Here is a 288358-nt window from a genome sequence, read left to right on the forward strand (position 1 = left end):
CCAGGGTAAAAAATGAGGTCTGCAGATGCTGGAGATCACAGTTGAAAATGTGTTGCTGGTTAAAGCACAGCAGGTCAGGCAGCATCCAAGGAATAGGAAATTCGACGTTTCGGGCATAAGCCCTTAAACGTCGAATTTCCTATTCCTTGGATGCTGCCTGACCTGCTGTGCTTTAACCAGCTACACATTTTCAACACTCCTCAGACCAGCCTAGATTGGAGATGACCATGTGGTACCCACATTGTACCACATTTGGGAGGAATTGCACGAGATTTCTGTTTTCCCCGAAGAATTCTTCCAAAAATTTTTTTTTATTCACTCTTGGGATGTGGACACTCTTGGCTGTCCCTCGTTTGCTTGTCCCTAGTTGCCCCTGAGAAGGTGACAGTGAGCTGACTCCTTGAACCACTCCCGTCCACTTACCATAGTCTGCAATGCCCTGAGGGAGAGAAATCCAGGATTTTGAAACAGTGACAGTGAAGGAACTGCAGTATACTTTCAAGTCAGGATGGTGAGTAACTTGGAGGGGAATGAGGTGGTGGTGTGCCCATGTATCTGTTGCGCCTGTCCTTCTAGGTGGAAGTGGTTGTAGATTTGGAAAGTGCTGTCTAAGGGTCTTTGGTGAATTTTTGCTGTGCAACTTGCAGATAGTACACACTGCTGCTACTGAGTGTTGGTGGTGGAGGGAGTGAATGCCCATGGATGCAGGCTGCTTTGTCCTGGATGGTGTCAAGCTTCTTGAATGTTGTTAGAGCTGCACCCATCCAGGCAAGTGGGGAGTATTCCATCACACACCTGAATTGTACCTTGTAGATGGTGGACAGGCTTTAGGAAGTCAGGCAGTGAGTTATTGGCTGCAGTATTCCTAACCTCTGATCTGCCCTTGTAGCCAGTGTGCTTATGTAGGTAAGCAGGGGTGCTTGTCTACCATGAATTCCAGCATCAGCATATTTTTTTGCCTCTAACTGTGCTTACGTGGCAAGTCCAGTTAAGTTTCTGGTCAATGGTAACCCCCAGATTGATAATAGTGGGGGACTGAGTGATGGTAATGCCATTGAATGTCAAGGGGCAATGGTTAGATTGTCTCTTATTGGTAATGGTCATTGCCTGGCATTTGTGTGGCATGTATGTGATTTGTCACTTGTCAGCCCAAGCCTGGATATTGTCCAGATCTTGTTGCATTTGAACAAAGACTGCTTTGTTCTGGGGAATTGCAAATGGTGTTAAATATTGTGCAGACATTGGTGAGCATCCCCACTTCTGACCTTATGATGGAGGGAAGTCTCCATTTAAAACAGATAATTCAGAGTTATCTGCTGAAATTGACCAAAATAGGGTCAGAATTGACAAGGAGTGGCAATATCATGCAAATTGCCCATCTGGCCCTGTATTACAAAATAAGGGGCTCTACTTCTGAGAGGAGGTTCTGCTCATAGTGCCCTCAGAAATGCAGTACCATTCTTCCATTCTGACAGTTCTTTCAATCTGTAGAGGAAGAATAGAATGAAGTCCTTGCAGGAAATGGGGTGTGAGAACATATAGTCCAATTAACTGTAGAGATCAATTGGTTTTTAATAGATATTGGTGGGCAATGCAGTCCTTGAAATGGAAACAAATGAGTAAAGGAAGGGTAGAGTTAAAGAGTTGGAGATGGACCAGGCAGTATGGTCCACTCTTCTGTCACTCCTAACACTTACTCACACTCCCATAGCAGCTTCTCTTGCAATTGCAGAAGATGCAACACTAACTGTTTTATTCTTTCCTCACTGTCCAAACACACAGCATGTATACTTGCGTTACTTTCAATCTAGTTGACATATTTGCTGTCACAATACAGTCTCCTCAACATTGATGAGACCAAAAGCAATTCGGATGACCGCTTTGGGAATGTCTCCAATCTATCCAGAAGAATGACATAAACCTTCCAGTTGCTTGCCATTGAAACACACTAACATTTCCATTCTACGCCTGCTGCAGTGTTCCAGTGAAGCCCAATGCAACTGGCACGGTGGCACAGTGGTTAGCACTGCTGCCTCACAGTGCCAGAGACCTGGGTTCATTCCTGCCTCAGGCAACTGACTGTGTGGAGTTTGCATGTTCTCCCCGTGTCTGCGTGGGTTTCCTCCGGGTGCTCCGGTTTCCTCCCACAGTCCAAAGATGTGTGGGTCAGGTGAATTGGCCATGCTAAATTGCCCATAGTGTTAGGTAAGGGATAAATGTAGGGGTATGGGTGGGTTGCGCTTCGGCGGGTCGGTATGGACTTGTTGGGCCGAAGGGCCTGTTTCCACACTGTAAGTAATCTAATCTAATCTAAAACTTGGAAGAACAAGCCTTAGGCATTTTGCAGCTTTTGTGATGCAACATTGAGTCCAACAGCTTCAGAGCATGAACACCATCGTCCACTTTGAGTAACCTCCCGTCCAACAGATTCCTGATTGCATAGGTTTGCTCTCAGCAAAGCTGACCTATTTTCTATTTCTCACCTGTCATAAGTACCTATTTTATTGCTTGAATGCTCCTTTACCTTTGTCTTTTGTTCTCAGGACCACTACTATCTGTCCCACCTGCCCCCTCTCTCCCATTGGCAACAGCTTTGTGAAACAAAAAATCATATTCCAATCCCCTTCAGTTCTGAAGAAGAGTCACTGGATCTGAAATGCTAACTTTGTTTTCCGCTCTGCAAAGATGTTGCCTAATGGGTGTTTTTCAGCCATTTCTGCTGTTATTTCACATTTCGAATATTTTCCTTTAGTTTCTGAGATGCTTCATTTGAATTACTACATGAATCAGTATAAAACAAATCACCAATCAAGTAATATTCTGAAACAGTCTAAGACAGTGATTAGTCCATGTTGAATGTCCCAGTAATTTCTCCATGTTTTGTAACAATCCATCTCCATTCATCTAAAGGGCAGATGTTCAGGCTTTTTGCACATAAGTAGCTGCTTATAACACTCTATCTCAGTGCTCAGGACAATTTGAAGACCACCCATTAAACACTTTTCAATGCCACTCTATCCAATGCTTTGCATTCCAAATCACTTCTCCTGCCAGAGGGGATATTCCTGGCAGCTCCACTATTTCACAATTTGTCAAGCCCTATCAGAGGGAAAGTAAAATAGTAGTATAGTTGTGAAAAAAAAGAGTACAAAAAACTGGAAGTTGATAAGAGACATTCACACCAAGGGTTTGGTGTGAGTAAAGCAATATTCCCACACTATGTTCCTGTCCAGTGAACCAAGCTGAAAACTGCAAATGTAAAGATGGGTGTAAGATAAGAACAGGATTTACCTGTTATGCTTTCTCTTTTACATAAGTTGCCAACCCATAAGCAGCATGGATTAACATCCAAAGATGTGCAGGTTCGGTGAATTGGCGAAGCTAAATTGCTCATAGTTTTCAGGAATGTGTAGATTATGTGCATTAGTCAGGAGTACATATAGGAAAATAGGGTAGGGGAATGGGTCTGAGTGGGTTATTCTTCGGAGGGTCGGTGTGGAGTTGTTGGGCTGAAAGGCCTCTTTCCACACTGTAGGGATTCTATGATTAGTCTCTTTGCTTTTGTATCTTATGCTATTTTTAAGTGTAATTACAGGTTTACTTGCTGTTATCTCTCAATTTTCATCTAACAAGTTCACATCTGTCCAAATATCACTCACTTAATCTGCTCATCAATATTCAAGCATGTATGTGTCACAGGGTGAGCAAAATATACTTCTACAGGCAGCAGTGATAAAGTGAGCTCACAAAATAACCGATTTCTATTGTTTTGAAATATTTATCAATATTGCTTATTTGGAATACCTATTCTTTGAAAAGTTCATTTACACATAATAAATAAATATAAAAATTGACACTAGCACATGGAAGAACTTCATCTAGCTCCTTTCCTGTCAGTGGCAGGGTGATGTGTCCTCAGACTTAAGCTTCTCCAGAATCTTCCAGTTTAAGAGTGCTCGATCTGTTGATGTTTGAGCGCTCAAATGAACTCCTGCAATTTGTCTGGATTTTTCCAGAGTTACCCCGTCTCATCTCTCAGAATGCCCTTCCATCAGTTGCTGTTGCAGATTGGGATCATACATTCGGCTACTCAGATTATTTATGGTGCAATCAATGCTGAATTTTATACAAATCTGGAACATTACCGGTGAGATGGAGGGTAGCTAAATTACAAAGGCAGAACAGCCAGGAAAGTCCATTTGGATGGGATACCTCTAATTCTAATGATCGAATGTAAATTTTTCTCAACCACTTTTATTGCTCACCATGTGGAAAGTAATAATGGGAACCTTTGAAAACACTGATACTTACATCGAGTATTGTGTTTTGCTTTGGTTCAGCCATGGTCAGTCAGTGGAGTTACCAGGTAACATAGTCATCATAAATCAAGAAAATGATGTTGATTCCACATTCTACTGTAGCCAGGCAAAAGTGAGGACTGCAGATGCTGGAAACCAGAGTCTAGGTTAGAGTGGTGCTGGAAAAGCACAGCAGGTCAGGCAGCATCTGAGGAGCAGGAAAATCGACGTTTTGGGCAAAAGCCCTTCATCAGGAATGGAGATCATCAGGAATCTTGGTGCAACAAGCTCAAGATTGACTATTTTTTTTGTTTCCCAACTTTTAAAAATAGCTACATCTAAAATGGAAACTGTCAACTGCCTGACAACAATCCATGATATCTCTTAAAATGGAGACTGATAGATGGTTCTTACAAAATTGCAAATGTGTTCAGATCCAGAGACTATAGTGCATGGTATATTGTAGGCTTTCAAGCTGTCAAAATCTCCACTGAAGTGTAAAGACTGTTAACATATCTCCTTGCTGTTTATTCAAAATAATTTACATGAAAGAATCCCATACTCTAAGACTATATGATTGCTGAGAAATGATATATTTTATCAAAGCTTTTTATATTACACTCATCAGGACAATTCAGAAGGATACCAATTCAAAGGAAAATCAATATTTATACTGTCTGAGAGGACAGTGCTCACTGGTTGGCAAGTGAATTCTGATCATCAGTAAGAGATAAGCATGCAGATTTGATCCAGAGAATTAGCTGTATATCAGACATTGTGAAAAGGATGAATGACAACAGTGTATTTACTTTTATTTCCCTACCGTGTGGAAACAGGCTTTTCGACCCAACAAGTCCACACCGACCCTCTGAAGACTAACCCACCCTGACCCATTCCCTTTACCTTAACTGTACTGGTTTCATATATTGCGGTGTTTCTTGCCTCTATATATTCCTTTATCTGTACATAAATTTGAGCAATTAGTTTAAGTTTGTATAGATTGGTCAGAACTATTTTCTAATTTTGAAGTGAAGGGTGCTACACATATTAAAATAGTTATCATGTTTAGGAGTCAGTTGTGAATTAAAGCTGACAAATACCCATTGGAGAATAAAGATGGGCTTCATTTAAAAAAAAAACTAAAGATATTCATGGCTGCTGCTGTTTAACCACCAACACAAGTGCAAGTTTTGGGGAAAACTTTCAAGCTGTATTGTAGTTCCTTGACTGACACCATGGGTTTGAAGTTCAAGAGAAGTACTTTGGTTATTGAGCCAGCGCTCAACAGCTTAGTTCCAGCAGTATTCGACATCATATTTGTGAGAAACCATTTTATTTCATTAATTCCTGAATTTAATAGCTAGCAAGACCAACATTTGTCGCTAGTCTCTAAGTATACTTGAGAAGGTGGTGATGAGTAGGCTTCCTGAAATACTGTAGTCTATTTGGTGTAGGGTACATCCACTGGAAGGGCTTACTGTTAGAAAAGAATTAAAAGATTTTGATCCATTGACAGTGTTGGAATGCTGATATAGATCCAAATCAGGGTGGTGCGTAGCTTGGAGGAAAATTTGCATTTAGGTGGTAGAGGTCCTCATGGTGTTGTGTAAGGAATCTCAGTGAATTGGAGAAAGTGAGGACTGCAGATGCTGGAGATCAGAGCTGAAAATGTGTTGCTGGAAAAGTGCAGCAGGTCAGGCAGCAAAAGCCTTGGATGCTGCCTGACCTGCTGCGCTTTTCCAGCAACACATTTTAAGATCTCAGTGAATTGCTATAGTTCAGTTGTAAACTGTACATGCTGCTGCAACTGGAAGCCAGTGCAGAGGGAGTGAACATTAAAGGTGGTGGATGGGGTGCCAGTTTAGTGAGCTGTTTTGTTCAGGGTGCTTTAAAGCTTGTTGCATGTTGTTAGAGTTAAACTCATTCAGGTAACTGGGGGAGTATTCCGGTATTTTTCTGGCTTATGCCTTAGAACCATAGAAATGAAGCAGCATAGGAGGGGCCAGTTGGCCCAGCTTGTCCATGGCTGACCCAAAGACACCCAAATGCCCTTTCTAATGCCATCTTTCTACAGGTTCTAAGTGTGCTTACTGAGCTGTAAGGTTTTTTTCTCAGACGTTTCATCACCATGTTAGGTGTCATCATCGGTGAGCCTCTGTTGAAGTGCTGGTGTACTGTCCCGCTTGCTTTTAATGCATCTTGGTCTGTTGTGGTGGGTGATATCATTTCTGGTTCTTTTTCTGAGAGGTTGATAAATGGCGACCAGATTGATATGTTTATTGATGGAGTCTCAGTTTGAGTGCCAGGCCTTTAAGAATTCCCATGCGTATCTTTATTTCACCTACCCCAGCATGGATGTATTGTCCCAGTCGAATTGATGTCCCTCGTTGTCTGTGTGTAAGGATACTAGTGATAGTTGGTCATGTCTTTTGGCGCTCATGTATCCTGGTGGCTAGTTTCCTGCCTGTCTGTCCAATGTAATGCTTGTTGCAGTCCTTGCAGAGTATTTTGTATATGATGGATGTTCTGCTGGTTGTTGGTACAGGGTCCTTTAGATTCATCAAGAGTTGTTTTAGTCTGTTGGTAGGTTTGTAGGCTACCATAATGCCCAGCGGCTGGAGTTGTCTGGTAGTCATCTCTGAGATGTCTTTAATATATAGTAGTGTGGCTAGAGTCTCTGGGCATGTTGTGTCTTCTTGTTTAGGTTAGTTGTCTTTGACAACCAAAAGACATGACCCACTATCACTAGTATCCCTACACACAGACAATGAGGGACACCAGTTCGACTGGGACAATACATCCATCCTGGGACAGGTTAAAGATAGACAAGCACAGGAATTCCTAGAGGCCTGACATTCAAAGCGGAACTCCATCAACAAACACAACTTCTCAGAAAAAGAACCAGAAGTGATATCACCCACCAAAACAGACCAAGATACACAAATAGAAAACACAACAGAACACCAGTGCTTCACCAAAGGCTCACTGATAATGTTACCTAGCATGGTGACGAAATGTCTGAGAATAAACCTTTCAGCTCAGCAAACAAACTTACAACCCAAACCACAAACCTTCATAAAAGTTGTAACCATCTTCTTGCATATGGCCTATAGCTCTGCAGCTTACAGCACTTAAGGTACTTTAAAAAAATACTTTTACGGTCTCTGACTCCACCACCAACTCAGGCAGTCAATTCCAGACACCCACCGCCCTCTGCATCAAAACAAATTCCTCCCATCCCCTCTAATCTTTCTGCCACTTAGCTTGAATCACGTAGATGTGATGGTACAGAGAACACCTAACAGAGAATTCACCACAAAGGTATACAGAAAAGCCACACATACAGACTAAGTTCTGAACTACGAAAGCAACCACCCCAGCACACACAAAAAAAGTTGCAAGGCAGACACTATTCAAAAGGGCCACAACACACAGCAGTACACCAGAACTGCAAAAAGAGGAAGAAGAACACCTATAAAATGCATCTGCCAAAAACGGATACCCGCGCAATTTCATCAACAGATGCCTAAGGGAAAGACAACGGAACGAGAACATGCCGCAACCCAAAGGACTGGCCACACTCCCATACATCAGGAGCATTTCCAAACTGACAGCCAGACTACTGCAACCACTAGAACTCATAACAGCACACAAACCAGCAGCCACTCTCAGACAACAACTCACCGATACCCAGCATGAGCAAAACCAATGTAGTGTACAAAATCCCATGCAAGGACTGCACAAAACACTACATAGTACAAACAGGAAGACAGCTAACGATCTACATACATGAACACCAACTAGCCACGAAACGACACGACCAGCTATCCTTAGTAGCCACACACTCAGATGACAAGCAACATGAATTCGACTGGGACAACACTACTATTATAGGTCAATAAAAACAGAGAACAGCCAGGGAATTCCTAGAGGCATGGCACTCATCCCCAGATTCAATCAATAAGCACATCGACCTGGACCCAATATACCAACCACTGCAGCGGACAGCTGGAACTGACAACCAGAATTGGCAGATACAAATCACAGTAAATGCCGGAGGAAATATCACAGAAACGCTTCACAGGAGGCTCCCAAGCACTGAGGATGTCACCTAGACAGGGGATGAAACATCTGCAACACAAATTCCCAGTGCGGTGAACAGAACCACAACAACGAGCACCCGAGCTACAAATCTTCTCACAAACTTTGAGCTTGAATCTATGAGCATGTGTTTTTAAAGACTCTGCCAAGGTAAACAGGTTCCCTTTGTCTACTTTATTTCTACCCCGCACAATTTTGTATACCTCAATCATGTCATCCCCTCAGCCTTCTCTGTTCCAAGGATACCAACCCCAGTCTCTCCAATCTCTCCTTGTACCTGCAATTCTCCAGCCCTGGCAACATTCTAGCAAATCTTCTCTGCACTCTGTCCAGAGCAATTAGGTCCTTCCTGTAGTATGGTGACCAGAACTGCATACAATACTCTAGTTGAGGCTTCATCAGTATCTTATACAGTTTCATGATTACATCCCTACCTTTGTATTCTATATCTCTGCCTATGAAGGAGAGCATTCCGTATGTCTTCATTACATTATTTACGTGTACTGCTACCTTTAGGGACCTGTGCACTCGCATGCCAAGATCTTTTGCTTCGTCTACACATCTCAGTTTATTTTCATTTACTGTGTGATCACTTTTACTGTTTGGCCTCCCTAAATGCATTAGCTCACAATGGTCAGAGTTGTACTCCATTTGCCACTTTTCTGCTCATTTCACCTACCTATCGAACTCATTTTGAACTTAAAGCTATCCTCTACACTATTCACTACACCCCCAATTTTTCTGTCAGAGGGACAGGGAGTCAGGAATAATTACTTGCTGCATGTGACTCGCCTCTGACCTGATCTCGTAACCATGGTATTTACATGACTAATCCAGTTAAATTTCTGACGAATGGTAATAATGTGGAGGAATTCATGGTCGTAATGCCAATTTGGTTCAAGGTGGGATGATTAGCTTCTGTCTGGTTAGAAGCAGCTATTGTTTGGCATTTATTGCATTTTATCAACTCAACCCAGAATATTGTTCAGGTCTTGCTGCACGTGGACATAAACTGTTTCAGGATGAGAAGAGGCACAAGATGTTCTTACAGTTGTGCAATGTTTAGCAGTATCCCCATTTTTTGAATGTCACAATAGAATGTCAGCCATTGATGAAGCACCTGAAGCTGTCTGGGCCTGAGAAACTCCTCAGTAATGACATGGGGCAAAATTGTTCAACAAGAGTGTCCCATCTGACGAAAGCTTCTAGATGGACAAGATCTGACTTGATTTGAATTATTAAATAGTCTCATAAAAACCACTGGTTTAAACTTCCATATGCGGGATGGGGATTTTGGTGATCTGCTGGAGAAATATTACCGAAATTTTCTAATGAAAAGGTCAAGAGTAACAATTCAATTTGCCTGATAAAGGTTTGTCAAAAAAAACTGATTGACCATAAGACATAGGAGTGGAAGTAAGGCCATTCAGCCCATCGAGTCCACTCCGCCATTCAATCATGGCTGATGGGCATTTCAACTCCACTTACCAGCATTCTCCCCGTAGCCCTTAATTCCTTGAGACAACAAGAATCTATCGATCTCTGCCTTGAAGACATTTAGCGTCCCGGCCTCCACTGCACTCTGTGGCAATGAATTCCACAGGCCCACCACTCTCTGGCTGAAGAAATGTCTCCGCATTTCTGTTTTGAATTTACCCTCTCTAATTTTAAGGCTGTGTCCACAGGTCCTAGTCTCCTCGCCTAACGGAAACAACTTCCTAGCGTCCACCCTTTCCAAGCCATGTATTATCTTGTACGTCTCTATTAAGTCTCCCTTTAATCTTCTAAACTCCAATGAATACAATCCCAGTATCCTCAGCCGTTCCTCATATGTTAGACTTGCCATTCCAGGGATCATCCGCGTGAATCTCCGCTGGACACGTTCCAGTGCCAGTATGTTCTTCCTGAGGTGTGGGGACCAAAACTGGACACAGTACTCCAAATGGGGCCTAACCAGAGCTTTATACAGTCTCAGTAGCACAACGGTGCTTTTATATTCCAACCCTCTTGAGATAAGTGATGACATTGCATTCGCTTTCTTAATCACGGACTAAACCTGCATGTTTACCTTTAGAGAATCCTCGACTAGCACTCCCAGATCCCTTTGTACTTTGGCTTTACGAATTTTATCACCGTTTAGAAAGTAGTCTATGCTTTTTTTTGCCCAAGTGCAAGACCTCGCATTTGCTCAAGTTGAATTCCATCAGCCATTTCCTGGACCACTCTCCCAAACTGTCTAGATCCTTCTGTAGCCTCCCCACTTCCTCAGTACTACCTGCCTGTCCATCTAACTTCGTATCATCTGCAAACTTCGCTAGAATGCCCCCAGTCCCTTCATCCAGATCATTAATATATAATGCGAACAGCTGTGGCCCCAACACTGAACCCTGTGGGACACCGCTCGTCACCGGCTGCCATTCCGAAAAAGAACCTTTTATCCTAACTCTCTGCCTTCTGTCAGACAGCCAATCCTCAATCCATCCCAGTAGCTCACCTCGAACACCATGGGCCCTCACCTTGCTCAGCAGCCTCCTGTGTGGCTCCTTATCGAAGGCCTTTTGGAAGTCTAGATAGACCACATCCACTGGGTTTCCCTGGTCTAACCTATTTGTCACCTCTTCAAAGAATTCCAACAGGTTTGTCAGGCATGACCTCCCCTTACTAAATCCATATTGACTTGTTCTAATCAGACTCTGCTCTTCTAAGAATTTAGAAACCTCATCCTTAATGATGGATTCTAGAATTTTACCAACAACCGAGGTTAGGCTAATTGGCCTATAATTTTCCATCTTTTGTCTTGATCCTTTCTTGAACAAGGGGGTTACAACAGCGATCTTCCAATCATCCGGGACTTTCCCTGACTCCAGTGACTCTTGAAAGATCTCAACCAATGCCTCCGCTATTTCCTCAGTGACTTCTCTCAGAACTCTAGGATGTATCCCATCGGGGCCAGGAGATTTATCAATTTTAAGACTTTTTAGCTTTTCTAGCATTATCTCTTTTGTAATGGCAACCATACTCAACTCAGCCCCATGACTCCCTTTAATTCATGGGATATTACTCATGTCTTCCACTGTGAAAACTGACGCAAAGTACTTGTTAAGTTCTCCTGCTATTTCCTTATCTCCCATCACTAGGCTTCCTGCATCAGTTTGAAGTGGCCCAATGTCTACTTTTGCCAGTCATTTGTTTCTTATGTATTGAAAGAAACTTTTACTATCATTTCTAATATTACTGGCTAGCCTACCTTCATATTTGGTCCTCTCCTTTCTTATTACTCTCTTTGTTATCCTCTGCTTGTTTTTGTAGCCTTCCCAATCTTCTGATTTCCCACCCCTCTTGGCCACTTTCTGGAATTTTTTTTTCTTTAATACATTTCCTGACTTCCTTTGTCAGTCATGGTTGTCTAATCCCTCCCCGGATAATCTTTCTTTTCTTGGGGATGAACCTCTGTACAGTGTCCTCAATTATACCCACAAACTCCTGCCATTTTTGCTCTACTGTCTTCCCCACTAGCCTCTGCTTCCAGTCTATTTTTGTCAGTTCCTCTCTCATGCCCTCATAATTACCTTTATTTAATTGTAACACCATTACATCCAATTTTGCCTTCTCTCTTTCAAACTCCAGACTGAACTCTACCATATTATGATCGCTGCTTCCTAAGGGTTCCCTTACTTTAAGATCTTTTATAAAGTCTGTCAAGGAGAACTAGCCATTTGGATACAGAACTGGATCAAAGGTTGAAGACAGAGGGTGATGCTGGAGGGTTGTTTTTCAGACTGGAGACCTGTGACCAGTGGAGTGCCACAAGAATCGGTGCTGGGTCCACTACTTTTCATCATTTATATAAGTGAATTGGATGTGAGCATAAGAGGTATAGTCACTAAGTTTGCAGATGACACCAAAATTGGAGGTGTAGTGGACAGTGAAGAAGGTTACCTCAGATTACAACGGGATCTTGATCAGATGGGCAAATGGGCTGAGAAGTGGCAGATGGAGTTTAATTTAGATAAATGTGAGGTGTTGCATTTTGGGAAAGCAAATCTTAGCAGGACTTATATACTTAATGGTCCTAGGGAGTGTTGCTGAACAAGGAGATTTTGGAGTGCAGGTTCATAGCTCTTTGAAAATGGAGTCACATGTAGATAGGATAGTGAAGGCGGCGTTTTGTATGCTTTCCTTTATTGGTCAGAGTATTGAGTACAGGAGTTGGGAGGTCAGGTTGCAACTGTACAGGATATTGGTCAGGCCACTTTTGGAATATTGTGTGCAAATCTGGTCTCCTTCCTATCGGAAAGATGTTGTAAAACTTGAAAGGGTTCAGAAAACATTTACAAGGATGTTGCCAGGGTTGGAGGATTTGTGCTACAGGGAGAGGTTGAACAGGCTGGGGCTGTTTTCCCTGTAGTGTGTTGGAGGCTGAGAGGTGACCTTATAGAGGTTTACAAAATCATGAGGGGCATGGATAGGGGAAATAGTCAAAGTCTTTTCCCTGGGGTGGGAGATTCCAGAACTAGAGGACATAGGTTTAGGGTGAGAGGGGAAAGATATAAAAGAGACCTCAGGGGCAACATTTTCACACAGAGGGTGGTGTATGGAATGAGCTGCCAGAGGAAGTGGTGGAGACTAGTACAATTGCAATATTTAAAAGGCATCTGGATGGGTATATGAATAGGAAGGGTTTGGAGGGATATGGGTCAGGTGCTGGCAGGTGGGACTGGATATCTGGTCAACATGGATGAGTTGGACTGAAGGGTCTGTTTCCGTGCTGTACATCTCTATGACTCTATGACCTTCCCTTAACTTACCCTAGCTTTAACAGGTAAAAAAAAATTGTCTACATAATAGTAAAATAGAATTAGATACATATCTTTAGTAGATCAGTATAATTTAAATGTTAATACATTACTCATACACATAGCAGAATTTGCTGGGGACAGAATCAAACAATGAAGCAGGAGATAATTGAGGTGACAGCGATGACAGAGATGGTCTCTTCCTAATACTCAGCAGTGGACATAATTATTCTCACCACTGACCTTTATTTAATAAGAGGACATTCTTTAAGATCCTTTCCTAAATTAACTCTGAACATTGCTGCTTCATTATATCCTTTAGATTTATGGAAGTCTGGCAATCCCAATCCATTTCACATTTTTAATCATATTTTGCTAAATGAGATTTTCTTTTCCATTTAACAGCTGTGAATAAAATATTAGCCACTAAATGCTCACTGTGAATGGTGGTGGTGGGAAGCAAAGGTTCAATGGCTTATTGAATGAAATCAGTGTAAGATGTTGAACCATACAGATATAAAACATGCTGGGTTCAATTTATGCTGAGTAAAGCTGTTCTCAACCAGAGTAATTTTGCAGTGTTCGAATTAGCACCAGCTTCCTAGACTCAGGAAAGGGTGACAAAATAAATTACCACTGTTTCAGTTTCCAATTGCAGAGAATTAACAGCACAGTAACAGATCATTTGGCTCAATCAGTCCATGCTAGTACTGATGTTTCATTCAAGTTTCCTCTATTCTCATTTAACCTTATCAGCAAAACCTATTATTCCCTGCTCCTTCAAACATGGGCTTAAACTTGCCCGCAAATGAGACAATACTTTAATCTGAACTCCATCATATGGATGGTTTCTATATTTCCACTACTTGCCAATCATAAATCTCCACACTTTTTAAGCTAATGCAAATACTGATCTTAGCAGTGAAGTCCCAAACAATTATGGGTTACTATGAGACAAAGGAAAGAATATGGACATAAAATACAACCTGCTTCAATGAATCAAACATGTGAAGTTATTCATTAATACTTAATTTGTACATCTGAGGATGCCACATTGAAACACTACTTATTGAGAATTGCATTATTCCATTCTAGAAAGAGGGTGGAATTTTTTTTCTGATTCTCATCAATGTCTAAACGAAGCTGTGGAATTAAGGAATGGACTGAAAGGAAGAGAATTAAACCAGTTACCAACTGCTACATATTTCCGTTGGTGCTGCCTTATGAGCCATATATGTTTGAAATGAAATCATCATGGTTTCCATCTGTGATTTCATGGTTTACTTTGGACTAAATGCTATCATAATGCTCCCAGCTACTAAGTCAATGGCTAGGAAATGCCTTCTTTATTGCAGTCTTCTCAGCAATGTTAGTTTGGTGTTGTACTTATAACTTATGAACAAGTGGAATTAACAGAATTTTTTTTCGTTTGTGTCCAATTTCACATATTTTGCATTTGAAGCTATTAATGCTTTCTGGGATGGGTTGCCTTTAGCACCTTACAGTGTCCATTATTTGAGGTGAACATTAACAGTCCATCTTTAGACTTAATAAAGATAGGGCAATAAGCTACAGATAAATTACAAATGAATCCAAACCCTATCTTTTGTTTTCAAAAACTCACCATCAAATGACCCATTTGACTATTTAAAACAAGTAACAAATTACACTCACTGACCAGCAGGGTACTGCCTATAGATTCATAGAGTCCAACAGCACAGGGACAGGCCTTTTGGCCCAAATGGGTCCATGTCGACCAAAGTGTCCATCAATGCTAACGCTATTACCCTACACTTGGGCCATATCCTTCCGAACCTTTCCTATGCATGTATTTGCCCAAATGCCTTTAAAGTGTTGTTAATGTACCTGCTTCAACCACTTCCACTGGCAGCTTATTCAGTGTAAAAGAAACTCTGTGTAAAAACGTTGCCCCTTTTACTGTTTCTCCTCTAACCTTAAAATGATGCTCTCTCGACCTCAATTCCCCAACCCTGGGAAAGGAATTGAGTGCATTCACCCTAGTAAAAAGTGAGGTCTGCAGATGCTGGAGATCACAGCTGAAAATGTGTTGCTGGTTAAAGCACAGCAGGTCAGGCAGCATCCAAGGAACAGGAAATTCAACGTTTCGGGCCTCCATTCCTGATGAAGGGCTCTGGCCCGAAACGTCGAATTTCCTGTTCCTTGGATGCTGCCTGACCTGCTGTGCTTTAACCAGCAACACATTTTCAGCTGCATTCACCCTATCCCTGCCTCTCATAATCTTTTAAACTTTTATAAGATGCCCCCTCAATCTCATATGCTCTAAAGAAAAAAGTCCTCACTTGTCCAATTTCTCCCTATAACTCAGATCCTAGGGTCCTGACAACATCCTTGTAAATTTTGTCTGCACGCTTTCCAGTTTAGTAACATCTTTCCGATAGCAAAGTGACCAAATTGAACACAATACTCCAAGTGTGGCCTCATCAATTATCTTTCAAATTTCTTAATCTATCAGACACATTATGATACATGTTTGGAGCAGGTAGGACTTGAACCTGGGGATCCTGATTCAGAGATAGGAGCACTACCAATGTTTCACATAGTCCTTGTTACACACTTTGCAAAGTCTACAGAATTCTTGGAACTCAAATTGTTTAGATATCATTCATCGTGTCTCTTATGTTCAGTTATTATTACAAATGTCTGAAGCAGGTGAGATGTTAACCCAGATCTCCTGACACAATTTGCAGCTACCGCTGTGCCACCACACCTCTAGTACTCATCCTCAGACCTGTTCAGACATATTGTGTCACATCTCTGGAGTGTTAATGCGTACAGTTCTTAAATGTTCATGCATACAAAATACCTCAAGTCATTTGACAACAATCAAAAAATATTGTTTTTACCACTCTAACTGAATGTAACTACCCAGATCAGGAATTTTCACCTTCAGGTACTTGGCTGTTCTTAATCAGAGCATTGCAGCTGAGGTGCTATTAACGATAAAAGTTCCATGGTAATTGGTGGGAAAATCAGTCAATCTTTTTCCTCATTGTAATTATCCAGTTACTGTAAATTTACCAGTTGTGTAAATCGAATATGTTCTGAATTGACTGTCGTGTCCCCAATAGCCTCTCATTGTCATTAAGTCATGGTGGCTTCGGTGACACAAAAGCTAATTGGGACCCATTTAAATAATACCAAGTAAGGAGAGAATGTGCCACATCTCAGAAAAGTGAAGTTGATTGAAATGAAAGGAATAATTTGGCATGCTGTGTGTGCACATATTGGGGGGGAGGTACAAATAGAGACAATAACAGCAAGAAAACATTGCTGCCAATGGTTAGGAGGTGTGAAGCACATGAGCAGAAGCAGATCTATAGCTAACATTAGGAAACTCTTATTGGGGTGACTGGCTAATTATTTTCCTGTTAGCTGTTTTCTTGGATTTGCACCCACAAAGGTGCTGCAAAAAAGGAGAGAGTCATAGCATGCATAATCTCTTCCTTTAAAATGATGCTCCATACAACTTCCATGAATTTACATAGTAAAGTACGTTTAGTATTACAGGAAGATTTTTTTTTATATTACTCTGCCATGGAAAGAAATAGTATGTTTTTTTGGTAGTTAACACGTGTCTAATATCTAAAAGATATTCAGTACACAGAAGAATTCATGTGTTACTCCTTTTCAGTAGTGTGGTTCAGTGCTAAAACATTTGTAGTGATTTTAAAAGTGGATATAAAAGGGGCTAAAGAAAATGATCAAACAAAGCCCTGGTCATGAGTATATTGAAACAGCTTTTACAAACACTATCAAAGGAACACTGTCTGAAAGCACAAAGAATTGCATTTTCAATTCCATTTATTAATAACCACATACTTTTCTGGCCACCACAAAAAAACTGTCAAAGTAAGAAACAGTAACAGGAATAAGTACAAAACATTGTTAGACATCGACTCTTTAACATCAGTAAAAATGCCAGAAAACTATTTAATTAGGCTGATGTATAGATAAAACCCCATGTTTAAAATACACTTGGAAAGGATTTGGTCTCAAAGGATGTTAAAAACAAGCAATTGCAACAAATGCTGGTGAATGAATGGATTAGTTACAAATGATGTGTCCCTTTTCTTTATTAGCCCCTGCAGATGAACTTTGATAATCCTCACACAAGATAATGGTTTTCAATATAACAAACACAATGACTTTTTATAGGAATGCTTTGATAAGTGAAAAATCATTTTATAGATAGACACAGAGTCTGCTAAATTATGAATACATGGGAAAGGTGGTGTAGAAATTCACAGTGCCAGCTCCTCCACAACTGTTTCTTTCGTGATAGTTTTGCTTTAAACCTCTTCATTATCTTGTCACTTTGCTGCCTTCTTACTCATGGCTTTCAATTTTGCACATTTGATGTTTTTGCTGGTTTCTTGTGTCCTCTTTACTGCTCTCTCTTCACTCTTATTTTTCTCTGTGCTCAGGTTAATCCTAATCTTTTGGTTTTAATTTTATCTTGGATGTCCTCAGCCAACATCAAAAACACAACTGGTCATCTCATGGGTTTGTGGGTTGTTGCCAAGCTTGCCTAAATCAATGGTCACTTCACCCCAAAAGAAGTTTGTGAGAGAAGTACAGATAAACTGATAAGGCACACATTATAAAAAGTAACTTTTTCAATATTTTCCAAGTATACATGTCTTTTTGTTGTGCTTTATATCAGTAGAAGTGGCAATATACCCATATTCCAATACACCAGCAAAGCTTCTTTTTAACCATTATAATGTTTCAATTTTGTTTCAATTTGTTTTTGTTTTATTCAAACTGAGTTCTGATGCCAGTGGTAAAACACTTGCAATAATTTCCTTTATGTATATGAACAAACAGCTAAAAATGTTAAACAGAGAACTGGTCACGACTATATAGGCATATCCTTTAGCAGAAACGGATGATGCTTGATATGCAATGAATTCGAACTTATGTCAACCAAAACAGACATTATCTAGCAATCATGTTATTTTAACTGTATGCCAGACAAAGGTCTTAGATTACTAGGTTCAATACCACCAGTTAGAATGGTACATCTATAGGTCAATTCAGGTCCCTAGTTTAGTCAGACTCAATAACACTTGCTTGCCAGTACTCCGTCCTTTTCATTTGCTTTATGCTGCATCCAGACCCACTATCATGGCATCAGAACTAGTTTCCAACTCACAGGGAGCCAAACTAGAAACAGAGAAAGTCACCTTGCTGGAATTCTCTAAAATCGCATAAGGAGAAGAAACACAAAGTAGGTCTTCTTAGCTGCCAACTTTAGTAAATACCGGAAACTAAATTTTAGTATTACAAAGGCTGCCTGAGATGCAGGTGGTAAGAGTTCACTGACATCTGTACTCTGTTAGATCTAGACTCAGCAAATCATATTACAGTGCCACTTTTGGTAAGAATTCAGCTCCTTCATGATACTGGGTTCAGTAACATTATCACTTAAGTCCTCATATCCCTCAACAGCACTGAACATTGAAACAAATACATTTAAAATTGGAAAAAAGCTCATAACTTTTAATGACAAAACAATTAGGGTTACCAATATTGATTTTTTTTTGAAGATATTTAAATGAAACTGCCAGTTATCCTATTGCAGAGGAATTTCCAAACCGTTGTCCTTACAGGTCACAGATTAAGCTTATTACCACTTTTCCACTAACTTTATGCATGTCAAGGTATTAGTCCTAATAGTTCTTACAGTTCTAGTTGAGGATTTTTCACCAGTTACTTAACAACAGAGAAAAACATGTTCAAACTACAGATGATATAAAGGCAAATATGGTGAACAGAGAGCTAAACTGGTAACTGCAGGGGTTGCATATGACCCTTGGGCTGCAGGTTGGGAACTCATGTTGTAAAATTAAGATTGAAAGTGTTCATTTGACGAGTATATCTGTCAATCAAAAAAAAACCACATAATTAGTGGCAGCTGTCCTCATTCTGAATATTTCAAAAAGGAAAAAAAAATGCCATTCATCTTTTTGTAGATACAGCTGTTACTCTGAATTTTGTCTTTTATCTCAAACACCAGAGCAACTTATTTTCACTGATGTTTTCTGAGTTGGAAATAGAAATCAACCCAAATTTGCAAACTGTTTGTCAAAGGCATTGCCAGTCCAAACATCTGCAAACTGGAAGTTTGCTTAGGACAGCAGGAGGGCTAAGGTCCATTCCATCACAAAGTGACTGCCAGTGGGGCTCCAAGGGAAAATGATGAAAACCACCATGAAAATCCATATAGACTTGGACTTAAATGAGATTCCACAGAAAATCCTTGCAGTTAAAAAAAAACAACAAACAGTACGGAATTAAACGTTTAACAGCAAGATACTGCTGATGCTGGAAATCTGAAAAAAAAAGAGAAAATGCTGGAGAAACACAATATGTCTATCAGATTGTTTTGAAAAGAGGTATATGCTGCCGTATTTTGGATGAAGCCGGTCTTTTCTTAAAGTTACAGTGCATACCACATAGAAGAGGAGGATGGTGCAGAAAGTCTTATTTAAGTGGGGAAACCAGCAACATGTTTCAACAAAATGTTAGGAAGATAGACACTCATTGTGTCTTTAATTCTTTATTATAAGAGGAGGAGAAAGTGTTGGTGAAACCTTGGTAATCTGGCAGCATATAACTCTTTCAGAACTGGCACTCTGATAGACTTGTTGAGTTTCTCCAGCATTGTCTCCTTTCATTTTAATAAGGAATTAAGAATCAAATTAAATAAGTTGCTACAGTGAGTGACTATCTTCCTAATATTTTGTTTGAAACTCTTTGCTGATTAAAATCTAATTTAAATATGATTTTCCGCACCATCTCTCTTCTCCATGTTGTGTGCACTGTAGCTTTTAAAAATAAGCACAAGCTTCATCCAGCATTTTGTAAACAGAGTTAAAAGTGACTCTTTGGCTAGCTCTGGAGAAAGTAGATCCAACTTCACTTCATCCGCCTTGTGAAGCCTTGACTTTGATAGAAGCATTTGTTTTCCTTTCCTCTGAAAATTCAGCCAAGAAAACTGCCAGCTGTAGGTGAAGAACATGGAACACAAATCCAGGTCCTTTCGTAAAAGCAGTGCACGTGAGCATTATATTGCTTCATGGGTTTAGTATATAAAATGTATTAATTTCTTTCTACAATTCATTGCAGATTACTTTGATTAAACAAAAATTACTGCACAAAGTCAGTAAAACTCCATATCTAGGGGCAGAAAGCAAAATGCTATTTGAATCCCAGTATATATTTGCAGAAAAATCAAAGAACTGTAGATACTGGAAATCAGAAACATAAACAGAAATTGCTGTATAAACTCAGCAGGTGTGGCAGTATCTGTGGAGAGAAAGAAGAGTTTGTGTCCAGTGACTCTTCTTCAGAATCCTTCTGAAAGGTCACTGGACCCGAAATGTTAACTCTGCTTTTTTTCCACGGATGCTGCCAGACCTGCTGAGGTTTGCCAGCACTTTCTGTTTTTGTAGAAAATTGGCAGGCTCTTCAGCCAACTACAAAACCAACCGCAACTCCACTACAGGGTGTTTTTCAAAGCAGCAACTAAAAATGAATTAAAAACATATTTACAACATAATTATGTTATTGAAAACACAAAACAACAGGTTACTGCAATCCTTACACATCCGATGGTCTGTCCTATGCAGTTGAATAAGAAAGGGTTAACTGCAGCCTCAAATCTCAATGAACATCTGTTGTCCTGGAACTTGCGAGTAATTTCATCCAAGTTTCCCCTGCAGCTACAACAGCCACAGACTGCATTCAGTTAAAAGGCTTCTCTAGTGTTCTGTTCACTCCCACCACTTATTAAATTACATTCTTCAGATTTCCTGGAAAAAAAGACACACATAAAAATGTTTGCCTTTTCTGGTTCATAGCACTGTGACAATCTCAGGTTAATTGCAAATTTTATGCAGAAAAATACAAACAAATGTGGTCAAATCTCAATTTATTAAATCTAGAAAATTCTCATTCTGCAGAAATAGGTGGTCTCTGTGACCATTAAACCAAAAACTCATAAAAGGATCTCCTTTCGAAGGACGGTTTCTGTATTACTGAAAGACAAGGATCAGGTTTACTGCTGCAGTGCCAAAATAAAATTAATGTAAATTCCCATTTCCAATTACCAGTATGCATGTACCAGCAATGTTTTAATATTTTAAACTGCACTTTTCAAATGCATTCCTGCCAGTTTCAATCCAGCAAATATCCAAGTTACCCACTACAAATTTTTAACGAATGTATAAACTGAAAACCTTATAACATAGTCAATGACAATTAATACAATTTTTTTTCAATTCATCAAATTATATCATGGGCGGCATGGTGGCACAGTGGTTAGCAGTGCTGTCTCACAGCGTCTGAGACCCGGGTTCAATTCCCGACTCAGGCGACTGACTGTGTGGAGTTTGCACGTTCTCCCCGTATCTGCGTGGGTTTCCTCCGGGTGCTCCGGTTTCCTCCCACAGTCCAAAGATGTGAGGGTCAGGTGAACTGGCCATGCTAAATTGCCCGTAGTGTTAGGTAAGGGGTAAATGTAAGGGTATGGGTGGGTTGCGCTTCGGCGGGTCGGTATGGGCTTGTTTCCACACTGTAAGTAATCTAATCTAAGTAATCTAATCTATAGATAAGTCCTAATTAGATAACTTCTGAAATAGGTGATAATGAACAAGATTTCATTCTGAAAATCTTAGTATTTTAAATTTACGTAATTCTTTAAAGGTTGTAACCGCATCCAAGTGTCATAACTAAAACAAAATTACAGTTTTATTACATCACATAATATCACAGATTTCGGCTTCTGCATTTGGAATGATTCAGATATCGAGCACCTGGTGCCTGCAGAAACATGCTTCCTTGTGTTTAGTTGACATTTTATACAAGTACGTTTCCTGTGTTTAGTCTGCATCTTGCATAGTGTTCTTGGAGACAAATTTGCCTCATGCTTGGCTGTAACCAGAATTACAATTTCACAAAAATATATGTTTGCATTATAATTTATTTTTACCTGAGAATCAAAAATCTACCGTTGTTCATTTGTCACTAATACAAGCAGTGTTATTATGCTTCATCCTTCTGTGAAGCAATGTATAATATTGCCAGATAACACACACATTCTGCACATTAAATAATTTTCTGATGCTCATGAAACTAGAATGTTGAAAGATGATAGTTTGTTAAATACTGAGGGATTTTCCAGCATGGAAATTAGTTGCATTAGACACAGGTGGCTCAGATCAGAGGTGTCAGGGCCAATTCTTTCTTAAACAGGGATTGCCCATCAGCAGAAGGTCCAAAATAAGACACTGAAGTTGAGGAGATGCTCATTGCATCTATTACATTTTGGAGGAGCTTCATAATTTAGATATTTAATGAGGCACGTGAACTGTTTGCATGCAAGGTCTCACTGCTTTTTGTGCTTGTTGTCCATGTTGGGGAGACACAGCAGGCCTTAAGTTTCCATTTCCAATGTTAAAAAAATGCCAGACAAATTTCAGTGCATCAGATTATTGTCTTTGAACAAAACACACATGAATTTGTTATTGGCTGATATTATTTAGTAGTAACTTGAAAAGATTGCACTGCATGGATTTAAAGAAGTCAAGATTGGTGCAATCTTACTGAATTTGCAATGCCCAGTAATGCCTGAAGATTTCAAGCCTTAGATTTGCATAAATAATTGAATGCATGATATTGTATGTGCCTCCCAAAAGCAACAAGAGTGCATATGTGCAAGATGCTGTGTCCTGCCCAGTACACTTATTTGCTCCTTTGATTATCAGAAATTTATCAATCTTAGAATTAAAATTATCAATTGCCATCTACAAACTTCAACCTCCCTTTGCATGTATAAGTCTTTCTGAATTCAGATTTTCAGTCTATGTCCTCTTGTCCTAGATTCCTTAACCAGTGAAAATAGAATCCAGGCGTTGTTGCAGTAAATGTATGTTGCATTCACTCCAAGATCAATGTACCTTTCCCAAAAGGTGTTGTTCAGAATTAACATAGTACTTCAGGTAAGTCTAACCAAGCTTTTAAATTTGTAAAAGCCTGTCTTTTTAAATGTTTGTGCTTTTTAAAACCGTGGACTGAAATGAGAAAGAATGGCTTTAAAAGTCAGGAATTTGATACCTTTTTTGAACTCTGTGTAGCTGTGGGTTTCAGCAACATGAGGAGGAACTGGAGCAAAGGGGTTGCTTACAAGTGAAACTAACTGGATTGTGAACTTGGGTACATTTATCAATGACAAAGGTCCTCTGCCGACAACAGCAAGGAGATTGTTTAGCTGAACAAGCTTGGCCTGTGAGCAAGATGGAGAGAACCCAGTCAGACCAGGACAGAAACCAACAGATCTGCAGCAGCCAAAAGCTCTCGACTATCAGCAGTAAACCACTTAAAAGCAAAGAAAAATCACCTGTCTTTCCTTTAGCAGATGCTGCAAGTTGTGACCTTGAATTGGATATGTCAGAGACTTTTCATAAGTGAAACAGCTAACCTATGCCTCTTGCAAACCAATTGAAGCAACCAAGAGGATTGATGAGGGCAGAGCGGTAGATGTGATCTATATGGACTGCAGTAAGGTGTTCGACAAGGTTCCCCATGGGAGACTGATGAGCAAGGTTAGGTCTCATGGAATACAGAGAGAACTCGCCATTTGCATACAGAACGGACTCAAAGGTAGAAAACAGAGGGTGGTGGTGGAGGGTTGTTTTTCAGCCTGGAGGCCTGTGACAGTGGAGTGCCACAAAAATCGGTGCTGGTTCCACTACTTTTCATCATTTATATAAATGATTTGGATGTGAGCATAAGAGGTACAGTTAGTAAGTTTGCTGATGACACCAAAATTGGAGGTGCAGTGGACAGTGAAGAGGGTTACCTCAGATTACAACAGGATCTGGACCAGATGGGCCAATGGCTGAGAAGTGGCAGATGGAGTTTAATTCAGATAAATGCGAGGTGCTGCATTTTGGGAAAGCAAATCTTAGCAGGAATTATACACTTAATGGTAAGGTCCTAGGGAGTGTTGCTGAACAAAGAGACCATGGAGTGCAGGTTCATAGTTCCTTGAAAGTGGAGTTGCAGATACATAGGATAGTGAAGGCGGTGTTTAGTATGCTTTCCTTTATTGGTCATTGAATACAGGAATTGGGATGTCATGTTACAGCTGCACAGGATATTAGTTAGGCCACTGTTGATTGCGTGCAATTCTGGTCTTCTTCCAATTGGAAGAATGTTGTGAAACTTGAAAGGGTTCAGAAAAGATTTACATGGATGTTGCCAGAGTTGAAGGATTTGAGCTATAGGGACAGGTTGAATAGGCTAGGGCTGTTTTCCCTGGAGTGTGAAAGGCTGAGGGGTGACCTTATAGAGGTTTACAAAATTATGAGGGGCATAGAAAGGATAAATAGACAAAGTCTTTTTCCTGGGGTGGGGGTGTCTAGAACTAGAGGGTGTAGGTTTAGGCTGACAGGGGAAAGATATAAAAGAGACCTCAGGGGTAGCAGGTCTTGAAAACTCTTGTATTCCAATCTTCTAGACATAAAGTCCAGTATTCCATTCACCTTTTCAATTTTTTTGTATCTACTGACAATATTTTAATGAACTATTTACACGGGCTGCCACCACTTCCAGCATTAACACATTGCTCTACATTGGTCTAAAGTGGATTCCTCACACTTGCCTATAGGTCTTTTTACTTAATCTACTTTTCGAATCAACCTGTTCAGAACGTACACACTTCTGAAGCAGGTGGGACTTGAACCTGGGCCACTCGGTCCAGTGGTATGGACACTACCATTGCACCACAAGAAAAGGGCCCATTTTGCCTACTCACTATTTATTAATAATTTTAAGTTCCAATGTAATGCTTCATCAACATTGCATACATTGCCATCTATCTATATGTAATTGGAAAACTTGGACACATGACTTTCGAGCCCAAAGTCATGAATAATTATCGCAGAATCCCTACAGCATGGAATCAGGTCCTTCAGCCCAACAAAACCATATGGATCCTCCGAAGAGTAACCTACCCAGACCCACTCCCCTACTCTATTACTCTATATTTACCCATGACTAATGCACCTAACCTACACATCGCTGAACACTATGGGCAATTTAGCATGGGCAGTTAATCCAACCTGCACATCTCCAGATTGTGGGAGGAAACCAGAGCACCTGGAGGAGCCCATGCAGAAACACGGAGAATGTGCAAACTCCACACAGTCGCCCTGTCACAAAGCTGTTTCCTTTCCACAAAGTTATTGTGTGCTTGATTGTTTTTCAGAGGGGTCGTAAAATAGCCCAGACTCTGAAACAGCCGAGCTGGTGCAGAGATGAATGGTTTACGGGGGCCCTTTTTGTTTACCCCTAAACAGATGATACCTCAGGCCAAAGGCTTTCGTTTTTTTAGAAATAACTTGTATAATGAAAGGGGAATGGCCAGTCCAGGTAGCTACAGCTTTCTGGTCCAGTTGCAGCAGGGGATGTGTGTGAAACAGGCTGCTGACTTCTCTCTCGCCGTGCAAACTGTAAGTTGCCTGTACCATGTTTTACTGTTTGTGTTGAGGGATGACTGTATTGGAACTGTTGCATGTATTTTCAGAACTTCATCATTAAGTTGGGTTTGGATAGGATAAGTTATCGGGTATTCTATTTTCTGTTCTTTGTGTTTCCTTTCGTAACTTTGTAAATAAACTTTGTTTGTTTAAAACTTGGCAGTCAACCCAGCTAACTTACACTGGGAATATCCACTATACACTGAGCTAAACAAATAGCAACGTTACAGTCTGAGCAACCTGCTTAAAGAGGTTTTGAAGGGTCTGGCCTAGTCCATAACAGCCTGAGGCTGGAATTGAATCCAGCTTCCTGTCACTGTGAGACAACAGTGCTAACCACTGAGCCACCGTGTCACCTATGTAACACTTGAGACCCGAACACAAATCCCAGTGGAATGCCAAAGTCAGATGCGGCAATTTAGAGTTCTTAGTCAGAAACCCTAGTTTCTCATATCATTCAGTCAATTTCCTAGCTAGGTCAATAACTTCCCTTTAATTCCTATTACCTATCTTTTTCCATATCCATGTTGGTTCTCTCTGAGGGGTGATGTGGGATGGGAAAGCAGTGACAGATATTCATGTTGTTGGGGAGTGGGGGAGGGTTCTGTTTGATATAGAGTGTCAAAATAGGGGCTTAATCCTACTTAAATATGTGATCAGGTTGCTAACAGTTACTTGACAGTCTGCAGTTAGTGTTTAAATGGCTATTAGTTAGTCCATGGGGTGGACAGGCAGCCCACTATTTACCCAGTCACTAGCAAAACTCTAGTGGAGGGTCGTAGGCAACCATGTCATCCAATTTCATGTGCACCAGCGGTTACATAAATTTCCTAGCATTACTTTCTTCATTAGCATAAATTTGATATTCCTTGCAAGTTTATTTCCATACTCTTATTATCATTTTTTGTAGTCTTTTAAAATTTACTGCCCCATTTTCTATTCTGCGCATGGCTCCTGTTCGTTTGGATTTTGTACGCCTTTTATAATGCTTATTCATTTATAAATTCTAATAAAATTAAACATCCTCGGCACTTCACAGCAGAGTTAGAAAGAAAAATTTAGTACAAAGCCACAAAAGGAATTAAGGCCAATTAGATAATTTTAAGGAGCATCAAATGGAGGAAGGTCAGCTAAAAAGATTTACAGAGTGAATTTTAGAGCTCAGGGCATTGACAGCTGAAACAGTGGCCAATGATGAACAAAACTGGAATATTCAAAGTTACTGCAATTTTAGAAGTATCATTATCGCAGACATTTGCAGGATTGGATGGCATTACAGAAAGGAAGAAAATGTGTACTTATAATGTCATTCAGCTAGTAATCCAAACCCTGGCTAATATTCTAAGGATCCATCACAGCAAATGATGAAATTTTAACCCAATAAAAGTCTGGAGGAAGAAAAGCTAGCTTAACCATGCCATATAACCACTGTCAGAAAGTGGGGACTGCAGATGCTGGAGAGCCAGAGTCAAAAAGTCTGGTGCTGGAAAAGGAGCATTCAAGGAGCAGGAGAGTCAACGTTTCGGGTATAAGCCTTCATCAGGATTCCTGTGCTTTTCCAGTGCCACACTTTTCGACATATATCCATTGTCGATAATCGTAAAATCCCACCTGGTTCACTAATGTCCTTTGAGAAAGAAAATCTGTCATCCTTACCCAGTCTGGCCTATGTGTGACTTCAAACTCACAGCAGTGTGGTTGATTCTTAACTTCCCCTTGGGACAGACAATAAACATTGGCCCAGCCTGCTACACATGAATTCCCATGAACAAAATTGGAAGGGGAGAGGCGACAAAGCAATTTGAAAACAAGGATGAGAATTTTAAACGGAAGGTGTTGCTTACCTGGCAGTCAACATAGGTCAGTGAGCATAGAGATGAGGAGAAAATGGGACTTGGCCCAAATGAGAACGGAGTCTTAAATTATCTCAAATTTATGCAGGATGAAATGTGGAAGGCCAGCCAGCAACATGAAAGAAACATCAAGCTTGGAGGTAACAAAGGCATGATGAAAGTTTCAACAACAGATAGCTAAAGCAAGGCTCCTGAAGGTAACTTTATAGAGTTGGAAATAGGTGGGCTTGCTGATTTGCTGATATATATTAGAACCTCATTTCAAGGTCAAAAATTACATCAAGATAGCGAATAGCATGTTTCGTATATCAAGCCAATTCCTAGGGTTGGATCAAGTTGGTGATTAATGAACAGAATTATAGCAAGGACTAAGTGTGATGGTTTTTGTTTTCTCTACATTTCGGTAGAGGAAATTTCTGCTCAACCAGTACTGGATGCCAAAAAAACAGTCTGCTAAGTTTAGGCACAGTGTTAAGGTGCTGCCAACTTTGTCGAAGCTTACAGACTGACTACATAAGAATCTTTTATCTTTCACCTTGACATAGGATATCATTTGTGACTTTGATAAATGCTGTTTCAGTACAGGGTGTGAAGCATGAAGCTTTGGGAATTATGTTTCTATAATTGTTACTGTGATTTCAACCCTGTTCAATCTTGCATGAATTTATTTTTGGCAGGTTAGAGCCCCTACTCCTTAGTGATAAACATTAGCATGGTAAAACTATTTTGAATGCCACAGCTGGTCTTCTGTCACTTTTCTCAGAATCAGATTTATCGAGTTTAGTAGACCACTTTTGTTTTATCCTGCTGAAGTCAACTGCACCTAAATCCAAACTTTTCCAGCTGTTTCACTTTTCTTCCCCCTTTCAAACTTGTCAATTTACTTGATCATACTATGATCACTACTGGAAACACCTAACATCTTTAGGGTATTAATTAAATCTGGCTCATTATTTATTATTAAATCTAGTATGGGTTGCTCTCTTGCAGCTTTCAGGGCAGATTGTTGCAGTACTGTTCATACACACACACAGTCTGCTGTCTACCATAGGTTCACATGCTTATCCGAATTTCAAGACACTATACCTTCCTTACCTCGGATCATGCTAAGTATCTGCTCAAGCCGGTGGGGATCATTCTGGTCGGTCCGACAGCTTCGGGTGATTTCCAGTACATAATCAGGCCCATATTCTGTAAAATACTATGAAAGCAATTGGATTAGTAATGGTATTGAATTAATAGCAGCTTTATTGAGCAGAGTACATGCACATGGAATATAAATTTAAGGATCCTGGTATATAAGTTTAAATCCAATTCAATTTAATAAATTTGGATTAAAGTGCATGTAAAATTACCATTGTCCCAAAGGGCCATACAGCTGCCCTCTTATTAAAGAAATGGTTGGTAATGAGTTTAACATGAGGGTCACTATGTCTCAGATGAAGGACAAAGCTGAGAAAGTGGGACCTTCATGGTGATGTCTGTCAGTACGGGAATTGAAATTGCACTACTGGCATTACTCTGCAGGGCAAACCTGCCACCCAGCCAACTGAGCAAACACCACCCCAACTAAAACGCTAGCATGATCAGGGACAGTCAGCACGGTTTTATGAAGGGTAGGTCATACCTAACGAATCTTGTTGACTTTTTTGACAAAGTGATCAAACCGGTTGATATGGTGTATATGGATTTCAGCAAGGCGTTCGATAAGGTTCCCCACAGTAGGCTATTATACAAAATGCGGAGGAATGGGATTGTGGGAGATATAGCAGTTTGGATCAGTAATTGGCTTGCTGAAAGAAAACAGCGGATTGTAGTTGATGGAACATGTTCAGCTTGGTGTCCAGTTACTAGCAGCGTACCGCAAGGGGCGGTGTTGGGTCCATTGCTGTTCGCCATTTTTATAAATGACCAGGATGACGGCTTAGCAGGGTGGGTTAGTAAATTTGCGGACGACACTAAGGTTGGTGGAGTTGTGGGTAATGACCAACGATGTAGTAGGTTGCAGAGAGACATAGATAGGATGCAGAGCTGGGCTGAGAGGTGGCAAATGGAGTTTAATGTGGACAAGTGTGAGGTGATACACTATGGACGGAGTAATCGGAATGCAAAATACTGGGCTAATGGTAAGATTCTTGGGAATGCAGATGAGCAGCGAGATCTCGGTGTTCATGTAGACAGATCCCTGAAAGTTGCCACCCAGATTGACAGTGTTGTTAAGAAGGCATACAGTGTTTTGGCCTTTATTAATAGAAGGATTGAGTTCCAGAATCAGGAGGTTATGCTGCAGCTGTACAAAGCCCTGGTACGGCCACGCTTGGTGTATTGTGTACAGTTCTGGTCACCGCATTATAGGAAGGACGTGGAAGCTTTGGTAAGGTTGCAGAGGAGATTTACGAGAATGTGGCCTGATATGGAAGGAATGTCTTACAAGGAAAGGCTGAGGGACTTGAGGCTGTTCTCATTAGAGAGAAGGTTGAGAGGTGACTTAATAGAGACATACAAGATAATCAGAGGGTTAGATAGGTGGACAGGGAGAGTCTTTTTGCAAGTATGGGAAAGGCAAAACAAGGAGACACAACTTTAAAGTGAGGAGAGACAGGTATAAGACAGACGTCAGAGGTAGTTTCTTTACTCAGAGAGTAGTAAGATTGCTTTGCCTGCAATGGTAGTAGATTCGCCAAGTTTAAGTGCATTTAAGTCGTCATTGGACAGGCATATGGATGTACATGGAATAGTATAGATGGATGGGCTTCAGATTAGTATGATAGGGCGGCGCAATATTGAGGGCCGAATGGCCTGTACTGCACTGTAATGTTCTATATTCTATGTTAAATGGAGGGCACAATCTACAAGCTTGTCTTAAGTAGCCGATCTGGTTCACTAATATATAGAGAACATAATTTGCTATCTTTATCAGGTCTTACCTGTTGTGATGCATATTTTTATGAAGTTGAAAGCGTGTACTGCACCTTTAAGACAGAGTGAATGCTGTTCTGCACTGACAGCTTACAAGCACCTGTGTCATATGACTAGATAACAGTCTGAGTGTACTGGAAAATTGAAAAATGTATCATTTGGCTGTGAAATAGATACCTGAGTTGGTTGCTGTTTTGACAACAATTCAAATTTAACCAGTTTAAATTATGCCCCAGGATATTAAAACACAACTGAATTTGAATTTATTGTTTTACCAACATCGAACCAATGAGACAATCTGATGTTGGGAATATTAAAAAAGGGAGGCATTTTGAAAATCAGACAGAATAACTGCCATTGAGAGCCAAGACATTGAAACACTCTCTATCAAAGGTACCGCTTTCATATGAAACACCTTCACAGTAAAAAGACAGATGATGACCCCGGGAGATCTTTAGCTGAAAGACAGATACTGAGGACGACAGCCGCTGTATGGTTTTGAAATTAAGTTGACGTAATTATAATAAGTGTTTTGTTTGAACAGTATATTGTTATAGAGCTGGAGGCAGGTAATAAGCAGTTAAGAGAAAGGGGAGAAACATAAGGAAGGAACCAGGTCAGACTTAGGTTGAGTTAGAAAGAATTAAACATAGTCATTTTGATAGATGGGTGAGGGCCTTAAAAATAGATAAGACATATGAGGCTCTGACAGAGGTTATTCTGCTGGAGGAGTTTAAAAACTCACTTCTAGAGATGATAAGAATTCATGTGGATGAACAGAAAGTTCAAGAAGCGAGAAGAGCAGAAGAGATGGCAGATGAATATACATTGGTGTATAAGGCAAATTTTAGCTTCCGGCAAGAATTTCATCCTGTGAGGGATAGAAATTGGGAGAAGAGGAGATCCTACACTACAAAACAAAGAGTAGAGAACACTGGTAATAGTTTACCATAGGTGGAAAAAGAAGCCCAAGAGGGTGAAAAGGAGGTGAAAGGCCTCAGGTGTTTTCATTGCAGTGGAGTGGGACACAGAAAATTACAGTGCCAGTGATTTAGGAAGGCACTTGGAAAAGGTGTCTTCACTGCCAGAAGGTGGGACATGTAAAGTCACAGTGCTGTTTGTTAAAGAAAGACACTATGGGAAAAGATGTGGGACAAGAGGCTAAGCCAGTGGCATTAGTGAAAGTAGTGCAGGAAATCCCAAGCAAGGTTGAGGAAGCACAGGAGAGTGCACAGCCTAGGCAGGGGCTGGGTACTGATGTTGGTTCCCGATCTCTTTCAATACTTCGCCTATGTAGGTAAAGTTTACTCAGGAAGGATGGGGGAGAAGGCAAAGAAGTTATAATTTTGAGAGATCCTGATGAAGGACTTATGTCCGAAATGTCAACTCTCCTGCTCCTGGGATGCTGCCTGATCTGTTGTGCCTTTCCAGTGCCACACTTTTTAACTCTGACTCTCCAGCATCTGCAGTCCTCACTTTCTTCCACTTAAAGGTGTTAACTGGCAAAAAGGCAGGCCTCAACCATTTTCGCCCAGACTTATTTAAATTCAGCCACGTGCACACCTGAATCTGAAACATAATGTTTAATCTTACACATAGGGCATTGTTGACAGGATATTCTTTAATGCAAGAGAAAGGTCAAGATCCAGAGCTCTTCTTATGCACAACAAAATTGTGCGTATAGTTCAATGCTCTGATTAGTGCATTGACAATGAACCCAGATGTATGAAAAAGTATGATGTAACTGGAAAAAATTTGTAACACTAGTGCAAGTAGAGCTTTCAGTAATGAACTGGGATCATGAGTTGGGGTGTCCAACTGTGGTATAAGCTGCCCCTTAAATGTCAGACAACCAAATCTTTTATTTTTCATAGTAAGTAGCTTTGCTCATTGTATCAAGAAACAAAATTTGGGGAAAAGAAATGGTAAGACAAGTATGAAACTGTATTTATATGGTATCAACACATCACCAATAGTTCAGAAAAGATTTAAAAGGATGTTGCCAGGGTTGGAGGATTTGAGCTACAGGGAGAGGTTGAACAGGCGAGGGTGGTGAGTGTGTGGAATGGGCTGCCAGAGGAAGTGATGGATTGCAACAATTGTAACATTTAAATGGCATCTGGATGGGTATATGAATAGAAAGGGTTTGGAGGGATACAGACTGGTTACTGGCAGGTGGGACTAAATTGGGTTGGGATATCTGGTCGGCATGGACTGAAGGATCCATTTCTGTGCTGTACATCTCTATGACTCTAATAGTAAATATGCAATGTTCGAAAGAATTACAGTCTATGTAATTCTAGTCATATCAAGAAAAAGCAAGGTCAAAATGTTGTAGAAAGCCTAAAAGTAAAGCATCAGTAATTATTAAAGAATGGCTAAATGCTTTACTTATAGTCAAACAAATGCTGCTATGTCAGTTCAGAACAAGCCTATCATTCTGAGAGAAATGGAGAAACAGTGCATTATTGTTGCACTGCCACTTGACTACAAAACAGTATTCAGAGTCAAAATCCCAGGTTTGATTAGTCAGAATGACTCAGCAGATAGTTTAAAAAAAAAGAAGCCTGTTGTAGCCTTACCTCATGATCAGGAATCTCGGAGGACAGTGTTTTTCCAAGGATAATAGCAGTCAGATATGTCCAACACCGGGCTGTGTTTGCATGGTTATAGCCTCCTGTCTCCACCAGAAAAGCAAACCAAATGAAAATAATTTATTTGACTAGAAAGTCAGAAGACACAGTGACCATGTTATTCACTACTGTCTCATTCTAATACTGCTAAACACTGTTATATTAAGAAATGCTTGATGTCATGGTGATTGTGAAGATTTCCAATTCTTTCACCTTTTATTCTTCCTATAGCAATGGGCCATGTCCACAAGATATGAAACTCAAGTCATGAACTGCTTTAAAAAGCTATATAATCTTGTTTAAATTTTGAAAAGGATTTGGCTGTACCAAGACATGGCTGCCGATGATACAAGTTGACTACAATGTATGGGAAGCTCCAATCAGCAATTTCTAGAACAAAGTCACTATTCTTTTGGAATTTCTCACCCTTGCATTGATTGGATATTACAGTCAGCAAACACAAAAGCACAGTAGGCAGACCTAAAGGGTCTGGCAAAGAGCTTTTGAAAAATTCATGTCTGAAGTGGCAAAAACAGTTCAGCAACTGGCTGCTACAATAGACAGTGGGTTTTGATCAGGAGCAGAAAGGTTTAACCTCACTGTACTTGTTGAGGTACTAATAATCCCATTTATCTCCATGGTTGAATACTGGACCCACTGGTCAGAGACACAGGCATCAATTGTTAAATTGTAAGTGACTCTTTAATGGACCTGTTACACGATCAAAATTCCTCTAGTCTTAGCTTAAATTAACATTTCTTAACCCTTGCCTCAGACTGAGAAAAAAAATAGTCTATTGTTAACATCAAAGTCTGCTAAAGATCTAACTGGTGACACAACAAAACTCCAGGAGGCTCTGGGGAAACATGTCACAGCTCATTTCTACAGGAAAACAATTTTTAAGTAATACAAAAATCTTCTGGTTACAGACCAAAGGGGAGAAATACAACATAATTAAATTTGCTCCCTCTCCCTGTCAACAACAGAAATTGGAGTCTCAAGTCTAAGGTCAAACCATTGCAAAATCAGCCAAAATTTGACACAAGATCCAAATCTCAGAAACCAAACTGAATTGAACCTTATAATCCAATTGGAAGCCAAAAAGAAAGATTCAGTGGTTTAAACAATCATTAAACCAAGAAACAGCACTGCAGTAAATTTCCTTAATTTGTGACAAATTTCAATACAGAGACTTGCATAGAAAAGACAAACTTAACCTGTGAAACATTAGCCTCTCTGAACATTAGACAGCTGAGGTTTATGACTTGGAGAATACAGATGTAAGTACTCAGTGTGGCAAAACAAAATTCTTACCCAATATCCATGCCTCGGTTCATATTTGGAACAGAGAAGTCAGAACCTCAAACTACCTTATCCAGATTAATTATCACAGCCAAGAACTTCTAATTGAAAGGAGCTCAAAAAAAAGGAGCAAAAACAATTTTTTCAGCAAAAGGTACGGAATAAAAACTAGAAGCCCAAAGAGACAGGAAATTTGCTACATCAATGAAAAACGGTTTGGTAAAATCCCAGGCTCTGTGCCCAGATAATCTGTAGCAGACAACAAGAATATAAATCCAAAAAGGAACCAGAAAGGTTCTGTTAAGATTCAGACAGTTGAAGCCCTGAACATCCAAAAAGGCTGAAATTATCTGTCTATATTGAGACAATAAAGTGCAAGTGACCTAGATCTAAAAAGGCTGAAAATAGGCTGATGAAAGAGGGCAATAAAAGACTTTATTTCTTTCCATCTCTGGATATAAGTGAAACAGAAATTGAATTGGCCAGCATCTTTGCTTTATTACGTGGGGACTGGTTTGTACACCAACATCATTCTGCTTGGCCTACATAAATTTTAAAAGGAATACTGCAACTTCAGCTAACGCAGCCACCTGAAAACAGCTTCCTACAGGCAGTAAATAATCTTCAAAGGACACAGAAAAAAATCATGCAAATTAACACCCATATCTTTGATTCCATTTTTAAAAGAGATTTTTAATTGTAAACTGTTTCCATTTTTTTCCTTTCCCCTTATGCTTGAGTATGTGTGTGAAAACCTCCAGTTCGAATGGACCAATAAAGCATACTTTTGAGTGAACCTAGAAGCAAGCTTATTTTGAGTCCAGTCTTCCAAATGTATAGTTTGGAGGAAAAATGTATAGTTTGGAGGAAACGTGCCACAGTCAATTTCAAAACAGAGGAAAAGAAAACAATTTCAAATAACTCTGCTTACAGACAAAAGAGAAAAGTAAAGGAATTCAGTTTATGTCTCCTTCCCTGTCGGTAACATTAGCAATAGTTTCTCCTGAGTTGACACAATGTGTTCAAGGTATAATACTTGGATCATGAGCACCAGTTCTTTTCTAGATCCTACACACTAATTTGACTCAACAACATTATTGATTGCCTTATCAGGTTACATCCATTAATGTTGGAGGCATCGGAACTCAAATTTCATACCAAGACAAAATCATTTATTCATTTAATCTTGACTGTATCATTGATGAACTCAAATCCTCCCGTAATCCAAAACCCACATATTACCCAGAACACATCACTGCTAAGAATGAAGACTAGTATCCCTCTACGTATCTTATTTACCTCACTCAAGGACTCTGACCAAGTTTGCAAGAGTTCCACCATTGCTTCGATGAGAATCAGATAATTCAATACAGTACATACTTTGTCATGCATTTATTTACAGGTATTACGAAGGAATTTTGCTTTTAAATATCATACATATATAAAAAAACCTCCCAAATGCAAAACTATGTTGAATCATTTTTAAAACACGTTAAAACATATGTATCAATGCCAATACATTGCACAACATTTATGCCTTTGCATTTATTGAAAATGTTGCAACAAAGGACAATTGGACTCACCTCCTCCCAAGACCAGAGTCGGCAATTCCCAGTTCAGAATGTAACGCAGGCACTTTCCCACTCCAACTGGTGTCATATTAAAGGAACACATTGGGTCTCCAGCAATAGTATCTGCTCCTAGCTGGCAGACCACTGCTTCAGGATTGAATGATGCATACACCTCTTTTAAGACACTATTGAGAAGACAAAGTAAATAAATATGTGACTGGAGGACAAATAATTGCTGCAGTTGGCATCTAAGGAGCACTATAATCAATACTTTCTTAATCAATCCTATTACCCAAGGACCCATAGGAATCAGCAAGCAATAATGACCTAGCCAGAGATAATTAGTCAGAGTTGCATCCTTAAGATGCAGAAAAATTGGTCAGTCTAAAACCAAGTTTACATCTTATTGAATCGTAACTTATCCATCACATTTTGCTCTTTTTGTAACCAAAAGGAAGGCATGCAAGCCTGTCTAAGTAATCCACCATTCGACTTTTGAATTTATTGACAGGAAATTTTGTCAGAGTAGCCAAAGATTTTCCACTTGATTTTCACTTTTGTTCCACTCCTTTCAAGTAAATGATTTCCGCTTAAGAAAATCCAAGAGTCAACTGACCGATCACACAAATAGCATTTACACTTTATTACTTCAAGAACTAAGCAACTGATCTGTTCAGATTATATTGTCTAACGTATAAACTCATCTTTACAGAAACAGTCTTCCCAAGTGTGCACAGATATACATAATTTTAAAAAATCAAAATCATGTCTGATTGTGATGATGACAGTTTTTCCTTTAAATGGTTAACTGCAGTAAGCCTACCATCCCCAAGCTGGGACCTAGTGTTTGTGAGGGATCTCAAAGTTTAACATTACAAGATCATAATGAAAACCGTACTAAATATGCAAAATCTTTTTATGAGTTCTCTTTTCATGACATTCAAAGAAAAGTTTTTTCAGACTTATCGCTCAATATTCCCCAAAACTAACTTAAAATCTGAAAGCATGAGTCTTGCTAATAGGAAATCCTATTAACCAAACAAAATATTTTGAAAGATTCTGTCGACTGCGCATATTGTATTTGAATGTCAGTGTGATAACTTGCTGGAAGTAATTATCTGTGCTGACAGCATGACAGTTAAATGATTAGACAAAGTCATGAACATAAAGCACTGTGCAAATACAAAGTCTGATAGTTCAAGGCAACTATAATAACATTAGTATAGATTCAATGATTATGTAGACTCATAGCTGAGAAGTATCAAATTGAAAGATTACCATTAATAGATACTGCTGGAAAAAGAGACATTTTGTTGAAACTTTATACGTTGTACTCTTCAGGACAATTAGCAAGAAATACCAAAGTAAAGGAAAAAGAACATTGATACTGTATGAGAGGTGTATGTTGATTGGTGGACAAGTGGACTCTGCTTCAGGGACACGAAACTTGGAGAAGTATCAGGTAATTATGACAGCAGTTAACTACCAAGTTTTTAAAATTTTAAACAAGGCATTGCAGTGAGAAATGAACAAGAGAATGACTATCATTTGTTTTGTTGTGTGTACATGTTCTTTCTGCCTGAAAGGAACAGTAGCTGATGAATAAATATATGTAGCTTCAAGTACATGCAGGTGCGCCATTTAGCAAGACCAACCGATGAACCTAAATTGGCTACCACCATAACTCTTCATACACACAGGATTATACTGCAAATGTTACCCAATTGCAGAATCACACTTAGTATTGGACACACTTGAGAGCTTGGTAAGCATAGGCTAGTTGATTGTGTCAGTATATTGCTTGTTTCAAACAGCAGAAGGAATATGCTGTTTGATCTGATTTGCCAATCTTTGGGACATAGCCTACACACCTGGCATTACACCATTACATCATTAGTGGAAAATTCCACTTTTGCTACTTTATGAGCTTTCCATGGGCAGCACGGTGGCACAGTGGTTAGCACTGCTGCCTCACAGCGCCTGCGACCCGGGTTCAATTCCCGACTCAGGCGACTGACTGTGTGGAGTTTGCACGTTCTCCCCGTGTCTGCGTGGGTTTACTCCGGGTGCTCCGGTTTCCTCCCACAGTCCAAAGATGTGCGGGTCAGGTGAATTGGCCATGCTAAATTGCCCGTAGTGTTAGGTAAGGGGTTAATGTAGGGGTATGGGTGGGTTGCGCTTCGGCGGGTCGGTGTGGACTTGTTGGGCCGAAGGGCCTGTTTCCACACTGTAAGTAATCTAATCATGTCTTTTCAGCCTTGACTCTCAGCTTAAACCATCACCAGCCATTTCTCTGTAATGAGAGAGTAGCTTCCGCTGCACTAGGACAATGACAACTTTACCTTTTTGAGTTTTAAAGGTCAATTTTATAGGCAATTCACATGGAACTGCTGGAATCCCAATGTGTATAAAGACCTATGACTGTAGGTTTGCAGTTGACAGTAGGAGAGACCCCTAGTTGATTAGTTGACCGGGATGTCAAGGGATTTCAAGGGCGAGTTCGAGCGCAGGATGACGCCCATTCAGACTTATAAGGTAGTTCTTACATGCAGCTGTAAATTCAAATATAACAACCGTATCACCTACATATTGGAAATATGCAAGAAATAGGTGGTTAGACATCAATCACTGAATCATTTGTCATGGAATGCATCAAAGATGTTTGAGGGGAGAGCTGGGCCTAATGGAGATCCCATGTCAACTCCAATGTAATTGGTGCTATATGGTGTTGCTAAAATTGAACTCAATTGCCTACTAGTTTGTTGAGTTCAGAAGTTCAATTAATACTAATTCACACAATGATACCAGGTTTAGACCACCATGATTTAGAACTGTAGTGCAGAAGTATTTGGCTTCCTTAGGTGTATAGTTAGTAATGACAAACAAACACGTGGACACGACATTGCTATCAACACGCAAGCTGTGTATATTCTTTACAAATGTGAAGGAATCCTTTACTATATGTGAAAAACGTGTTCAAACCAGTTGCAGAAATTCTATGCATAGAATCTATGCATTCGACCAGTTCATGAACTGGTGAAATAAGATAGGGCATAAAAGGACATCACTTTTGTGCACCTTGGGTAGTCCATACATATGTGAATGCAATGAGCAATGAGGACACATCCTATCACACATAACATCCAATAGACTGTAGCTCTTACACAACTTCAAAAAGCATTCTTTTAGTTTGTTTGCAAGTAATACTGTCCAGTTGGTCTAATCAATAAGAATTTAGACATATCATGAGAAATGGCATGCATTTTGTTAAAGTCAATGGGGTGGGGACAGAGATTAGTAATATGACCTAAGAGAATAACTGAGGCGAGATTTCTGTCTTTCGTCACAATTTTCGATAGCTTGTACATTCATCAGAATATAATTTCTCTTGTAGACAGATTAAAATAATGCATCTTCTGTAATAATTGCAATCATTTACATTCAATAGCTAACACAGATCATATTGAAAACAAATCCATACCAAATTAAAAGCAGATTAGGCTGGGAGAGAGAAGAGAATCCATTTTTGTGAATAATCCTACAGCAGGCGGGGGGCCCCACTGATTAAATCACAAACCACAGGAAACTCTCAGAAGACACTGAAAAGGCTTTAAAAAATGTTCCCTTTTGTTGAAGAAAATTTACTGAATGAACAAATGCCATTCTGGGGGAAAGGTTGAGAGTTCTCCCTAAATGCAAGCTTTAACCTCACGTTTGAAGCTACACTTTCACTTTTTTCAAGGAATACTACCTTCCAAATCTTCATGCTTCACACAGACAATTTTTATGATCACTAGTAACAGAATGTGCAAATTCAGACTTCGTATTTTCAGTAAGCGCATGCATAATTTACTTTTGGTTCATATACTTGAATTGTTTTGCTCACTGTGCCATTGACAAATCTGTCACAATTGACTGGGGGGCTAAATATTGCAGATTTAGTGCAACAGATTTTTACCTGATTTTCTAATTAAGTATAGCTCATGTATTGGATGGAAGAAATGGGAAACATGTCTGAATTCTGTTCTTCCCCATTCCAAAGCTCTGTTGAATATTCATAGTCTGTTCGAATTTCTATTTTTTTCTGTTAATGAGGATACCATTGCCACTTGAAAAATTGATTCCCCCAACACTTCTCATTTGGTTTTCATGCTCTATCTAGCATTAGGGTTACCATTTATTTTACTCAAACTGATCACTGGCTGATATACAAGATGAATCCAACTATAACCCTTGTTCCACCTGTAGAAGTTCTTAGCTTCCACTACACATTTTAAAAACGATATCACAGCTAAGATAACAATTCACTCAACACATATGCATGTCTTAACCCTCTGTGGTAAGAATGTTAATGTCTAACATACTGCATTACTCAAGATGCTATCCCAGCAAGAACATGCACTTTCACTCACTCTCTCCCTCCCTTGAGGAGATTTATCACTTCAGCTTGCACTGAGGTCTGTAGTTTCAAGGTAGTAGCCTACTCTATTGCTTCAGCTGGAGATGACCCCTGCCATGAATAGTTTTTTTATGTGCTTCACAAATAGTCCACTCACACATATTGACATCCCAGATAATTTTGTTGAATTTTAGTGTTCTTAGCAAAAAGGTTAACTTTGTGAAAGATTAGCTACCATGAAAATGATTTTTTGACTGCAATTTGTATTTCATGAGATGTCCTCTTAACTGAGAATTGAGCTCAAACAATAATAGGATCAACAATGGGTACTAATAGTTTCATTTAGTTTAGAACCTAATTCTCAGTCAAGATGGAATAAACAATTACATTTATCATCCTCTGAAATCCAGTGAAATAATTCAATATTCTAGTTCCTAATGCACTAACATTTATACAGGATTCTTCACTTGCTGTTCTATATGTCACACATTGGAAGACGTGAAAACTGACTCTTCCCATCCAGCATCCACCTTCCATTACATATAAGGGCCCAGAATTTACTTATCAGCAAATTATTCAGAATAAAGACTTAAGAAAAGGGGAAAATTTAATGAATGTCATTGAAGCAACAGTGTCAGTGATCAGACAATGGATTGAAAAGATGTACCGAATTTGCCCTGTATGCACTCAACAGCATAATGACAATTTACAACTGGTGGCACAGTTGGCAAGTTCAAGCTTGGACCAATATCTTGTTGGTTCTGACACTGATCTCAGAAGCACTGATGTGATTTGTTTCAGTTCTGATTAATGTGGTGTATGTTCACTCATTTTTTTTAGTTTACAACACTTTTACACTCAAAGACTTTCAAAGGCCAGTATGTAATCATCGCTCATTGGTTAAGCAAAAATATTGAAAATAAAACTGACGGAAATAAAGAAAAAGGATATTGAAGCAGAAATCAGTATTCTTCACAACATTTCATGATTTGACTAGATGCTGTGTTCAAACAATTCCGAAACTTTCAAAGTGAATATCAAACAATGTGTGTGTAGATTCCGAGGAGATAGGAGAAACGCTAAATGAATATTTTACATCAGTATTCACACTGAAAAGACAATGTTGTCGAGGAGAATACTGACATACAGGCTACTGGACTAGGTGAGACTGAGGTTCACAAGGAGGAGATATTAGCAATTCTGGAAAGTGTGAAAACTGTTAAGTCCCCTGGGTCAGATGGTATTTATCCAAGATTCTCTGGGAAGCCAGGGAGAAGATTGCCGAGCCTTTGGCTTTGATCTTTATGTTGTCATTGTGTATAGGAGTAGTGCCAGAAGACTGGAGGATAGCAAATGTTGTCCCCTTGTACAAGAAGGGGAGTAGAGACAACCCTGGTAATTATAGACCAGTGAGCCTTGCTTCAGTTGTGGGTAAAATGTTGGAAAAGGTTATAAGAGACAGGATTTATAATCGTTTCAGAAGGAATAAGTTGATTAGAGATAGTCAACACAGTTTTGTGAAGGGTAGGTTGTGCCTCACAAACCTTACTGAAATCATTGAGAAGGTGACCAAACAGGTGGATGAGGGTAAACCAGTTGATGTGGTGTATATGGATTTCAGTAAGGCATTTGATAAGGTTCCCCACGGTATTGCACAAAATACAGAGGTATGGGATTGAGGGTGATTTCGTGGTTTTGATCAGAAATTGGCTAGTTGAAAGAAGACAGAGGGTGGTGGTTGATGAGAAATGTTCATGCGGGAGTTCAGTTACTACTGGCGTACCGCAAGGATCAGTTTTGGAGCCATTGCTGTTTACTACTTTTATAAATGACCTGGGTGAGGGCATAGAAGGATGCGTTAGTAAATTTGCGGATGACACTAAGGTCGGTAGAGTTGTGCATAGTGCTCAAGGATGCTACAGGTTACAGAAGGAAATGGATAAGCTGCAGAGCAGGGCTGAGGGGTGGCAAATAGAGTTTAAAGTGTGAATGGTTCACTTTGGAAGGAGCAACAGGAATAAAGAGTACTCAACTAATGGTAAGATTCTTGGTAGTGTAGATGAGCAGAGAGATCTTGGTGTTCATGTACATAGATCCTTGAAAGTTGCCATCCAGGTTGATAGGGCTGTTAAGAAGGCATATGGTGTGTTCACTTTTATTGGGAGAGAGACTGAGTTTCGGTGCCACGAGATCATGTTGCAGCTGTACAAATCTCTGGTGCGGCTGCACTTGGATTATTGCATACAGTTCTCCTTACCTCATTAGAGGAAGGATGTGCAAGCTTTGGAAAGGGTTCAGAAGAGATTTACTAAGATATTGCCTGGTATGGATGAAGGACTTGAGGTTTTTATCGTTAAAGAGAAGAAGGTTGAGAGGTGACTTAATTGAGACATAAGATAATCAGAGGGTTAGACAGGGTGGACAGTGAGAGCCTTTTTCCTCGGATAGTGATGGCTAGTACAAGGGGATGTAGCTTTAAGTTGAGGGGTGATAGATATAGGACAGATGTCAGAGGTAGTTTCATTACTCAGAGAGTAGGAGGAGCATGGAGCGCCCTGCCTGCAACTGTAGTAGACTCGCCAACTTTAAGGGAATTTAAATGGTCATTGGATAAATATATGGATGAAAATGGAATAGTGTAGATTAGATGGGCTTCAAGTTGGTTTCACAGGCGGTGCAACATCGAGGGCTGAAGGGCCTGAACTGTGCTGTAATGTTCTATGTTCTATATATTACTGAGACTTTTCTTTTTGACTGAAAGCACACACTTTTGAACAGACTACATTCTTGCAATCAAATATAAACAATTACTGAATTAAATTAAATGTGTCTCTTGGAGTGTTGTACATTAACTTTGTTAATATTGCAGTACCTTGAATCTTACGATATGAAAGCAGTTCCTGAAAAGTTACAGTTTTATGCCAGGTCAATGTGCAAAGTGCTGCAATATTTATTGTGGCTGACTTCATTCAATAGTAACATACTAACATCTAATGGCTGGTATAAAATCAGCATTAAAGTAATAGGAACTCTATAGATCACTAATGGGTATAGACACTTCTAGATATTGCTAGGCTACCCATAGCAGCTGTAAAACTTAAAACGTACATTTGAGAAAGGCCAATTTATTGGTCTTCTCAACTCAAGCCACCATTTACAATGTTAGCATAACGAAAAGGAAATCTCTTTTCATTCACCATTACAGTCAATAGGATCAAGTTATTTAAAATTATTGTAACTGCTTTATTTTTCACTCCATTTCAGTTGATTAGTTAAACTACAAATTACGATTTGCAATAAACAGCATATATAAGGTTATCACAATTCATGTTAAGTAAACATAATTAATATGAACCAAAAATTGGAATTGCTGGAGAAACCAAGCAGGTCTGGCAGCATCTGAGGAGAGAAAGCAGTGTGAAAGATTCAGGTTCAGCGACTCTTCTTCAGAACACTTCTAATAAAAGGTCAGTGGACCTGAAATGTTGACTCTTGTTTTATCTCCACAGATGCTGCCAGACCTGCTGGATTTTTCCAGCAATTTCTGTTTCTGTTCAAGATTTTCAGTAACTGCATTTCTTGGTTTCATGAAAAACACCATATATTCTACAGTAAAAAAATAAGCCCACATTCCAAGTTGCCAACAGTAATTTCCAGGCTTTGTTCTTGATGGTGAGATACTCTGTTTTTTGAGATAAGATAAACCCTTTCTAAAAAACTGATCTTGAGCTTGGAAGTACTACCCATTGGCAATGCAACAATGATGAGATCCAGAGACTGTTGCAATGAGATCCAGACACATTTGCAAAGAGACCCATCATTGTGAAGTATCCCCTCACATTCATATCATGAAATTAATAAACACAGATCTCAGTAGAAGAGCCAAGTAATTAGATTATTTAAAAAGTAGCTTTCATAATACAACACTTAAGTTGTCTAGTACACAATAAGTACACAAATTTGGGTAAGCATTATTAACATTATTTATTTTCAAGTAGTTCAGGAATGTCTATTGATTGTCAATGTAGTTTAACTAATAGGAGCGTTCACTCACTTCACCCAGCTTCCACTATTTTCTGAAATTATTCCCCTCAACCCTTTTAGCAAGCGCTAACGAGTTTTAATGGCAGAAATTATAAAGGATAAATTCCATTGTTTTACTGTGAAGCTTTCTTAATTAATATTTAGGTTTTAATCATGTCTATGTTAATGGTTGGGCTGTATGCATTCTTTTTTCTAGAATATAAATGTGATCCACGAGGTCTTCAAACTAATAATGACACTGAGCAGTTTTATTTACTTTTCAATCCCACAACTTTCATTAATTTTAACCTTCCTGCATTATGCTTCTAAATTGAATGTTTAATTTCTTTGCGTCCTGTTGGTTCTGATCTTAAATCCACTCTTTTTTGTTTAAACTTCTTTTTCTTCTACAGTTTAGATTACCAAAACCCTAGCATACCCGATTTGGTCCTCACAAAGTGAGGGAAGCCAAAGGCAAATTAAACGATCAATTTGATCAATTCATTGTGCCCTCAAATCTGATCTTCACTTTTTAATTACCCAAATTTTTAATTCTCCATACCATTCCTACGCTGATCTTGACCTCCTACACTACTGCAAAGAAGTACAACTTAATTTTGGGGGATAGCACCTATGAAACACTTCACAGGCTTCCATGTTCAACATCAAGTTCAACAAAATCAGATCATAATCATCACCTATTTTTCTCTTTTGTAGCTGTTGTTAACAATTCTGCCTTTAAACTGTTAACTGACTTGAGGTGGACCACTGGGGAGGAAGTCCTGCCACCCAGCACTCTGATATCAGCAACACCACCAGGAGCAGTGGACACTCCTGAAGAGTAGCCAGTCTCTGAAGAACATACAGTGTGTTTTCAAAATTGTTATCCAGCTTAAACGATCCAAATAACTGACTTCACATTGTTTCTTTCTCTCTTTTACATTTGACAAATATCTGATTAGGATTCTTTCTTTCATCTTAAATTGTTTTTGATAAACTTCAGACCTCGCTCACAAAAGACCCTTTATCAGTTTTGTACACTATGGATTGTTCTTTTGTGAAACAAGTGTAGCGGTACCTGTCAAAACATCACAAAATTAAGCTCCAAATCCCACTTGGTCACTTTTATCTGTTCAGCAATCTTTGCAAACAAAGCAGAATACCTTTCAAATCCATTCTCATTGAATAAAGACACTAAGCGCAGATTCTTAGATAAATCAAATCCGTCATTGGAAGCATCATATTCATCAGAACCACTATGTCTTCCTTCTGTCTTTACTCTTCAGCTTTTCTTTGGCCAACTCATGTCCCCTAAGCTCCCTAACCCTTTGAAGTTTAACTCTGTTTAATTCCATTTCCCTGTTTTTCCTCCCTTTCCAATTCAGGTTTTCTTATCTCTATGTCCAACATTTTCTGACTCTCTTTTAACTTGTCTAATTTCTAGATATATTTTAACTAAATATAGCTGTGGCATTCTAACTTCAGGTTTCTTTTATCCCAATTCTAAATGTCAGATAATCACTTGAAGCATATCATCTTTACCAAATTCTACTTTTACTTTTACATTAAAGATATGTTACCCTTCTCAGTTTAGATGTTATCAAAGATTTTGAATAATTCACTAATAAAATTTCCATTTCCAGCAATATCTGAGCAACATTCAAAGTCATCTTCAAATTCTCCAACATGGTCGCGTTATGTCCAGAACAATGAAACAGCTATTATTTGGAAAAGACAGACACAGATCCCTCTTGAATCTGGTGGAGTCAAAAATCCTACTAAATGTCCTCAATTCTCATGATCCCGGCTGATGCTATTACAGGACAAGTCAGATGCCATACTGATAAATAATATTTTTGGTTTTCTTTTTAATGTTAGCAAGGTGGCCCCTCACCGAAACACAGGCATGCAATGCTGCAGATCCGAATTTAACAATAAAAGTTAGCATGTAAAAGAAAATAAGTTAATATAGAATAAATGAAACTATTTGCATATTACACACAAAGGAACCTTGATTATCCGAAGGACAAGGTGGGGAGTATTTCATTCAGTTAACTGAATTCCGGATAATCAAATGCCAGATAACAGTTTAGCCGAGATTCGGGACATTGCAATCTTACCGGATAATCTGATATTCGGATAATCGAATGCTGGATAATCGAAGTTCCTCTGTATTTAACATGTTTAATCCCAATAAAGATATAATCCAATTAATCCCAAATGAACTGCTTTACTCATACCAGAGAGAATTCCCTTCTCTACGTCTCCTATAGGACTTTAAAACTTTGGCTTCAATTCCCAGACTTGCAAATCTGATAGTGTCTTGCTGAAGCTTTCCTACCAACGAGCTTAAACTTTCTTCTGCTTCAAAGGACCCCTTCAAGATTTTGACCAAACACTTTTGGTCTGGAACTCTCACTAAATTTCTTCAGGTAAAGTAAGGCAACCCATTTCTAACAATTCGAATGATATTTTCTGCTTTTTTCAGGAGCATCTACTATAATTGCAACATTTAAAAAGCATCTGGATGGGTATATGAATAGGAAAGGTTTGGAGGGATATGGGCCAGGTGCTGGCAGGTGGGATTAGATTGGGTTGGGATATCTGGTCGGCATGGACGAGTTGGACCAGGAGGGTCTGTTTCCGTGCTGTACGTCTCCATGAATCTATGTCAAAGTAAAGATGTTGTTAAACTTGAAAGGGTTCAGAAAAGATTTACAAGGATGCTGCTGGGATTGGAAGGTTTTAGTTAGAAGGAGAGGCTGAATAGGCTGGGGCTTGTTTTCCCCTGGAATGTCAGAGGCTGAGGGGTGACCTCATAGAGGCATAAATAGGGTGAAAAGCCAAGGTCTTTTTCTCAGGGTAGGGGACACCAAAACTAGAGGGCACAGGTTTAAGGTGAGAGGACAAAGTTCTAAAAGGAACCTGCGGGGCAATTGTTTTCATACAGAGGACAATGCATGCATGGAATGAGCTGCAAGAGGAAATGGTGGAGGTGGGTACAATGCCAACATCTAAAAAAGCATCTGGATGGGGATGTGAATTGGAAGGGCCGAAAGCGATATGGGATTAGATTAGGATATCAGGTCACCACAGGTCACCAGTGATTACCTGACATTTAGAATTGGAAGAAAAGAAACCTGAAATTAGAATTTGCACTGAAGGGTCTGTTTCCACACTGTATAACTTTATGATTCTATGATTCCATCTACAACCACAATGGCTGCAGAGCTACGCAAACTGAAACTAAAAAAAAATGCTTTCTCCCAAGTTATGAGTGTTTTCCCAATCAACAGGAAGAAACAAAAATTAACCCCTCAATGTCTGAACTGGAACCTATTACTCAACTGTTTACTCTGTTCACCCATAAAAGTCTCTCAATGTAATCAAAACCCATTACTATTCATAGAGTCATAGAGATGTTCAGCATGGAAACAGACCCTTTGGTCCAACTCGTCCATGCCGACCAGATATCCCAACCCAATCTAGTCCCACCTGCCAGAACCTGGCCCATATCCCTCCAAACCCTTCTTATTCATATACCCATCCAAATGGCTCTTAAGTGTTGCAGTTGTACCAGCCTCCACCACATCCTCTGGCAGCTCATTCCATACACATACCACTCTCCTTAGGTATCTTTTATATCTTTCCCCTCTCACCCTAAACCTATGCCCTCTAGTTCTGAACTCCCCGAACCCAGGGATAAGACTTTGTCTATTTATCCTATCCATGTCCCTCATAATTTTGTAAACCTCTATAAGGTCACCCCTCAGCCTCCGATGCTCCAGGGGAAACAGCCCCAACCTGTTCAGCCTCTCCCTGTAGCTCAAATCCTCCAACCCTGGCAACATCCTTGTAAATCTTTTCTGAACCCTTTCAAGTTTCACAACATCATTCCGATAGGAAGGAGACCAGAATTGCACGCAATATTCCAACAGTGGCCTAACCAATGTCCTGTACAGCTGCAACATAACCTCCCAACTCCTGCACTCAATACTCTGACCAATAAAGAAAAGCATACCAAACACCTTCTTCACTATCCTATCTACCTGCGACTCCACTTTCAAGGAGCTATGAACCTGCACTCCAAGGTCTCTTTGTTCAGCAACACTCCCCAGGACCTTACCATTAAGTGTATAAGTCTTGCTAAGATTTGCTTTCCCAAAATGCAGCACCTCGCATTTATCTGAATTAAACTCCATCTGCCATTTCTCAGCCCATTGGTCCATCTGGTCCAGATCCTGTTGTAATCTGAGGTAACCCACTTTGCTGTCCACTACTTGTCCAATTTTGGTGTCATCTGCAAACTTACTAACTGTACCTCTTATGCTCACATCCAAATAATTTATGTAAATTACAAAAAGTAGAGGACCCAGCACCGATCCTTGTGGCACTCCACTGGTCACAGGCCTCCAGTCTGAATAACAACCCTCCACCACCACCCTCTGTCTTCTACCTTTGAGCCACTTCTGTATCCAAATGGCTAGTTCTCCCTGTATTTCATGAGATCTAACCTTGCTAATCAGTCTCCCATGGGGAACCTTGTCGAACGCCTTACTGAAGTCCATATTGATGACAGCTACTGCTCTGCACTCATCAATCCTCTTTGTTACTTCTTCAAACAACTCAATCAAGTTTGTGAGACATTATTTCCCACGCATAAAGCCAAGTTGACTAATCAGTCCTTGCCTTTCCAAATACATGTATATCCTGTCCCTCAGGATTCTCTCCAACAAATTGTCCGCCACTCACCGGTCTATAGTTCCCTGGCTTGTCTTTACTGCCCTTCTTAAACAGTGGCACCACGTTTGCCAACCTCCAGTCTTCCGGCACCTCACCTGTGACTATCGATGATACAAATACCTCAGCAAGAGGCCCAGCAATCACTTCTCTAGCTTCCCACAGAGTTCTCGGGTACACCTGATCAGGTTCAAGAAGTCTTTCTTTGAAAGTGTTTTAAAAGAAATCACTGGAACTACAAAAATACTTACAAGTTAATCATCAAACCACTTCAGACTCACAGAAAAACCATAACTTTCAAGTTCAAAAATCCAAGCATAAAAATTAATGGAATTAACATATTAAATCACAATTTGCATGGTGCAGAATATACTCTCTCATTCATTCTAACCTAAAATTCTGAGAAGTGATGTTCCAAGTTAAATGGTCAATTTATGCAATTATAATTTATGTATTTATACTTCAAATTGACATGCAAAAAAAAAGTTGCTTTCCTTACGCTGAGCAATTTGTTTGTATATTGCTTAACTATGTAAACAATAATAAGAGCTGAAAAGTGTGGTGATGGAAAAGCATAGCAGGTCAGACAGCATCCGAGGAGCAGGAGAATTGACATTTTGGGCATAAGCCCTTCATCAGGATCATCCTGCCTGACTGCTGTGCTTTTCCAGCGCCACACCTTTTGACTCTGATATCCAACATCTGCAGTCTTTACTTTCTCCCAGATTAATACTAAAGAGCTTGGCTCGGGGAATGGCAAACTTTGAAACACATATCCTTAGTACAATTGCCAGTATGTTGTCAGGGCCCATAGTCTTTGCGGTATTTTCCAACCATTTCTTGAATTTTGAAGTTTCGAAAGCTTCTTGAAATCCAAGTCTCTCCTTGTTAGTAGCTTCCTATGGAGGCCACAAATCAAACGGCCCCACTAGGCATCTTGGAGAAACCCTACAAAATTGCAATATTCTGCTAACTTCTTTATGGCAGCCACAAATTAGGTGATGGACTCTCCTCCATTCTGTACTCATTTATAAAAACGAAAACATTCTGCATTCATCGATGGATTTGGTGCAAAAATCACTCCCTAAACCTTCATATAATTTTCAGTGTGTCATCTTGGTGGTGTTTCTCTGGTTGCACCAGACTCCTTAAAGTTGGGAAGGTCTTGCTCCCAATGGTACTCAAGAAAACCAGTATCTTTAATCTTTTCAGCCGCTTTGTTTGCTATGCAGTAGAATATTTGTGTTCAGAATCCAACTTACTGTCTCTTCATAAAGTAGTCTCATCACACCAAATTGGCTATTGTTTTATTTTCCAGCCAGTGGGAATTTTTGCCGCCACTCAAGTCCAGTAGGCATTCACCGTCCAAGTCCCCTCGGTGAATACTCTTCATGTTGGCTGCTCCCTCATCGGTTGTGTTAGCATACCACTCTTTCCTGATGTTGCCCGTAGCCCGAGACCCATCGTGACTGTACGCTGTGACAATTCCGGTAGCTCCCAGATGAGTACTCCCCTCCTTAGCTGTTGGCTGTGGCCTGAGCCCCCTATCAACCATCGCTCTCAGTCTTCTCCCAGGTGCACAACCTTCTTCCCTGGTGGCAATCACAGCTGGAGTCGTCTCACGACCACTTTCTTCGATGTTACTTCCACAATCCTATGCCATTTTCAAAGTTCAGGAGATGCCCTGCCTTTCAACAAAAAAAAAACAGGCATTTGCACACAGTTTGTGGGTTGTATCCCACTCATATGGCTAATTATTATGTTCATGGTACACTTGAACCATAAATAGAACATGAAGTAGACAAAAGATAAAGTAGAACAGGGAATACTTTACTGTAGGTCTCTCTGATCCAAAGTCAATTTTTAGATTGTCTCCCTTTGCTCCCGTCTCCAGGTCATTTGACCCACTCTCTTAAAGGGCCTGCGCACACCCAACCACATCCAAATATGAGGGAAGATCATGTGCAGTAATTAGCAGGATGTTTCCTTGCCCACATTTAACCTGAAGTCACGAGACTTCATGAAGTCCAGAGTTAATACTGAGAACACCCAGGGGAACTCTGACTCAGCTGTACAATACTGTGCTGTCACTTCTGCTGCGTCTCTCCTGCTGGTGGGATAGGACATACAGTCATAGAGTCATAGAGATGTACAGCATGAAAACAGACCCTTTGGTCCAACCCGTCCATACCGACCAGATATCCCAACCCAATCTAGTCCCACCTGCCAGCACCCGGCCCATATCCCTCCAAACCCTTCCGATTCATATACCCATCCAAATGCCTCTTCAATGTTGCAATTGTACCAGCCTTCACCACTTCCTCTGGCAGCTCAGTCCATACACATACCACCCTGTGCATGAAAAAGGTGCCCCTTAGGTCGCTTTTACATCTTTTCCCTCTCACCCTAAACCTATGCACTCTAATTCTGGACTCCCTGACCCAGGGAAAACACTTTGTCTATTTACCCTATCCATGCATCTCAAAATTTTGTAAACCTCTATCCGGTCACCCCTCAGCCTCCAACGCTCCTTAGCTTAACTCTAATCTCCAGCATCTGCAGCAGCTTCTGCCCTGTCCATGAGATAAAGACCTACATTTATTATATGTTTCTAATTCTTTTCGTAGCTTTGCAGTAGCTTTTAGCGTACACCTGTACACCTAAATCCCTTTGCTTCTTCTGTAGTTTTTGGTCAGTCGTTTCACATAGAGAAAATAGTCTGACTCATATCTTTCAAATCCAAAATAGAACTTCACAGTTCTCCATGTTAAACTGTATCTGCTATAGTTTTATCCATTCACCTAACTTCTTCATTCTTTTATAACACTCTGCTTCCATCCATATAACCAAAGTATGCCTCTTAGCATTGATGGTGAAAAACTGAGACTCCAGTATATATAACCTGCTGAACATCCCTTGTCACAGTGACAGAGAATTAACCCATTACCCCAATTCTTTCCATCCAAAGTTCTACGGGATACTCTTTCAAGATCAGCACTTATGTGCTGCCTTTCCCAGTGGACAAGCACAAGTTTCTCCAGTCTTTCCTCATAACTCCTGTCACTAGACTTTAGCTCCATGGTTGTGCCTAGTTTTGCCTCCAGTAATAAAGTACCTGTGTCTCTGTGAGCAGAGCTGGACACAGTGCTCAAGGTTAGTCTCATCTGAACTGGACGCAGCACTGGGATAGGCTTGATCAGATCTGGAACCTGTGTTCAGGGTGAGTCTAAACAGAACTGAATGCTGTGTTTGAGGAGAGTCTGACCAGATCCAGAGATAAAATTTTGCTTATATTCATTCTCGGGACGTGAACATTGCCAGCAAAGTCACCATTTATTGCCCACCCTTTCAGAAGGAGACAGTGGACTGCCTTCTTGATGTTCTGTAGTGTTTCTGGTATACACACACTATTAGACAGAGAGTTCCAGACTTTGGCGCAGCAGAAGTGAAAGAACAACAATAATGGTCCAATTTGGAATAGGGAATGAATTGCAAGGGCCCCACATTGAGAGGATAGGAAGACTCTATTTCCTTTGGTTGAAAGGTCCATTACTAGATTTCAGGTAAGAGATTGAAGGTTTACAGATGATTCAAGGAGAATTTCTTATCACTGAGAGCTTGCTGGGGAACTGGAACTCAATTCTGATGGAGTGGGAGAGGCCAAAATTATTGTAACATTGAAAAAGTAACTGAGCTGCTTCAATCGACAAGGCCATCGATCAAAATGTGGAAGCTGAAACTTAGCTGGATGGCCTCACCTGTGTTGGAATGGACTCAGCGGATTAAATGGCCTTTTTCCATGACATAATTGACAATGGTTATATGATTCAACATGCTGGAAGGATCATCAGATAACATAATACATCTAAAAGTAATCTGGAATCATACATGAGAAATACATATACCAAACAATTTTCACCTTTCATTTTGATTAGAGAAACATTTATTTAAATTAGCTTTGAGAAAAGTACCATTCAATTACTGAGCATTGTTTTAATTTAAGTGATTTAACCAGAAAATATTAAGCATGAGTATCCATTGGCAAACCAATTTTAAATGGAATTGTAACAATTGTAGTGTTCTTCATCTTTCAATGTTGTATGAACAAAAGGAACTAATCTGTCTCGCTCTTTGTTAGATATCGCACCATAATATACCAACTCAGATCTAAAAGCTCACAATTAGCAAAAATCAGAGGCTTTTCCCTTCATCACTTCTCAATGCAAAGCCTAAGCTTTAAGGTCACAACATGCTTTTTATAAAAGGACAGTCAATGGTGAGACTATCATAACAACTGTTATAAATGAATCCTCAATAAAATTGTCAACACAACACAATAACATGACATTTTTGACTGAAATAAAGTAAACATTCCATGCAAGACAAATTTAAATATTTTTAGTTTTTGAAAACACTTGGTAAATTATACTTTTGTTTTATATAGTCCTGCAATTTATTTGTCATATTCCAGCTGTTGTATTTTAAACTGTCAAACTTTACATTAAAGAAACATTTATTCTTATTATCTTCTGACCCACACCCAGATATTTACACGCAACTGCCAAATTATATTTCCAACAGACAAAATTAATCATTAATTATAGTACTGTAATTAGATTTTGGAGCTTGAAAAAGGTTAGGTTAGTTTAAACACTGCTCCAATTTGGCAGCAATAATTCAGAGAAGTGTCTTTTGCTCTGAAATCAATCCTAAAACACTCCACAGAGAAGCAACAGTTGTTGTATAAAACCAGTTGTATAAAGACAGACATTTATGCGCACAGTTGAAAAGATACATTTTACAGCTGTAGACAGAAGTAACATGGTAAAAAGAATTGGAGTGAGAACTCCAGAAAGTAGAGCAGAGTTGGCTGTAGATAATCCTAAGAATGGAGGAGCAGGTGCTTGGAATGGGATAAACAGAGATCCTCGGGAAATTTATAATAAGAGAACAAGAGATGAGTCATGGAAGCATCTGCAAATGTGGACAAGGATTTTGAATTTAATGATTCTATTTGAGGTCATGGGACCCATGGAAGTGAACAAGGATGAGATGATGAATGAGCTGTCATTACTACGGAGGTGATATGCATGCCACATGTTTCAACTGAATTGGACTTTGTGACTGGCAAAACCTGGCAGGAGTGTGCAGCATAACTCAATACCTGTTACTGCATAATGCCTCTGTTCAAACAGTGTATAATATGGCTTTCCATGTAAAACTTGCAGGAAATCCAGTAATCCTTATAATTATGTTTTGTGATTGGTGCACTATGCATGGCAACATATTTGTAGAGCCATGAGGTAAACTAACACTTTCTTGTAAATGCGGGATTCAGGCCAAGCACAAATTTCACTCACATTCACTCAACTGTTTCACTTGCCTCTTCCGTTCTGCTGCACTACAACATTTCTGCTGGCATTTTGTCCTGATCTTCCACAATTCTAACTTTGTGAAATCTCCACAACCCTCAGCACCAGTTTATCAATGTTTACATATAAACATGAACTCAGCAACAATCAGTGTTATTCAAACATCTGTGAACTCATATCGAGGTAATGTGATGGTGGTATCTAGGACATAGTTATACTCATGGAATCACAGATTACAGAAAATGTCAGTTTGTGAGTCAGTTCTCTGAATTTTGGCACAAGCGCCCATATGTGAGTAAGGAGGAGTTTGCAGGGACTGTTTCTACTGTTGACTTTTCCGGTGCCTAAGTCGATGCCACGTGGTCCATCTATTTTCATTTCTTTTTTGAGACTTTGTAGCAATTGATTCAACTGAGTGGCTCGCAAGGCCACATTGTGTGGAGTCACATGTAGATTAAACCAGGTACGGATGGCAGATTTCCTTCTCTAAATGACATTAGTGAATCAGATGGGTTTTTCTGACAATAGTTTTATGGTCATCAGTAAATTCTTAATTCCACATTTTTAAAAACTGAATTAAAATTCCACCATCTGCCACAGCAGGATTCAAACTCTGGTCCCCAGAACATTAGCTGAGTTTCTAGATCAATAGTCTAGTGATAATACTCTAGGCCACTGTCTGCAACAAGAGTGATGACAACCCATTCACTTCACAAGGGTGACTGTATGATCTGATGCTTCATCTTTGAAATGGTCCTTATTGCAATTAAGTCATAAAACCTAATGAGTGCTCTGTCCACCCCTGCAACCAAGGTAAAAATCCATTCCAGATTAATCAACTTGAAGTCTTCTTTATTGACAGAAAGGATTTCAATCAAAATAAGATTAGGTAATTGCAGTGCAATTCCAAAACACCATAACTGCACATAAATCAACATTAATTGATAAGATCACTGATAGGTGGCAAGATTGTCATTGCCTAAAACACTCAGATAGATAACATATTAGTAGCTGCAGAAAATTGCCTTGTGATTCTTCTTCCTTTGCTGGAAGACAACTGACTTAGACTTGGTATCTTCTGCATTGACATGGGACAGATAAGAAATTCATGATGTGGTGGGTTATGGGCAATGAAGCCCCTGATTATGGGTGAAATTTTGGGCACCCAAATTCAAGCATAATATTTTATAAGAAAGTAATTGTATATTGTTCAGAGTCAGAATTTTACAGTAATTCCTACCTTTCACATATTTGGTAATAAAGGTCATCTTGAATGCCATCCTGCAAAGGCACATTCACAGTATAATACCTTCCTTTCCCCATTCCAACATCTGCCACATCTCCTGTTCCTTGAGAAACAGCCACAAGAAATCGTTAAATAACTCTGAACCAATGCTCTTATCAAGAAGAAAAACTGAAGTGACAGCACACTTACCTGGGAAGAATCCAGGGGAATATTTGTGAAAAGATACAGTCATGACTTTAGATGTAAAACTGAATGCATCTTCTACACCTAAAGAGAATGAAAAATATGACAAAGATGACCACAGATTGTGGCATGCATGCGTTACTGGTGCATTGACTGTAAGAACACGTTCTGCAATTTCGTTGATGCAAACTGCCAAATTGTTCAAAAATGACTATTAGCATACATATAATGCATTATATTAATGACAAGTAGTCTGTTAATTTCTTTCTAGCTTCTGTTCACAAAGTAACACACTTATCTCAACCATAATGCATTAAGGGAGGCCAGAAGTAGGAACAGAGCCCTAAGACAATGCATTTCATGTATCAGTCAGGATGCACTGTTGTATCATTCACAGTTGGAATGAGCTGTCAGAGGAAGTGGTAGAGGCGAGTACAATTACAACATTTAAAAGACATTTGAACAGGTTACATGGATAGGAAAGGTTTAAAGGGATATGAGCCAAATACAGGAAATGGGATTAGTTCAGTTTAAGAAACCTGATTGGAATGGACGAAGATCTACTTCCATGCTGTGTAACTCTAGGAGGTGAAATCCTAAGATAGTATAAGTGTGGTGTGCTTTGTTTCTGATCTGCCTCAGTTCATCCCTCTTTAACACAACATGCCTGGTGGTCCCAGGTTCCCCAAGGAGCACCATGTGGACAATCATCTCAAAGTGGACACCTGATTGACACAGACAATAGAACTCCAAACCTCAAGCAATCCCACAGCCTCAGCCTTCCAACCATGTGTTCATAGACAAATCACTGCACCAAATAATGATTATAGCATACTTGCAATAAACTCACATTATTCATTTCATAAAACAAAGAACTGCAAATGCTGGAAATCTGAAACAAAAACATAAATTACTGGAGAAACTCAGCATGTCTGACAGCATCTGTGGAGAGAAAACAAAGTTAACATTTCGAGTCCAGTCTGAAAAAGGATCACTGGATTTGAAACGCTAACACTGTTTTCTCTCCACAGATGCTGCCAGGTCTGCTGAGCTTCCCCAGCAATGACAGTGCAGTCTTTATTAGCGCCAAACTGATGCTGTCAAATAAAAGCTTCGTTGAAAGAATTAAAAGATAATTCAATACATAATGTAATGAAATTGTGAAATACACAATTAAATTTATTTAAACCCCTATTTGGATATTATAGATTATTTGAAGATGCAAAAATGCTTTAAAATCACTACTTTCCGGGAAGCTGGTGAGAACAGTGTGCAGGGATTCCCAGCACGCTTGTCCTCAAGTCAACAGCAACTCTGTGTTAAGTTATAAGAGCAAAATGAATGACAGTTCCATCTCTATGGTGACCTTGCCATTGACCCAAGAACAACAAGTCGCCCATGCGTGCAATACAAGGATATCTGCAACCTCAAGTTGACTGGGATCAGATTTGATGCAAAGGAAATCTTTGCCGCTGACTGGAGTGTCTGGAGACAAGCAGCCAGGAAGGGTTTGGAAGTGTGAGGACAAAAGAAATGGCCAGATGGTGGAGAAGAGAGTCGAAGGAATAATATCAGTTGACCCTGAAACAAAGCTATTCACCTGTGTGAGCTGCAGAAGAAACCTCCATTCACAAATCCTCTGGCCCATGCAGGGTATATTGAATCCAAAAGTCACATACACCTTGGGCACGGTGTATCATCTCCTAGATTAATAGATGCCAGCTGATCAGATGATGCAGTTAGAGTGACATACACAGAAATCCATTCAAAGTAAATGTTTAAAAGACAAAAGGTAGTCAAACTTTGCAAAAAAGCAAATTTGTGCATTTGTATGATAAAACACAACTGGAGATGAGAAGATTGAGAGATAATTGGAGTGAAACATGCAAGGTCTGAGAAGGTTTCACAAGGTAGGAGCTGAGAGATTGCTTCCCCTCCAAGGACATTTAGAGCAAAGAGTAACAAAAAATAAGTGTTAAAGATACAGATGAGAAGGAATTTCTTCTGAGGACAATTAGGTTTTGAAATCTCTTCTCCAAAGAACATTTGAGGCTGGGTCATTTAAGATATTCAAAGCTGCATTATATAGATTTTTGATCTGCAAAGTGGTCCAGGATTATTTGGTCAGGCAGAAAAATGGAGTCAAGGCCACAATCAGATCAGCCACGATCTTACTGAATGGTGAGGAGGTTTAAGGGGCCGAATGCCTCTGACCAGAAATTCACCAAAGATTTTTAGACAGCACCTTCTAAACCTACAACAGCTTCCATTTAGAAAGACAAGGGCAGCAGATACATGGGAACACCACCATTTGCAATTCCCTTCCAAGCCACTTACCATCCTGACTTGGAAATATATTGCCATTCCTTCACTACCATTGGGTCAAAATACTGGAATTCCCTCACTAAGGGCATTGTGGGTCAACCTACAGGATGTGGACCGCAGTGGTTCACAAAGGCAACTCACTACCACCTTCTCAAAGGCGACTAGGGACGAGCAAGAAAATGCAGGCCAGCCAGCGACACACACATCCCATGAGTGAATTTTTAAAAAATCCATTCCTATTGCAAATAATTTTTCAAATGTATCTGCCTTATGTCAGGTGTCACACTGCCACGTTTACAAGTCAGCCATTTCTAGCCACGCTGTTCTGACTTTTAGTTCAATCCCATGTCTGAAGCAATGTGAACTTCGAACTGATTCCAACAGGGTGGAGGAATTAAATTCTGTAGTAATTCTGAAGGAATTAAATTATCAATACTGGATTACTCACAGCTAACATATGAGACAAGTATGATGCAAGAATAGTAACGCTCCTGCCCTTATAAAATAGCATTTCCTTGAACTTGCCAGTAATGTTATAGGAGATTCTCTAGTTCCTTAATTACAATATCTTGATGAAAGTTATAAAGATGAAATCAAACATTCAATCTTACCATCGCCATGGTGTAGATCCAGATCTATGTATAAAACTCGATCAAACTTCTTTCGCAGTTTTAAAATGCCAAGCACAGCATCATTCAGATAACAAAACCCTGATGCTTCATCTCTTCAGGAAAAAAGACAAACAGACAATGAGAACATGATGGTTTTTCTCCCTGTAGAATTAACCAACTTTTCAAAGTTACTTCCTGGGACATGGCTGCACACTGGCAATTTTGTCAATCACTAATTGCCCTGAAAAGCTGGAGATGAGCCACTCTCCTGAGCTGCTGAAACTCTTGTTGGTCCGCTTATGGTGCTGATGAGTAGGGAATGTCAGGATTTTGACCTACAGATGATGAAGGAATTGCAATTAATTTACAAGTCAGAAATGTGACTTGGTGAGGAATTTTGCTGCGATGTTTCCTCATGCTAGGTGCCCTTCTTCTTGGTGATAGAACTTGTGGCTTTGGAACAAAGTTCCATCCAAGCTGCATAAGTGGGCAACAACCTGAAATTTCCCACATAAATTGTATACAAATAGGCCCTTTTAAGTTATTTTATAAAAGTTTTTGAAGTGTCTGTTCACTAATTTCCACATTTAAAAAATACTGAAACATACTTTTAGATTGAAAGGTGCTGTCAAGGAAACCATTGCAAGTTGTTATGCACTATGTAGACAGTATACAGTGCAGAATGAATTCATTGAATGTACCAGCAATGGAGAGGGCAGATACTTAAGATGGTGATTGTGGTGGTAACCAAATTGTTTCCACAAACTAAAATATGCTCATATTTGCATTAAAACTAAGGGTCTTGATAAACTGTAGTGAGGAAACCCTAGATGTTACAGGACATTCTGGTATAACGCATGATTCGTCAAAATGAATTGTCCATAACGCAATTGGTGAATTCTGGACACTTTTGGATAACACAAACTTTCTACTGAACAGATAAAGCGATTTCCTCTAGCAACAGGTTGCAAAAGAACACAACTGTCGCATTAAAGCAGAATGACCTGGATGTGGTACATGAAGACAAGTGATGAAAACTTGCATCACTATTTCCAAAGGATGCCATCCTGGACCACCCATGGTTGATATTTCCCTTTGGAATGCAATTAAAAAGTGCACAGCTATATCCATGCCAATTTCTTGCTGACTGCATTAATATTCTGGAATGCAAACAAGTGTAAATCATACAAACTGGCAGGATGGAGAAAACGCTAACATATTGTGTGTTCCTTGTTTTTGCTGTCAAACAAGCATTCACGCACACGAGGTATAATACATATTTGAGGGCACGGAAGCCTTTCATTTTTAAAAATTTGTCTTCAACTGATGTCATAAAGTATATTCAAGCAAACTGAAAATACTCAACAGCTCTCAATGAAGATGGACCGTCTGTCAAAATATTTAAGTATGAGCCCAGGTGCCTTTGGGGGTAAGAGCCAATTGCATGTATAAATAAATATGGCATTTAGTGTTCATACCCCTAAGCCAGAAGGTCCAGGTTCAAGTCTCACCTGCCTAGAAGTGCCACAATGTGTCTGAACAGGTTGGTTAAAAATATTAGGCAGGGGGGATTTTGATGATGCGCTACCTTTGAGTCAGAAAGCGCAAGTTCACAGCCCACCTGCTCCAGAGGTGGGTCATAACATGCCTGAACAAGTTGTTCAAAAATATTTAACATTTGGTGGAATGTCATGAATAGCTGGCGTTCAGATGTTTAGTCAGTTACAGCAGAATGAAGGATGAAGTTTATTTTCAGAAAATACAATGCAACTTGAAATGACATCATTCCAATACAAACACACAAATCCAATTAGAGTCATAGAGTTACAGGGACGTACAGCACGGAAACAAGACCCTTTGGTCCAACTCGTCCATGCTGACCAGATATCCTAACCTGATCTAGTCCCATTTGCCAGCACTTGGCCCAAATCCCTCTAATCCCTTCCTGTTCATGTACCCATCCAAATGCCTTTTAAATGCTGTAATTGTACCAATCTTCACCACTTCCTCTGGCAACTCATTCCATTCATGCACCACCCTGTGTGTGAAAACGGTGCCTCTTAGGCCCCTTTCATATCTTTCCCCTCTCACCCTAAACCTATGCTGTCAGTTCTGCACTCCCCACCCCAGGGAAAACACCTTTTCTATTGATCCTATCCATGCCCCTCATGATTTTATGAACATCTATAAGGTCACCCCTCAGCTCCAGTGAAAACAGCCCCAGCCTATTCAGCCACTGCCTTAACTCAAATCCTCTGAGCATGGCAACATCCTTGTCAATCTTTTCTGAACCCTTTCAAGCTTCACAACATCCTTCCGATAAGGAGGAGGCCAAAATTGCACACAATATTCAAAAAGTGGCCTAACCAATGTCTTGTACAGCTGCAACATGACCTCCCAACTCCTGTACTCAATACTCTAACCAATAAAGAAAAGCATACCAAATGCCTTCTTCACTATCCTATCTACCTGTGACTCCACTTTCAAGGAACTATGAACCTGCACCCCAAGGTCCCTTTGTTCAGCAATACTCCACAGGATCTTACCTCTAAGTGTACAAGTCCTGCTCTGATTTGCTTTTCCAAAATGCAGCACCTTCCATTTATCTAAATTAAACTCCCTCTGCCACTCCTCAGCCCATTGGCCCATCTGATCAAGATCCTGGTGGACTGAGGTAACCTTCTTTGCTGTCCACTACACCCCCAATTTTGGTGTCATCTGCAAACTTACTAACTATGCCTTCTATGTCCACATCCAGAATATTTAGATAAATGACGAAAAGTAGAGGACCCAGCACTGATTCTTGTAGCATATCACTGGTCACAGGCCATAAGTCTGAAAAGCAACCCTCCACCACCACCCTCTGTCTTCTACTTTGAGCCAGTTCTGTATCCAAATGGCTAGTTCTCCCTGTATTCCATGAGATGTAACCTTGCTAACCAACCTCCCATGAGGAACCTTGCCGAACTCCTTACTGAAGCCCATTTACATCACATCTACCGTTCTGCCCTCATCAATCCTCTTTGCCGATGATGTGACTGATTTTGTGTTCATCCAAATTAGCTTCCAGTGTGTGTGGAGTAATATAGCCATACTGGATAATAACAAAACTGATAAGATTAACTTTTGAAAAGAACTAATAAGTTTAACTCAATAATCATTAAACCATGTATTTGAATTGTTACTACAGCATGATTACTGGAGAGTTTACAAAATCAATTGTCATAACTGACATGGTTATGAATTATGAGTTGCCAAGTGAGATTAGGCTGAATGGTTACTTGTCAGCTTACATAGACATGATAGGCCACACGGCCTCCCTATGTTAAAAACAAATCTATGATCTCTGACACTTGTCTCTCTTTTTCTTCTGTTCCACCTATCACCACCAATATTTTCTGACCCTTTTCTGTCCTGTATCATGCACATAGCCCCTGATGACTGTGAGAAACAACTTGATTGCATATTCCTGCCATTGCAACTCTTCAGCCATCTGCTGGAAGGTTGAAAGCAACTTTTAAAAGTCATTACTCTATTTTCCCTGCAGTAAATGAGAAATGGAATGAAAGAAAAAGAGAGATAAGTGTCAGAGATCATAGCTTTCTTTTAATATAGGGAGGCCATGTGGCCTGTCATGTCTATGCAAACTGACAAGTAACCAACCATTCAGCCTAATCTCACTTGGCAACTCTTAATCCATAGCCATGTAGTTATGACACTTGATTTTGTAAATATCCAGTAACCATGCTGTGATAACAAATTAAAGACATTGGCTAATGATTATTGAGTTAATATTGTCAATTCTTTTCAGATCCTACCTCCATATGAAACCATTCAATACCAATTGGCCACAGTACTAGGTTATCCAAAGACAAAAATAGCTCTGAGGAAGGGTCACTCAACCTGAAATATTAACTCTGATTCCTGTCCACAGATCTTGCCAGACTGCTGAGTTTTTCCAGCAATTTCTATTTTTTGTCTTTGATTCACAGTATCCACAGTTCTTTTGTTTTTTTTCCCACTAGGTTATCTAGCATGCTCTTAACATCTTACAAGTACTTAAAGGTAGAATTCAACAATACACAAAACCTAAAAAGCCAATTCAAGCACTTTTCCAGTCCACAATTGTTTACATGAAAGAAGTACTCCATTATAAGAACATTAAAACTTAACAGGCAGTGGAATAGGCCATTCAATTAATCATGACTGATCTTCAACCTCAATTCCATCCTCCAAATTCTGTACTTCCACACCTTCAAGCTAAAAAAAATGGCCTTTGAGTATCTGTTTCTGTCACTGTTCTGACACATACACATTAAAAAAATTATACATCATAACATTAAAATCCTCAGTCAATACAAATGGAATTCTTAAGTGATTAGACTTGAAAAATAATCAACTGATTAAATTACACATTTGTTATAAATTATATTACTTTCTTTATCTGTTTCTTTTTTAAAAGTTGTATTATTCTATTAACAGTATCTGTTTTTTTGACACTATAATGAATGACTAAACACTTGGAAATATTATAGACAAGATGAAAAGATTTAGCTTTAAGATTTTCAGATCTTGCTGAAATATAGTTTCAGTAGCTAATCAATGAAAGTCAAGACTAACACCAAAGATTGAGCTAGGATATTAGTAACATTGTTATCAAGGCAGACTGAGCAGTGACTTTAATTACAAGGTAATATCTTTTCCAGTCTTTTTTGACATCTTTGCTGTTACCAACACCATGACCAATTCATCCATCTCACCCATTCATCTCCATCTAATGACTATCTCATTTTCATCACAATTAAAACACTTTATTCCCAAAATTCTGTTCTCTAAACCCAGTTTTCTCCTTCATATTAAGGACATCATCCCAGACACACTGCTCATCATTTTTGTGCTATAGATATGAAATCAGTTTCATATAGTTCAATGACAATGTGTTGTAGCTACCACTTCAAAACTGAACAAGTCAAAATTTTATTCAGCTCAATAATAGTTAAGCAATATTTCTAGTTTCCTATCAGAAAATGTGTGTTTCTGGTCTCCAACCTCCAGTTACCATGTCAACTAATCCAAGATACAAAATCTTATTTTGAATTAAACAGGTTGTCGACTGTCCTTCCCCACACCCTGTCCAAGCCAGAGACCACCTCAGAACTAAGTGGACTTGCTCCACCACCTCACTGTAGATATCCTATTCCACAGGTTCATTATCTTAACACTCATTTTTGCTAATAACCTCCTTCATAACTGCTACCTCCAATTTTATGTAACTGAGAAAGTCTCACTCAGCCTACCTCAGCTATTGTCTTCAATCATACAATGTCACTGCATCCCTGCTCATTTAACTTTAATCCCCTGTACTGTTTTGTCACTATTTCTGTAATGGTAGCTGTTCCTTCGAAGCCAATGCCCACTTCTATTCTTTATCTTTGATTTCAACATCTTATCAACTTCCTAACCACTTTAAACAATTTCCAAAAAAGTATTTTCTTCCACTGCTCTTTGTCCTCAAAGACTCCTCTTCTGCTCAATGCCTTGTTTAATGCTCAGAGAAATTATTCTTTGCATGCTGAGTACCAATAAATACACAAATTGCTGTTGATGAAAGATGTTGCATTTTTTAACACTAATCCTTACTTCTCAAAGCTCAATATTTACTTTCAAATCTTAATAATTATCTTTTATGGACATAAATGAAGCTCTACTCACATTTTCTACAAAATATTAAATAGACAATCCCTTCTTATCTATATGCTGTATTTCACATGCAACTTTAAAAAAACAGCTTAGGCATCTAAGTGGGATTCTCTTGAAACACTTCAAGCATGTGACGAACAGGTAATGCCAAGGTATAGTAAAGGCTAACTGCTATGGAAGGTGGTCTTTGTAGGAGGAAATCTATCTTGGTAAGTCATACCCCTGCTTCTGAACCAGAAACTTTGAGTTCAAGATCCACTTTATGACCATTGAACAAGTTGAATAATCAGTCTGCTCGGCTCGCAACATTTTCCCACTCTTAAGCAAGTGTTGACAGGTCTGTGTGAAGATCAAAAACAATGGCTGCCAAGAGCATGAGGAAATTGGTTTCCACAGTATAGCCAGATCATGACAGATGGAATAAATTTGACAGACTGCATGCTGCAGTGAGAGCATTAAGATATATGATTCTGATACTGTGATATTATTGAGTGTTTATTCTTTACTACTTCATTCATTGCTTCAGATTCCTACTTCTTGCCTTAGTTTTTCAATCCATTCACCCACTCTCCCCATCTCCCCAAATCTCTTTTCCAGAGGCCAGGCAGCCAATATTTGTCTGCTTTTTCAGTGATAATCTACCTCTCATTCTATTGCACTTCCTGTGATGCACTCCCTTCTGGCTACACTGCTTCTGCCATGGTGGGATTCAAACCTATGACTGTAGAACCTCTGGGATTCTGGATCGCCAGCTGAGTGAGGGAAGTGGCAAGCAGTATAATTTATTAAAAACATAAAGCAGTGAGGTTTCTTTGTCAGAGCAGAAAATAGGTCAAAATTTGAAGGTCAGGAGATGGGGAGGAGGCTACAAATCAGAGGTTAGGGCTTGGGGAGGGATTGCAAAGTCAAGAGGATTAGGGAGCAACAAGTCTGGGAAATACAGTTGATGGTGGGAGGGGTGGTACCTATACTTGAGTACAAAGTCAAAATTTTTCTTTCACATTTTTAAATTTTTAAAATTATATATAATTTACTAAGTAGGAATTTAGCAATATAATATATTGCAACCTAACAGATATGCTTTTTAATATTTTTTCTGAGAAGGTAGGTCTTACAAAAACCTAGTTACAGTTTTATTATTGACTCCTATGAGAATCAATGCTTCTCTTAATTTTGTTACATTTAAAGATGGAAATTTCAGAAATGTAGCCACAACTTTAAGTGAGAATTTACTGGTAACATTGTTAGATCAAAAGGTATGAAAGATAAAAATTGTTTGGTTGGACAAATAACATGGAAACTGGGTGAAAAAAATTCTGCAATTAATTAAAATTCCAACTCATCTATGCCTGCAGTTAAGTTACAGACTTTAATTTAACTGTATTTTGTCCAATTAATCGATTAATTGATGGAACATTAACCAGATTGAAACAGTTTATCCTACCACACTGGACAATGAACACTAAATAAAAATTAAACTTGAAGACACAGAAGGTTCAACAATTCCACAAATAACTTTTCTCCTTTATCACAGATCTTCTAACATTCGAATCGCAGTATCATTGCTAAGGCTCAAACAAAAATGCAGTTTGATGACTGCGAGCATATTCAGAGATTTGCTTTTAAATTGTCTGTGACATTCATGATTTTGTCCTTCCTTGAGATGCTGAGAATGTCAAGAGACACTGAAGGTGAAAAATGCTGAGCTTCATTCTTGACAGTTGTACATTGTCCGTACTTCACAACTGTACAACGAGGGCTAATAACATAGGCCTGGCAGCTGACTTTTCTTTGCATGTGTTGCATTGTGCACCGAGTGAGATTGTCGGACATTGCAGACTTAAGATAGCTGACTTCAAAAACCAATTCCAGGAGAATGTCACTTGCAAAGATGGAGGGCAAAGATTTAACAAACTGTTCATACCCATGGTTTTCATACTTGTGGTCAGTGAAAACAGGTCATAGACATGGGATAGACATTCCATAAATCTTTACAACTGGGTTTCTGTATAAGTGATTAACACAACTTCATCCATACAACAGAGTTCTCAGATTAAGATTTACTATATTTTTGTCTTCACTTTCAAATTAGACAAATTGTAGAGCTTGCCATCTGATCCAGTATGGAGGTATATGTCCTCATATTTGCAGAAAAGGCAATGGTTAGGACCAAGGAAAATAAAGTACCACAGTGGAGCTGGGACATGGTCCTATTTCATTCCATTTTTCACTCAAAATGCTGAAAATAGTATCATGAAACGACAGTACTTTTTTTGTTAGGAATGGATCAAATACATTTCTCAAGTTAGTTGGAAGCAAACTGATGTTCTGATAGTTTAAACACTCAGTGAACACTATTTCTGTGAGACACATCTCTTGGCTGCTTGATGCTCTCTTACAGTTTGCTATCATGGTTGAGTAAGCACAGAACTCTTGCCATCGATTCCTTACAAGCAGGAAAAGATTCAGCAAGGATAGAATTCCAGATAAACTGCTTAAGTGTTTAAAATCTCACTTACATTCACATCATCATGACCTCTGCCTTCTTTGTTGCAGGATAACATCCACTCCACAATGACATGCACAATGTAATAATCAAGTTACACAAAAACAAAAGAAATAGTGGAGATGCAACAACTCCAGGAGATGTTAATCCTCAGCATTGCCAGGACAGCAATTGTTAAAAATCATGCTGCAAAGACTCTAAAGCACAGCGTGGTTTCTGTGCTGAGAAATCTATATGGACGTGACCATCTCCATATGCCAGCTACAAGGGCTCTATCTTGCTTTCATCAGTTTCACAAAAACGCTGCTAACAGAGCAGGATACCATACGATTCTGGAGAAATTAGCCCTTTACACAAGACAGGCAAATGTAAAACAAGCATCTAACTTGAACTTGCTCCACCTCTGCTGGGAGATTAAAGTTCCTTCCTCCCTGGATTATTGGGTTGCACTCCAAGTGATGCTTTGGACAATCATCTATACTAACAGCACTAAGTTGCTGTTGTCCTTCTCTTTCAAGGACATTGACAACAACACAGGTGTTGGAAGGTCTGAGGCATCAGCCAGGAGTGCATTGAAACAGTCAGATGTAGAGGTAACAAAGGCAGGAGTGATGATTGCAGCACATGGCCTCAAACACCATCTCAGGCTGTTGTTTGATATTAGAGGTGGAAATAGATGGCCCGCGTGATGGCATGAGTATGAGAATAAAAGTTCACTTCAGGGACAAATGTAAACCAATGTTGCAAACAGATGCATTTAATCTCCAACTGTAGCCAGGTGAGAGACTGAGTGAATGGCTAGGGAATGTAGTTTGGGGCGGGAACCAAAGACAATACCTTCATTATTTTCCGTAACATTTAACTGGCAGCAATTTGTTTGCTCATCCTACATTGGACATTGAATAAGGAGGCTGATAAATTTGGCAATTGTGGAGGAGTTGAGAGAGATAGAGGTGTGTTTGAGTTGGATGTCATCAGCATACCTTTGAAAACTAATGCTGAGCTTTTGGATAATCTTAGCTAAAGGGAAGCACATAAATGAGAAATAGGATTTGTGAAAACTTTAGCATTGGTTTCCTTGCTGTATAAGACTCTGGTGAGGCCTCATCTGGAGTATTGTGTGCAGTTTTGGTCGCCATACTATAGGAAGGATGTGGAAGCTTTAGAACGAGTGCAGAGGAGGTTTACCAGGATGTTGCCTGGAATGGTAGGAAAATCTTATGAGGAAAGGCTGAGGCACTTGGGGCTGTTCTCATTGGAGAAGAGAAGGTTTAGGGGAGATCTGATAGAAGTGTATAAGATGATTAGGGGTTTAGATAGGGTAGATACTAAGAACCTTTTACCGCTAATGGAGTCAGGTGTTACTAGGGGACATAGCTTTAAATTAAGGGGTGGTAGGTATAGGACAGATGTTAGGGGTAGATTCTTCACACAGCGGGTTGTGAGTTCATGGAATGCCCTGCCCGTATCAGTGGTGAACTCTCCTTCTTTATGTTCATTTAAGCAGGCATTGGATAGGCATTTGGAAGTTATTGGGCTAGTATAGGTTAGGTAGGACTCGGTCGGCGCAACATCGAGGGCCGAAGGGCCTGTACTGCGCTGTATCCTTCTATGTTCTATGTTCTATAAAGCCAAGGATCCCATGTGCTTTCTTAAAAGCCTTATAAACTTGTCCTGCCTTCCTTGATGACTTGTGAACATTTAGGGGTCTCTGTTCCTGTCATCTCTTTAACATCAAATTATTTGGGATTATTTCATTCAACATTTTGTCCCATTTGCAATGGTTTCTCTTCCTGCTCCCTGTTACTTCGGTTGTTCCTTTCAGGATCTATTCACAACAGCAGCCCTCCCATTTAAGTTTCGTAATTAATTCTAGGCACTATAAACCTTGGAGGAGATTTGTCAGAATCTTACAAAGAACAAAAAATTCAGTCACAAAGAGAGATTGAAGAAATTGCTCTCTTTGGAGCAGAGATGTGACTTATGGCAGATGTGATACAGCCAATGGAATTCATGAAGCTTTTATTGAGAGTAAATAAGGAGAAACCATTTCTACTTGCTGAAGGATCAGTAATTAGAGGACACATCTGAGGACAATGGGCAAAAAGGTCTGAGCTGATATCATGAAACTATTTCCACACAGCAAGTACGATGATCTGGATTACACTGCCTATAAGAATGTTGGAAGCAGAAATCATATCAGCTGGTGCAGAAGGCCATTCAAGAGGGGAGAGCAAAAAGACAAGTAGTTGTTATAGGGGATTCTATAACTAAGGGGACAGATACTATTCTTCGCGAGCCAGATCGGGAGTCCCACATGGTGTGTTGCCTGCCCGGTGCTTGAAAGGATATTGGAGCGAGAGGGAGAAGATCCAGTTGTTGTGGTCCACGTTGGCACTAACAACATAGGCAAGGCTAGGAAGGAGGACCTGTTTGGGGATTATCAAGTGTTAGAAAGGAAATTGAAAAACAGGTCTTCGAGGGTCATAATCTCTGGATTACTGCTTGAGCCATGTGCTAATTGGCATAAGAATAAGAAAATTAGGGAGGTAAACACATGGCTAAGAGATTGATGAGAGAAAGAGGGTTTCCATTTCATGGGACATTGGCATCAGTTTTGGAACCGGGGAGATCTGTACCGATGGGATGGTCTCCACCTGAATCAATCTGGATCCAGGGTTCTAGCTGAAAGGATAAATAGGGTGGTCACTATGACTTTAAACCAGTGAGTCAGGGGGAAGGGAAAGGGAAAGCAACAGGGAGTATAGAGTCAAGTAGAAGGATAAGCAGCAGGTTAGGCATGAGTGCAGGGTTTAAGTTCAAGGCAGACTAGGAATTAAGCAAAAAGGAAGGATAACTTAAGACATGTTACAAGAGATGTTGGAAATCATGAGGATAAGAAAATTAGCATTAAGGCACTTTACCTGAATGCTCGCAGTCTTCGTAACAAAGTAGATGAATTAACAGCAGAGATCATCGTGAATGATTATGATGGTATAGGCATCACAGAGACGTGGTCGCAGGGGGTTCAGGACTGGCAATTAAACATCCAAGGATTTATAACTTATCAAAAAGGCAGGGAGATGGGCAGAGGGGGTGGAGTTGCTTTGTTCGTTAGGAATAAAATTAAATCTATTGTACTGAATGACATAGGGTCAGATGAAGTGGAGTCTGTGTGGGTGGAGTACCACAAGGACAAAAAACAATAATAAGAGTTACGTCCAGACCTCCTAACAGTGGTCAGGACCAGAGGTGCAAGATATACCAGGAAAAAGATACGCCATGTGAGAAAGACAAGGTCACTGTGATCATGGGAGACTTCAATGTATAGGTGGACTGGGTGAATAATGTTGCCGGTGGAGCCAAAGAAAGGGAAATCATGCAACGTTTACAGGAAGGCTTTTTGAAACACCTTGTGATGGAGCCCACAAGGGAGCAGGCTATTCTGGACTTAGTGCTATGTAATTAGCCAGACTGTATAAAAGATCTCAAAGTAAAGGAACACTTAGGAGGCAGCGATCATAATATGGTAGAGTTCAGTCTGCAGTTTGAAAGAGAGAAGGCAAAATTGGATGTAATGGTGTTACAGTTAAATAAAGGTAATTACAGCGGCATGAGAGAGGAACTGACGGACATCAACTGGAGGCACAACGGCAGGAGTTTCTGGGTGTAATTGAGGACACTGTGCAGAGGTTAATTCCAAAGAAAAGAAAGATTTTCCAGGGGGGATTAGACAGCCATGGCTGACAAAGGAAGTCAGGAAATGTATCAAAGAAAAAGAGAGAGCCTATAAAGTGGCCAAGAGCACTGGGAAATCAGAAGATTGGGAAGACTACAATAACAGAGGATAACAAAGAGAGAAGTAAGGAAGGAGAGGGATCAAATATGAAGGTAAGCTAGCCAGCAATATTAGAAATGATAATAAAAGTTTCTTTCAATACATAAGAAACAAATGAGAGGCAAAAGTAGAAATTGGGCCGATCCAAATTGATGCAGGAAGGCCAGTGATGGGAGGTAAGGAATTAGCTGAAGAACTTAATAAGTACTTTGCGACAGTCTTCACAGTGGAAGACATAAGTAATATCCCAACAATTAAGCAGAGTCGGGGGCAGAGTTAAGTATGGAAGCCATCACAAAAGAGAAAGTGCGAGAAAAGCTAAAAGGTCTAAAAATTGATAAATCGCCTGGCCCCAATGGGCTACACCCTAGAGTTCTGCCGACATAGCTAAGGAAATAGCGGAGGCATTGGTTGTGATCTTTCAAAAGTCACTGGAGTCAGGCAAAGTCCCAGATGATTGGAAAATTGCTGTTCTAACCCACTTGTTCAAGAAAGATCAAGTCAAAAGATGGAAAATTATAGGCCAATTAGCCTAACTTCGATTGCTGGTAAAGTTCTAGAATCCACCGTTAAGGATGAGATTTCTAAATTCTTGGAAGTGCAGGGTCAGATTTGAACAAGGGGTAAAAAAATGAGGTCTGCAGATGCTGGAGATCACAGCTGAAAATGTGTTGCTGGTTAAGGCACAGCAGGTTAGGCAGCATCCAACAAGTCAGCATGGATTTAGTAAGGGGAGGTCGTGTCTGACAAACCTGTTAGAATTCTGTTAAGAGGTAACAAGAAGGTTAGACCAGGGAAACCCTGTGGATGTTATCTATCTAGACTTCCAAAGGGCCTTTGATAAGGTGCCTCACGAGAGGCTGCTGAGTAAGGTGAGGGCCCATGGTGTTCAAGGTGAGCTACTGTCACGAATTGAGGAATGGCTATCTGACAGAAGGCAGAGTGTTGGGATAGAATGACAGCCAGTGACAAGTGATGTCCTGCAGGGTTCAGTGTTGTGGCTGCAGCTGTTTGCTTTATATATTAATGATCTGGATGAAGAGACTGGGGGCATGCTGATGAAGTTTGCTGATGATACAAAGTTCTGTGGACAGGTAGGTAGCACTGAGGAGGTGGGGAGGCTGCAGAAAGATTTAGACAGTTTAGGAGAGTGATCCAGGAAATGGCTGATGACATTCAATGTGAACAGATGACAGGTCTTGCACTTTGGCAAAAAGAATACAGGCATGGACTATTTTCTAAATGGTGAGAAAATTCATAAAGCCAAAGTACAAAGGGATCTGGGAGTGCTAGTCCAGAATTCTCTAAAGGTTAACTTGCAGGTTGAGTCCATGGATAAGAAAGCGAATGTAATCTTGTCATTTATCTCAAGAGGGTTGGAATATAAAATCAACGATGTGCTTCTGAGACTTTATATAGCTCTAGTTAGGCTCCATTTAGAATACTGTGTCCACCTTTGGACCCCACACCTCAGGAAGGACAGACTGGCACTGGAGATTCACACGGATGATCCTTGGAATGGTAGGCCTAACATATGATGAATGGCCAAGGATCCTGGGATTGTATTCATTACAGTTTAGAAGGTTGAGGGGAAATTTAATAGAAACTTACAAGCTATTGCATGGCTTAGAAAGAGTGGATGCTGAGAAGTTGTTTCTGTTAGGCGGGGAGACTAGGACCCATGGGTACAGCCTTAGAATTAAAGCGGGGGGTCAATTTAGAACGGAAATGAGGAGACATTTTTTCAGCCAGAGAGTGGTGTGCCTGTGGAATTCATTGCCACGGAGCACAGTGAAGGCCAGGACATTAAATGTCTTCAATGCAGAGATTGATAATTCTTGATCTTGCAAGATATTAAGGGTAATGGGGAGAAAGTGGGTAAGTGGAGTTGAAATGCCCATCAGCCATGATTAAATGGCGGAGTGGATTCAATGGGCCGAATGGGCTTACTTCCACTCCTATGTCTTATGGAAATTGGATAGATATGTGAACTGGAGAAAACTGCACAGCTATGAGAAAGGAATTTAAAGTTTGAATAATTGAACAGTTTGATAAGTGGCACAGGGGGTGGCTGAATAGTCTCCTTCTGTGAGAAAAAGTTTCTATGAAACAAAATTTAATTTACAATTTAAAAGACTTTCTCCTGACTGCCTCAGGTATCCTATACAACCAATAATGGGGGAGCTAGACCAGACAGCTATATTAGAATGCCACCAGAAGTGGTAGGGTTACAACTACAATTCCAAATTATAGCAGAAATCTAGGATAGTTGGTGTAGAAATATGACCAAAACCACAACAGAAAATAAGATATCAAAACAAAATGCCCAATTTAAAAAAAAGTAAAAGAACAAAATAAAAGATACTGATGGGCCCCAGATTTTGGCTTCTTACGGCTGAATAAGACATTCAAATATGCAGTGTTCTGAACTTGGCCTTTTTGAAATGAACATTCATTAGATTTGGTAAAATAAGCAGTGTTATCCTGAAACAGGAGTAAGGTCCCATTTAGAAAACAGCAATCAGCAGGCTAAATAATATAGGTAAAAACAATGACTGCAGATGCTGGAAACCAGATTCTGGACAAGTCCGGACAAGTCACAAATGGAGATGGACCGACTTGACACTGACATTTTTTTACAAACCCACCGACTCCCACAGCTACCTGGATTACACCTCTTCCCACCCTATCTCTTGCAAAAATGCCATCCCATATTCCCAATTCCTTCGCCTACGCCATATCTGCTCCCAGGAGGACCAGTTCCACCAAAGAACACACCAGATGGCCTCCTTCTTTAGAAACCGCAATTTCCCTTCCCATGTGGTTAAAGATGCCCTCCAACGCATCTCGTCCAGATCCCGCACTTCCGCCCTCAGACCCCACCCCTCCAACCGTAACAAGGACAGAACGCCCCTGGTGCTCACCTTCCACCCTACAAACCTTCGCATAAACCAAATCATCCGCCGACATTTCCACCACCTCCAAAAAGACCCCACCACCAGGGATATATTTCCCTCCCCACCCCTTTCTGCCTTCCGCAAAGACCGTTCCCTCCGTGACTACCTGGTCAGGTCCATGCCCCCCCCACAACCCACCCTCCCATCCTGGCACTTTCCCCTGCCACCGCAGGAACTGTAAAACCTATGCCCACACCTCCTCCCTCACCTCTATCCAAGGTCCTAAAGGAGTCTTCCACATTCATCAAAGTTTTACATGCACATCCACTAATATCATTTATTGTATCCGTTGCTCCCGATGCGGTCTCCTCTACATTGGGGAGACTGGGCGCCTCCTAACAGAGCGCTTTAGGGAACATCTCTGAGATACCTGCACCAATCAACCACACCGCCCTGTGGCCCAACATTTCAACTCCCTCTCCCACTCTGCCGAGGACATGGAGGTCCTGGGCCTCCTTCGCTGCCGCTCCCTCACCACCAGACGCCTGGAGGAAGAATGCCTCATCTTCCGCCTCGGAACACTTCAACCCCAGGGCATCAATGTGGACTTCAACAGTTTCCTCATTTCCCCTTCCCCCACCTCACCCGAGTTCTAAACTTCCAGCTCAGCACTATCCCCATGACTTGTCCGACCTGCCTAGCTCCTTTTCCACCTATCCACTCCATCCTTGCCTCCCTGACCTATCACCTTCATCCCCTCCCCCACTCACCCATTGTACTCTATGCTACTTTCTCCCCACCCCCACCCTCCCCTAGCTTATCTCTCCACGCTTCAGGCTCACTGCCTTTATTCCTGATGAAGGGCTTTTGCCCAAAACATCGATTTCGCTGCACTTTGGATGCTGCCTGAACTGCTCTGCTCTTCCAGCACCACTAATCCAGAGGCTAAATAATATGGCAGCAGTCCAGTGATGTTACTGCAAACATTGTTTTTTTCATCAGAGACAAAAAAATGCTCTGACACCCACTGTCCTTCCCAAAGATATTTCTTCCCACTATTGCCCTCTGTGCTGATACATTAACCACCTCACTCTCCCACTCACATCAAACCTAAAACACAATGAATGTACCTGAAATAACTCCAGACAGGCTGGTATCCCTTCACCAAGTCACCCTTTATTTACTCACGGAGAGTCCTTGAAACAGCGCCCTCAGAGCCAGCTCTCAACGTGAACAGGACATCTGACACTCTTGTTCTTATCTATCAGTCAGGGCTCCCTGACTGGATGGGATTAACAGCCACAATCAGGGAACTCGTATTCTATGAGGTCCACCTGGCTGATCTTGTTACAATCTCTACATCTCTCCCTCTCAGAGTCTGAGGATATAGGCTGATTTGTTTTTTTGTAGCTCCTCCTGCCGTGTTTTATCACTGGTCAGGTATCTCCACTTCTGCCTCTGATATGGGTGGCATGTAACGTACAGTAGCTCGTCTCTTGCACCTGAAGTGTCGTGAAAGAAATTCATACTTTTCTTCAGGCGGCAAAGATGCTGAGGTGGCACGATCCACTTTGTCCATCTTAGATTCCAAGATACCTTTGATGTTTGATGGACACGAAAACCAATGGGTCCCAAACGGTCAGAAAGGCTGTTGATGAGCTGGGCACATTTTGCTCTCACACTTTTTGCTATTTTGCAGCTTTCAAATGGTGCACATGCTTGTTCAGGACCATCATACCTACCTGAACTTTATACAACATTGGACCTGACTTCGCATCAATCATGCCTTTTACCCATGCAAGGCCATTCTGTGATTCCTAAACTTTGTCCTCTGAAGTAAACTGTCTCTCTCACATGGACAGTCTTGTGCCCAGCATTGGTGCCCCTGATGCCATTTCACTACTTCTCCCGCTGGATCCACTAAGATCAAATTTAACCTGGTGCAGAGTCTTGTCCCCATTTTAGCAACTCTGCTGGAGCTATCCCTGTAATTGCAAGGGGATGGTCTTATAATCAAACAGGAACCGAGTTTGGACAGGTTGGTATTCAGTGTAGCTGTAGGCTGTTTATTTAAGCCTGCTGTCAAAGTTTGGGCTGCTGTTTCTGTCAGACCATGGGATGATGGATGGTGTGGATCTGTCCTTATATGTCGAAAACCATTCAACTTTAAGGAATGCTCAAATTCCCTGCTGGTGAATGATGGCCTGTTATTTGTGACCAGTACATCTGGGAGTCTGTGTATTACAAAAGATGTGTGCATTTTTTCTATTGTTTGACAAATAAATATTCTGCACGCCCAGGATCCTTGTTTTGACAAATGAACACTCTGCATGCCCAGGATCTTGAATGGACATCCACAGCGACTAAGAACATTGAGCCCATGAAAGCATGTGCTTAGTCATCATGAAACTGAGTCCAGGGTTTATACGGTCATTCCCTGGAAAAGGTTATAAGAGATAGGATTTATCATCATCCAGAAAGAAATAAGTTGATTAGGGATAGTCAATACGGTTTTGTAAAGGGTAGGTCATGCCTCACAATTCTTATTAAGTTAAATCAGAAGGTGAGCAAACAGGTGGATGAGGGTAAACCAGTTGATGAGGTGTATATGGATTTCAGTAAGGCATTTGATAAGGTTTCCCACAGTCGGCTATTGCACAAAATACAGAGGCATGGGATTGAGAGTGATTTAGTGGTTTTGATCAGAGATTGGCTAGCTGAAAGACAGAGGGTGATGGTTAATTCAAACGTTCATCCTAGAGTTCAGCTACTACTGGTGTACCGCAAAGATTAGTTTTGGAGCCACTGCTGTTTGCCATTTTTATAAATGACCTGGATGAGGGCATAGAAGGATGGGTTAGTAAATTTGCAGATGACACTAAGGTCGGTGGAGTTTGTGGATAGTGCCGAAGGATGCTACAGGTTACAGAGGGACATAGATAAGCTGCAGAGCTGGGCTACGAGGTGGCAAATGGAGTTTAATGCAGAAAAATGTGAAGTGATTCACTTTGGAAACAGCAACACGAGAGAAGAGTATGGGCTAATGTTAAGATTCTTGGTAGTGTAGAAAAGCAGAGAGATCTTGGTGCCCATGTACACAGATCTCCAAAAATTGCCACCCAGGTTGATAGGGTTGTTAAGAAGGCATATGGTGTGCTAGCTTTTATTGGTATAGCTTTGGTACCACGAGGTCATGTTGCAGCTGTACAAAACTCTGGTGCGACCGCATTTGGAGTATTGCAAATATTTCTGGTCACCACATTATAGGAAGGATGCAGAGGCTTTGGAAAGGGTTCAGAGGAGATTTACTAAGATGTTGCCTGGTATGGAGGAAAGGTCTTATGAAGAAAGTCTTGAGGGTGTTTTCGTTAGAGAGAAAAGGATCGAGAGGTGACTTAATTGAGACATAAGTTAATCAGAGGGTTAGATAGGGTGGACAGTGAGAGCCTTTTTCCTCAGATAGTGATGGCTAGTACGAGCGGACATAACTTTTAAGTTGAGGGTTAATAGATATAGGACAGATGTCAGAGGTAGTTTCTTTACTCAGAGAGTAGTCAGGGCATGGAGCGCCCTGCCTGCAACAGTAGTAAACTCACCAACTTTAAGAGAATTTAAATGGTCATTGGATAAACATATGGATGAAAATGGAATAGCGTAGATTAGATGGGCTTCAGAATGGTTTCACAGGTCGGGGCAACATCAAGGGCTGAAGGGCCTGTACTGCACTGTAATGTTCTATGTTCTATGCAACCGAGACCAGGGTTTATATGGCCATTCCCAAAACTTTGGGGAGCTTCTCATGGTAATTTTTGCCCTTGTTGGCACTCTGGGTACTGCCCCACTAATACAGCTATGTCTACATCCAAGTATGGCCACCAGACATATCTCTCAGTCACATCTTAAGTTTGGAAATTTCTGGATGACCGTCGTGGAGTTCAGCTAGTATCTTTACAGCAACCTTTACTCCGGAGAATTACCCTTGCTTCCTAAAATGATATGTCACTGTCTATTGTGACCTGGTCTCTCTAGGTCCAGAAAGGTTTAAATTCTGATTATGGTAGTCCTTTGGTTTTCCCCATCAGCTCCAGCTGTTTCAGTTCTGCTAGGACAGGATCTTTCTGTGTCCAAAGTCTGCTATGTCAGCTGTGGCTAGACGTGTATCCAGAAAATGAAAAATCATTATGAACTCTTTCAGTGGCAGTACCACCAGTGGTGTATCTGCCAGAGGGAGGCTGCTCAATGCATCTGTGTTGAGAATCTTCCTGAATCAATTTCGCCCATTAAGCTTTTGCCCTGACCTTTTACTATATTTAGTAATAAGTGAACAAGCTGCTGCTCATGAGAGACCGGACATGAAGTTGTACTTTTAATCCATAAAGGCTCCCCAGGACAGGTTCACAGTCCAGCCGTGAGTCTAGAGTGGATTTTGGTTCTATGATCAAAGTAATGGCTACACCATGATTGACCTCCATTAGAATTGGTTGACCATTTAACCAGACAGTTATTTTGGTTGGTTCTGCTTTGGATGTTGCTCAGCAATTTAACTGCTCCGATCCAGATGTAGGGGGGACGTTCCAGGGTGTGCACTCTCTGGATAATGGCCTATGAATTCCTTACTCCTTTTAAGTTTTTTGGGACTCTTTTGCTGTATTGAGTCTGCATACCAGCAGCAACTACAATGGCTTGCCACTTCATGGATCCTGAAGAAAATATTAACTGTTTTGCCGAGACTTAGCTTTGTTTTGGGATTTGGCTGTGGGTTGACCTAGAGCCCCTCTGTTCGGGATATGTTCTGGATGAGGCTATGCAATTGCCTTCATTCGAGTGGTGTTCCCCAACCTCAGCCAGACTGGTGAACATGTTCACAGGTAGTGGAATAGGCTGTGCCTCATACATTCTGCCTGCCACATTTTCCAATGATAAAGCTAGTTGTAGCGCCTGTTTGAAGTCCAGTTGGGTTTCAGCTGATAGGCACTTTTGCATGGTTACATTATTAATCCCATATACCAAACGATCTCTCAGCATCTCATTAAGAGTTAAACTGAAGTCACATTCCTCTGCCTGTCATCTTAACCTAGCCAAAAATCCCAATGTGGATTCCCTTGGTTCCCAAACTGCCATACAAAACCAATAGCGTCTAAGAATTACAGGCAGCTTACAGTCATAATTACCTTAACTAAATCCATCAACTCTTTTAGTGCCACAGTGAAAATTAGGCATTCAATAGCCAAAAGAAGCTGTGGATTCATAAGTAGTCAGAAGAATTACTCATTGCTTTTCACCTCAATGTCATTTGCCTGGAAACAATAATGCATTAATTTCACATACTGGGTCCAGTCTTCAATGGCAGGATCAAATGAATAAAGCTTCCCAAATTACAGCATGGTGCCAGAAATGCTTACCCCAACTAAAAGACAACTGTTGCGAGCGTATTTCTTCAGGAACATGCTTTTCTCTCATCATCACTGAAATAATTCCACACAGGCTGGTATCCTGTCACTGAGTCACCCTTTTTTTTAAAGACATGGAGAGCCTTGATACTGATCCAGCTCCATCAGAACCAGCTCTCAGATATCAGAATGTCTGATACTCCTGATCTGTCAGCCAGGACTCCCTGATTGGACCAGATTAACAGCCCCAATCAGAGAACACATTCTAGGAGGTCCATCTGGCTGACCTCATTACAATCACTACAGTACCCTCTGTAAACTTCATAATGGAGTAAAGTAAAAAAATTGTAAAGGCTAACTCATAGAGAATACATTCCTTCCTCTCTCATCTCCACACTCTCCTCTTTGTCTTCCTCCTCTCCTCTGTAACTTTTCAGCCAGATGTAAACAAGGCACTAAATTTAAAAGGTAACAATTGCCAATAATGTTCAGATTTTCCAGTATTCAGCAGTGGTGAACAGTGACTTTGGTTGGAATGTTCAGAATGTTTAAATATTACATGCTTGGATCAATGTAGGAGGAATTGAGGAAAATGGCACTGACCCAATACCCTTTTTCTTTCAAATCACCATTCTATTTCTCTGTGTTTTTTTCTCATCCTCACGAACGCTAGAAATCAAGATATGTTTAAGTGATAAGTACTGATTTATTTTGCCAAAAGAAAATGTTGGCAAGACAATGAACTGGTTTCAATATTAAACTTCCATTTTGAAAACTGAAGGAACATTAACGAAGAAAGCATTCACTTTGTCAGTTCTGCTTGACATTTCTCTTTATAACTCATCTACATATTGGTCTGCCTTAAATAAAAAATTAAGTTTAGACCATGCAAAAAGATTGAACATGTTAACACACCTACCAAAAACATCAGTGTCACTTTTCTTCCTCTCAAGTATACAAGATCTTAAACAGAACTTGCACGTTTTATTTGAATATAGCTTGTTCCAAAATTATTTTAAGCAAAGCTACTGGAAATAAAGTTTCAGACCATAACAAAAAATAATGTGGGTGAATACAGATGAATCCTAGGCAATTAGGCACATTGACTACATTCTGACTAAACAAACCAAATAGAGAAGATAGCATCATAACTCAAACTCAAATTATCAAGTTTGTGCCCAGGCTTTTGGGAAAGCCTTCAATTAAAAACTTTAATGATTTCATTAATAGACACAAAAGAGAATTCAAATTACTGAATATTATTTCAAAATACTTAACATTCTTAATTTTATTACGCTGAGTGAAGAAATTATTTTCCAGGTACTCACTTCTTTGCATGATGCCATCCCCCTGGCCAGTTTATTGCCACCTTACATTTTTTGTCAATTAAACACTGCGCAGCTGTGAGAGTGGCCCCAGCTACTGCTGCAGCATAATCAAACACCCCCTCTGTTGCAGGACAGTCATAACCTGAAAAATATAGAAATCAAAATAAATAATCAACTAAGTGAACCAAGTCAATTGAAGAGGGCAACTGATTGCACATGATCTCGTCACTGGACAGACAGCTTTATTTCATCTTTCTTTAGTTACTTTCCCTTCTCCAGCACCCACCATTTCCACACTTTCCTGAGTGTTGAGTCCTTTGTGGGGCACGATTCCCTAGCTACTGCTTGTGTTAAAGTTCTTCAATCAAGTGGCTAGTACTACAGCATGAACTTTGAAAATGCATTACTGTGCAGTGGCAGAAAAAAAAATCACAATGATGCCTAATTCTGCCTTCAATCAACAACATCTGCACTCTCAGACAAGCAGCAGTGAGGTCTTAATCATTTTCCCTTTACTAACCCATGGATACTGAAGCAAATTTAGCATCTCTATCATTGTATGTGCTGAAATTAGTTAATCTAATAGTTATTAGTTAATACAGACTTATCATTGAAATACACACTGTACAGATTTACTATTTACCACATAAATTCATTGAGCTGTCAAGAAAGTCACATCTACCTCTTTTTTCAGCCTTTTCAATATTACATACCATTTTATGTGCTGAAAGAAACTTTTGTACAATCTTCTAGGTTTCTTCTGTGCTTCATTTAGCCATCGGGACTATCATACAACATGTACCAAATCAGAAGACTTCAATTTCCCATCGCAACATAACTTATTCTTCCATTTCCCTTTCCACACGAGGAACATATGGAAATTGAATAGAATCGAATGCAAGTCAAATCCAAATCACTTTTGCACAATAACAGTTGTCATGTGGAATGCATGAAGTTGCTTTGCATTAAGGAGCTACTAACGCAACTCAGCTTAAAACAACTGACATTTTTCAGATTCATAACATGAGCTAATGCCTCTTAACAGTTTCAACTTCGATGCAATATTCTGCCAAAATGCAAACCTCTCAACCTGTTTTGGGCACATATTACCTGTGGACTTATAAACTAATAGGTTAATCTTTTTAAGCCTTTTTTGAAGGCAAGTAAAGTTTGTAATTTTATGGCCTAACAACCATCTGGTTTTAGGCAGCATTTCGGAAGACATTATGAGTAATGGGAGGATCAGCCACTTTAGGTTACGTGGGTTTCTCTGTTGTTGACCGTTGCCATACAGCCCAGCATTAGAAACAGACATCTGATGCATTTCAGCCCAGAATGATTTACAACAATGTGGGAAAACAAAGGGGAATTGCAGTTTCAATAGGAGGTGAATTACATGCCAGTATGTGTCAGATTATTCTGAATAAGGAAGGGTTCAAACAATACTGCAGAGTTACATCCAAATGTAGACAGCTCATACACAGCTGCTTCATTCAAAAACAGAGCATGAAACCTTAATTTCTACAGATGATCTGAATCTGTTCTGCAAGAAACGACAGAAAAGTTTTTGTTTCTTTCAACCCTTCCAAACCTAAATGGGAACTGGAGTGCAGAGGATTTTGGGTTGGAAACACCAGCCTGGTTGGCCCTTTTCTTTTCCCAATATTGGCTGGTAATGAGTCCACAGAAGGTGCTTTGTTAGATCAGGTTTAAGTGAAAGATAATGAGTGTTCTGTGAGCTGAAATTCCTCTGTGCTGAAATTGCGCCAGCTTGCAGACAACCTGACTGACACTAATCCTTATTTATGGAGTATTGCAAGGCACAGTGTGGGGTTGTGTAACACCCAGCAACAGAGAAAACCCTGCAGTTCCAGCAATGAGAAAAATAGGAGACACAGAGCTTTTCAGAAACTCATACGCATAAAGAAACCAGTAGGGATGTACTCTCAAAATCAGCCAGCCTTCAGGTACTGCAGTTTGACAAGGTTAACTTCTTGAGTACCAAATCTCCAGAGACATTGTGAAAATGGGGTGGTGCACCAGAAGGGAGCAGAAATCAATTTATACTTTGGATAACCAATGCAATTTCTTGACTACACATTTGTTGATATTGATAATTTCAAAAATATACTATTAGCCTATATTTTCACCATGTGCAAGTGTTTGATTATTTGGGGTGACTAAGAAATATCTTCCAAATTTTCCAGAGCTCAGGTCAAGGCTGCTTTTGATCTGATTGAAAGAGTCGGACCACATTTTATAGATGAGTATGTAGGAAGTACTCTTGCATGATTTCAGTGCCATTTCTAAGCATTACTTTCAAAGGAAAGTACTTGTTCACACATTGCAAACATAATCTCTGATTTGAGAATATTTTCATTCAAGGACAAAATCAACCTGCATTACAGGAGAACTTAAAATTACAGAAATGTGACACTGTTACAGAAGGAGGCCATTCTTTCCATCATATCTGAGCTGGAAAATGCTTTACTAATATTCTCACAGAAGCACAGATATTGAAACAAATATATTGCAGCTCAGAAGACAAATTATTCAGCCAATCGGACAAAGCTCTTGAACAAAGATGTAGCTTAGCCCCATCCCAATGTCTGTTTTATTTCTCCATAGATATTGCTTTATTGTATACTCAGTGTCCCCTACCATTTCAGATGGAGTTCACTATATCCATATGACTGCATGAAAATATTATTTCAAATCAATTCCAGCATTTGTTTGGTAATGTTCTTCAACTTACACCCTCCAGCTACCATCTAACTAAATAGTCTGTGGAATTCAGAACATTTTTAGTGGAACTCCTCCTAAGTTTAAAATAATAAAAAAAAGGAGCAGGAGTAGGCTGTTCGCTCCCTCAAGTCTGCTCTGCAATGCAGTAGGATCATGACTGATCTGACATCCCTCACGCCCATTTCCCCATAACATTTGATTCTCTTACTAATCAGGAATCTGTCTGTCTCATCCTTAAATACACACATGGCTCTGCCACCATAGCTGTCTGTGGCAAGGAGTTCCAAAGTCTCAACCTCTGAGAAAAGAAACTCCTCCTCATCTCAGTCTAAATTGTCGTCCCTTTATTCTGAGACTGTACTGTCTGGTTCAGGACTCTCCCATGAGAGGAAACACCCTCTCAGCGGTCACCCAACAAGCCCCTTACGAATTTTATATGTTTCAATCAGATCATCTCTCATTCTTCTAAACTCCAGTGAATAGAGTGCCAATGTGTTTAGCCTCTGCTGATAATGCTCCATACCAGGGATCATGCTAGTGAACCTTCTCTGAAATACTCGAACGAAATAATATCTTTCCATTAACCGGATTAAAACTGCTCACCATACTCCAGATGTGGTCTCATAAGCACTTTATACAATTGCAGTATGATCTCCCCACCTTGAAAATAAGTGCCAACATTTCATTACAGTTTAGAGCCTTCTGGGCTTAATATTAAGTTCAACATCTTCAAATTGTGAACCAACTCTCATTTCTTCCCTTTCTTTTATCTATACTCACTACATTCTCCTATTTCTTCGCTTGTTTTACCTTTACTTGTTACATTTTTTGTCACCATGTCCTTTCTCCCCCTCCTCCCACCCCAGTGGGACTGTCTTCTCTTTCAAGTCTGGCAGTTAGACACACTCTTGTTCTACCATTTTTACATTCTGATCATTTTATCTGAACTATCAACATCTTTTCTCCACCAGCACTCTACAGCCCCCACCCCCAAATGCTCATAAGTGCTGCACCCTTCACACTTCATTTCAGCTCTGATGAAGAGTCATCTAGACTCGAAACATTAGCTTGCTCTCTCTCCATGGATGCTGCCTGACCCACTTGATCTCTAGCACTTTTTGTTTTCTGTCCAACATTCCATTAACCTTCCTGATTGCACAACTGTTTATAATATATATTAATGATTTGATGGAAGGAAACAAATGTACTCTAGCTAAATCCTAACCTTACTATAAGACCATAAGGCATAGGAGTGGAAGTAAGGCCATTCGGCCCATCGAGTCCACTCCGCCATTCAATCATGGCTGATGGGCATTTCAACTCCACTTACCCGCATTCTCCCCTTAGCCCTTAATTCCTTGTGACGTCAAGAATTTATCAATCTCTGCCTTGAAGACATTTAGCGTCCCGGCCTCCACTGCACTCTGCGGCAATGAATTCCACAGGCCCACATTCTCTGGCTAAAGAAATGTCTCCACATTTCTGTTCTGAATTGACCCCATCTAATTCAAAGGCGGTGTCCACGGGTCCTAGTCTCCGCGCCTAACGGAAACGATTTCCTAGCGTCCACCCTTTCCAAGCCATGTATTATCTTGTAAGTTTCTATTAGATCTCCCTTAATCTTCTAAACTCCAATGAATACAATCTCAGGATCCTCAGTCTTTCCTTGTATGTTAAACCTATCATTCCAGGGATTATCCGTGTGAATCTCCGCTGGACACGCTCCAGTGCCAGTATGTCCTTCCTGAGGTGTGGGGACCAAAACTGGACACAGTACTCCAAATGGGGCCTAACCAGAGCTTTATAAAGTCTCAGTAGCACAATGGTGCTTTTATATTCCAACCCTACTGCACTTGTGTGCTAACTTCCAATGTTTCATGCACAAGTATCCCTACGTCCCTTTGTGTGGCAACTTTCTTCAGTTTTTCTCCATTTAAATAATACTGTTCCTTTGTTCTACCTTCCAAAATGAATAACTTTGCATTTTGCCCCCACAATGTACTCCATTTGGCAACTTTTTGTCCATCAATATCTCTATGTAAACATTAAACTTACCTTCCCACCTATTTTTGTGTCATCTTTAAAATTAGCTAGAGTACATTTGTTTCCTTCCATCAAATCATGAATATATATTATAAACAGTTGTGGTCCCAGCACTGATTAATTAAAGGGAGCACAATTTTGTCAGTTCTTGTAAATGAAGACTTCCATTTTTGGCATTATCTCAATAAACCAATTTTACAGTTTCTCTGCACCCTTAATTTCCCTGAAGAATGGTACACAACACTAGCTGCAATGTTCCAAATAACTAATGATTTGAATAGATTTAGGATTATCACTTGGTTTTTAAAACCCAGGACTAAACAAAAAAAACATGAGAAAGCAGCTCCCTGTGAAGCATGACGGCACTGACATTAGTGAGTTCAAAAGGATTTTTTTTTAACTCAGAGGTTGAGGAGATCAATATTTGATTGGCTTTTCATTTCCAAGTATAAACTGTACATGACTATTAAAAAAACAGCAATAACACATCTGCAACCTGCTGAATGGATATCATTGCTAATAGATACAAATTCTATACATTAGATAACTACCATATGCACTTTACACAATATCATAACACATTTAAATCCAATTACTTATGTAAATTTTATTTCTAATCAGTATTTTTTACTCTGGTTGCAGACCAAATTCTTGAATAAGTTATATATTGTGGACAATAAAAATTAATAATTCTTCACATAATCTACAGTTTACAGAAAACTGGGTACAAACAAAACATTTCCTGGCAAAAGCATTGTGTTTATCTGAATGCAATTCTTAAAACATATGGGCTTAATCAAAGGAAAGGCCTGCACAGCAATGACATAAAGAAAATACATTTATAAAACAGATAGAAAATTTTTTTAAAAGGCCCGCTGTCTGTCCCATTCAGCAAGAGGTCATCAAGCTCATTTGGACAGCAATGCACACATAATGGGTCAAATGGCCTCTTTCTGTTCCATAACAATTGTGTGATACTGCAATGTGGTAACACAATTATTAACTCCGCACTCACAGTAGCCATATCATCACTCAGGAGAAGCAGCACAATAGATTTTTAAAAATACAGAGAATTTCAGGGAAAACAGTGAACTATTGCTTTCATAAAAACACACTTTCTTGTGGCATTGAAATTACAGAATTACTAATGAAGGAAGTATAGGAGAAGAATACCATCACAACATTACAATGAGTGCAATCCTGTGATTACTTGTTTTAAAACTCAATATTTCTGCACTATTTTGCAATGGCAACCTATCAAGCATAGCCTAAGTGTTGGGAGCGCTGGTTAGAAGAGTCTGATACAAATACTGAAGATTAATTTCAAAACGGTTATGATGGAGCTTTGGGATTGGTAACTCTTCTCACTTTGTACAAGTTGATGACGAGTCGAACAAAGCCGACAAGAACATTTTTAGAAACAGATGCAATGGCAAACTTACACTAATTGAACACCTCATTGATTTTGAATCGTGGATTACAATGTTGTCATTTTACCCTTATCCTTAGCTCAGTTGTCTGGATGCTGACTTGCAACACTGAGCGATACAAATAGCATGGGTTCAATTCACCATGAAGGACACTCCTTCTCAACCTCTCACCTTGCCTGTGGCATGGAGACCTTCAGGTTAAACCACCAGCAGTCATCTTTTTAAAGAGAGCACAGCCCTATGGTCCAGCAGTGTTTCACAATCCAAACCAGAGTACCAGTATCAAATTTCTCCTCTCTCCCACTGACAGGTTTTCTAAATGAAGGAACTCAGTAATCTCAAATGTCTGATTACCACCATCATAAATTAATTCAGCATTGTTCTTTATTAAAAACCAAAAGAACTGCTGAGGTTGTAGGTCAGAAACAAAAACACAAATCGCTGGAAAAGCTCAGCAGGTCTGGCAACATCTGTGATGAGCAATCAAAGTTCATGTTTTGGGTCTGGTGACTCTTCTGTTTTCATTTAAGGGTCACCAGACTCAAAACATTAATTTTGATTTCTCTTCACAGATGCTGCCAGATCTGCTGAGCTTTTCCAGCAACTTCTGTTTTTGTTCTTTATTAAGTTGACAGTACAATTTAAGAAGTCACAGGTGTGGCTAAGGCAGGAAGTGCATATCCATGCAACTGCAGTGAACTACTGAGATTTGAAAGCATTTAACCCTTCATCTGAGCTATTGTAAACAATGGTGACAATTATTTTGAAGAACACAATCACAAATAAAAGGAGAAAAAAACATAAATATTCAAAACAGACAAATTAAAATGTTTACCTAGTCCATACTCTGCAGACTCAGGGTCATCATCATCACCATCCTCACTGATTTTCTGCAAATGCTCCAGGTAGGCATCTGTATGGAACATTGCCATTTCTTCCATAGAAGCCACTCGGGGTTCAACAATCCTGTTGTAACCAATAAAAATATCAGAAGCAAGCACATTTGTGTCATTTCAATCCATCCTGCTCACTATCCAAAGCATCATATACCCCCTTCACATGAAACAGTGATTTACTTAGCTATGATTCAATTTACTGGTCATAACATGGTGTACTCTACATTGAGACAAAAGGTAAGCTGGGTAACCACTTTCTGCAATATTTTGAATGTCATTACAAGGATGACCCCAAGCTTCTGGTTGTTTGACATTTTACTTGTCTAACTTGCTCCCATTCTGACCATGGCCTGAGACAATAAACTGATGCAAGCTAAGGAACTGTATTTTCAGCTTAACAGTCTTCAGCCCTCTGCACTCTAACGAGTACAATAATTTTAGATTGTTATCTCTGCTTTCACCATATTCCTAAGCAATTGTTCTTTTGTTTTGCAGGGCTGTTTTTGTCTAGTTTCTTCCTTTATCTCTTCATGTCACATTCAGACAGTTTTAAAGTAGCCAATTATACCTCGTTTTGACACTTATTTCACCTCTTTTGCTTTGGGTCATGGAATTTTTATTATCTTATCTCTCCTGACCTTCACCCTCTCGCAGAACTCCCCTTTTGTTCTTCCTGCTTGCTATGCACCTCCTGATAAACTGAGTAGGTGCAGTATTTTTGTTTTCTTTAAAACATCAACTTTACTAATTTTACATCTTCTGAAACAATTGTACTGGAATCCAATTGTTGTTCTCTAAAATATGAATTGGCTTCTGGCGTTTGTCCCTGAGTCTCCATGTCTATAGCATCTAGACTGGTTAATACACAATCAGGTACTTAACAGGTACTCAACATTTTGAAACTGCAGCATAATTACTATGGTCAACCAAACGATGACACTAAACAAAGCACCTAAACAAAACACTCAGCTAGTTGTATTATCTAAATAAATCAGTGCATACCATTAAAGCGGTTATATTTTATAGAATATGCTTAACTGAACTCAGTACTTGATGGGTAAACACAAATACTAGTGTGTTTTTTTTAGATCAACCTGTTCAAAGATGTTATTACACACCTCAAGAGTAGGTGGGACATGAACCTGGGCCTTCTAGCTCAGAGGTATGAGCCTTTCATTACCAATGACAAACAGCTTTGTAAACAAGGCAGCTCTGTGCTGAATTAATTGATCTTACTAAGTGCTGCAATTGGTACCAATGCCCCAAGGATAACAAAACAGTTAGCTATGATCCTCACTTAATCTTACACCAAATTATTTGCTGCAAACAAAAATGTTTATCCGCCAATGCTCACTATCTAGGTTCACACATCAAGTACAGACAAGTACGTTAAAAAAAAATCTAATTTCAAAAAGCAATACAGGCAAGTGATGTAAATCTACAAGGCCAGACTTTGTTAAAATGGCCACCTGGTTGAAACAATTCACCCCACTGAATGGAGGTGAAACTTGCGCAGAATACAATTTGACCATTTTAAAGAAGCTGATGAAAAAATGTGGAGGACAAGTATGTACCAAAGTCAAATGAGGCAAGATAGAAAAAGACAAGGTAGTTATTGTCATGTACAATGACAAAAAAAATTCAAGAACGTGCTACAAAATAAAGGCATTGAATACTCAACAAAATAGTGTAAAGCCAAAGAAAACAAAGCCAGTTTTCAGATCAGTGTTTTAGTTATATGAAGTTGTAGAACCGTGAAAGACTGCATTGAGCCACTGAAGGATGCTCAAGGACATCTAGTAAACACTCATTGGAAATATCAGCTGGGTACTTTGCATTGGTCTTTATTGAGGATGATGGTCAACCATTCAAATTGAAAGATAATACGCATTATAAAGTCAGATTTATTATAGAAGTGGAGTACTTTATTGCTTAAGAATGAATTAAGAACTTGAAAATAGATAACAGTCATAGAATTCTTACAGCAGGGAGAATGGCCCTTCAGCCCATCGTGTCTGCTGGCCCTCAAAAATCCATCAATTCTAATCTCATTTCCTAGCACTTGGCCTATAGCCTTGTAGATCAGAGAACTTCAAGTATTCATCTAAATAGTTCTTGAATTACTTGAGGGTTCTTGCCTCTTTCATCCCTTTAGGTAGAGTGTTCCAGAAACCCTCTGGGTCAAAGTCTTTTTTCCCAAAATCCCTCTAAACAGTTCACCCTGATAAAGGGAAGTGCTTCTTCCTATTTACACATCTTAGAACAGCCATAGCCTATCTAGCATCTCTTCATAACTAAATCACACTGGCCTAAGCAACATTCTGATGAATCTCTTCTGCAGCCTTCCTCGAGCAATAACATCCTTCCTGCAGTGTGGTATACTGCAGAGAGAAACTAGAAGAAAGTGAGGAATGCTGATGCTGGAGATCAGAATCAAAAAGTGTGGTGCTGGAAAAGCACAGCCACACAGCCATCCCCGATGAAAGGCTTATGGTCAAAACATCAACTCTCCTCGGATGCTGCCTGAGCAGCTGTGCTTTTCCAGCACCACACATTTTGACTCTGCAGAGAGAAACTGAACAGAGGATATCCACCAGTGGGTCTACAGGAAAATCAATACCCAGCACTTGTCCTGCTCTTTTTTTAAGTTCACTGCAATCTGGGATAGTTTCTATGGAAAGGAAGGACTTCTTTTTAATTGTTTAAAAAAAGGGAAAGAAAACAGACCTGGCAAACTACAAGTCCATCAGTTCAATGTGACTAATAGGTTAGATGTATCAAAGAATCATTATGACTTCAATGAGAACAAAGGATATAGTATGGGCATCCAACATAGTTTCAAGAAAAGGTCCTAGCCTCAAATTTAATTGTGATGATGTCACCAAAATATGTTGGACGCAGATACCCAGTAGACATTATCTCCTTCGAGCCTTTGACAGGGTACTGACAAGTGGTTTCTCTATGAGATGGAAGCTTCTGGTGTTAGTGGCAATACATTACCTGTTGTAGTCACTTCTGAATCCAAGTAGGTAGGCAGTTGAAAAATTTTGGAATCAGGACACTATGATATATATATATTCAGTAGAGATGAGCATTAGGACTATTGCTGACAATTATTAATGATCTATATTGAAAAGTTGAAAGAATGATATGCAAAAGCATATTATATAACAAACTTAGTTTTAACCGGCAACTTATGAACCAGCATTCTTGATAAATTACACACCTCAAGTATCACAAGTTTACTGTATTAAGGTGATGTCTGCAATGTCAGAGTAGTCAGTTGTGGGTGTGAGTGAGAAGGCTCACTAACATTAACTTTTATTTAAGGAAATGTTGTAGTATTATTTGTGTCATTTATGCTGTAAATAAAGTATAATAGTGATGTATATACCTCTTGCATTATGTTTCTATTACTTAGTGTGTTTTTTCACATCGATAGCATGAACCTCTTGATCAACTGCTTCATTCCTGGACTCATGGGCACTGGTTAATATAATGTTTGTTGTACTCAGAGCATTAGACTGCAGATGAAGCTTGACGTCTTGGAGGATTTGTTATGATCAGTCAAAATGAATGCTGACAACATTTCTCTTTTAAAAAAAAGAGAAATCTTAGTCATTATTGAAAGAACAAAGCCACAAGATTCCACAGTTTAAACTAAACTACTTTTTATTATACAAGTGCAAACATTGAAAACTGTCTTAAATAACCACCTATATTAAAAATACAGAATGAACACAAGTTAAATATGAATTAACAGATTATTTTCACTTAATTATAAGCTAAAAATTACATCATAAACCAAAACAGATCTTACAAATTGGCTCAGAAGACCAATTGACCCAAAAGTCATAAATCTCATTGATAAAGTTCTTCAAAACTCTGTCTTCCTCATGAAAATAAATTAGCTTATAGGATTTATCCCGATGCCCAATCCCCAGCAGCACACAACACAACCATGGCTCGATCTTCACCAAAACAAAGGCACATGACTCCACAATTCTGCTTATGACAGTCTGGATAATGTTGCTTCATCAAACAATAGCTTCAAGAAACAGAAACAGCTGCAGCAACATCTGGCCTACCTTCTTTAATCTGCCTGTATTGCAATCTGGAAACTTCATCTGAGGTCTAGTAGCTTTGTGCCCTTTTATAGGATTACAGACATTTCAGATTCCTCAGAAGTTCTAATTTTCAATCTTAGTTTCTTTAGAAATTGGAAGGGTTAGTTTCCTTTGCCTATTCGGGTGCATGTCAAAACATGTAAGTTTTAGACAACAGATTAAACTTATGATTGGCAAAGGATGTTTCACATGATTAAATGCAGTGCCATGTATGTGAATGTTAAATGCAAATGCACCCTTCAGTGAAAAGCCTTACAGAATGTGAAATACTTGAGTATTCTCACATATGGATCTTGAAAGATCTGGTGAAAAATCAAAGACCTAGATGTTAACTCTCTCACCACTTAATGCCAGATTTGCTGAGTTATTTTAGATTTTTAACATCCGCAATATTTTGTTATTGATCAAGATTAGTTTTTAAAAAAATACTTGGGCACTATCCTTTAGAGAACACCAGATGTAAAGGCAACCTGAACAAGCTTTAAAGGATGATTGGGGAGACTATGCTGTTGTCTAAACTTGACTATTTGTTCTGATTAAATACAATAGATCACAGGTCATGATTTAAGTTGTAAATAGCGACATCTAGGTCATATGTCAAAAGACAGCCCTTTCCCTATGGAATTGTAAACATCTGTAAGAGACTAATGCCACAAATGCTGATTAATTGACTTCATTCAAGGACAATTGGACCTCCTTCTGCTTATGCAGAAATCTCCTCCTACAAAAGGTTAGCACTGGGTTTGTACTTGTTTGTTATCCTCTCTCAGGAGAAAGTGAGGACTGCAGACGTTGGAGATCAGAATCAAAGAGCGGAGTGCTGGAATAGGAACCTGATGAAGAGCTTATCCTTGAAATGATGACTCTCTTACTCCTCGGATGCTGCCTCATCAGCTGTGCTTTCCCAGCACCACACACTCTGACTATCTCAGGAGATCATATGGTTTTTGGTCAGGGTGGGGAAGTATCGTCATTTGTGATGTTCATAGTATCATAGTTGTGAAAGAGCAGGATTGATCAGAGGGTCTTTTTCCTTTGTTTATCATTTGTAAAACAAAACACGATCAGCATCTATGAAACATATTACAGCCTCTGGAGAACTGAGAAGGAATTGGGAAACTGGTTATCAATTTAGCAATCACTTTGGAACAAGCAACCCTTAAGAATTACATATTCTTAAATCTGTATATTTCTTGCTTCCCTTTTCGTACTTTTTTGTATTTTAAAACCAGCACTGGGATCATTCTGGGAATAGATACTTAATGTAGAATAGTGAAATCCACTCGACCAAAATTCTGCCATCTCAACCACCTGATGAAGGAGCAGCACTCCAAAAGCTAGTGTGCTTCCAATTAAACCTGTTAGACTATAACCTGGTGTTGTGAGATTTTTAACTTTGTTCACCCCAGTCCAACATTGGCATCTCCAAATCATTTCCATTATGCATGATTACATTACACCAGTAACCCCTGGAATACAGAAAGTTAAGCAAAGGTTTCAGTGAGGTTTTAGGATTTTTAAAGCAATTGATGGATAGAGAGAAACATTTTCCACTGGTGGGAGAGTTTAGGACAAAGGTGCATAATCTTAAAATAGAACCATGTCATCAAAGAACTTCAACAAACAGAAGGTTGAACAAATTTGTTAATAAAAAGCAACAAATGTTAGCTCAATTAATAATTTTTAGAGTGAAATACTTTTGTTTGTTCAGAGATTAAGAGATATGGAAACAAGAAGGGTGACAGGGTTGGAAATATCAGAACACTAATTTCTCCCCATGTCTGCGTGGGTTTCCTCTGGGTGCTCCGGTTTCCTCCCAAGTCCAAAAATGTGTAGGTTAGGTGAATTGGCCATGCTAAATTGCCTGTAGTGTTAGGTGAAGGGGTAGATGTAAGGGAATGGGTCTGGGTGGGTTGCTCTTCGGAGGGTTGGTGTGGACTTGTTGGGCCAAAAGGCCTGTTTCCACACTGTAGGTAGTCTAATTCCACTGCTAGAAAAATAAAAAGTGGTCCACTTGGCAATCATGCCACCTGCTGGTGCTCACAGTTTCTCCCACTTCTAATATCATTGTGATTCCTCCACTCACTACACTTTGAGAGTTCCTGCTGGTCACGGTTTGGGACAGGGAAAGCAAGCAGGAGGCAGAAAGTGGACTGCCGTGGGCTCAGGGGAGGACCAGTGAGTAGCGTGATGAGGGTTTGGAGAGGGGCATTGAGACTGTAAGACGGGCAGCCCAGTGGCTCGGTGGTTAGCACTGCAGCCCCACAGTGCCAGGGACTCAGGTTCAATTCCTGCCTCAGGCCATTGTCTGTGGGGAGTTTACACATTTCCTCCATGTCTGCGTGGGTTTCCTCCCACAATCCAAAGATGTGCAGGTCAGGTGAACTAGCTGTACTAAATTACCCCTAGTGTTATGTGTATTAGTCAGGGGTAAATATAGGGTAGGGGAATGGATCTGGTTGGTTACTCTTCAGAGGTTTGGTGTGGACTTGTTGGGCTAAAGGGCCTGTTTCCACACTATAGAGAATTTAATCTAATCTAATCAAGGGGGTGCTGAGTTGGAAATTTGACTCAAAATAAGGGCAGCAAGTATGACGCAGTGAGAGAAAGGGAGGTGGGTGACAGGTGGAAGTGAGCAACAAGCACACAATGTCAGTATTGGGAAAAAAACTGCTCTTGTACTGATGGATGGAGTGACTGTCGAGAGGGCACACACAACTGTCTGGTTGGCAGCAGCAGGCAACCATACTAAAAACGTGAAGTCGATGCCTCATCAGATAGTTTTGGTAAGAAAAATGGCTGTACCTCATATATTTCAGCAACCCATAAGAAGCAATCAAAGTATGGACCATACTAGCCTAGAAGAAGAAAAAAAGAGATTAGTTAGGAGATGGCAAAAGAAGGCCAGTAATGTACTAAAATATAAAAACAAAAGAACTGCAAATGCTGTAGATCAGAAACTAAAACAGAAGTCATTGGAAAAGCTCAGCAGATCTGGCAGTATCTGTGAAGAGAAACCAGAGTTAATGTTTTGGGTCTGATGATCCTTTCCCAGAACTGATGGTAGCTCGGAAAACGTAGGTTTTTATGCAGAAAATAGGGTGGTTGGTTGGGGGGGTGGGGGGTAAAGGAACAACAGTAGGTGGGCTGGAGCCCAAAGAGTGAGCACAATTAGACAGACAAAGGAATGATCTAGCTAGGGGGGGTGAAGAGCTGTTAATGGAGACTGTTAGTGGTTAACAATAGTTAGGGTGTAATGGCAAACTTTGAGATAAGGCCAGGTGTGTGGGGTAGGGGACGAGGACATGGGAGAATTCAGGCCTTAAAATTATTGAACATGATATTGAGTCTGAAGGGCTGCAAGGTCCCAAGTGGAAAATGAGGTGGTCTCCTCTACTTTGGGGAAACAAAGCGTAGACTGGGTAACCACTTCGCAGAACATCTAAGTTTTGCCTGCAAAAAGACCCTGACCTTCCAGTTGTCTGCCACTTTTAACACAACACCCCGTTGCCTGGCCAACATCACTATCACAGGCTTGCTACAGTGTTTCAGCCAAACTCAGCGCAAGCTGGGAGAACAACATCTCATTTTCCTGGAAGGAACCAGCTCATCAGGGAGGAGGATTAGCAGTTGGTAAATGAGGAGAAATTGCAGTTGGAGGCAGATAACAATGAACAGAAAATCACCCCTGCAGCATAACGAGATGACCTCAACTGCCTTTCTCCAGTAAAAGGCCACCCTTCCTCTCTCCTATAGCCTTCAATATTCGATCCAATGTCAATGAATTTAGCATCTACCATACCTTGGGTGCCAGCAATTCTGGGATATTTCACTTCCCTCTAGTTCTGCGGACTGCCTTTGCAGAAACCATCTCCCCTTTATGACAAATAACTGGGGGCCCACCCAGTAATTGGGCTCTGCTAACGCCTCAGCAGAATAGCTGGATGAATGTACAGACTTGTATACACAAATGATTAATTTTGATCTCTGTATGTAAAGAAATGCAATGTGTGCATAAGAATGGCATGAATAAAGAAATAAGAATTTTATGAATAAAGTATATTTTTGAAATTTAAAAAAAATCTCCCCCTTATGACAAATAACAAATTCCGTGGCCAACTGCCATGAGTACCTAAATCAGTCTGAATTTAATCTACATACACTCCAGTGTCTATTAGCTCCAAGTGGAAACATGTCTCTATATCAATTATGGTGTGAACTTGATCAATTCCTCACTGGAGATGGGTTTCAGACCTTCAAACGAACACAGCCACTTACCCAATCCCCCCAGCAGAATAATTATCCCAACATCTCAGGCAATGACTCTAACCACATCTTATTCTGTAAATATTAATACATTAAATCACAATCATTTGATCAGTACTCCAGCTCAGCCCTGGCATTATACACAGCTCCATCACAACCTGCCTATTCTTGTAGTCAATATCTTGATAAAGCTGTTTTCCATATGCCTCCTTCACTACCCTGTCCTGTTGCCTTCAGTGATCTGTTGAAAGGTCTCTTTGATCCAAGTCACATGGGATTCAGGATGAGCTTGCCAACTGGATACATAATTGGCTTAACAAAAGAAGACGGAGAGTAATGGTGGAGAGTTACTTTTCAGATTGAAGGCCTGAGACCAGAAATGTTCCACAAGGATTGATTCTGGTCCTCGTCTATTTGTCATTTATATAATGAGATGAGAATATAGAGGGCATGGTTAGTAAGTTTGTGGATGCTACCAATTGTAGTGTCATGATAGACAGTGAAGATTTTCTATGAGAACAAAATTATCTTGATCTGAGCTGAAAAATGGCAGATGGAGTTCAATCTGAATAAATGAGAGATATTGCATTTTGGTACAACAAACAATTAATGGTAGGGCCTTGAGTAGTACTGTAGAACAGAGGAACCTAGGGGTGCAGGTACATAATTCTTTAAAGGAGGTTAAGAGTCTAGGAAGGGGAGGGATGAGTCTGAGAAGGTCCAGGTAAATTTGAGGTCGGGGTGGAAGGTGTTAGTAAAGTGGATGTTCTAGGAAGAGAAGGTTTGCATTGCACGTAGACAGGATGGTTAAAATGGCATTTGGCACACTTGTCTTCATTGCTCTGTCCTGAGTATAGAAGTTGGGATGTTATGTTGAGATTGTATAGGTGAGGCTTTTTTTTAAAATAGTGTGTCCAGTTCTGGTCGCCCAGTTATAGGAAGGATATTATTAAGTTGGAGAGGTAAAAACAAGGACTGCAGATGCTGGAAACCAGAGTTTAGATTAGACTGGTGCTGGAAAAGCACAGCAGGTCAGGCGGCATCTGAGGACCAGGAAAATCGAAGTTTCAGGCAAAAGCCCTTCATCAGGAACAGAGGCAGGGTGAGGGTTCAGGAGAGATTTACCAGGATGTTGCTGGGTATGGGAAGTGAGAGTTATAAAATAAAGGCTGGAACATTTTTCATTAGAGGTTGAGAGGCAACCTGGTAGAAGTTTATAAAATAATGAGAGGTATAGACAGAATTAATGGTCGCTACCATTTCCCTAGGACAGGAATTTCCTGACTAGGGGACATATTGTTAAGGTAAGTGGAGATTTGAAAAAGACATGAGCCAAGTCTTTTACACAGAAGGTGGTTCAGGTGTGGAATGAACTTCCTCAAAGTGGTGGATGCGGTTACAATTACAACGTTTAAAAGACATTTGGATGGAAAGCAGTCAGAAAAGGTTTGCAGGGATATGGGCTAGGACCAGACAGGCGGGACTAGTTTAGTTTGGGATTATGTTGGACATGGCCTGGTTAGACTGAAGGGTTTGTCTCGGTGCTGTCCTGAGTTGTCGAGGTTCCAGACGATGGTGTGTGTGATGGAGTGGGGGAGTCTGGTCCCTCGAGTGCCATGAGGAGGCGGTGGCGCCTGCAGCTGCAGCCTTACCCGGCTGGTGACTTTGGAAAGGGAGTCGCATCTCTCGATGTAGCCGGGAGTGTAGATGTAGGAGACACTGGTTTTAGTGACGGCTGAATCTGAATCCAAATCCGGCTCCATCTCCAACCGGGAAACCGCTCCGCCACCAGCCGGCGCCGTGCCACCGCGAAACCGCTCCCCCGGCCGGCGCCGTGCCGCCGCGAAACCGCTCCCCCGGCCGGAGCCGTGCCGCCGCGAAACCGCTCCCTCGGCCGGCGCCGTGCCACCCCGAAACCGGTCCCCCGGCCGGAGCCGTGCCACCCCGAAACCGCTCCCCCGGCCGGCGCCGTGCCGCCGCGAAACCGCTCCCCCGGCCGGAGCCGTGCCGCCGCGAAACCGGTCCCCCGGCCGGCCGGGGCAGCCGCCTGTTGTTTCAGTGTCCGCTCTTGATGGACGAACTGTTGAGGCGAAGAGCTCTCTGAGAGACCAGCGGATCATCGGCTTCGTGAGGAGTATGAGGCAGGTTTCACATTCGCCTATATTTATTTTCAGGATGATAATGTTTAAATCCCGAACGGAAACGGAGCAGGTAGGCATTAAAAAAAAACGAAGACTATGTCAAAAGCGCCAATTTGAGAACAAAGTGTGGAATATGTTCTCAAGAAGATATTTGAATGTTTTTTTAATAAAAGTTAATGGATAAAACTGCAGTGTAGTGTAAGACAAGGAATTTCGGTCACGTAAAGAAATATTAAATGACAAGTTAATAAACACGGAACCAAACTGAATGGAAATAGAGCAGGAAAAGAAACGAATAAATAAAATATGGCCAGTTACGGTCAACTTGAAATTCTGCTCCTATTTCTCGCTCTCTCTTGGCTCATCTCTCCCATCCTCAGCACATAGTAGCTAGGCGAATGTTGGTCTACAGAATCACTAGTCTTGAAATGTTAACTGTGTTCTTTCCACAGATGATGGCAGAAATGTTGAGTTTTTCCAGCAATGTGTTTTTTTTCCCCCAGATTGCCAGTATCTGCAATACTTTTTATTTAAACAAAGTATATGCATTGCTGGTTCAAGAATTTTTTTTTAAAAAACCCACAAAACAGGCAAGAATAAAATGGGAAACTGGATTCATGATTAATTTCAACTAAAAACTGTTAATGCAAAGTGCCTGATTGAAAGATGAAGTGATGTTCCTAAAGCTCGCATCAAGCCTCGCTGGAGAAGACCTCTCAATTGCCTAGTAATTTTACACCATTCCCCTACAATACTCATTTGAACTTTGAAGTACTATCCTCTACCAGTTGTTGCATTATGTTATAAAATGTCCAAATGCAGACAAGATGGAGAATCAAAATGACAGACATTCAGGAGCTGTGAAGCAGACAGAATGGAGTTGTTCTGTAAAGCAGTCAGCCAATCTGCAATTTTTCCCCCAGAATCTGAGGACGTCACTTGTTAGGTCAGCATTTTGTTAATCTCCAGTTGCCCTTGAGAAGGAGTTGGCGAGCTGCATTCATGAACCATCAGTTCAATTTAGTGTAGGTTGACCCACATTACCATAAGGGAGGAAGTTTCAGGATTTTGACAGAGGAACCCTTAAAGGAATGATGATATATTCCCAAGTCTGGATGCTGAGTGGTTTGGAGGTATTGTCACAATACTTGTTCAAATAAAATAAAATTATCAAATATTAACAAAGCACATTTATAAATAATTTCATATTGAATTCATAGTTTTAATAAAAGCTTTTGTAAACCAAACAGTCCAGGATTTTTGATGACATTGGGAAGAACATTAAAGTGATGAGTGACTGATCTTTTTTGTATTTGATACAGTTTAAGGCAATATTAGAGATCAGAGTATGACATCTTCATAAGCATCATTTAAAACATTAAGCACATATTCTTAGCTTAAGGATTTTATAACACGTCCCTACAATGTTCATTTAAACCTTGAAGTACCAGCCTCTAAATGTTGTTGCATTACACATACAATATCCCTATAATTGAGCAGCATAATGATTGCAGTTGCAAACCATTCTAAAGTTCATCAGGCTTGAATGCCTTTGTGTTGAACTGAGGAAGGCACATTAAATAGTTCAACTAAAAGCAAACTGTTAAGCAGGTTGCCAAAATAGCAAACATGTCATCAAAATAGATAAATATTTCTCCTCTTTATTTTTTTTTAAAACTAAAATGTACTTTGAAAATTAAGCTTCTTATAGAATACTCAAGATAAGGCAGTAACATTACCTTGATCATTACTGCCGAAGTGTAAATTTCTTTTTAGAAGATATATAAAAGGAAAATGTAAATCAAACGCTTGGGTGTCTAAAACCTTGCTTCAGGATGAGAACAAAAAATTTAAAATTATTGAATCCTGAGGTTAGCTTCATCAGATCTGTATAACCTTAGTATGCGTGCTGAATGTCGTGCAACATGTCACATCAGCATGGGCAGAAGAGGTGTTTGCATATATCATTGAACTTATTATTTTGCTAATAGAATTAAAACAGCTTCAATAAAAAATATAGTTTTCTCAACACATATCACAGTAGTTTTGTTTTAAAAGGAGTTTATACAGGGCTATATACTTTAACAATAAGTTGCATTAAATGACTTTCTAGCCCAAGAGTATGCAATAAATAACATGCTTTTAGTCATGTGTAAACATTTGCCTTATTTTGTTATGCAATTTATCTGTATTTCCTGTTATATTAAAAAGATTTATGAAAGTCATTTCAGATCTTGCCATTTTCTGTTGGAAGGAAATAGAAATGTGCGCTTGATTTAAGAATTTCGTTTAGTAATTTCTTCTTGGCAATTATAAATGATGCATCATGGACTTCGCAGCTTTTGGGTTATTAGTCCTAGTAACATCCAAATTCAATGTTGTGCATTGTAGGCCTTGGACATGGCATCTGTGTACAGTCTGTGATTTAGATTACATCAATAAACTTGATCAGTTTACTGCATTGTGCACCCACTTTCAGGTAAGAATTCATCCACATACATAGCTACAGCCTTCAAAAGATAGGTCATGGACCCAAAACGACCACTTGGAGCACTATCATATAGCAACTTGCAAATTCCATTTGCAGGATCCTTTTCCAGCATGATACCTTCAGCACCCAAAGCACTCTATTGATAAAGTGAGAAATACAATTATTCAATATACTAATTAATAAAGTTAACTTCAAAGCTAAGGTTCAAGGTGATTCTGGAGTTGTGTGGGAAAATAGAAAACATGGGCTGGATGTAAATAAAGTCAGTGCCATTCCCAAGATTAAAAGGTCAGCACAGGAAAACAATTGTGCTGCAGACATGTAGTGATTAATCAGCCCCAGTATTAAACTGGTGGCAGGACTTTGCTTGTCAGGAATAGGAGATAGCTACTGGTGAATTAGAAGCTGGCAGTACTCCAGTGCTAACAGTACCAGTGGGATTGATGGCCACAATTGCTATTGGAATCTTTAAAAGGGTATATCACAGGATCCTGTGAGAGGGGTAATTGCAGGGAAGTTGGGGGAGCAAGGAGGTGGGGGTAGGGTACTAACCAGGCAGAATGGTGGAAGGTTGAAAGCAAGAGATAGCTTGAGGCAGGGATCTCTGATAGGAAAGGGGATGTCCTTTGGAGGTAACCTCAGATCTCTATCCACCTGCACATGGAGACCCGTCAGGTTGGCAACCTGTCCTAGGATTTTCCCACCATTGGTTAAATCCCAGTGACACAGATGAGGCCTTTATATAGGAATTAATTGCCCACTTAAAAATTTCACCGACAGGCCTGCCATCAAAGGGCTCTTCTGCTGCCAGAGGAATTGTGGTGAGGGCAGATGAATCCAGCTGGTCTACCCACTACCTAAATTGTTCCTGCTTTCATTACGCCAGCAGGGGAGAGTTAAATTCAGCCACAAAGACTCTACAACATACTATGCAGTCTGACAAATATCCAGTGTTACTCTGTTTAGGGATTGTTGGAGAATTAGAAAAAGAATGGAAGAGATGAGAATAGACATCATGAAATGATCCCAATAATTTAACACAAAGTGACTTTCGTATATTACCAGATCCTCCCTCCAAACATTCTAGTCAGCCAAGAGGAGGTAGGGACAGGAAAGAAGAAATGTGTGCTTAAGTATAAAATTGAAATTTTACCTGTTCTTCAATAAATAAATTATTTGCCATGTGTGCAATGCGATCAACATAGATTATTTCACCAATAATTTGTACTTCTGTATCAGCGAGCATTGTGAGGACAAGGATAGTTTCCACAAGAAGCTGCCGATATTCTGGCTGTGGCACACTGTTCAGGAACGTCTCTACCTGAACAGCAAATTTTATTTCACCAGGTGTCATCTATTCAGACAGAAGAAAAGTGCAGTTCAAATAAAACAAATGTTCATCATAGAATCTATTAAAAAGAAATATCAGATCTTTTTGATGACATAACAAAGAAAATAGGTGCAGGAGGAAACCATCTGGCCCTTTGAGCCTGCACCAGCATTCAAAATGATCATGGCTGATCATGCAATCTCAGTATCCAATTCCCACCCTCTCCCCATATCCTTTCATCTGTTTATCTGCAAGGGCCATGTCCAGCTCCCTCTAGAATATATCTATTGAACTGGCCCCAACATCTTCCTATGGGAGAGGATTCCACAGGTTCACAAGCCTGAGTGAAGGAATTCTTCTTCTTCACAGTCCTGAATGGCTTACCACTCATTCTTAGACTGTGACCCGTTTGGATATCTCCAACATTATGAATATTTTTTTTCCACATCTAGCCTGCCCAGTCCCATCAGGATTTTATACATTTGTAGTAGATGCCCTCCTCATTCTTCTAAATTCTGGTGACCTTCGCTGGACTCCCTCAATAGCAAGAATGTCCTTCCTCAGACTAAGAGACCAAAACAGCACACAATACTCAAGGTGTGGCCTCATCAAGGACCTGTATCAAGACATCCCTACTCTGATACTCAAATCCTCTCACTATGAAGGAGCACAAGGTGTAGCTTTCCTCACTGCTACACCTGCATGCCAATTTACAGTGACTGTTCAACCATGACACCCAGGTTTCGTTGCACCTCATCTTTTCGTAACTGCCACCATTCAGATAATAATATGCCTTCCTGTTTTTGTGACCAAAATGGATATCCTCACATTCATCCATTTTATATTGCATTTGGCAAGTATTTGCCCACTCAGCCTGTCTGTCCAAGTGACCCTGCAGCCTCTTCACAACACACACTGCCAACCATCTGCAAACTTGGAGGTACGACATTCAATTCTTTTATCCAAATCGTCAATGTATATTGTGAATAGTTGAGGTCCCAACCCTGAACCCTGCAGCACCCCATTCATCACTGCCTGCCATTCTGAAAAGGATCTGTTTATTCCAACACTCTGCTTCCTGTCTGCCAACCAGTTTTCTGTCCATGCCAATATCTTACCTCTGACACCATGACTTAATGGAAGGTTCGTGAGGACAATGTTACAATGGTCTAGTTGGTGTTCAACTAGCCATGAAACGACACGATCAGCTATCCTTAGTAGCCACACACGCAGATGACAAGCAACATGAATTCGACTGGGACAACACTACTATTATAGGGCAAGCCAAACAGAGAACAGCCAGGGAATTCCTAGAGGCATGGCACTCATCCACAGATTCTATCAACAAACACATCGACCTGGACCCAATATACCAGCCACTGCAGTGGACAGCTAGAACTGACAACCGGAAGAGGCAGAGACAAGCCACTATAAATGCCGGAGGAAACATCACAGAAGCGCTTCACAGGAGGCTCCCAAGCACTGAGAATGTCACCTAGACAGGGGACGAAACGTTTGCAACACAAATTCCCAGCTCGGCGAACAGAACCGCAACAACGAGCACCCGAGCTACAAATCTTCACCCAAACTTTGTACAATTTCAATATTTGATAGAAACACAAAGTTTGATGAATTGTGAATTTTAAGCTTAGTGGAAAACTTCAACAGGACAAAGACTGATAGAACAAGCAGACAAAAGGCAGATTAAATTTAAGGCATAGGAGTGAAGAGATGTGTTTTAGTTAGGTAAGAAGCGTGAATGGAGGCACGATAAACTGAACAGTACAATTCTAAATTAGGTGCAGGAACAGAGGTCAGATGTATATGTACACAAATTGCAAACTGCAGCAGAAGTTCAGAAAGTGATTAAAAATGCATTTAGGACCTTGACTTTAAAAATTGAGGTATATAGAATAAATGTCGAAGCATTATGTTGAACCTCTACAAATCATTTGTTCAGCCTCAATTGCAGTATGGTGTTCAATTTCAGTTAAAAATTAAAGAAAGCTTTGAAAAGATTCCGAAAAGATTTACAAAGTTTGGTTTGGGGTGAGGGAATTTAGGTTTGAATAGATGGGAGAAGCTATACTGCTCTTATTCAACAACAGAAGGTTTAGAGGAGGTGTAATAGATGTATTCAAAATTATGAAGGGTCTTGGCAGTGCAGAAAGAGGGAAACATTCCCTTTGACAAAGAGGTTCAAGACCTGAGGGTTTAGATTTAAGATGATTGGCAAGAGAACCAATGGTAACATGAGGAAACTTTATTTATGCATATGCAGTCAGTAGTTAGAATCTGAAATGCACTCCATGATGATGCTGGAGGCGGGATTCAATTTTACTTTTCAAAAAAGAGAATTGGATGATGACCTGAAGATTGTTTTTTTCTAAAAAAAAACAGTGAGAGGTTATGGGGAAAAGGCAGGAGAATGGGATTGGAAAAACTGCCTTGTTTACAGCCTATGTATTTTCAACAGGTCAAATGGCTACTTCTATAGCCATTCTATGATTCATGATGCAGCTGAGAACCAAATGGATTGCTGCAGAAAATACTGTCATGAAGCTCTGCTGGGAGATGCTGTGAAACATTGGACTTTTGGCACAGTGAAAACGTACTTTGCTTCCTAAACCTGGTGCACCATCTAGGGCTGGCTAACTTTCTTGCTGGTTTCAGGCTGAGGATTCAGATAATATCTGGAGAACTATGACCAGTCTGGCAACTTTCTTTCCCTCAGATCACTGCCACATGCTCAGCTTCCAGCTGTTTGCACATTTATTCTTGAGCACCTACATAAGCTGTGTAGTGAGACTCCTTCAATTTCCAATGTTTTTAGCAGATATCTTAGATTGTCTCACTGCTGCAAAATAATTTGAAAATTTACAATCTCACCAACTTTAAGTTCAATAAAATAAAGAATACCAGATGCTGAAGATCTGTTCATAAAAATGACCTTGAGCTCCCAATTGCCTGCCACTTGAACACAACTGTGTTTCCACTCCAACATTTCTGTCACAGGACTGTTACAGCATTCCAGCGAGCCTCAGCTCTAGCTCAAAGAACAATAAAATAAAAACCAAAAGAACTGTAGATGTGGTGAATCAGAAATAAGAACAGAAGTTGCTGGAAAAGCATTTGTTGAGAGAACTATTCCGAGGAAACCTCAACTCTGATTTCTCCTCACCGGCACAGTGGCACGGTGGTTAGCACTGCTGCCTCACAGCGCCAGAGACCCAGGTTCAACTGCCCCCTCGGGTAACTGTCTGTGTGCAGTTTGCACATTCTCCCTGTGTCTGCGTGGGTTTGCTCTGGTTTCCTCCCACAATCCAAAGATGTGCAGGTCAGGTGAATTGGCCATGCTAAATTACCCGTAGTGTTAGGTGCATTAGTCAGGGTAACTTTAGGGGAATGGGAGGGTGGGTTGCTCTTCGGAGGGTCGATGTGGACTTGTTAGGCCGAAGGGCCTGTTTCCACACTGTAGGGAATCTAATCTAATCATGATGCCCGATCTGCTGAGCTTTGCCAGCAATTTCTGATTTGGTCTCAAAGAGCACCATTTCATTTTCCACTTGGGGATCATACAGCCTCGAGGACTCAACATTTGAGTTCAATAACTTTAGAGCCTGATCATGTTCTTCCATGTCTTTTTTTACCACTCCACATTCTGGTCCTATCATGACACAGGTTGCTTTTAGCAAAGCCAATCCATTCTCACCCCTTTATTACTTTCTCAGTTTCTCTTTTGTCCAGGTTTACTATCAACAATCCCACTGTCTGCCTACCCTTTTCATATCTCCCTCCCTCTGGGCTCTGTCTCCATCTATCATCTCAATACACCCCTACTTAATCTTCACCATGCTTACTACTTTCTCCTAGCTGCTATCAATTCTTAAGAAGTTTAACAGTCTTGAAATAATAACTCTGCATTATCGCCACAAATGCCACTTCTGCTGAGTCTTTCCAGCACTTCCTATTTTTGTAACTTTAAGTTTGAACTGATCTATTCCTCCTTCACACCAATAGAGGGGAGTTGATGGGAATGCTGTAGGCCGCAGTGAGCTCGCAGCTTTGATATTATGTACTGACATGTGCAGATATGAGGAGTTGAGCTGCCACCTTCAATGGTGTGCTCTTCTGTAATCTGATCAATGAGTAGATTTGTATCAGGGTAAGTTTGACTTCAGCAGTGACCCATTTGTAAACATAACAAATTTGGATATTTTGGCCATAAGTTATGGGTTGACATATCTACAAAATTTTTGAAAACTGAATCATTATAGCCAAAAGTTAGGGGTCAATTTCTACACAAGGTTAACCATTACTTTAAAGTAAACCAGTATATAAAGGTAATCATCCCAGTACAGAGGAACCTCAATTACTTGGCATTCGATTAACCGAATTTCAGGTGATTTGCACAAGCTCGCAAGGTCCCGATGCGTGGCTAACTATGTTGTCCGGCATTGATCAACCAAACGAAACATTTTCCGCCCGTGTTCTTCGAATAATCGAGGTTCCTCTCTACCATGTCCACTCTTGAATGCAAGTTTCCTTTCAAAGTAACTTTTGAGTAGCCACAACCCAATTTGCTTTAAGATGATTTGGAGATGCCGGTGTTGGACTGGGGTGTACAAGGTTAAAATCACACAACACCAGGTTATAGTCCAACAGGTTTAATTCGAAGCACACTAGCTTTCGGAGCGACGCTCCTTCATCAAGTGATTCTCTGATCAGGTTGACAATCACCTGATGAAGGAGCGTCACTCCAAAAGCTAGTGTGCTTCCAATTAAACCTGTTGGACTATAACCTGGTGTTGTGTGATTTTTAACTTTGCTTTATGATGGTCATTTTTGGACTAGTAACAAGTTAAACTCAAGCAATGCTAGCCTTTATTCAATTTAAAAGATGGCTGACGTTTTCCATTCTATTGCAACTGTCAGATAAATTAAGTCTTGCATTTCACTTTCCATTTATGATGGGCCAGTGGGCTGAGGATTGGCAGATGGAGTTTATTTTAGATAAAAGTGAGGCGCTGCGTTTTGGAAAGGCAAATCAGGGCAGGACTTATATACCTAATGGTAAGGTCCTGAAGTGTTGCTGAACAAAAAGACCTTGGAGTGCAGGTTCATAGTGCTTGGAAAATGGAGTTGCAGGTACAGAGGAACCTCAATTATCCAAATATCAATTATCTGAATTTCGGATTATCCGAAGATGATCTCAGGTTCCAATAGAAACATTACATCAAAGAGACATTTCCAACACCGATCGTGTCTTTTGTTAAAAATGATTAAAAGTGAACTCAGCTTACTGAAATGTTGCCAAGAAGAGTCCTAGACATCGATGGATGGGAACCCAGGCATCATCTTCAAATGACTGATCTCTCTCTCACTCTCTCTCCCTACACGGTCCCTGGAGTTCTACACAGCAGTGTACCCTAAACTCCCCTTCTCCAGATAATTTCCCCAACATTGTTCTTTTCAGGGCAAAGGTGGAACTTGTCAAAAAGTTCCAGTAAAAAGCTGTGTGTGCACTATTGCGAGACTCATCCCCCCCAAAGGCAGCAGCAGTCTTGCTGTTGGTGTCCAGTCCGGCTGCCCTGGCAGAGGGGGTGGCTGACAGGGCGTAGGGCGGCCGGGTAGCGGAGTTGGACGGGGTTGGTGGGCAGGGGCTCATGCGCGATATGCTGCTGCCTAATCTCCTGAACAGGGAGTGGACTTAGCATGTGCTCACTGTGTCAATCCCATTGAACTGATTGAGGGGGGGGGGTGGTTGGGGAAGGCTTCAGCAATGCCACAGGTTCCTTACACACAACTATGTGTCTGCTCAGAAACAAACAGAGTTGAACAGCTCTGTTTCTGTGCTGTAAATCTCTATGACTCTATGTCAACAACCTATCTGTCTGACTACATTCAAAAAGATAACAAATATAACTATTTCATTATCATAGAATCCCTACAGAGTGGAAAAGGCCATTTCAGCCCAACAAGTCCACACTGATCCTCTGAAGAGTAACCTACCCAGACCCATTCCCTTACATATTACTCTATTTACCCCCCAACTAATGCCCCTAACCTACACATCCCCAGAAACTATAGGCAATTTAGCATGGTCAATCCACCTAACCTGCACATCTTTGGATTGTGGGAGGAGACCCATGCAGACACGGGGAGAATGTGCAAACTGAACACAGACAGTCCCCCAAGACTGGAATTGAACCCAGGTCCCTAGTGCTGTGAGGAAGCAGTGCTAACCACTGAGCCACCGTGCCGTATGGCTAACTCATGTTGGGTGAGATAACACATTTGTTTATATTGTGTCTGAAACTTACGAAATACAAAACCACTGCACAAAACTGCTCATAATGTGAAATATTGATGGCATTAAATTGTCATGGAAATTAAATGGAAGCTTGAGGAACAGTATTTCATCTTTTGATTTGACACTATACATTCTTATCAATTGAATGTAGAGGTCAACAATATTTTAAATCATAACCATAACCTTTTTTTTAAGACAGTAGCCAATCGTAATGATCAGAAATTGCCATTTACCACTCCTCCACACCCATCTTTTCTTGCTCCATTACAATCTTGCATCATCAATCGCTTCTATCATTTTATCTCTCCTGTCTTCCACCCTAACACAGACAATCTCTTTTGTTCTTTTCTCCCCTCCTCTTTTCCCTCACACTGTAATTGCTCAAAGCATCTAATTAATTTTATATTAATTGTGATGGTGCGTGCGCAAATGGTGAGCATTGGCATTACCTGCAACAGTGGAAAATCAACGTTTATGCAAGTCTTTAAAAATTGGAATAAAACAGCTTCATATCCCAAACCTTTTCCAATTCTGATGAAAATTCATCAAACCAAAATTATAACTTTGAATCTGTCTCTTTATGCATACAATTGATTCCTTTGCATTTTTGTTTTCAGACTAAATTGGTATGTTTGGATAGTATAGGATAATATAGATCATTGAGACAAACTAAACCATTGAGGGCTAACATAAAACAGATGTGGTTTACCTCTTCCGTTGTAGTTGACTGGAGAACAGTACCTTCAAAAGCCAATCCTCGACACTGCATAAACCAGATCCATTATGACAGATTTTCTCTTTTTAAAAATGAATTTAGAAAACAATTTTTTCTTAAAAAAAATTCTACTGAAGCACTGGTAAATACACTGACCTTCTGTAAGATTTTCCAAACTCGCTGATAAAAACCAACTGGGACTCTGTTGAGTGCGCCATCAATGCGCCTTCGCCGCAGCCATTGTCCAAAGCGTGCATCAACGAAATCACTATCCTCCAATGGAATACTGGTGAAAGCCTCAGCCATATTGGAGAGCTTTCTTACCTGCTGTAACATATGGAACATTTTGTTATGTGCTTACAAAGAATGATCCAGTGTATTTTAAGATAAAGTAAAGCAATTTAGGCTGCTCAATGTTTTAGCTTTCATCATCACACAAACAAGAGATTGGCTACTGATTACTGTGAGCAAAGGCAAATGTAACTAAATTATGATGTAATCATCAAGTTGTGATAATTAAATTTATTCATAGAAATGGCAAGTTTAATTATGCATTGCAAATTAAATACTTTAATCTGCTACATCATACAAATACTTTATGCATTTATAAAAATAAAATGGTTACCATAATGTTTCCCATCTTACACCATGATAAAATTCATGGTATTTATTGGTCAATTCCTATGAATAGTAGCATATCAAAACAGTCTGTGGAGCAATGCATGTGACTGGTGCAAAGTACCTTGAAACCGAGTCTTCATTATTTGTCGATGATACTTAGCCTGCATTGTTCAATCTCTTAAGAGTTAAAAAGCACACAACACCAGGTTGTAGTCCGACAGGCTTATTTGGAAGTACTGGGCGGCACGGTGGCACAGTGGTTAGCACTGTTGTCTCACAGCGCCTGAGACCCGGGTTCAATTCCCAACTCAGGCGACTGACTGTGCGGAGTTTGCACATTCTCCCCGTGTCTGCGTGGGTTTCCTCCGGGTGCTCCAGTTTCCTCCCACAGTCCAAAGATGTGTGGGTCAGGTGAATTGGCCATACTAAATTGCCCGTAGTGTTAGGTAAGGGGTAAATGTAGGGGGTATGGGTGGGTTGCACTTCGGCGGGTCGGTGTGGACTTGTTGGGCCAAAGGGCCTGTTTCCATACTGTAAGTAATCTAATCTAATCTAATCTACTACCTTTCAAAGCACTGCGCCTTCATCAGATAACTGGTGGGGCAAGATCATAAGACACAGAATTTATAGCAAAAGATCACAGTGCGATGCAATTAAAATGATATATTGAACAAACCTAGATCACTGTTAAGTCAGTCATCTTTTGGAATGAGTTGAAGGTTTTAGTTCATTAATATGTAAACCCCAGAACTTCTTTTAGGTCACATTCTTGAGATAAGTTAAGGCTTTATAAATAAAAAAGGTGACATCTCAGCTCAGACAATGCATTAAAGGTGTGAGGTTAGAGTCTGTCTGTATCCCAATCTTGAGTCAGACTGGTTCTATTTCCAAAGTAGGAATTTATAAAATGTTTTATGGATTGACTGCCGGCATTGTATGCTTTTTGAGCAAAAGTAGAATGTATGTGCCAATAGAATTCTGCAAATGCAAATTCACCCGATAGACTTGTATGTCTGTATGTCTTTATGTGTGCACATGTTTGCATGTGCCTATGAGGGGCAGACAGAGAGAGAGAGTACCCTTTATTGTCCAGTACTTCCTGAGAGTGGAGAAACTATACCATGTTTGTCGCAGCCTGCAACACATTATTGATGAGGATGAGCACCTCGCCAAGACCTTCCCTACACCTCCGCTTCTCACATTTAAACAACCGCCAAACCTTAAACATACTGTTGTTTACAGCAAACTGACCAGCCTTCAGGACAATATCGACCACACTGTACAAGCCTATTAAGGCAACCATTGCAAGATGTGTCAGAGTGTCAACATGGATACCACCATTACACGTGGAGACAGCACCACCAAGTACACGGCAGGTACTCCTGTGACTCGGCCAATGTTGACTCTCTCATACACTGCAGGCAAGAATGCCCCAAGGCATGGTGCATTGGTGAGACCAAGCAAACGCTATGACAACAGATGAATGGACACCATGTAACAATCGTCAGACAGAGGTATTGCCTCCCTTCAGCAGTCAGGGACATTCAGCTTTGGATCTTCAGGTGACCATCCTCCAAGGGGATATGTAACAACACAGAGTGGATGAGCAGAAGCTGATAGCCAAGTTCGATACCCACGAGGATGGCCTCAACTGGGACCTTGGGCTCATGTCACACTGCAGGTGACCCCACTTTACTATACACTCTCTCACATACACACATTCTCTTACATATTCACACACTTACGCAGACCGTCTCCGATACACACGATCTCTTTCAGACACACACATATATACTGCCTGCATTCATACCCACACACACACCCCCTCTCACAGGCTTATACTCCACTACACACACACACACTTACTCTCTCTCTCCCTCACTCTCACACACATACACACGTCTATAGGGTGAATTTGCATTTGCAGATACATTCTACTTTTGCTCAAAAAGCACACAACCTGCAGGCAGTCAATCCATATAACATTTTATAAATTCCTACTTTGGAAATAGAACCAATCTGACTCAAGGTTGGGATCAGACAAACTCTAACCTCACACCTTTAATACTGAGCTCAGATGTCACCCTCTTTTCAATAAAACTTTAACTATCTCAAGAATGTGACCTAAAAAAAGTTCTGGGATTTACACATTAATGAACCGAAACCGCAACCCATTCCAAAAAATGAAAGACTTAACAGTGATCTCGGTTTGTTCAATACGTCATTTTAAATGCATGACACTGAAATCTTTTGCTATAAATTCTGTATCTTATGATTCTGCCCCACTAGTTACCTGATGAAGGAGCAGCAGTCTGAAAGGTAGTACTTCCAAATAAACCTGTTGGACTATAACCTGATGTTGTGTAATTTTTAACTTTGTCCATACCAGTCCAACATTGGCACCTCCACATCACAACTTTCTAGCAGTCTGTTTTTTGTACTTTCATAATCCCTTTTCCCAGTAAAAAGAACTCCTATTCTGCTAAATAGCTGGTATGGATCAAAAAGAACATTAAAAAAGCACTTCCTTCAAAACCCCCTTGCCATAGAACATCTCTGCCAGGGTTAGGGTTAGGTTTTGGAAGGAAGAGTCTGTGAAAAATGTCAGCATTTATAACACTGATTTAAGATGGCCACAGGTATCGCCCAGCCACATAGAGGTTGGCCAAGTTTCATGAAACTAATGTGGATGAGAAAATAGATACCCTGAGCTGAAAGTTACAACTTTCCCAAAAATGAAACAAAACTAGTTCTCCCCAGAGGCGTGAAAAGTTTTCATTTCCTATTTGATCTACATCTTCATGAGAATCATTTTGAAGATGAAACTATCACCTACTTGCATCAAGCCTGGTCACATTGAACTCAGCAGATAAAAAATACAAACAAGTTGCTATTTCAAGAAGCTCTCTCACTTCAGAAGATCAGAAACCTGAAACTAAGAATGCAATCATGACCACAAACAGAGAATTATCTTTCTGTCCATCAAAAAGAAAGGTGCCCAGTTCCCACAAAAATAACAGGAAGCAGCATCTTGGAGCTGAGAACACTAAATATAAGGACTACCTTTACAATTGTTGATGCCCACAAAAAAGGTGTGTGCGCGCATGCAATCTCCATGTTGGTTACAGTAGTTATTTATATTTGAAGGTAGTGTCTAAAGCGTCTCTCTTCACATGCTCATTTTAGATTGCTGTCTTCTGTCTTACTTATGTCTGACTTAGTTACATCATCATTATTTATATGAATCTCATTATATCAATGAAACCATCTAAAATTACTTTGCAGAAGAATTCTTACAATGCTCAGTGGTCAGAGCGTATTTCTACCTCAGGTCCGACAATGCTATTTAATACATTTTTTTGATTTGTGGTAAGGCATGCAGATATCAACTAGATGTATAATGCAGTTGATGCACAATGATTCTGACAGATTGAGAAGACACAACTGAGTAACAACTTAATTACCAAAAGAATTAATAAATGTTATACAATATTACTAATATTAATAGTTGTTACCTCTTGCATTTCACCAGATATAAGTTCAGATGCCATCTGGGATCCCGTCTACAAGGATGGGAAACAGTATATGTTAGGTTAAAGAACAGACCAGAATATATAAAATAATTTTGTTGTTTTCTGGCCTGTCAAAGCAAATTGAAAGTTAGTGACTTCAAATATTGAAGGTATGAAAATTATGAGGAAAGTGGTCAGTTCATTTTTGTGACTTCATGCAAAAAGCAAAATTAAAATCCATGGTTAAAAATGTCATTAGGACAGAAATACCTGTAAACCTGCAAGTGATTAGGTTTCTGTTAGGATTATATCAGGTCTCACTTGAAATACTGATTCAATTTTCTTTGTATGCTGAACAATCTTTACTGCATATTTATTATTTCCGATTTTATTTCAGACTTCAACTCCTTTTTCTCTCTGCATGGCAACAACTTAATCAAAGGGTCAAGTTATGCTCAAAGGTTCTGATAGAATAATTTATTGTTCTTACCAAAAAAAAGGAAAATAATTAGCTTGCATTCATATAGCATCTTTTGCATCGTCAAGTTCACTTCACAACTAACAGTGAACTTCTGAAGTATAGTCATCACTGTAATGTAGGTAAATATAGTCACCAACATTTATGCACAAAATAACAATAAAATAAATGACAGTGGGCTAAGGTTTTTGGACACAATAGGGACAACCAGGGAAACAGGAGCATGTGGAAATATGCACCACTGACCAAAGTGTTATTTGCCAGCACCATCCTGCTTCTGGACTACTTTCAAAAAGGCAAGATTAGCAGGAAGTGCCGTAATAGGGCTACCTTTCTGAAAGTATTACATAACTAATCAAGCATCCTCAAAGGCATCTTAAAACCTATTGTCAGATGCTGATTCTTGACGGGTTCCAAGCATTCCAGGTAGGTGCGAGAGCGCCTCATAACCTATCTACTTTCAACTGGAGAGAGAGAGAGAGAGAACATGCTTCTTACATGTTAACTGCTATTGGCCATCCTACTTCACAAGCCTCCCTTTTGAACCAAAATTAGTCAATTCAGGGACAGGTGCTGCCAAGTTGGTGTTTGGACCTGACCCCTATTTGATCCTGATATTGGGATCATTAAGCCAGCAGGAAAGTTCTGATCCAGTTTGTAATGCTGGTTGAGGGTTAGATATTGGCCAGGATATCAACCTCCTTCACTACGATTCTTCTAGTGGTCTTCTACATCTACCTGACTAGAAGAAACAAAAACAAGAGAAAATAGGAGGATAGGCCATTTGGCTATTCAAACCTGCTCAACCATTTATTATGATCATGGCTGATCATCCAACTCAATAGTTTATTCCTGCTTATTCCCCACATCCTTTGATACACTTAACCCCAAGCACCATATCCAACTCCTTGAAATCATACAATGTTTTCGTCTCGACTGCATTCTGAGATAGCAAATTCCAAAGGTTCACCATTCTCTGGGTGAAGACTTTCTCCTCATCTCCGCCCTAAATAATTCACTCCATACACTTAGACTGTGACCCCTGGTTCTAAACTTCCCTGCCATCATGAACATTCTCCCTGCATCTACCCCGTCTAGTTTCATTAGAATTTTATAGATTTCGGAGAGGTCCCTCTTCATTCTTCTGAAGTCCAGCGAGTATAATTTTAACTAATTCATCTTCTCTTATGTTAGCCCTACCAACCCAGGAATCAGTCTGGTAAATATTTGCTGCACTTCCATTATAGTAAGAACATTCTTCTTCAGATAAGGAAACCAAAACTGCACACAATAATCCACCAAGGTGTCACCAAGGCTCTGATAATTGCAAAAAGACTTCCATGTACCTGTACTTGCATCCACTCATTTTGAAGGCCAACATATCATTTGCCTTCTTGACTGTCTGCTGTACCTGCATGCTTACCTTAGTGATTGATGCATGAGGACATCTGGTTATCAAAGTACATTGCCTTCTCTCATTCAAAGCCATTTAGATAATAATTTGCTTTCTTATTTTTGCCAACCTCAAATTCATCTACAGATACTGCATCTGCCATACATTTACCTACTCACTCTGCTTGTCCAAATCATACTGAAGTATTTCTGCATCCTCATCACAGATCATCCTCACACACAGCTTAGGCTTATCTGTAAATTTGGAGAGATTATATTAAGTTCCTTCATCTAAATCATCCATATACATAGTGAATAGCTCCTGGATTACCCCCATTAGTCACGGCCTGCCATTCAGAAAAATACCTATTTATTCCATCTTTGTTTTCTGTCTGCCAGTTTTCTATCCATTTCAATACATTACCACCAAATTCCATGTGTTTTGATTTGACACACTAATCTCCTAGGTGGAACTTTGTTGAAAGCCTTCTGAAAGTCCTAATAAAACACATCCACTGGCTGTCCCTCATTAATTACATCCTCAAAAGAATTCCAGTAAATTTTTCAAGCATGATTTCCTTCGTAAATTCATGCTTACTGTTCTGAGAAAGGATTACTGGACCTGAAATGTTAACCTTGATTTCTCTGCTAGGATGCTGCCAGACCTGCTGAGCTTTTCCAGCAATTTCTGTTTTTGTTTTTGACTCTATAATCCTGCCACTGTTTTCCAAGTGCTTCCAAGATAAGGAAAGAGTTTAAGAATGAATGGGAAAGCGTGAAGGGAAGTTATTTTGTTGCTCTCTGATGAATAAGTTGGTGATACCGAGGGAGAATGGTGAAAAATTAAGTTAAATAGGAGGGAGAAAGATTAAAACATGGAATGCGTGCAATCAGATAAAAGTGCAACCAAATCATTGCATGCAACAATTACATGTCTTGTAACAGAGAACACTGTATCTGTGATGCACTATTGTTTTAATTAAAAACTTTGAACTGATGGTTAAGTTGCATCTTCAAAGCAATGCACAGTGTTTAATGCTTTGTGGAGAAGTAGTTAGATGTTGAGGCAGATTAAAAAAAGAGATTAAAGTTGTGGAAGCTATAGTTCCAGCTACAAACATGTCACCTCCTTATTCGTTACACCAGCAGAAAATCTATGTGAATCCATCTACAAACAGGGAAAAAAATACCAGATATTTAGTCACATGAAATCTACACATTGAGTGAGACACTGTCATGGTGCAATATAATTTTATAAAATGGCAGAAGCATTGCTATCTCAATTTCACAGCTGTCAGACTGCCAAAACATGTACATATTACATGTTTTCCACATCCATGCATGATATTTTAATCTCTTTCTCACATAAATAAGGATATATCACAATGTTATCATCCTGTTATATAAATCACTGTCATTTTCATGTGTATAACCTCGAACCTTCTCTGTTTGAAAATACTTGTGGTAAACTGCAGGCAGTCTCTTCTCTTTCGAAATCAAATACTGAGTGTGGTAAAGGGAAGTGAAATTAAAGTCAGTCATAATCAATAACCAAAACTGTGCTTCCAATGCAAAACAAGTTCTATCAGGATATTGCAGAGATCTTCTGGACAAAAATACTAATTGTGCTTTAATAACAGAACCAATAACTGAATGATAGCCATGAGTGATTTTACAGTAATTCCCCACCTTCATCTATCACTATCAGAGATTGTGACTCAGATTTTAAATTAGATAGCACTCATCACGTTTACCAGCTGTTCAAACACTTTGCACAACTTCAGTGGACCAATTTACAGTAATTAGAAATTCATTTCAGCATTGTGTCATTTACAGGAAACCTGGGAGCTGAGTGAAACTTCAACTTCAAAGAGTGGGAGGTTATGGGAGACAATTAGTTGATTAAAGACACACATTGGAACAATTGGAACTTTTAAATTTAACTGCATCATATTCAGTTATATGCAAGAAAATCACTTGGGAAAGGCAGATTGCCAAATTAAACATGTTAGAAAGTGGTTAACAGTTTTTTAAAATTGGGATTTTCAAATTTAACAGTCATTGAACGGATTTAGCAAGCTTGCTGCAACGAGTCATTGAATTCTAGGAACAGCACAGCAGCAACCAAAGGGACTGAACAAATGACAGACAAGAAATCCCTATAAGTAATGAAATCTCACACCTTCCCTCCATGCCTAAGTGAAAGTATTTTGCTCATAATACTTGAGAACTTACTTTCACTCCTGTGAAGGCAATATCTATTGCCTGAGGGGATTTTCAACACATGCCTGTCACTTTCACTAAGTTGGAGGTTTGTCCATTTCCACTTTATATCTGTCATATACAGGTAGTTCTTCTGTAACACAATGGTTGCATTCCTGTGCAATCATGCATTATAGAAAAATCGCACTTTAGAAACAGCGCTTAGTGTTGACAATGTAATTACTTTATAACCAACACGTATTTTAAAAGTTTGCGCTTTAGAAAGTGTCCCCAGTTTTTCAAATGCATTACAGTAAATTCGCATTAACGAAACGCACGTTATAGCGGAATGATCTGTACAACATTTCTTCCAGGCTCCTTCGAGGGACGTGCAACAGACATTCAGGAATTCTCAGTTAGCCACGCACAAATGCATCACACAGGTGACAAATGTCATGTTTGCCAGGGCAATTAATTACAAACACTTTCACAATTGTTGTGGAGGTGTACTGTATTTTTAACAGTTGGAAAGTTAACAGGGTCTGATAAAGTACAGAGTCCAAAGCAAGGTGACAATGTAACACTTAGTCGAAAGAAATAACAGAGCTGGTTGCCATGAAACAAAAACAAATTCAAATTTGGTCAATCAGTTTAAGTTATGCCCCAACTACCAAAATCCAAACAAATTTGAATTTAGTATTTTGATAATATTAAAACCAATAAAACAAGCAGATGTTTTTGGGTATGAAACCAGACATTTTGAACAGTTCTCAGGAGAAATGCCAAAGATCAACAAATGTAGACTGCCAGTTGAAGAGCTATCTGAAAGGTTCCTGTCTGTGGGGAGTTTGAACAGTAGAACATTGAGAATAACCTGGAGAGAATCTACAGAGGAAAATCTATAAAGGAGAATCGGCGAAGCTGACTGGTTTTGAAACTTGTTTTTTTTTGTAAATCTTAATAGGGATTTTTAAAAAGAAAAATCAGACTAGTATTGTAGAGTGGGAGGTAAAAGATATGTTTAAGAGAAAGAAGTAAATAGTTGTTGGTATTAATGTTGTCCGTAAGACTTAAGAACAAAGCTGTTAATTTTTACTTTAACTTATGATCTCTGGGACAGTTCTTTGCCTCTCGAATCTTAACAGATTACAGCACAGGGTGAATCCTTTCTGTGTGGCTGTGTTAAATTAGCAGAGAGGTTTACACTATGTCATAACACAGTGATGATGCCAGCCAGAATGAGCCAATGCTTAGGTTCGAGGGTCTTACTCATTCCCATGGCTGAAAGGCAACTTTGAGTGCACACACCAAAAATCAAGTTACAAGGTCATGACCGGTCATGTTTGAAACCACGAAAAAGAAAATGCTGGTACAAGGTTTCCAGGGAGGACATGTTTTCCAATCCAACCCTCCATGACCTTTTCATACTCAGAATGCACTAACTAGCTAGCTACTTGAAAACGAGGACCATCTACTTGAAAGATGGGTGATGACAGTTATGCATCTAAACAGTGAGGCACAGAAGCTATTGGTTTTAATAGTTAAACTAGATAACAAGTATATTAAATAACAAACAATTAGGATCTGGAAGCTGTGCTTGGCAAATCTTGAGACGTCCTTCGATATACACCAGCCATGCTCCCAAGAACGAGGGCTGCTGTATTCTACACAACATAGTGTAGAAGTGTCAGAGTTCCTTATTCGACTGGCCTTCCTGTAACAAAGTCTACACAGCTGTCTGCTCTTAAAAAACAGCAGTTATTGGTCACCTGTGTGAAATATCTGTGACCTGCCAACTACAGGTAAATAGTAAGTATCTCCTTCAGAAGTTAAAGGCACATAGCTCAATATCTCTTCAGAGGATGAGAAAGAATATTACGAACATTAAGCCAACAGTAAAACATAATGCTCTTTAGATGGCATCCTAATGGCTCATCTGGTAGCCATATCCTAAATGCACCATACTGTCCACCTTTCCACACAAGCCAAACCAATCCTGCCGACCACAACCGCTCAATACTCAGTTTTCAGTCCTATCTCAGCAGTCACCTTAAATACAAGTGAGGTGCCGGAGGACTGGAGGGTTGCTCATGTTGTCCCCCTGTACAAGAAGGGTAGTAGGGATATTCTGGGTAACTACAGACCAGTGAGTCTGATGTCAGTGGTGGGAAAGTTGCTGGAGAAGGTACTGAGGATAGGATCTATTTATATTTAGAAGAAAATGGGCTTATCAGTGATAGGCAACATGGTTTTGTGCAGGGGAGATTGTGCCTTACCAACTTAATAGAGTTCTTTGAGGAAATGACCAAGTTGATAGATGAAGGAAGGGCTGTTGATGTCATATACATGGACTTTAGTAAGGCATTTGAGGAGGTTCCCCATGGCAGATTAATGGAGAAAGTGAAGTCATATGGTGTGCAAGGTGTTCTAGCTAGGTGGATAAAGAACTGGTTGAGCAACAGGAGACAGAGAGCAGTAGTTGAAGGGAGTTTCTCGAAATGGAGAAAGGTGACCAGTGATGTTCCATAGGGGTCAGTGTTGGGACCACTGTTGCTTGTAATATACATAAATGATCTGGAAGAGGGCATTGTTGGTATGATCAGCAAGTTTGCAGATGACACGAAGATTGGTGGAGTAGCAGAAAGCATAAGGGACTGTCAGAGAATACAGGAGGATATAGATAGACTGGAGAGTTGGGTAGAAAAGTGGCAGATGGTTTTCAATCAAGACAAATGTGAGGTGATGTATTTAGGCAAGACTAATTCTGGAGTGAATTATACAATGAACGGAAGAGCCTTGGGAAAAGTTGATGGGCAGAGAGATCTGGGAGTGCAAGTCCATTGTATCCTGAAGGTTGCTGCACAGATGGATAGAGTGGTCAAGAGGGCATATAGTATGCTTGCCTTCATTGAAAGGAGTATTGAGTACAAGAGCTGGCAAATCATGTTAAAATTGTACAAGACATTGGTTTGGCCGCATTTAGAATAGGGTGTACAGTTCTGGTCGCCATATTACCAAAAGGATGTGGATGCTTTGGAGAGGGTGCAGAGAAGGTTTACAAGGATGTTGCCTGGTATGGAAGGTGCTAGCTATAGAGAAAGGTTGAGTAGGTTGGGTTTATTTTCATTAGGAAAAAGGAGATTGAGGGGGACCTGATTGAGGTTTACAAAATCATGAAGGGTATAGACAGGGTGGATAGAGACAAGCTTTTCCTCAGGGTAAAGAATTCAATAACGAGAGGTCATACTTTCAAGGTGAGAAGTGAAAAGTTTAAGGGGGCAAGTACTTCACACAGAGGGTGGTGGGCGTTTGGAATGCGTTGCCAGCAGAGGTGGTACAGGCAGGCATGGCAGATTCATTTAAGATGCGATTGGACAAATGCATGAGTAGGTGGGGAGCAGAGGGATACAGATACTTAGGAATTGACCAACAGGTTTAGACAGTACATTTGGATCAGCTCAGGCTTGGAGGGCAGAAGGGCCTATTCCCGAGCTGTAAATTTTCTTTGTTCTTTGTTCATCACAAATGGGTAAGTGAGGTTAACGATTTTCAAATATAATTCACTATCATACAGGAAATTAACATTGGTCAACATTATGCAGCTTTTTCTTCAAGCAACTTATTTTTTTCTGGCAGCTTCACTGGATATTTAGTGGGTATGCATTTCAATGCTGAGTCTCTCCGCAAAATACTGGCTTAGGTGAAGCTTATAGCAGACCACAGCAACAAGGAAAGAAATTTTCAGATGTCACTTTTAACTCCACACCAGTGGATGGATGTTGTATGATGCAGCTCGATTTCTTCGCAACAAACAGGACATCCTATTGGCTGTTAGCACAAAATCTGGACAAATCATTTATGCTAAGGATGACTCCAAAGGTTTTGTCACTAGAACACCATTCTTCAGTGATAACTGGCTAAAAGAAATGATCAAGTCCTTGCATGGCACAAACAAATGCATTTTCCAACAGGTGATAGGAACAGAAACTACACCAAGCACCCTCGTGAATGCATAAACCTTTGTTTCTACAAGTGCCAATGCAGTGCACCCCATTTGCAAATGGCAAATTAACCTCACCAAGGCTGAATCTTATCTATTTGACAATGGGCAATCACCTTTATCTTTTAACAGCGTTTAGAAATGCTTATGTATACATATATGCAAGACGTACATCAGAGAAATGAGCTGCTCACCTGCTTCATTTCAACTTTCAACTGGCTAATTCCAGTTCTCTCACTTTTTGTCGCCCCTGTATGATCTACATCATGAATTGAAACATGTTTCCAAGTAGAATGATCAACTATAGATAGACAAACAAAATGGTCACAGTTAAAAAAGATAAATAAATTATACTTATTGGATAGCAGTTGCATCTGAAAATAGGTTGTAACCCAACTTCAAACTGAATTACAGGAAATAAGACAGGGCTTTTAAAATATTGTGTAGGTATCCCTAAACCCAGGACTGCAGAGGATCAAGAAAGCAGTTCATTGACATCTTTAACAGGGCAATAAATGGTGGCCTTGCCACAGACACCCAGATCCCTTCAATGAATTTTAAAAAGTCTCACTGAGGCACAAAGGTGAAATAGAAACAAAATAAAAACTTATTCACATACATAGATTTCATTCTTAAGACAGTTCAACCAACATAAGATGATAGACTGCTGAATAGTAGAGTGTGATTTGATGCACCAAGTTGCTCCTCAAAACAAAATGACAAATAGTTTAAATTGACCTGCAGTTATTAATGCACTAATGTAGACATTTAATTGTTTATTTTAAATTGGTTAATTCTTCAAATAATGCCAAGGCAATATTACCAAAATACGATCCTACCACTGGAAATTAATAGAATAGAATCCTAACAAGTCCACACCAACCCTCCAAAGAGTAACCTCAGGTTGGAATCAAACACAGGTCCCTGGCGCTGTGAGGCAGCAATGCTAACCACTGAGCCATCCTGCCACCCCTTTAAGCTTCAATATTAGTTGCACAGCAGTATTTATTTCTCCAAAGCAAAAAATGAACAAAACATTTCCAGTCCACCCCTAAATATAACCTAGTTTCTCCAGCTACCTGGCCTCTCCAACTTCCAACTGTTTTCATTTTCTTGATTCTTTTCTTCACTTCATAACTGTATACAAGGATGAAGTAGTGGAGTGTCCTTAATGGTTCCTGCTAGTTTATAAACACCAACAACTTTTATGTTATGATGTAAACTAAGATTTATACATATTTTAACCTCATTTAAGTTTGGATTTATGGATTAATCATATATCGGTTTTTGTGTGTCTGAAGATCAACTTGTTGGCATTTATGTAGCCTCGGTTATTTCTTTAGGTTATTTTGAAACAGTTAACTTTCAGAGCCAATGAGTTTTGTACGCACATTAGGATGGTTCACAGCTAAACAAGGTAAAAAAAAAATTGTGTATCAGGTTTCTCTTAGAATATTATGGAATATTTTAAGCTACAAGAAAATGCCCATAACTTAGAGGAAAAAAAGTTTTTGATTTTCCATTTAGGGCAGTTCACAAGTCCTTGGATGAAAATGGACGTAATAAACAGCTCTCCTAAGAGATGACAGCAAAAATTGATTACCTTAGAGGAAGAAATTTGGTAATATTCCCAGACCAGAATGTTTGGATAAATGTAGGGGAATGGGTCTGGGTGGGTTTCTCTTCAGTATGGACTTGTTGGGCTGAAGGGCCTGTTTCCACATTGTAAGTAATCTAATCTAATCTAATTTATAAAACCTGAAGAGCGCAGAGAACGTTTATACACAAATGCCAAAAAGCTCCAGCAAAACAGATCTTCTAGTCTGTAAGCTTGAGGTCACAGTTAACTTAAATCCATCAAGTTGTCATAATAAGCTTTTCTCTGGTGTGGATACAATACAGGCATTCTTTTGGGTAATGTTACGGTGTGCTTTTTTATTAATCCACAGGATTGTAGGTGCCACTGGCTAGTCTAGCAGTTATTGCCCAACTCCAAATTGTCCAGACGACAGTTAAGAGTCAATGACATTGCTGTGGGTCTGGAGTCACATACAGGCTAAACCAGCTAATTCTGGCATTTGCCTTCCACAAAGAACATGTGTTACAAACAATAATGGTTTTGTGGTCATTAGCCTTTTAATAGCAGATTTTTAGTGAATTCAAATTTCACCATCTGCCATGGCAGAATTTGAACTTGGATTCCCTGAACATTTCTTGGATCTCAAAATTAATAGTTCAGCAATGATACTACTAGCCATTGCCTCCAAGTTAATTAATGAGATTTGATTTCTACTATGCATTTACAAATCTCCAAATATGTATTTTATGTAAAGACTTTGGTCTATTCTATTTTATCTTCATTTTGTTTGCTTAATAAACTTCTGTTCTATTGTTGTGGTTCTGTTCGCCGAGCTGGGAATTTGAGTTGCAGACATTTCGTCCCCTGTCTAGGTAGCATCCTCAGTGCTTGGGAGCCTCCTGTGAAGCGCTTCTGTGATGTTTTCTCCGGCATTTATAGTGATTTGCATCTGCCGCTACCACCCCAACACACAAAAGAAGTTGCATCAATACACTATTCAAAAGGGCCACAACACACGGCAGTACACCAGAACTGCAAAAAGAGGAAGAAGAACACCTATACAACACATTCGCCAAAAACGGATACCCCCCGCAATTTCATCAACAGATGCCTAAGTGAAAGACAACGGAATGAGGACACGCCACAACCCAAAGGACTAGCCACACTACCATACATCAAAAACATTTCTGAACTGACAGCCAGACTACTGCGACACGAGGACTCATAACAGCACACAAACCAGCAGCCACCCTCAGACAACAACTCACCAGGACGAAGGACCCGATACCCAGCACGAGGAAAACCAATGTAGTGTACAAAGTCCCATGCAAGGACTGCACAAAACACTAGATAGGACAAACAGGAAGATAGCTAACGATCCGCATACATGAACACCAACTAGCCATGAAACGACATGACCAGCTATCCTTAGTAGCCACACACTCAGATGACAAGCAACATGAATTCGACTGGGACAACACTACTATTATAGGACAAGCCAAACAGAGAACAGCCAGGAATTCCTAGAGGCATGGCACTCATCCACTGATTCAATTAACAAGCACATCGACCTGGACCCAATATACTGGCCACTGCAGCGGACAGCTGGAACTGACAACCAGAAGCGGCAGATACAAATCACTATAAATGCCGGAGGAAACATCACAGAAGCACTTCACAGGAGGCTCCCAAGCACTGAGGAGGTCACCTAGACAGGGGACGAAATGTCTGCAACACAAACTCCCAGCTCGGCGAACAGAACCACAACAACGAGCACACGAGCTACAAATCTTCTCCCAAACATCTGTTCTATTATTAAAATCAAATCTGCAACATTGCATGCTTATGTTTCAGTGAGCGATTACGTTACTGAAACCAAAACAAAACATGATCTATCGAGCCAGATTTCTGTCTGGGATCAGACTTGTCCAGTAATAACATCAGCTGGGCTCATAACAAATTTCATGCATAACAAGAGAATAAAAAACTCAAGATGATTATATAGACTGAAAAGTAACTCATCTATTATCTACCAAAGCACAAAAGAAACTACCTCTACTCTAGAAATTTGTTCTAATAGAACTGAATTCGCAATTCCATCCAAATATATGGACACTAAAAAGTTTTTCATATTCCTGAAAGGAAGACACTTACTTCCTGCAACATGATTATTTTTGTGAAACCACATATCTTCTGAAAAGTCTTACTCTTATGCCAATAAGCTGTATATAATGGTGTTGATTGATTTCTATCTATTTTCATCTTGAATCTCAATTTTCAGTTTACATATTTGTAAATGCGCTTTATCAGCCTCTGTTGTTACTGTGATTAATTTCTCCAGCTTTTACCCCGTAAATTTCAATTCTGTATCTGCTTTGTGATCGTTAAATGAGACATTCTAGGAATATGTTCAATGTATGATGTTCACCTTTACTCTCAGACATTTTGTGAGTGGACCTTTGATGCACATTTTTATTCTCTGTTAAACCATTTGATTTTAAAGACTTCTCACCAGGAATTGAAAGCTGTAGAGCTTGTTTGGGATGCCTTTGTTGGACCACCATACTTCAAATTCCTGTCAGAGCACAGCCTGCATATTGCTCTTTTTCAAATCACATTTAAGACTGAGGGAAAAGTTTTAAATTCCAAATTTCAACATTCATATTTAAATTTGCCTTGAACTATTTCCCCATCAATGAGCTCTCCTGTTTACAAGGCAGGGAATATTATGCTTGAGACATATTATGATGTCAGGCTACTATTTGCCCAACAACTTCAATATTCCATTTTTACTCCCCAAAGTGGTGTGAATCTCATGCTGTCACTGATGGTGAACTTAGAAGCAGGAAGGGGGAGGTGGCATACTTGAATCCCATAATCTTAATTCTGAGCAGGAAAACACATGGCCCATCTTCATACATCACAAACGAGCCCCTTAAGTGACAAATTAATGATTACTTGAGGGCCTCGTCCCACTGCTGGTATGCATATAACTGTGTAGCCAGCTTGTCACCTCTAGGGAGGGCCCCTCAATCAGAGCCACCTAACAGCTGATTGAGAGACTGGACAGCGGGAAGGCAAGGTGATGGTGGGGAAGTAAGTTATGGAACCTCAGTCACCCCACACTCTTTTTGCAATACTGCTGTAGCTCTCTCCTGGCTAACCCCACCACATCATTTAGCTGTGGCCCAGTTCATTCTGCAATCCCAATTCAGTTGGTGCTTTTCCTACCAACCACTGCCTCCCCAGAGCACGAGCTGTCAGCTTGAATGGCCAAAAAACTCACTACATGCCTTGCGGTTGGATAGACCTTCATGAAAAGAGGCGACGTGGATCCCTCACTTGTTGACTAGCTGACACATGAGATGATTGATGCTTGAATAAAATTCTGCCACTGCCTCTCCCTCTCCAACCATGCCCCCATTTTCATCCTTTCACAACAGGACAGAATTCACTAAAGGGTCCTCCATTATTGAGCTCATACTTATTTATGGAAACAACAAAAATAATGTAGCTGTGCTCAAGTAACCTACCTACACAAACAGAATCTAAACAACATAATAATTCTGAAGACCTCAATATATTCCCTGGAAATCAGTACTTCTCCTTAATAAAAAGTTCCATCTCTCTACAAGACTGGAAAGATTATTAAACTAGCTAGAAAACAAGTGGCCCTCCTCTGAAACTGTCCCAGAATTGTACAGAGGATCAAAACCAGCTGCTATTCCATATGAGATCTTATCAAGACGTTATAATGGCAAGATATAGATTTTTTCTTTTATATTTTATAATGTCCTCACAATGAAATATATCACATTAAGTTCAATCTTGGACACTAGTGAGCACAAAAGATATCTGAAATTCTGACATTTAACCAAATCAAATTTGTATTTTTTCCTGAATATCTGAACTGATGTTCAAATTGATGAAAACGTCAAATTATGTCATAAACCACTTTGTGAAATACCCTTCATTGATAGATGACATTCCTGCGTACTTAATTATACTTTGGTCAGTATATTTCATCAATATTATAAATATTCACAAAATTTTGTCAAAAATTAAATAAAGTTTAGAAAACAACCGTTTTTCTCGACTTTAAATTCCTTTCCACTCAGAATATGGTGCAGAAGCGTCTTCAAATTAGATGGCCTCATAGAAATTAAATATTCAGTTGCTTCTTCACCTAAAGAAAGTTTAAAAAAATCATGGCAAAGATTATTGCAATTAAAAATATCAAACATTACATCACAAGCCATCGAACATTATGCAGTCTTTAATGTACAAATTACACTAAATTTGAAGATGTAATTCTTGTTGTATTATAAAAAAAAGTAGGCGTCAGAGAGGATGCAAAAAGGCCAAAGTTTGATCATCAGTATAGAAAAAGGAGGCTTGGAGAAACCACTCAAGAAGATTAAACTCTACGTTTAGAAAGTGAAAGAAAGGCTTCAATTTCTCAGAGACAGTTGGAATGGGAGGAGCGACAGCGAGGCTCAGAGGCCCCACGGGAAGGTAAATTTGGAATATATAAAAACTTACCTCATGTATAGGTGGAGCGCACACTGAGCAGGAGTGACATGGGACTACTGGGTTAGTTGCTTTACATGAAACACTACTCAGGTAGTGATTCCCGCCCGTCCTCCTCCTCTAACCAAAAAGAAAAGGTTCTGCGCACCTGATTGGTAAGGTGACCAGTTTCTTTGCAGCATGCAGCATGTCTCAATGGCCAGTGGCCCTAACTTCGGTGGTCATGAAGTGCTTTGAAAGGCTGGTCATGGCATTAATCAACTCCAGCCTCCCCACTACTCTTGACCCACTCCAATTTGCCTATTGAACCAACAGATCCATGTCAGATGCCACATCACTTGCCCTTCACTCCTCTCCAGAACATCTCGACACCAAGAATAGCTACGTAAGAATCCTACTCATTGATTACACTTCAGCCTTCAACACTAACATCCCCTCGAGACTGATTAATAAACTTAGTGATCTCGGACTAAATCTCAGTCTCTGCAACTGGATCCTCAGTTTCCTGACCCTCAGGCCAATCAGTGAAGATTGGGGACAATGTTTCAATTTCAAAACCTGCGTTAGGAAACTGGAGCTGGATCATTCGGGAGGCAGAGGGGATTATTGAGAGGAGTTACGGAGAGATAATCACACCTCAGGTAAAAGAAGAAGGTAGATGGGTTAGCGACAGGGGACAGAAAGGGGACCGGCAGGCAGTGCAGGCATCCCCTGTGGCCATTCCCCTCAACAGCAAGTATACTGTTTTGGATACTATTGGGGGAGAATGACTTACCAGGGGTAAACAATGGGGCACAGAGTCTGTCCCTGTTGCTCAGAACGGAAGGGGGGGGGTGAAAGAGGAGCAGAGCATTAGTCATTGGAGACAGATTGGAGGTTCTGTGGGAACGAGAGGGACTCATCGCTGGTGTTGCCTTCCAGGTGCCAGGTTTCATGATGTCTTGGATCATGTTTTTGGGATCCTTAACGGGGAAGGGGAGCAGCGCCAAGTCGTAGTCCACATAGGCACTAACGACATAGGTAGGAAGAGAGATGGGGATTTAAGGCAGAAATTCAGGGAACTAGGGTGGATTCTTAGAGCTAGAGTTGTTATCTCTGGTGTGTTGCCTGTGCCACATGCTAGAGAGGCAAGGAATAGGGAGAAAGAGGAGTTGAACACATGGCTACAGGGATGGTGCAGGAAGGAGGGTTTTGGATTCCTGGATAATTGGGGTTCTTTCTTGAGTCAGTGGGACCTGTACAAACTGGATTGTCTTCACCTGAACCAGAGGGGTACCAATATCCTGGGGGGAGATTTGCTAATGCTCTTCAGTGTATTTAAACTAATTCAGCAGAGGGATGGGAACTTAAGTTCGAGTACACAGGAGATTGAGAGTAGAGGTTAGAAATAAGGTTTCAAGGTCACAAGGCGGCACCGGTAAGCAAGAAGCTGGTTTGAAGTATGTCAATATAAAGCCAGGAGCATCCGGAATAAGGTGATTGAACTTGCATCATGGGTAGGTACCTGGGATTTCGATGTTGTGGCCATTCGGAATGGTTATTGCAGGTTCTGGGATTCACTTAGAAAAGAGAAAATGGTGGTGATGCGTTGGCACTGTTAATCAAGGACAGTATTACAGTTGCAGAAAGAATGTTTGAGGACTCGTCTACTGAGATAGTATGGGCTGAGATTAGAAACCGGAAAGAAGAGGTCATCCTGTTGGGAGTTTTCTATAGGCCTCCGAATAGTTCCAGAGATGTAGAGGATACGATAGCAAAGATGATCCTAGATAGGAGCGAGAGTGACAGGGTAGTTGTTAGGGGGACTTTAACTTTTCAAATATACATTGGGAATACTATCGTTCAAGTACTTAAATGGGTCCGTTTTTGTCCATGTGTGCAGGTGGATTTTCTGACAAAATGTGTAACAAGCCAAAAAGGAGCGAGGCCTCACTAGGTTTGGTACTGGGTAATGAAGAAGGGCTCATGCCCGAAACGTCGATTCGCCTGTTCCTTGGATGCTGCCTGACCTGCTGCGCCTTTCCAGCAACACATTTTCAGCTCTGATCTCCAGCATCTGCAGTCCTCACTTTCTCCTACTGGGTAATGAACCCAACCAGGTGTTAGATTTAGAGGTAGGTGAGCACTTTGGTGATAGTGACCACAATTTGGTTATGTTTACTTTAGTGATGGAAAGGGATAGGTACATACCACAATGTAAGAGTTATAGCTGGGGGAAAAGGCCATTATGATGCAATTAGGCAGGATTTAGGATGCATAGGATGGGGAAGGAAACTGTAGAGGATGGGCACAATTGAAATGCAGATCTTATTCAAGGAACAGCTACTGCAGATCCTTGATGCGTATGTACTGGTCACGCAGGGAGAAAGTTTTTGGGCGCAGGAGCCATGGTTTACTAAGGAAGTTGAATCCCTTGTCAAGAGGAAGAAGACAGCTTATGTTAGGATGAGATGTGATGGCTCATTTAGGGAGCTTGAGAAGTATACATTAGACAGAAAAGACCTAAAGCGAGAGCCAAGAAGAGCCAGGAGGGGACGTGAGAAGTGGTTGGCGGATAGGGTCAAGGAAAACCCTAAAGCTTTTTATTGGTATATCAGGAATAAAAGAATTATTAGATTAATTTCCTATAGTATGGAAACAGGCCATTTGGCCCAACATGTCCACACCGAACCTCCAAAGGGTAACCCACCCAGATCCATTCCCCAATCCTATTTTTGCCCCGACTCATGCATCTAACACTACGGGCAATTTAGCATAGCCAATTCATCTGACCTGCACATCTTTGGACTGTGGGAGGAAACCAGAGCACCCAGAGGAAACCCATTAAGACACAGGGAGAATATGCAAACTCCACACAGACAGGTGGCAAATTGAACCCAGGTCCCTGGTGCTGTGAGGCAGCAGTGCTAACCACTGAGCACCATAACTGGAGTAAGACTAGGCAATCAAGGATAGTAGTGGGAAGTTGTGCGTGGAGTCAGAGGAGATAGGGTAAGCACTAAATGAATACTTTTTGTCAGTATTCACACTAGAAAAGACAATATTGTCAAGGAGAATACTGAGACACAGGCGACTAGACTAGATGGGATTGAAGTGCATAAGGAGGTGGTGTTTGCAATGCTGGGAACTGCAAAAACAGATATGTCCCTTGGGCTGGTTGGGATTTATCCTAATATTCTCTGGGAAGCCAGTGTGGAGACTGCAGTGCCTTTGGCTTTGATCTTTATGTCATCATTGTCTACAGGAATAGTGCTAGAAGACTGGCAGATAGCAAATATTGTTGCCTTGTTCAATAAGGGGAGTAGAGACCAACGAGCCTTACTTTGGTTGTGGGAATAGTGTTGGAAAGAGATAGGATTCATAATCATCTAGAAAGGAATAAGTTGTTTAAGGATAGTCAACACGGTTTTGTGAAAGGTAGGTCATGCCTTGCAAACCTTATTGAGTTCTTAGAGATTGTGACCAAACAGGTGGATGAGGGTAAAGCAGTTGGCAGATTTCAGTAAAACATTTGATAAGGTCCCCCACAGTAGGCTATTGCATAAAATACAGAGGCATGGGTATTGACCCTACCCTGGACCGGGAGACCTGGATTCAAGTCCCACCTGCTCCAAACATGTGTAATAACGTATCTGACCAGGTTGATTAGGAAAATAAGTCAAAGTGGAGATAATTAGAAGGCCTGTAACACTAAAGGGAATGAAACTAGTTCAGAAAGGGAAAGCATACACCTCGATGTTAGAAGCATTATTTCTTGAAAATTTTAAATTTTTGATTGAAATTCAAGTTATGGTTAGGGAGTACAGTTAGATCCAAGCTTCTGGCATTGCAAGTGGCTTGACTGTATAGTAGGGGTGAAGGAGAAAAGAGCAGTGGTAGTGATATGGGATTCATGAGTTAGGGAGACAGACAGGCGTTTCTGTGACCAATGTGACTTCAGCATGGTATGTTGCCTCCCTGCTGACAATGTCAAGGATGTAAGAGAGGATAAAGGACAATTTTCTGCATAAAGGTGAATAGCCAGAGTTTGTGGTCCCAATGATTGAGCATGAATAGAGATGAGGTTCTGCAGTCAGAAATCAGGAAGCTGGGTAGAAAGTTAGCAAGCAGGACTACAAATATAGTAATCTTTGATTACTCCCAGTACCACATACAAGTGAGCACAGAAATTGGAGGGGACAGATGATTATGTGGCTGAAAAGATAGTGCAGCAGGAAGGATTTTAGATTCCTGGGGCACTGGGACTGGCTCTGGGGAAGTTGGTGCCTGTACAAGCCACTTGGGTTGCACCTGACCAAAGCTGGAACTGAGTTCTTTATTAAGCATTTAGTATTGTTGGGGACCTTTAAATTAACTTGGCAGGGGTATGAGAACCAGGGGAGAACAGTAGAGGAGAGTATCAGGGTTCATAAAATACGTGGGTGTACAGCAAGTTAATTGCGAATTTACTGTAAAGGAGACAGAAAACAAGACCTAAACAACGTTAATATGCATGTATGTAAATGCATGGAGTATAGGGAATAATGATTTGGAGGTATTGGTGTTGGACTGGGGTGTACAAAGTTAAAATTCACACAGCACCAGATTATAGTCCAAAAGATTTATTTGGAAGTACTAGCTTTCGGAGCGCTGCTCTTTCATCAAGTGGTTGTGGAGTACAAGATCGTAAGACGTGGAATTTATCGCAAAGGTTTGCAGTGTGATGTAAGAGAAATTATGTATTGAAAAAGGCCTGGATTGGTTATTAAGTCTCTGCTGTTTTAGAATGACCATATTGGTTTCAGTTCTTTCATATTAAATCCCGGAACTTTTTAAAAATTACATTCTCAAGTGAACTTTAACAATAGGTGCCATGTGGACCCAGATAATGCATTGAAGGTGTGAGGTGCCCTGTGTGAGGCTGTCTGTGTTCCATGTTCAGATTGATTCTAAACTAAAAAAAGAGATTTACAGTATCCCACGATGGATTCATGCAATTTCTCAGCACCATAACATGTAATTCTGCGAGTATAAATTCACCACACAAACTTGTGTGTGTGTGTGCGTGCACGCGCAAGTGAGAGAGTGTGTGCAAGTGTATGTGTGTGAATGTGAATGTAAAGGGGTACGTCTGTGAGAGGGTGCATGAGAGTGTGGGAGAGTATGTGTGAGCAGATAAGAGAGAGCTTGTGTGTGTTTGTGTGTGGCCATCCCCACAGGTACTGAACTTGGCTATCACCTCTGCTTGGCTACTATGCATTGTGGCTTGTCCCAAAGTCTACCTTCAAGGATGGTCACCCAAAGGTCCGAGGTCGAATGTTCCGGACTGCTGAAGTGTTCTCCGATTGGGAGAGAAAACTCTTATCTGCAGATTGCTGTGTGGTGTCCATTTGTCCATTGCTATAGCGTCTGCTAAGTCTCGCCAATGTACCGTGCCTCAGGGCATCCTTGCCTGCAGCATATGACAACGTTGGCAGAGTCATATGAATACCTGCTGCATACGTGGTGGGAGGTGTCCCCACATGTAATGGTGGTATCCGTGTTGACACACTGACACGTCTTGCAGCAACCGCTGTGACAAGGTTGTATGGCGTTTTCCTGAAAGCTGGGCAGTTTGCTGCGAACAATGATCTGTTTGAGGTTTGGTGGTTGTTTAAAGGCAAGAAGTGGAGGTGTGGTGATGGTCTTGGCGAGGTGCTCATCCTCATTGATAATGTGTTGCAGACTGCGAAGAACATGGAGTAGTTCTTTGGCTCCTGGAAAGTATTGGACAATGAATGCTATCCTGCCGATTGCAGCTCGTGTCGGTCTCCTGAGGAGGTCTTTACGGTTTCTCGCTGTGGCACATTGCAACTGGTGGTCGATGAGTTGAGCATCATACCCCCGTTCTTATGAGGGCATCCTTGAGTACTTCCAAGTGCCTGTCACACCTCTACTTCTTACATTTAAACAGCCACCAAACCTCAAACAGATCACTGTTTGTAGCAAACTGCCTCGCTTTTAGGACAACACCATACAACCTTGTCACAGTAGACACTGCAAGACATGTCAGAATGTCAACACAGATACCACCATTATGTGTGGGGACACCTCCCACCATGTAAGTGGCAGATACTCATGCGACTCAGCCAACCGTGTCTATTTCATATGCTGCAGGCAAGGATACCCTGAGGCATGGTACATTGATGAGATTCAGCAGAGGCTATGCCAACGGATGAATGGACACCGCACAACCTTACTATAAAGTCTCCCATGGGGAACTTTGTCAAATGCCTGACTGTTCACATCTACCACTCTTCCCTTATCAATCCTCTTTGTTACTTCTTCAAAAAACTCAATCATGTTTGCTAGACAGAATTTCCCACACATAAAGCCATGTTGACTATCCTTACTCAGTCCTTGCCTTTCCAAATATATGTACATCCTGTCCCTCAGGATTCTCTCCAACAACTTGACCACCACCAACATCAGGCTCACTGGTCTATAGTTCCCTGGCTTGTCCTTACCAAGGCTGCATTCTCGGACCAGGTCCTTGGAAATAAAATAGACCAATTTGATCAAGTGCCAGCAGAAGAACATTTAGGAGACAGTGATCATTATATCTTGAGGATCAGGATGGGGGCACACAATGATATGCAACAATCTAGTGTAAGAAAAATCAATGAGAGTAAAGCTGATTCAATGAGGCAAAAACAGAGCTAGACAGGGTTGACTGGAACAGAGGGTTGGCAGGATTGCCAAGACTACATTATGCTATCTTTTATATTTTGTTGAACAATAGAAACTGGCAATTGATTAGAGATATGCTTGCCAGGATGAGAGTATTAGGAATAGAAAAGACAAAGGGACTACAGACCTAACAATAACATCCTTCAGCTCACAGGCAGTAAACCTGTTGCAGTTGGTTAGAATGTAAAAAATAAACAAAATTTGGGAATTATCCTATACCCCAACAGAACTTCATTGAACTAGGACTCTTTGTAGAAAAAAGTAAAATATGGACATTAGAAACTATACTTTTTAAAAAAAAACTTAGAATTTGATATAATAGGGTGCTCTTCACTCCAATCTGTTTTTGGAGAAAAAAGGAATATTAACTGAAATGGATCCAGTCTTTGCACATGGGAGCACTTAAAAACAACTTTGCAAATGTTCCAATTTAGTAATGGCACTTATGAGTACTGAGACAACATTATTTATTTGGACGACAAGGAAAAGTTTTCCACAGTTGGAAAAAATCTAAAGACATCTATAAATTATTTCCCTCTGTGCCCACAAAGTGCTTTCTTGGATGAACTCTGAACATAGCAACTCAAAGTTTGATTGTAATACTTTCAGAAGTAGGTATATTCTACCATCTTGAGTCAGAGTTTGTGGATGCATCTAAGAAGCTTTACCTGAACACTTGAGAGAATTGGCCAGCTCGGTTGCCATGACCTGAATAATTAATCCAGTACGCAGTCGGAACATTTCAGCAAACAAACTGGGTTCTGTCCTTATGTACATTGCGAGGTAAACCACAATTTCCTGTCAAAACAAAGATTTATAAATATAAAGCAGCTAATTTACGGTACAAATAAAATTAGAATATAATTTTACTGCATAGAAGTACTGCACTATATTTAACTCTTGTGTGCTATTTGAAAGAGATATTCAATCAGTTCCACTCCCCTGCTCTTTTCCTAGAGCCCTTTTTATTTGAAGAAGCCTTTCCTTTTGAAAAGTTTTTATTAAAAATCCAGTTCCTTCTTTCTTCAGACAGTATGTTCCTGATCAATATTACTCAATGTGTATTTTTTCAATCCTCATCTTGCCTCTAGACTTGTTTTTTTTACTAAACTTAAATGAAATGTGTCTCTGATTACAAATTTTGATACCAGTGAAAAAAGGTTTCTCTTCATTTACTCCATGAAAATTATTCATGATTTGAATGCTCCAAGTAAATTTCCCAAAGGTTGTCTGTCTGAAAGACAGCAATCCTAGATTCTCTAAACTTGCTCTATGAATATATTGTACGATTGGGTACATTCCAAAGCAACAACATTATTTTGTGCTATGGAACAGCAATCTGTATGGTTTTAAACTTGAGATAATACTTATATATATGTACCAGAAAAATATGGAAAGACCAACACTGGGCATTAGAAAAATGGATATTACTCTCCAGCAGTCCTGTTAGGCATTTCTGATGATTCATGTAAACATTACTTCTATGGTAATGGTTTTTGCCCGAAACATCGATTTTCCTGCTCCCTGAATGCTGCCTGAACTGCTGTGCTTTTCCAGCACCACTCTAATCTAGAATCTGGTTTCCAGCATCTGCAGTCCTTGTTTTTACCTAACTGTTATACTTAGTACATCCTAGTAACACCACAATGCATACCAGAAAACCTTTTTTAAAACCATCAAAATTTCTGTTTCAGCATCCACACATACGCTGATTCCTTCCTCTTCAGGTGGCTCATTTTATTTGAAATCAGACTTGGAATGTAAATGTTAATTTGAGAATCAATTCAGTAATTCCAACCCTTAGAAAATATATCATAGATAACATACATCAGTATATGAGGGATATGGGTCGGGTGCTGCAGGTGGGTTGGGATATCTAATCAGCATGGACGAGTCGGACCGAAGGGTCTGTATCCGTGCTGTATATCTCTATGACTCTATAATATATATGAGACATCTTAGCAGTAGGTTAAGAAGTAACATTAAGTATCAAAACAATCCTGGTACTTCAATTTTATTCACAAATTATCCAAGCTGAACTTTCTGACTCATGATTTGGTGTCCAACAGGACGTTGTGCCAAACTTAGCAAGTTATCCATTGACAATAGGGGAGAAATATGAATTGGTCATTAAATCCAACTGTATATAAATATGGATTTCAAACAGGACTCATTAATAGTGCTTAGTTGCATGAACTAACCTGTGTGAGGATGACCAAACTGACATTTTGTTCGCTAGCTTCTTCAATCAATTTTGTAAGTTCATTAAGTGGCAAAGGTCTAAGAAGAAAGAAAGACACTAAATTGATTTCATAACTATTTCAATATAATATGACCGAATAACCAGTCTTCAGTGAAGTACTCACGCTGAAATTGTTCTCTCTCGGGGTTCAGGTGGAAGGCCAACAGTAAGATGCTTCTGATTTGATAAGAGTGTTGTGCAAGCCTGTGATAGATTGCATCAAAAATGTAGTTATATAAAAATGCAAATATTATATACTATTAAAGCAATAATTTACTACCAGTTACTGCTTAACTTACTGACAATGAAAACATTTCAATAGCTCAGTAAAGTACTGGATTGTTTTGTTGTTTATGAGAAAACACGCCATATGTCAGACTATACAAGACTGATTTGTAAGGTGATCAATCTCAGTCAAGGTAGCAGTGGAACTTTCATATGGTTTCAAATACAGCCAAGATTTACCATCCCTAGTTATTAGTAAATGGGCTGCACGGTGGCTCAGTGGTTAGCATTGCTGCCTCACAGCATAAGAGACTTGGTGATTTAACCTGAGGGCAACTAAACAAGGGAAGAGGTTGAGAAGGAGAGTTCTTCATGGTCATCTGAAACTGGTAATAGAATTGAACCCACACTGTTGGCATCACAGTGCTCTATATACCAACAATCCAGCCAACTGAGCTAAACTGATTCCACAGTAGTCAAATAATCTATGTATCAAAAAGTTGAAGACAGCTGTTGTCCAGAATCACTACTTTTGTAAGGCAAAAAGAGATTAAAATAACAGTAAAACCCAAAGCTGTCGAAAACAAATATAAAATAGATGTAAAAACTCAGTTCCACATTGCGATGAAAATAGAACTTCAGAAATACTCAGAGGAGTTAGAAGTAATCATACAATTGTACTCCAATTCTATTACAACATTAACATACACAAGTCATTGACAATATAAATTGTAATGCAAACAAAACATGCACTGTATTGACAGAAAAGGTCAAGTGAATATGTGGTATGCCAACAGATTTCACACTTGGAAAGTGTTGAAATTACTATACATGACACTATTATGTACAATGTGAAGGATGGGATTTTTACCTACCTCATCAAGTTCCTCAATCTTTTTTTGGAGCATGCCAGATATGTAACGGATTAGTCCCCACTGGTGAGCATTGCCAGCTTTTGTGTAAAGCTCCATTAGGAGGTCACGGATAGTGGTGCGAGGATCATCAGTCATATTTGTATCCCAATCTATACCTCTACAAATAGAACAGGAAGGTATTGATTAAAAATCAAACCACATGTTAAGCATCTGAAAAAATATTTAATATATTTTTGATAAATGAAAAACCTTACTTTGTCATATATATTACATGGATTATTTCAAACTGTTCATGTAAGTTTGAGCACGTTTTTAATTGTTCAACCAAGGCTTTGCAATCTATTTCACCAGAGGCAGCCTTCGACCAATCCTTTGTAGTAGTGACTGTTGAATACTGATACAGAATGAGAATGAAATCAAAATTATAAATTCAAATATTTCATGACTACACTCACACAACTTCTGTGGTTTCCATTAGCATAGGTACAGAAATAGTTAATTTTATTTTTATAATTTATGATTGCCATGCAAACTCAAATCATAAATGACCTTCAAGCAAGAGAACGAGCTATTCCTATTTGGGCTGTTTGTCAATGATTGATCACTCAGATGCTATAAACAATCAATGAAAAGCAAGTAGGAATGAGCAACATATACAGCCTTCACAAGTGACATGTTGCCATCCTCATACCAACTATAAATTAAATTCCTCACAACCAGCAAGAAATATACAGCCAGACTGTAAAAGCTTCTATTGATATGTGAAAGGAAAAGGTTTGTTAGGATAAATATCGGTCCATTACAATTGGACGTGTGAGAATTTATAATGGGGAATGTGGAGAAAAGAGATAGTTACTTTGAGTTAGTCTTCTCAGGAAACACAGAAATGTTCCCAGAAATACTAGGTGACTAAGGGAAATATGAAACTGAAAAGTTACAAAGAATTAGTATTCACAAAGAGATAGCATTTGGAAAATTAGCTGGATTAAGGATTGGCAATCTGCTGGATTAGATGAGCTTCATCCAGAGTGCTGAAGGAAATAGCAGTAGAGATAGAGATAGCAAAGCTCATTATTTATAATCTCTTGAAATTCTATAGATACTGGAAAGGTTCCTGCTGACTGCTAGGGAGCAAATATAACTCCACCATTTAAAAAGGGAGGAGCAGAGTGTGAAGAACTACTGACATCCATAGCAGTGCATATGTTAGCATCTATTCAAAAGAATGGTGGTTGCTGTGGTAGATGTGGTCTGTATGGACTTCAGTAAGGCGTTCGATAAGGTTCCCCATGAGAGACTGGTTAGCAAGGTTAGATCTCATGGAATACAGGGAGAACTAGCCATTTGGATACAGAACTGGCTCAAAAGGTAGAAGCCAGAGGGTGGTGGATTCTTTTTCAGACTGGAAGCCTGTAACCAGTGGAGTGCCACAAGGATCGGTGCTGGCTCCACACCTTTTGGTCATTTGTATAAATAATTTGGATATGAGCATAAAACGTACAGTTAGTAAGTTTGTAGATGACACCAATATTGGAGGTGTAGTGGACAGCGAAGAACGTTACCTTAGATTACAACAAGATCTGGACCAGATGAGCAAATGGGCTGAGAAGTGGCAGCTGGAGTTTAGCTCAGTTAAATGTGAGGTTCTGCATTTTGGGACAGCAAAACTTAGCAGGACTTTTATATTCGGGAGCGAACAAGGAGACCATGGAGTGCAAGTTCACGGTTCCTTGAAAGTGGAGTCACAGGTAAATAGAACAGTGAAGGTGGCGGTCAGTATGTTTTCCTTTCTTGGTCAGAGTACTGAGTACAGGAGTTGGGAGGTCATGTTGCAGCTGTACAGGACATTGGTTTGGCCACTTTTGGAATATTGTATGCAATTCTGGTCTCCTTCCTATTAGAAGGATGTTGTGAAATTTGAAAGGGTCCAGAAGAGATTTACAAATGTTGCCAGGGTTGGAGGATTTGAGCTATAGGGAGAGGTTGAATAGGCTGCGGCTGTTTTCCCTGGAGCATCAGAAGCTGAGGGGTGACCTTATAGAGATTTACAAAATCATGAAGGGCATGGATAGGATTAATAGACAAAGTCTCTTCCCTGGGGCGGGGGAGTCCAGAACTGGAGGGTATAGGTTTAGGGTGAGTGGGGAAAGATATAAAAGAGACCTAAGGGGCACCTTTTTCAAGCAGAGAGCAGTACATGTATGGAATGAGTTGCCAGAGGAAGTGGAGGAGGCTGATACAATTGCATCATTTAAAAGGCATCTGAATGGCTATATGAATCGGAAGGGTTTGGAGGGATATGGGCTGGTTGCTGGCATGTGGGACTAGATTGGGTTGGGATACCTGGTCGACATGGATGAGTTGAACGAAGGATCTGCTTCCATGTTGTACATTTCTATAATTCTATGACTGCAAGGCGATCTCACTGAAACTTACAAGTTCGCCCATGACATATTAAGGTGAATGTAGATAGAACATTTCCCCTGTCTCGTGATGCTAGAAGTAGGAGATAGATCTCACAAAAATGGAGATCAGAAAGACGGAGATCAGAAAGATTTTCTTAATTCTGACGTTAAGGAATCTTTTGAATGTTCTAACCCGGAGGATTGTGGAAGCTCAATCATTGCGCAGTTTCAAGACAGAAATTGATAGGTTTATGAAGACTAATGACATTGACAGATTGGTGATAGTGCAGGAAAGTGGCATCTAGGAGATGTTCAGCCATGATCTAAAATGGCGGGCCAGGCTCACTGTGCTGAACAGCCTGCTCCTGTCCCTTTATAAACAAAATTGCCCATTTGCAATATACCAATGTATCAGGGAGGTAACAGCTTCATCATGAGGAGACATTTCTTTCACCATGGGCAAAGCAAAGAAGGACAAGTCAGCGCTGGGTGCAAGGCAACCTTCCATGGTACAAGAATGACAATCAATACTTTTAATTCCAGATTTGCTAACTATTAGAATACTTCAAATGTAATGTTTACCAATATCACTGCTGCTAAACTCTTGGAGATTCACTTGCCTTAATGCCAAGTTTAAACTGGCACCTGAAAAGGGAAATCCATGCCACTAGTTGCTGATCATTTTTCTTTGAGGTCAGCAGCAAGTGGTATTGTTTCACTAATGGTTGCAAAATCCAGTCAAATCAGATGCATATTTCCAATTCAAATCATTTTATTAGTGACTCTCAACCAATTTGCTCTTCACAATTCCCCCAGAATCAGATTAAGTTTCTGTCTGGCCTGTTTCCAACAGTCAACTGCATTTCCAATAAATGCTTATTTTGAGTACATTGGTGGATAGAATACATTTGTCACTGTAATTAGAAGTTTGCTTCTGCTCTATAGCCTTAAATTCAAGTTCCTTCAGAAATCCAAATTACAAAAAGATGCATTTATTTCATGTCCATAACAATGTAGAATGTCACAAAGGTGAGCTTTAAAGAGCACAATTGTCTGTTCATTTTGGATTGAACACCTTAGGATTGAACACCTTAATCAAGCTAGCAGTCTCTCAGAAACGTCTGTTGGGGTCTTTCATAGTGACAGTAATGATCACTGTGTCCCTTAAGCTTGCTTTGTTATTGCTGATCAGGGTGCTAATTTCACATCCCTTAATATCTTTAGAGACTGAAAGTGCACCTAAGATATTGTACAAACCAATTCTCAGAAAGATTTTTAGTTTGTTCTGTGAAAGGGAAATTAACCAATTTATTGTAGTTCTTTGCAGTAGTAACGTGTTGTGGACAAAAGGTGGATATATTTTATTTCAAACACTAGAAAGTATTTGGTGCTACATACAAGGGTCATTACAGAAAATAAAAACTTACTTTCTCGGGTTGACAAACTGGAGAGAGATAGGCCAGTTAACTGGAAAGATAGTAGTCATAAATGGATCATTTTCAGGTGGATAAAATGTAATCAGTAGCATTCCGCAGTTATCAGTGCAAGTGCAAAGTTTTACAAGTTATTTAAATTACTTGAATGAATAAATCAAAGGTACGGTTGCTAAAGTATGTTGTAAAGAGGATGCAAGCAAGCTGTAAACAGTAGGTTTGTGACAGCTGGTTAAGTAAGTGGGCAAAAGGTCTGGTAAATGGAGTATAACTCGAAAACAATAGAGATTTGTCCATTTTAGCAGAAAGAAATCATGTCACAATGATGAGAAATTGCAGAGCTCCCAGATATAGAGGGAACTGGGTGTCCTAAAGCACGATGCTACAGGCCACGGTTTAGGATATGTTGTCTAAATAGCCTTTGTGAATATCTGCAATGCATGTAGTAAATGGTCCACAATTCCGGTGGAGCAAGTGAATGATTGTGAATATGGTCCTAATCAAATGGACTGCTTTGTTCTGGTTGGTGTAAACCTTCTTGTTGGAGCTGCATGCATCTCAGAAAGTGAGAAGCAATCCATCACACTTCTGACTTGTTCTTTGTAGATAATGGACAGGATTTGGATAATCAGAAGAAGAGATACTCATTGCAGGATTCTGAACCACTGACCTACTCTTGTCGACAGTATTGATATAGCTAGTCCAGTTTAGTTTCTGGTCAAATATAACCTCCAGGATGTTGATCAGGGATGTTGAATTGCAGGTAAAACAAGCAATAAGAAAGCAAACAAAAATCTGCTGTTGATTTGGGGGGAATTGAAAACAAAGATAGAGGTTATGCTTCACTTACATACGGCATTACTGAAATCACATCTGGGATACTGTTTATTGCATTATTGCCTGTGTTCAACAAAGAATGTAAATGCAGCACAAGTAATTCAGAGAAGTCCTGCTAGATTAATGTCTGAATTGGGTTGGTTGTGTTAAGAGGAAAGATTAGGCAAGCTAATTTTGTAACTGCTAAGTATAAGAGGAGCAAGAGTTGACTTGATTTCAACACAAATCTTGAGGGACCTTCACAGTGTGGACGTGGAAAGGAGATTTCCTCTCATGAGAGAATCTAAAATGAGGCGATATCTTTCAAATTAAGGGGTCACCCATTTAAGACAGAGGTGAGAATTTGAGACATGAGACTCTTTACATGTCCACAATGCAGAGGTAGTAGATTCTTAACAAGTAAGAAGTTTAACATTATTTCAGGTGGGTGGGAAAGTCATGTAATCAGATCAGCCATGACCTTACTGAGTGGTGAAGTCGGCTTTAGTCACTACCTCCTGGTCCAAATTCAGATATGTGAATGTTCCCCGAACAATATATCCTGTTTGCTCTATTCACTATTACTAACCTGGTGTTGTCCAAGTGTTTTCTAGTAAAATGCCCAAATCTGTCTTTGCTAACATTTCCTAGAAGTTGTTTCCATTTCTATTAGCTTCTCATTGTTTCCCTTTCCTAGCTTAACTTTGTATTTCTTGGTATTAACTTTGTAAACAACATCTCTAACTTGTAATCTAAACATTTCCTCTATAACTGAGCTGCTTGTGGGGCCTAATTACAAATCCTCACAATTTTATCACTGATAAATAATCCAAAGCAATTGACCTCGGTGTTATTCCTTCCCCAAACCACATACTTTAAAAAATGTAGCCCCAGAACCAACTCTCACAGTAAACACGAGTTTATATAACAAAACAAAGTTATTACCTCTATATTGTCTTTTGTCTGGCCTGAAGAAACAGACAAAGAACTAGGTGATGGATTGATGATAGTTAACAAGCTGCTGGGTAGATAAAGAGAGACATCTACAATATAAAAAGAAATAAACTTATTTTTACATTCAAATTATCATTTGAATTAATCAGAACAAATACTTAGTTCTCGAGAGAGAATATGAAATAAAAGTACTGGAGAAACTCAACAGGTCTGGCAATATCTGAGGAAAGAGAAACAATTCTAAGACCAATATCACTCTTCTTCAGAACTTAAAAAAGCTTGAAAGTGGTGTTTTTTAATGCTAGTCATAATAGGAGGGTGGGGAAGGGGAATAAGTGGGACAGGTGGTGAACATTCCCAAAGCAAACTGACAAAACTAGTGATAATGGTGGTAAAGGAGTGATAGCTACGTAAAACAGGTGTCAATAATAGCTAAGAAACAGAAAATAGATCCAGTCTACAGAAAGCAAAGTCAACAAAACACAAGCTAGACACTACCAGGGGTGTAAGACAAAATTACTCTAAAGTTGTGAATCTCAGTCTTGAGTCCTAGAGACTACAAAATGTCTAACTGAAAAATAAAGTGTTGTTCCAGCTGCTTGTGTTGAGCTTTATTGGGACACTGTAGCAGCCCAAAGATAGAAATATTAGCATGGGAGCAAGGTGGTGACTGAAATGATAAGCAAGTGAAATGTCAGCATCATTCCTATGAAGAGAGGTGTTCCACAAAGCAGTCATCCAGTCTCCATTTGGTCTCTCATCCCTCCTCAGGGATATTTTGTTCACCTTGCTCTCAATAGAGAGAACTCTTTTCTCCTCTTTACGAATAGTATTTACACCTATTTCACATATTTCTTTCTCACTTACTTACTATCATTTTTACTTTGGGCACACTCAATATCTGTTCCACTTGCTCATCTTCCCCCTCTGCCACGAGCATTTAAAAAAAACACAATTTTCCAGCACTTTCAATTACTAAGAATCATACTGGATTTAAAATTTAAACTTTCTCTCTCTACAGATGCTTCCAGACCTGATGAGCTTCTCCAACACTTATTTCATTTCAGCTCACCAGTATCTACAGAATTCTGCTCTTCTTACCTTACATTTCAGTTTTAACATGCAACCTCACATTGTGTCCATTCTATACCTTATTGCACAGAAGGCCATTTGGCCCATCACCTGTGACAACTCTTTTAACAGAACCATAAAATTAGCTTGACCCTACTGATCCATCCCCAAAGCTCTGCATGTTTACCTTATATCTTGTACATTTATTGTACTCACAAATTGTCTGAACTGAACCTCTTGAATTGTGTAGATGTCCAACGTGAATAACAGAAATCCTGCTCAAAAATCAATAACAATTGAAATAATCCACTAACAAAAGCCAAGAAACATGAATTATTAAATGAATTTCTGTAAAAGTGCTATTAAATTGGAGGAGAACAATTGGTATTTGTAACAATTGGGAGAAATAACAAATCAGAAAAGGACGAAGGAAGGAAAAACTTTTCTTTAAATACATTCAAAGGATACAAGTGCACTGGTTAGGCCAGCAATTCTCGCCTGTCGCTAGTTGCTATCAAGAAGGTGGTGTTGAACTGCCTATTAAGGAAGGCTGTTCAGAGTGGTACTTTTTCATTGTTGCTTTCTAGTTCCAGGTCAAGAAGGCATGTTGCTGGTAGGGGAGCTTGTAGATGTGATTTGCCCATGTATGCACAAGCTCTTGTCTTTCTGAATGGCAGAGGTCATGGGCCTGTTGTCAAAGAGGCCGTGGTGAGTTGTTGCAGTGTACCTTACAGATGCTACTGCCACTGACATCAATGCTTTGGGAAGTCAAGTGGCAAGTTCCTCATTGCAGGATTCTTGGCCTCTGGCCTGCTCTTGTAGTCATAGTACTTATATGATTGATCCAGTTCAGTTCCTGGGAGAAAGCGAGGACTACAAATGCTGGAGAGTCAGAGTTGAAAAGGGTGGCACTGGGAAAGCACAACAGGTTAGGCAGCATCCGAGGAACAGAGGAGTTGATGTTTCGGGCATAAGCCCATCATCAGGAATGTCAGGAAGGTCTTTTGCCAAAATGATCAACTCTCCTGCTCCTTGGATGCTGCCTGACCTGCTGTACTTTTCCAGCGCCACCCTGTTTGACACTAGCTCATTTCCTAGTCAATGGTAATTTCCAGGATTTTGATTAAGTTATCTAGCACTATTGAATATCAAGGATAGATGGTTACATTTTTGCTTGTTGGAGATGGTCATTGCCTGGTACTTCTATGACAACTATAAATTGCCAAATATCAGCCCAAGCCTGGATGTTCTCCAGGACATGATGCCCAAGGACATAAACTTCTTTAGTATCTGAGAAATCATGAATGGTGCTGAACATTGCTCAGTGAACAGCTCCATTTCGGATATTATGTCAGAGGGAAAATAATCGATGGAAGCAGCCGAAGCCAGATGGACCTGGGACACTATACTACACCGATGTCTTGGAACTGCGATGATTGATGTCCAAGAATCACAAGCATCTTTTTCTCTGTGTTGGGTATGACTCCAACCAGGGGAGAGGTTTCCCTCTTGATTCTCACTGACTAGTTTTGGTAGGGTCTTGATACCACACTCAGTCAAATGCTGCCTTGACATCAAGGACAATCACTCTCACTCACCTCTGGGGTTCAGCTCTTTTGTCAAGAGTCAACTAGTCCTGATGCAATGATCATAAAACCATGAGAAACTATTTTTAAACAGTGACTGTGCATAAATTAAACACAAACAAATGGGCAAAATATCTTGAGCTACAGTAAACATCATCACTTCTTTCAGACATATTCAACATTTGTTCAACAATAAGTGAAGAAATGAAGGAAGGGACATAGAGGGAATTGAGGCTAGAACTTCAACTGATGGAGTTCAGTTAGCTTTAGAGATCATTAACAGCCCAGCATACTTCAGCAAATGGATTAAAACTTTTCAAAAATTCCCCTCACTAGCTTCCTGGTTTGTGAACACATTTTGTTATAATTGCAATTGCTCTGCCAAAGGGTATTTTTAAAAGAATCACAGACATCCTACATGAATTTCAAGGTTTTTTAAAAAATTAATTCATGGGATGTGAGCATTGTTGGCTAGGCCAGCATTTAATGCCCAAACCCAATTACCCAGAGGGCAGTTAAGTGTCCAACACATTGCTGTAGGCCAGACCAGGGAGGGACGGCAGTTTCGACACTAGTGAACCAGATGGGTTTTCCTGGCAGTCGACAATGGATTCATTGGAATGAATGGAGTCATCATTAGACTCTTCAATCCAAATTTTTACTGAATTAAAATTCCTCCATCTGCCATGGCAGAATTCAAACCTGGGTCCCCAGAACATTACTCGTGTCTCTGGATTAACAGTCCTGTGCTAATTTCACAAATCCATTGCCTTCCCTGGGTTAACCCTGGTAAGGTTATCCCTTAAAAGTGCTCTTAAAGTCATTGTAAAATTTCTTTTAAAAATGATACCAAACTAACTTTGAATGTCAAGTCCTTTTGCTTTGTGTGCCAGAGAGACCAGGTCCCGTGTGGCATGTGCAGCAGCACGAAAACGATGCAGACCCTTTTTCTGTGCAGTTGGCAGCTTATCAGTTTGCGGTGGCTTGCTCTCCAATAGTTGATTTAAGTACACTGTTAATTCATCACGGTTTTCCACTGTGGCAATGAAAACACTCATACTTTAAAAAGGTCAATTCTTGATTATCATCAAGCAAGGCACAAGAACTGCCATATTTGAAGAATCATACAGGCAAGCAGACAGAGGGGAATGGGCTTTGAGCTTTGCAAACGCATGCACATGAGTGTTCTGCAGCAGTCATGAAAGGAAGTTCCTATTCCAGCCGTCATATTATCTGACTTCAAACAGCCAATCAATTGAACATACAACTAAGTAAAAAGTAGCAAATTATAGAATAAAGGCCTTATTGCTAATCAGCACCCTCAACAGACGATGTATTGGTTTGGAATGGATTCTGATCCACAAACATAATCAAGGAAAATAACATTACACATTTTCTGATTCCCAAAAACAAATCAATCACAATATTAAAAAATACAAACTAATTTCCTAGTTGATGACAACGAGACAGGTGAAATAACTTCAGAGGCCAGTATCCCATCACTAAGTCACTCTTTATTTACATGTGGAAAATCCTTGATTCTGCTCCAGTTTCTTAGATTAGATTAGATTACTTACAGTGTGGAAACAGGCCCTTCGGCCCAACAAGTCCACACCGACCCGCCGAATCGCAACCCACCCATACCCCTTACCTAACACTACGGGCAATTTAGCATGGCCAATTCACCTGAATCGCACATCTTTGGAATGTGGGAGGAAATCGGAGCACCCGGAGAAAACCCACGCAGACACGGGGAGAACGTGCAAACTCCACACAGTCAGTCGCCTGAGGCAGGAATTGAACCCGGGTCTCTGGCGCTGTGAGGCAGCAATGCTAACCATTGTGCCACCGTGCTGCCCACACAGCCTCAGAGCCAGCTCTCAAAATGATCAGAACCTCTGACACTGTTTTTTTAAAAATTTTATTAAAGAATTACAAAAGAGTTTACAGAAAAACAGTTAACATTTACAGCTGTATACAACAGCAATTTTACAAGGGAGAGGAGCAGCAAAGCCAGGCCCCAAACCCTGCCGTTCAACCAGTTTACAGAGAAAGGAGGACAAACCCGAAATCCCAGTTTCAAATATGAAAAGACTTCAACAATGATATTTGTACATGAGACAATCCTGTTACATAGCAAAGTGCAGACAATACAGACCCAGCAAGACCCCATCCCTCCCACCTTCCGGCCACTCTAAGGCAGCCCGCCCCTACACACCTTCTGGCTCTCGGTCCACCCCATGCCCCTTCCAGTTCTCGGTCCACCTTGACACACCTTTCAACCACCTCTAGGACAGCCTGCCCCGGTACCCACCTGGGATGACAGCAGTCAGGACGGCCTACCCACCTTCCGGCTTCACTAAACATCCTCAGCACATTTCGACCACCTCTAGGACAGCCCGCTCCAGTACCCACCTGGGTGACAGCGCTGAGGATGGCTACCTGCCTTCTGGCTCTCGGTCTGCCCCTATATACCATTGGGCTCTCACCCACCCCGATGTGACATCCGGCCAGTGGGCTATTCTGACACAACTTCCAGCCACCTCTAGGACAGGCCGTCCCCTTCCCAAGGACAACAGCGTGCAGGGTAGCTGTTAGGATATTATAGAAGCCCATGAGAGGACAGAGATGTAGTTACTTCTTAGGACATTGGGGGCGCTGTGAACCTATAGTTTAAAATGATGACCAAAGTAATTTTTAATTCTGGGATTATTGCCATAACAACTAACAAAGCTGATGTTCAAATGAAAGAACATCAGCAAGGTCAATTTTGCCTGCTAAACTAAGTGATTAGATTAAGGTAAACTATGTGATAAAAAGACTAGGAAAAATGTCTCGATCATAGTAATTCTTTGTGTCCATGATACAGAATGTTCCTAATATATGTAAAGCCTTTGTAAAAATGTTTCCAGAATACATAGAACCTTTGTTTGCAAATTATACCATTTTGAAGAAGGCTTTTGTTTGTGAAAGATCACGTTGCATGAATTGAGATTAGAAAATAGTATAACTAATGGAGCTTATCGATAGATTTTCAGAACTTGTACATTTTCTCCAGCGAATCACTCGATCTTTCGTGCTTCGCTGTAACAGCTAAGTTTCTGCTGCTAAATAAACGTACCTGCTTTTTATCAAATAATTGGGTAAGTGTGGTCACTCCTTAAAAGAACACGCTTGGACAAATTCCGTCCTTACAGATGGTGACCCTCTCAGTGGAGGAGGAGACCACAGGTTGGCAGATTGGGAGGCAGACAAATTTTTCGGCCGAAACTTTAAGGTGAGGAAGCGCCTGTTACATCAAAAGCTTCCAGTAGTTAACTCTTGAGTTAGACATTTGTCTGTCTTTTTAATCCTCACCAACTTGAAATTGAATTGATTTGGACACAAAGGTACAGAATCTTAGCTGGTAAGACACTTTAAATCTTCTAATGTTAATTTCTCTCCGATGTTAAAATTCTTCTAGGTGAGGGGAACCGCGGACCCCGTCGTGCACACTAAAAATTCCTAGAAGTGAGGAGTCTCCGCCTTTAAAATTCTTCTAAGTGAGGAGTTTGGTTAACTCCGACGCGCTGGTGTACACTGAAAATTCTTAGAAGTGAGGAGTCTCCGCCGTTAAAATTCTTCTAGGTGAGGGGATTAGCTATCTCTGCCGTGCAAATGTAAAAGTCCTAGAAGTGAGGAGGGAAAGTGTCGTAGAATTTGTCTCCGCCAGTTTAAAATTCTTCCAAGTGAGGGGTTTGGCTAACCTTGATGCGCAAGTGTACACTAAAAATTCTTGGGAGTGAGGAGACTTGCAATAGGAATTAGTCTGAACCGTTTCCTTGTAGGGATTTTTTCCGCTCAGACTTCTATTCTTAAAGACGTACTGTTTTGAAAGCGAATCCCAATAGGGAAAAGAGTCAGATGATTGAAGTGGATATCTGAATTTGTATGTTTATGTAAGTATGTGATAAAGGGGCCGGCCAGAATAGGAAGAACGAACGGAAGCTGCTAATATAAATGACTATGTGTATGTATGAGTAAAAAATCTATTCGTTATAAGAGAGAGAGAGTCTCTGGGTGTGTAAAATCTGTGTGTTTAAGTATTTTTAAGTTTGTAAAAATCTGTGAGAGTAAGAGAGTTTGTGTGTTTGTGAAGAACTAAGTGTGAAATTAAGAAACTGTGTGTCATATCTCAAAAAGAGAGAGAGAATTTTACTGCTGCAAGCTTTATCAGTGTGTCTGTCTGTGAGCAGAAGGCTTCTCAGCTAACAAGCAGTTTAACACTTTGTGCTCTGGCTTGAATTCATCTGTTTGTTAATGGTTTTATGTTTGAAACTTGTTGTTTGTCATTTGATTCAGTGTGCTATTTTTTTTTGATTGTAATTTTATGAATACTTAACGTGATTTTCTTTCAGGATAGAATTTTAATAGATATTGAGAAAAGAGAAAAGATTAGTTGGTAACTGATAAGGTTAAACCCCATTTTTTGAGAGAAAATTTTATGTTTAAATGAAAGTAGTATAAGGTGGACAGCAGAAAAATTTATTTTTGACAACAGCTTACAGTGAAAAAAAAGGAGAAAGTGTCAAAGAAAGATAGAAACAGAAACAAGGGGGGGGGGCAAGCTTAGAGTCAGATAAAAGAAAATAAGATGGAGGAATTAAATTATGGACCACCAAAATTGCGCCACTTCAGGACAGAATGTCCTGGAGTTCCCTGGTGGAGACTCAGTCTAGGTGGGAATACTATTGGACTGTGTAGCTTTACAGAAAGAAACTTTAGACCTAGTCTTAGGACAGGCTTTAAATCAAAAAGAACTTATTATAAAAAAGATTAAGGAGACTTTTCAGAATGTTACATTAATGACTAGAGGGTCTCCGAGAGTCTCCTAATACTTTAGTACGCCAAGTGATTGACTTGGGCAAACCCCCTACCAAGGGGATAAGTAAGGACACGAATGAGTCACTGGGGTGGAAGACCAAATTTGTGGTAACTTTTACACCACAATGGGATTTGAACTGTTTGGTAGCGTCTGTGTACATCCCCCCGGAGTTAAAAAATAATGAGTCCAACCCATCACCTGTAACGACAAACCCAATAACACAGACAGGGAAGGTTTTAGAAGACGTTAAGAAACTTATTGAAAAAATAATACATTTAAAGAGGGTCAAAGAAAAATACAGAATCTGGATAAGAATCTTAAGCTGTGGAGGAGCAGAAACTGGTTCCCCGCAGATGACCAACTGTTTTTTACAGCTGCTGATTTTGACGAATTTCAATCAAAAATTCAAGATAATTTGACAGAGAGAAAAGAGGAAGCAAAGGAAAATGTTTTTAGTAAAATCAAATTGTCAACGAAAGTAGATGATGAGGACGTCGATCTACGGGAATTATTGGCACGATTCCAGAGCCACTTACTAACGCTGCCCACTATTGAGACTGCAGAGTTAGCTGGGGATAGACAGGGCAGATTTGATTATGTTCTATTATAAAAAAAGTTTTCCATCCGACTATTCCAATGTTCTTATAAATATAGAAGAGACAGTAGGTAATCGTGCTCAAAATTTATCACACCAGGTAACACGTTGGAAAACAAAATTAATATTTCAAAAAAAATATCTTGTTTAGAGTGCATCTTATTGGATAGGGTCCAAAAAGCTTGGGATGTCTGTATTGTGGGAATCAGGACAGTAAAACAACTAAATTAATATGGAATTTAGTAATCAGTTATGAAATACAAACTGATTTTAATAATTAATGTTCTAAATTAATAATTGTTGATTCAATTTCAAAATATAGTATTAAAGCTGCAGATAAGGATTATAAGCGAAGCAATTTCTAGTCCAGATATTACAGTATTTTTATTATGGGATTCGGCTATAGCTCAGACACTCTATTTTGCGTGAGTAAAGTTTTTAAAACATTACGAAAAAAAAAGCTTTGAACTTTGGTATAATTACTGAACCTATAAAGTTCCCTTTTATGTACTCCCTGTGTCAGTTCATAGCAAGTACAACTTCCAAATAAATTGTAAATATGTTTTAATGTATATATTTTTATGGTTTGGCAGTCATTGACTTTCAATTTTTTTTCTTTTCTCTCTGGTTTCCATTGCCACTGGTGTGAGAATTGCTTGTGGTTTATAATGATTTTTTTTCCATAGACTGTGGCTCCCAGGTGTGTGTGTGTGTGTGTGTGTGTGTGTGTGTGTGTGTTTCTATTTGGACGAGGAACTCCCTTTGAGTTTAATTCACAGTTGTATAAGCGACATTGAGATATTTTTAAAATTAAAACAATATAGAGCCAAAATGTGTAGTGCCCTGGATCCAGTATTATGTTGACAGTGACTTCATGGTCAAGTTGCAGACAGAGTTAATTTTTCTTTTAACCAAAATAACAAACTGAAGTTTCAGAACAAACAGAGATAGATAGAGAAAAATGGAAGGTGAAGGAGGCAAAGGGAAGAGGAACCAAGAGAAGGACGGATAGAAGGATTGCGAGAAATAAGGGTTAGGGGTAAGGATACTCACAAAAGACTGTGGAAAGAGAGGGAGAGTGTGTGTACAGCTAGCAAAACAATTAACACCTTATGGTTTGGTTTGAATGCACATTTGTTGATGATTGAATGAGTACGTTTTATTCACTGAAGCTTGAGTTCCAGGATTGTTTTAAATGTGAGTTTTATGAAAACTTAACATGATTAAACTGAGTGTCTAACTGTCTTTTTCTTTTATCTTTTTACATACAAAATATGTGAAGGTCAGTTGAAGTTTAAGTTCAACAGTGAGTAGTTGTAAAAACAAAAACTTCCATGGTTATTATCTGTGACCTTGGATTCGACCATTGTGCATGCGTTAGAAGTTTTTAAACTGGAATTGACAAATTGTTGTAAGACATCTCTGATTAATTTAAGACCTAAAGTATTTTAATTGAGTAATGATTGACCAGCAGTACTTAAGAAAACTAATTTTGGATCTAAAATGGGGAACTAAAACTGATTGATCACAATGGTCTTCAAAATTGGTAACTGTATGCATTTTACATTTTGAAAATTGAATACTGGATAAATGGACGTAAATATATAAATATGCTTACAAGTTAGTTACAGGCATTAAAGTAAGACAAGCATGAATTGGTAAATTGGTGTTTAAGGATATGGGAATCTAAGGACATTGCAATATTTCTCAGAATAAAGGAAAAGGGAAGAACGTAATGACTTGTAACTTTGGAAAGTACCGATAGGAGACGAGGAGATTAGGTGAGTCTGTGTTCCCCTCACTAGTGGGGAGGTCAGAACATATAAGAGGAAATAACGGTCTTGGTTGAGAATTTGATAGGATTTTCAGAACAGATTAATCTATGATAAAAACCCAGTATGTATATGTGGGCTGGTTTAATATCTAATTTAAATACACTATTTACTAGGGAAAAAAGGAAACTTATATGGGGATACTGGAGCGCTCGTCTGTTGAAAGCATTGTGTTACGGAAAGTGAAACCTGCTGCTGTTCTTTCCTCCCTCCCCCTCCAGATAGTCTTCTACTTCAATGCGTTTTGTTATTTTTTATATTTTCTCGCCACATTGTAAATAATTATCAGGCTATTCACAAAGTGACTGGAATGATGTATCTTTTGTTTGTGTTAACAAGACATTTGCACCATCCGGAGTTGTTCCCAGTTTATCAAAATATTCAAACAGCATTTTTTTTTCTCTCAATTTAATATTTAGTTTTGTGGGGGAAGTTTAGTAGGTCTCTATGTCTGTCTTTTCTAAGACCTGCAGGCAAGCATTTTTACATGATCCATCGTGCTACTGCTTTAGCCTCAGTAATCAATGATTTTGAGATGCCAATATTCTGCCATCGGTTTTGCTTAGATTCTAAGCTGAGCTTATTGCGTGGAATAGGTGTTGAAACTCTATCTATTCAAGCTTCGCACTCTACAGTGAATGAAATCATTATGGTATCAATTTTGCTAAATGGTTTATTTTCACAAGGTTGATTCGAAATTTAGTTCTAGAGGGAAATGGGATTTTCTGAAGAGGAATAAATTTTAAGTCTTAAGGATGCTTGGATGATGAGTAATATTATATTTTTGTATTACAAAGTCTGGATTTAAATTTCTGGTTGTTTTATAGTACTTTTCACAGCTATTCACTAACAGGAGGGATTCAGTCCTGGTCACACAGATTTTGTGCCAATTCCTAATACAACTGTGGTCAAACACCTAATTTTAATTCCACAATTCCAAACCTGGTTATGACGGTTCTAGGAAAGATGAGATAAGAAATCAGATAGATTTTTCCATATTGGTAATATAACACTATGTACTAAAATGTTGCATTTATATTCCTACAGACTTCAAGTCAAGCACTTTCTCTTCATTTTTTCAATTATGCAGATCTGATGGTGGCTAAAACCTTTTAATACTTTGAACAGGTCTTCGTTAATAAGCATCTGGACACATACCTAGTAGGCTGTATAAAGACAGCTATGATTAACTTTAGCTTTTTCATTCACTAAATTTTAGTTGTGGTTAAGAGTAAGGGACTTATTCCCCTTGTTCACTATTAAGTACTGGATATGAATTTAGTACAAGATTTCAAAAAACTGGAAGATGACCCTACCCCTGTTGAAGGAGGAGCTTATGGGTCTGTAATTAATTTGTGAATGGATAATGGGTATGGGTTACAGTACAAATACCAGACGCTAATCTCTTCTGAGATTCAACAACAGATCACAGGTGAATCTTGCCTAGTTTAGTAAATTAGGACTATCTTTCAGAAAGGAGGTGTATTTGCAGTTTTTGAGAAGATATGTAGCTCAGGTTCTAAGTTTACTCACTGAGCTGAAAGGTTTGTTCTTGAACATTTTGTCATCACGCATTGTTAGGAGGGGCACGGAAAGTGTTTGTAAAGAGAGAGAGGACGAGTGACAGAAGCAGAAGGCGAAATTGGCGATAGCTGCGGTTGATGGGGTAATTAGGAGAAAAATTGAAAGCCAATTGTATATAGAATTAGAGTGTAAATCAATCTGCAAATTATATAGTCCAAACTAACTAGCTATCATGGTCACTAGCAGGATCACTAACAAAATTAGATTAAAAAGTTACTTGTTAAAATCAGATGGGGTATCAATATATTACATAAATTTCCAAAACGAGATTTCTGTATTTATCATTATATGATTGAGAAAATCACCAGAAGATTGAATCAGTTACATTTTTTACCTGGTACAGAGCAGACCAATACATCTAGCTTTGTTAATCCATCCTTACAGAATTCTATACTGTATCAATCTCAATTTAGGCGGAAGACGTTTCTACAGTTTATGCCAACAAAACTCTGTCACTGTCCAGCAAGAAGCATGTTTCAAGGGTAGCACAACTAGTTAAATCTCCCTATTGGAGATGGAATGACACGGTATGCTTCTGTGCAGTGTTCCATCACTATTGGCAAAGCTCATACACTAGAAAAGTAAACAAGTCAGACAGAATTGGTGACTTTCTGGCTGCATGTCAGTAGCTTCTGTTGTTGGGGGGGGGGGACCCTTGGTTTACACATCCCTGCTGCTATTTTTATTACCTGTGGTTATTGTTATGTGTGTGCCATGTATCAGGACGCTGATGACACGAACGATTGACCATGACCTGACGAGAAAGGATGACTCAACACCTGCATACTGGTGCTCCGCAGCAGTGCTGAAGGAGCCTGTGAGGGGGGCGGCTCAGGGAAGGATTACGGAATCAGAACCAGAGAGGATGGAGGAGACATGTCTGAGAGAGAAGCGCGGGACAACTTATGATTTTACTTTATAAAAGTATCTCTCATTTCTAATCTTTTTTTCGAGATTCTGACAGTGAAGGCAGTAGTCCAGAGACCCCCTAGTTGTTTATTTTATTTCCTCCTCTCCCGTTACAGATTGGAGACAGTTAAATTTGTGCCTTAATAGTCAGGAATTTTGAAGTGCTGTGTGTCTCAAGGCTTGAGAAACTATTGATCATGCAAGAGATTCCTAAACATCGTCTGGTATCAAGAGCCACTGATCACTATGATAAGCCAGGTGCCACTGCCCTGTATGTTGAAATGGATGTGGATTGCATTGGTCATTGAGCAACGACTGGTTAGCCAATGACGGGTAAGATTCCTCGAGCTGAGGGACAACCTAAGACAGGCACAGTCGCGCATTGACTTTCAGAATGGTGGCCTGTGGACATGTGGTTTTAACGGATGCCTGGCCTTGGCATCTGTCTTGGGAATCTGGACTAGTCTCTGGCTTGCCGAGCAGCAGTTATAAGTAAGTTGTGGACACAGCACATTATATTCACATTGTTTTTGATAAAATAAATAATAAATGCAAGCTATGCGGCTGATTTTGAAGCCGATTTAAATCTATTACAAGAAAATTCGGCATTGTGCCAGTAATATGAAAATCTATTTTGGGATTTCATGATATAGTATAGTGTGACCGGTTAATTGGTGGGTGTACAATCTGGTGTTCTTTGGACAACTGACCTTCACTCTACAAGCATCCAAGCTCATTCATTTTTTTTTTCTATGGTTCTCTACTATTTGTTATCATGCTCATTTATACTTTATGTTTTGTTAATTTTAATAAAGTTTTTGTAGTTCTTTTGATAAAATAAGAATAATTTAGAATCAAATACTAATTGTTGATTTTTTTGTAGTAAGATGCTGCTTAGGGACCCCTACACTCTTAACTGATGTCTCCTTAGAACCAGACGGCCAGGTCAAGATGATATGTTCAGAAAAGCAAAAAGGACACGAAGAATGCGTCCGTAGACACACCTGGCCCCGGTTGCTGCACAATATTGCGTTTGTAACGGTTTATGTTGTTATGGCCTCTGAAGAGGCCAAGGGGGGGAATGTTAGGATATTATAGAAGCCCATGAGAGGACAGAGATGTAGTTACTTCTCAGGACATTGGGGGCGCTGTGAACCTATAGTTTAAAATGATGACCAAAGTAATTTTTAATTCTGGGATTATTGCCATAACAACTAACAAAGCTGATGTTCAAATGAAAGAACATCAGCAAGGTCAATTTTGCCTGCTAAACTAAGTGATTAGATTAAGGTAAACTATGTGATAAAAAGACTAGGAAAAATGTCTCGATCATAGTAATTCTTTGTGTCCATGATACAGAATGTTCCTAATATATGTAAAGCCTTTGTAAAAATGTTTCCAGAATACATAGAACCTTTGTTTGCAAATTATACCATTTTGAAGAAGGCTTTTGTTTGTGAAAGATCACGTTGCATGAATTGAGATTAGAAAATAGTATAACTAATGGAGCTTATCGATAGATTTTCAGAACTTGTACATTTTCTCCAGCGAATCACTCGATCTTTCGTGCTTCGCTGTAACAGCTAAGTTTCTGCTGCTAAATAAACGTACCTGCTTTTTATCAAATAATTGGGTAAGTGTGGTCACTCCTTAAAAGAACACGCTTGGACAAATTCCGTCCTAACAGAGCCCACAAGCCTTCCGGATCTCAGCCTACCCCTACGCGCCTTCTGGCTCCCGGCTGCTCTGACACACCTTCCGAGCACCTCTAGAACAGCCCGTCCCAATCACCCCTTCTCAGGACGACAGCGCTCAGAACAGCCTACCACCATCTGGCTCTCAGGACGACTGGCATCAGGGTGGCCTACCCACCCTCTGGCTTTCGGAACAGCCTACCCACCTTCCGGTTCTCGGGATGACAGTTTTCACGACGACCCGTGAGCCTCCAAGCTCACAGTAAGACCTGCCAGACCCAGGGACACACAAGACAGTGCAGGTGATAGACCCAACAAACAACACAATACAGTTAATTACCGGAAAAAAAAGTCCTTTCTGGGACACAGTCCAAATATATAGAGTCTTCAAAATATAGAGTCCATTCCCAGGAATGGAGTCCACTCCAAACTGCAGAGTCCACCGCTAAAAAAACAGGGTCCACAACCAAGGGCAGAGTCCACTCCTGAAGGCAGCAAATGCACACCCCACAGCACACAGGTGTTCAGTCTCCATGGAGTCCTGGCCCAGCCTTGGAAAACCAGGTCCACTCACAGGAACATAGTGCATTGTACAGATGCAGTTAACTCACAGGGGTTTGATCCACTCCTGAAGGTAAGGTCTTCGCCCAAACTCCAGGATTCAGCAAGTGCTCATCTCCCAGCACACACACAGGTGTTCAATCTTCAGAGGCCCAGTCCCAGGGCCTCTAAACAGCTCCTCTGGTAAAATGTATGTCTTCCACAAGGGCTCAGTCCAAGCACCAAAAACAGTGAAGACTCATACAAAAAAAACAAAGGAAACTAGAGTCCAAGGGCTAAGCCCTACTACAAAATTAACATTTCTCTTTTTACTTTTTGAGAAAAGGACAAAAGAGTAACATTCAGGCTGTAACCAGCCAGTAAAACAACACTCCCCTAATGAGAACTGAGTTACACCTGAAACACATTATGAGCATCAGTTAACAAACTGGCTAAATAATTCAGCCAGTTCAGGAATCAGGTTTCCACCCCCAAAAAGAGAAGCAGAAAGTAACAGTGACATACTGACTGTAACACAGCCAGCACGGAGTCTTTCCCCTAACTTCAGGAGACTCTGAATCTCCTGTTTATATTTGTCAGCCAGGATTCCTGGATTGGACCAGATTAACAGCCCCAATCAGGGAACTCATATTCAATGAGGTCCACCTGGCTGACCTCATTACAATCACTAAATCCCTCCTCCTGAGTCAGAGGACATTGGCTGGTTCTTGTTACTCCTCCTGGGGCATTTTAGCACTGCCTCAGGTTTCTCCAACACAGTCTTCAATATGGACGGCAAGTGGTACACAGAAGTGTCTCAAAAAATTCACTCTCTTCTTCAGGCAGCAAGGCATTAAAGTGGAGACATTCGTCGTGTCTCAGTGTCCAAGGTCGCTTCAATGCTTGACGAAGAGGATGAACAGACAGGCTCTGATAGCCTTTCTGATGGTTCAAAGGAGCCGAGCATGTTTTGCTCCTGCCCGTTTGCAATTTTCATGTGGTCCACATGCTTGTTCAAGACCATTGCACCTACCCAAACCTTATACATCACTGGACCTGACATCACATGACTTTACCTCTTACCTATGCAGGACCATTCTGTGGTTCCTACACTAAACTTCAACCCCTGGAGTAAACTGTTTCTCTTGCTTAGCGTAGTCTCGTGTCCAGCATTGGTGTTCCTCTCCCGGGTCCAGAAAGATCAGATTGAACCGGGTAAGCAATCTTCTCCCCTTTAGCGACTCTGCTGGAGCTATCCCTATAGTTACATGAGAAATAGTCCTAAAATCAAATGGGAACCGGGACAGTTTGGCATCTTGTGAAGCTGTAGGCTGTTTCTTTAAGCCTGTCTTCAAAATTTGGATGGCTTTTTCTGCTGAATTCAGCCTGAAACTCTGGGTAGCACTGCCTTGTCCTCTTTAAGCAGACCTAGCAGGGGTTTGTGGTCCATTATTATTACAAATTTGCCTCTATAAAAGGTATGGTGCAACTCTCTAACTCCAAATATGATCACCAAATCTTCCTTCTCTATCTTAGCCTAATTATGCTCTACATTAGCGAAAGCCCTAGAAGCATCCGTCATTGGGCATTCCTTTCCATGGGGCCACCTATGAGCTAATACTATCCCAATGTTATATAGGGAGGCATTGCATGTCAATACCAGATCTCGCTTGAGACCGTAGTTCGTCAACACCTTAGAGGATGTTGAAAACTATGGCTTGGCTGTGCAACCATTTCCAAGGCTGACCCTTGTTTAAGAGTTGATGCAAAGGTGCCAGAATGGAGGGCAAATTATGTATGAACTTTCCATAATAATTCACCAGCCCAAGGAAAGACCTGAGTTCTGATACAGACATGGGAGCCAGGACACTTTTGATCACCCTCACTTTATCTTCCAACAGATGTAACCAGGGTTTGCAACTCTGTTGCCAAAATAGGTAATTTGTGGTGCCTGGAACAAATATTTTTCCCTCTTAAGGTGTACGCCAGTCTGGGAAAAAACATCTAAAGCCTATGTCCAGTTCTCTAAGTGCTCCTTGTTGGGCTTCCCGATTATCAGCAAGTCATCTAGGTAAATGGCAACCTGGGGTAGATTTTGTAAAATATTCTCCATCATCCGCTGAAACTTTGCACAGGTTGACGATACCCCAAATGGCAGTCTTGTATATTGATACAAACTCTTATGGGTATTAACTGTAGCATACTTCTGGGAATACTCATCTCATTGCAATTGCAAGTACACATGACTCATGACCAGCTCTACATAGAAATCTTTTTTGTGATATTGTGTATTTAGCCAGCTGTGAAAAGCAGTTTACTATTTGTTTAAAATCTCTACAAAGGCAAACAGACCCATCCGGCTTCACAATCAGTATGACTGGTGCTACCCATTCTGCAACCTGGACTTATTTGATGATCTATTCATTTTTCACCTTTCTGATTTCTGCCTCTACTTTTGCCTGTAAGGCGAATGGCACTGGGCAGGCCTCACAGATTAAGTAGTTGCTTCCTGGTCAGCATGTAAAGCGACTTTGGCTTCTTTGATAGTGCAGAGACATTGTGAAAAAAAACACTTTGGGTATTTAATTAGGACTTCACATAGGCAGCCATTTTCTTATCAAAAAATCTGAGCCAACCTGACTGAACCTTTCTCAATCCAATTTCGCCCCATCAAGCTTGGGCTGAGCCTTTTACCACAATCAGTGGTAACTGAACCAGCTGCTTCACATAACAGATCAGAATCAAAGTTATACCCTTAATCTGTCAAAGATCCCCAGTATTGGTTCTCAGTCTAGCAGAGGTCTTGCACAAACTTAAAGGTTGGAGTTTAGAGCGAATTTTGTTGAAGATTGGTTCTGCGATCACTCAAATGGCTGCGCCAGTCTCAACGCCCATCAGAACCAGGTGACCATTTAACCAGACATTTATTTTGATTGATTCTGACTTGCATGTTGCTAAGCAATTTAATTGTTCCAAACCAGACATAGGTGGAATTTCCAGGGTGTTCATTCTCCTGGATACCGGCCTATGAGTTCTCTTATACCACTTGGGTCTCTGAAATTCTTTTGCTGTCTTGAGTCCGCACACCAGTAGGGATCCAGAAGAAAATTTTAACCACTTGTCCAAGGCTTGGCTTTGTCTTGGGGTTTTTCTGTTCAAGATACGTCCTGGGGGGATCCAAGATGGCGGCGGCTCAGCAAGTCTGAATCTATAGTGCTCCTCCCAAGACTTGGGCAAAGTGGGCCACACGCCTCCACCACACTCACCAAATAATTTAAAATAGTTTTTACTTAATGTAATTAGTTGCTCAGTTCTAAATTTGAACAGTCTAGTCTCCTGTAAAAATGACTAGGGGGAAAGGAGCCCGCAGTTCTCAGCAGGCAGGAGCCCCTCCCCCACCCTCTCCAGCTGCATCAGAGGCATCTGCAGCCACCCCAGGGGACTTACCTACAGTGGTGAGCCTCACAGAAATAATCTCTAAACTCGATGTGAAGAGCGACACCTAACTGAAGAGTCCCGAAGCTGATGGAATTCGCTCTCGGCCGCGCTACAAAAGCACGGCAGAGACATCGAGGAAATCGAGCGCCGTGTCGGAGGGGCAGAGCTAAAGGTCGCGATCTCCGAGACCATAGCTGAATCGGCCGTGGATCGGGTCCGGACTCTCAAACAGCAAGTCCGGACCTTAGAGAATCACACTGACGACCTCAAGAATTGAGGTCGTCGAAAAACATTCATTTGCTGGGCCTTCCCGAACGGGAAGGAGGTGGTCAATTTACAGCGTGGCTTCCACAGCTTTTAAATCTGGAGGCTGGATCAGGCCAGGTAGGGGTGGAATGAGCCTATCGGGTTGTAGTGCATGGGCCTGGCTCGAACCAGTGCCCCCGCCCGGTCCTGTTCTGGCTGCAGAGCTACAAAGAGAGGCAGATGCTCTTGGAAGCTTCCAGAAATCTTGGGAAAGATCTCCAAGCCAGGATTTATAAAGGATCCAAGATTATGTTATTTCAGGACTTTTCCCTAACTTTGGTCTGAAAGAGGAAGGCGTCTAACGAAGCGAAGAAGCATTTAAGGGACTTAAACATTCAGTACTCCAGGTGCTACCCAGCTATAATACGCTTTAGCCATGAAGGGTCTGTGTATAACTTCGGATCACTGGAGAAGGCCAAGGAACTCTTGGACTCTCTTAGATCAATTGTAAGAGCTAATTGATGTTGTTATGCCCTCCCTCCACCCCGGTTTACCCTCTTTTTTTCCCCTTTCATTACCTTATTGTTTATTATTATCTCCGGGGGGTGGGAAGAGGGGTTTATTTATTTATTCTTCACTTAGCGATTTTCTTTATAGGCCAGGGAGTCTAGTTAATGTAGATGGTGGGGAGGTGGTTACCTTATCCTATTTTATCTCTGTCCTTAGGAGCGGGGTTATTTTTCCCTGTTATTTTGTATTACTATATTTAATTATTGTTTGCTGAGACTGTAATTTTATAGTCATATATGTTATATAGTCATATAATGGTATTAACATTACCAAATATATCCAGGGTGTTGGTGTCGGTGGGGGGTTGGGTACTCATTGTTAATTCTAGCTCAGTAGCATATTTGAATTTTCTTTATTCTATCGTGGGGTGCCTGGGTCAAGGGTCGGGCACTGGTTGGGAGAGGTTATGATGGGCTTTTGGAAAGGAAGTGATGCTCCCAGGAACAAGGGGGAAAATCTCCGTTTAAATAAGCTTTATTTGTTTTATTTAGAAATAGTTTTTTTATTATGTTGATCTGAGTGTATTAAAGAGCCTTTATTTTTGTGAATTTTATATTCTCTATGTTCGGGATGTTTTGGATAGGGTTTCTTCTCTCGGGAGATCTCGGACTTGCCCGGTGATCATGGGTAATCGGTTGATTAAATGATGCACCTGGAATGTCACGGAGAGTAATTCACCAATCAAAGGGAAGAAAATATTATCAAACCTCAAGAAAGTGTTGATATAGCTCTCCTACAGGAGACAAATTTATTGGATAAAGAACACCTGAAATTACGACAGGGAAGAGATTATTTTCCATCCTCTCTTTCTGTGCAAGGAAAAACATTTTGGTGAACTGGGTGGCTGAGGGCCCTCATGGACTTTCGAGTTGGCACAGAATAATTATGGAATATACTCCCCCCAGACTTCCTTACAAAATATGGTGCATCAGAAAAAAAAACAAATTACTCCATAAAATTTGGCAGTCCTTCTTGAATTACACAAATACAGATATCTCGGTCATCCTAACATGGGCCTTTATTTAATTGAGAGGGGGAACCTGGCTGGTCCGGGGCCTCTTAGGAGAAGAATCCGCACGAATACGGGTTTTATGATTTGATGTTAACACATTCCGAGCAAGTATATAACTACTAATATTTCTGCGTTATCCTTTGTTTTTTTTTCTCTCTTGAATAATGTAAGAGATTTAATCATACACTGGTTAGTTGTAGGTTAGATGAGTAGTTAGTTGAGTTTTGTTTTTTTCTCCACTCGGTATTTCTTTTTTTCTGTTTGATGGATTTTGGTTATTATTTATTTAAGATTTAATTGTATATCAATGTTTATCCTTGGGTTTTTTTTTTAAGTTTTCTTTTGTAAATGTGTAAAAACATGTTAAATTTTCAATAAAAATAACTATTAAAAAAAGATACTTCCTGAGCAAAGCTATGCAATTGCCTTTGCTCAACTGGTGTTCCCCAAGCTCAGTCGGACTGGCGAAGGTGCCCATTTCCATTAGAATACTCTGCAATTCATATGTTCCACTTGCCGCATTTTCTAACAATAAACCCAGTTGTAATGCCTGCTTGAAGTGCAGTTGGTCTTCAGCTACTGAGTGCTTTTGCATGGTTACATCATGAATCCCACATACCAAACAGTCTCTCAGCAGCTCATTAAGAGTTAAACTAAACTCAGATGCCTCTGCCAGTCATCTTAACCTAATCAAAAATCTGGATACAACTCCCTTGGCTCTTGTATTGCCAAGTAAAACCAATAGTATCTCAGAATTAGTAGAAACTTGGAGGTCATAATATTCCTTGATTAAATCCTTCAACTCTTGAAAGGTTTTAGTATTCGGTGTCTCAGGGAAAGGCTCCCAATAACTGAAAAAGCTGTGGGTCCACAAGCTGTTGGGAGAATCACTCGTTGCTTTTCATCTGCCTCAATGTCATTTGCCCAGAAAAAAAATAACGCATTCTTTTCACAACGTGGGCCCAGTCTTCAATTGCAGGATTGAATGAGTCAAGCTTCCCAAATAATGGCATGGTGCCAGCAATGCTTTTCCCAAGTTAAATACAATTGTTGCGAGCGAGTTTCTTTGGGAACATGCTTTACTCTTGTCGCCACTGAAATAACTCCAAAAAAGGTGGTATTCTGTCACTACATCACCCTTTATTTACATATGGAAAGTCCTTGATACTGATCCACCTTACCCTCCTGTTTTTTTTGGGTTTTTTCCCTTTTTTTAAATTAACCCCACACTACTGCCTAACTGCGGTAGTGCTCATTTTTTTTCCCCAGCACCCATATGTGTGCAGGTGAAACCCTCCTGTTCTTATCTGTCAGCCAGGGCTCCCTAGTTGGACCAGAGTAACAGCCCCAATCAGAGAACTCATATTATATGAGGTCCACCTGGCTGACCTTGCCATAATCACTACCACAAGTCTGATCTGCACAATTGCTCAGAAATAACTATTTCCACAATTACTTCATCCAGGCTGCATCCATTTCTATCAGCCTCCTGTTCCCAAACAAAACATTTATTAAGGTTTTACTTGAATGAGTAAAATTAGTTTGGCTCAAGATTGGAGCAGGCTTAACAATGTGGTATTCAGTTTATAGCTACCAATCTCTGATGGTAAAGGGAGTTCTCATTCAAACTTGAACACACATGCTGGCCCCAGATTGATCAGACAAAAAAAATCTCTAATTTAATCAGGATCAGAAGATCCAGATTTAATTGTCATATGAGTACTGCTGTAAATGCATCTTAATTTCAACTCTGAATTCACAGTTCATTAAGGTTTATATTCCTTGTAGCACTGATGTCGTTGCGTAAACATTAGCTGCTTTAGATAAGTATCTTGATGTTTGTCCAAATTGCCTCATCAATAGCAACTCTGTCACCAGATTAGATAACAGATCTTCAAACGGAATAAACTTCTGATCATAAATGTTTTCTTTTAACGGGATTTTTTAAAAAGCCAGCCTGTTACATGAAATACTCTCAAACAAGACAGAAATACAGGCATAGCAATAAATTTCTGCTCTTACATGGGCAGGGATCCCACACCTAAAAATTATTCAGGGTTGCAAAATGGAAATGTGTGCACATAAAATGAGGGCCAGAAACATCTTATGATGGTTGCCCCAGTAATAAAGTGTCAATGGTCACAAATGAATCATTTTCTTTTTTTGGGTAAGGTTTCTGCTATATGTCTGTGCTTTAGTCAGTCCTCAGGAGAGTTGAGGAGAGCACTCGATTTAAATAAGTTTTCAAAAGTAAATATATATTTTGAACACTCTAGATTGATAGCTGCTGCAAAGTATATCACATGAAGACATCTCTGTTTGCCTCTCCACAACCTCAATCAATGCATGGACAAAAACACATTCTGTTCAGATTTAGTAGAATTTGTATTTGTGGAAGATGAAAAATTGGATGAGATGTCAAAATGAGGAAATCAAAGGTTTCAAGCTTGGTTCTCTCAAGAAAAAGGATAATGTTGACAATTCTGATCTTGATACCTGAAGGCCATCTGTTCAGAGTACTCAAAATATCAAAACCTAGCCTTTCAGAATAACAGCCCTTTCTTGTTTGAAATGTCAATATCATATTAATTCCAAATTCAGAATCTTAATACGAATTATCTACATCTGTACTCATTTCTGCTAGAGAATGAGGGATAACATGTCATACAACTGGCAGAAGACAGCTATAAACATCACACGCGGCAAAATGTCAACATGCTCTTCAATTTTTTGAGAAGCCAGAAGTAGCAATATTTCAAGCATCTTCAACCAGTTCCAGTGAAGGAAAATAGAGCAATCAAGACCTCAACAGTAAAAATTTAGAATATTTCCCTTTTAAATGTTTAAATTAAAAAGCATAATATCATAAATCGCCTAGCACAAGCTTAAATAAGCCAGAATGGAATACACATGCACCTCAAGTAAATTCAGTTTGTACATTAACTTCTGCTACAACAGGAAGCAAAGTGAGTTTCCCCATCACATACATTCTTCCTTAAAAGCATAGCCAAAAGTTGGAGCAATAAACGTCATGCCATCTTAAAATGATAAAAAAAAGCAAACCCAAGTATGCAGAGTCCAATCTGCAATAAAATACAGAATCCCTTAATGTGTGATGGTGAGGATTTTCACAACCTACTGAAAAGATATCAATTCCATTTGGCACAACAGTAAATGAAAGAAGGGAAGTTATTCATTTCATTCTAAAATAGAATGGCTGACATTCAGTTCAAAATAATTTCTAAACGTAGAAGGCAACAACTGTGGCTGCATCTTTTATAACATGCCCGATCATAACTTTGATGATTCAATATTGCACATATTACCATCAAACTTCAACTAGATCACAAGCATGTCTTTTTTTTAAAGCAAACTGGTTCTCAACCTGAAAACTGAATATGGGACAGGGGAGAAGAGACCTAGCATAGTTTTGAGGGTCATAGGTGATCCCATTTGAAGAACATGTATACTCAGGGAGAAACTGGAGAGGAGGAGAAAGAGATAGTAGATTGTGACCAGCAATAGAGGGATGGGGTTGATGATACAAGAGGGAAGTGTTTAATGACAGGGAGACTGGTACAAGAGAGGTCTGTCATTACGGGGGTGGAGGAGTTATCATAGAGTCATAGAGAAGTACAGACCCTTCAGTCTAACTCATCCATGCTTACCAGATATCCCAACCTAATCAAGTCCCACCTGCCAGCACCTGACCCATATCCCTCCAAACCCTTCCTATCCATATACCCATCCAAATGACTTTTAAATGTTGCAATTGTACTAGCCGCCACCATTTCCTCTGGCAGCTCATTCCATACACGTACCATCCCCTGCATAAAAAAGTTGACCCAGAGGTCTCTTTTATAGCTTTCCCCTCTCATCCCAAACCTATGCCCTCTAGTTCTGTACTCCCCTAGGTAAACATATTTTGTCTATTTATGCTATCCACGCCCCTCATGATTTTATAAACCTCTGTAAAGTCACCCCTCAGCCTTCGACGCTCCAGGAAAAACAGCCCCTGCCTATTCAACCTCTCTCTAGAGCTCAAATGCTCCAATCCTGGCAACATTCGTGTAAATCTTTTCTGAACCCTTTCAAGTTTCACAATATTTTTCTGACAGGAAGGAGACCAGAATTGCACACAATATTCCAACAGTGGCCTAACTAATGTCCTGTACAGCTGCAACATGACCTCCCAACTCCTGTACTCAACACTCTGACTAATAAACGAAATCACACCAAATGCCTTCTTCACTATCCTATCCACCTGTGGCTCCACTTTCCAGTTCATCGATGATCAGAAGTTTCGGAGTGGAATGGGAGAAGAGAAACAAAGTACATACGGAGAGATTATCATGAGGCAGGACACTTACAGACAAGCCTGATAGGCATGGAAGAAATGCTCCTTTTACCTCCTGCCCCATTAGCAGTGTTGTAAGTGGACCTATTTGATGGATTCAGCCTTTCTTATCTTGTTTAAGTCAGCCTACACGGTTAAAAATAGAAAACCTATAAAATTTACAGAACTCTGCCTACATAAAAATGCTTAACATCCAACCTAACCTTGCAAATAAATTGGTCAAATTGGCAAGTTGGCTTTCTGTCAATCTCCGTCTCAAACAAAACCTACTTGTTTTGCGGGTTTAAATCACCTTTCTGTTTAGCATACAAATATCACTGCAAAACTGGATATTTTTGTAAACATCATTTCAAGCATAAGTAGTTGCTATTATTGCTGACCTCAATGTTTCCCTGCTACAATTATGTTTAAATAAATTCAAACCATGTTAAATGGTGATTTTCATCAAATTGCAGACTTCATTAATTTTAAAAATAGTTGTCCAAAATTGTATTTGTAATATCCACCACAAATCTCAACCAGACAGATTAGAAATAACTCAAATTGGAGACAATACAACTATCCAAGCATTCTTGGGATCAGAAGTAAAAGGAAAAAAGGTTGTGTTTCTAGTTTCCAGCAAATCAGAAATCCTTGCCACGTTGGCCAAAAACAGCATCAGAGTGTGATGCAGAGATAGTATTGGGAGGGTGCACAAATGGCATCAATTGACTGAAGATGATAGAATGAAAAATAAGCAAGCTATTGGAGGATGTCAGACAGATCATTTGGTAGACTCATGCTGGATTGAAAACACTGTCTGAAAACATTCTTGTCCATATTACTGGATAGAAAATAGGTATTCAGGCAAAATATGAGGAGTGTTAACAGCTCTCAAATTCAGTCCCACCTGTAGCCATCAGGTTTTGAAGAAATGCAGACAAAATTTGAAAAATAGGAAAAAGAAAACAATTCCAATAATCACTCGATGAATGCAAAAATGTCTTCCTTTCAATTGTTCATCATCCACTAGTTCACCCTCAAATACAAAACAGCAATTTTATTGAATTCTCCCCAAAGTTGAAAACATTGATGAAAGAAAAAATGAACAGAGCTGAATTAAATAGTATAATTCTTCAGACAGGCAACTACTGCATGTAGTAGGATGCTAATTATTTCTGTTTCCCAATCAGCTAAATCAGATGGAGTCATGTAATCTGGAAAACCTTTGGAAAGAGGTCACATGGCTCAGTCTGTGGATCAAATATGTCTACAATATTTTTGAACAAGGTGAGAAGCAAATGTCTGAAGAGCAACAGCTCATTGTTCCCTCTCTCTTTGCAACTCATCTCTGCAAAAAGAGTTAAACTTGGCCAGAAGTAATTTTCTCCTACTCATGGAGAATTCATGGAATTCACTCCACTGATTAAAGCAAAGAAAACTCAGACAGATAAACTGTCCCATGAAGACACTCAGTGTCAACAGTTTCTGCATATAGAATTACTTCAAAACCCAAACACCAGTTGCAACAATCTGTGACCTACCCTTTTTTTAAATGATTTTAACTGTTAGTTGACTATGGTGCCTTTAAGCTAACACGCAAAATTTTCATTTTTTGTTCTTCTCAGTGTGCACGATAAACTTTTTCAAAAAAGGTATATATATCATATATGTAGGTATTATTTTATATACACACACTTGCATAATTCAAACTGTTCTTCAATAATCTTTGCATCCTTATTTGATATTTTTTGGCAATAAGTCTGCTGTTTGTATTTCACCAAAGAAACTTGGCTGAATTGTTCATAATATCTGACCCTGACATAGCTGATGCTTACATAATTTGCATGTCACCAACATGGTTAAATTTAAAATCTGTTGTGATCAGCAGAAATTGTAACTAAAAAAGGAGACATTGCACCTCTCTAGTTCTAACAGCATTTATAACTATATAACTTAAAAGTAAAAGTATACATATTTGAATTAGAGTGCTTTTCCTTTCAGAATATCAATTAAATGTCTGAGTACTATTCAGCACTGACTGAAAATACATCCACTCCAGAAAACTGAACAAACATCTAATTATTGAGAAACTAATGTCAGCACATTATCAAAACTACATTGTTAAATAAATAGCAATTGTGTAGATCCTCATCCTTACCAAACTCTAAAAGCTGAAATTCATGCAGTTGATCCACTGGTTCTACTATATCGTGCGAAACAAGCCAGTCACCAACAGTCTTACCATCAGATCCTAGATCCATAAAACTGAGATGTGTGCAGCATGAAGTTACCAGTAATGCTGACAACTTGCCTGTTTGAACTCTGCAAATAAAAAAAAAGTGAGGACTCCTTTCTGCTCAAACTGCTCAACTACAAGGTTTGGGGTAACAGTCATGCAATTGAGTAGTTGGAAATTTATAAACTGTTCCAGTTTTTGGTCTGTGCTTCTAGTGTTCTACTAGATTTGGTTTGGAAAATTGAAGAGATAGTGCATAAAGCAAATATTCTATCAGCAATGCAATAATGGGACACACTATCAACACAAAAACAATAATTCATTGAGAAGTATGTGCCAAATTAGATTTACTTGCTGCAACAAAGGCCCCAGAAAGTTACAGAGGAGGGGATTAATTCAGGCTGCATTATAATTTTGGAAAGAGTGAAGAAATGATATATGCCAGCTCCTGAGCAACAACCTAAATAACGAACTGAATGAATTAGACCAAATCACTTTTCTTACCCATGGAAGAAAAAGCAACATTTGTATTAAATTCTGCAGAGGATTATTAATTTCAAACATTAAGCTCTAAGGGTCAGCAAGAATGGAGAGGGGATTAATCCATACAGTTTTGTGGCCAATCATATATAACAAACAGTAAAGCTACATAAATGTTTTGCCAGAAATAATATAATAATGGAGGGTAGGATGCACCTGTTGATGCAAATAAAATTGTAGTTTTTCTGGCACAAAGGAAATAAAAGTTAATAATGCAATCAATTAAAACAACCTGCAGTTGGCATCAGTGGCAATACATTATTTGCTATAGCTTGTAGAAGTAATCGAATAGATTGTGCCATCTATAGGTAAATAAATCAGATATACATATAGCACCAAGTGAGAACATTTTATGACTTCTATAAATTTAAAATCAGACTTCCCCCAGTGGTATGGTTGGTAAGGGAGGGATTCAGTTGCCAGTTGGTTGATTCAGCTGGAGTAGGAATGAACTAGAAGCAAGACCATTAAGAGAGAGACAAAATTAGAAGTAAATATATTTGATTCCCAAGCATCCTACCATCTCCTGCCCCCACCCCCAGCTGACAGTAAACACCACATAAATATGGGGAAGTGAAGTATATTGAAAAACCTATCTTAAACAATATGCGTGAGTAGTAAAAAGCCCAATATGGCATCAATATCCACGCAATGTTTGGTGTAATGTTAAGGTTTTCCTTCAGTGTTTGAAAAACCAAAATCTCATTCAAGACAGGTATTTTCTATTGTTGGATGTGTGCACAAAAACGAAGTGATTGCCACTGTTCTACAGAATTATTCAATGTCTACTAGGAAGTGTGCATTGATTCAGCTGTACATAGCTCCTCAGATCACCTACCTGGCTCCTCCAAAATATCCATCTTGCAGTTTCTTCAATGTGGATAGCACATTCGGATCAATACTGGTCCCATTGTCTTCTGCAATTTAAAATTTTCATTTAAAAAAAATTTAAATGATAAGAATTACAATTTACATTTGAGTGCCAAAAACAAAACCTCCATCTCATTTTCCAACTGACAGATTTCTATTGCTTTTCTCAATAGTCAATTATTATTCAGCTACAACTGAGTACTGAGGTCTGATAATATGATTGCCAAACAATATACGAAACACAAAGAATGGCAGCGTGGAGCAGAATTACCAAGTATGCAAGTAAAATGACCTTGCTTTTAAATCAACCTGTATGGATTTATTATGACATGCCTTTTTGCAGATAGGACTCAAACCAGACCTTCTGATCCAGAGGCAGCGGGCTTAGTGAATGGCTGTTAATACAGAAGGTAGTTAAGCAAATGATTGCTTAATCAATTAATTAACCTTAGATATAAAAGAGGAGCAAAGGCTCTTGTGGCACAGTGCTACAAGCTACACTTTTGGGGCAGGCAGCGCAGGTTCAAGTCTCATGTTCCAGAGGTAACTAATAACATCACTGAACAATTTGCTTAGAAAAATAGGTTAATAAAAAGGACTGAGTAGTTATAGCTCTTGGGACGCATAGTAGTGTCCCTACCTCTGAATCACAAGACCTGGGTTAAAGTCCTACCTGCTCCAGAGTTCTGAACAGGTTGTTTCGTAAATAAATATATATGACTGAGTAGTTCACAAAATCTATCCACAAGTATAGGTGAGTTGGTTTCTGTCTCACTCATAGACGTGGATCCAAATTCACACTGATGGCAGAGAATGGCTGCCTAAAGGTGAAGATAGGAAATTAAGAGATTTTTTCAGACAGAATATTATAATTGGAGTTACTTCGGAGAAGAATGGCTGAAACCAGATGCAAGATGTCAGGGTCTGACTTCACACAGATATTTTGTAAAGGTGAACCTTAACAACAATTAAAGATGAAGTGAATGTGTGGACACATGTTACATCCTTACCAAGAAAAAAAAGCAAAAGCATGGCTTTGGCAATGTTGCTTTCCACTAGAAGCAAGATCAGGTGTCAAAATCTCAGACCAGAAGGCTCACCAGTTTGACACAATTTACTAGAGAGATGACTCTTTATGCATGTGGTATTGTCAGACTTAGATAAAATTTAAAAACTGGTTTATTCTATAGAAGACTTAAGAGTTTAGAAGAAAACAGGCTAATAATCTTAAAAATGACAGACAATCCACCTTCTCAGTGGTTAGGAGTCCTAATAAAGGATACAGGTGGAAAGGAGAGATGTACACTAAACTTAGAGAAGACTTCAGCAATTAGCATGATATATATGATAACGTAAAATCAAAAAGACACCATTGTGACCCATTATGAATTTGCCCTGAGCAAAAGAAAAACAAAATTTACAAGTATGCAACTAGATTTATTTAGTCTACAAAAGATATAGAGTAGAGAGAAAAAAAAAGCAATAACAATCAAAATAATGGAGAAATGAATAGCGGCTGGATGAATAACACTGGCTAAATTTCTAACTGACATTGGGGAATTTATCAATGATGAATTTACATACGTGCAAATTCCATTATAGCACTGAGTCTTCCTTCAGCTGCGAACACCCCAATGTTAAAAGAATGCCTTTAATGAAAGATACCAGATGTAAACAACATTACCTAACCCATAATGTGGTAGTGTCCCTGCCTTTGAGCCAGAAAGTCAGGGTTCAAGTGCCACTAGCTCCAGAAGTATGTCAAAATACATCTGAACAGGTTGATTTAAAGTATCTGCATATTTTCAATTTCCAGAGCTTCCTTTCTATTCCTGCTGCTTCATCTGGGGTTCAAAAAAAAATGTACCTGTCCAACCAATTACCCTAAAGGAAAACTGTTTTGATAGCTATGCAGTTATGCTTGCAAGAAAAGGTTATTAGAATGGTTAAAAAGATCTTCTAAATTGCTTTCCCTGCTGTAGGAGAGGCTACCCTAATGTCTCTCTTTCTCCAACCAGCCCTCAAAACTTCTAGCCTTGGCCTTATAGTTCATCTCTGGTTGGACATTTTCTGTTCAGATCAGAGAGATAAGGTACAACTTGCATTCTATTTGTACTCATTAATACTTCTCAAAAATAGGGGGGACTTCTACAATGATCTAGTTTCAGAGAAGGAACTGCTTTGCCAGTGCTAGAATATCATCTTATTTTGCAGTTGCCTCTTTTCAAGAGAGCTCTCTGGCCTACTCAGTTCAGCTGTTCTGCCAGTATTTTGTGCTACATCACATTAATTACTGCATGATTTATTTTTCACAAGCCATAGCGGAATGGAATTTCCACAGCAGTATACAATACTGTAATGTTTAAGTTTTCAAACAGGTCCTAAAGATTTATCATTCACAAATTCACCTTCATTACTTCTTAAGAATGTTCTTTACGAATCAAGACCTTTGTCAGCTCACTTTTCCAAGACTTTATCCACAAAAGCTAAACCTGGTCACCATACCTACAACTTGGAACAGATAAACATTCCAATTCTGGTCCCATACTTCAGATTTATGGTTACGACTTCATTAACTTCCTCAGGAATACTTAAAGGAACACTTACAACTGAGCTTTGGTGTTGTCTTTCAAAATTTAAAGCATATATCATATTAACATATGATTTACACTAGAAGGAATTTGCATTACTTTGATATTAGCTGAAAATGTGTTGCTGGAAAAGCACAGCAGGTCAGGAAGGGCTCATGCCCGAAACGTTGATTCTCCTGCTCCTTGGATGCTGCCTGACCTGTGCTTTTCCAGCAACACATTTTCGGCTCTGATCTCCAGCATCTGCAATCCTCACTTTCTTACTTTGATATTAGCACTGATGAAATGACAGTCCTGTAATTTCACACAAAAGAAACCCTCCCTTTAAAAGATGGCAACAAATTATCATTCCTGAATTCCAAAGTAGGAATAATATGCTTTCATATTATTTGACTCAATTTTTATTAGTTTTGTATAGGATTTCCAAATAACAGTTAAGGTAATCGACTCCATGCACTGTTGAGGTACAGCCACTAGAATGGCACAACAGAATGAATCAGCAACTGAAATACTCATAGGCTGACTTGCATCTTTGACCACCAACATATTTTCTTGCCGTTCGTCTTCATCAGATTCACTCTCAAAACCTCTTGTTTCATGGATTGCCTCAAATACTTGACTCTTTAATCTCCTTTAACCAGTTTAAACTGGCTCCTTTTAAAACAACTTCAATTAACCTGGAGAAAGGTATCCATAAGGGAAGGGAATTCTTTTTTAAAAAGTGTTGCTGCAACCAACCAAGGATCAGACAAAGAAAGAAGGGGAGGTGATTCATCCCCCATCAGGGAACTTAATGATTTGGAATATCCCATCTGAACTTGTAACAGATGGTAGAAGCTTGCCAAAGGAATGGTCATAACACTGACCACAATCTTGCACATCTTTGCTGTTAAATGGCAGATTTTGATAAAATCAGGATCAGCTAGGATGCCGTACACAGTTTACAGTTACTCAACATTCACTGGTTGGTTGAACAAACCAATAAACTTGCATGGGTATCAGAGTATTGTCAATGTCTTTGGAAACAATGCCAGCTTCATGCTAATAGGATTAAATGTTTGGGAAGTTTGTTTTTTAAAATGGTAGCTTACAGTTATTTTCAATCTACTATAGAAATCAAAGTACTCAACTTACTGAGCATGCTCTGTGAAATTGGAAAAGTCACAGTGGGTCGTCCAGTATTTTTCCAGCAGCGACACAAGTATGACAATTCTGTTCGAAGCATTTCAATAACCATTCGATTATCATGGGCCAGGTAGAACTGTTGCTTATCAATAAACTGTAAACAGATGATTTTAAAAAGTGATTAGATATACAGAAGAAAATTACATTTATTCCAGTAACCATAGTATTCGCGTGGTGTAGCTTGCTCATGTTACATGAACCCACATCACAGAATCATTGTCAATAGGATGGTGCATATGATTCCTACCTAGTTTAAAAACACTGAGCGATCTACCTTCTGAGCAGACTATATGAAATTGGGAGTGTCAAAGTCAGCCACCTAGTCTTTCTCCAGCAAAAGCACAGGTATAATAGCCCTGTTCAACGATTTACCTACAAACTTTATAGGGAGAAAGGTATCCATAAGGGAAGGGAATTCTTTTTTAAAAAGTGTTGCTGCAACCAACCAAGGATCAGACAAAGAAAGAAGGGGAGTTGATTCATCCCCCATCAGGGAACTTAATGATTTGGAATATCCCATCTGAACTTGCAACAAATGGTGGAAGCTTGCCTGAGGAATGGTCATAACACTGATCACAATCTTGCACATCTTTGTCAGTACATGCTTTTAAATGGCAAACCTACAAAGATTTACAAACTAGAAACTTAAAGTATCACTTAGTTATTTAAGACAAATAAGAGGAAAAAACAAGATTATCATAGACCTGTTAGGAAGATTTGTTTCTAACTGTACTAAAGTCTACAGTTAAGGATAAAGTGACTGAACATCTTGAAACATGTTTGCTAACTTGAGGATTTGTATAGAAATAATCATGCCAAAGGAAGGTGACAGAGTATTTGTTTACTAAGTGGAAAGGCAAAATTCTGTAGGTGTTACATATATGATTACCAGGTCTAATTCAATGAAGACTCTTGCGAGAGTTCATTAGCTCAACTTAAAGTTCACAGAATCAAGGACAAATTCCTGTTCAGGAAACCGACTACCCTATAGGAAACAGAATGAAGGGATAAAGGGCAGACTGTGACCAGAGTACCCATGAGGATGTGTTTAGTATTCATATGTGCATCATGTTTAAATACATTGTCAATGGATTAGAAAGAAATATATCCAAACTTGTCAATGACACAAAGATAGGCAATATTATAAGCAGTGCAGAACTGAAGCATAAAATCATAAAGGGATATTAATTAAGTGAATGGCCAAAACATATTTCAATGTAAGTAGATGTGATGTCATGCAATATGGACCCAAAGATAGGTAGAATAAGGCACTTTTTAAACATTAAACAGCTCAAAAGAATGAAGAAGAAAAGAGTCTTAGAGGTCTAGGTAAGATGGAAATGCCATGGACAGGTTAAAAAAAAATAAAAAGGTAAATTAAATGTTGGACTTCGTATTTAAGGGATAGCAGCATTAGGAATTTGAAATCATGCAACAATTATTCAAAGCCCGAGTTAAACTTGGTGTTAAGGTGGAGAAAAAAATAGGACAGAGATTATTGATTTGCCAAGCAATGGAAATAAAAGTGGTCTAGGAAATATAAGCCTAGAACTTAGAGCCAGGCCTTTCAGAAATGAAGTTAGGAAACACTTTTACACTTACAGGTGGTAGAATTTTGGAAGTCTCTCACACAAATAGTAGTTAATATTGGACCAATTGTTATTTTAAATTGGAAATTTCAAATTTTTTTTAACCTATTGACGGATACATGAATAGGAATTCCTGTCCCTATGTTTGAATTAAATTCATAATCTCATGCTGTTAGGAAAGAGCCAGGGAAATTGCGACTGTGCATTTTATACCTAAAAGGAGGAATTTCATTCATTAAAAGAAACTCCCATCTGAAACGAAATTTCAAAAATGAGGTGAATGTGCACTTACCTGAGGAGTGAAAGAAAAGATTTCATCTCTGATAAAATACAATTTTGATGTGCCAAGAACACCCATATGGCGGTGAGGCCGACCACTCAGATTCATTCTCTTATTGTAACCTGTCAATAAGGTTAGACCTGTGTGTCAGTCATGTTTTAAAGACCAAGCCACTCATCCTAAACCTAGAATGTTGCACCCAGTTTAAAGAATATATATGCATTAAAGATGTTGGAGCATGATGACCTAGCAAAATCCCTAGCTTTACCTGTTGTCCTGGCTCCACGGTCAGTATGCTTTCCTACAGGCCTTGCTGTAATATGTGCAATGGCCACCGCCTCTGATTGGCCAGCAATGTTACAAGGCATTTGCCGAGTGGCAAAAGTTAATTAAAGGCTGTGCAGAGCAGAGTCAGTCTTCTTCCCATTGCCCTGACTTGTTAGCTGGGTGGTGGGAGTTTGCAATAACATTGCAGCTTATTAAATTGGCTACTACATGGCCAGGGCACAAAGGTCTGGCTGGATGGGTCTGATGTTCTTTTGTTGCTGCCATTTTGGTCCTAACTCTGAGAATAAAAGACACGAACTATATTTATATTAAGTTACCTTCATTCCTGCTACACACAATTCCTTGAATATCCAGCAAACGACTTGAGTTTAATGGACTGAGATGTAACAATCCCAGTATTCCCACATACAATGTAACTAAATAAGAAAAGATTTTCTTACCAAGTCTTGTATAGATACGAGAAAGAATACGAGCTGGCTGCACCCTGATTGGAAATACATCTGCTACAGTTTGTACATTAATTCCATGCTTCTCTAGGATCTCCTTTATTCCCACAGTTTCTGCAACTATTGCCACTGAAATTAAACAGAAAGGAACAAAATGAAGATGCTTTTCAATTGTGAGCTAGGTTTATGTCCAGAGACTTAAATAATGGTATTGACACTGAAGGTATCTGAAGGACACTGATGATTGAGCTTATTCTTATTCATAGTGGCCATTAATTGGAACATTTAGAGATGTACAGCATGGAAACAGACCCTTCGGTCCAATCCGTCCATGCCAACCAGATATCCCAAACCGATCTAGTCCCACCTGCCAGCACCCAGCCCATGTCCCTCCAAACCCTTCCGATTCATGTACCCATCCAAATGCCTCTGAAATGTTGCAATTGTACCAGCCTCCACCACTTCCTTTGGCAGCTCATTCCATACCCGTACCAGCCTCTACGTGAAAACGTTGCCCCTCAGGTCTCTTTTATACCTTTCCCCTCTCACCCTAAACCTATGTCCTCTAGTTCTGTACTCCCCGAACCCAGGGAAAAGACTTTGCCTATTTACCCTATCCATGCCCCTCATAATTTTGTAAATCTCTATAAGGTCACCCCTCAATCTCCGACGCTCCAGGGAAAACAGCCCAAACCTGTTCAGCCTCTTCCTATAGCTCAAATCCTCCAAACCTGGCAACATCCTTGTAAAATCTTTTCTGAACCCTTTCAAGTTTCACAACACCTTTCCAATAGGAAGGAGACGCACGTAATATTCCATTATTGCGTCAATTTAAATGCTACTTGTCAGTCCACATGCACCTTATTCAGATCCTGCTAATGTGGGTTGTTTAATTATCATACAAGTTATGAGCGAAATTGAGTCAAGAAGAAATCAACCTTATTGCTGAACTCACAACAGAATCATCTGCACAGTCCAAGTGCCTTTACGAACGACTTCAACATCACAACCATCTGCGGTCTCCAGCTATTCCAGTTTTGCTTTTCATTCCCACTGAATTCAGTTTACTAAGCATCCTTTCTGCCACATTTTGTAAAATTCTGCTTTGGTGTTGACTGCAGCTATTTACACTTCTCCTTCAGCATGCAGCCTGTGCATCCACATCTGGATCAAAGCTGCTGTGATGAAATCCAGAGCCAAAAAGGGCTCTGACAGAACCCAAAATAACCATTGGTGAACTGGTTATTTATGGATAGGTATTTGACTGGACAAATCAGATCACTTTACCAATGGTTGTGTGAACTAATGTTGTTCAATAAATGGCAGGGCTATATGTTTTCTGATTGTGGGTCGCACACATTTGAGTATTCTTCCACACTGGTAGATGCCAGTAGGATTGCACTGAAAGAGCTTTGCTGGATCAGCAATATTTTTAAGATTCTTTTAGAACATGTGGGCATTACCTGGCTGGGCCTACATTTATTACCTGCCCCAATTTGGCCTCAAGAAGGTGGTGGTCGTGAGCTGTCTTCTTGAATCTCTGCAGTTCCTTTTGTGGAGGCACACCAACAAAGCCATTGCAGAGGGAGTTCCAGGATTATGACCCAGTGAAACTGAAGGAAAAGTGATAGATTTCCAAGTCCGAATGGTGAGTGGCTTGGAGGAGAACTTGCAGATGATGTTTCCATGTATCTCTTGCCCCTTACATTCTAGTTGGTAATGGTCACAGATTGGAAGGAACCTTTGTAAATTTCTATAGTGCATTGTGTAAATAGTGCTCTGTTAGTATGAGGTGACAGTGGATGCCAGTCAAGCAGCTGCTTTATCCTGCATAGTGTCAATCTTGAGTGTTGTTGGAGCTGCTCTCGCGCAGGCAAACAGATAGTATTCCATCACATACCTGACCCATGCCTTGCAGATGGTGGACAAGCTTTGGCAAGTCAAAAAGTGAATTACTCACTGCAGGATTCCTAACCTCTGACCTGCTTTTGGAGCCACAGGATTTATACAGCTAATCTGGTCAAATTTCAATGGCAACCCCCAGAATGTCAACAGAAGGGCATTCAATGATTACGAGGTGCAGTGACTGGATTTGCTCTCGTTGGACATGGCAGTTTTTTGACAGTTGTGTGACATGAAGGACACTTAGCAACCCAAACCTGGATATGATCTGTTGCATTTAGACACAGCTGAAAATGTGTTGCTGGTCAAAGCATAGCAGGCCAGGCAGCATCTCAGGAATAGAGAATTCGACGTTTCGAGCATAAGCCCTTCATCAGGAATGAGAGAGAGTCTCTCTCTCATTCCTGATGAAGGGCTTATGCTCGAAACGTCGAATTCTCTATTCCTGAGATGCTGCCTGGCCTGCTGTGCTTTGACCAGCAACACATTTTCAGCTGTGATCTCCAGCATCTGCAGACCTCATTTTTTACTTGCATTTAGACACAGACTACTTCAATATTGGAGGAGTTAGGAATTAAGAAGAATATTATACAGTGAACATTACCCACTTCTGGCCTTATGAAGAAAAGATCATTGATAAAGTGAGTGAAAAAAGTTGGGCTTAGGACACAGGTCTGAGGAACTCCAGCAGAGATGCCCAAGAACTGAGATAACTGACCTTTTACAACTATAACCATCTAACTGTGCACTAAGTATGATTCCAACCAATAGAAACTTTTCATTGTTTGTAATATTGGTAGGGCTTCTTAATGCTACACTTGTTCAAGTGCAACTGTGATATCAATGCCAGTCACTCTCACCTCACCTCTAAAATTGAGATCTTCTATCCATGTTTGAACCAATATCAGGAGCAGAGTGGCCTTGACAGAAGCCAAACCACAAGCAAGTGTGCAGTTTAGTACTGCACAAATGTTGCTGGATATCACTGTTGCAGATACCTTATGTTACTTTACTAATGATCAAGAGCAGACTGATGGGGAAGTAATTGGTTGGGTTGGATTGATCCTTCTTTCTGTGTGCTGGATGTACCGTGGCAACTTTCCACACGGTCAGATAAATGCCAATGTCGGAGCTCTACTGAAATAGTTTTGTTCTGGGTACAGCAAATCCTGGAGCATGTCTTTAAGATGACCATTGTGCTGTTATCAAGGCCAAACTAGCTCTTATGCACAAGTATTGAGCTGAGTCCCAGGATTTTGTCAAGACTCATTTCTGAATGTCACTTGGAATTAAGTTAATTAGTATCTACCTTTCATTTTTACCTCTCTTGCTCTAAGAAAATCAAATGAATAGGCTAATTTTGTTTGCCATATGACAACACCTAAACCAATTATTACACTTAGGTTGCAATTAAAATAATGGCAAATATCAAACACAAAAGGCTTCATTTTTTTGTTTACCTATACAAAGATCTCTTCTTAATTCTAACTTGCATACAACACAGCCAAACCAAAATACTACGCTCAGAATACGACCAGGAAGAATAATTTCAGAATTAGTCAGTCAGTCTATAACTACCTCAAAAAAACCCCAAACAACCACAGATGCTGGAAATCAGAACAAAAACTGAAATGACTGGAAAAACTCAATAGGTTTAGCAGCATCAGTGGAGAGAAAGCAGATTTTACATTTCAGGTCCAGTGACTGTTCTTCAGAATGTCTGAAGGCTCTAAAGAAGGGTCACTGAACTTGAAACATTAACTCTACTTTCTCTCCACAGATGCTGCCAGACCTGCTGAGTTTTGCCAGCTATGTCTATAAAGAGCTTGTGAATCTTTAAAGTAAAATCCTGGTCTGTATTTGAAATATTTTTTCATTATTGTTGAATAATGCATAATTTAATCACTCTGTACTGCATCAGACTGATTTATAGGTAATTTTTAAACTACAACTTGCACAAGGCAGACCAAATTAGAATACTGTTACAAAAAGGTTATTTAAGTAGAAAATAGTTCAAAAACATACCTTGGACTACAACATCTGGTCTAGGTATAGTTGCAAACCTTCTGTTCAATGGATCGATTTCACCAGGAGCAAGAAATCCCTGTAAGTAACATCTGCAGTGAGACACGGGTTTCGGATAGCATTCAAGGACAACGAGGATCACATGGATCAGTTGGAGCCGCAGTTCGACATGCAGGAGGTGGATAGCACCATGGATAGGAGGTTTAAAGATGTGGTCACATGAAAAGTTCAGACAGGAAGATGGGTAGCCACTAGAAGGGCAGGCAGACAGTCAATGCCAGTATCCCTTGTAACTATCTCCAGCCCCCCTTACCATTTTGAATACTGTTGGGAGCAATGACAAATAAGGGGATGGCGACAGCAGCAGCCATAACAGTGCCATCATAGCTGGCCCCATTGCACACCAGTGAAGGTCAAAGTGCAGAAGAGCAATAGTAGAAGAGCAATGGGTGATTATAAATCAGAGGCACAGATAGGCATTTCCGTTGCCACAAAAGGGACTCCAGGCTGCAGGAATGGTGAGGAGGGTCTGCAAAGGGACTTCAGGAAGTTAGGTAGTAAGTTGAAAAACAGAACCTCTATGGCTGTAATCTTAGAAGTACTCCCTGTGCCACATGCCAGTGAGGCTGGGAATAGTTGAAAAGTGAGAATAGGAAAACTGTATACCATTAAATGTGTGGTTAAAGTGCTGGTGTAGGAGGGAGGGCTTCAGATATGTTAATCATGGGATGTCTTCCGGGATAGGTGCAACCTGTACAAGGAGGGGCACTAATGTCCTGGCAGGGAGGATTGCTAGGGTCACTTGGGAGGTTTAAACTAATGTGGCAGGAGAATGGGAACCAGAGCAGGTGGTCAGCAAGTAAAGGAACTAAGGAACAGCTAGATACCAAGGTCAGTCAGGCTAAGAGAAAAACAGACAGAGAGATTTTATTTAACATGGTGAAATTGGCAGTCGGAAGTGTATTTGTTTTAATGCAAGGCATAGTGCAGGTAAATCAGATTAACTTAGAGCTTGGGTTAGGGCACAGAACAATGATATTGCAGCTATTACAGAGACTTGGTTGCAAGACGGACAAGACTGGTAGCTTAACATTCTAGGATTTAGATGTTTTAGGTGAGATAAGGAGGGCTGTAAAAGAGGTGGGAGAGTTGCATTATTGATTAGACAGAATATCACCGTTGTAATGAGGGAAGAGAGCTCATCTGGCAAGGGCATATGGGTACAGCTCAGGAATTGGAAGGATGCAGAGACTTAGATGGGGTGTACTACAAGCCTCCCAACATTATGCTGGAGAAAGAGGAACATGTATGTAGACAAATTAGTGTGGTGTGTGATTTTAACATCCCATATAGTGACTGGGAATCCCCGAGCATCAGATGCTTAGATTGGAGTGTGGTGGAATTTGTTACATGCGTCTAGGAGGGTTTCTTGAAGAAACTAGGAAAAGTGGCATACTAGACCTGTATTGGGGAATGAGCCAGGTCTTGGTCAGCATCAGAGCACAGAATCAACCCGTTAGTCGAACTCATCCACACTGACCAGACATCGCAATCTGATCTAGTACCAATTACCAGCATTTGCTCCATATCCCTCTGAACCCTTCCTCATCATATTCGCCAAGATGCCTTTTAAATGTTGTAATTATACCCTGCTCCATCACTTTCTCTGGAAGCTCATTTCAAACACGCAACACCCTCGGCAAGAAAACGTGATCCTTCAGGTCCCTTTTAACTCTTTCCCCTCTCACCTTAAATCTATGCCCTCTAGTTTCAGACTAACTCCACCCTAAGAAATAAAGACCTTGACTATTCACCCTATCTATGTCCCTCATGACTTTATAAATTTCTATAAGGTCACCCCTCAGCCTCTGGTACTCCAGAGAAAAAACAACCCAGCCTATACAGCTGATCCCTGTAACTCAAACTCTTCATTCCTGGCAACATCCTTGCAAATCTTTTCATTTTCAAGGAATTAAGCACATGCATTCCTAGATCTCTGTTTGGCAACTCTCCTGAGGGACCTACCATTAACTATATAAGTCCTACCCTGGTTTGCCTTACCAAAATACATTGCCTGATGATTGAAGTTTCAGTGGGGGAGCATTTTGGGAACAGTGAGCATAATTCCGTAAGTTTCAAGTTACTTATGGATAAGGAGAACACTAATCCTTGGTTGTGAATACCAAATTGGCTAACCATGACAACATTATGCAGGAACTATAGAATGTATATTAAGCGCGGCTGTTTGAGTATAGGTCCATATCTGTCGGGTGGGAATCTTTTAAAAAGCCTCTCAATCAGAATTCAGGACCAGCATGTTCCTGTGAAAGTGAAGGATAAGGTTGCTAAGGTTTGGGAACCTTGGATGACAAGAGAAATTGAGAACTTAGTTGAAAAGAAAAAGGATGCACACGTAAAGCTTAGGAAACTGAAGACCGAGCCCTCAAAGAATAAAAAAAAAGCAGGAAAGAACTTAAACAAGGAGTTAGAATGGCTAAAAGGGGCCATGAAATAATCTTGGCAAACAGGATTAAGAAAACCCCAAAGTTTTGTAATACAGTACGTATATAAAGGAGCAAGAATGTAGCTAGGGAAGGGGTAGGTCCACTCAAAGAGAAAGGAGGAAATATATGCCTGGAACTGGAGGTTGTGGGTGAGGTCCTCAATGAATATTTTTGTCACAAAGTTGGTTCTTTTTTTCTAAAAGCTGTTCCTTTTCTCAAGGATGCTATGTCCTTGTTTTTTTTCAGAGGGGTCGTAAATGCTCCCGGTGCCAATTTGACTGGTTTGGTAGAAAGATTAAAAAGGTACTGAGAGGCCTTTTTGTTTATATGTAAACAGATGAGACTTCAGGCCAAAGTGGTCATGTTTTAGAAGTGACCTGTCTAATGAAAGGGGAGTGGTCAGCTCTCTAGCTGAACAGTTCAGTCCAGATCCAGTTATGAATTCAACAGTGAGCTGTGTGGAAACTCACTCTCTCTCTCTCTTTCTGCCCTTCTATCTTCAACCTATAAGCATCTGTTTCATTTTTTAACGGTGTTTTATGGAGGGTTTGCTTATTGGGACTGTTGTGTATATTCTGAACAGCACAATTAAGTCTAGTTTGGATAGATTGAGTTCTGTAGGGGTTCTTTATTCTGTTCTTTGTGTTTCATTCTATAATTTTGCGAATAAATTTCTGACTGTTTAAAACCTAGTACTCAACCTAGCTGGCTTACTCTGGGTAATTCTCACTGCACACTTATCAAAAGAAATTGCAACATTATGGTCTGGGTTGTCTGCTCAACAACGTTTTGAGTGGTCTGGCTGGTCCATAACACTTTGCATCAGTATTCACAAAGGAGAACGACAAGATGACTGGTGAGTTTATAGAATGGTATGTTAATATTCGAGGAGATATCGATATATAAAAAGATGGTGGCTTTGGGTGTCTTAAAAAGCATTAAGACAAGTCCTCAGGACCTGTTTGGGTCTATCCCAGAATACTGAGGCAGACGTGGGAGAAAATTGCTTGACCTTAACAGAATCTTTTTATCATTTTTAGTCACAGGCAAAGTCCCAGAGGACTGGAGAATAGCCGATGGTGTTCCTTTGCGTAAGAAGGGCAACAGGGATAGTTTGGGAAATTTCAGGCTGGTGAGCCTTATGTCAGTGGTAGCGAAATTATTGAAGATTCTTAAAGACAGGATTTATTCACAGTTGGAAAGAGATAGCAATAGGCAACAAGGCTTTGTGATGGAGAAGTTGTGTCTCACAAATTTCATTAAGTTTTTTGAGAAAGTAATGAAGATGATTGGTGAAGGCAGGGTGGTAGTTATGTCCATATAGACTTAGCAAGGACTTAGGCACGATCTGAAAATGTGTTGCTGGAAAAGCGCAGCAGGTCAGGCAGCATCCAAGGAGCAGGAGAAGCGACGTTTCGGGCATGAGCCCTTCTTCAGGAATCTCCAGCATCTGCAGTCCTCACTTTCTCCTTTGGCAAGATCTGTCATGGCAGGCTGAAACAGAACATCAAGTCACATGGGATCTGCGGTGAGCTGGTAATATGGATACAGAACTGGCTTGGTCATAGAAGATAAAGAATAGAGGTGGAAGGTTGGAAACCTGTGACCAGTGGAGTTCCACAGGGATCCATCCTGGAACCCGTTATTTTTAATAAACATTTAATAAATCTTTAATAAACGATTTGGAGGAAAATGTAGATGGCCTGATCATAAAGTTTGCGGATGACACAAAGATTAGGGGCGTTGTAATAGTGAAGAGGACTGACAGAGGATACAACAGGATATAAATAGGCTGAAGACTTGGGCAGAGAAATGCAGATGGAATTTAATCCAGACAAATGTGAAGTGATGCATACTAGAAGGTCTCGTGCAGAAGGAAAGTATACAGTAAATGGCAGAACCCTGAGAAGCTTTAAGATAGAGAGGTATCTCAGCATACAGGTCACAGTTCCATGAAAGTGGCAACACAAGTGGATAAGGTGATCAAGAATGCATACAGCACGCTTGTCTTCATTGATCGAGGCACAGAGTCTAAATATTGGCAAGTCATGTAAGAGCAGCATACAACCTAAATTAGGTTATATTTGAAATATTGCATACAGTTCTGATTGCTACAAGACCGAAGGATGTGAAGGCATTGGAGAGAGTACAGAAAAGGTATACCAGGCTGTTGCCTGGCTTGGAGGGTATAAGCTATGAGGAGAGATTGGACAAACTCCGCTTGTTTTCACTTGAATATCAGAGGCTGATGGACGACCAGATAGAGGCATGGACAGAATGGAATATTTTTCCCAAGGTGGGAATGTCAATTTCTTGGTGATGTAGGTTGAAGGCAAAACGAGGAAGTTTAAAGGAGATGTGAGAAGCAAGTTTTTTAACGAAGATGCTAATTGAGTGGAATGCGCTGTCAAGTGAGGTGATAGAAGCTGATACAATATAATTTTTAAGAGGCTCTTGACAGATACACAAACAGGCAGGAAATAGAAAGATATGGACCACACGGAGACAAAACGTCTTTAGTTTAGAAAAGCGTCATGTGTCAGTGCAGGCTTCGTGGGCTGAAGAATATGTTCCTGTGCTGTTATTCTTTGTTCTTAACATTTCTTTCCTAAAAAAACGTACAGACAGTACTTAGCTAATCCAGTTTTGAAACATTTGAAAAGTAATCTTTTGTTTGTGTCAGGTTGTTGATCTTAGGTGAGATAGTAGTTGATATCGCAGTTGGCCTAACAGTTGGGAAAGGATACACTGATCAGAGTCAGCACGCCGCTTTGCAGTTCTCATCACTCTTGCTGAAATGATCATAAGTATTGATGGGTCAGCAGTGCATTCATATGCAGCATAATATCTCATCCCTGTCTCCCTCTTTACATCAATGACAATCATTTTTAGAATGTAAACCTGAGAATTGTACATTTTATGCCTTCCATCACATTAATCTATATAAATAGAGTTCTCCTAATCAAACCTGTGCTACCAAGGAAACACTGACTAGAGACTCAAATCTTTGTAAATACTTGCTGAGGCTCAGCAACCACACCAGCATACTTCTGAAAATGGTAGGTTATGAAAAGACATTCAGACAAATTCAACATAACTATCCTGTAAGGAAATTTCAAACTTCACTGATCTTACATCATGACCAATTCTACTCTATTTTGAGCTTAATACAGAGCAATATTGGTCAGGATGTAAAACCACCATTTCACCCAATGCTATAGATGATGGTGAAAACCGGGGGGAAAAAAAATCTTGTCTGAAGTCAGTTGGCTGAGAAAAACAAAGCAAAATTTATAAAGAAATGAATCGTACGAACCTACATGATCAAACCAAAGAAGTTCAAGCACACAAAGAAAATTTTCCAACTTCAGCAAATATTTCCATGAACTCAACTACTTGGACCCATTTGATTTCTGCTAACAAAAGAATATCACTGAGCACTAACATGAGGATCCAATTAGCTTGTAATGTTAACTGGGTTAACAAGTTAAATTTCTGATCACAAAGCTGAACAGATTGTCAGATACATATGCTGTGAATACATAGTCTTACACCACATGGTCCAAAGTTATTATTTGGTATAGATAGCTAAATTATTATTATTACTGCAGCATTCTTTTAGAATTGATTTACCTCTGATACAAGACATCCTAAGATGTATAAGGATTGTCCCCACATATGTGGCAATTTGCCCATTGGGATTCTGTTAACAGTATGTGGATTTTTGCACTCTTCATCTACCTGGAAAACAAAATGTGAGTATTATCAATTTTGCAGCACTCTTCAATTTAACAGAAATTGCAGAGATGGTAGGGCTTTGCTTAAAAAGGTAAACTCTGAAAATAAGCATTCAAACATTAGACTAAAATATAAAGGCAAATGTTACAAGAGTAATCTTCAATGCAGATCACCTTGTACAAGGCTGCCTCCGCTATTGGAGGATAAGCTTACTGTCTCCATACAGAATAAGAGCTGTTTGGCTGGATGTTGTAGAGGAAAATCATTTATTAGTCTAAGGAGGAGAGACTTTTGGCTTAAACAAGATGTTATTCATTGTGTGGTAGTAATCAATTCCATATTACATTGATGAGACAGAACCTGCTTTGCAGACTATGAGGACCTGATGATAGTTCTTATTCCTTTGAAATCCTAAGCTGTTTTCTCCTCCAAGTCTGTACCATATCCCCAATGATGGCACTTAAGGCATTTAGTATTAACCCTTTAAGACTTTTACACAGTAATGCAAGATCTCTCCAAAAATTTTCTATTGTTGACATTATACATGTACAGTATCATATTTACCTCAAACTCATCTTCTCCAAAGATGATTTCTAAAATTCAGGTGGTCCAAAGGTATCACTATTTATCCAGAATATGTTCTCTTTGAATTTAGAAGATTATTAGATCCTTGGATTGAAGACTAATAAATAATTCTTTCCCCAATAGCACAAGGTTGAAAAGTCCCTTTAAATTGAGAAGATCTTTAATTTTTTGGATCTCCTTCATGGTGGAGGTCTTTCCTCCTAAAACAGGGAACTGTTTCATTGCAACATCTAGAGGAACTATAACATCATGTATTTTCCACACAAAGGACAGTTATCCTATCAACAAAGCATTTCTTTCTTCAGTATTTTGGATCATGGAATCTCACAATTTCTTCATGTGCATCCTGGATCTCTGAAACAGGCAACTTCTTGACTATATCATGGACCTCTGGACATTGGATATCCCTTCTTGGTGTTTTTTCCCACAACTTCAAAAAGTTTCAGATTTTCAATGCTCAATCTTCTGGTGAATCAGCATTGAAGTGTGTAGAGCTTTCTCTTCAACTTATTGATTAGCTTGGAACCTCTCATTCTGTCTTTCATTCAGCAATATTGGTGAAACCACCACATTCACTTCCTCAGTTCAGCTATTTGCTTCTTACTTAGCATGATCTCAGTCTTTCTAAGATGATAACGAAAGGAAATTTTCTGTTGGATCTAGTGTCTTCTGAATCATCTCAGCATAAGAACTTAAGAACTAGGAGCAGGACTGCTCCATCAAATTAACGATTGTGGCTGATCTCATCTCGACAACTCCACTTTCTCATCCGTAACCTACAACCCTTTAACCAATTATTAATTTAAAAATTATCGTCTACCTTCTCCCTCACTTTATTCAGTGTTGGCATTCAACACACTCTGGGATAATGAATTCCATAGTTTCATGGCCATTTGAGAGAGATGCTATTCCTTCTCATATATTTTAAATATGTTAGCCATTAATTTGAAATTATGATTTCTTGTTCTAGATTGCCTAAGGAGAAAATTCCACTCTACACGTATTTCGTCAATCCCCTTTTGCATCTTAAATACATCAATAAAGTTTGCCTTCATCCTTCTAAACTTCAGCAACTATATTCCTAAACTGCTCAATCTCTCATCCTCGCAGGAATTAATCTGGTGACCCTTCTCCAATTATCTCCAATATAATTACATCCTTCCTCAAGTAAGCATCTGACATTAGAATTAAATCCGTCATAACTAATTGGTTGGTCAAGCTATGTTACATTCTGGAGATATTTCAGTTGAAGATTCAATGCGCTCCAGTAGGATAGATTGCTCATTTGCCATTTCATTTCTGGGAGTAGTTTCTTCACATCTCAGCTTTGATTAAGTGTCCCCTAGTTTGAGATTCCTCCATTAGTGGAAACACCTTCTCAACATCTATCCTGTCAAGATCCGTCAGAATATTTTATGTTACAATGAAATAACCTTTCATTCTGCTAAACCCTTACGTATAAAGACCAAATCTGTTTAGCCATTCTTGATAAGTCAATCCCTCATTCTAGGAATTAGCCCAGGGAATCTCTTTTAAACTGCCTCAAATGCCAGTTATTCTTTTTTAAAAAATACAGGGTCCAAAACTCTACATAGTACTCCAAATGTGCTCTTAGATGTACATATTGTACAGTCGAAACATGGCTTCTTTGTTTTTAATTAAAGTCAAAATTCTATTTGCTTTTTAAATTACTTGCTGCACATGTATGCTAATTTCTTGAATTTCATGCACAAGAACATATAGATCCTTCTGTGTATGCATTTCTCGGAGCCTCTCTCCATTTAGATATAGTCTGCCTTTTAATTACTTTAGTACATTACCTTTACTTTCCCACATACCAAGTTTTTGCCCACTCACTCACCCAGTCTATATTCTCTTGTAGACTTCTTATGTCCTAGTCACAACACGCCCTCCCATGTATTTTTCTATCAGCAGCAAATCTGAATACATTACACTCCAGTCTCTCCTTCAAGTCATAACCCTTTTATGTTGCACCTGATTGAATGTCTTCTCGAAATCCAAATACACTATATCAACTACCTCATCTTTACTAACCATGTTTGTTCCAACTTCAGAGAATTGTAGATATTTTGTCAAACAATTTCCATTTCATTCTTGATCTCTCTTCAGCTGCCTTTATATTTGGCTCAGCTGATTACAGATTGTTCGCCATCATCTGTTATTGATGGTATGAAACAAATTTTGCATGCCAGCATCAGTAATCTCACTGGATTTTGAATGTCTTAGTCATGAATTTTGGGAACTCAATGAAATCATCTACTGGTACCCTTCCACCAATTGTTCCACTATCAGTTGTGGTAATGCATTACATGATCTGTTGCTGATTGAGTGGCTGTTTGACTTAAATTAGCTTACTTCCTTCCATTTCAGGAAGGAGGTCAAGACATGTATTCATACTCAAGAGTGAGAATTTCCGATTGTGGAATGTATATAGTTTGTTTGTATGTTCAGTTTGTTTAATGCTCCTTGTGTTCCATTCGCTTGTATAATAAGGGACTCTTGTCTTTAACAAAATGCAGGTTATTGCATGTCAGCAACTAAATACAAGTTACATTGATATTATAGACATTATTACAGAGACAATATGGAGGACCTGGATAGGAGGTCGTATTCCTTTGAAATCCTAAGCTGCTTTTCCCACCAAATCTGCATGATATCATATTAGGTGGTACTTCAAGACATTCCTCAGGATTAGCCCTTTCAGACCCTTCAAGCCATTAGACAACAGCAAACATCCAGTGACCTGACCATTATTGTCACATTGTTAGGAAAATCATTAGAACCCTTTAATTGGTCAACTTGCTTTCAAAGTCCAAGGAACGGTAAATACTTCATTTCCTCCAAAATAAAAACCCATTCAAAGGCTTTACTGCTACTACTTTGTTTAATACCCAACTGCTCCACCCATGCTCATGAGTGCTCATGTTCTCAATTATCTATGAGTGTTGTTGCATTTGCACCTGCATGGCAGCACTAAGCAAATGGCATTTGATTGGTAGATCAAATAAAACAGACAGTAAAACATAGCAAATAAAATACAAAAACAAGAACTCTTACAGTGAGGAATTAGAAAACGAAAGAGTTCACATGTATTACCAAGTATAGGCAGCTTCTGACCAAAACAGTTACAATGGTGGATGAAGTACAGTATTAAAAGTTAGAGTAAAAAAGCAATAAAGAAATGGTAGTTCCCTTTAGAAAATTGTATTCGACATACAATATGTAATATAACTCCGGATTTTGCTGCCTTAATGAAATCTGCCCACAGGAATCTTGCAATCATGAGGTATGGATTTCCCCTGCCCTGATGTAAATTTGAATACGTCAGTCAGTAGAAGGAACTTCCAGGCACCTGACAATAGTGATGCCAACAAGCAAACAATTCAGACTGAAGTATTCTCATGAACAGAAATCCAAAAATAATCCTTTGTCATAATTTAACAGACAGCTAAATGGAGTTTGGAACATGCATGTTAAAATCTGATATGAAGGTATTCAAAATGAGCTTTAATCAAAGAAATCAAGTCCTTGCTTTGTACCTCAGACTCCAAGGCGCAGACGCCTGTAGAAGCTTTTGGAATAGGGTGCATTAAAACTCATGTTGTTACAAGTACTGTGCACATGAACAAAACTAAATTGTATTTTTTTGTAAAGCTTTTTTTATTATGACAAAGGGGAGGCAGACAATATACGTAGATTAGAGTCTCGATTAGAGTAGTGCTGGAAAAGGGTCCTGATGAAAGGCTTTTGCCCAAAACGTCAATTTTCCTGCTCCTCGGATGCTGCCTGACCAGCTGCGCTTTTCCAGCACCACTCTAATCTAGACTCTGATTTCCAGATAATAGATAATACATGTAGTTCTGGGATAACATGCATTTCAGCAGCATGGTTTGGCTATAACATTACTGAAGAATTAGGGAAAGGTATTTTCGAGAACACTTACCTCTATTTGCAATAGCGCCATTCCAGCAGGGAACGATTTGTGCATTTCGTTCTGCACATGCACTGATGACTGTGGCATTCTGCACATGCGCAATGTTGGTGCTGGTGTTAGCGGGGTTCTGCATGTGCGCGATGTCAGTGCCAGTCTTCATGCTGTTCTGCACATGCCTTGATGTCAGCTCCCAACAGAGCAGCTTTCTGAGAGAGGTCCTGTACAGTATGATTTCAAGCTGTGCTATACATACACTTAGTATGAGATTTTTGGATGATTTTTGAGCGATCATGCCTGATATATCTTGCTGGTCTGCCCCTAACGCTACTTTTCCTAAGGACCCCATTATTTATATTAAGCGATTTTCTATTAAGCAAGGTTTCACGGGAATGCAACTACGGCATTATAGAGAACTACCTGCATACTGATGTTACAACTAGATGGTTAATTGAGAGTCACAGGAGTTTTACTTAGACCATTAAGAGTATGCTAAAAGGATGTAAATCACAGATTGGCCAAGATTCTACATAACAGTATTCTATTCAGCCAGAGAGCCAGAATAACTTGACTTTCAGATGTTTATCTGTCTTTGCCAGAAAAATAGTTTGTTGGACTTTTCCTGCAAAATGAATTCAATATTTCGGAGATACAAAACTGAGGTGGTACAAAACTGCCACTAATAGTGGGATTTAATGACAATATGGGACAGAAAAAAAGAGTTAGTTATATGTTATCAATAGATAAGTTGATAGGTAGCCTGTCTTAATTATAATACTCAAAACAAATGTTTAACATACTGTGTTATACATTAGATTGGTATTTCTGTATATCATTTCCCATTCTAATTGACTGTGTTTTCAATTAAGATACCAGGCAAGGACTTGGCTACCACTCACAGGGAGAATATACATATGAAGCCTACTCTAGCAATGGTGTGTCAGCAGGCAGATAATTAGTGATAAAGATGCTTTCAATTTGGCAAGCAAGATGTTCTCTGTCACTATGATTGATAGGGTTTAATCTGAAAATGTCCATCTAACCAGAGGAATATTAGAACACTGGATAACCTGTATTCATTATGATGTATTTCAAAATTACCTTATCAGGTGGAACACTATAAAGCTCAGGTAGTAAACGTATTCCACCCTCCATCTTAACAAGAATTCCATCCAGAGCTTCTCTGTATTCTTCCACCTTTTTTGAGAAAAATACAAAGAACAATATAACTCTCAAGTCATAAATGTTCATGATAGCGGATTGAGATAAATGCTGGCTCTACCCATTAAAATATGTTCCTTATCCAGCTGACATTTCTTCCTTCATTATGGCTCATTGTTCTTGATCATCAATGACTACATAGTTCATTCTTGACAACCACTTTTTGATAATGTTAAGATTTCACTATCATGCTGACATTTGCTCTGATCATCAAATATAGATTAGTTTAGCAGAAAACATAGATAAAAATTCATTTAGCAAGCCAGTTTTCATATTGCTTGTATGTTCTCACAAAAGGGCACTATCATGGTGAATCAGTGTTGTACCCTCAGTGAAGTCCAATATCCTTCTGGTAGCAAAAGAGAAAATGCTGGAAAATCTCAGCAGGTCTGGCAGCATCTTTAAGGAGAGAAAAGAGCTGACGTTTCGAGTCTAACTGACCCTTTGTCAAAGCTGTAATTTGCTTTTATCCTTCCGATAGTGTGGTTCCAATAATGTAAACAGTACTCTAACTGAGGTCTTCATACACTTTTATGTGGTATCATCATTTGCTTTTGATGTTTGCATTCTACTTTTCTCATCAAATCTAGAATTTAATTAATTTTAGTTTCCAATATCATATGTAGGTACTATTTTTGATGTTTGCAAACCTATGTTACCAAATCCTCTGCTCTTCCACAGTAATAGATATAACTTCATTCTTTCATCTTCCTTTTCAATGTTTGGTACACCTGCAATTCCCCTTTATCCAACCAACCTAACTGCACTTACATCGCCCTCCAAAGCTCGCTCCACCCCACCAACATATTTCACAGTTTCACCTTTAATTAATACTACACTGACCACTTCATGAAAAAAAAAGCACTGAGCATAACTCTGCTATATTGTTTGTTGACTTTAATCCAAACAAACAAAGTTAATGGTAGCCCAATATTTTCATGAATTAAACAAACAATACTGAAAAGTTACAGATAAGCTAAACATACCATGCAAGTACAAGCAGCTAATTTTGGTCAACTTTTTGTGAAAATTTATAGTAACCATTTCAACTGAAGCTTTAATGATAATACTTTATCAATGTGGCTTTACGTTTTCTAATCTATTGAAGACAAATCAAATATCAACTATTATAGGCAACCCATCAACATTAACAGTAATGGCATATTGCTGAAATGGGTCACTTCGTAAAGGTTTGTAAAATGAAGTAAACAAAGAAATTGCATTTATATAGCACCATGCATAATCCCAGTCAATCAAATACTTCTGAAATATGATCACTGATGCAATGTCATGAAATACAGAAGCCAATTTGCAACAGCTAACAACAAGAAAATCTCTCGGAGATGTTGGAGGGGGATGTTTGAGAGACAAGTTATAGCTGGGATGCTAGGTTACTATTCAAATAGGATATTTTATAGCCACCTGTGAGGGTGGTAGGACCTTAAATGTTTACATGTAAACACTTTCAATAATACAACAAAACCTCAATCCATTCAAACCTGAATGGCTGTCAAGATTCTGTACTCAAATTTCTGCAGTGGAGTTTGAAACCCAAAATCGTTTGACTCAGAAGTGAAAGTGTTACTACTAAATTAAGGGAGACACCTGCAAGGTAACAAGATACCCAAAATATAAAATACATCCCCTGCATCACATAACCTGACAAATCAGATTTCAGTGGATATAAACATAAGCACCTTTTATTAGTTGCCCCAATTTGTCTAAAAGTAACTCATATTTTGATATTCACCTTAATTTATATCACATTTTCCCTTACCTGCTCTGAGTTATTATTGAACAAGCCATCGAGTATCAAATATGTCCAAAACAAAGGCCATTCACATTCTAGGTTCTCAAAAAACTTCAGTTCTTCAGGTTCATAATACAGCCTGGTAGGGTCCTAAAACAAATTAATGCCAATGTAAGCTAAGGTTACAGAAGCAAACTTCTTCACTGAGAATGATGTGACTCAATGGCGAATGACCAAGTGCAATGTTGCGAAGCAAAAGCCAGTGTTTTTTCTCCCACAGCACCCACAGTATAACCCCTGCAATGCATCAGATTGCTAAGTGGAAGTTCACAGTGACTCCAACAAAAAAAAACCTCCTTTTGGTTGAACTATCAAGTGAGATTACAAGTTCAGAGTTACTCTTTCCCTCTTTTGATAGGGGAACAATATAATCTTGGCATATTTCCTAATATTCTTAACGACGTCAATGGGTTTGGATTACATAAATGATCCAGCTGGGAAAAAATTCATGATATGCACAAAATTCTTCTTTTTCTTTTGAATGTATCAATCAATTAATATCAAAATTATTCTGTTAGCAGAGATCAATTTCAGGTTTTAGAATATAAACTGCCCAAGTAAGCTTGTCATGTTATAATTACGTTGCCTACCATTACAGTGGTGCACTCATGCCTCAATTGTGCAAATGACATCATCTCAGTAATACAGCAGAGAAAGACATGCTCCAATCATAACATATTTTAATAATTTAACTATAAGGTTTTTAAAATTATTTGTGGGATGTGGGCATTGCTCTCCGAGCTAGCATTTATTGCCCATCCCTCACTGCCCTTGAGAAGGAAGCATTAAGCTGCCTTCGTGAACCTCTGCAGTTTATGTGCTGTAGGTGCCCCACAATGCCATTGCTCAGGTAGTTCCAGCCTTTTGACCCGGTGAAACTGAAGGAATGGTGAGATGTCTAAGACTGGACTGTGAGTGGCTTAAAGGAGAATTTGCACATGGTTGTTTCCCATGCATCTACCATCTAAAATATAAAGGACAGCAATCATAGGTTTGGAAGACACTGTCTGAGGAACCTTGGTATTTTTTTGCAGTGCGTCTTGTGGATCGTACACACTGCTGCTATTGAGTGTCAGTGGAGGAGGGATTGAATATCTATGGATGAGGTATCAATCAAGCCAGCTGCAGTGTGTTGGATTGTGTGAAGCTTGCATGTTGGAGCTACATTCATCCAGGCAAATAGGTGCATTAGAGTCTGTATTGGTGTCATGTAGATGGTGGACAAACTCAGTTTCTGGTACCCTTAGAATGTTGATAGTGAGGAATTCAGCACTGGCAATGCTATTGAACATGGAGGGGTGATGGCTCAAAGTCATCGCCTGCCACTTTTGTGATACAAATGTTATTTGCCAGTTTTCAGACCAAAGTAAGGACTGCAGATGCCGGAGATCAGAGTCAAAACGTGTGGTGTTGGAAAAGCACAGCCGGTCAGGCAACATTGATGTTGACTCTCCTGCTCCTAGGATGCTGTCTGACCAGCTGTGCTTTTCCAGCACCACACTTTTTAACTGAGATTAAAAAGTGTTGTTCAGGCCTTACTGATTTGGAGTTGGACAGCTTCAGTATCTGGAAAGTCATGAATTGTGTCGCTTTGTGCAATCATCAGTGGACACCCCCACTCACTGTGTGATGGAGGGAAGGTCATTGATGAATCACATGAAGATAGCTGGGCTAGGACACTATCCTGAGGAATTCCTACAGAGATGTCCTGGACTCAAATGACTAACTTGCAACAAACACAACCATGCTTAGTATGACTTGAACTAGTGGAGAGTTTTCCCAGATTTCAATTGATTATAGTTTTACTAGGCCTCCTCCACGCTGTCAAAATGTGGTCTTGACTGACTGCACTTGACGTCAATCTCATCTTACATCTGCAGGCCAGGTCTTGTGACCATGATTGAACCAAGCTGTAACAAGGTCAGGAGCTGACTGGCCCTGCTGGAATCTAAAGTTAGCATCAACAGGAAGTTACTGGTAAGCAAATGCTGTGGAACAGCTCTGCTGTCAGTCTTATTGACCAACTGAGAGTAGGTTGATGGTTTGGTAATTGACTGGAGTGGATTGGTCCTTCTTTTTGTGCACAGGACGTATCTGGGCAATTTTCTATATTATTGTGTGGGTGTCAGCATCATAAGATAATAAAAACAAGGAAAAATGTACAACTGTAAAATGGCAAGTGAATAACAGTGACTGAATAACCGAATTATTCTACACCTTCTATGACATTACATGCATATTATATATATGTAATGTCAAATATTTTCATTAAGGTTAAAACAATTTTTTAAAAAATAAACTTTAAGTAAATTAAGTAATGAAACATTTGTGTATGCCTTAGTCTTCTGTTCTTTGTAAAATTGATATAAAGAAGATAACGAAGGCATTCAACTTCCTCATTTAGAGTCAGAGAGAATTCTGTAATGGGGCTTACTCTGCTTGTAGACATCACTGTTGTTGGTACCTGAAGATCCCATTGATTTGATGTTAAATATACATGAACTTTCATAAACTAAAGGACATAAATTTATTTCATTAGATCAGAAGAGAAAAATTGACATCAAGAGACCGCTGAATATTTGTGTATAGCTTTCTTTGAGGTCAGTGGCGAGTGTAACTTCCCTGTTGGTAACAAAATTCTGACCAATATATTTATATTTTAATATGTATGAACATGAATCACTGTGCAGGTAACTTGGTGTGAATAAGAAAGAAAGAAATAGCATTAGAATAATTCAAAGAAAAGCACTATACCTCTTTTGGAGTTCTGTAGCCATCTCTAAGAAACCGGCAACAACCATAACGACCCTGATACAATACACAAGGGTACAAAAACGGTTAGATGCAAGTAACTAATGCTGACGATCAAACTGACCCTGCCGTCAACTGCATCACTCAACCTCCCTTTGAATATCATAATTTTCATTTATTTAATGCAATTGTTTTTCTGTAAATTTCAGTATCAACAGTATCCAGTAATTGGTTCATTATTTTGAACTGCCCCCATAACCTAAAGTTAACAACATCAATGAGTACATATTACATCAAGACCAGCAGTTTATCAATCCATTCCCACTCTATAAAGAAATGGTTCATCTTAATATGGATAGCAAGAGCAACAATACAAGATAGAAAGCTGGAGTGAGACAGAGAATAAACATGAGATTCAGCAGCCAGAGGAAAAAAGTTCAGAGCCAAAGAAGCAGAAGTCAGAACTTCAAAGTAAAGAAAAAAATTCAAGATGTGACACCACAGGATTGTAGGTGGACTTGTGGTGAATATTGTGGTTTTATTTTTGTCCCTAAGCCAGGGAGGCATGTCAAACTCAGATCAAGGTCTAACCTACAATACTCGTTAAATTAATAAACTTGATAGACTAGTTAACCTGCACAAAATAATCAGCTAAACAATAAATGTTACTTAATTAAATAAGTAGTACAGTTAAACAGAGACAAAGCAGTTTACCTCAATCCTGCTTAATATGCATTTAATTCTGTGTGAGGATACAGAGGTTCTTCTCATATCCTGATAAACCACAGCTACTGTTAATTCCCTGGTATCATATACAATTCATAAAGGAAGTTGGGAAAGCAGTTCTTACAGTTTCCTGTAATGTGTTAATCAGCAGTCTGTAAAACAGTGCATTCACCCTCTGAATTATTGGTAAACTTGAGCAAGTCTGAAATGTAGTTTGAAAGAGGTTTTACAGTGTGAAATGTTTTTGTAATTTGAGGTTTGCAAGCCTTTGTTGAAACTGGGGCTTGTGGCATTAATCATTGCTATGTCCAGAATAGTTCAGCCATGGAGAACCTTCAGCAGTTAATTGGAATACTGTGCTTTCCCAAAATACTCAGATTTATAGAAATCAAATGCACTGTGACTTGGTCACAATTGTCTGTTGAAACAACTGTATAGAGGCCAATAACCTGTCACCAAGTCACCTTTAATTTACTTGTGCACAATACACTGGCTGTAACCAGCCAGATCAGAGTCAGTCCCCTGAACTGAGGGGATTGTAAATCCTCTGGTTATATTGGTCAGCCAGGGCTTTCCTGACTGGGGTTGTTAACCTAGGCCAATGAAGGATCTCGTGGTCAACAAGATCCAGCTGGTTCCAATCATTACATCCCTCCCCTGACCCAAGTCCACAGGTGTAGGCTTGTTCTTGCTTTGGTGCTTTTCTTGAAACATTTTCGCCTCAGGTCCCGTTCCTCTGACTCGGTCAGCATGTACTAGATCATAGCCTGTCTCATACATCCAGAAGGTCGTGGGAGAGTTCCCTCCACTTTCTCTGGCAGCAATGATATCAAGGCTGCATTATTCTTGGTCTCCGAAGTTTCCTTGACATTAGACAGAGGGGGAAAATCTACAGTTTCTGCCAGGCCATCTGGCTGCTCTGAGGGGCTAGTTATATTTTGCTCCTGCCCCGTTTGCAAGCTAATAGCCTTCAGATGATCAGATGTTTCTTCAGGACTGCCTCACCTACCCAAACTTTAAGTTATGGGACCTGACGTCATGTCAACTTCATCTCGTACGCACACAAGGCCATTTCCATGGCTTCAGCACCAAACTTGGTCCCTTGAATTAAATTGCCTCTCTCACTTAGGGGAGGCATGTAGCCGGCATTGACATTCCCAATGCCATTTCAGTCTTCTACACCTTCTCTTCCCCCCCACCCCACCTCAATCCCCAGGTCTGGGAAGATTAGGTTTAAAAGCTACTGCAGAGTCTACACCCATCAGCAACTCTGTTGCAGCTATCCCTGTTGTTGCATGAAGGATGATCCTATAACTGAACAGGAACCAGGGACAGTTTGATATCAATTGACACTGTACGCTGCTTTTCTAAGCCTTCAACATTTGGAGCACTGGTCGAATGGATAGTGTGGAGCTGTCCTTATGCACAGAAAATCAGTTGACTTCGGGAAATATTCAAATTCCTGCTGGTAAATGACATCCCCATTGTCTGCAACCAATACTTCTGAGAGACCATGTATCGCGAACAATGCTCGCAGTTTTTCAAACATCATCCCTGGGTTTGCTGAACAAACTTTATACATATCCAACCATTTTGAACAGGCTTCCACAATGACCAGGAACATTGAGCATATGAAAGGACTGGCATAGTCGAACTGCAACAGATTCCAGGGTTTACCCAAGCACTCCCATATCTGGGGGCACTGCTGGTGGCAACTTTTGTCTTTGTTTGCACTCTGGGCACTGCCCCACCAATGTCAGCATCCAACCCTGGCCACCAACCATAGCTTCTCACAAGCATCTTCATTTTAGAAACCCTGGATGACACTGGAGCTCAGCCAGCAATCTTTATTTGGGACAATTACTTTTGCTCCCCACAGAAATATGCCATGCTCTACGGTGATCTTGTCTCACCAGGTCCAGAAAGGTTTCAGTCTTGGTTGCAATGGCCCTTCTGCTTCCCCCAGTACTACCAGCTGTTTTAGTTTTACTAGGATCTTTTTGTGCCCAGAGTTGGATGTTGTCAACGGTGACTGGAAGGGTGTCCAGGAAGATTCAAACCAAAACGGACTTTGCCAGGGGATGTACCACCAGGTGGAGTATCTACAAGTGGGAGGCATCTCAAGGCGTCTGCTTTAGCCACTTGGCTTCCTAGACGGTGTTCTAACTTGTACTTGTTTGCGCTGAGAATAAGGGCCAACACGGAATTATACCAGAAGCTTTGGGCAGTACTGTCTTGTCTTCCTTCAGTAGGCCTAGCAGCGGTTTGTGAAGCTCCCCAAATAAAGGTCTGATGCCAGAAATGCTTACCCCCAACTCCAAGATGCCTGCTGCAAACAAATGTTCTTCAGGTGTCTACTGTTTTCTCCTGTCGCCACTAAAATAACTGCACAGAGGCCGGTATCCTGTTACTGAGCCATTCCTTTACTTATCTGTACCCAGTACACTGGCTGTGATTAGCCAGCGTGGAGTCAGTTGCCTGAACTGAGGAGGTTTTTTTTAATTCAACGTTATACAAATTGACAAATATGCAACACACTAACAGTTAACAGTCAAAAAAAGAGAAACGGGGCCCTGAAAACAAATGCCTTAAATCCTCCTATAACAAATAGGATAAGCAATACATAGAACCAACAAAGTAAACTACATCGCAATCCTCCAAATAAAACTCCTGGTTTTATCAGTTAGCCATGGCTTTCCTGATTGACCCAGGTTAACAATACCTATCAAGGATCTCGTATTCAACAAGATCCAGTTGGTTCCAATCACTACACCTGCTTTGTGAATAATTTATGTCACTCTACTTAGCCATGGTAAGGCTTTACTTTGCAGTCTTGCAACTGTCATTTTACTGAGTTACATCAGTAATTATGAAGAAAGGCATCTCTTTACATGATTGGGTTTACATTTCCTCATCACTACAATGCACCCACCTGGTTCTTCCACTTTCCAATCCTAATGTCAGAACTACTCCTAGAAAGCAGAGTAAATGTGAAGATCTTAATTGCATAATTTTGGCTACAAAAATAAATTATCCCATTGAGTGCAACTGTAGCCTGAGTATAAAAATGCTGATGAATTCAAGGTTGTTTCACTTATCAGAATCTCTCAGAATCAATCTCTATTCTAGAATGCTTTAGCCAATTTGGGTCAAGATGGTGATAGTACATTTACCGAGGAAACTCCCTGGTCAACATTACTAACACTAATACTTCAATGAGAGTGCAAGAGAAAATATTACATCAAGTTGAAATGTACCTCATTATCACTTGTTACATTGATACTAACTTTCATGAATACAGAAGAATGGCCAAGTAGATTGCCATCAGAAAGCTGTATCTCAGCTTGATACAATTTGAATTGTATCTCAGCATAAGTTAGTCTTAACTCAAGGGAAAAGCAAGTTGGGAAAAAGATTTACCTGCAGTTTTATAATGATCTCTTGTTTAGTTAACTCTACCAAATCAATATTCTCTACTGCAAAAGCTGGGTAGGAGATGACTGAGAGGAGACCAGCATCTATCTCTTTGGAAGTTGATGCCCTAGGTAACATTGAATGTAGAATAGACTGAAATAAAATGCACATATATTTTCATCAGCAAAAACAATACAACAATTATTTTATGCATAAAAATGCATAACAACCATATTATTGCTCAATGTGGTCACAGGTACACAGTATACAATTAACACCTGGGTCCTACCACACTTTAAATCAAACAGCTACACACTTATACCGATGAATAACACTTTCATAGTGGAAGTAATATGACTCATAACTGAGTCAAGGAAAATATTAAAACTCTTACTGGCATTGACATAAAGATCTGAAGCTAATAATGTAGCATTATATATTTTGGCTCAGTGATAACACTTCCACCTCCATGTAAGAATGTTGTTGCCTCAAGTCTCACTTAGAGCAATCTCAGATGAAACCTCATTGCAGTATTGAAGGAGACCTACAGTGTTGAAGTTCTATCTTTCAACCAATATTTAAACTAACAATCCCTCTGACCACCAGATGAAGGTAAAAGAACTAATGCTATTTGAAGATGAGCAGTGGAGTTCTACCTAACGTTCCAACCAAAGCTTATCCCTTAAACCTCATCAACAAAAGGATTATTTGGTTGGTTTTACGTGATATCTTTAGGGCCTTGATATGTGCAATTAGCATTATAATGGTTTTTAATTGGTTGCAGGACATCCTGAAGTTAGCAATTATGCAGCATAATTGCTTGCTCTTTCTTTATTTTCTTTACTCTCATTTTATCAAAGTTAACTCAAAAGTATGTTATTTATGATCCAAGTCTTTCATTTTGTTTTCACTTTGTTGGATCCCTGATTCCCATAACAGATTTGTTAAATGTGCGCATTCTTCATTTATTCTTTCCCTTTAACCACTCTTATCTAATCATGAATATTTGTGGAAAGAAGCTTTTCTCCCTTTTTGCAATGAATCATTATTTCTTATTGAGGCAGTCATTATGTAGAATAATTCTTCTCTTTGCACAGCCTGCAATAACTAACATCTGAACATTTAATCCTTTACCCTGGTCGTATGTGTTTGGTTGATTTTATGACATGGTTGCAATATTCAAGGTAAATTAAAATCACTTCAAAAGAGATTCCTCTGATGCAGTGATAACATCCCTTCCTCTGTACAAGGAGGCCCAGGTTTACATCCCATCTGTTCCCAAGGTGTGTAATTACATTGCAGAGCAGGTTAATTTGAAAACATCGATAGGGTAAATAAATTCTCCCTGGGTTGGGGGAATCCAGAACTAGAGGGCATAGGTTTAGGGTGAGAGAGGAAAAATCTAAAGAGACCTAAAGGGCAACTTTTTTCACGCAGAGGATGGTGCGTGTATAGAATGAGCTGTCAAAGGAAGTGGTGGAGGCTGGTACAATTACAACATTTCAAAGCCACCTGGATGGGTTTTAAAGGGATATGGGCCAAGTTCTGGCAAATGGAACTAGATTAGGATATCTGGTCAGCATGGATAACTTTGACCGAAGAGTCTGTTTCCATGTTGTACATCTCTATGACTCTAAAAGCATTACCCTCTGACTTATGTTGTGTACATGGACTTACAAAAGGCACTTTGTGAAGTGCTAAACAATAGGCTTGTGAGCAAAGTTAGAATTATTGAAATGAATTGTACAGTATAGGATTAAAAAAACTGGCGTAGGTACAAGAAACAGTTTGTTATGGAGTCTGCTATGCTCTGGAATCTGCATGGTCCTCATACATAACTACAATTCAATTTTTAAAATTGATTATCTGGCCATCAGAAAATGCACGCCAATGGTCATATTAGCTCGCAATACATGTTACCTACATGCTAAATATATAGAAGTTATATACAGAGGAATCTCAATAATCTGAATATTAATTATCCAAATTTCAGATTATCCAAAGAAGTTCTCAAGGTCCCGATAGAAACATTACATCAAAGAGATGTTTCCAACACTGATTGCGTTTTTTGTTTACAATGATTAAAAATGAATTCAGCTTACTGAAATGCTGCCAAAGAACAGTCCTGGACATTGATGGGAGCCCAGGCACTGCCTCCAAATACGGGGGGGGGGGGGGGAAGCTGAGGGGCAATGGCATTGGACAGGATTATGGGGTGAGCAGCGGCCAGATTGGGGGCTCACACTTGGTGTGCTGCTGCCAAGTCTCCTGAATGCGGAGAAGACTTAGCAAATACTCACTGTGTCAATCCCATTGAACTGATTACGGGGGCGGGGGGGGCTTCACCAATGCTGCAGATCCTTTACACAGGTGTGTCTGCCTGCTCAGAAACAAACCCTGAGACAGAGTGTGGGAGCAAGGCAGGCAGAGCGAGGAAAAAGGAAACTCCGAGCCCCAGAGGAGAGGCATTGAATTAATTAACCAAATAATCAATTATCTGAACGAAATACTGCCCGCCCATCTCGTTTGGATAATCAAGGTTCCTCTGTATATGTAACCACAGCAAAGTTGTTTATAAAATATTTGATAGTTAATAATATTTTCTATTAATTGTATATTCTAATATAAAATTTTTCCCCTAGTATAGCTCACAATGGATCACAAAAGTAGATAATTTTAACAGTTTAGGTTTCTACTTTAAAGCGTATTGCAATAGTAAAAAACAACTTTAAACATTCAGTGTTTAGGCAGATGGCTGTAAATTTAAGCTAATGTATATGCCTCAAGCACTTCAGACATAACATATACAAAATTTGAGATGCAGGGCTAAACCTACATACATTAATATGACTACAATTCGACTAAGTATATTAAAGTTTTGCCAGAATACATTGCAGTCACAACACAAGTTGAATTTCACCTTCTTTGTTTAGATCTTACTTCACAGAGCTGTACTTCATCTGCTAGAACATGGATAACTGATTTGGGGCCTCCATTAGCACCAAAGAGGTTCAATTCATCAAGTGCTTCGAGAGCTGCCTGTGGTAAGAAAAATCAGTTTTTGTTTCAGACCTTGCTTAAAGTAAGATTTTTGTTTAAACTTGAGAAAGCTGTTGTGTTTTTATGCTTATAGACTTACTTCAGCTGTAAAGAAGTTTGGCGAGACCACATCTAGAGTACTGTGTGCAGATTAAGTCTATTTAATAAAGGAATGATATACACACCATAGAGGTAGTGCAGCAAAAATTCACCAGACTGATTCCTGGGAATGGCAAGAGCGCCATACAAGGAGAGATCGAGTCGATTGGGCCCGTATTCACGTTAGTTTAGAATAAGGGGTAAGTCATTGAAATATGGAAATCTGACAGGGCTGGACAAACTGAATTCAGGGATGACATTTCTCCTATCTGGGAGCAAGGTCACTATCACATGATACCAAAAGAGAAAATGCTGTAGCCAGATCTGCTGAGATTTTACAGCATTCTCTCTTTTGGTTTCAGATTCCAGCATCTGCAGTAATTCACATGATACTGGCTAAGCCATTATGGACAGAGATTAAGGGAAACCTCTTAATTCAGGGTGATGAACCTTTGGAATTATCTACCATAGGAAGGCTTAGAATACATTTAAAAAGTGGGCAGATTTCCAGACACTATAAAGATGTTGAGGGGTGTGAGGAGAGGTGGAAGTATGATGTTGAGATTAAGGATCAGCCATGATGTTAAATAGCAGAGCAGGCTTGATGGAGCAGCTTACTCTTGCTTCTATTTTAAATGCTTCTATCTTTAACTGATTTTACTAGCCACAGTTGATTTACCTTTCCCTTAGAGTTTCTGTGCCTTAGGTGAGATATAGAACTGTTACAGAACTCACTGGACTTAAATATTTGCCATAATACTCACTGTAGTTTGTATTTTAGTGCAATACGTGTCCCAAACTCAACAATAGCAAAGCATTCTATTCCCTTCCATCCCAATTAATAGGCTTTTAAAAAGTGGACAGATAGTGTAAACAGATAGTGAGAATCTGTGCACACAAAGAACTTGGCTGCACTATGTGTCACATTGAATCCTTGCAACAAACAACGGAAGGTGACTTTCATTCCAGAAGCTTGGATCAGATTCAAGTCCAAGTTCCAAGGCATGTCAACACACTGGAACATCCAGTCACACTACTTTGCCACTTTACTCTCAAGTATTTTTAAATTCAATACTTACTTTGGCTATACCTACAGAACTGGCATTCAGTTCTGGAATTCCTTTATTTGTCTTGTCACCACGTTCCCACATGCCATAATCCTGCCAAATGAAAAAGGAAATGTGAGCAACAAGTTTAATAATCACCAGATGGGCCAAATACTGTAATTCCCTTTGCAGAAAAGGAGAGCCTAAACTGATTATACTTCAGTTTTGAGTATGTCATAGCACATTTCCAGCATACAACTAAACTGGGAGGCAACAGGAAAAATCCCCACAGATTTAGATGCGGCTCAGTTTAAGTGTGTAAAACATTGCAACAATATTTAAGTTTCTCTTCCACTGTTCCCAAAGTGGGGAAAACTCCCTTCTCTCACTTCACTTTGAGGCAAAATATAGGCTCGTGGAACTTTGAATGTGAACCCATACATTGCTGCATTGTACAAACTGCAGTGAACAGTACCCAATAGGAACAAAGGGAAATTTGCCCCTGAAAGCCCTCAGAAAATACCTGAGAAAACCCAACCATGAGTATGACCAATGCAAGACAAGTTACCCCTGATCATTTGACTTGGAGAGGAGCTACACCTCCAATTACAGGTTGCTTCACTCCTATTCTTGCTGCTGATAGGCTTACTATTATGATTGGAAGAGCCACCAGCAGTTAGGAAAGTAAAGTGGGAGATTTGCCAAGGGAATCCTTCTCCAGTAGCTGCAGTGTCATAGGCCAGAAGGGCACCATGTTTTGCTGTGATGAGTGTCTGCCAGTGAATTTGAAGAAGATATTGCAAGATGGATGAGTAAAGTGGAAGGGTAAAAGAGAAGAAATGTTGGGTGGGGGGTGCACGGGGAAACGTGGGACAAGAGAGCGGCAAGAAAGTTGATGTGGAAGAGGAAGGCTGCAAGGAATAGCTGGGGGAGGGGAAAAAAGGTGACAGAAAGGGAGTCTGTAGGATGTATGATAAGGTGTAGGAAGGAGTCTGCCGAGAGAAGTTGCCAGCTGCTGTTCAGGTTGGGAAGAGACTACGAAGGAGAAAGGACCACTTTAAATCTGTCAGTAAAAGAATATTCAGCTAAAGGTGAGAATGGAAATCTTGAAAAGATTGAGATTTGATTAGCAGCGTAAGACGTAGTAATCAGGTAAATTTGTGCAATCATTTGTGCAATCAGTAATCATTTGTGCATAAGTATTAGCTGCACTCTCACCAGTTTGCACAAGTAGTTTTTTTTAAAATATAGTATCGGTTATTTTGAACTTTTGTTGTTATCTTGCACCTGTTGTCTTGTGCCAGTTTAAATGCTGTGGTGTCGGGAAAATTAATACTTCTTTGCAAGATGGGAAGAAGGTTAATGGAAGATTGATAACTGAAATATTGATGAATTCTAATTCCGCTTCAGTGCAAGTCCAAATACTATATGTCAAGACAAACACAGAAGGTATTATTACTACCATCTTATAAATTAGTTGATCAGAATGAAAAAGGAGCCTTTGAAAACCAAAAAGCATCCTCCAAAATTCGAGAGGTAGCCCTCAAGAAAATCTCAGGAACCCTGGAAAATAACATTATTTTAATGCCTAGCAGTGACATATATCTTGAGTCAAAATTTTTATAAAAGTAATCATATATTTTAAAAAAGCAGAGAATAGCTAGTCACCATCATCTTTAAATCTGTCCTATAAGATTTAAGATAATTGTGGTTATCTTTTCCCATGACATTGTAAGGTCAAATAAGAAACACAGAATATCTGGGTATACTCACTGCAACTTTATAAGCCACTTCAACATAAAACACAAGATTTTGTATAAAATCCACTTCATCCAGAGTGAAAATTATATGAAGCCCTAGGGAGAAATAAAACACTCATCATTAATTCTTTCAATTCAGACATTAAGTAATCCATTTCTGATACATAAATTAAACTCAGCCTTTTTGCACAGCATTTGTGATGTAATATAGTGTCCCTATCTCTGAGCCTAGAGGTACAGGTTCAAGTCCTACCTACTCCAAAGATGTATCATCTCTGAACAGATTGAGTAAAAAAAATTAAACTCCGCTTTTATTATATGTGGAATACACAATTTTACTAGTACTGGAGACTGAACTCTATTTCTTTCGATTACCCTGTAGAACTGTAAATAATGGCATTTAAAAATACATTTACCATGGTACCTTATTCTATATTTATCATTGTTGACAACATATTTACACAACTGTGACAATGCTGCTCCTTTAACAAGGTTATGTTGTCCTTAATGGGTTTTTTTTCCCCTGAGAGTATGCTTTCCTTTATTGGTCAGAGTATTGAGTACAGGAGTTGGGAGGTCATGTTGCGGCTGTACAGGACATTGGTTAGGCCACTGTTGGAATATTGCGTGCAATTCTGGTCTCCTTCCTATCGGAAAGATGTTGTGAAACTTGAAAGGGTTCAGAAAAGATTTACAAGGATGTTGCCAGGGTTGGAGGATCTGAGCTACAGGGAGAGGCTGAACAGGTTGGGGCTGTTTTCCCTGGAGCGTTGGAGGCTGAGGGGTGACCTTATAGAGGTTTACAAAATTATGAGGGGCATGGATAGGATAAATAGGCAAAGTCTTTTCCCTGGTGTCGGGGAGTCCAGAACTAGAGGGCATAGGTTTAGGGTGAGAGGGGAAAGATATAAAAGAGACCTAAGGGGCAACTTTTTCACACAGAGGGTGGAATGAGCTGCCAGAGGAAGTGGTGAAGGCTGGTAACATTTAAGAGGCATTTGGATGGGTATATGAATAAGGAGGGTATGGAGGGATATGGGCTGGGTGCTGGCAGGTGGGACTAGATTGGGTTGGGATATCTGGTCGGCATAGACGGGTTGGATTGAAGGATCTGTTTCCATGCTGTACATCTCTATGACTCTAAACGACACAGACTCCAAAAAGTCAAAGTTGAAGGGTTTTAGAACCAGTTTGATTATAGCTAACAGATACTGCCTCAAGCAACAAGATTTCAGGTTTTTGAAAAAAAACTTGTACAATGAAAGGGGACTGGCCAATTCCCCCAGCTCAGTCTCTCTTGTGTTTTGGTTTGTTTCTTTCAGAAGTAATGTCGTAAAAGCTGCTGAACCCAAAGAAGCAGGTTCAGGCTGATCCTCCCCTCTCTCTCTCTCTGACTTCTCTCCTGTAAGACTCTTTTGATTTTTACTTTTTATACCAAGGGGTGTTTATGGGAATTGTTGCAATTATTGGGAATAGCATCATTAAATTGGGATAATCTGTTGGGTTTTCAAATAGGTTCAGTTATTCGGTATTCTGTTCTCTTTTGTTCGCGTTTCCTTTGGTAATCTTGCAAATAAATTGTTTCATTTAAAACATAGTGGTTTGACCAGCTGCATCCTTCCTGGAATATTCACATTACACCTGCTTAAAACAACTAGCAAAGTTAGGGTCTGGGCTACCTTCTTGTATTGTTTTGAAGGGGTCTGGCCTGGTTCATAATACACCTTTTGGAAAATGTTTCAAGTATATTGAAGTAATTGAATCAGAAATGTTTAAACACCATAAATTCAAATAAAATAAAGCCACAGATAGTTGGAGTAAGGTTTTCACAAAGAAGTGTAGCTCTTTTGTTGTGGATGAGGTGGTTGGTTAGCTCACTGAGCTACTGGGTTATAGTGCAGATGTTTCTTTACCATACTGGATATCATCATCAGTGCGAGTTCCATGAAGCGCTGTTGTTCTGTTACACTCGGTTTTTGTGTGGTCCGGTCTGTTGGGGTGAGCATTACTTCTGGGTCTTCTCTACAGCAGTTTGTACACTGGGTCTATCTTTGTGAGTTTAGGCTTGATGGCCTTTTTGGTTGAAAGCCAGGCTTCTAAGAACTCATTAGCACATCTCTGGTTGGCCTATCCGAGGTTAGGAACTTTATTATAGTTTAATTGATGGCCCTCTTGGTCTGTGTGTGCAGAGAAGAGGGAAAGTGGATCATGTCATTTAGACGTCAGTTGGTGTTTGTGAAGTTGGATCGCTTTTTTTTTAATCTCTTGTCCAATGTAGTGCTTGTTGCAGTTGTTGCAAAGGATTTTGTATTCCACCTTGGTCCTGCATGCTGCAGGTATGGGATCTTATTCCTGGTAAATAGTTGGTGTTGTGTGGCTGTTGGTTGGTGCACCGCCATAATACTGAGTGGTCATAATAGCCTGGTAGTTAATTTTGGTATGTTCTTCACGTAGGATAGGGTGGCCAGTGTGTTGGTAGGTACAGTGTCTTCTTGGTGTTGTCTGTTGGACAGGCATCAGCAGATAAAGCTGATGGGTTATCCGTTGTTAGCAAAGACTTTGTCTAAGTGTTCCTCTTCTTCCCTGTGCAGTTCTGATATGTTGCAGTGTGTCACGGCTCTTTTGAATAGTGTCTTGACAGCTCAGTTTGTGAACAGTGAGGTGATTGCTATTATAATTGAGGATCTGGTCCATGTGGGTGAGCTTCCTGTATACTTTGGTTGCAAATCCTCTGTTGGTCATCTGTTCTATCATGACATCTAAGAATGGAAGTTGCTTGTTGTTCTCTTCCTCCCTGGTAAACTTGATACTGGTGAGTACATGTACACTGTTGATAAGGCAGTATGTTTCTTCCATCTAGTACATTTGATGATGGCAAATGTGTCATCCATGTATCGTATCCATAGTTTCAGTTGGATCAGAGGAAGGGCTGTTTTCAAGTCTCTGCATGACTACTTCTGCTATTAATCCTGAGGTGGGAGAACTCATTGGTGTGCTGTTGCCTTGTTGGTATATCTGGCCTTTGAATTCAAAGTTGATGGTAAGGCAAAGGTCTAGTAGCTGGAGCATGTTGTCTGTGCTGATGGTGTTGCTGGGAGTCATTGTCACAGGATCCTCTAGTAGTGTGGCAATTGTTTCCTTGGCTCATGGTATGTAAATGGAGGTGAATAGAGCTATGACATCAAATGAAACCATTTCATCCTCGTCAATTTTAGTACTCATGAATTTCTGGGCCAAGTGAATGGAGTGGATTAACCTGCTAACGGGGTGTTTCAGTCTACATTGTAGTTCCTTGGATTGGTTGTGCATTGGTGCACCGAGTTGCAAGACTGAGTCTGAATGGGAGGTCTGGTTTGTGTACTTTCGGGGGTTCGTAAAAGCAGGGGTATGGTAGCTTTCTCGTTTCATCCTGGGGTAGTCTGTTTTGGTTATCTGTCCTGTTTAAGTTTGTTCAGCATGTATGTAATCCTTATAGCCAATTGCAGTGTTGGGTCTATTTCCATCTGTTGGTAAGTTTCAGTATTGTCCAGCAACATCTGTGCTTTCTCAATGTAGTCCTGTCTATTCATTATAACTATCATTTTTCCTTTGTCCACTGGTAATATTATGATGTTTTTGTCTTCTTGGAGTCCTTTCAACACTTTCCTTTCTGGTGGAAGGAGGAATTCGCTGAGGATGCTCCGCTCGTTTCTCTGGGTTGGTGTGGGGTCTATAGTTTGTCAGGTTGCCTGGTGTGTCTCATCTGTAAGATCTTTGGTCTTCAGTGTTGCTTCTAGGACAGCCAGGAAGTCAGTTCTATCAGTGTCTGTGTGGTTGTAGTTGAGTCTGCGTATTAAGACAACTTTCTCAGTGTCATTAAGTGTTCTATTAGATAGATATCTTATCCATGTAACTGGGTTGTCTTTGTTGGTATTGTGTCTAAGTTTAGCCAGTTTCTCCTGCAGTGTAAGTCTCTTTCTGGTCTTGTGTTGTGCGGTGATGATGGCTTTCTCCAGAGTAGTAGCCCAATGTACATTGGTCGAGTTCCAGTACTGTGATTTTTGGCGCACAATTTCCCACACGTATTTTTGAAGGTGGTTATGGGAATCATTAAATCATGACCCTTAGCATCCTAGAGAAAGTTACTAACTTAGGACAGGCTGACCAGAGTTGGAAGCCTCATTTTCAACCAAAAAGGCCACCAACAGACAGGAAGAGATAGACCAAGTGTACAAGCCGCTGAAGAGAAGGCCCAAAAGTAACGCTTACCACAACAGACTGGATCACATAAAAACCAAGCGAGACAGAACAACAGCACTTCACGGAAGTCATACTGATCACAACATCAATTTTCCTGCTCCTCGGATGATGCCTGCCCTGCTGTGCTTTTCCAGCAACGTACTCAATACTGATGTTACCTAGTATGGTAACAAAACGTCTGCATAATAACCCAAGAGCTCAGCAAGCTAACCAACTATCTCATTGTTGGAATAATGCAAAGAGGACTTCTCCAAGATTCGTCTCATGCTCGACTACAGGAGTGTGACAGAGATTATTGAAAACACAAGTTATTCAGGCTTTACACTCCATGTTACCAAATTCCCTGTCTCAGAAACAGAAAGGAATTAAAACAAAGAATTCACCAGAGGTTATGTCACACCTTGAAAGAGTTGACATCTCAATATTATGAGCAGAAGTCAGGCTATGAATGCCATAATGACTCAGAGGAGCACAAGATATCAAGTGAAAATCTATATCATAAAGAGAGAGCAAGTGACAAAGGAAAACTTTCATTTTCTCTTTAAACAACAAGTTACATGACTTGTGCATTCTTGATAGCAATAAAACCACCAAGATACTCAATGGACAGATCCACATCAGCCACAAAATAACAAGAATGAAGAAATCACACAAATTGTAAAGGTTTTGAAAGTTTTACCATATGCATGTTCACAATCTGCCAGCTGTAATGCAAGTGAAGGAAATCTGATTTGTAGCACAAGAGTTTTCAATAGTATACACTCACATGACAATACTTTTTAATAAGTCACATTTCAGAACAAAAACTAAAAGATGCTAACATTATCAGGACATTTTCCTTTCTATTCCTAGACTTGCAGACTGTACAAAAATGGAAAATCACAATCAATACGGTCAGTTAATACAAAAATCAGTGAAACTCAGAAAACAGAACTCTTTATTCATCAGATACTGTTCTTATGATGGAAAAGTCATAAATGTTGAATGACATGGTCTCTTTTTGCTCTGCCCTGATGCAATGTAAAGAAGTAACACTAACACAGAAGGAGATTAAAATTAGATTTATCCAGCATAGTGAGAAATTTAGAAGCACTTGGAGCATACAGGATTAATGATGATAACGGACCCAAGATGATCTCAAAACCCATCAGCAAAAAGTGGTTGAAAATTTACCTGCTACTCACACAGGTGTTATGGGTGTTACAGGAGATAGTTGATACAAGAAAATGAAGGACCAGAGATTGGGAACCCAGAGTTCAGAAGGATGGAGAGTCAGAGGTGATGGTGATCAGTTCCTTTAATATGAGTTCAGGAGGAGCACGTCTATTTCTTTCAATTCCACATCCAGCTAGGTTTTTTTTGGTTATAGTTAAGAATAGGCAATCTTACCAATGGAAACTCAAACAAGAGTTAGACCCCTTGCATATACAAGAAAGATAGGGTTCTAACATCAAATTGAGGTCCCCTCAAGAATTAGTCGAGCATGGGTACAGGACATCTCTTGTTTGCCCTTGAATAGTAAGACAGCTAGTTCTCTTCTGTCCAAATATATCGGAATGCTGTCTGAAAACTGAATATTACAGAACCAAATTTCGAGGCTGGTGTGATTGAAAACAACCACACAAGTTAGAAGTTATTCGAAGTTAGTAATTAGGCTGCTCAGCAAAGCAATATCATCCCTTTAATGTAATGAAGAAAATACAGCAGAGAGGAAGGGTGCTGTGTTACTGTTTTGTTGCCAGAAGAACTCATTCGGAACTGAAATAAACAATCACTCATTCAAGAATGAGGCAAATGTAGGAAATCAGAAATAATAATTAGAATTCAATGTTAATCGAAACCAGGTATATGAAGAAAGTAATGAAGTAATATATAAATAATTGATGCTAAACAAGTAGTTGCATAAACTACTGGGAAATGTGATAATCAAAGCTTTAGAGGCAAACTAGGATCATCACCAATAATTTGACAATTGGCTAGCAATCTGACAATGTTTCAGAGCAACTTTGGTTAGTTCTTCTTACCTGAAGCAGTCATTTGTGCAAGAAAAAGCAGGAAGATGGAGGTAGCATCAATTTGTAGGTGACCCCACTGATCATCTTGAACCACTGTAGCACATGTTCCAGTGTTGTACTTAGCATGGAGGGCATCTTGTGTACTCTGAGTGTACTTGAATTTTTCAACTTTATTTCTCTATGTACATAAAATAATTGTATTATCATATGAAATCAACTATAGATCAATCTTAATACCTTTCACTAACCCCTGAAAATTTCACGAGAAGTTTTGACTCTCTGCCTGGCTGACAGCTACAGTTCCTAAGACAAATTAAAATTGGCCTAAAAGTTCAAGCATGATTGTAACAGATAGTAGGCTGGGTCCTAGAATTAGCTTCATATCTGCCAAGTCTAGTAATAAAGAAAATATTCAGATAGGTTCCTCCAGCTGACCACTATGTGCTGATTCTTTAAAAAAACGATATGCATGAAAACCAGTTAGGAACTAAACAGAGATTGAGATAAAATATCCTCACTGTTGAAAGTCTGATTAACCTTTATGTAGCTCCAAACATGAAGAATAGCTATATGCACAAGCTAGTTACATATTTCAGTGATCACAGAACAATATAACAGTCCGTTGTTAGGAGAAGACGAGTGAAAACTGATGTCTTATTAGCCTAGTTAATCACTTCTCCAAGTCATTATATCATGCTACTATTTCTTACCTCTTATCATCCTACCAATTAGTCTTCAAACTCAAACTGAAGACCTAGTAAATTCCAAATGAGCATTCAATTTTCAAGTTGTACCTGTTAAGCTATTTTACACAGAACACAAACTCCATTCATTTCATAAAACGGTGTTTTAGTTTTGTTTAAATTTAATTGCACACTCTGTTTATGCTCGAAGAACCTTGTCAAGATAAAGGTTTTAAATGATAAATGTGACTAATTATTTTGCAAGCTCAAGATATGATGTGAAATCTAGAATGGTCTTGTACCTGTCTCATCATACAGCGTAGCAACCCTCGCATCAGTTTCACCACACTCTGAAAGATGAAATAAAAACCAGTACATGTTTACATGGAGTCAGCAATTCCTATCAGGCCATAACCCTCCAGCAGCCCTTTGCTGGCACTGCTGTACCCACCTCAGCTTTCACATGACATTTTCAAACTATTCAGAGATGACACTTTTCAGAGATTAAGTTACAACCACTTTGGCAGATCCAATATAGAAGAACTTTAGCTTGGAAAGTATAGTAAGGAAATGAACAAATGAAGATTCTTAACGTTTACTTTAGAATAAGTTGATAACAACAAAAATATTCAGCATACAAAAACTTTTTTTCGCTCCAATTATATCTTTCTCTATTTTACATACAGGTGCTTCTATTCAAGTCATTCATTGGAGATTCTTTCACTTAAACTGTCTTCACAGGTAAAGATAAATTGTAGGAATGGTGAGGGACAATTTAACATATTACTGCAAACAGGCCCCTTTTCCCCATTGCTGGATCCTGTTTGAGATGCATTAGCCGTTTTCTAAAGTTCCATACAAGCAGCCTTTTTCATGTGAACTTAGACTGTAAACTGTTTGCTTAGACACAGGATGTATCATAGTTGAGACAGAGCTTGCTCTCATTTTGTACTCACACAAATGCAATTTCCAGCAGACATCAGTAGTTGGTCATCTGGAAGAATCATGGTGATTCTTCTTCATTCTAGAGATGCCAAGGGCATCTGGGGGGTCTCTTATCATCACCATTGCAGAGATCAGATAACTCAGCCATACAACAAACTCAGAATCTTGCAGACTCATGACATTTATTTCCAGAAAATGCAACATATTTATTCTTTTACTCAAACGAGGTACTTTTGATTGAAAACATGTTCTTGATTTCCTGACTGAGTAGGGTACTCAGTCCGAAATGCAGTTATTCCATTAGCCATTGAACAGCCAGAGTCTGGTAAGTACGACTTTTCCTCAGAAGTCCATCAACAGCAACAAACTTCTGTTCTCCGTAGGTCTAGCAGACCATTGATTAAAACAACTGATTCATTACTGAAATACAAAGCTTGAAATATATGAAAACTGAGATTTTAGCTTAAAAGTGAATTAGATTAACAGGATTAAGCAAAGGAAACTTTAATCTGACAGAAGTTTGAATATCACTCAAAAGTAGTTAACATTTGAAAGAAATACCATGCCACTTCAGTGAACAAGGATCAGATTAAATAAAAGGTTACGTACTAAGTTTGGAATAGACGAAAGTAGTCTAGGTGAGTCTTCTGTGTAGAAGACCGAATTACTGATTTATCAATTCTTACCTCTTCTGTCACTTCATTACTGGTAGGAGTAAGAGAAACATTTTTCTTAAAATGTTTCAACTTTATTTGTGCTTGCAGGGGTACAGCCCTATATTCCAACCTCTACTTCAACCCATTTTGTAATAACAGCTATCAATTATGTTCAGCTACTCACCTGTTCAAGCTCATAAGCTTTTGCTTTATCCTCATCTCGGTCAGCATTTTTGCGATATGCCATTCCAAGGCCCCATACTGCCAGGATGCTGTACACATTATCACGAACCCAAGCATCCTGCTGGTCAGAGCTCGCAGGCAGTAATCCAGTTACAGTATTCTACAAAATAAAAGGATCTAAATAATCAACTTAAAGCCAAATTTCAATAAATTCACATCTGTTTAAGAGAAGGATCAAAGCCCTATTGTGAAATGACATACAGATACTTCATCTTAAAAGTTTTTTTTCTATCAGAGGATTATGAGTATTTAAGAAAGATGATAAAGAAAAGCTAGGGAACTACAGACTGGTCAGCCTGACATCAGTGGTGGGCAAGTTGTTGCAGGGAATCCTGAGGAAAAGGACTTACATGTATTTGGAAAGGCAAGGACTGATTAGGGATAGTACACATGGCTTTATGCATGGGAAATCGTGATTGATTTTTCTTGAAGAAGTAACAAAGAGGATTGATGAGGACAATAGTGGATGTGATCTATATGAACTTCAGTAAAGTGTTCAACAAGGTTCCTCATGGTAGACTGGTTAGCAAGGTTAGCTCACACGGAATACAGGGAGAACTAGCCATTTGGATACAGAACTGTCTCGAAGATAGAAGACAGAGGGTGGTGGTGGAGGGTTGCTTTTCAGACTGGAGGCCTGTGACCAGTGGTGTGCCACAAATGTTGATGCTAGTTTCACTATTTTTTGTCATTTATATAAATGATTTGGATGGAAACATTAGAGTTCTAATGTAAGTTTGCACATGACACCAAAACTGGAGGTAGAGAGGGCAGCGGAGAAGGTTACCTCCCAGTACAATGGGATCTTGATCAGATAGGCCAATGGACTGAGGAGTGATAGATGGAGTTTAACTTAGATAAATGTGAAGTGTTGCATTTTAGAAAGGTAAATCACAGCAGGACTTATACACTTAATGGTAAGGTCCTGGGGAGTGTTGCTGAACAAACAAACCTTGGAGTGCAGATTAATAGCTCCTTGAAAGTGGAATTGCAGGTAGATTAGATGGTGAAGATGACGATTGGTATTCTTTCCTTTATTAGTCAGAATTAAAAATCACACAACACCAGGTTATAGTGCAACAGGTTTATTTGAAAACAGTGCGTTGAGTATAGAAGTTAGGAGGTCATGTTGTGACTATACAGGACTTTGGTTAGGCCATTATTCAAATACTGCATGGTCTCCCAGATGTTTTGTGACTTACAAGAATTCAGAAAAGATTAACAAGGATGTTGCCAGGGTTGGAAAAGCTATAGGAAGAGGCTGAATAGGCCCAGGCTATTTTCCCCTGAGCCCCAGAGGCTGAGGGGTGACCTTATAGAAGTTTATAAAATGATGAAGGGCATAGATAGGGTAAATGGACAAGATCTTTTTCCCCAGGACATAGATTTAAGGTGAGAGGGGAGAAAAAAAAGTCCTAACGGGTGATGTGTGTATGGATTAAACTACTGGAGGAAGTGGTGGACGCTGGTTTAGTAACAAAATTTAAAAGGCATCTGGATGGGTAAATGAATAGGAAGGGTTTAGAGGGGTATGGGCCATATCCTGGCAAATGGGACTAGATTAATTTAGAATATCTGGTCGGCATGGACGAAAGAATCTGTTTCCATGTTGTACATCTCTATGACTCTATTTGGAACTCTCTTCACCAAAGAGTGATGAAAATGGGGTTGCTGAATATTTTTAAGCAAAGGCACATAAATTTCTGCCAAACCAGGAAGTCGGTGGTTATCAGGGGTAGACTAAGAATGTGGAATTAAGGCATCAGATCAGTGATCATCTTGTTGAATGGCAAAGCAAGCAAATTCCTCCTCCTAATTCATACGGTTGTATATTCACTATTACTGCAGTGTAGTGTCACATTCTAAGTATTAACATACTAAATATGTTAATATGCAGATGTTACACAATCCTATTAACATCAATTGCAACATGCTATATGTATTATGTATCCATGTCTGCCAAGCACAAAACTGTTGCTTTGATGCTAATGACACAAGTATATAATATACTGAAACAGAAATAATCAGGTCATTTTTAGGAGGGCACAACATTGCAATGTTGAAAGCATTAGCAAAGGTAGTCAGTATGTTTAGCTTGGAACATTTTTCAGTCAATATTCTAAGCTGTGGCTACAAAATGCACAATCTCAGTATGATTAGAGATGAGAAAATTAATTTTTAAAATCAGAATGCATTTGTATTTAGTGTAAAAATAGTGAGCCTGAGCCCAACTGTAATCCTCCATTCACATTGCTAGTGCTGATATCTGGGCTTGAAATTTTCAAGTTAGGGGCAATTGGAAATCTAGGAGCAAATAAGACCAATATTTCCCAGAGTCCTCCAAGTCTTGGGTCCACATAATATAAGTGCAGACCCAAGAATAGGTGGCCTGGAAATAAGGAAAGTTCATTAGGTTCAAAGTAAAACTATTTTACTTCCACAATCTACATACAAGAGCTATTCTCACAGAACCACCATCATATTGCCTGCATGCTATTATTTTCTTATATTATGATCAATTCTCTTTCTGGACTATTCATCTAATTGCTTCATAAAAGGAATAAATAAATCATACGTGATTATTTTTCCACCTATACAGACAGTAATTCTAATGACATTTGCAATCTGATTTTGGAATAAACATTTTTACATTTCAAATCTCTCTCGTCTTGTGAATTTTGTATACTCACCTTTAAATATTGCCTGTTAGACAACTTTCCAAAGTTAAACAGACAACTCATTTTAGCAGGTAATCTGGCAAGACCATCTGGGTTTTGTACAGAAGGTAATGCATATATCCATTATGCATATATATAATTTACAGCCAAATTAGCTAGCTAACTGATTAGGAACAGAGAAGTTAGTTCATTCTTTATTACCCTACTTGCTTATCCAGTGACCTTCAGCCCAATTACAATCCTCCCTGCACACAGCTAGCACTGAAAACTGGTTTTGGAATTCTCACTTTGGCTGCAATTGGGGATCCAGAAGTCAATTGTGCCCAAAATTCTGGTGTTTTCAAAAGCTTTGTTTGTTCTCTCAAGCTTATGCCAAATTAATTTGAACATCACCAACTTAACCAAGCAGATTTTTAAAATGTTTTAGAATTTTGCTTTAAAATCATTTCTTGAAATTTAATTTCTTCTACTTCTAATTTTTTTTATTTTGAAATGAAAAATACCTTCATAATTTGGACTGAACTTCACATCGAGATTTAATGATGTACACAGCAGGACGTAACATACATCAAAGCTTCGGTTTCCACAGGCACATTCACAAATAGCTTTTTATGTGATTAAAGCCTTATTATTCAAACACTTTTTTTCTTTTGCTCATAGTGGATGACATTGAATTACAAAGTATTTACAACACAAAGACTATAGCTGACATCTGATGATTAAATGATACTAACTGAGATGGAGAGATGTTTTCCCATAGTTCGAACAGACATTAGCTTCATTGGATATTATTTCACTCCATGTTAGTGCAGAAGAATAAAAGAGAATGCCTTCAATGATAATTCCATTGTTGCTAGTTGTATCATGAAAGAATTTGTTTAGCAGCCAATGACTATCACAGAGGTGATTAACAAGACCAAATTTTACATGTATCTTTGAATAAAGAGCCAACAGTCCAAATAATAGAGGTTAGAGTAAGAGCTGCAAACTCAATGCGGAAGAGGAGATTGGAGGAAGCAAGATGGAAATTTGCCTGAATGTAGCTCAAAAATCTAAAATTAATATGGCAACATTGCCATTAACATATTTTGCAGCACATCCCTGCAAGTATCACCTCCAAACCAAGCCAAGGTCTGTTCCTAGAAACTTAGCAAAATTTCAGAAGTCTTCAATGCATTACAATAGACTTAGACTTAATCAGCTCCCTGATTTTATTAGTATTTCTTTCATTTATGTGATGAGTATCAAGATCAGGATTTTTCACCCATTTTTAACCAACCTTGAGAAGATGGTGTAAGCTGCTTTGTTGAACTATGGTTCTTGTGGTGTAGGTATACCGAGTGAGGGAGGGAGGCACAGCAATTGTAAAGGAATAGTAGGCAAAACAGTTGAAAGTCAGGATATTGTGGAAATTGAAAGTGAACCTGCAGCTGACAGTTTTCTCATGGACCTGTCACCCTTGTTCTTTTTAATAAAGGTCATGGATTTGAAAGGAACTGTAGAATAAGTACTGGTGAGATGTTGCAGTCCAGCTGTATATGGTACTGCAGTCACAGTATGGCAATAAAGAAAGGAGTGAGCATTTAAAATGGTGAAAGAGCTGTCTGTTAAGCAGGCTGCTTTGCTGTGGATGGTGTTAAGCTTTGATTATGAAAGCTGCACTCATCCAGGCAAGTAGACTTCTATCATGTTCCTGGCTTGTATATTAAAGGTGGCAAAAGCTTTAGCAAGTCAAGAAATATATTGAATACCCAGCCCATTTGTCTTGTAGTCATAGTATTTATATGTCTACTGCAGTTAAGTTCTGACCAATATCAAGCCTCAGAATATCAATAGTGGAGAAATCTGCAATCATCATCTGTCAGATGTCAAGAAGAGCGACTCAAATTCTTTCTTCTTGAAAATAGTCACTGTCTGGTTCTTGCTAAACACAAATTTTACTTGTCACATGAGAATTTAAGCTTTTTATTCTAAAAATGAAAACTTAATATAAGTAAATTTACAGGTTGAAATTCATGTGAACAGGTTATTTCAACTAACTATATACATAAAATTTAAGGTTCATATATCAACGCTTATCAGTACACAGCCTATTTGAAATATATTTGAGATTGTAGAGAACACAAATTAGTAAAGGAATGCTGTTTTACCTCAAGGAACACTGAATTGCAAGTTTTTGTTTTCAAATCATTGGCTACAATTGAAAAAGAATAATGCATGCCCCTATCTAGATTGTAAGCGCAGTACTCTAGCCATAAAGGTACTGGATTCATAATAAAAACAGGTGTGATTTGTGTGGATTACTATAAATCCATAGAACAGGGAATAGTAGAGTACAATAAAGGCACTTCAGCCCACAGTGTTGTGCTTAGCATTTATCTTCATCTAAGATCAACCGAATCTATACACCCCTCAACTTCCTGCCATCCATGTGCTTGTCCAGCAGTCACTTATATGTCCCTAATGTCTCTGACTCTACCCCCACTGCTGGCAATGTATTCCACATATCCACAACTGTCTGCGTAAAGGACCTACCTCTGATATTTTCCCTAAATCTTCCTCCAATCATCTTAAAATTATGACTCCTCGTGACAGCTATTTCAGCCCTGGGGAAAAGTCTCTGGCTATCTACTTTATCTCTGCCTCTCATTACCATGTGCACCTCTATCATGTCACCTCTCTTCCTTCTCTCCAGTGTGAAAAGGCTGAGCTCACTCAACCTCTCTTCATAAGACAAGCCATCCATTCCAGGCAGCATCTTGGTAAATCTCCTATGCACTCTCTCTAAAGCATCTACATTCTTCCTATATGGAGGCAACCAAAACTGAACATAATATTCCAAGTGTGATCAAACCAGGGTTTTATAGAGCTGCACCAAAACCTCACAGTTCTTAAACTCAATCCCTCTGTTAATGAAAGCCAAAACACCATACGTTTACTTAACAATCCTATCAAATTGGGTGGCAATTTTGAGGGACCTATGTACATGGACCCCAAGATCCCTCTGTTCCTCCACACAGCCAAGAATCATCTTTAACCCTGTATTCAGCATTAAAATTCGATCTTCCAAAATGAATCACTTCACATTTATCCAGGTTGAACTCCATCTGCCACTTCTCATCCCAGCTCTGCATCCTTTCAATGTCATATTGTAGCCTGCAACAGCCTTTAACACTATTTTTATGTCATCAACAAACTTACTAAAGCCACCCTTCCATTTATTCGTCCTAGTCATTTATAAAAACTTCAAAGAACAGAGGCCCAAGAACAGATCCCTGCAGGACACCATGGTCACTGACCTCCAGACAGAATATATTCCATCCACTACTACTCGCTGCCTTCTTTCGGCCAGCCAATTCTGTATCCAGACAGCCAAGTCTCCCTGTATCCCATACATCCTAACTTGCTGAATGAGCCTACCATGGGGAACCTTATCAAATGCCTTACTGAAAGCCATATACACCACATTCATTGCTCGATCTTTGACAAATTGTCTCGTCACGTCCTCAAAGAACTCAATAAAGTGTATGAGGCATGACCTGCCCCTCAGAAAGTCGTGGTGACAACCTTTAATCAAAGTATATTTTTCCAAATAGTCATAAGTCCTATCTCTCAGAACCCTTTCCAGTACCTTGCTTATCACAGACGTAAGACAGTCTGGTGTGTAATTCTCAGGAATTTCCCTATTCCCTTTCTTGAACTGAGGAACAACATTCGCCTCCCTCCAATCATCCAGTACTACTTCCATAGAGAGTGAGGATGCAAAGATCATCACCAGAGGCACAGCAATCTCATTTCTCGCTTCCTATAGTAACCCCAGCTCCTACCTTCCAGCTCAGCACCGCCTCACCACCATCCTAACTGCCTATCTTCCTTTCCACCTATCCACTCCACCCTCCTCTCTGACCTATCACCTTCATTCCCACCCCCATTCACCCATTGTACTCCATTCTACTTCCCCCCCCACCCCCCATTTAGCTCCCCACTCTGCAGGCACCCTACCTCTATTCCTGATGAAGGGCTTTTGCCCAAAACATTGATTTTCGTGCTCCTCAGATGCTGCCTGACCTGCTGTGCTTTCCTAGCACCACTCTAATCTAGACCCTTCGATATATCTGGTCCAGTCCTGGGGACTTATCTACCTTGATGCTTCCCAGAACTTGCAGCACATTCACTTCCTGAATATCACTCTGTTCAAGTCTATTAATCAGGTCCACGGTATTTCACTATCACCTTCTCTCTGATGAATACTAAAACAAAAAACTTATTTAGAGCCTCCCCTACCTCTTCAAACTCCAGGCACAAGTTGTCTCCACTATCCCTGATTGGCCCAATTCTCTCTTTGATCATTCTCTTATTCCTCACCTAAGTCTAGAATGCCTTTGGGTTTCCCTTATCCTTCCCACCATGATTTTCTCATGCCCCCTCCTTGCTGTCTTCGGTCCATTTTTGAGTTCTTTCCTAAGTTACCCTGTAATCCCCTAAAGCGGTGCCAGATCCTTGCTTCCTCAACCTTAAGTAAGCTTCCTTCTTCCTTTTGATGAGAAGCTCCTCTACTCGTCATCCCAGGTTCCTTCACCTTACCATTCCTTGTCTGTCCCAGTGGGACAAAGTTATCCAACATTCGCAACGAGTGCTCCTTAAACAGCTTCCACTTTTGTTATGCCTTTCCTGTAGAACAATTGTTCCCAATTTATACTCCACAGCTCCTGTCTAATAGCAGAATAATTAAATACGTTGCCCCAATTAAATACCTTCCCATACTGTCTGTTCCTATCCCTTTCCATGATTCTGGTAAAGGTGAGGCAGTAATGGTCACTGTCATGAAATGCTCTCCCACAGAGATTGGACACCTTGCCGAGCACCAAATCTAATATGGCCTCCCCCCAATCGGCCTATCTACATATTGAGTCAGGAATCCCTCTTGGACACACCTGACAAAATTGGGTCCATCCAGACCATCTGCACTAACGAGGTTCCAATACTGGGGACATTGAAATTACCCATTACAACAACTTTGTTATATTTGCACCTTTCCAAGTTCTGCTATTTCCATCTCTCTGCTATTATTGGGGGGTCTATAGAAAACACCCAATAAAGTGACTGCTCCTTTCCTTTACTGACATACACCCATACTGACTCAGCAGACAAACCCTCCTCAACATCCTCATTTTCTGCAACTGTGATGCACTCTCTAAGTAACAACACAACCCCCCTCCTCCTCTTTTACCCTCCTCCCTATTCTTTTTAAAAGATCTAAACCCTGCAACATCCAACAACCATTCCTGTCCTTGTGAAGTTTATGTCTCCATTATGGCCACAACATTGTGGTTCCAAGGACTGATCGATGCTCTAAACTCATCATTCTTATTCCTGACACTCCAAATCATTGAAACAGACACACTCTAACCCTTCCCTTTGCCCTATCGACTGTGCATCCTTCCCAACAGACTCTCTGCATTCTATTTCAGCCGGGTGTTCGCATAAAAACATAATTATGAAACTTGGATTACCGTCAAGATCCAACTTCGAATCACTAGACTGGCCTATATATGACCCCATCCAACATGACATATTTGGCTGTAATCCTCCTAGTGACTAACAATGCAGCGCTTCCAAGAGCCTGTTAATTGTGGGCTGTCACCCTAGGTAGAAAGTTGGCCAACATTTGGACATGGTTGTGGTTAAGAAATAAATTTGAAATATACTTCCCATACCCCAAAGGGGGAGAGAAAACAAGATAAATCCGACCAAAGAGACAGTAACAGTTCATATCACTGGTGAGTCAAACACCTGCTGCAAATGACAGCGTCACTGAAGTTTGGAAATGTCGCACAAGCTCTGAGGGAGAACACAGAGATGTACAACATGGAAACAGACCCTTCGGTCCAACCCGTCCATGCTGACCAGATATCCCAATCCAATCTAGTCACACCCCTTCACTCCTAAATAAAAACCTCTTTAACCTCGATCACCGCTTTAAAACATCGCGCTTTCATCACGAGGTTGTGTGATTAAGTTGCACGAAGTATTTCTGCGTCCCTTTCATAGTGATCATTAAAGCTAGAGATGCATCAGGTAAATGAACAGTAATGTACCCACCTGGTGACACAGGATCGTGTTGTTTACAAGTCGCCCATAATAGTCCAATCTCACCCCGGAATTACTTCGACTCCTCATCCTGGAAGCTGCGAGCACCGGCCTCCAGGTGAGACAGGGGGCAATAGACGGTCAACCTCACCTCACTCCTTCAGTCCAGAGACGAGGCCGAGCCTGAGATCACCATCGGGCGAGGGAACGGGTCCAGACTCACTACTAACCGTCACTGAGGATTCGGACCGGCCACATCGGCCTGTAGTCCCGCCCCCATACCGACTCCGCCCACTCAGCTCCACTCCGACCCCGCCCCTCCACGCCAACTCCGCCCACTCAGCTCCACTCCGACTCCACGCCAACTCCGCCCACTCAGCTCCACTCCGACTCCACGCCAACTCCGCCCACTCAGCTCCACTCCGACCCCGCCCCTCCACGCCAGCTCCGCCCACTCAGCTCCACTCCGACTCCACGCCAACTCCGCCCACTCAGCTCCACTCCGACCCCGCCCCCTCCCCGACAACTCCGCCCACTCAGCTCCACTCCGACCCCGACCCCTCCCCGACAACTCCGCCCACTCAGCTCCACCGACCCCGCCCCCTCCCCGACAACTCCGCCCACTCAGCTCCACTCCGACCCCGCCCCCTCCCCGACAACTCCGCCCACTCAGCTCCACCGACCCCGCCCCTCCGCACTGTCCCTGCCGGTCCGCCCCTCCAAACGGATCACACTCCAGCCCCGCCCCCACACTGAACCTGCCAACCGTCCCTGCACCGCCCCCACACTCTGACCCTGCCCACACAGACTAACCGCACCCACATGTCCCATCAGCCACGCCCACTCACTGACCACGTCGATGCGCGCTAACGTCGTCCACTTAAGATTCTGCTTCTGAATAAACCCCGCCCTATACCTAAGTAACGCTCCCTCACTGTTTGTGTTCAAGTTGCTCTTCAATATGAAATAAAAATCGAAAGAACTGCGGTTGCTATAAACCAGAAACGAAAAATAGAAATTTAAAATAGCTCAGTAGGTCTGGCAGGCAAGGTTTACTCGGAAGGGTCACTGCAGCCGAGGTTCTGATGACTCCGACCCCGCAGCAATGTCTGTTATGTTTAGTCAATAGTTGAGCACACGAGCCCTGTACCTTTCCAGGTAATACTGGCACCAGACGTTAGGGGGAGCTACAGCGTGCTGCACATGCGCAAAGCCGAGCAGTAGCAGTGTCGTGAGTGCGAATGTTGACTGTGTTGTTGGGCGCTTGCGCATTTTGAGCAAAGAATCCCTGTGGTGCAGAAGAGGTCATTAAAGCCCTCTAATGTGTATTAACCCCTCAAAGAGCATCCCATCTAGATCTAACCTTCACCCGTAACCGCGCATTTGTTGTGGCTAATTCACCTGTCGTGCACATCCCTGGATGTAACAGCCAATCCACCTAACATGTATATTTTGGTCTGGGGAAGGAAATCAAAGTACCCAGTGGAAATCCTCGCAGGGACCCGGGGAGAATGTGCAAACACCACTGGTTAAAATTGAACCTCTAGCGTTAACCACTGTGCTGCCTTTGAAGCAGAGAATTTGAAGTTTTTAAAGACGACTTGTATATTTTTATGACAAAGCGGCATAGTACTCTATATCTGGAGGATCTGAGCTACAGGGAGAGGCTGAACAGGCTGGGGCTGTTTTCCCTGGAGCGTCGGAGGCTGAGGGGTGACCTTGTAGAGGTTTACAAAATTATGAGGGGCATGGATAGGATTTCCCTGGGGTTGGGGAGTCCAGAACTATAGGGCATAGGTTTAGGGTGAGAGGGGAAAGATATAAAAGAGACCTAAGGGGCAACGTTTTCATGCAGAGGGTGGTACGTGTATGGAATGAGCTGCCAGAGGATGTGGAGGAAGCTGGTACAATTGCAACATTTAAGAGGCATTTGGATGGTATATGAATAGGAAGGGTTTGGAGGGTTATGAGCTGGGTGCTGGCAGGTGGGACTAGATTGGGTTGGGATATCTGGTCGGCATGGATGGGTTGGACCGAAGGGTCTGTTTCCATGCTGTGCATCTCTGTGACTCTATGACTCTATATCAAAAAGTGTGCCTTCATCTTAACTTCTCCCATTGATGGTGTTGGGAATGTTTTCACCTTAGTTAAGATTAGAGTGGTGCTGGAAAAGCACAGCAGGTCGGGAACATCCGAGGAACAGGAAAATTGACATTTCAGGCAAAAGCCCTTCATCAGGGATGAGCTCCTCTGATCTCCAGCATCTGCAGTCCTCACTTTCGACTAATGATTTCACCTTGTTTATTAACTTTTTTTCAGTAATATTATCAGAAAGGAAGCAAGGGCAGGACTGAGTGATTTGACCCCTCGGCTGTTTGCCTACTCAACAAGATCCTGGCTCATTCGATTGTGGTCTGCATTCCACATTCGTACTAATCCCCTCATGACTGAAACAAAAAATGGGAGCAGGAATAGGCTATTCAGCTCTCTGGGTCTACTCTGCCACTCAATATGATCATAACTGATCATTAACTCATTATTTTGTTTCCACTTTCTACCCATAGACTTTCATCCTTTCAACTCTTAAGAACTATATTTAACTCCTTAAAAATGTTGCATGATTTGGAAGGCTATAAGGAAAAGCTAGGGAGCTACAGATTGTTGGATAAGTTGTTGGAGGAGATTTTGAGGGACAGGATTTACATACATTCCTGATGAAGGGCTCATGCCAGAAATGTCAACACTCCTGCTCCTCGGATGCTGCTTGACCTGTTGTGCTTCCAGCATCACACTCTCGACTCTGACTCCAGCATCTGTAGTCCTCACTTTCTACTAATACATTTGGAAAGGCAAGGACTGATTAGGGATAGTCAGCATGACTTTGTGCATGGGAAATCATAGAGTCATACAGCAGGGAAACAGATCCCTAGGTCCAACTATTCCATGCCAACCTTGTTCACAAACTGAACTAGTCCCACCTGCCTGCATTTGGTCCATATCCATCCAAACCTTTCCCATTCATTTACTTATCCAAGTGTCTTTTAAATATGTAACTCTACCTGTAAAGTGTTGACATGCATCCACCACTTCCTCTGGCAGTTCATTCCATATACGAACCACTCTCTGTAAAAATATTGACCCTCATCCTTTTTAAATCTTTCTCCTCTCAACTTAAAAATATATTCCCCCCAAGTTTTGAACTCCCTCACCTTAGGGAAAGGCCTCTACTATTCACCTTATCTATGCCTGTTACAATTTTATAAACCCCTCAACCTCCTCTGACCTAGTGAAAAATATCCCAGCCTACTTTTGTAATTCATGCATCCCATTCCTGGCAACATCCTGGTGAATATTTTCTGCACCTTTTCCAGCTAAATAAGATCTTTCCTATAGCAGGGCAAGCAGAACTGTGCACAGTAAGAATAATAGGGTAGTTATGGTAGGGGATTTTAACTTTCCAAACATCAATTGGGACTGCCATAGTGTTAAAGGTTTACATGGAGAGGAATTTGTTCAGTGTGTACAAGACAATTTTCTGATTCAGTAGAGAAGGTGCAAAATTTGACCTACTCTTGGGAAATAAGGCAGGGCAGGTGACTGAGGTGTCAGTGGGGGGAGCACTTTGGGGCCAGCGACCATAATTCTATTCGTTTTAAAATCGTGATGGAAAAGGATAGACCAGATCTAAATGTTGAAGTTCTAAATTGGAGAAAGGCCAATTTTGACGGTATTAGGCAAGAACTTTCAAAAGCTGATTGGAAGCAGATGTTCTCAGGTAAAGGGACGGCTGGAAAATGGTAAGCCTTCAGAAATGAGATAACAAGAATCCAGAGAAAGTATATTTCTGTCAGGGTGAAAGGGAAGGTTGGTAACTATAGGGAATGCTGGATGACTAAAGAAATTGAGGGTTTGGTTAAGAAAAAGAAGGAAGCAGATGTCAGGTACAGACAGGATAAATCAAGTGAATCCTTAGAAGAGTATAAAGAAAGTAGGAGTATACTTAAGAGGGAAATCAGGAGGGCAAAACAGGGACATGGGATAGCTTTGGCAAATAGAATTAAGGAGAATCCAAAAGGAGTTTTACAAATATATTAAGGACAAAAAGGTAACTAGGGAGAGAATAGGGTCTCTCAAAGATCAGCAAGGCAGCCTTTATGTGGAGCTGAAAATGTGTTGCAAAGCACAGCAGGTTAGGCAGCATCCAAGGAACAGGAAATTCGACGTTTCGGGCCAGAGCCCTTCATCAGCCCTTTGTGTGGACCCACAGAAAATGAGCGAGATACTAAATTAATATTTTGCATCAGTATTTACTGTGGAAAAGTAAATGGAAGATATAGACTGTAGGGAAATAGATGGTGACATCTTGCAAAATGTCCAGATTACAGAGAAGGAAGTGCTGGATGTCTTGAAACGGTTAAAGGTGGATAAATCCCCAGGACCTGATCAGGTGTACCTGAGAACTCTGTGGGAAGCCAGAGAAGTGATTGCTGGGCCTCTTGCTGAGATATTTGTATCATCGATAGTCACAGGTGAGGTGCCGGAAGACTGGAGGTTGGCAAACATGGTGCCACTGTTTAAGAAGGGCGGTAAAGACAAGCCAGGGATGTATAGACCAGTGAGTCTGACCTCGGTGGTGGGCAAGTTGTTGGAGGGAATCCTGAGAGACAGGATGTACATGTATTTGGAAAGGCAAGGACTGATTAGGGATAGTCAACATGGCTTTGTGCATGGGAAATCATGTCTCACAAATTTGATTGAGTTTTTTGAAGAAATAACACAGAGGATTGATGAGGGCAGAGCAGTAGATGTGACCTATATGGACATCAGTAAAGCTTTCGACAAGGTTCCCCATGGGAGACTGGTTAGCAAGGTTAGATCTCACGGAATACAGGGAGAACTAGCCATTTGGATACAAACTGGCTCAAAGGTAGAAGACAGAGAGTGGTGGTGGAGGGTTGTTTTTCAGACTGGAAGCCTGTGACCAGTGGAGTGCCACAAGGATCGGTGCTAGGTCCTCTACTTTTTGTCATCTACATAAATGATTTGGATGCAAGCATAAGAGGTACAGTTAGTAAGTTTGCAGATGACACCAAAATTGGAGGTGTAGTGGACAGCGAAGAGGGTTACCTCAGATTACAACAGAATCTGGACCAGATGGGCCAATGGGCTGAGAAGTGGCAGATGGAGCTTAATTCAGAGAAATGCGTGGTGCTGCATTTTGGGAAAGCAAATCTTAGCAATACTTATACATCCTAGGGAGTGTTGCTGAACAAAGAGACCTTGGAGTGTCGGTTCATAGCTCCTTGAAAGTGGAGTCGCAGGTAGGTAGGATAGTGAAGAAGGCGTTTGGTATGCTTTCCATTATTGGTCAAAGTAATGAGTACAGGAGTTGGGAGGTCATATTGCGGCTGTACAGGACATTGGTTAGGTCACTGTTGGAATATTGCATGCAATTCTGGTCTCCTTCCTATCGGAAAGATGTTGTGAAACTTGAAAGGGTTCAGAAGAGATTTACAAGGATGTTGCCAGGGTTGGAGGGTCTGAACCACAGGGAGGGGTTGAAAAGGCTGGGGCTGTTTTTCCTAGAGTGTCGGAGACTGAAGGGTGACCTTACAAAATTATGAGGGTCATGGAGAGGATAAATAGGCAAAGTTTTTTCCCTGGGGTCGGGGAGTCCAGAACTAGAGGGCATAGGTTTAGGGTGAGAGGGGAAAGATATAAAAGAGACCTAAGGGGCAACTTTTTTGCGCAGAGGGTGGTACGTGTATGGAATGAGCTACCAGAGGAAGTGGTGGACGCTGGTACAATTGCAACATTGATGTGGCTTTTGGATGGGTACATGAATAGGAAGGGTTTGGAGGGATATGGCCGGGCGCTGGCAGGTTGGACTAGATTAGGTTGGGTTATCTGGTTGGCATGGATGGGTTGGACCAAAGGGTCTGTTTCCATGCTGTACATCTCTATGATTCTATGACTCTAAGTACTTGCTAATGTCTTGTTTACCTCAATATGACATCCCTACTCCTATACTCAAAGGTCTGTGCAATGAAGTCAATCATACCAGATACCTTCTTACCTACCCTGCCTACCTGTGACACAAATTTCAAAGGGTTATGTACCTGAATCTCGAGGTCCCTCTGTTCGACAACACTACCCATGGCCCTACCATTAATTATATAAGTCCTCATTTGTTTAACCAAGATGAAATAACCTGCATTTACCTAAATTAAACTTAGTCAGCCTCTCCTCAGCTCACTGACCCAATTGATCAAGATCTCTTAGATAACCACCTTCATTTTTCACTACAAGACCAATTTTACATCCACAAACTTACAGTTACAGTTAAGCCAATTATTTTATTTTTATTTTGTCTGTATTTTAACTGTAATGTAAAACAGTGTGCTCTGACTAATCAACTTGCAACTGTAATGCAACATCTTACAATTTTCCTTAAAATTAAAAACAGTGAGGGTCTAGACTATCTTCTTAATATATTTTGAGGGGGTTTGGTCTGGTTGATAACACTGCACAGGGCATTTGTGAGGCCAAATATGGAATGTTGGTACAACTCTGGTCACCATTCTATGGGATGGATGTTCTTAAATTTGAGAGGGAACAGAAAAGATTTACAAGGATGTTGCCAGGACTGGAGGGTTTGAGCTACAGGAAAAGGGTGAATTGGTTTGTCTTGCCAAAATGCAACACTTTGCATTTATCTAAATTAAACGCTATCTGTCACTCCGAGGCTAATTAGCCAGCTGATCAAGATCCCGTTGTACTCTTAGATAACCCTCTTCACTGTCCACTATGCCATTAATGTTGGTGTCATCTGCAAACTTAATAACCATCCTTCCTATATTCTCATCCAAATCATTTATATAAGTGATGAATAACAGGGGACCCGCCACCGATCCTTGTAGCACACTGTCAGTCAAAGGCCTCTACTACCCTCTACTACCATCCTTTGTCTCCTACTGTGTAGCCAATTTTGTATCCAATTGGTTAGCTGTCCCTGGATCTCATAGATCTAACTTTACTAACAAGTCTACCATGCAGAACCTTGCCATTGGCCTTCCTGAAGTCCATGTAGACAACATCTACCACTCTTCCTTAATCTATCTTCTTGGTCACCTCTTCAAAAGCTCAATCAAATTCGTGAGACATGATTTCCTATGCAAAGCCATGCTGATTATCCCTAATCAGTCCTTGTCTTTCCAAATGAATGTAGATCCTATCTCTCAGAATTCCCTCCAACAATATAACCACCACTGATATTAGGTTCACTGGTCTGTAGCTCCCTGATTTTTCTTTGCAGCCTTTCCTAAATAATAGCATAATATTAGCCAGTCTCCATTCTTCTGGTATCTTGCCCATGGCTGCCGATAAAACAAATATATCAGCGAGGGTCCTGCAATTTCTTCCCTAACTTACCACAGTATCCTGGAATATGATTGATCAGGGGCTGGACTTTTATTTACCTTTATGAGTATTAAGACTTCCAGCACCTCCTCTTCTGTAATGTCAACTCTTTTCAAGCCATTACTATTTATCTTCCCGAGCTCCATAGCTCCCACATCTTTCTTCTTGGTAAATACTGACATGAAATATTTGTTTAGGAGCTCACCCATCTCCTGTGTTTCCACACATGGATGGCCTCATTAATTTTTAGGGGCCTTATTCTTTCCCTGATTACCCTTTTGCCCTTAATATACTTGTAGACTACCTTTGACTTTTCCTTTACCCTATCTGCCAAAGCTATCTCATGTCCCTATTTTGCCCTCCTTATTTCCTTCCAAAGTGTACCACTACACCCCCTACACTCCATAAGGGATTCACTTATTCCCAGCTGTCTATACCTAACTTTGCTGTTTTTTCTTGACCAGAGCCTCAATATCTTTAGTCATCCAGCCTTCCCTACTCCTGCCAGTCTAGCCTTTCACATTAACAAGAACATGCTGGGCCTGAACTCTTGGTACCTCGCTTTGAAATCCTCCTGCTCGCCAGCCATCCCCTTTACCTGTGAGTAGCCTCAATGTTTGAAAGTTCGTGTCTAATACCATCAAAATTGGCCTTGCCCCAATTTAGAACTTTAATTTGTGGACCAGACCTGTCATTTTCCATGACTGTTTTGAAACTAAAAGAATTATGATTACTGGTCCCAAAGTGTTCCCCCACTATCACCTCAGTCACTTGCCCTGCCTTATTTCCCAAGAGGAGGTTGGGTTTTGCCCCTTCTCATGTAGGGCCATCTGCATTTTGATTGAGAAAGTTTTCTTGAACCCACTTAACAAATTCTTCCACATCTAAGCCCTTAACACTATGACAGTCCCATTCTATGTGTGTAAAGTTAAAATCCCCAACTTTTACTACCCTAATATTCTTAAGGCTATGTGTGATCTCCTTACATATTTACTCCTCAATTTCCCACTGACTATCGAGGGGGGCCTATCATACAATCGCATCAAAGTGATCACCCCCTTTATATTTCAGTTTCAGCCATATAACCACTGGACGATCCCTCAGGAACATCTTCTCTACGTACTGCTGTAATGTTTTCCCTAACCATAAACCCCACTCCCTCTCCTCTTTTGCTTCCCCTTCTCTCCTAGGCGGAAGTGGGTACTGCAGATGCCAGAGATTAGAGTCAAGATTAGAGTGGTGTTGTAAAAGCACTGATGAAAAGCTTCCTGATGAAGGGCTTTTGCCCAAAACATCAATTTTCCTGCTCCTCAGATGCTGCCTGACCTGCTGTGCTTTTCCAGTTCATTTGCCTTACCTGTCATGACTCTTGCATTGAAATAAATGCAGTTTAATTCATCATTCTTCCCTTGTTCCCGGCTGTGCTCTTGCCTGCCTTGTCTGTTTAACTTGCTCTCTTTAACTTCTGTATTAGCCTAAACCTCCACTACTGCTTAGGGTCCCACCTTCACAGGTGAAGACATTCCTCCTCATCCCAATCCTAAATGGCTTAATATGTACCTTCAGACCACAAATCCTGGTTCTGGACTCCCAGGTCATCAGGAACATCCTTCCTGCACTTATTCTGTTTAGTCTAGTCAGAATTTTATAGGCTACCTTCCTCATCTTTGTAAACTCCAGTAAATATAGCCCTTACTGATCCACTTGTGATTCCATGTTTGGTCAAGAATTTAACTATCTTACCAAAAAATTGAATGACTCATCTCTACTGCTCTGGAGGGAGAAGAATGCCAAAGACTAATGACTCAGAGAGAGAAAATTTTAATTTCTGTTATAAATAGGAGATGTCTTGTTTTAAATCATGTCCCTACTTCTAGTCTTTTAGAAAATAATGGATAGTTTGCAACAAAAGCTGGATTGGCCCAAGGCAGAAATTATTAGTTTCTGGTGAAAATTTAAGCTTGGAGCTTTAGAATGGATCCACTAACATTGGGAAATTTTTGTGGATTCTCTCAATTTTGTGCAATGTATCATATGTCCTGGTGCATTTGATATAGCTGTCAAAATATGAATAAAGTTTCAGCGCAGATTGTTGGATGTGGATTAGCCTGAAAATGCAGAGGGGCAACAGAAGCTCTGAGTAAAAAGATTGATATTTTTCAGCTTTATAGCTACAATGCATAAAACAGACAGGGGAATATATCAAGAAGAGTTATATAATTGTAATAATATTGTTTTGACACACAAGGCAGAGTGTGCACTCTCATGACTGACCACTTATTTTTCAGTGTCTCTATTTGTAACAGTTTGACTCAAATTATCAGCATTCTCAACTTTGTAGGAGTTAGAATATTTTCCTATGCAACAACATCACTTTTCCAATAGACTCGGATCTCTGGTGAATGGGAAAAGCAGAGCACTGATGAAAGGAATGTGGGAAGAGAGGCTGATATATCACAGTTCCTGATATCACACAATGATTGCTGTTCTAGGTAACATTTTAAGAAGGCTGTTCACCTTTGCAAGGGCAATTATTGATAAGGAGCAAATGCTGACTTTTCCAGCAACATTGACATCTTTGGAGAAAAAAATGAAGAAAATAGGTCAATTTGTCAACTTCTTGTCATTAAAGTTGTATCAGAAAGATTAATTAAAGGCAATAGAAAGATTAGAAGAAGTATTGATAATAAGACAAGGGAAAACAGATTTAAATATTTTGAATGGGGTTGCACTCTCACTTTCTGACATGCCCCTCTTAATGTTTCTCTTATGCTTCCGACTTTATACAAATCTTTAAATGGAGACCAAGTAATTCAACTTCAGTATATTCTGTAGAGTGTGTAAATTTACTTATGGAGTCTTTTACTTAGACATACTGAGTTTTTAAAAGATAAACAGTTTTGTTCTTAGATATTAACATAAAACCAACTTCGGATGTCCCTAATGTTATCCAAATAATCTTGCCTTCTTGAAAAGGAAGATCTGGGAAAAGATTGAAAACTCTTTATATATCTAGATAGGCGCAGCAGGTCAGGCAGCATCCAAGAGCAGGAGATGTTTTGGGCATAAGCCTTTCTTCAGGAATGAGGAGGGTGTGCCAAGCAGGCTAAGATAAAAGGTAGGGAGGAGGGACTTGGGGGAGGGGCATTGGGAATGCGATAGGTGGAAGGAGGTTGAAGGAGGTTAAGGTGAGGGTGATAGGCCAGAGAGGGGGTGGGGACGGAGAGGTCAGGAAGAAGATTGCAGGTCAAGAAGGCGGTGCTGAGTTTGAGGGTTGGAACTGAGATAATGTGGGGGGAGGGGAAATGAGGAAGCTGGAGAAATCTGCATTCATCCCTTGTGTTTGGAGGGTTCCTAGGCGGAAGATGAGGTGCTCTTCCTCCAGGCGTCAAGTTGCCATGGTCTGGCAATGGAGGAGGCCAAGGACCTGCATGTGCTTGGTGGAGTGAGAGGGAGAGTTAAAGTGTTCAGCCACGGGGCGGTTTGGTTGGTTGGTGCAGGTGTCCCAGAGGTGCTCTCTGGAACATTCTGCAAATAGGCGGCCTGTCTCCCCAATGTAGAGGAGGCCACATCGGGTGCAACGGACACAGTAAATGATGTGTGTGGAGGTGCAGGTGAATTTGTGACGGATATGGAAGGATCCCTTGGGGCCTTGGAGGGAAGTAAGGGAGGAGGTGTGGGCGCAAGTTTTGCATTTCATGCGGTTGCAGGGGAAAGTGCCGGGAATGGAGGTTGGGTTGGTGGGGGGTGTGGACCTGACGAGGGAGTCGCAGAGGGAGTGGTCTTTCCGGAACGCTGATAGGGGAGGGGAGGGAAATATATCCTTGGTGGTGGCATCTGTTTGGAGGTGGCAGAAATGACGAAGGATGACATGATACATACTTTCCCCTGCAATCGCAAGAAAATTGCGCCCACACCTCCCCCCTCACTTCCCTCCAAGGCCCTAAGGGATCCTTCCATATCCGTCACAAATTCATCTGCACCTCCACACACATCATTTATTGTGTGCGCTGCACCCGATGTGGCTTCCTCTACATTGGGGAGACAGGCCACCTACTTGCAGAATGTTCCAGAGAACACCTCTGGGAAACCTGCACCAACCAACCCAACCGCCCCATGGCTGAACACTTTAACTCCCCCTCCCACTCCACCAAGGACATGCAGGTCCTTGGCCTCCTCCATTGCCAGACCATGGCAGCATGACGCCTGGAGGAAGAGTGTCTCATCTTCCGCCTAGGAACCCTCCAACCACAAGGGATGAATGCAGATTTCTCCAGCTTCCTCATTTCCCCTCCCCCCACCTTATTTCAGTCCCAAACCTCGGACTCAGCACCACCTTCTTGACCTGCAATTTTCTTCCCAACCTCTCCGCCCCCACCCCATCTCCAGCCTATCACCCTCACCTTAACCTCCTTCCACCTATCGCATCCCCAACGCCCCTCCCCCAAGTCCCTCCTCCCTTACCTCCCTTACCTTTTATCCTAGCCTGCTTGGCACACCCTCCTCATTCCTGAAGAAGGGCTTATGCCCGAAAAGTCGATTCTCCTGCTCCTTGGATGCTGCCTGACCTGCTGTGCTTTTTCAGCAACAGATTTTTCAGCTCTGATCTCCAGCATCTGCAGTCCTCACTTTCTCTTATATATCTAGATAACTCTATCATATGAAGTTCAATATATTAAGAAGAACAACAACACTATATGCATATGTCATTTATTCCAACCAAATGACATTGCAGAGATGCAATGACAACATTGTAGTTAAATTCTATTATTGTTAAAATATTCACAAGGTAAATTCTAGTTCACATTAACGTAAGACAGCAAAACACTACAGATGCTGGGATTCCAAAATAAACACATAAAATTCTGGAAATTCTCAGCAGGTCACACAATGTCTTTGTTTTTATTGTCTATTCATTGGATGTGGGAATCACTGGTGAGGCCGACTCTTATTGCACATTCCTAATTAGCCTTGAGAAGATGGCGCTGATGCACTGAATTCAAGAACCTCTGTAGTCCATGTTGAGTGTTAAGCCTACATTACTGTTAGATAGGATGTTTCAGATTTTGAGATAGGGTTGATGCATTTTGAGAGGAATATGCAGGTAGAACTGTTCTCTTGCATCTGCTGCCCTAGTTTGTCTAAATAGGGTTTGGATGATTAAAAGAGGATGCCAGAGAAGCCTTGGCAAGTTGCTATTGTGCATTTTATAAGTGGTACACACTGTTGATATGGAGTGCTGGTGGTGGAGGGAGTGATTTTTTTAAGAGATGAATAGGATGTCAGTCAAGAAATCTACTAGTCCTGGATGGTGTTGAGCTTCTAGGCTGTTTTTGGAGCTGCATCCCTCCAGGCAAGTTGGTATAATTCCATCATTGTCATTTCTTATGGTTGTAGAAGATGGGAAGACATTGCGGAGTCAAGTGATTTGTTGCACAAAGCTACTGACCTACTATTGGAGCTACTGTACTTAATGGGCTCATCCATTTAATTTTTACGTCATTGGAGTACCCCATAATGTTGATGGTGGGGGATTCAGCAACCTTAATCCCTTTATATAGCAAGGAGAGGTGGTTAGATTTCCTCTTTTTGGAGAAATCATTGTCTGGTACTTGTATGACATAAATATTGGTTGCTATTTATCAGTCTAAATCAGAACACTGTCCAGATCTTGTCACATGTGGGTATAAACAACTTAATTAAGTATCTAAGGAATTTTCAAATCGAACAGAATACTGTTGAGTCGTTATTAAAATCATTGTTTGAACCTTATGATAGTGGAATAATCATGGATAAAGCAGCTAAAGATGTTTGAGACCAGGGCATTATTCTGAGCAACTGATACAGTAATAACCATGGGCTGAGATGATTGGTCTTCAGTAACCACAACCAATTCCCTTTGTCTTGGGTATGACTTCAGCCACAGGAGTTTCCACCTAATTTTTAATGACTTCAGTGAAAAAGAAAAACAAAGTTAACATCTCAAATTGATGAAGTTGCATCAGAAGTACATGGATAAGGAGAGAAGAGAGAGGACAAGAGATGAAAAAGGAAGTTCTTTGTTCAGGCGGAAGACAGGAGTGATTAATTGACAAAAAGTATGATTGTGCAAGGTTCAAAGGGCAGTGCACAAGTAAAATTAGATGATGGGAAGGGAGGAGCTAAAAGAGTTACTGTTATTTCTATTGCATTTGGCCAGGCAAGTGCCATGGCAATTTAAGGAGTCCAAGGATTCCCCTCCAAAATTGTTGCGTGGCTCTAAAACATCTGTCTTCTTTCCCAAATACTTCACTTTTTCATGTTTCTCCCTGAGCAATGTTAAACATTCTCCTTGGCCTCATTTCTATACTACCAGCATCGAGATTCAACACATCATACCCTGCTATTTCATTTTTCTCTAATGTGATGTCACCACAAAACATACCCTTCTCTTCCTTCTCCTCACCTTTCAGCATTTGAAGGAATGATTCTTTCTACTTCAACCTAATCCATGCTTCAGTCACCCCCAGTACATTCTCTTCTTCCCCTGCAAATACAGGAGATTTAATACCTTGATTCTTTACCTCTGCTTTATCCTCGGCCCCACTCAGGTGATGATAGTGTAATATCTTCTACATTGAGCAGACCAAGTGCAGATTCAGTTACCATTTTGTGGAACACCTCCATTCAGTCCACATATCTGGGCTTAACTTTATGGTCACTTGTCACTGAATTCAATTGTAAGCTCAAGGAGTAACATTGCATCTTTCCTTTGGTATTTCAGAAACAGCGTAAGCCCAATGTTGGATCATAAACACAGCTCCCATCTTTCAGAGATTCAACTATTCATAATGATTCAGCTCTTCACAGTTAAACCTCCTGTTCTTCCATCTTTTGCTTCCTAACTTACAATAGTACCATTCCTACTTTACAACCGAACAGGCTTTCCCTTCTGTACTTTCCTTCCTTTAATTCTATCTCTGGCATGCTGAAATCGTTTATTTCTAACTTTTCTTAATTCTGGTAAAAGCTAATTGACCTAAAATATTATAATTATTTCTTCCACATTTCCAGCATTTTCTTTTTTTTATTCATATAAGAAGATCTGAGTTACTGTAAGAAATTCATTTCCCATACTGTTTATCATGCTATGAATTTCAATCTCAGGGAGTAATGTGTTTCCACATCTAGTGTTTACAATTCACATTTTATGGAGATTGGAGGAGGGAAAAATCCTCCTATACTTACTCATCAAGTACTTCTAAACTATGCATGGCCTGGACGAAATACAATGTAAAGCTTTCATGGTGATATGCCCTTATGTCAGCTTCAGAATAAAAATGTACTGTGCCTTAATACTAAACCCATAAGAACTCCCTACCACAACATTATTTCCAACAAGCATCTTTTCTTATTAGTTAATATCACTGGGCAGGATACCAATCAGATCTTACCTACAGAACTTCATGATGAAATAAAGGTCACATCCAAGCATGGAAGTGGCAAAAAAGGAGGCATAAGCTGGCTCAGAGCATCAGAGGCTTACAGTACAAAGCAAGACTAGAGAAACCAGAGTTCTTCCAACCTGAAAGGAGGGACTGAGAAGCAACTTCATAAAAGCACACAAGATAAAAATGGCATGGGTAAAGTTAACTAAAAATACTACTTCAAGGTATTCTATGGTAGTAGGGCAAAACTTGTAAAAGAGGATCTTGGGAGAGTTGTCAGGAAGGACATCTTCATGCAAAGAATGCTCACAACTTTGTATAGTTTCTGTGTAGAGGGGTGGTAGCAAATGGCCTTTGACATTTCCTTTTCCATCAGTTTGGGTTGGACTCTACCATGAAAGTTAGGATAAAAGAAGATGACTTCTTACCACCTATACTCACCAGAGCTCAGTTTATGACACCCACAGACAACTGAGATATCAAGTACTGTAAAGGATTAGATTGAAGTATTGTGTAATTACATATCTTTTCAATTTTCATTAATTTTATAACAAGCAATGTTTGACATCATTGTACTATCAGTGTATAGTTTGGTGACATTACAATAACAGCAGCAATGCATAAGAATCTAGCTGTCTCTCATAATGACATCAAAACAGAGAGGAATAACATTACAAAGGAATAATTGGGAGACAAGTGATTGATGCTTTTACTCAAGGGAGTAAATAAGACCTTTAGAAAATAGCCTTAATTCTGGATAGCACCTTGTTCGGTTTGTTTAATATTGTTTGTCTTGATGGATGAAACACAAGGATGACTTTTTTCAGGACACGAATTTGGAATGTGTGCAATGTCCATCTCTACGAAAAATAGAATAATGCAGCATATATTACAATGTGAAACAATCATTATGTCTATTACAGTCAATATAGAGCTTTCACAATATAGAGCTTTATTATATTCCAACTAAATCCTAATGAGCAAAGATACCGTACTTTTAGTGTTAGCCCTTTTTGTTAAAGTCTTAAGATATTCTTACTCCTTTTGTTACTAGCAATGCATGTTGAAAAACCTACTAGGCATTTCTGAGGGTATAACTAGTTTAGTAGATTACCAAGAACCGTAGATGTGATATAATTGGATTTTCAGAAAATGTTTGATAAATTTCCACATAAAAGTGTGAAAAATTAAAGTACATGGGTTTGGGGATAAAATACTGGAATGGATTGAGAATTGATTAGCAGAAAGGAAACAAAAAGGAAGAATATGTAGGTATGTTTTAGAATGGCAGGTGGTGACTCATTGTACCACAGGGATCAGTGCTTGAGCGGTAGCTATTTTTAATATATATCAACAATTTGGACTAGAGAATCAAATGTAATATTTCCAAGTTTGCTAATGACTCAATACAGATGGTATTGAGAGTGGTGAGGTTATAAAGAGGTTTCAGGGTATTTTAGATAAATGGACGAATAGAAGGCAGATGTAGAATATGGATAAGTGTGTATTATTTAAATAGTGCATAGATTGGGAAATGTTGATGTACAAAGGGATCTGGGCATTCTTAAATACCAGCATTCAGGTAGGTGCAGCAAACAGTTAGGAAGGCAAATAATATTTTGACTTTTGTTTGAGTATGGGAAAAACAATGTCTTACTGCAGTTGCAGAGGGCCTTAGTGAGACCATAGAATATTATATGCAGTTTTGATTGATATACTTGCCATTGAGACAATGCAGTGAGCTTTCACTAGACTGATTCCCTGAGTTGTAAGATTATCATATGAGGAGAGCTTGGGTCAACTGGTCTGTGTTCACTGGAGTTTAGAAGAATGAGGGGGACCTCATTGAAACACAAAATTCTGACTGGGCTGAACAGGTTGAATGTCGGATGATGTTTCCCCAGCTGGGGTTATTCATTGAGACTATTTAGGCTGAGATGAGGAGAAATTTCTTTACTCAACAGGTTCTAAATCTGTGGAAATTTCTATCACAGAAGGCTGTGGAGATAAGTCCCTGATTATATTTAAGAAAGAAATTGATAAATTCCTAAACACTAAAGGAGTTAAGGGGTATGCCATTGGTGTAAGACATTGAGATAGTGGATCAACCAAACTGATGTTGGATTATACAGCAGGCCCAATGGGCCAAATGAGCAGTTTCAGCTCCTACTTTGTCAGTAATTTCCCTATTGAAAATGCACAATTAACTGGAAATTGCTAAGCACTCTTAGGCCAGACTCATCTGTGCATGAAAGAATTCAATGCTTTTTATTTCTTGAGATACCTTTATCTCAATAATTTAAAGCATGGCTCGATTTACACCTGAGACTTGCATGTATTGAAATAGTTTTTTAAAAGCTTTACTTTTTAAGGACACCCTAAGAGCTTGAAGATATTTATTCCTTTTCTTCTTTTGGTACTATCTCCTTTCGACATTGTTCCCATTTTTTATTAGTCTGCCGAAGGCCACACATTTGCTGTTACAGACATCTATTGTCTTTTTCTCAGGGTGAGCAACTAATAATGTTGTTTTTTTCTTTCAGGAGAAAATATAATTGACTCCTTGTTGCTTCAGTAAAAGTTAGTGAACTACATTTTATTTGGACAGAGGTATCAGCAAATGCTAAGAAGAGTTTAAATCTTTGTTATAGCAGATTGGGGAGGTTGAAATGATGATGCCTTTACAAATCCTCAACAAGCTGTTACAATCGATTTAGTTAATGTCAATAAACTCAATGGCATTTTTCACACAACTAAAATATTGATTCCTTAATGAAAGAAACTGCAGTGCACGACAAATATTTTATGTCTCATAATGTTAATAACATGCACTATTTCAAGACAACAGTTTTGTTTAAGCACAGTTGAGGATGGGATTAGTTTCAACTGTGATACTTTACGCTGCCATATATCCAGCCAGCATGAAGTTCAAATATGAACACTGGTTGCACAAATGAGTTGCCACATGAATGGTGCTTTGACTCAGAATGTTAAGCACCTGAGAAGAGGAAAGAAAAGAGAAGACTGGAAAATAAATAAATCCAAAATGAGGTGAAGAAATACCCAATCTTCTGTGGTACCTCCATCAATTGTCTCAACCAAGACTCTCACTGTGCATTGTTGCTGGCACAGATACCACTGTCATAGCACTCATTTTATTGGGATTGTCGACCAGGCAAAGGGAGGTTTTCTTTGAATGCTCCTATTTCAATAGATTATCAAGGAGATCAAATATCAAGGAGATCTACAAAAATGTAGATTTTTGTAGTTTGTTAGCATTTAAATAAGCTGAAAATGTGTTGCTGGTTAAAGCACAGCAGGTTAGGCAGCATCCAAGGAATAGGAAATTCGACGTTTCGGGCATAAGCCCTTCATCAGGATCATCTAGCATTTAAATAAGACGACCATAATTTAGAAATATGCCTTTTGTTGAATAACTATAGATTTTTTTTACCAAATCCAATGGAAATTACTTAGAAAGCTGGTAATGCAGATAGTGCTGTAGATTAAACATAGTGACTGAAGAATTTCTCCTCAGTCAGCAAAACTTTATTATAAGCTCAGCAGAAGATCTGTTTTCTGTGCATAAACAGGGTTCCCATAGCACACTACTAAAGTTGCTGTGGTAAGAACAAAGAGAAGTTCACCCTGTAATCTTCTCGTTAGAATCTAACCCAACAATTCACACTCAGTACAGAACTTTTAAAATCCTCCAGTTTAAATCCAAGTCTCTGGCCACAAATCTACAGTTCAAAACTATATAATCTGGCATTAATCGACACTATTCTGCCATTTATCATCAAGAAGAAAAGAGATTTGAAATAAAAAGATTGAGACTTTATACCATTTCCTGGTTTTCTCCTGACCAAAATGAATTTCTTCACAATTCTCTGCATTAATTTCAACCTGTCACTTGTATGGTCCATTTCACCTATCTATGTTCTTTTGCAATTCCATATTATCTTCTCATAATTCATAATATTTCTGAGATCTGAATCATTCACAGATTCAGAAATTGTGTTATGGATACAAAAATCTTGGTTATTAATATATATTGAGGTGAGGAGAGATCCTACCACTTATCCCTGGGGAATTAAGGAGTTTGGAAAATTAAGGCCTGTGTCTCTGCAATTTCCAGTCTCACTTCCATCAGTATCGTTGGTTGTACACCATTTGGTCTTGGTTTTTATCAAGTTTAAGTATAGACAACCTTCCCAATGCTTTTCTAAAGAAATATTGGACTGAAATTGGTAACTGTCGGTTTCTACAAAAGCTGTCAGACCTACTGGGTTTCTTCCTAAACACTTTTTGTTTTCATTCAGTGCCTCGATCTTATCAATTTAAACCTTTTGATTGCCTCCTCTGTCGCCATGATTTAGGCAAAATATTCATTCAATACTTAAACTATGCCTGCTGCCTCTAAACATGAATTATTTTTTGGTCCATAATTGGTCCCACTCCACCTCTAACCAATACTTAATGAATTATATACCCAGAGAAGATTTTGGATTTCCTTTTTACGTTAGCTGCCAATCTCCTTTTGCTTCTCTTATTATTTTGTTATTGATCAGATATCAGTCACACTTTGTGCTTCATTTTAATCTGTACCCCTCATCATTTGGGTAGTGGTTGTTTTCTATAATATATCAGAAAATACCAGAACTGTGACTGAACTCTCTCTACTTTTAAGGCTGCTCATGTTCAGTTATAGATATATCTTCTAAATCTTTCCAATTTCTTTGTAAAAAAAACATTCTTATCACTTTGAAGTTTACTTTTCCCTAGTTAATTAATCTTAGTCTGGATTGTTCCATGTCTTGTTCCCTAGCCCACCTAAACCTTATGGTGATCCTCCTAATAGCACTTGATGCATCTGGACCACCTTATTCCAAAACATCAGGTCTGGTTTGTTTCCTTTTTCACTGGACTGAAAACATTGTACTATAGACAATTCTCCTGAACAGACTCTAGGAACTCTTGCCTCTCTGCTCCCTTTGTGCTACCTTTAACCCAGTCTGCATTCAGATAATTAAAGTGGCCCATTACATTTAATGTCTAATTCTTGCACTTCTCTGTAATTTGCTTTCTACATCTTTCCCATTAGTTGATGGCTTATGTAATTCCACCATTTTTGTTCTAACCAAATAGATAATATCCATGTTCTCTCCAGCACAGCAATGTTCTCCTTACCCATCCCCTTTCCTTCCTTTTCTATCTTTCCTGAACACCTTGTGTTCAGCACATTTAATATATAGTTCTGCTCTTAGATAAACCAGGTCTCTTTTGTCAACACCAAATCATACTCATACATTCACACTGATGCATTAATTTAGACCTAATCACTTCCTCTCTTACACCAAACACATCCAATACCTCATTATTTCCAAATCTAGTACTATCTGTTTCTCCCAATATTTGGTGCACCTGTGGGTTGATACAAATAAAACTGTAAGGGAAAGGAACGGAAGTATGCCATTCCACCAACGGAGCCAGCTCTGCCAATCAGTTATATCATAGTTGATCTGGCTGTAGCTTAAGTCCACTTACCTGCCTGTACTTAATAACGCTTGCCTTCATTCTTGATCAAAAATATTTTTAATACAGCCTTGAATATATTCAACAATCCAGCCTCCACTGTTCCATTAAGTAGGGAATTCCAAATGTTAACAAACCTCTGAGGGAAGAACTTCTTCCTTAACACCATCTTAAATAAGAGAACCCTTATTTTAAAACTGTGCCCTCAGCTGGAGATTTGCTCTTGAGGAGAAATATGCTCTCAACATCTACCCTGTCAAGTCACATCAGAATAGAGTCATAGAGATTTACAGCACGGAAACAGACCCTTCAGTCCAACCCGTCCATGCCGACAGATATGCCAACCCAATCTCGTCCCAACTGCCAGCACCAGATCCATATCCCTCCAAACCCTTCCTATTCATATACCCATCCAAATGCCTTTTAAATATTGCAATTGTACCAGCCTCCACCACTTCCTCTGGCAGCTCATTCCATACACGTACCACCCTCTGCGTGAAAAAGCTGCCCCTTAGGTCTCTTTTATATTTCTCCCTCTCACATTAAACCTATTCCCTCTAGTTCTGAACTCCCCGACCCCAGGGAAAAGACTTTGTCTGTTTATCCTATCCATGCCATTCATGATTTTGTAAACCTCTAAAAGGTCACCCCTCAGCCTCCGACACTCCAGGGAAAATAGCCCCAGCTTGTTCAGCCTCTCCATATAGCTCAAATCCTCCAAACCTGGCAACATCCTTGTAAATCTTTTCTGAACCCTTTCAAGTTTCACAACATCTTTCCTATAAGATCTTATATATTTCAATAAATGAATCTCTTATTTTGCTACCTTTCAATGAGCATACACCCGGCCTGTTCAACTTTCCTCATAACTCCATTACGGAATCAACCTAATGAATCTCTGAGCTGCTTCAAATGGAAATATATTCTTCCATAATTGAGTATACCTGTTAAGATCAGTCAGGCATTCACCATCAATGGAATGGTGTCAATTCTATTGCCATAGAGCTAATCACTGTGGGGACATCTCAGTGAGCAATAACACGCGCAAAGAGGAGAGTTGCAATCCCAGCCCTACAAGGTTACCAGGCCATCCTCATACTTTGAGGAGAGAGTGAGGTCTGCAGATGCTGGAGATCAGAGCTGAAAATGTGTTGCTGGAAAAGCGCAGCAGGTCAGGCAACATCCAAGGAACAGGAAATTCAACGTTTCGGGCATAAGCCCTTCATCAGGAATGAGGAAAGTGTGTGCTTTCCTCATTCCTTTCCTCCTTGGATGCTGCCTGACCTGCAGCGCTTTTCCAGCAACACATTTTCAGCCCATCTTCATACTTCATCAGTTTTACTATCAAACAATCGTGTTTTCAGCTGGTCTGTCCCCATCTGGTAATTTTATGTCCCATGACCTACCTCCTGAAGAGGCTACAACATTTGAGGTCAGAGGGAGTTCACATTGCTTGAAAAATAGTTAGCATTACTATTGGGATAGAGGACAGTGGGGGAAAAAAAAAGTACCAGGCATAACGATAGTTTATCACCTGCCCATAAGGGATCCAAGTTCATTTCCAGGCCAGATCCACATATGAAGCCATAATTGGTCCCCATATAGTATTCACTGTTCAGCAAGCCAATTCACTAGATTTGTTCTTCTGAGACAAGGGAATTCTATCTGTGTCATGGGTCAGGAAAGGGGAGTGTTCAGTATTCTTTCGCTCAGTCAATGTCTGCCCTAGCCCAGCTGTCAGTGGTGGCAGGAATTGGTGACTATAGAAGTGAACTCTGGGCAGGGAGCCATCCTCCATTTTCTCTGCTACTGATCAAGAAGCATGGAAGTGGAAAGACGACGGGCACTCCATCCCATGCCTTCCCTCGCCATTTTATAGGGCACTCTATGTCCACAATCTCCACAAAGTTGTTAAAGTACAAATTTGCTGTCATGTGAAGTTGATGTCTAGGGGATAATTTGAATTTATCATGCTACATTTGAAGCCTGAGATGCAAGGGAATTGATCATTATTTCGCCACACATCAGGTTCATATACAGGGTAATTATTTACAAATACACAAGATTAGATACAGGGCAGCTATTTATTCCCAGAATAATGATGTTACACTTACCTGCAGATCTTTGTGCTGCACTCATAGTTGTGATGACAGAAAGCTTTAATGGGTTTATTACCACTGACCATCCTCCAGAAAGGTGTGTTGCGGGATACACGTCTAAGAAAGGATCTCAGAAACACTTCATTCTGAATAGGTTTTGATTCCAACTTGAATAAAGAATAATGCAAAATAAATAAGAAATGAAGAATAATATGCTAACAAATAAACAGATTAAGTTCATAAACAACACCAGCGTATAAATTAATTCAGTTCAGAATTACAACTTTGAAACATGTAAGAAACTAAAATAACAAGTAGGAAACTAGTAAAAGTTCAAGGTTCTTCACAAAACAGAAGCTTTCCAGTTGATCTGCTGAAGCCACCGAAGGGCACTTCACCGGAGTACTAATACTAATGAGTATTAAATGAATATACTATGGTTTGACAATGGGTGACAAGCATCCTTAAATTTATTGTTCAAACATTTAATGAACTCATTGTTTCCACAAATATAATTTTCCTATTGAGTGTGGAAGCATTCAATAATGGATAAGGTTAATATTTGAGTAAAATAGTATCTTCCAGAGAAAGATAACAATGCAAATCACTTTTATGTGGAGCTAGGACGCAGCCAGGGACAGCAAACATTGAAAGTTCTTTATAGATAGTCAAACCAAAGGATTATATTGAGTATTGTATAAATCAGGAAATTAGAAATGTATGTAATTTGAGTAAAACTTTACACAAAGACTGAGTTAACCAAATTAGCACTAATGCTGTGGAGGATGAATTCCTGGAGTGTGTACAGGATAGGTTCATGGAGGGGAATTGTGAGGAATCACCTAAGAATTAGGCTATTTTGGATTTGGTGTTGTACAATGAGAAGGGCTAACAAGTAACCATGCAATAAGAGAAAGAGACTTTGGGAAACAGAGGACTTTTGATAATGTGCCACACAGGAAGTTAGTAAATAAAATTAGAGTGCATGATATTAAGGGAAAATGTACTAATATGGATTGAGAACAGCGTGAATTAGGAATAAACTGATAGTTCTCAGAATGGCAGGCTGCTACTAGTGGGAAATGATACCTACGTTCACCAGATTAATGCCTGGATTGTAGGATGAGGCGAGATTAATCCGACTGTGTATGTATTTATTAGAATTTCCAAGAATGACGAATAACCTTGTTGAAACTTAGAACATTCTTTACAGTGCATAACAGAATGGATGTAAATAAAATATTTCCCATGGCTGGTGAGTTTTAATCCAGAGGACATAATCTTAGGTGAGAAGGGATTTCTTCACTCAATGTTTGGAATTCTGGACTTCAGGGGGCTCTGGAAATTCAATTATCAAGCATGTTCAAGACAGAAATCGATAGGTTTTAGAGAATAATGACATCAAATAATATGGAGATGGTGTGGGAATGTGATTAGATTAGATTAGATTCCTTACAGCGTGGAAACAGGCCCTTCGGCCCAGCAAGTCCACACCGACCTGCCGAAGCGCAACCCACCCAGACCCACTCCCCTACATTGCACCCCTTCACCTAACACTACGGGCAATTTAGCATGGCCAATTCACCTAACCTGCACATTTTTGGACTGACATTGAGGAAATGAATAGCCATGATCTGAATGGCAGAGCAGGCTTAATGGGCTGAATGGCCTATTCCTCTTCCTATGTCCTGATGAAAATAGCCAGTGTGATGACAGGGCATGGAATGTAGGAGTGGGTAAAGGACATAGGAGAAGGTGCTCAGGTCTTAAAATTATTTAATTTGCTAATGGGTTGTGAAAGCTGCAGGGTTCCAAGCGAAAAATGAGTTGCTGTTCTTCCAACTTGCGCTGAGCCTCACCGGAGAGCTGCAGCAAGCCTGAGACAGATGTTGGCCAAGGGAACATGGTGATATGTTGAAGTGGAAGGCAACATGAATCTCAGGGTCACTTCTGGAGACAGAATGCAGGTGTTCTGCAAAGTGATCAGTCTGCACTTTGTCTCTCCAATGAAGAGAAGACCACATTGTGAGCAGCGAATACAGTAGACCAGTATGGATGAAGTGCAGGTAAGTTGCTGCTCCTCCAGGACAGTGTGTCTGGGGCTTAGGATAGTGAGAAGGGAGGAAGTAAACAGTCAGATGTTACACCTTCTGCAATTGCATGGGAAGGTGCGTGAAGGTATGAGGGAGGTGTTGGGATTGGTGGAGGAGTGGACCAAGGTATCCAGGTGAATACCATCCTTGCGGAAGGCTGACAAGGGAGGGGAGGGGCATATGCATTTGCTGGTGGCATCCCACTGGAAGTAGCAGAAACGCTTGCTTTTGATTTTTTGGATGCAGAGTTGAGGGGAATGCCGAGGGGGACCCTGTTCCTTTTGCGGGATGGAAATGAAAGGGGGCGGGCAGAAGTATGGGAAATGGGTTGAACATGGCTGAGGGCCATGTCAACCATGATAGCAGGAAATTCTCCATTGAGGAGAAAGGCAGACATTTCTAAGGCTCCCATACAGAAGATATCATCATCAGAACAGATGCAATAGAGACTGAAAAACTGGAAGAATGGAATGGAGTTTTTACAGAGAGCAAGGTGTAAGGATATTCTAAAATATTCGTCTTCTCTCCTTTGTCAGCTCCCTTGTGCAGGGACCATCTGTCTGGGACACCCTGATCTACACGTCCTCAACTCCCAACACCTCCCCACAGCTTCTTCCCCTGAAATTGCAGAAAGAGTAACACCTGCTAAATATCCTCTTCACTATCCAAAGTCACAGACACACCTTCTAAGTGAAACAGCAATTCACCGGCACTTCACTCAAGCCAGTCCAATGCAGTCGCTGCTCACAATGTGGTCAGGCCTACATTGGGGAGACGAAACACAGACTGGACAATCACTTTACAGTGCACCTACATCTATCTGGAAAAAGATGGCCCTAAAGCTGCCACTTTAATACACAGCCATATTCCCTGACCAATATTTTTGTCTCGGGCCTGTCGCACAGCTGCAACAATGCTTAATGTTCATCCACTAATGATACCGATTAGCAGTTTATCTGTCTTTCTGGCTCAACATTATTAGATTACATTATATTAATTAGATTACTTACAGCGTGGAAACAGGCCCTTCAGCCCAACAAGTCCACACCGACCTGCCGAAGCACAACCCACCCATACCCCTTACCTAACACTGCAGGCAATTTAGCATGGCCAATTCACCTGACCTGCACATCTTTGGAAGGAAACCAGAGCATCTGGAGGAAACCCACGCAGACACAGGGAGAATGTGCAAACTCCACACAGTCAGTTTCCTGAGGCGGGAATTGAACCCGGGTCTCTGGTGCTGTGAGGCAGCAGTGCTAACCACTGTGCCGCCCATTATCTATTCCTTTGTCTACTCAACTGCTTTTCTCTCTCTCTCTCTCTCTCTCTCTCTCTCTCTCTCTCTCTCTCTCCCTCCCTTCTCTTTGGGCTTCATCTCCATTTACCTTACCCGAGCTACAATCAGTTCTGAAGAAGAGTCACTGGACCTGAACCGTTGACTCTGCTTTCTCTCTGCCAGCCATGCTGAGTTTCTCCAGCATCCATAATTTTTTTTGTTTTAGGAACATCTGGATCATGCAGCTAACTGACTATTTAGCACTTCCTGTACTCTTTGAGGAGCAAAGATATTCCCCTCTGTCCTGTTTAGGAAGTCTTTGACTTCCCCTTTACTATTGTTAGCGTCTGTCTCACCAAACCATGATCACCAATATCCCATGCCATGCTCCAAATAAAGACTGATCTCTTGTTTCTCCTTCCTAGATTGCTGCGAATATTCCCAAGGTTAGTGACAACCTCGCAGTGGTTTTCCTACCCAACAGCCGACCAACCCACAAATTTGGCCAGTTTCCGAGTGAGGTTCTGCCATTAAATTTGTTAGACCTTTATATCCATTCCTTCACAAATTAATGGCTATTTTTATACTTCCACTGCTTACTTCTCCACAAATTCTAGAAACTTAAAACACAAACCGAAATGAATTCATGTCTGTACCTTTTACATGAGAATCCTGAATACTTATAAAATAAAACCATTATCTTACTACATGTAGAACACAAAGTAGATTTTCCCATAAATAACTTCAAGGAACCTGAATCAATTGGAACCATCAGAGTTCAGATTCTTTACTAAATTTTTATATCAAGGACTTAGATGTTTCTGTTGCTAACAGTGTTTCGATTCTTCTGACACATGTATTGTGTATTCATTCCATAGGAAGATGAAAGCTAATTAGAATGCTTAATAGAATGTTGTTTCTCTCTTAGACTGGCTAATTGAAATTTTTCTTAATATGTTTGGTCATTTGGGTTGACATCTCTTTGTTCTTCCATGGGAACACAGTAACTTGCTATTTCATTTCAGAGAGCAGTTATTGAATAAGACACACTGCTGGCGTCTGAGACTATATGTAGACCTGACCAGTTAAGGATGGTAGATTTCCTTACTTGATGGACATTGTGGAATGGGTGGGATTTTATGACAATCAATGATTGTTTCATCATCAGAATTCTTGAGATTAGCTTTCAATTACAGATTTTATCAGCAGAATTCAAAATCCCCAAGATACTGTGGTGGAATTTGCGTGGAGATCTAGATTACTCTGATTTATTCATTGTGCCACCATCTTCGCTAATACTATAACAGTAAAAAATAAGGTGCTGTAAGATTTCTGCTTTAAGTTAAAAAATATGAATGAGCTAATACTTCTGTTCTTTCTCTATAAAAATGCATCTATCAATTTTTGACAATTGTGACAAATGGCTTTCAATCTGTTTATTTAAATTACCATGGATTTGAACAGCTTACATTTTGAATCAAACGCCACGTCACTTTTTTATTGAATATTCAATAGTAGGAATGACTTAGAAATCTGTTCCAGATCATGAGTGATGTTTACTGATACATCATGGGGTCCCACTGTTGCATTGGTCGATCTCCTTCTACTTTTTAATGCAAGTTCATTTCCATGGAAGTCAATACCCATATAAACTGGGTAAACCAATTAGTGGGCGGCATGGTGGCACAGTGGTTAGCACCACTGCCTCACAGCGCCAGAGACCCAGGTTCAATTCCCACCTCAGGCGACTGACTGTGTGGAGTTTGCACATTCTCCCCGTGTCTACGTGGGTTTCCTCCGGGTGCTCTGGTTTCCTCCCACAGTCCTAAGATGTGCAGGTTAGGTAAATTGGCCATACTAAATTGCCTGTTGTGTTAGGTGTAGGGGAATGGGTCTGGATGGGGGCAGGTTGATGTGGACGTGTTGGGCTGAAGGGCCTGTTTCCACACTGTAAGTAATCTCATTTCAAATTACAATAGTAAGCCAAAGGGGATATCTATAGCAAACCAAATGTATGAGAGGAACACATCTCAGTATGTGCAATCATAAAAGGAATGAATATGGAACTAGGCAAATCTATCGGCACAGAACTCAGAAAGAGTATTCAGTATTCCTTTAAAACAATAGGCTAGAATTTCCTAATTAAATGGGGACAAATTTGCTCAGTGTATCATTTTTCAAACACTGGTTTACATACTTGCATTACATTCTTACTGGGTCACTATTTTGAGTAAATGGGACAGATTTCCTATGGGATTCTCCAGGTGTTACTATAGCAGAGGATCTGGATAAACTCCACGTTACACTCTTACTCGAGGATTCCGCTTAGGTTTCCAAATAGTGCTGCCGGAACATTCTTCCAAATTATATTAACTGTTGGATGGCTCCTGGTTATATATGAGCAGTTAAATGTTTGCAAAATAAATACATCCATCTCTTGCCATTAAAGTTGTTCTTGAATGTGAAAAATATTTCTCTTGGGCCAGTACAAATATTTAATATTATCAATTGTACACAATATATTATGATAAGAATCAAATTAGATTCAATTTCAGTACATCTGCCCTTTACTTGATTTCATCATTTTTCATCTTCCTTAGCAGAACAAAGAAAACCTAAGTAACTAAAAATGAAAAAGATGCAATTTTGTGGAGATATGTACCATGCATCAACAACCATCTTCTCATTATTTTGTAAGTGTCCAGATCAGATTAACAATAGTTGCAACCTACCTGAGAACAAAACACAAGTAAAGTAATGCATACAATCATTACACCTGTTCTCCAGCTTGCAGCTTCCATTTTTCAAACCTGCCAGCCAAATGTTTCAGGTGCTGTGAAGTTTGCAGTTTACAGGATCAAGTCAGGCTCTATAAGTAGAGTTCTCAAGGACAAAGACTGTTCTGCATTTCAGTATCTACATAGACTGGCTCTTGCATCAGATTACTGTATTTGCCAAGTATTTGGCAACTTTAAAGATTATCTTTTAGCAATGAACCACACATGAGTCACTCCTCAAACAAGAGGGATCAAAAAGATGCAATAGTGGATTCCAGTGAAAGCCTTTTAATGGAAACAGCAGATGTATTGACAATCGATATTTTCCGAACTGGAACCTAACAACATTTTCTCCCTTATGTCCTTTGGGATAAATGTAGGAATCAGAGGGAAGTTCAAAAATTTCTCCAAAAGTGATAGCAACTCAACTAACTGCATCCTTTGCTCCCCTCCCCCATCCTAACATGTTGGTTGCTGACACTTGCCAAGAGTTTTTTTTACCTTGAGTGAATGCTGACTATTCAGTGACTAGATTGATGAGAGCAGAAAAGCAAGCCTCGATCCAGCTCTCACCTTCCATATACACACATCTTTCAATCATTGAATGATAGTGAAGAGCTAAAAAATTTCCACGATCCAATTTAGGGAAAACTCGAGAGTTTCCAGTTCCCTTTCTGTTTATCACATCTATATGAAGCAGTACAATGTAGAACAGTGTCTTTACAGTGAGAAAAGCATGGATATGTGCTCAAAACTAATCTTTCCCAGCCCATTGTCTCTATAAATAATATGGCCCTTCTTTCATATCCAGCTGCAACAGAGAGCAGCTGGAGAAAACTGCAATCAGAAAAGCTGTGTCATAAACCTGAGTGATGCAAGTCATGCAGACAAACTTTTACAATTGGAACTTAGGCAACCCAACAGGTTTACGCTTAGCACATAGGATCCCTAATTCTGGTTCAATAAGCAGTAACTAACTCCCTATTTACATTTCTGCAACACACTAAGGCAGCATCAATGCCCAGTTGTGCCCTTGGCCAATATCCAGACATGCATTCTAGAAACAGAAACCGTTAATTAAGAGAGAGAATGTTGTCTAATGTATCTCCTCCTATACAAAGGTCACAATACCTACTGTAATGGTTACCTGGAGAGAATTCAGCACAAAAATGAGTTTCAGTGGGGACGTTTCATATATTTACCAGTCGAGTTTTTGAATGTGCTGTATGTAGTGATTGGAACGATGTCAGTCAGGTGAATCTCACAAAATGAGTTCCCCAGTTGGGGCTGTTAATCTGGTCCAAATTGGGAGCCCTGGCTGACAGATATAAACAAGAGTGTCAGGGATTCTGTTCACTCTAGGAGCCGTTTCTGTGTTGGCTAGGTCAGTGTCATGTACACTGTACGTTTAATTAAACGGTGACTTGGTGATGAGAGACTGGCCATAGCAGAGTTATTTCATATGTATTCAATTTTTCAATCACACTTTATTGATGATAACACCTTTCCATCATCTGTCCATTACTGCTGTTCTGCTTTGGTCCATAGTTGTATATCATCAGAGCTGACATGGGATAAGGAGGATCTCTAAGAGGTAGGGGTGGAATAGACATGGTTATGAGGAGATTTAACGTTTTAAAAGCATGTAACACCGACCATTTTTATGACTGTAGGAGCCAGGCCTTGAGCTTGAGTCATTTGGGTCACTCTCACTGTTTGTAAAAATGCAAGAATTTACGGTTGTCTACTAGCCATTCACTCAATGCGATATCCATAACAACCATTGTTATCTCAGTTAAAAATCACACAACACCAGGTTATAGTCCAACAGGTTTAATTGGAAGCACACTAGCTTTCGGAGTGACGCTCCTTCATCAGGTGATTGTGGAGGGCTCGATCGTAACACAGAATTTATAGCAAAAATTTGCAGTGTGATGTAACTGAAATTATACATTGAAAAGTTGATTGTCTGTTAAGCCTTTCATCTGTTAGAATACAGTGATAGTTTCACTTCTTTCATGTGTAAATCACAAAACTCTTCTTTTTAAAGTTGCATTCTCGGGTTAGCTGTTAACAATGGTGATAGCTAGACAATATGTTGAAGGTGTTAAGCCCCCTGTGTTCTCTGTCTATGACCTGATGTTTAGATTGATTCTAATCTAATAAGTGAGATAACAGTGTTTTACATAAATTCCTGCAGTTTTTGAGCTTAGAGTTCTACATGAATGTATGCAGTTTTTGAGCAACGTGCAATGTAACTGTGCTATACAAATTCACCACACAAAATATATGTGTGCATGTGGGTCTTTGTCTGTGTGTGCCTGTCTGTCTGGGGTGGGGGTTGTGAGTGTGAGAATGTGTGTGTGTGTGTGTGTGTGTGTGTGTGTGTGTGTGTGTGTGTGTGTGTGTGTGTGTGTGTGTGTGTGTAGTGGGTGCAGAGTGTCTTAAGTCTGCGAGGGGATGCATGTGTGAGCGTGGGAGTGTATGTGTCCATAAGGGTGTGTGTGGGTGTCTGTGTGCGCGTCTGTGTGTACCTGTGTCCGTGTGTATGTGAGAGTGTGTGTGTGTAGGAATATCTGTGCGTGTGTGTGTAATGCATTGTTACCCCAAACCTTGTGATCCCAGAGGTTCAGTTCACAAACCCTTTTGGGAAGCCCTGAACTTGTCAGTCACTGTTAGTATTTTTCACACCACCCATGAGCAATTGGTTCTATTTCAGCTTAGGAGAAAGTGAGGACTGCAGATGCTGGAGATCAGAGATGAAAATGTGTTGCTGGAAAAGCGCAGCAGGCCAGGCAGCATCCAAGGAGCAGGAGAATCGACGTTTCGGGCATGAGCCCTTCTTCAGGAAAGGGCTCATGCCCGAAACGTCGACTCTCCTGCTCCTGGGATGCTGCCTGACCTGCTGCTCTTTTCCAGCAACACATTTTCAGCTCTATTTCAGCTTACCCTCTTATTCATTCAACTACTTTTTCTGTCATCCATATCCAATTTACACCAGAATGCTTCTGTTTCAGCCATTAACACTGGAAGAAAATCCCACTGCTATCCACACTACATGAATATGCTTCTTCTACACTACATTCTAGTCTCTTACATTTAGTCTGGTATCTATAGCTGTAACGGTGGTTCCATGATCCATCGTTTACTCATGCAAATCTATGGAGTGGGTCTGATCACGTCCACTTTCGTTTATTCTCCCCTCCCCCATAATCATATGTCCTGAGTCTGCACAACTGCCTGTCCAAAAGTCCAGCCAAGAATGTAAGGCTTTTGGCTGAGAAGGCAACATCTCAGTTAAAACAAGATAATTTCTGTATTTACAAAAGTGTACTCAGGTGAAATTGTGAGTCCAGGTCTTGTCAAATCTCTCATCTAAAGTAAATATTAGCTGAAGATACCACAGACAAGGGCTGAAGTTTGAGCCTCAGAAAGCATTTGTACGTTCAGGAAAATACATGATTTAAAATCATGTATTGCATGCCATTACAGTGACTGAGAGGATAAATAAGGCCTGAAAACAGGCACAGGAATCATGATGCGTGGCTAACCCATGCCTTTCAATGCAGGTAGCACACAGTCTCATTACTATAATTGTAATGTGCAACTTAGACGTAAGTATATTGCTGAGTGACTGCACATTTCACCAGAGTCCAGGTTCATGTAAGACTAATCAAAGTGAGCCTGTACTATTTAAAGCCAAACTAAAACTCTTTAAAGATGAGGGATGTTCTGGCTGGCTGCAATAGATGCTGGAATAAGAGGTACTGTTAGTAAGTTTGCAGATGACACCAAAATTGGAGGTGTAGTGGACAGCAAAGAATCTTTTAGATTAGATTCCCTACAATGTGGAAACAGGCCCTTCAGCCCAACAAGTCCACACCAACCCTCTGAAGAGCAACCCACCCAGACCCATTCCCTTATATTCACCTAACACTACAGGCACTTTCGCATGGCCAATTCATCTTTGTGAACGTGGGAGGAAACTGGAGCATCCAGAGGAAACCCACACAGACACAGGGAGAATGTGCAAACTCCACACAGACAGTTGCCCGAGGCGGGAACTGAACCTGGGTCCCTGGCGCTGTGAGGCAGCAGTGCTAAGCACTGTGCCACCGTGCCACCCGATCTTGACCAGATGGGCCAATGGGCTGAGAAGTGGCAAATGGAGTTTAATTCAGATAAATGCGAGGTACTGCATTTTGGAAAAGTAAATCTTAGCAGGACTTATACACTTAATGGTAAGTGTTGCTGAACAAAGAGACCTTGGAGTGCAGGTTCATAGGTCCTTGAAAGAGGAGTCGCAGGTAGATAGGATAGTAAGGAAGGCGTTTGATATGCTTTCCTTTATTGGTCAGAGTACTGAGAACAGGAGTTGGGAGATCATATTGCGGCTGTACAGGACGTGGGTTAGGCCACTGTTGGAATATTGTGTGCAATTCTGGTCTCCTACCTATCAGAAAGATGTTGTGAAACTTGAAAGGGTTCAGAAAAGATTTACAAGGATGTTGCCAGGGTTGGAGGATTTGAGCCACAGGGAGAGGCTGAACAGGCTGGGACTGTTTTCCCTGGAGCGTTGGCGGCTGAGGGGTGACCTTATAGAGGTTTACCAAATTATGAGGGGCATGGATAGGGTAAATAGGCAAAGTCTTTTCCCTGGGGTCAGGGAGTGCAGAACTAGAGGGCATAGGTTTAGGGTGAGAGGGGAAAGATATAAAAGAGACCTAAGGGGCAACTTTTTCATGCAGAGGGTGGTACGTGTATGGAATGAGCTGCTAGAGGAAGTGGTAGAGGTGGTATAATTGCAACATTTAAGAGCAATTTGGATGGGTATATGAATAGGAAGGGTTTGGATGCATATGGGCTGAGTGCTGGCAGGTGGGACTAGATTGAGTTGGGATATCTGGTCGGCATGGATGGGTTGGACTGAAGGGTCTGTTTCCATGCTGTACATTTCTATGACTCTATGAGGAGGGGTGCCTGAGTTGCAAGAAAGGGTGATTGTGGTGTAGCAGGGCAGAGAGTGTGCTGTAACATTTTCAAACACAGGACTAGAGGTCTTGTTGTAGGAGGCGGACAATAGGATTAGGCTGTCCAGAAATATACTGAGAAGGCAGTAATCACAATAACTGTCGTGATCAATACCAGTAGACAATGGACCTGTATAGAGTCAGGAAGAAGTTCAATAATCTCATGCCTTGTCAAAGCCAGTGAATGCAACTTCAGATAGAAAATCCTCAAAAAAATGAACTACTAGCCTTGTACTATCAAGCTGTACTAAATTTTGGTTGGGTTCTGTGTGGAATAGTGCACATAGTTCTGATTGCCATATTTAAAAAAAAACAGATTTAGAGGTACCAAGAATTAAGAGACATATGTGGAGAATATTTGAAAGGGTATAAATACGAGGGAAGGACTCCCAGGCTGAGTCTTTTCTCTTGTGGAACAAAGAAGGTTGAGAGTGACCTATTAGAGGTTTTTAAAAGTGTGAATTATTTTGAGAATATTTTCTCTCATAGAGGAGATCATAACTAAAGGACATCAATATAAGGCAGTTACAAACGAATCCAATGGGATTCAGAATATGAAGTCACTATAGGGAGTGAATGGTCGTGATTAGTATAGATAGATGTATTTAAAGCAAAATTAAGCAAAAATATGTGACAGAGTTGGGAATTGATGACATTGTAGTAGATTTGAATGATAAAAGATGCATAAGAACTAGCATGAATTAGTAAGGTCAAATGCCTGCTTCTGTGTTATCCCATGTAGTCCTATATTTAATTCACTTAATTTAAAGTGTAACTCACATTCATAGCTTCACTTTAGCATCATATACATTGCACTGCTCCAAGCCACACAGCTTACAATTCACACACACTGCAAGCCATTCAACTATAACAAGTGCATCATCCTTCAAGCCACAGTCACTGACACACCTCCTTGTCTTCAAACTAAAGTGAAACCTGACCATAGACAGAAAGAGGTCATTACAATCTCAGAAAGTGCAGTAGCTACCATTCAGGCAGAGACTGCTGTCAACACATCTGTGGATACAAGTACTCAAAAGGAGCTCACAGTGCTTCACGGGAATCCAGTAATTTTGCTCTGACAAGTAATCCGAAAGTTATTGATAATTCTTTTGTTTCTCTTTATTGATCAGGCATGATCTTAATGAATGACAGAGCAGGTTTAAAAAACTGAATGATCTACTTCTGCTCTTAATTTGATCAGTTAGTAGAAAGCATTGAATACTGCGGTGAGGGCAAAAATGGCACAGGTGCCACCAAATTAGCATTACACTGCCGACTCTGCATAGTTCCGGTACCTGTTCCTAATGCCAGTGCTAACACCCCCACCAGTACAAGTGCAGAAGAAGTGAAGCACTTTGCTGCCAATATGTAACCTAAGCACTTAACCACAAGCATTGGGGAACTGAATTTTATAAGCACTCTGTATGATTGTCCAGTTCTTGAAAACTTTGTGTTCTAGTCCTTTAACTGAGTTCATGACTTTTCATAAAACTATTATGCAATGTTAACAAACTAACTGGAGGTTAACATTATCACAGGATAATCAGTCACTCACCGGCCTTGAGACAACATTTTGTCCACATGCTGTTTTTTGCAAATGTTGCATCATTTAAAAAATCATGTTTCAAAATAGCTGAGACTTTCTTTTGAAATTCTTCTGCTTCTATTTTTGTCCCCAGTCTGATATTCTTTTTGCTATAACATTAATTTCAATCTGAGAAGATGAATAATGCTATGGACGTTTTATGTAGAGCTGCCCATCTAGCTGGAATTTCCCAGTGATTCCACTTTCTTCCCTACACAGCACTGACTAAGGTCATTTGGATTGGGGGCCCACCAGCTGGTTAGGGGTTTAAACTACATTCTTTTCCACTCCCCCGCAAGGCTGTAAAAAAAACTGCTTAGTGGGTGGAAAGGAACGGCTGAAATTCTGTCATCTAAACAGCAGTTGGTCTGATTCTAACCTTCTTTGAATCAAAAATAAACAAAACAAATAGAACAATTATGCTTTTTTCATGACTTATTGCAGGTTGCTTGCTATCTACACGAAACATGTGTAATTATACATATAGAATGAAAGGTTTATATTGTTCTATTTTGCAGGTTCTGAACATAGTTTTGTGGGTGATTTGGATCAATCCTGAAAGTGTAGCTTAAAGCCTCCGAACAATACCAATGTGTATTGGTGATTGAGGAGAGAGTGAGGTCTGCAGATGCTGGGGATCAGAGCTGAAAATGTGTTGCTGGAAAAGCGCAGCAGGTCAGGCAGCATCCAAGGAGCAGGAGATTCGACGTTTCGGGTATAAGCCCTTCTTCAGGAAGCTTCCTGAAGAAGGGCTTATGCCCGAAACGTCGAATCTCCTGCTCCTTGGATGCTGCCTGACCTGCTGCGCTTTTCCAGCAACACATTTTCAGCTCTGTATTGGTGATTGGACCTGCTCTGACTTCCTTTGCCATTTGTTTTTCATGACTTTATGAATGGAGGACCCTCTTTTTATACAGTCATGTGGTCAAATTTAGGAGACTGTCTGAAACAACATTTTGCAAATCAGAGTTGAATATGATGGGAGTAATATGGATGATTGCAATTATAGTAAATTATGATTCAAACATGTTTCCAAAGAGGAGTTTCCTTTCTCCAGCTTGCTCCTGTCATGCCCTGAAATTGAGATACAGATAATTAGATAATTTTCTTATTATTTGGCAAGATGATTTTTCTGGGTGAAATTAATGGTGCCTGATCCACCATAGCCCCTGGAAAAATTTCTCACATAGTCTTCATCTCATTAATTCTGCAAACGGTCTGTTTGGCACCTGCATTGTGGAATCAAGTTGTGGGAGAGGCAGGTATGCTTGCTCCTGCCAGGACTTTGCAATGTTGGCATCACTGATGCCACATTTATACCCCAGCTGCACACCATCCCCAATGCTGCAAGTCAGGAACTGCCTTTCACAATGCGATCCTGCTTTGTCATCCCGATAGAAATGCCCCAGAAGAGGATTTAACTCCACATTTTGCCAACAGAAACTGTTGCCAGAAGAGGGCAGTACTGCTGATCGGCAAAGGTGGCCTCACTCTCAGACACAACTAGTTTCGACTAAGATAGCAGCCCACATCAGTGCAGTCCCCCGGGTGAGACACAACAGAATGATGCATGAAGAAACTAATGATCTTCTCTTCTCTGTAAGGCTAAGTGACACCATCCTCTCCCTGCTACCTCACATACACAAGACCAGCCTTCACTCCAACTCTGACACTGCATATGGCTCTTACAAAAGCTCAGGGATTACAGCTCTCACTGCAGCATGTGTCATATCTATTCAACAACTCTCACCCACCTCATCCCGAGCTAACAATTCTGTGCTTTCTACTCCCTTGCTACTACCTATTCTGGTCCTGCAGCACTAATGGCTGTCCCAACCCCTTCTGTCAGACTCAATCTCTCCTTTCAATCACTCCTTGTATCGTATTACAGATAAAGATGTCTCGCTACTACAGCAAGATGGTGAAGACTGATGAGGCATAGTGGACATAAAGCTCCTTGTGCCATATGAAGAAAAGATATTGTATCTAGCTGGTTAAGAGTGCACCATCTCATGTGGAGACATGGAGGCCTCCATGGGTGACCAAGCTAGTAAACCTCTGGGGTGAAAGCAAAGCTCTGCTATTTCTAAAGTCATCACAGAAGTTAAAGATTTTAACAAAGTACACAAACCTGTCTAATTTACTTGTCTTTTTAAAACCAAGTTGTCAGAAATCATGAACCAGGTTTCTGTACTTAGCAAGAATTCCTCTTATTAAAAATAAATAGATTTCCATTGCAGGTAAATTACTATAAACTGTTGCATACTGTTAAAACTCTAATTCACTTTAAAAATTTCCCTTTCACATATGTAGTTGACACAATTTTTTGTGTCTATGAAGAAATGGAAAAGCTGAGAAGACAATTCAATGATTCCTGTCCACAGAGTTTACTAAGATTATCCTTTTGATTGTCAGAACTTGTTGTTTATCAATCTTTCTCTCTCTCCTCAGGTGTTTTTCTCGTCTTGTGGGAGGTGCAGGGCAACAGGCTCACAACTTAAGACATCTAACTTATTGATTCAGAGCAACTCCTTACATCGACTTTCTTCAAGCCTTGGTTTTTTTTTATTGCAGAGACAAAGACAACACCTGTCTTTCCAGTGGTCCAAAGGCTTCTAACCATCCCATTCACAAGCTGTTCAGCTACCTGGGGCCAGTCACATAGTTGTTTCAGGCAGAAGGTCTTTGTCATGATAACTGATCACCACTTCATCAACCAATCAGCTACTTGTTGCCAGGCAAATCACATTTCAACAACATACCTAAGGTTCTGTTCATCAGCAAATAAACATCTCCCACTGGTTTTACAACAATGTAAAAAGCACTTACAAAAAGTAGGGGTGGCTTGCTTTTAAAAAGTGCAGCTGAAAATGTGTTGCTGGTTAAAGCACAGCAGGTTAGGCAGCATCTCAGGAATAGGGAATTCGACGTTTCGAGCATAAGCCCTTCATCAGGAAAGTGCAGTTATCCCTTCCAGAATCCTTCTCTTTTAAAACAGTCCTTTTCCCATGTCAGTTCATAATTAAAAATATGGAAAAATGAAAGAATATTTTTCTTTTCACTTCATTATGCTGTGCTATGCTGCACTCCCATCACATTATTCTTGTGCACCGTTGGAAGTCAAGAATAATTCCAGTATCCAGGGTGAGCACACGTGCAGTTGCAGTTACTTGAACTCTGTGTTTTGGATCTGGAGCAGCATCTGGAATTATCCAAAAGGCTGATCTCTCTGTGAATAGCACATGCACAGCGGTGGTCATACCACAGGAAATGAAAGATAGAGAAATAGAAAGCAAAAGTGGAAAGCAGAGGAAACGAGGACTAGCAGCAAATAGGACATCAAAAAGTGTGTAAATATGAAAAGGCAAATTTAAAGGTATGATATTTGAATGCATGGAGCATTTGCAAAGACTTAGACTAATTAACATTGCAAATAATTTTAAATGGGTAAGATATGATTGCAATTACAGAGATATGACTGAAAAATGGGGGTATTCAATCTTTAGGCAATACAGACAAAAAGGCTAAGTAGGTGAGGTGGTATTGTTAGTAACAGATGAAAACAGGACAATAGTGAGAAGGACATTTCCACAGAAAATCTTGGTGTTGAACAGTCTGGGTGGAGCTAAGAAGTAACAAGTGATGGAAAATATAAGTGGGAGTTGTCCATAGGCCTCCAAACAGTAGTTGTAAAGTAGGGGGTGGAATCCAACAGTAGAGGGTTTATGCTCGAAACGTCAATTCTCCTGCTCCTCGGATGCTGTCTGACCCGCTGTGCTTTTCCAGCACCACACACTCGACAGTAGATTAGAGATGCATGCAACAAAGGTGTGACAGTAATAATGGTTGACTTTAATCAATGTACTAACCACATTAGCGAAGATGTGGAGGTGCCAATGTTGGACTGGGGTAGACAAAGTTAAAAATCACGACCCCAGCTTCTAGTCCAATAGGTTTGTTTGAAACCACAAGTTTTCGGAGCCCCCACTCCTTCCTCAGGCAATAAGTAAAAGAGAATACATCAGACACAGAATTTATAAATTATAAGCTCACAAATTCTGTGTTCAATGTATTGTGTCTGACTAGCTTCCTGAGGAAGGAACGGGGGCTTCGAAAGCTTGCAGTTTCAATTAATTCTGTTGGACTATAACCTAGTGTCATGTGATTTTTCACTTTCGCAAAAACACTGTTTTTGTGAATGAAATCCTGGAGTGTATACAGGATAGCTTTTTAAACCAGTATGTCGAGGAATTAACTATAGTACAGGCTATCCTAGATTTGGTCTTGTGTAATGAAAAGAGTTTAATTTATCTTGTCGCGAGAAGTCTCTTAGGAAAAGCAGCCATAAAATAATAGAATTCTTCACTGAAATAGAAAGTGAAGTACTCCAATCCAAAACCAGGGTCATAAATCTAAAGAAAGGAAACAAAAAAGGTATGAAGCATGAATTGCCTATAATAGATTGTGTAAGTTCAGTGAAAAGCAAGGCGGTAGCTAGGCAATGCAAATATTTAAGGAACAAATATATGCATTGCAACAGTCATACTTTCCTTTTGTGTGAAAGAACATTGAGCAGAAAGTGGCCTAAAGTGGATACAAAGGATAATATGTGATTTGAAAAGAGATCATATGAAATTGCTGGGAAAAGCAGCAAACCTGAGTTCAAGGAACTCTTTAGAATTCAGCAAAGGATTATCAGGAAGTTAATGGGGAAAAGTGGAGTAAGAGAGCAAACTTGAAAGGAACATAAAGTCCAATTATAAGCTTCTATAAACACATAAAAACAAATATAGGCTTTTTACACTCTGAAGCTAGAGAATTGATCATGGAGATGGCAGAGGATTTAAGTGACTACTTTTGATCTGTCTTCACAGATACAACTTACCAAAACATATAAAAAATGCAGAGGCCTGGTGGGAAGGAGAAATTGAAGGACGTCAGTATTATTGAGAAAAGGTGGAGAAAGCTGATAAATCCCCTGAGCCTGATAATCCACATCCCAGGGTACAAAAGCAAGTCACTGGGGAAATGATAGCTGCATTGATTGTCAAATTCCAAAATCCGGTAGACTCCAGAACAGTTCCAGTTGATTGAAGGGTGGCAAATGTAATCCCAATATTGAAAAAAGAGAGAAAACATCAATATAGGAAAATGCTGGAATCTGTTACAAAGGATGAGATCAAAGGAGTAATCCAGAAAGCTAAATAATAGATAAAATCCAAAATAAGAATTGTGTGTGCAAAATCAAAGCACATGAGATTAATAGTAACATACTGGCATGGATTGAGAGTTTATTATTTGACAGGAAACAGAGAATAGGAATACATTGGTCTTTTGTAGAGTGGAAGGTGGTGTTTCTGAGCGATCTCAGGGATCAGTGCTTGGGTTATTCATAACGTACATCAACAATTTAGTTGAGGGAATATATTCAAGTCTTGAAGTAACACAAAACCAGGTTGATCGTGAGAAGAATGTAAAAAGCCTCCAAGGCGATTTACACAAGTTGAGAAGTGGACAAATGTATCGCAGTATAAGCTAGATAAGTGTGAAGCTGTCCAATCAGTACTGAAAACAGAATGGGAGAGTATTATTTAAATTGTGATATATTGGGAAATGTGTATGTACAAAGGGACCTGGTGTCCTTGTACAATGGTCACTGAAAGCAAACATATATGTGCAGTAAGCAATCAGAAAGGCAAATGGTATATTGCCCTTCTTTGCAAGAGGGTTGAAGTAAAGTAACAAGGAAGTCTTACTGTGGCTGTAGGGAGCCTTGGTGAGACCACACCTGGAATATTATGTGCCATTTTGTCTCCTTACTTAAGAAGAGTATACTGCTATGGAGAGAGTGTAACAAATGATTCCTGGCATGGCAGGAAAGAGAGAATTTCATTGAAGCATTTGAAATTCTCAATGACAAGCTGGATGCAGGAACGATAGTTTCCATGGCCAGCAGTTACAGAACAAGCAGTCACGATCTTAGGATATGGGCTCAGCCATTTTGGACAGGAGACATTTCTTCATTCAGAGAGTGGTGCACCTTTACCACAGAAGGCTGTGGAGAACAGATAACTCAATGGGCCATGGAGAGAGAGCAGCATATGGCGTCAAGACAGAGGTTCACCCATGATCATATGGAATGGTGGAATGGTCTCAACAGCCTACTCCTGTTCCAAGTTTTTACATGTCTTCACAAGATGGTGCTCCACAGGTGGCAGCAGCACTTAGGCAGCATTTGGGCTGATGAGCCTGCCTGCTCCCCAGCACCAGGCCGGCCACATCCTTTTTTATCTTTTTCTTTCTTCTTTTCTCTTTCAATTTCAGCTTTTTCTTCTTTTCGGCACTTGACTCTCGTTATCATAGAGAAAGGATCCAAAAGGTGCAATCTAGAGAAAATGGCATCTGTAACATCCTGGGTACAGTTATGGGGGTCAAGGATTGGGGCGTGCCACATGGGTGCCCAGATGCTCCCTGATGTCTGCCTCTGACATAAAACTTAAGGCATGCTGCAACCTTGATGGGACCACGAGATGGGATGAGAGTACATTCCTTCTGAGCTCAGGTTCTGCTCCAGCAGATGGCATAATTCAATGAGAGGCCTAGAACAATCCTAGTCTGTTCCTGCACTGTACTTTTAAGAGATGTGGAAAATGACAATTAAGTCTGTATCATTCTCCTCCATCACCTTGAATGGTCTTCACCTCCTGTTTCTCTATTTGGAGGCTGTGCAACAACTTCTGGAAGTTGCTATTTTTGCTGACAAATTTGTAAATGCTGTCCCTTTTGTTAGACCCAGACCCCAGGGAAATACCCCTTAGACATGACAGTTCATGATGGAATCCCTAAATTCCTTTCACATCTTTAGGTATGATATTCCATAAGAGTCTGTCTCCAGACAGCAATATAACATCTGTCTCTATCAGCCCTCTTTTAAAAAGAATGCATTTTGGAATTAAAAATTCAAAACGTCCGAATTCTTTTGAGGTTCTGAACTGTCATGACATCTTCTATGCAGACTTTGTCTGTGAAGCAAGGCCACAAGGACTCCATAAATTGTTACATCCATGTCAGACACATGAGCCTGTGGGCAACATCAGAAAAAGAGCAACATTTCAGTAATAGTATTACTAAGTCCTTACCTCCACCACAATAAGGAATCACAGTGTGCTCCCACATGACTCCAAAGGAGCTCTCACAAGTAGGACAACATCATGCCTCAATAAGGGACACTGAGGTAAGTAAATTCATCTAGGTACATGTCACTGGGAGCAAATCTTTGGAATTAAGCCACTGCGATAGCCCTTCTCCCAAGGAAACAACCCATGAACAATACAGAATAAGTCCTTGTATGTCTACTGTTCAGTGTGAGAATGCAGCTGCTTCAAGTATTTGTTATCCAGTATCAGATATGAAATGTGATTCAGAAATAACAAAACATTTTTGAAGGTTTAAGTTAGCAACTGATTAGATTTGTTTATCTAATGAGAAGGAGGTAATTTATGCAAATAATGTACTGGTCATGATTACTTAAAGTCTTAATTTATAATGGTCATTCTTGGAAAAAGATTCATATGCCAACATGTTATGAAAGTGTGGAGGTGTACTGTACCTTTAAGAGCATTGAAAAGCTAGCAAGAACTGACAAAGCACGGAGAGTCCTGAACAAGGTGACAATGTAACACTTGGTTGAAACAAATAACAGCAGCTGGATGCCATGAAACAAAAACAAATTCAAATTTAGCCAATCAGTTCAAATTATGCCCCAAGCTACCAAAATCCAATCAAATTTGAATTTAGCATTTTGATAATATTAAAATCAATGAAACAATCTGATGCTTTGATGCATGAAATGGGACATATTGAACAGTAAGGGGGAGAACTGCCAAAGACCAACAAATGTAGACTGCTAGCTGAAGAGCTCTCTGAAAGGTACCTGTGTGTGGGAGTTTGCACAGCAGAACATCGAGGCCAACCTGGAGAGAATCTTCAGAGGAAAATCTATAAAGGAGAATTGGCGAAGCTGACTGGTTTTGAAATATGTTTTTTTCTAAATCTTATTCAGAATTTTTAATCCGACGAGTATTGTAGCGTGGCAGGTAAAAGATAGGTTTTAAGAGAAAGGAGTTGTAAACAGTTGTTGATTTTAATATTCTCTGTTGGACTTAAAGAATACAGTTGTTAATTGTTACTTTAAGTTATGATCTCTGAGATGGTTCTTTGCCTCTTGAATTTCAACACATTACAGCACAGGGTAAATCCTTTCTGTGTGGCTAGTTTAAATTAACAAAGGGGTTTATGCCATGTCATAACAAATAGTATGTAATGTGATGCCTGACGTGTGGCATTAATGAGGTAGGGGATGCATGATGAAAGCACTTGCCCCTAGCTGGATCTCAAATTCAAATGATGTTACTCGCTTTGAACAGAAAAATAGCCAATGAGAAAACATTGCAGAGTGTATAATTTGGTGCATTAGTGGAATCATACATTCCAATGCTCATATTCTTCATGGCATCCCAAAATCCTCGAACTGGAGTTAACAACAGTTGAGCAGTAGCTAGACTATCAGTATGGATAGATCTCGATATTTTCATAATTTATGAGAATTCACAAACACCCTTCTTATGCATCATAACAGGATATATTCTGGGGCACTTAGTACACCTTCTTAGTGCTCACTCAATTAGTGTCTGCTTTGATGCTCATAGCAAGTCTTCTTGCTTTGCCTTTTTGCATATTTTTGCATCATTTAGAGCTTGCAGTTTAACAATACTTTTGTCCTGCCTTGCCTTTTAGCACAAAGCCAGGCAGCTTGATATGGTTGCCAACGCTGTTCAGTCAAGAAGGGGTGTACATAAATGGCACTTCATTTATGAACACTTCACCTGTAGTACATGCCAACAACTTTTGTGGCAAACATACGATATGTACTTTGGCCAAATAGCCATATTTCAAAGTCAAAAGGGTGTAGTCCTCAGTCAAAAAAGGGGGACTGACACCAGTCAGAGGTAAAAACAATGACTGCAGATGCTGGAAACCAGATTCTGGATTAGAGTGGTGCTGGAAACGCACAGCAGTTCAGGCAGCATCCAAGGAGAAGCAAAATCGACGTTTCGGGCAAAATCCGTTCATCAGGAATAAAGGCAGTGAGCCTGAAGCGTGGAGAGATATGCTAGGGGAGGGTGAGGGTGGGGAGAAAGTAGCATAGAGTACAATGGGTGAGTGGAGGAGGGGAATAAAGGTGATAGGTCAGGGAGGAGAGGGTGGAGTGAATAGGTGGAAAAGGAGATAGGCAGGTAGGACAAGTCTGGACAAGTCATGGGGACAGTGCTGAGCTGGAAGTTTGGAACTAGGATGAGGTGGGGGAAGGGGAAATGAGGAAACTGTTGAAGTCCACATTGATGCCCTGGGGTTGAAGTTTTCCAAGGCGGAAGATGAGGCGTTCCTCCTCCAGGCATCTGGTGGTGAGGGAGCGGCGGTGAAGGAGGCCCAGGACCCAAGGTCCCAGTGTAGGCAGTTAAGTCTGATCTCAGTCCATGAGTTTGGACACATTCAGTCAGCTATTTGGAGCAATTGGAGTCAGGAATTCCATAACACGACAGTCTGGGAAATGTTGTTATGGTACATTCCAGACTGTGCCACATAATCCTTGTCTGCTTTGCCCTGCAGCAGACAAGGGGGATGCCATGGGCACCAAAGAGCTAGGAGACTGGCAGCTGCCTCTGAGGAAGAAGATGAGGACACTGCACAGGAGGAACATCACTTTCAGCCTAATGGAGCAGTGCAATAAGGCAGCCAGGAGTTAATTGATACACAGTTCCAAGAGATGTGAGTTGAGTGATTTCAACAGTTATTCACTGTAGACTGGTTTTTGTTCAAAAGGAAAATGGACCCTGTTTATTCTCAGAGCAAATAAAAATGTTTTTGTTTGCTTTTCCTTCATTTTCTAAGTTGTTCAGTCAAAGTTAACATTAATAACTGTTGCAAGCTTTCCAACATGTGATGTTCCCCATGCTGAACAATGACACAACTTTATGTTATGCTGGACATTAGGGAAAGCGTAGCACTCCCTTAAACAGGGTTTTAACATGGCATGGTGCAAAACATGGCTACCTTTTGTAGCTTCATTCTTGTAGATGCAGTTACAATGACAGGTGATCAGACAGGCAATGATGTAAAGCAGCAATACGTTTATGGGTGCAAGCTTCAACATATCAGCCATGCCACCTATATCCATCCCACACTGTTGTACCATGAAGGGCTAAACCTGGTTGGCACAGTTTGGTCCTGTGCACAGCTAGGCTTTCAATCTAATGCTGGAGGTCCAAGAGTCTGATGAGCGTACATTTGAACAAATGCAATGCTGTAGAGGTATGGAAAATATACAATGAGGTGAGCAGTGATGAATTGTGCGAGTTAACTCACTAAAACTCCCAGAAATTAACATTAAATCAATTTTTTGGTCAAATTTAGCCCCATGTCATCCAGAGCTTGGATCTCTGGATTACTAACTCTGTATCCATACATCACTGGTTCCCCTGAGTTTCTGTTATTAAATTGCCAGATTTTTCTATCTGTCCATACCTGGGGAATTAGCATGAATAACTAAAACGATAATGCCTATTTGACCTAAGTAGAAAAAAAATGATATATCTGCTACAAGCACACTTGAAATGTAATAGACCCTTTATGCTTAGCCGTACACTTTGTGCAAGATAAATATAATAAATTGTGTTTTGTCAGGTATAATGCTCTTGAGCCTATTATGTAACTCAATGTGTTTTATTAGGTATTATGCTTTTATGTATATTGTATAACACATTGGGCAAATGACCTGATGGATGTATCTATTGTGATGATGCAAATTAGATGAAGACTGAACTCAAAATTTATTGGGTGAATTGATGTGATACTGAATCTGTGGTGGAATACAAATGACATTAAACTTTATGGAAAATAAAATCAAGAAAGGCATTTTATACACTGTCAGAAAGTAAAATCAGAGGTTAATTATAAGGGTACAGAATTCACCTAAAATATGATTTGGAGATGCCGGTGTTGGACTGGGGTGTACAAAGTTAAAAATCACACAACACCAGGTTCTAGTCCAACACGTTTATTTGGAAACACTAGCTTTTGGAGCGCTACTCCTTCATCAGATAGTTGTCTGATGGACCACCTGATGAAGGAGCAGCGCTCCGAAAGCTAGTGCTTCTAAATAAATCTGTTGGACTATAACCTGGTGTTGTGTAATTTTTAATTTTGTTCACCTAAAATAGTTACTTCTCAGAAGCAATTATTCAAGTAGCACCAGTTTGTAACTTTGACCACAAGATGGAAACATTGAGTTAAGTTCAATGTTGTTACATAAACATTACACTAGCTGTACTGCAGGTGTATGAAAAGCTGGGATTTTCAGGTTATTTCTTTCCAACTCAAATGTTTCCTCTCCTTATTCTTCCTGAAGCTGACTGCAAGGCTGAGGGGTAACTTTATCGAGGTTCATAAAATCATGAGGGGTATGGATGGGTAAATAGACAATGTCTTTTCCCTGAGTTGGAGTCCAGAACTAGAGGGCATAGGTTTAGGGTGACAGGGGAAAGATTTAAAAGGGATCCAAGGGGCAACTTTTTCACGCAGAAGGTATTGTGTGTATGGAATGAGCTGCCAGAGGAAGTGGTGGAGGCTGGTACAATTGCAACATTTAAAAGGCATTTGGATGGGTTTATGAATAGGAAGGGTTTGGAGGGACATGGGCCAAGTGCTGGCAAATGGGACTAGATTAGTTTAGGATATCTGGTCACCATGGATGAGTTGAACAGAAGGGCCTTCTTCCGTGCTGTATGTCTCTATCACTCTATGAATCTCAGTGATAATGTAGTTCCCTGACTGCTGCATGCCATCCAATTTTCAATGACAATTGTTTACATGAGTCTTGACAGACTCTGGATTAAAGTGGTGCTGGAAAAGCACAGCAGTTCAGGCAGCATCCGAGGAGCAGGGAAATCAGCGTTTCAGGCAAAGCCCTTCATCAGGAATCCTAATGAAGGGCTTTTGCCTGAAATGTCGATTTTCCTGCTTCTCGGATGCTGCCTGAACTGCTGTGCGTTTCCAGCACCACTCTAATCCAGAATCTGGTTTCCAGCATCTGCAGTCATTGTTTTTACCTGAGTCTTGACAGATCATGGACTATGATTTGCAGTCATACATTTATAGCAACCAAGAGGAGCAGGATGCAGAACCTTGTTAATGCAAGTTACATTTATACTAATATCCACAACTCAAGTGATACCTGAACTTATACTAGGAGTTCTTTAACTGTAGTTATATCATACAAGTATCTATTCATATAAAGCTGAAGTCATCATAGATGATTGACAATCGGCCACCATAGTTAAGGTGAGGTGAGAGATAGAGAAGGAGAGTCCCTTGTGCTAACCTAACAAGAGATTGAATCCATGTTGTTGGTATCACTCAGCATTGCAGAGCAGCTGTCCAGCCAACTGAGCTAACATAGTAGACAAGAAGAGGCTAGAAGAACACAGTAAGCCAGGTAGCATCAGGAGGTGGAGAAGTCAACATTTTGGGTATAACTCTTCTTCAGGACTAGGTGTGGGGGTAGGGGGAGCTGCAGATGAAGAGAGAGAAGGGGCATGGAGTGGGGAGAGTTGCAGAATGGTGAGGTAGTGATAGGCAGTTTTTTTTTGTCTCTCTTGTCTACTTTGGATTCCAGTACCTACAGTTCTTTTGTCTCTAACTGAAATAATAAAGCCCGTAACAACCTTGGTTGAGGAATAAGTCTGTACTTGTACCATTTTTTGGGAAGAAATTATTCAGTAAGTAGGGGAAGTGCCTCCTGTGCCATTAAAAGTATATTCCTTTATTCCACCTCTGCTGTCATATGTTTATGGTAATCTTAAATCAACTGGATGCACAATGCAGTTTGCCAAAACAGGGAGTGATAGTTGTACAAATACTGTGTCACAGTCCCTCAGATAATATCGGTACCCATGACAACTCATGTTGAGGTATCATTTCACAGTTGGTGAAAACCTTCTGCTGCTTCCAAGGCACAGACCAGAAATGTTCTCTGGTATTCAGATGTTTTCTAATCAGTCTTTGGAGCAGGAGGGACTTGAACCCAAGTGTCTGGGATCAGAGGTAGGGTTAACTCCTGCTGCACCAACACATCACCAGAAACAGGAAAATTGACTAAAACAATCTTCTGTTGAAATGTTGAGTCTTCCTTGATGAAATGTTTTAGAATCCAGTGAATTCATTGATCCAATGAAGTTTGACATTCATGGGCTAACAGTTAAATATTAGATTTTGTAATGTTAAGGTTCAAAATTGCAATAAATATTTCTCCATTTGATTAAAGTCCACACGAGTGTGGAAAGCTCTTCTATTCATAGAATCATTATACTGCAGGTAGAGGCCTTCAGCACATTGAGTCCACACTGACCCACCGAAGAGCATCTTACCCAGACCCACTCCTCTATCCTACCCCTGTCACTCTTCACTTAGATAACAAGAGAAATGTCAGACATCTTGTTCACTCTAAGAGCTGGCTCTGAAGGAGCTGATCCAGTGTCAAGGGCTTTTCATGTGTAAATAAAGGATGATTTGGTAACAGGGTACCAGAGTTATTTCACTCCTCACTTTAACTCATGCAGCTATCCATCCCCTTAGTCTTTAGATCATGTAGGTCTCATAATGGTAAATGTACACATTGTTGTTGACTGTTTTTCTGTCTGCTCATTCCGAGAGTGATGCTCCTTTTCCTAGGAGTGACTTTCTGTGATGAATGCTGTTGCCATTATTTCTGTTACTGGGAAACAGTGAACTTCTGGGACTGATGATCATTCTTACTCTGTTCAGGCGATGGATCACATTTTTCTGATCAGTAGCCTGCAGTGAGGATGAAGGTTTGCTAATTGCACTTAGATGTTCTGTGGTTGCATTGATATATCTGGTTATTTGTGTTCATTGCATACAATCAAGCTGACAACTACTCAACATAGGGTGCAAGTTGCCAAATGGGGTAACATTTATTTAGAACACTGAATGTTTGAACTCTGACTTGTTCTTCAATATTTAGCCCTGTCAATGATTTGGCAGCTTTATCAAAATGAAATTTGCCTTTCTGTCATTTCAGCTTGATTTTGTCACTTTCACCTGCCACCCCATTTCTGTTTTCAGTTTTTCCTTAGCAAATGGAAATGTAGTTTGGATGTGATGTATCAATTTTTGGACTGGACTACTTTCCATGCTTCAGTAGCTGTGTTACTCTACTCAAAGATTAGCCTATACCTTCATGATTCAATTTGTTCAATTTTGTAATAATCCCTTTGGTGATTTTCATTGTTGCATGGCTGAGGATAGTGTAAACATGATGCAAGTTGAATTTCCCAATCTTTCATGAAACTGTTGAATTCTTCACTTGTAATTTCAGGGCCGTAGTCACTCCACAGTGTCGGAATGCTATGATAGCTTTCATACATTTGACACTCTCACTCATGATCACTGTTGTCAGATGATCTAGTAGTCAGTATAGTAGTTGACTGTGGCAAGATAATTAGTTCCTAAAAGCATGAAGAGGTCTACTCTATGTTTCATCCGTGTTCTGCATCATGGGTGATTTTTTAGCTTGCTTCACTGCATATTCATTGTAAGCACTGCACTGGCTGATGTGGTCCTTAATCTCATTGCTCTTGTTAGACCACGAGAGTAATTGCCTTGCCTTCAAGTGCAATCCCTTGATATCTTGCATGGATGTACTTCAGCATCTCTTTCCAACTACTTATAGGGATTGATTCTATTTTCCTTAAACAAAATGCTATTGTGGATTATCATTTTATCTCAGCATGCCCAATAATCTCTCATAGCAAAGGTATATTCTTGATACATTTAGGCCAACCCTTCATCATTACTTCCTGCAGGACAACAGAGTTGTATCTTGTTGCATCGTTTACTTGATTTGAGCAGGATGCTTGTCCTTTAGCTTCATTGGGCTGAATCTAAGCATTGGTTTATTGAGGGCTAACTTCCCTGTACTTTACCTACCTTGTCTATTAACGACTTAACTTGCTCCCATAGCATCCCTCTTACCTGATTCTAGCCCGTCCAACCACTCGCTGTTGCTGGAACAAGTCACTATTGTCAAAATATCCAAGAATGGGTCCATGGCACAGGGTCCATCTTTAAGAGGTTGTTGTATTCCTGAATAACCACTGCTAGTCTGGAGCCTCCCTGCACAGTTCCTGATATATATCCCTGACATGACAGAAAAGGGAAATTCGCATCCTGCTTTATGGGCAGGGTCACGGAGGTTCTGGAGGATAGAATGGTTTAAAGGGGGGCTGTCCATTCTTCCCAAGAACTGGTCTGAGGCTGCAACCTAGGTCTGTGCAGTCTCAGCCTTCTGGAGGAATGCATGTCAGTGTAAGAGGAGGTTGAACCACCTTGTCCACTTCAGCAGTGTAAATGCCATCATCTTCTGTCTAATACCTTACATTCACTTCATCTCTGCTTTTGTACCCACCTTGCATCTTATGCTGTGCCACTCTCACTATTGCTTGCAAATCTTCCCTCACTCACTGTCACTTACCTAAACACCACTGATTCTGCATCTGTGGTGTCCACTCACTCACTTGGGATATCTCCCCACATGCACCAAAAGTAATAACTGTATCACCCACATTCAATTCCCTTAATACCTACCTCTCTATAATTCCAGGAGGAAAACAGCCTGGAATAAGGCAAAATTAGTCAAGTGATTGGTGGGCTACATTGAATTGATTCCAGAGGTGAGCAACTTTTCTACGAAGAAAGATTGAGCAATTTAGGCCTATACTCGTTAGAGTTCAGAAGAATAAAAGGATATCTGATTGAGGTATATAAGATACCAAAGGGGGTTGACAAAGAAAATGTAGAGAGTTTGTTTCCTCTAATGGCACAATCTAGAATGAAAGATCATAGTTTTAGGATAAGGGCAACAGATTTGTGGGTGGCATGGTGGCACAGTGGTTAGCACAGCTGCCTCACACCGCTAGAGACTCGGGTTCAATTCCTGCCTCAGGTGACTCTCTGTGTGGAGTTTGCACATTCGCCCTGTGTCTGTGTGGGTTTCGTTCGGGTGCTCCAGTCTCCTTCCACAATCCAGAAATGTGCAGGTTAGGTGAATTGGCCACGCTAAATTGCCTGTAGTGTTAGATGTAGGGGAACGTGGGTCAGTGTGGACTTGTTGGGCCGAAGGGCCTGTTTCCATACCGTAAGTAATCTAATCTAATTTTACTTCTCTTGAAGGGCCATAAATCTGTGGAATTCACTACCGCAAAAAACAGTGGATGCCATGACATTGAGTAAATTTAAGGAGCAGATAGATTTTTAATTAGTAATGGGTTAAAGGGTTATGGAAAGCAGACAGGAAAGCGGAGTTGAGGCTGAAATGAGATAGGCCATGGTTGTATTAAATGGTGGAGCAGGCTCTAGGGACTGAATTGCCTTCTTCTGCTCCTAGTTCTTATGTTAAATTTCAACAATTAAAAAGAAAAAAAATCAAAAAAGAATGAAGGAGCTTTCCTGCTGAACATTGTTATCAAACTTGAGCAATTGCTTATAACAGGGAAAGAACAGAATGTTCGCAAAATAATTGAACACTATATATGTGCCTGAAGCATAGCTCCACCATGGAGCACAGTCTGCTTTATTGTTGAGTCAGATTACTGTGATCCCCAGTGAGAACCCATTATGTTTTTCTCTTTTAATCACTTGAAAGAACTGGTATTTTCATTCAGCATACTGAGAAATGTCTGAAAGTGTTTGAATGTTTTTGACAAAGGAGAACTGTACAAGCTTTGTTTAACCTGAACATGCGGCACATTAGTTGGAATTTTTACTGAATGATGATATAAGAGAAAGCACATCCTAAATTCTGTATGCAAATTGAAAGCACCTTTAACCACACGAAACAGAAATGTATCGATGTGCGATAGTGGAGGCAGAAGAAGTTAATTGAATGATTTTATCTTCACAGGAATACCGACAAAATGGTTCAATATTGTATTTATGTACTTAAACTGAGCTAAGATAACATTTGGATGAAAGGAGTTTTGCTTCCTTCCAGTCTTGCAAGTATTATTACAATAAAATTATATATCCTCACAATCAATTCTTTGATCCTAACTTTGATGAAATCATCATTCATCTCATAGTCTTCTAGACAGGTTTTGCTCTGTAACAGATTCAATGTACATTCAGTTTAAATCTGACCTGATTTAACCAGATAGAAGCAGTTTCATTCCTCTTCACATTGCAGTCAATACAGGCCTTCTCAGTCTATCTATAAACCATGCACTGGAACAAAACATTCATTTTTGATTCGCATTGATGCTTCGGGTGTGAAATATAAATGCAATCCAACTTAAACTCATTCCTCAGTTCATGGTCAATAGGAATCCTAGAATTGTAACCCACAAGATCTGGTTAATGAGGATTATGGAGTCAGGGCAAGACCAAGCAGCCAATGGTGAGCACCAAGCTGAATGATAAAAGGTAAAGTTGGCATAGTCTTACCAGACCATAGTGTTGCTCTCTCATTGGAGAGAGACAACTCGTGGTGGTTTAACTTGAGGGTTACCATGCCTTAGGTGAGGGGAGAGGTTGAAAGGGAGAGTTCTTCATAGTGATCTTTGCCAGCATGGAAATTGAATCCACGCTATCGACATCACTCTGCATCACAAACTGACCATCTAGCCAACTGAGCTAACCAACCTTCACCCCCACCACCCCCCCACCCAAAAACAATGACTTTAATTTTCCTGAATCCCCAAACTCCTTCAGGAGTTAATAAGAAGAGAGTTTATGCACATTGATCTTTGAAGGATTCTAGATGTACTGAGAGAATGCTTACCAAAGGATTTGGGATCTTGGGTTTCATAAATAAAATATATTGAGTACAGAAGCAAGGAAGATATGCTGAACCATTATAAAGCTAGAGTTAAACCACAACTAGAGGACTGCAGTCGGTTCAGTTACTAGACTTTAGAAGGAGGATCTTTGACACTATGTAAAGGGAATTTATGAGAATGGATTCAGGGTTGAGTATTTTAACTATAAAGTTAATTTGGATGAGGTAAGATTGTCTTCTTTGGAGGAAGAAGGTTGATCTGAAGAGAGCTTTACAAGATTATTATAGGTTTAGAAAAGGAATATAAAAAGAAAGATTCTTACTAGCTGATGATACAAGAACCAGACGAAAGTTTTTAATCAAGGAATATGAAGATGTGAAGAGAAATGAGAGGGATGTGAGAAAGAACTATTTCACAAGGAATGAAAATTGCTTTGGAACTTGCTGCCTATGAACGTGGTTGAAGTAGAGATCATCATTGATTCAAAAGGAAATTGAACAGGCATTTGAGGGAAATCAGTTTGAACTACAGAGATAAAATGAGAGGATGAAATGAACTGATTGCTCTACACAGGATTATGAATTCATAGGAGCAAATCATCTAAATCTGTGCCATAATGATTGATTGTATAGAAACTGACTCATGTTTACAAATGCTTTTTCTGAAAGGTAGATTTTAAATAGTGAATGTGGAATTCTAGGTTGGAAAATATATAAGAGGACAGATCGTTCTGCTATAATGCACATTTTGTTAACACGATTTCGCAGCAACGTGATTGACGAATTGGGGACACTATTTCTCAAATGCAAACTTTTAAAGCATGTCTTAGTGTAACATGATTACATCACCAACACTTTAAGCGCTGTTTCTAAAGTGTGATTTTTCTACAATGCAGGATTACACAAGAACACAACCATCACCTTATAGAAGAATCACTTGTACATAAGGATACTTGGGAGAGTTGAAGAAAGATCAATATTTGGAGAGTCAGGGAAGCAGTAGTCAGTAGACACATGAGAGTACACAAGCAAAGACTAGTTACCAAATTAACACTAATAACAGTAAGAGGGTTTGTTGAGATTAGGTTAACTGGAATGTAACTTGTTTTGGTGCTGTTCCTGGAGAGCAATGTTGTGCCTGCCTAACATTAATGCCACATAATCCACAGGTGTTCCATAATCAACTTTGTAAAGGACCTTGCTTCATTCATGTTATCTGGAAGGAAGGTTCCGTACATATCTCAGTGTAGAAACACATAAAATCAACAACCCTATTCTCACACAGATAGTCAGCAGCTTATAAAAAGGGTTGAACAATCATTTCCAGCAAGTTCTTTCCAGACTTTTACTGGTCGACAAGTCCAAATAGAATAAAATTTCTACACTCTAGTCTCTCTTGACTGTTGTTAATTTTATTAATTATGGATCCTCTCTCGATAAGAAGAGTTCCTTTCTCAGAAAGGGTTTTACCTAATGGTTCACTGTGCTGTCTCCCATCTGCTCCGCAGCAAAGTCCCATGCGATAGAATTCACAGAAGCAAGATTTTCACCAGGAGCCACTCACTGAGTTTGCTTCCTGTTAATATCCACCTGTCACACGCAGGGATAGACAGCCACTGTTCATAACGTTGCTTTAATCCTTTCCCTTGACTTCCTAGTAACTGAAAATCTAAATTTCAGATTATCCTCAGAGGCTTCCACTGCAGCACATTACTTTAATCTACAGTGACTCAGACTAATATAGATTAATGTTCCATTGTCTGTGCTGAATGAATTGATTTTAATTGGTTGATGTTTTGTGATAGCGTGATTAATCCTTGGATTTTCTTCTGATTAGGGGAAGGAAAACAACCAGGATTTTTCTTCTTTATTACCATTCTGTGACACCTCCTGGTAATTGTAGATTGAGTGGCCGCAAAATTAGACACAGATATGATGCTTGCAAAGCTGAACTGTTCTCAGTCTTCACCATCTAACTTCATAGACAATGAATAGTCATCAATCAAGTAAGGGTTACTGTTGTCTCCACAACCTCACCCATCAAACATGATTGGCCCTCTTTTCCTGCAAAGGTGGGAAGGCAAAGAAATAAATGGTCGTTCCTTCACTGTCGCTGGGTGAAAACCCTGGATCTCCCTCCATAACACCTTTGTGGGAGTATCTACAACACAGTTCATGAAGGCAGCTTGCCGGCACTTTCTCAAGGGCACCTAGGCTTCAGCAATAAATGTCGGCACAACTAGCATCAACCACATCCTGCAAATGAATGAGAAAAAGTTGCGTAAAGGGAAATCAAATGCAGGTAGTTCTCCTATAACGTAGTTCGTTGTGTTCCTGTGCGATGAGAAAGTGAGGACTGCAGATGCTGAAGATCAGAGCTGAAAAATGTGTTGCTGGAAAAGCGCAGCAGGTCTGGCAGCATCCAAGGAACAGGAGATTCGACATTTCGGGCATAAACCCTTCTTCAGGAATAAATGAGGAATAAGCCCTGAAGAAAGGCTTATGCCCGAAACGTCGAATCTCCTGTTCCTTGGATGCTGCCTGACCTGCTGCGCTTTTTCAGCAACACATTTTCAGATCTGTTCCTGTGCGATACCATGTTATAGAAAATCACACAATATAAATAATGGGGCCTATGGGAAAAACAGGTCTGGGGCAAACCACCAAAAATGTCAGCAAAAATCATAACAAAAATAATAGTCAGCCTAACACAAATGCTAGCACAGTCTAAGTAAATCTTTAAATCATATATTTTAATGAAATAATACATTAAATTTAACACTTTAACACTAAAATCACTGACGACAGCACTGTATCTTTCATGAAGCTGTTCACCAGAAAGTGTGCCAGCTGACTGACCATGTGATGCCAGTGCAGAAGTCCAGTTCTCCTCAAGGTTCGCCCCCAGTTTGAAATAAAGATCCTTCTAAAGGTAGACTACAATTAGAGTCATAGAGATGGACAGTTTCAAGCCAAGTTTCAAGGCTTGCAGAGCTGATTGCATTCCTGTTTTAGCTGTGATTTAGAGATGCCGGTGTTGGACTGGGGTGAACATCACACAACACCAGGTTATAGATCAACAGGTTTGTTTGGATGCACTAGCTTTTGGAGCGCTGCTCTTTCATCAGGTGGTAGGAGCAGTGCTCTGAAAGCTAGTGCTTCCAAATAAACCTGTTGATCTATAACCTGGTGTTGTGTGATTTTTAACTCTGCTTTAGCTGAACACACTGAATTTGCATTTTGCAGACAGAGGATCCTGAGGCTGGGGTTTGCTGTTTGGTTAGTAGCAGGGATGGAATTGTGTATGGGAGTTTGCTTTATTAAAAAAAGTCCGCAATTCACAAATTGTGTTACAATCAAATAGCTTTTAATAAATGCATGTTATAGGAGAACTACCTGCGGTTGTTAAAAAGGAAGATCCATGGACCTAAAATGTGATCACCTGACCACAGATTGGAGCAAGCTTCATGGGAATCTGAGCTGAAGCTCGCATTTTTATCTAAAGACATCAAAGCCAGGCAACTCTATCAGCATAAAGAAATTCGCCTCTCCTGTTTAAATAATATGTATTTGATAATTTCATATTTTGGGAGATAAAAGGTTCAGATGCCAGTTAGACAACTTTAAATGACAATGAAGCTAGACTCCAGAATACTCACAGACCTGTATTTCAACAGCTGCTTTCGAGCAGTATGGCAGCAGAAAGGAAAAATGAATTTGTGACATTAAAAGCTGGAATTCTCTTTTTATCCCTCCCGATTTCCTTCATCATCTTAGAATGGAGTACCTGGTGAAAAAGTAAATTGGGGAAAACAACAATTCACCGAGAACTCAAAGATTTCTATAGACTCTGGTTCTGCTGAGAATATAGGTCAACCAGTAAACTGTAATCTCAGGTAAAGAATCTAACAATTTGAGGAGTCTAAAGACTCTTTAATGGAGCAGTCCTTATTCTTCCTATCTCTATCGGATACTCTCCTTTTTAAACTTTCTGCCTGTGTTTGTCTAAGCATGATTGATGTTGTGGTTTTTTTTGGAGCGAGCAGGTAAAAATCTCTCTTTCATTTAAGAAAACCTTGGCAACTGATTTCTTCATTTTCTAGCAAACTAAGTTTTAATCAAAGTGTGATAGCTGCATGCTAAAAATAAATAAGGGGTAACCTGACTCCCATCCATCCTCACTTGGTTGTAACAGCATATATTTTTGCCACACATAATAATCTTTAGTGTAAAGTTGTCTTGGATGTAATGGATTAAATTACAGATGGAGTGGTTGGAAATCTTTGAGCATTAGTCTGCAGGGAAGAACACATTCATCCTGTTTATTGGCTTGTACTTGCAATGGTTTTGATCTCACAGAAATGTGCAGTGATGTGTTGGAATGTAATTACTGTCACAGTCAGACAGGATAAGTAGGAGGCAGGGTGAGATTTACATGTCTATAATTCTAATGCTTGTACATATAATATGATGGGGAGTTTGGTTAACCCTGTCCAGCAGTTTTTTTTTACATATTTCCATTCTGCACAAGCTGAAAGGTCTCTGTTACATCGTATCCTATTGAGGATGTAAGTCTCTATATGCTCTCTTTGCTCATTTTCCAGGTTCACCTTCCTCTCAAAGTTTCTCATGAATATAACAGCAGGATGTTCTGCCCTGTGTATGATTAGCGGAGAGTTTTCATTTTCTCCCTGTACTCAGTATACAATTAATACAATTTTCTGCACTGTACTCAATAGATTTGCTTGATTTTCTCCCCTACCTTCGCTGAAGGTGCAGACTATTTCCAGGGGCTACAGTTCTTATGAGTACTCACTCAAATAGTTACTCTTCATGTGTTTATCCTCATTGTGTGTACATGGTTTTGTTTAGCTATTCAGCTGTCTATATCACAGGAGAGCCTAATATTGTTCTTACCAAAACACCCACACACAACTTTACCACCCAGCAGGATAATTGGCCAATGTCATGATCACTGAGGCCAATTGAAGTGCTCTGACTATGCCTGCAGAGATCAGCTAAATGAATGCAGAACAAGCATTACAATTAAAACCATCTGGTCATTGTGGCTCAGTACCATAACTGCTTGATACATGTACCTGTCAAGTTATTGTGAAACCCCTTCTTCTTTCTCTTCACATTGATTGAACAGTCAACTGAAGGGGCAGACATCTGAAGGATGAAGTGCATAAGGTATCACACAATCTATAACACCAAGAAGAAAAAGGACTTGCATCCATGTGTCAAATTTAATGAGCTCAACATATCCCGGAGTCTTTTGCAGCAAATGAAATACTTCTGAAGCATCGTCACTTTTGTAAAGTAGACCCATGTGCTAACACAGGGCTTGACCAGCTCAGTTGGAGGAATAAGGGATAACATAAGATGGAAAATTGGAGACAGAAAGAATATCTGAGCATGTCTTCTTATTCTTTTACAATATATGGTATCACTGATTAGTCAGAATTGAGTGGCAATTCCTAATTTCCTTTGAGAAAAGTTATTTCTTAACACAAACAGACCTTACTCTGCCCCACTTGTGCCTTTCAGGGGTTAACTTTAAAGCCCTCCCTTCCCAATGTCTTGAGGATGGTAAGTAGCGCTCCCCTCTGTCTGGTTTTGGACTCAGGTGCTGTCAAAATACCATCTGCATACTGGAGAATGGTGTTATCGTATGGAGTTACATCACATATTCCTAAATTCTCACTCAATATTCTGTGGAAAGTGTTTGGGTCATTATGAAAACCCTGAGGTAACCTAGTCCACGTACACTGCCTTCCCCAGGCAGTAAATGCAAACTTATTCTGGGGCTCCTAGTCAAGTGGAGTGAACTGGAATCTGTTTGCTATATCTGCGACTATAAGAATCTTATGCTGAGATTTCAGCCCATTAAAAATTGTTGCCAGGTAAGGGACAATAGGGTGTTCCTGTTGGAGTTACTTTATTTAATTCATGGTAATCAATTGTCAATCAGTGTGACTCATCTGACTTCTTCACTGTCCACTTCAGTGAGATCGTCATGGACACAGTGGTCCTTAGGACGCTGCAAAACACCAGCACCTGGATAAGTTCATCAATTGCCTTTGCAGCCTCAGGTTTGATTGTATACCGCATGTGCATTTTATTCTTCCTAGTGTAGATGTGCAGAAGGATGTTGGAGTTCATGTACACAGATCCTTGAAAGTTACCACCCAGGTTGATAGTGTTGTTAAAAAGGCATATGGTGTGTTAGGTTTCATTGGTAGAGGGATTGAGTTCCGGAGCCGCGATGTCATGCTGCAACTATACAAAACGATAGTGCGGCCTCAGTTGGAATATTGTGTACAGTTCTGGCCGCCCCATTACAGGAGACATTGGAAAAGGTAAAAAGGAGATTGGCCAGGATGTTGTCTGGTCTGGAGGGAAGGTCTTATGAGGAAAGGCTGAGGGACTTGGGTCTGTTCTTATTGAAGAGAAAAAGGCTAAGAGGGGATTTAATAGAGACATACAAGATGATCAGAGGGTTAGATAGGATAAACAGTGAAAGTGTTTTTCATAGGATGATGACATTAGCTTGTACGAGGGGGCATAGCTACAAATTGAGGGGTGATAGTTTTAAGACAGATGAGAGACAGGTTCTTTACTGAGAGAGTGGTAAGGACGTGAAATGCCCTGCCTGCCAATGTAGTTAACTCAACCACATTAGGGCATTAAAACAGTCTTTGGATAAGCACATGGATGATGATGGGATGGTGTAAGGGGATGGTCTTAGATTAGTTCACAGGTCAGTGCATCATCAAGGGCCAAAGGACCTGTTCTGCACTGTATTGTTTTATGTTCTATGTTCTGAAACCACTGTAGTACATGTGGAATAAGCAAATTTGAGAGGGAGTTGTAGCTTTTCTTCCTGATTTCCATTCATGCCTGTGGTCTCTTTCGTCTTCTCCAACTTTCCAATCTTAAATTCTTGTTCGGTGACCACCTAACCCCAATGAAGCATTCTGAGGTGTTCTTTCACCTGAAGTGTTCTGAACAATTTTATGTTACTTCATCGAATTATCCATAAATAAAGATCCTGTTTTTGAAGAGGAGGGATAAAAACAGAGCGATGAAGTCATTTCTTTTTAATTTCTTTGCCATATAGATTATTTTCTGATCATTTTCTCCCTCCTTCTTTCCATGGAAGCTACTAACTTCTCACTCAGAATATATATCCCACTGGTCTTGGTCATCATGTGTGTACAATTAATATATGAACCCTGATAGAGTTCCTTCACGATGACTATTCAGGTATTGGAAGCATTACAGCCAAAATAATCATGTCATCAATAAATGCGAACTTACAACCAAGTTATAATTTGTCAATTAGAAATGGAAAATGCAACTAGTTTTGCATCTATACTGAAGTCAAAATTATAATCCCTTATTACAAATTCAAGTTCAGCATCGATACTTTCTTAGGCCCTGTGGTGTCAACCATTGTTAACAGCCTGAGTTATCTCATCGCCTCATTATTATTTATAGAAGAGATTAACCTCAGGATGTAACAGTTGTATCTTCTTAAGACCTAGACCAGATATTTTTACTTTTAACAGAGGTTTTTCTTCAAACTCTCTGTAAGTGGATTAAGCAAATAACTGAATGTTGGAACTTAATGTAAATTCAAAGTTTGGGAGAAGATTTGTAGCTCGGGTGCTCGTTATTGTGGTTCTGTTTGCCGAGCTGGGAATTTGTGTTGCAGACGTTTCGTCCCCTGTCTAGGTGACATCCTCAGTGCTTGGGAGCCTCCTGTGAAGCGCTTCTGTGATGTATAACCACTATATATGCCGGAGGAAACATCACAGAAGCGCTTCACAGGAGACTTCCAAGCATTGAGGATGTCACCTAGACAGGGGACGAAACATCTGCAACACAAATTCCCAGCTCGGCGAACACAACCACAATAACTTAATATAAATCATTACATTGCTATATTCACATTATGAAACACAATGAACAATGTGCCTTGTCTTCTCAGGTAGTTGTATTACTTGACAACATTAAGATGTCCTCTAACTAGTCATGAGTGTTTTTCACAATTTTGCCTTTGTCTTTCTAGCTATCCTTTTGTCAAAGCTTGTCTGGCCTCACAGCCTTCCTGGCTCAAAAACCTTTTTGCTGTCTGTGTGTTTTTTGATGTTTCTCTTTACAAACATTGAGGTATCAAATTACTATCTAATAGAATGGGCATAAGGTTCTCTTCAATTAAAGAGGAAAGCTATGAATTACTAATTGTTTAATTCATAAGGAAAACAACACCCATTTATCAAATTAACCATTCAAGATCTTTTTTGCAAAGAAGTGGAGGATATGCTTTATTTAAAAAGCAGCATTAAAGGCAATCCTGAAATTAAAATGTCTCTGGAAAACTAGTCCCAAACGTAACACATTCATAACCCATTTCCAATGTGTGGGAGGATTGTTTAATGGTTCAGAGATAGGCACCCAGTTGCAAGCCAGGGCTGTAGGACCTGCACTCGAAACCACCCAAGAACTCCTTCTTCAGTGTAAATGCAGTCAAAGACTGATCTGTGAAGGACCCTCATGCTGATCTGGTTGCTCTTATTTGGAATTTATAAAAAGAATTTATGAAAGGATAACTCAAATTGAAGTGCACCCCACCCACCTCCCTTTTATCCTTTATCAAGTCTGTTGCACTTCTCCGGAATGTTGCCGATTGTTCTTCAAGAGCTCAGCCATTATCCTTGAACTGAACAGGAAACCTATCACCGTCCCAATTAAGAGGATGTATCTGTTATCCCAGGTTAATAACTGTTTCTCCAGGCTGGTGATGGAGCATAAGATAATGTTTCTCACACTCGCCTCAAAGGGAAAAGAGCTCCATCAAACTTAAAAGACCAGAAAGCAATCCTTAAATTATCGCGGCTAAAATATTGTGTTGGAATTCTGAAATCAAACAAACAATGCTGGTTATAAGGAAAAAAAGGTAACAGTACAAAATCAGTAAAACCAGGAACATAAGGTGTTGGACAAACGAAGTTCCATTTTAAGGTATGCAAAATGAGTTGGACCATAATATGCCATTTCTAAACTTTACCATTCTTCCATCATCAAAAACTCAGGCAGTACTTGTATACAAAGCCTCATTGGTCTTAAATGTTGTGCCAAATTTAACTCTGTGAATGGATGGGTTGTGAATGAGTTAAAATCGCTGCATTTCATTCGATAGATGCTGCCCAACATGCTGAGTATTTCTCGTATTTTTATTTTTATTGTTGGAATTATCATGCTCTGCATGTTTTTATTCTTGGCTGATGAACTTACAAAGATATATTTTCCAAGACCTTGATGGTGCATGTCAGAAACACTCAGAGCTATGCTTTTGTTGATGCTGCTGTTTGTAAAATGTACCTTCCTAACAAATCTAAGAATTACTCAAACATAAGTTTTCTTCTCAAGAGGTTTTGGGTTGTCTCCTATGCCACCAGGTTGCGTGACCCTCTGTAACCATTCACAGAGTGCACAATTTTCTGACTTGCAATTGAGATTGCACTATCATTATGTATGTTATAATTTAAATAAGGACATTTCACATTAAATTGTCAGGGCCTGGACTCCACCAACAGTGTAAATGTTACTCCTAAAATAGCTGACACCACAGGAATCCTGGGGGCTTATTTGCTGAAGCTGATCTCTTAAAGGGCAAAA

At 40.0% G+C, this 288358-nt stretch overlaps 2 protein-coding genes across 7 annotated transcripts; both read right to left on the bottom strand.

Moving 5' to 3' along the window:
• Positions 1 to 17104: 17104 nt before the first annotated feature.
• hdac8 (histone deacetylase 8) lies at positions 17105 to 97943 on the bottom strand. Its single transcript, XM_060832657.1, has 11 exons — positions 97778 to 97943; positions 94665 to 94717; positions 87672 to 87802; positions 80619 to 80760; positions 58960 to 59072; positions 56030 to 56107; positions 55835 to 55943; positions 36073 to 36245; positions 33137 to 33231; positions 28731 to 28836; positions 17105 to 21054 (listed from the first exon to the last, which is right to left on the bottom strand). Exons 1-11 carry the CDS (start codon positions 97886 to 97888, stop codon positions 21032 to 21034), a joined length of 1134 nt encoding a protein of 377 aa, XP_060688640.1. The 5' UTR covers positions 97889 to 97943; the 3' UTR covers positions 17105 to 21031.
• A 1539-nt stretch (positions 97944 to 99482) lies between these two features.
• phka1a (phosphorylase kinase, alpha 1a (muscle)) lies at positions 99483 to 225795 on the bottom strand. 6 transcript variants are annotated; one of them, XM_060832660.1, is made up of 33 exons: positions 225526 to 225795; positions 216687 to 216845; positions 215204 to 215251; positions 214228 to 214396; positions 207978 to 208060; positions 206238 to 206318; positions 204941 to 205059; positions 202027 to 202147; positions 197884 to 197937; positions 195097 to 195219; positions 193200 to 193295; positions 187457 to 187564; positions 181320 to 181398; positions 177387 to 177521; positions 176671 to 176780; positions 174739 to 174883; positions 170982 to 171060; positions 169526 to 169689; positions 146604 to 146780; positions 143079 to 143176; positions 137734 to 137873; positions 137480 to 137636; positions 136504 to 136583; positions 136339 to 136417; positions 134806 to 134935; positions 126984 to 127085; positions 121515 to 121621; positions 116245 to 116286; positions 113252 to 113299; positions 109272 to 109442; positions 109110 to 109163; positions 101911 to 102111; positions 99483 to 100893 (listed from the first exon to the last, which is right to left on the bottom strand). In XM_060832660.1, the coding sequence occupies exons 1-33, from the start codon at positions 225601 to 225603 to the stop codon at positions 100720 to 100722; spliced, it is 3711 nt and encodes a 1236-aa protein (XP_060688643.1). In that variant the 5' UTR covers positions 225604 to 225795; the 3' UTR covers positions 99483 to 100719. The 6 variants fall into 6 exon arrangements, with proteins under 6 accessions (XP_060688643.1, XP_060688645.1, XP_060688641.1 ...); XM_060832662.1 differs by having other exon boundaries at positions 99484 to 100893; positions 169610 to 169689; positions 202027 to 202173; positions 204961 to 205059; XM_060832658.1 differs by having other exon boundaries at positions 99484 to 100893; positions 202027 to 202173; positions 204961 to 205059.
• Between the last annotated feature and the right edge of the window lie 62563 nt (positions 225796 to 288358).

This window comes from Hemiscyllium ocellatum, chromosome 11, assembly GCF_020745735.1.
Source record: "Hemiscyllium ocellatum isolate sHemOce1 chromosome 11, sHemOce1.pat.X.cur, whole genome shotgun sequence".
NCBI classification, from domain to species: Eukaryota; Metazoa; Chordata; class Chondrichthyes; order Orectolobiformes; family Hemiscylliidae; genus Hemiscyllium; species Hemiscyllium ocellatum.

Bases quoted from the DNA above. Each gene is read 5' to 3' on its own strand.
- phka1a (XM_060832658.1), bottom strand. From the start codon at position 225,603: ATGAGGAGTCGAAGTAATTCCGGGGTGAGATTGGACTATTATGGGCGA. The intron at 202,174-204,960 runs GTAAGATCTAAA...ATTTTATTTCAG, and splicing joins ATGAAGTACAGCTCTGTGAA to TCTATTCTACATTCAATGTT. The intron at 174,884-176,670 runs GTAAGTGCACAT...ATCTGTTTACAG, and splicing joins TCTTTTCTTTCACTCCTCAG to TTTATTGATAAGCAACAGTT.
- hdac8 (XM_060832657.1), bottom strand. From the start codon at position 97,888: ATGGAGCCGGATTTGGATTCAGATTCAGCCGTCACTAAAACCAGTGTC. The intron at 80,761-87,671 runs GTAAACATTTTA...TATATTTTTCAG, and splicing joins GTCTGCAGAGTATGGACTAG to GTTATGACTGTCCTGCAACA. The intron at 33,232-36,072 runs GTGAGTCCAATT...TGGTGGAGACAG, and splicing joins GACTCTGGTCTTGGGAGGAG to GAGGCTATAACCATGCAAAC.